General features: G+C 41.1%; 12 protein-coding genes and 2 long non-coding RNA genes across 36 annotated transcripts; 5 read left to right on the top strand and 9 right to left on the bottom strand.

The window, feature by feature from the left end:
* Positions 1-1618: 1618 nt before the first annotated feature.
* On the top strand, positions 1619-33883 carry slc4a8 (solute carrier family 4 member 8). 5 transcript variants are annotated; one of them, XM_037100817.1, is made up of 25 exons: positions 1619-1943; positions 13822-13903; positions 16727-16879; positions 17317-17452; positions 18090-18250; positions 20627-20803; positions 21152-21225; positions 22181-22338; positions 22461-22548; positions 22640-22786; positions 22922-23022; positions 24309-24483; positions 24622-24755; positions 24892-25137; positions 25422-25527; positions 25772-25933; positions 26031-26144; positions 26242-26403; positions 26549-26800; positions 26913-26981; positions 27370-27543; positions 27637-27768; positions 27877-27974; positions 28216-28321; positions 28496-33883. In XM_037100817.1, exons 1-25 carry the CDS (start codon positions 1905-1907, stop codon positions 28499-28501), a joined length of 3252 nt encoding a protein of 1083 aa, XP_036956712.1. In that variant the 5' UTR covers positions 1619-1904; the 3' UTR covers positions 28502-33883. The 5 variants fall into 5 exon arrangements, with proteins under 5 accessions (XP_036956712.1, XP_036956711.1, XP_036956713.1 ...); XM_037100816.1 differs by having other exon boundaries at positions 21152-21240; XM_037100820.1 differs by lacking the exon at positions 1619-1943 and adding an exon at positions 11508-11567 and having other exon boundaries at positions 21152-21240.
* Positions 33884-39776: 5893 nt separating this feature from the next.
* Positions 39777-55256, top strand: si:dkey-195m11.8 (fidgetin). Of its 3 annotated transcripts, none has more exons than XM_037100821.1 (3): positions 39777-39914; positions 40724-40944; positions 50364-54484. In XM_037100821.1, exons 2-3 carry the CDS (start codon positions 40920-40922, stop codon positions 51521-51523), a joined length of 1185 nt encoding a protein of 394 aa, XP_036956716.1. In that variant the 5' UTR covers positions 39777-39914; positions 40724-40919; the 3' UTR covers positions 51524-54484. The 3 variants fall into 3 exon arrangements, with proteins under 3 accessions (XP_036956716.1, XP_036956718.1, XP_036956717.1); XM_037100823.1 differs by lacking the exons at positions 39777-39914; positions 40724-40944 and adding exons at positions 41681-45842; positions 46842-46932 and having other exon boundaries at positions 50364-55256; XM_037100822.1 differs by lacking the exons at positions 39777-39914; positions 40724-40944 and adding exons at positions 41681-46011; positions 46842-46932 and having other exon boundaries at positions 50364-55256.
* A 7542-nt stretch (positions 55257-62798) lies between these two features.
* On the bottom strand, positions 62799-115081 carry scn8ab (sodium channel, voltage gated, type VIII, alpha subunit b). 4 transcript variants are annotated; one of them, XM_037101453.1, is made up of 28 exons: positions 114860-115081; positions 110183-110520; positions 99072-99190; positions 98159-98248; positions 97940-98068; positions 96566-96657; positions 90674-90895; positions 90420-90483; positions 88671-88812; positions 87448-87654; positions 87072-87353; positions 85636-85959; positions 84248-84380; positions 83387-83625; positions 81822-81995; positions 80788-81144; positions 80499-80672; positions 80064-80357; positions 77867-77984; positions 77536-77690; positions 76320-76493; positions 71923-72045; positions 69274-69558; positions 69132-69185; positions 68906-69043; positions 68010-68114; positions 67634-67904; positions 62799-66798 (listed from the first exon to the last, which is right to left on the bottom strand). In XM_037101453.1, the coding sequence occupies exons 2-28, from the start codon at positions 110462-110464 to the stop codon at positions 65633-65635; spliced, it is 5913 nt and encodes a 1970-aa protein (XP_036957348.1). In that variant the 5' UTR covers positions 110465-110520; positions 114860-115081; the 3' UTR covers positions 62799-65632. The 4 variants fall into 4 exon arrangements, with proteins under 4 accessions (XP_036957348.1, XP_036957345.1, XP_036957347.1 ...); XM_037101450.1 differs by lacking the exon at positions 96566-96657 and adding an exon at positions 96196-96287; XM_037101452.1 differs by lacking the exons at positions 96566-96657; positions 114860-115081 and adding exons at positions 96196-96287; positions 112512-112651.
* A 3960-nt stretch (positions 115082-119041) lies between these two features.
* LOC119021021 lies at positions 119042-126812 on the bottom strand. Of its 3 annotated transcripts, none has more exons than XR_005075463.1 (6): positions 126412-126812; positions 121989-122078; positions 120536-121899; positions 120052-120309; positions 119853-119964; positions 119042-119734 (listed from the first exon to the last, which is right to left on the bottom strand). It is a non-coding gene; the product is annotated as an uncharacterized LOC119021021 (long non-coding RNA). The 3 variants fall into 3 exon arrangements; XR_005075464.1 differs by having other exon boundaries at positions 120052-120856; positions 121736-121899; XR_005075462.1 differs by having other exon boundaries at positions 120052-121899.
* Positions 126813-131379: 4567 nt separating this feature from the next.
* On the top strand, positions 131380-134029 carry LOC119021020 (methyltransferase-like protein 7A). Its single transcript, XM_037100906.1, has 2 exons — positions 131380-131942; positions 133063-134029. The coding sequence occupies exons 1-2, from the start codon at positions 131448-131450 to the stop codon at positions 133294-133296; spliced, it is 729 nt and encodes a 242-aa protein (XP_036956801.1). The 5' UTR covers positions 131380-131447; the 3' UTR covers positions 133297-134029.
* Positions 134030-134166: 137 nt separating this feature from the next.
* LOC119021019 (methyltransferase-like protein 7A) lies at positions 134167-136971 on the top strand. Its single transcript, XM_037100905.1, has 2 exons — positions 134167-134688; positions 136474-136971. The coding sequence occupies exons 1-2, from the start codon at positions 134191-134193 to the stop codon at positions 136708-136710; spliced, it is 735 nt and encodes a 244-aa protein (XP_036956800.1). The 5' UTR covers positions 134167-134190; the 3' UTR covers positions 136711-136971.
* Positions 136972-137326: 355 nt separating this feature from the next.
* Positions 137327-142178, bottom strand: atf1 (activating transcription factor 1). Of its 2 annotated transcripts, XM_037100902.1 has the most exons (8): positions 141988-142178; positions 141057-141160; positions 139709-139831; positions 139469-139566; positions 139260-139384; positions 138729-138911; positions 138341-138494; positions 137327-137670 (listed from the first exon to the last, which is right to left on the bottom strand). In XM_037100902.1, exons 2-8 carry the CDS (start codon positions 141153-141155, stop codon positions 137526-137528), a joined length of 927 nt encoding a protein of 308 aa, XP_036956797.1. In that variant the 5' UTR covers positions 141156-141160; positions 141988-142178; the 3' UTR covers positions 137327-137525. The 2 variants fall into 2 exon arrangements, with proteins under 2 accessions (XP_036956797.1, XP_036956799.1); XM_037100904.1 differs by lacking the exon at positions 141057-141160.
* Positions 142179-143080: 902 nt separating this feature from the next.
* Positions 143081-184234, bottom strand: dip2bb (disco-interacting protein 2 homolog Bb). 3 transcript variants are annotated; one of them, XM_037101456.1, is made up of 40 exons: positions 183711-184226; positions 183175-183597; positions 167078-167149; positions 166565-166717; positions 162419-162544; positions 161978-162331; positions 161711-161857; positions 160989-161108; positions 160395-160592; positions 160075-160166; positions 159330-159440; positions 159112-159235; positions 158719-158828; positions 158417-158519; positions 158258-158322; positions 157596-157689; positions 157391-157510; positions 157196-157310; positions 156802-156941; positions 156180-156316; positions 155992-156072; positions 155721-155848; positions 155185-155299; positions 154841-155042; positions 153584-153696; positions 153364-153387; positions 152756-152836; positions 152533-152656; positions 152285-152406; positions 151020-151131; positions 150208-150317; positions 149056-149186; positions 148792-148960; positions 148531-148701; positions 148371-148432; positions 147827-147884; positions 147661-147735; positions 147400-147574; positions 147056-147179; positions 143081-146173 (listed from the first exon to the last, which is right to left on the bottom strand). In XM_037101456.1, the coding sequence occupies exons 2-40, from the start codon at positions 183257-183259 to the stop codon at positions 145921-145923; spliced, it is 4896 nt and encodes a 1631-aa protein (XP_036957351.1). In that variant the 5' UTR covers positions 183260-183597; positions 183711-184226; the 3' UTR covers positions 143081-145920. The 3 variants fall into 3 exon arrangements, with proteins under 3 accessions (XP_036957351.1, XP_036957352.1, XP_036957353.1); XM_037101457.1 differs by lacking the exon at positions 153364-153387 and having other exon boundaries at positions 183175-184226; XM_037101458.1 differs by lacking the exons at positions 143081-146173; positions 147056-147179; positions 147400-147574; ... (6 more) ...; positions 150208-150317; positions 151020-151131 and adding an exon at positions 151161-152035 and having other exon boundaries at positions 183175-184234.
* Positions 184235-184957: 723 nt separating this feature from the next.
* On the bottom strand, positions 184958-192871 carry atf7b (activating transcription factor 7b). Of its 7 annotated transcripts, none has more exons than XM_037100261.1 (12): positions 192575-192871; positions 191472-191533; positions 190954-191050; positions 190658-190797; positions 190401-190538; positions 190101-190258; positions 189065-189161; positions 188821-188940; positions 188349-188498; positions 187325-187513; positions 187086-187191; positions 184958-186937 (listed from the first exon to the last, which is right to left on the bottom strand). In XM_037100261.1, exons 1-12 carry the CDS (start codon positions 192669-192671, stop codon positions 186702-186704), a joined length of 1590 nt encoding a protein of 529 aa, XP_036956156.1. In that variant the 5' UTR covers positions 192672-192871; the 3' UTR covers positions 184958-186701. The 7 variants fall into 7 exon arrangements, with proteins under 7 accessions (XP_036956156.1, XP_036956158.1, XP_036956157.1 ...); XM_037100263.1 differs by having other exon boundaries at positions 190670-190797; positions 192575-192869; XM_037100262.1 differs by having other exon boundaries at positions 190413-190538; positions 192575-192867.
* A 2435-nt stretch (positions 192872-195306) lies between these two features.
* larp4ab (La ribonucleoprotein 4Ab) lies at positions 195307-204529 on the bottom strand. 2 transcript variants are annotated; one of them, XM_037100260.1, is made up of 15 exons: positions 203952-204529; positions 201626-201764; positions 201055-201301; positions 200457-200593; positions 199681-199784; positions 199245-199355; positions 199008-199061; positions 197944-198156; positions 197650-197744; positions 197015-197233; positions 196831-196882; positions 196498-196662; positions 196241-196383; positions 195976-196153; positions 195307-195773 (listed from the first exon to the last, which is right to left on the bottom strand). In XM_037100260.1, the coding sequence occupies exons 1-15, from the start codon at positions 203952-203954 to the stop codon at positions 195396-195398; spliced, it is 2238 nt and encodes a 745-aa protein (XP_036956155.1). In that variant the 5' UTR covers positions 203955-204529; the 3' UTR covers positions 195307-195395. The 2 variants fall into 2 exon arrangements, with proteins under 2 accessions (XP_036956155.1, XP_036956154.1); XM_037100259.1 differs by lacking the exon at positions 203952-204529 and having other exon boundaries at positions 201626-201770.
* Positions 204530-204639: 110 nt separating this feature from the next.
* On the top strand, positions 204640-205727 carry LOC119020720. The gene is made up of 2 exons (XR_005075401.1): positions 204640-204780; positions 205130-205727. It is a non-coding gene; the product is annotated as an uncharacterized LOC119020720 (long non-coding RNA).
* pfdn5 (prefoldin 5) lies at positions 205582-207892 on the bottom strand. The gene is made up of 6 exons (XM_037100269.1): positions 207735-207892; positions 207237-207339; positions 206855-206886; positions 206653-206727; positions 206448-206553; positions 205582-205942 (listed from the first exon to the last, which is right to left on the bottom strand). Exons 1-6 carry the CDS (start codon positions 207798-207800, stop codon positions 205857-205859), a joined length of 468 nt encoding a protein of 155 aa, XP_036956164.1. The 5' UTR covers positions 207801-207892; the 3' UTR covers positions 205582-205856.
* Positions 207893-208734: 842 nt separating this feature from the next.
* Positions 208735-222533, bottom strand: espl1 (extra spindle pole bodies like 1, separase). 2 transcript variants are annotated; one of them, XM_037101434.1, is made up of 32 exons: positions 222342-222533; positions 222092-222180; positions 221297-221599; positions 219987-220739; positions 219721-219822; positions 219471-219582; positions 219191-219318; positions 218819-219012; positions 218462-218704; positions 218060-218204; positions 217678-217837; positions 217349-217488; positions 216883-217017; positions 216664-216780; positions 216365-216536; positions 216136-216264; positions 215876-216032; positions 215318-215427; positions 213936-215077; positions 213433-213838; positions 212935-213057; positions 212465-212678; positions 211839-212044; positions 211599-211726; positions 211359-211481; positions 211046-211195; positions 210758-210925; positions 210495-210599; positions 210279-210394; positions 210094-210177; positions 209593-209757; positions 208735-209224 (listed from the first exon to the last, which is right to left on the bottom strand). In XM_037101434.1, the coding sequence occupies exons 2-32, from the start codon at positions 222170-222172 to the stop codon at positions 209023-209025; spliced, it is 6513 nt and encodes a 2170-aa protein (XP_036957329.1). In that variant the 5' UTR covers positions 222173-222180; positions 222342-222533; the 3' UTR covers positions 208735-209022. The 2 variants fall into 2 exon arrangements, with proteins under 2 accessions (XP_036957329.1, XP_036957328.1); XM_037101433.1 differs by having other exon boundaries at positions 213421-213838; positions 222342-222532.
* Positions 222534-224257: 1724 nt separating this feature from the next.
* Positions 224258-234236, bottom strand: pfkmb (phosphofructokinase, muscle b). Its single transcript, XM_037101435.1, has 24 exons — positions 234129-234236; positions 232914-232985; positions 231617-231721; positions 230161-230234; positions 229666-229743; positions 229185-229374; positions 228837-229002; positions 228703-228747; positions 228111-228219; positions 227925-228020; positions 227740-227832; positions 227514-227639; positions 227297-227361; positions 227140-227203; positions 226900-227046; positions 226702-226772; positions 226230-226317; positions 225991-226143; positions 225722-225886; positions 225560-225621; positions 225343-225454; positions 225152-225251; positions 224936-225041; positions 224258-224527 (listed from the first exon to the last, which is right to left on the bottom strand). Exons 1-24 carry the CDS (start codon positions 234217-234219, stop codon positions 224383-224385), a joined length of 2523 nt encoding a protein of 840 aa, XP_036957330.1. The 5' UTR covers positions 234220-234236; the 3' UTR covers positions 224258-224382.
* Between the last annotated feature and the right edge of the window lie 2634 nt (positions 234237-236870).

The raw sequence follows: 236870 nt of genomic DNA, 5'->3' as shown, positions 1-236870 counted from the left end.
GAACAACTCATGTTAGCAGTAGCTTATTCTGCTCCCAGTTGTCATGGCAGCCCAGAAGTATCTATATCCTAATGCGAGGTAACATGGAGGAGAGTTAAGGTGGACCTCCTGTCTTCCACTATCCATTCAATATCGGCTTTTGATTTTAGTATCTTACATGAGGCTCCTTTTTCAACTTAAGGGTCAATATTCTTTTTGGCTAACAACAAAACAATGAATTATCCGTGCATTTATATGGAACCAAGCTTTAGGAGCGGTCCACCTTAACTCTCCTCCATGTTATTTCGCATTCGGAGATTGACACTTTGGCGGGATGGCTGCAGGCGGAAGAAACATCTGCTAATGTGAGTTGTCCAAAAACTCTCTTTTTAGTAAACTCTGTGCACACAAACAATGTCCTCAATGTTTGTGTTCATGTGTAGAGGCGCTGGTGATTCTACAAGCAAATTTTTATGCTGTGTTGAGCCTTCTTAGTGTTTTAAAAATGGCGATTTTGATGCTAGCACTAATTTGCCCCATGCACTCCCATTGAAAATGAGTTTGACCTGAAAACAAAAATACGGTAAATCTTAAAAGTGCCTCTTTTACTCATATACATTCACAAAAACGCCTAGGTTGCATTTTGGCGAGAGTTTCACTTTAAACCTGTAACTTAGTGCACAGGAGCTTCATATCATGTACAGTACATGGATACCTGATTATATTTGTTTGCGCAATGCTTTCCCTGACCACAGGATGTCGCCCAAGGCCTTCTATCAGATTTGAATGTGTGTTCCAGGATCACTCAGATCCATTGTGTCTCTGCTCTCTCCTTCATCTTGTGAGGTCACTGCTCACTTGTTCATCCATGTTTTACCATTGAAGTCTGTATCAATATCTCTTGATAAACGGTAGGATGAATGGACAACATCATCAATATCAACACACAGACTCTTTCAGGAGTAAAGTAACCAGAGCACTGTATTGCTATCATAAACGGTTTATTGCTGACACAGTTTATAATCATTGAAGAAAAATGTAACATGAACTTTGCCTCTCATATTTTTTTAACTTGTTATTAACACACTTACTATACACTAATAGAAACTGTATGATATCAGATGTAGTAAAAACCCATATGATGTATTTAATGTTGCTTTAAAGTGTGCACTGCTTATAAAGTTTCTCTGCTTTTATTCAAGAGACTGTTTGAATGCAGGAGGATTGACATGTGTAATGGAGTACTTTTTGACTTACAATCAAACAAACAACCAAACAAAAAAAAGCGTGTTTATTATGTCAATATTAACGCTGATAGTCTAATTAATGTTTAAGCATTTTACATGTCTCACCAGGTCGTCACTGCACATTAAGTTAACACGTTTTACAAGTTTTCTTTCAATTGTGACAAAACAAAACTAAGGGCTGAACTGTTTGTTGTGCACTGTGATCACAGTCCAGCGCTTCACCTGCCCAAACTGGACCTTACAGCCTATAGAGTGACGTGGCTCTATATGCTTATAATAGTCTGGGCTTTATTGTGTTGGGTAGCAGCAGTGCGTCGCAGCCCGTTGTGTGCCTCCGCGCTCTGATTGGCTGAGGCTGCGGTGATGCGCTCTGCATCCTGCTCCTACAGCCAGGCAAGGGAGGCAGGAGGAGGGAGCGCGGCCGGGAAACCATAATAACACAGAGGGGGGGTGGGTTCACAAAATCATCATTTTCACCGTCCCCCTCATCTGGAAGAGATGTTTACGCTCAACATGTCTACGGGAACAGAAGTAGCCGCCGCCGCCGCCGCCAGCTCGTGACCGCTCCCCCTGATCGTCCCTCGCACTGCGCTGAGAGAGAGGCTGATCAGCTCCCCCGAGGAAGTCTCACCTTTACCCTCCGACAGCACTGAGCAGGTCAACCCGCAGGCCACGAGCATGCCCGTCACCGACCCCGAGAGCATGCTGAGCTACCAGGTAAAGTGCCCTCTAAATGGTTAATGCACGGCGCGTTGCTTTGCCACAGAGCAGCCTGCACACGAGCTCCCAACAGCTGGGTCCCTCACTTTGAAACCCTCTCTCTCCAGCAGAGACCAATCACTGTGCAGCGGGAATGATGGACTGTGTGGTGTATATTTTAGGAACTGTTTCACGAGCACATACTGTTGCATGCATTGTGCTGCAGTGTTTCACATCGGTCATGTTTGCACAATTTTTGTGTTGGCGGGGGGGTTCAGTCAGTGCTCTCGCAGGAAGTTGTGCCATGCCTGTGACCCTGCAGCAGGGCTGCCTGCCCGCCTGCTGCGGAGGCTGTTGTTGATATTGTCACTCTGAGGCGCTAACACGTGCAGTCATTCCGGAGAGCGCCTCACATCGCGATGCACTGAGGAAAGGGGAGATATTCTTACTGCTCCTCAGCCTCACACAGACGAGCCGTGGCCACAGGATTGCAGCACATTATTGATCCGATGCGTTTTTGTTTTTTTGTTTTTAAACACAGCGCCCATTAAAAATGTCGAGCCCCCTGCATCATTATGTGTGAGAGGGATAACGTGAACGGGACAGATATTTTCTCAGTTACCCTCAAATGACCTTGACGCCATCCTAACACCGTGCGGAGTGTCGACACGTCCATACTTTATCGTTATTAGCCAATCAGGCGGCAGGGGGGGGACAGCCTGTGGTCAACTGAGGTTTGAATGGGGAAAATGGCATGATCCTAAATGTCCTGTTGATGCGTGATCCATTATCAGAGCTCTCCACGAGACTGTGGTAAAGGAGGAACCATGGGCCATTGAACACACCAGCGCTCAGGGATGTTTATTCAAGCTGGCATGCAGCAGTAGTGTTTGCAGAGCTTGATTACTGTTGCACAGCTTTAATGACTTAATGTAGCCTGCACCGCAACAGAGCCATGTCATCATAGTGATAATAACATCCAGTGTCAGACAGATGGAGAAGGACCAGAGGTGAGCTGGGAACTCTCTGATATGATTAGACAGTGTTCACATGGGGAGGGGAAATTGCCTGAGAGCCTCACTCTTCAAACTTTGGAGCTTTGCCAGTTAAATCTGGAAGTTTTCGGGGGTCCCTGTCACACACCCCACTGTCACCCCACTGAAAAGCACTTTAGAGATGTCCCGAGAAGTGGGGACAGTATTGAGTAAAAACAGTAAAAATGAAGATGGGGTTGTGGATGGAAGGACACCTGCCCCCAATGCTGACTTACTGATGTGCTCATTAGTAAGCAGCACATTGCAGCATTCATGTTGTATGTGACATAAGTGGACCTTAGCTTATATGATAACTAGTACATGCATAATTTCAGGGTTCTAACAATGCATTTTATTACAGATTTTAAAAAAAAAATGCCCATCATAAACTCCTAAAGTTTAAGGTGAAATTCATTTTGTTGGGGTTTTTTTTGTTTGACCAACAATTCAAAACCTAGAGATAAAAGTTTACAATCATTAAAATACAGGAAAACAGCTTAACTGTGAGGCTGAGAGTGTTTGGCATATTTGCTTGAAAAAGTGACCCTAATATCTAATTGACTGTCCAAATAATGGCAAATTACTTAATCATGTAATCGACCGATCAGTTTATTGCTTCAACTCCATTACATAATAAACTGTGGAGTAGTTTTATCAATATTTTTACAGTGTACATTAGAGCCTGACTGGTATATTGATTAGCTGATAACATTGGCACATACTGGCCTGTGACTGCTACATCCATATCAGTATATATGTTCTTTGGTTCCGTTTGGTTTACATAACCAAAACTGTGGTTTTCACCTCTACTCAGAGCTGCTCAGGGGCAAGCTGTACAAAACAAGGTTACATTTCCGAGGTGGAGGTGAGTGAACACAGTGTAAGTCAAGAAAACACATTAGCAATCCTCCAGTAGTAAATGGAAACAGTTGTAACTAGCTACTTAGTAACAAGTGAGGAAGGAATCAGCAACCAGGTGATTAATACATGTTTCATAACCAGCTCCTAAATAGCTCTGAAGTGAGGATTTATTGTAGATAATGATGAGTTTCTAAAGAACACAATGGGGGATACCATATTAATGAATATTAGGTGGTAATTAGTTCATAGATATCTCAGTATAATGTCCCACTTTACTTGACGGTCATCACTTGATCATCACTTTCCCCAAAAAAAGGGGAGTTGATGATCAAGTAATGAGTAACTAAAGAGTTATTACCAGTGTTGTGCTGCTCAGTGGCTTTATAGTTTATCGGGGCGAACTCCTTAAGAAAGTTGTCAATTAATTATAAACAGATCACTACCTATTTCGTTAAATAAGTATCTACCTGTTCACTGACTCATCACCATCTCCTCAGTCCAGGAGTTATTCAGGAACTACTCATTAATGACAAGTAAATGATTAAAAGAGCATCAGTGTGCAGTCTAAGAGAACAGATCTAAGCCTTGAGAGAAGTGATGCTTATGCAAATACAACTAATGTCATTCTGCTGCTTCTTAATCACCAAGGTGAGAGTTAATATTCTGCTTTGGATGGTATGATTAAACATTTTCGAGACTGTTCACTAATCTTCCTAAAGACTTATTATCAGTATTAACAATGTATTCTCTCAAGTAGAAAGTCACAGCAGAGCAGCCTCTTCGTTTTCAGCGGGGATGGAGTAGTTGCTGTGCCACTCACCTGATTCTCTGCATCTCATACAGAGATACATACAGAGAAACAAAACAAAAACAAGCAAAGAGACGCACTATTGCGAGAGTGTGATAACATCCAATTCTGTACTGTAACTGAGCCAAGTTGGGGTCATCACACAATTTCAACAATGTGATTAGAACTTTTTAATTTTTTTTTTTTACATCTGAGAGACAGCATCAGAATACCTCACATCCTAGAAAGACTATGACTTCTGCCTCCTTGTCACTCCTCATTATAAATTTGCCTCAGTATACAGGAAGCTGTTTGGCATCCCTCCCGAACTTTCATTTTAATCAGTTTGGTGGCAGAGAGATCCATAGTTGCCTTTTGGACTAATGAATCTCTAAGAGCTTCTTTCAAATCTCTGAAGGAAGAGTCCATCTAATTTAATCAAGTTCTCTTTTAAAAGTGTCTCAAAACTCTAAACTTAATGTTTGAAGGTATTCAGTACATGACGTCATGTTTTAAAACTATTACAGTCAGGCAGCATGCCCCAAAGTCAACATTTAATGAGATTCATTTAGTTTGAAAGCACACACATTAGAGTGAAATATCCACAGAGGTTTAAACTCCCCACCACTCTGTACTTTTTGCATTAGTCATTTTAGATATCGCATGTCCCAATGATTGAGACTCATCCAGACGCACATTTAAGAATATGGTTCCTTTAGTGCTCAATGTTCTTTGACCTTTTATGGTTTCAATTAGATAACACAGTCTCGGAGATGAAAAATCTGCAGTTTTAATTATACTGTAGGTTACCGTCTGTCTCCCACAAAACCAACTGAGGCTGCGGTAATCTGTCTGCAAAAAGAAAACAATTAGAGAGCGAGCGCTGTGGAGAGGCAGAATTGGATGTGTGGCATTGAATAAGGTGTGTATGACTCATGCTACCCGTGGGCTGAAAACAGTCAAAACAGCCGATCCTCTCGTCCTGCATCCTCCGGCTCTCGCCTTTCCTGTCTCACTTTTTCACCATTATCTCATGCTTTTTTCTTCCATTCATGTTAACCCCTTCCGTCTGAGCGAAGCACTGTCTGTATGGTGGACTGCGGCAATGGAGGGGCAGCGGTAGCCCGCGGCTGTGGCATACTGGTTCTCAGACACCAAGCCAAGTCTGGAAGTGACAGGTCCAGTTGTCAGAGTCAGGATCTGTGTCCCTGCTGTCAGATCAGAGTGCTTCTTAGAGGGCAGCAGATAGGTGGGGGGGAGTCAGGTTCCAGAGAGTTGGCATGGAAGGATAAAAATAGGAGATGTATGGAAACACATTCAAGAGAGAGGGGTCATTGTAATGATCAGTAGAGTCAGGAGTGAGCAAAAGACCTCTCAAAAAACTTGCAAAGCCCACGCTGTGGTGTTGAATCATGGATACGCTTTTATGAATCCACCATTCACTTTCTTACAGTGCTGTTCTCCTCACTGCTGATGAAGTTATTATATTCAGACCAAACGCTTAGAATTTGGTAGATATGGTAGGGGCATGTAAAAATTTGCAAATTACACTTGTGCAAGTTGAATATTGGACCAGGATTGACAACAGCCTTAACATCAAACTTTCCAGAAAGATGCTTTAAATCAGTAAAACCTGTGTCAACCCATTATGGCTTTGATTGTGTTTTGAAAAGCCGGGGAACAAAAAATAAAGAGGTGTCACTGCAGGCAGTCAGCCAAAACCTGTCAGTCTTCCTCTGTCAAGATATGATCTGTCAGGTCCAGGCTACCATGACGAGCCACTCGCTGTCTGCTAAATGTGGTTTGGGTGGTGGAAGAGTGCATACAAGACTCAGGTGGTGTTTTTGCACCCTGTGCTGCACAAACATACTTTACTTTATCACTAAGACAATATATAGCATTTTTAACCTTCATTTTCATTACACACTTTGAAGCAACATCATGCAACAATCAGAATTTGGGGCCATTTGGCACCCCTCACAGTGTCTCAGTGCAACATCACTGTTGTGACTACAAATCCCAGGTGTGTAATAGTTTGCCAGCAGTAATGTAGGTGCTAACTACAGACAAACCTCATTACGTCATAACAATGTTATGTGTCAAAAACTTGTGTGGTGAGGTGAACATTTGATATAACACTGTGATGGCGGGGTGGAGTGGCTGAGACAGAGTTGATATTTTAAAAGTAAAAAAGTCACATAACGTTGCTTTAAAGTCTTATTTAAGGAAGATTCCTATTCATGAGGGGGTTGGTGTCCCAGTGCCCTCCTGACCAGCAGCCACAGGCTGTAGCTGCATCGGGTTGTGAGAAGCTCTGTGAACTAAATAAAAACAAGGAGCGAACGATGCATTTTGCATGTTGCTTCATCAGATTCGCTCTGTGCTTGACTGCTAACAGTGTTATGTTTTTTATAAGATAATCAGGCACTGATTGGCAGTAAAAGCACAGAAACACTTTAAATAGTCAACAACAAAATCTGGCTGATCCATCTACAATAGTCCAGAGGATAAATAGATAAACATGGACCGAGTAGTATAAGTACATGAATTTCCTCATAAAATAAGAGTAATATTCACTTAAACTGGTAGAAAAAAGTTTAGCAGAACATACTGTACAATAGGAACATGATTAAAAGTTGTATAATTATTGTGCCAGGAACATAATAACAGGAAAAAAACACCCTCTATGACTTTGTTGGCTAAGTAAAACCTTTGTATAACTTCACATACAGGCTTTAAATGACATGAGATGGCAGTCAGATGCCCACACTTACAGGAGTTCTCTGCAAACAGCTTTTATGTCCACACCATTGTAAAAATAAAACCTATGCCCTTGATTTCTACAGAGTGAAAAACTCCCTAGTTAAATGCGTCTCTTGATACGTGCCGCTTTCCGCGTCTGTCTTTTGGGGAACTTGTCTTGTCGGTTATGCCTCTGGTTTTCGAGCCTCATCATAGTAGCTAACAATAGCCTCGCAGTCCTGATGGAGTGAAAGGCCATTTTGGCATTGATTGGGATTCAAATCATTGCTGCTCTATTTGTCCGGCGCGATGACCAGTTCAGTGGGTTTAACTGTTGTGCATAATGACATTACCCGCTCTGATTTTGAAGAAAGCTGTTGCCAAAAATCCTGAAATTACCAAACATCTCTGACATCACACCTGTGGGTTTCCTGGGCAGCAAAGTCATGAACTCAGCACGGAGCAAGGAGGCAAAATGAAGTGTTTAAGTCTCTTTATGCTGCTGTAGAATAGTGTACATATCAAACTAGTGTATGAAGTGTGTGTGTGTGTGTGTGTGTGTGTGTGTGTGTGTGTCATTTTTCTGCATCAAAACGAGGTTTATCAGCGTCAAAAGTAGGACACTGTGCGACTCAACTATTCTATTCTGCTCAGGGAATCTAACATCTTTCTGGGACAATCTGCCCTGCCAGAAAATACATTTTTGTATTTGTTTAGTTATCAAACGTAGGCGAGTGATAGCATCTCTCCCTATTTCGGGCTTTTGCATGCTGAGACACTAGATTAGGGCGCCTAAAGTCTGCGTCGTGTGAGACGGGCCACAAAACACACAAGTGTGTTGAATAGAGGGATTAGTATTAGACTTTAAATGTGAGTGGCTGTAACTATGCAAGATGCTCAAGTGATATGAAGCCTCATATGAGGTTTAGATGAAGGATTTATTAAACACATTTTTACACTGAACGACAACTGGATTTTCTCCCTTATTGCATACATCAAAAGAAGGTGTCTTCTAACGACCAGTACAAACAGGTAGATTTAGTCCAGCAAGAGAATCTGACAACTATTTCTAGACAGACTTGAAAAATTGTCATTATTTTGGAACAATCATAGCGCCAAACTGAATCATACGGGCTGCAAATAAATTATACGGAAGCAAAACGCCAGAGAGTTCTGTGTCTGTAAGAATCCAGTGCTCTTCACTTGTGATGATTCCTATAACTCCTCAGCGGTATCCTCAGGCCATCGTGTGCATCTTTTCTCACATCCACCCACAAAGCTGCTCCCGTGCGTGCTTCCCATGGGTGTCTACCACCGATATCCTTGTAAAGGACAGAAACTCAAGGGCAGGCAGCCATTTTGGCTCTCCAGCTATGGTGCAGTGGCAGTAATGTGCGTGGAGAATTATTTTTGAGTCGCAAACCCTCCGGAGCGCTGTGACTGATACAAAGCTGGAGGACAAGAGAGTGAAGAAAGGGGGAACGGTTGCCAGGAGATGGAGACAGGCAGCAAAGCACAAATTATTTGCCGTGTCAGTGGAAAATCACGTACACGTGCATGCTTCGAGGGTCACAGATGTGGTCGCCCGCAGAGACAGAGAGGGAGCAAACTCAACTTTAAGTGCCATGTGAGCTTTTAATGAGCCGAGGCACTTAATGTGACACGAGGGAGGCGAGTTGTGAATGACAGGGAACCATTAACCTGTTGAAAATACACATGCCTGCATTAATTTGCCATTAAGACAGTGCTCTTAGTGAACTGTGAGCAGGATGGCTGTGACTCATACCGTGGAAGAAGGATCATAATCATAGTATAGATGTACAGTTGTGTAATGTGATCAAGAAGAAGATTGTCTTTCTTTTGCGTCATTCTCTGTAACACAATGTCTCCCGTCCTGTAGTTAAAGTTGTTGAATGAGCTCCAGAAGAATGATTTGTCTGTGTGTGTGTGTGTGTGTGTGTGTGCGTGCGTGTGTGCGTGTGTGCGTGCGTGTGTGTGTGTGCACCAAATGGATCTAAACTAATTGATGATCTGATGCTCTAACTTCCTTTCTGGGACAAAGAGCTTTTAGAGTCTCCCTGTCTCTCATCTGTCCTCCTGTGTTGTGTGCCTATATGTTTGGTAAAGCTCCAGTTCTAATGGAGCCGACTGCCTCCAGCCTGATTCACAACCCACACGCTGCACAGAGGTCCTAATTCACGCGCCACAGCTGCACTGACTGATAACACCGTGTGTGTGCATGTGTGAGTGTGAGTCAGGGTGACATCTGAGGGCGGGGAGACATTCAGCCAGTGGATGTGTGTACGCACGGGATTGTTTTCTTTCAAGCGGGCTATAATCAATATTTGTTTAATAACAATGCATCAAATGAGAATGAGAATGAGAGAAAAATGTGAAGGTGTGAAAGGCGCCGCTTGCAGCAATGAACCTGCAAAGAATTAATTCCTGAATCTACAGCTAAAGCTTTGTAGTGAGTATCAACCCATTGATTTGCTCTCTGACCCACAGCTTGGCTGTTTTGGTTAATTCTCACCACTCTCATAGTGTTTTTGTCCACAGCAGGCAGCTGTTTAGGGATTCAAGATCCTGTGTCACACACAAAGACACTATATAATGTTTTACCTTATCAACTTCATTGAAACTCTTATGAAACGGAAGGCAGAGTGTTATTTGCTTTCGCATAATAACAGATTTCCCGTAAAAAACGTTCAGGTAGGGAAGGACTCGTCGATGGTTTCCAATAATGTTAGTGCTGACAGTAAATTACACCCCCTGCCATGCAGCTACAGTACATGTCATAGTAGCCGTCTCTGTCTGAGCGGGTCACTGGAGCTCCCAGTGAAGGCGACCGATGAAGCGATGAGAGGGTGATCTGAACCTAGATCAGCGTCCAAAACAGTACCAAGGTCGCCCCTATGGTAGATAAAACATAGGAATTACATATAAATATTTTCTTGGAGGCTGTTTATATTTTAACAGATATCAGTGTTTGAGCTTAAATGGTTCTTATTGAACATTTCCAAAAACATAAGTTTACTAAAGGCAGTGGTACTTTTCATTTCATACTTTCGGCAAACAAGACTAAATTTAACGTCAGATAGATTTTCATCTGCAGTGGTGGTTATTAGTCACATTACTCGTGCCGTGCCCCAAACAGCCAGATTACTGCGCATTATCCATAAGATAACATTAGCGAACCCACACTAAACTTAGCAATCACCAGGGACTCCAGCTCTCCCTTTCTCCCCACTCCACTCTTTAATGTTTGTTTCATGAGGTAAAATGCAGCCTTCCCTCCAGCTCCAGTTGGCAGCCAACATTATTAAAGTACATAAACATCTGTCAGTGGAGGTCACCTCCATGGGAAAAAAAGGAGTTTCTAAGCTAGCCGCTTGTTGCTAAACAGCTCCAGATCAGAGCAGAGTGACTCTGGGGGTTTATCCCTCCTGAGGATGAGGCTCAGGAATATATTGTATGAGGCTTTGGCTACACAGGCATTTTCTTATAAGTGGACTCAATTCATCATGGGATTTGTTGACAATAAGACATATCTGGATTATCACCAGACCTTTGCTTCAATGGAGACGAAAATAGAGACGGAGCAAAAAAAGGAGCTGGTATGTTCTGATTTATAAAGATGAAGAAGACAGTTTTGTGCTATTTTGAATTATTTCTATTTTCCCTTCCACTTGCCGTCCAGTCTTCAGCACAAGTACCGTTGTAGCTGCTAGTGAGTCAGCAGCTCTGCTTAACCCAGTGCTGGTTTACTGCACTGATGATGGGCACTGTAACAGGGACAAGAGTCTGATATTACACGTAAATACACGTGGCCGCAAGCCTTTTATCTGTGTCACCACACTTCCACCCTCTGCACAAACATTGGCATGAAGTCACACCCACTGTTTGGCCCAAGCATGACCTCCTAATTAAGTGGCCTTGTTCTTTAGTAGAACATAATTGTCTCGGGATAAAGAAGTGCTCAGTCATGGAAAAAGAAAAGAAGTCCCACAGGGCTTGTGTGGTGGAGAGGGTGCGAAATGTGAAAGGAGGCAGTGCCAGGCCACCCACACCTGTGAATTAAGTGGACGTTTTGGGATCCCAAAGCTGTTTTCTACTGTGGCTTGAATTGTAAGTGGCTGTCTGCGACGATATCATCGCCATGAAAACGTCACAAGACAGCTCTGTGAAGTGGGATTTGATATTTTTGCCTATAATCAGGTAAGACATTTATCCGCCTGTCCTGCATGCTAATTAGGTTTTTCTTATCACAGTCTTGTGTTAATATGCTTAGCTGTTCAGCTTTTAGCAGCACGGAGAGCCTAAAGGATTAAAACGGAAGATAAGAAACAGCAAAGGGACTTCAGCGCGCATGTAAATACAGTCTAACACACACACACACACACACACACAAACACAGAGACCCCCATTTATCACATTTCATAACTGCAGGCAGAAACCAGCATGATTCAGAAGTGGAGTTTTTTTTGTCAATAAACTGTGCATGGTGTTTTATCAGCTAAACCCCAGGAGGACAACGAAAAATCACTGCTCGCTGTTTCTACACACACACACACACACACACACACACACACACACACACACACACACACGGTACTTTGGTGCAAACTTGGTAGTATGTCCTCGAAAGCTTTAATAAAGGGACCGATCACTCTCATTACGAAACATATAGTTTTAAACCTATCTTTATGCTATCGAGGCTCCGGCTCTAACAGGCCAAGACATTTTCATTTCCACTCTGCTAATAAAATCTCTCAGGCCGATCCAAAAGCGCTTGAGGAAGACAAATTGCAATTATTTTTGCCTCTGTGACCGCTCTACAGCAGCCCGAGATGCAGTCTGTGCCACATTCACTATATCCGCTGGATACTGGACTGACCAATTACAGTATTGCAGTGCATGACAGACACTGTATATCTTCAGGGTTTGCCCCCAGTGTGCACTATGAAAAAGGGAGACATATTAAATGCCGCATATATTTTTGATGCACACAGAAATACACACCTTCTTTCACTTAATGCAAACATACTGTCTCTGCTCGAATTTTAGATAATCGGGTTGTTAAATGGTGGTGATTAACGGTCTGGAGTGTTTCTGCAGGATATGGACATCATGCGAAATCAAATCAGGGAGGCACCATAAACAATTTAGCTAACTAACTGATTCACTAACTGAATTAACACAGCTCTGCCCAGAGTTTCATTGTTGAAGTCATCTTTGGTGCCATCTCTCTGTATCTGTTCACTTAGTCATCATAAATATTCCATTTCCATGTGGACTCATCTTCTTGAGAAGTTCAGCGATCGTCTTTCGAGAGTAGGCGTCCATTTTGCCAAATGGCAGATATCTCAATCCTCTGCACCAGCGAATTCTGCTTTCCACCACCCGCACACTCACAGAAACACATCCAGTATATACAGATCATGTGTTCATATAGAGTGGGCGGGAGCGTCTATTATGCAGAGTGCTACATTTATAGACCATGTGTATATGTGTGTTTGCGTGTGTGTCCCAAATTGTTTGCATTTATTTTTCGGTTATTACTATTGATTCTATTGCTATCTTATATGTTCACAGGGGTAACAGAGCAATCTGCGTCCAAATGTGTGTCTGTTATCCCACCTGTGTCAAAGCATGTAAGGTGTAGGCGGAAGTCATTTACACTTTGGTGCAGTTGTACACACTCAACTTGTGGAAGGTTCCCAGAGGTGTAGAAGTTAAACGATGTTCTGTTTGCAGAGGGACCTGGAAACAGAGATGCTGCAGCAGCACAGAACCACTCCAGAGGTTCCTGCAGCACTCAGCCCTCATTATCATAGGACGGATACATGACCAGAGATAACACTCACCGCTGCACACAAGTAAAACGACAGCGCTTCTGAGAAAGCCTTGTCACTGGGATAGTAAAACACAGCGACATCCTGCAGCGGTCTGCCAACAGCAGCACCCCTGACGGATGTAGCACTCTGCTAATTTGATTTGATTTGATTTCCCCTGGATAGTAGAGCCTAGCACATTCTCCAACTGAGTCATACTGTGTTCACCTCTGTCATGTGTGTGTGTGTGTGTGTGTGTGTGTCTGTGTGTGTGTGCATGCCTGTGCGCGTGCCTGCCCTTCCTTCTCCGTGTGTCTGTGCCAGACGGTCTGAGAATAGACTGTCTGGAATTTGATGCTCGTTGTTGAAAAGCTCCTTCCATTTTGGCCAATTAGTGGCTCTGTTACAGTGTCAGTATGGTTTGTGTTTAACAGGATGCTCCTGGACTAACTGACCTTTCAGGTTTCCTTTCACCAGCTGATATTCAAAAGTTGAAGGTGTTCTACAGAGTTGAACTTTTCCAGAAGAACAATATGGCGGCCAGAGACAGAGGGCACTGTAGACATAGACATAGTACTGCAACATAGTACCATTATCATAGTAACATTACACTTACATGTCTTCTATATGCTCCACAGAGGCCAGATGAGGAGGTGGTGGTCGACCAGGGAGGTACCAGCTCAGTGCTCAACATCCACTATGAGAAGGAGGAACTAGAGGGTGAGTAGCCTGCAGCAGGGAAACCTTTTAATGTTCAGCCAGGAGAGATTTCATTCTGGGTGAATGAATCACCATTATATTTTGAGCGTGGAAGGTGAAGCTGTGAGTAGTAAAGGAAATCCCCTGATGGAAGGAATGAAGAAAAATGTGCTTTACCAGGACGTTGGATATGATGAACCAGTGGTGAGCAGGATGGTGGAAGGAGGGGTCACAAAGATTTTACACAGAAATGTAGCAGAGAAACAGTAGAGAGGACAACAGTTTTAAAGGTTGACAGCAACGACATGATTGGCCAATTTAAAAACCAAAATCTGGTGGGCTGAGCTGAAAGAGTAAACACTCATGCTAAGATTCGATCATGACCTGTCGCCATTCTCTCTCCCCCCCTTTCCTATCTTTATCGCCAGCCGTCACTTTCAGAATAAAAGCACGAAATGGTCCAAATTATTAGAACATAAAAAAACATTTACTGAGCTTTATTTCCCATGTGAGGAATATTTATGGGATTTTTTTTTTTTCAAATCAGTTTTAATTGTGCTGGTCACACTCCAATCAGAGGTTCTGTTGTATCAGTGACTGAGGAGCAGCATGCTTTCAAACAACTGTTCAACTGATTTAATGTTAAATTACCCTATCCAATCACATTCTCTGTATGAATTTGGCTTCTTTGCCCTTTGTTAAAGTTCAGCAGGCCGAGATATATCTCCATTTTCGCAGCAAAATGCTATTATTTTAATTTTATTTTTAATTTTAATTTTCAGCTTCAACAAAATTGTCCAGTGGTTTGGCAACGACATGTGCACAGTAAATTGCGCTGCTTTCCCCCCACTTTCAATAACGTTCACAGCTGCAGTCTGAATTTCAGTGAGAGAAAATTGGTTTCGACATTATTACATTCAAAACACTTTGCATCAAATGTATTACATGAGCTCAACAGAGGGTTTGAATGCAACATTTGCATTTGTAATGTAACAGTCTCCATCATGAGTAAAAGAAAAAGTGGAGTGCATGTGTTTCCCGCTTAAGTGTAGCTGAGCAGAAGTATTCCTTTCTAATTTGATAGCAAGAAAAGTAACTGGACTACAAAGTCACCTCACTCAGCCTACAGACGATTTCCCATGAGTGTCATATATTTTATGAGACCAAACAATGTGATGGAGCAGTGTTTTGTACAGTTTGTGTGTGTGTGTGTGTGTGTGTGTGTGTGTGTGTGTGTGTGTGTGTGTGTGTGTGTGCACGCGCGCATGGCTCTACATATAATTTACAGTGTGAGTTATTTTTAGGAGACAGGGATGTTGTGTTGTCTTCTTGAACATTAATGATGAACCTGAGGTAGTTTGTGGGGGGATCTGTCATCACTGAGAGGAGACAGGTGTGTGTGTGTGTGTGTGTGTGTGTGTGTGTGTGTGTGTGTCTCAGTCGCTTTCCGGAAGGATAATAACATGTTCAGAGATGAAAACTCAGCTGCAGCTCAGTGTTTTTCTTTGAACAACACGTTCATTATATGATCACTGTTTTAACTGTTTTAATTCTTTAATTTTAGAGGTTTGTGCTTAAAATCAAACCCCGTTTCTGCTGGTGTCACCTACATCCAGTCTCTTATCATCACAGCTTGTTGCTTTCAGCACCGAATCCACTGATGATAATTACATATGGTAGCGGCTGAGACTATAATGTGAGACAGGAAGTCAAGTGCTGTTCCCTGATTCTCCCAGTGGCACGTCGGGCGAACCCCTCACCTTAGTCACTTTAACCATCTGAGCTGAGTGACCACAGTGCTGCTTATCCAGCTCTGAACAGTCCCCTCCTCTGTAATCTTCTCCAATTATCAGCCAATTATGATTATAAAGGAGATATATTGTGTTCATTTTCAGGTTCATCATTTTAATTTGGGTTACAACTTGATAAGGTATGCATGTTATAATGTTAATAAAAAACATTTGTTTAACTCATACTGTCAAGTGTTGCAGCACTGTCTGAAATGTTCTGTTTTAGCTCACATCAGGGAAACACAAAGAAAGGCTCAAGGATACTCTACAGCAGGGATCATGGAAATTCAAGAAATGACACAACAAAAGGCTGGACTTAAATACAATTAGACTAACGTGGGGATGAGGTGCAGGTGGAGAGTGGCAGAGCACAGGTGTGGAGGGAAAGCAGAACACTGGAAAAGGGCAAAAGATACCGAAAGCGAGAGAAAAACACCCAAAACAACATATAATGAACGAAAGAACAGGACCATGACAAAAAAACTGTACAACATACCACACTTAAGCACGGACAAACTTTAAAAGGAACAAAATGTAAAAGGTAATGGTGCTTTATGTCAATTTGCTCTTGTAAGATGCCAAGAAACTGAAAGAAAAGGCTGTGATGAAAACATTTGGTAAAGGTTGTTGATCTTGAAGAAGGCCTCAGGGCCAAAACATCATAAAGGAAAATGCTTCTGGAGCCACAGTGTTTAACATTTTTATTGTACTTTCTAAAGGTGCAGCCCAAAGCACTCTCGAGGCCAAAAAGAAAAGAGTATTCAGTGACAGGAATGACGTTCGAGTTGGAACTTTTTGTCAAATAACTTTAAGTAAAAGTCAAAAACTACAGAAAACTGTTAGTTGCCTCTTTCGTCTCACCAGATCTCCTCCTTCTTTAAGTATATTTGAATATACACAGTTCAGGAAGGCTGAAGACAACTCACAGCCTCATTCAGACTTAAATTATCTTCTGTTTTTTAAAGGTGCAATCACTGACCTATTCAGAATCTTTGTTTGTGTTGTAAATCATGACACTGTGTATGAAAGCATTATTGACTTGCGTCTCTCACAGGCCACCGGACTCTGTTTGTTGGGGTTCGGATGCCCAGACAGAGCCACCGTCACCACAAGCCCCACGGCTCCCGCCATCGCAAGAGAGACAGAAGGGCAGGAAGCCTCGCAACACAACAGAGCGAGGAGACTGGGACGACCACCGCCAGTCATGGTAACACACAAATACACAGGCTCTTAGGCTACTGTGTCTTCAACTTTTTTCGAATCCAGCGTTTTTTCAGGGCTCATCCCAACATTTAACTGTTGGAGAGAGCAAAGAAAATACACAATGTTTCAGTGTAGAACATGCATGCACCCTCGCATGTCCACCTCCCGCAGACGAGATGATGGTTCTCAAACAAAGTCAATACTTTGGTCACTGCACACACAGAGCCCTCCAGGCTAAAATTGACCAGCACAGTAATTAGTCACCAAATAACAGGAACTAATCAGCATGTTGCATGTGTGTGCTTTAGTAGGTTTGTCTAAATGTGTGTGGACCCAGTAATCATTTAAAGGCATGTACTGACAAAGTAAGGAGTGTTGTGTTTGTTTCTGAGAACCAGAGTTCACCCCTCGTTCCTCCTTCACATCCTCTCACTTCATCAGACACACCGTCCCAGAGGGTCCAGTTCATTCTGGGCACGGAGGAGGATGCAGAACATGTGGCCCACGAGCTGTTCACCGAGCTGGATGAGATCTGTGTGAAGGATGGCAAGGATGCTGAGTGGAAGGAAACAGCCAGGTCAGGGTCTCCTCTGGGAGCGGTTGGCAACAATGCTGGGCAGTAAAGCTTGTCACAAGCCAGCAGCTGCACTGTTACTGAGAGTACAAGTGGTAGCTGCATTTAAAGCTTAGCGGATCATTTTGTGGTCGGCTTGCTCACAGCTCCACAGGGAAGAGGGACAAAAAAGCAGGTCAAAGGCCAAATCTTAGTTTTAGGTGCTAATGTCGGACCTTTCCCACATACTGTGTGGCTGATATATTTGTCAAAACGATCTCTGGGGAAATATGTCAACCACAATGTTCAAAGGAAAAAAGGGGACTGGAGCACACTGATCACATTACATTGATTTATAGCCTTTAATATGTGCAAACAAGATAACGATTCAGCACTACAGTACTTACTGGAGGTACAAACTGGCCAGGATCTTGCTTGTTAACATATTTAATTCAATAAATATCCCTGCAACACAATACACAGGCACACTCAACATAACTGTTGACACTATTGACACTATTCCTATTCTGTTGATAATTTCAGGTATTTTTAGCTGTAATTAATGTACTAAAGTGAAATGATTAAAGTCTTATTACTGTACCTCACAATATACTCCTACTTAATAACCAATTCATCAGTTCCCCTCGTCTTCACCTCGCAGGTGGCTGAAGTTTGAGGAAGACGTGGAGGATGGCGGGGAGAGGTGGAGCAAGCCCTACGTCGCCACTCTCTCCCTCCACAGCCTGTTTGAGCTCCGCAGCTGCATCATCAATGGCAGCGTGCTGCTCGACATGCACGCTGACTGCATCGAAGAGATTGCTGGTGAGGATTTCTCCAACTTGCACACATTAATATCTCAGTAGTTTAAAGGATTTTTTTTACAGAGAGCAGTTATAAATATCATCAGTGACTAGTGTCGTTTCTTTAAATGGATATATGATTTCACAGGTTGTTTTCCCGTCTTTCTCTGTCCCACTCTCTTGAGTCACTTCCTGCCAATGTCCTTGAGTCAATTTGAACTTTGTTGATATAAAACAGGCTCTATATCTCAGCTGAGGAGCCCGCTGGATGTGTGCTACAAATCGGTTTATCTCCCTAAGAGAGGAGACGCACATACAGTGGAGGCCTGAGGGGAGAATCATCGTCTATCTGGATGCGGAAAAAACACACAAAGACGCAGACTCAAGTTGTCGGTCATGGAATAGTCTAAACCGACTTCATATGGCTCGCTTGTGATGTCAAACATAGACGAGCACGAAACCAAAGGCTCACTGTGGAAGCTGCTGAACTTCTGCCGAACCTGATTTGCATTAATATCCAGAATTAGATAAAGCTGCTGCCATGCTTCAAACTCGTTTGCATCCAAGTGTGCAATTACCTTTGCACCCGTCATTTTGCATGCAAGCACATGATGATTTTAAATCCAACGGGCAGATAAATTATACGAATGCAATAGTCACACACAACTGAACACACAGTGGTTCAGTACTCCTCACTACAGTCAACAGTAAAAGAAAATAATTGTTTTCAAATTATGTGTCATGTTCCTGTCCATCTCACACACACACACACACACACACACACACACACACACACACACACACAAAAAGAAGATCACATGGTTCAAGGCTCACCATCAGTCGGGCGTCCTCATGGTCAGATTGTGACAGGTTTACAGCCATAAACAGCCTTGTTTCCTCCCATCATGCCTCCTCTTCTTCCCCCTCTTCTCCATATGACTCCTGCCAGCAGCACCTGGACTCCAAACAGCAGCCAAGAAGGTGGAAGAGATGGAGACTCTTCATTTACTCATTTGATTATTTTGGAAGTGTGGCCAACTGAGACCAAAATACTGTCACAGAAAATGCAATGCAACACTTTGTATCAATCAGTAATCAGTGAGTAAAACCAACATGATATATAAAGCAAACCTCAATGTTAAAGCTCAATTATTGTAATCTGCAGATCCAAGGAGCTATAGGATGGGTCTAATGCATTTAGACTTGGCCTGAAAATGTCAGAATAATAGGACAAAGCAAAATGGAAAATCAGACATTGCACAGATGGTGTGATTTAAGGTCACATCTTTGCTCAATACACCGCTCTGTTTTCAAAATAATTCAATTAATATAGTGTATTTGAAAAAATCAATAATGAAACTTTTAGCAACATACTCTTATGGCACCAGAGTCTGATTTTAAAAAAGTCTAACATTTGACTAAGAACTCTAAAATTCTTCTAAAATGTAGCCGACATTTAACTTTAACAACGCGTGCAGAACAATAGAGGTGGCTGCACACAGCAGATCTATGACTGGATGTACTGATTGTTTTCTTAACTGATGGACATCAATCAGATGATACACTGGAAAAGGCTGCCACTGTGGTGTCACATTAGATGGAACGAGATCCATCCTAACTCCATGAAGTGTGAGTGGAGGCTACGTTAGATGTGCCGTTGCAGAGTTTTGATCTAATTTCAGACTCCTTTGTGATGTTCTCTTGTCACTGCCCTTATTAACATGGCTGATTATGCTGCAGCTGAGCTCGACACATTAGCGCTGGCCTTGAAGTGTGCTGGGAATGTATGCAGGCACCGCAGTGTGTGTGTGTGTGTGTGTGTGTGTGTGTGTGTGTGTGTGTGTGTCTATGTGTGTGTGTTGTGTAGTTTGATTGAGTGTGGAGGAGAAAAGGAAAGAAGGAAGGAGTGATCCAGTGCTGACTCAGCAAGCAAGAAAGGACTGAGAGAGAGAGAGAGCGAGAGAGAGAGAGAGAGAGAGATAGAGATGGAGGGCTGCTGATTATTCTCTGCAGTCCCACATGACCAGACATGTTGGACACTTATTGACCTTCCCCCTGTAACACGCAGCGTGCCTTTAGATATTGACTGATGTCAGAGGAGATTACAACTTTTAAATGACAACAATTGAAGAAAAAATATAGTCATAGCCCAAGGAGGGCTCTATAGTTGGAGAATTAGGAATCTTTGCTAACTGTTTGTTTGTTGTTGTTGTTGTCGTTGTGTGCATAGAGCTCAGTGAGTATAAATTAATACAATTTATGGTCATAGTCACACAAGCACATATGTAATCTACAAATAAAAGCTGTCCAATGCCATCAATCTAAAAAAAAAAAAAGAAAAAAAAGTCTGATTTCAGTAACGCGAGCGTGTGCGTCTTTCCTTGTGTGTGTGCTGCAGACATGGTTCTGGACCACCAGGAGACGTCCAACGAACTGGATGACAGCGTGAGGGTGAAGGTGCGAGAGGCTCTGCTCAAGAGGCATCACCACCAGAACGAGAAGAAGAAGAACCTGATCCCCATCGTGCGCTCCATCGCTGAGGGAACCCGCAAACAGTCAGAGCCGCATCTGACAGGTGGGATTCAAACTTACGTTTGTACATCTGGCTACAAAATCACTGTAAATTTGTTTATAAATATGAGTTGAATTTCTTAAGTCAGAGATATGTTTAATATAATATTACACAAGATTTACTTTTTAGAATGATGGATGGAGTAAAAAGTTGGAGCAAACGTAGACAAGAACAGAGTAAAAGCAGCAGAACAAAGTCACAGACAGACACGTAGACAAATCTCCAAACAGTGACACTGAATGCCAAAAACCATCCGCTGTTCCTGAGCAAACGGGTGATATATTGGCAGCCTTGCACTTTGGCAAGGCAACAAATATAATGTACTGACTCTGATTCTCTCTCTGTCTCCAGGGTCAGCCACATCTCCCCAGCCTCCGCCAGCTACAGAACCAGCCAAGAACGGCAGTGGACAGGACGGCAACCAGGTAGACCTCAGCAAGGTAGACAAACGAGCCTTTTTCTCATAAAACTGTGCAGTTTCTCAGTGCACACTGTTTACGTACATGAAAAATGCTGCAAAGAACACAACAGAATATCGCTATGAGAGTAGATATGACTGACACATCTGACAGCAGCGGTGTGAGATCGTATTCTATCAGCTCTACCCATGAACTGTAATCAGTGTTCAGTGTGCTGTCAACATCATCATCTAGGTCACACAGTGCCCCCAAGGAAGCAGCAGGCGAACTGCATTAGATCAAAGTGCAGCACTGCAGGACTGTTAAGTACAGCCGCACAGGACGGAGATAAAAGCTTCCATTTAGACATTAATCTCCACCTGGCATTTAGAGTGCATGTCTTTACTGTATGGACGCCCATTTCTGCCAATGTGAAAGTCATTATAAGGAGTAACTTTCTTCAAATAGAGACAAGTTTTTTCAAAATGAAGACTCAGTATCTAAACTATAAGAACATGTATATTCAGAAACATTCTCAAAATGTGCAAAGGTCTTTGTGTTGTTTATACATATGAGCAAAAGCATCAGAAGCAAGTGGGGGAGAAAACACTTAGCAGATCCAAATGGATACCATGAGGTCTCGTTCAGACGTGGATTACAAATCGTTTTTGACACCAGTTTTGGAGGAATTGTCTCCAGAGCATGTGAGGGTATACATCTGGGTCTGCTAAGCTTTCTCTTGGTGCATATGAGAAATGTTCTCATTATTTTGGAAACTGTGTCATCATTTTCAAATTCCAACTCATTATTCATACTCAACACATTATATTGGCAAAAATGGGCTTCCACAGTAAAGTGTAATATTCCTGGAGAGATCTTTAAGCCGATTTTATTTTTGCATCGTTGGTAATGAAGCAACAGGCTGGAGGGATGCAGTTTTCTTTCTTGTATTCTTCTATTAACTTCTTGCTGGTCTCTCCAGGTGGACACACATTTCATGAAGAAGATCCCAGAGGGTGCAGAGGCCTCCAATGTACTGGTGGGAGAACTGGACTTCCTGGAGAGGCCCATCGTGGCCTTTGTCCGCCTATCCCCTGCTGTGCTGCTCACTGGACTCACTGAGGTTCCCATACCTACCAGGTAGATGCCCACTGCTGTTTCCAGATACATAAACAATGGTTTAGTTGTAAAATAATGTTGTGTAAATTCAATAATCCAGGAAGGAGTAACACTACTCTAACTCGTCTGCTGACAAATATCAGGTTCCTCTTCATTCTCCTGGGCCCAGATGGAAAGGCTCAGCAATACCACGAAATTGGACGCTCCATGGCAACCATCATGACAGATGAAGTAAGAAAGCTCTGTCAATTAAAATCTAGCTCCGCAACATGCATCTTGCAAAGGCAGGCCACTAAGTTCCCTCTGTTCTTCTCTGGACCAGATCTTCCACGACGTAGCTTACAAGGCAAAGGACAGAAGTGACCTGCTGGCTGGAATTGATGAGTTTCTGGACCAGGTGACGGTCCTGCCACCGGGAGAGTGGGACCCCTCCATCCGCATCGAGCCCCCAAAGAGTGTCCCATCTCAGGTACACAGCCATGGTGACACAGAGATTTTATGTTTCAGTCGTGAACCTTAGCTACAACACACAACAGTGGCTGTAAAGTGGACAGATATTATCTTGATTATTGTCTGTTCCTGGACTGTTATTGGATTCCTGCAGGAGAAGAGGAAGATGCCCGGAGTCCCTAATGGCACAACCTGCCCGGTAGAGGAAGAGCTACATGCTGAGCACCACGGGCCAGAGCTGCAGAGAACTGGACGGTAAAGCTGTCTAACACAGGCTTGTTGCTTGAGTCACATGTGCTGTAATACATGAATAGAGACAGCCAATTCAGATGTCAAAAAGAAAGATGTTATACCCAACAAGCAGTGAATATCAAGACAAGCTGTCATAAAAACAGCCTGTGGAAATGTAGAACTTGTTACGTTTTCTGAATTGATGTGTTGGAAGCCTGGGGCGAGTTTAGCACTCTCCACCATGTTTGTCACATGCAAGAGACAACCACAGTGGCCAAGTGTGACAGCGTGAAAGACAAGCACGCACCAAAACATTCTTCACTTTAATTTCTTAAATATCAGTGAGAGTCGACTGAAAATCTGGCTTCTCGCTGAAATCGGGTGACGTAGAAGTGTACTCCAGGATACTGTGACATCACTTATGGGTGCGGTTAAAGGTGCAGGAGAGCACGCTTCTGACGACATCCATCAGTGGTTTTGGATGTAGTCTGATGTGAAACACACTTAAACCTAATTAGTGAAAATGGTGAATGATCAGCTCAGTGTAATAGCCGTACACATCCACATGTGTTTTATGTTAATCTGGCTGATGATACCTCTACACAAGTGGAGCTATAATGTAAATTACACAAGGTCACCAGACTCAATTTACCAATAACAGAGGCAGTAGGGCAAGTAAGGGAGATGTGAGTGAGAACACCTGTGTGGGAGGACTGTGGCTGTGTAGGGCCTTTGATTATCCACTTAGTGGAGGAGTAGTCTTTAAAATGCCACCACGATGCACATGAGAAGAGCTGAAATTCACTAGAGATCCTAGAAAAGGTTTTCATTTGTTTTGTTTTTTTTTCTGTTTGCTTGTGTAGTTGTTTTTTATAGAGCTAACATGAAATTATATTTGTATATGTAAATCATCTCTTAAATTTTGGATTTGTCTGATTATTGAAAAGGATTAGTTGTCAGTTGGTTTCCCCTTAAATAAATAGTTGTAGCTGTCTTGTTGAGAAGATTGCTACCACTTTCCTGTTTGTAACAGGACTAAATAACTAAAGGCAGAAGACAGTACTTCCTTATTGGAGTGAACATCAGATTGTTTTGCACACTTGCTCCACCTCCAACCAATTTTCATTGGTCAAAATCAACACTGACGTCCTTGATTTTTTCCATTTCCCCTCCAGGTTATTTCATATCAATACTATGAGAATATTCATATTTCAAAAATGTCCCACTATTCCTTTGACAATGGAAGTGATATTAAATACTAGACTAGACTTTTCCCTCACATCTCCTCGTTTGCTGCGTGCTGTGATCAGGTTGTTTGGTGGTCTGATACTGGACATCAAGAGGAAAGCTCCGTTCTATCTGAGCGACTTTAAGGATGGCATGAGCCTCCAGTGTGTGGCCTCCTTCCTCTTCCTGTACTGTGCCTGCATGTCTCCTGTCATCACCTTTGGAGGACTGCTGGGGGAGGCGACAGAGGGACGCATTGTAAGAGCGCACTCAGACACACACTCAAACAGAAGCAAACACCGCACGCACACACTTCACTGTGATTAGAGTATTATGAATACAGCATGTTAGTGAATAATGTACTGTACCTCTCCGTATTTCTACCATGTGCGCCAGAGTGCTATAGAGTCGTTACTGGGAGCATCTATGACTGGAGTAGCCTACTCGATATTTGCTGGTCAGCCTCTCACCATTCTTGGCAGCACAGGTCCTGTGCTGGTTTTTGAGAAAATCCTCTTCAAGTTCTGCAAGTATGTATTAAATCAACCTCTCTGGCCCGTTGTTGGTGGAAAAGGAGTATTTGTGACATATTTATCATCACTGCCCTGGCATTTGTTTTGCTAGCTGATTACATATTCCCTCTCTTCTCTTGTCCTGTCACATCAGGGACTACGATCTGTCCTATCTGTCGCTGAGGACTTGCATCGGCCTGTGGACGGCCCTGCTGTGTTTTATACTGGTTGCCACAGATGCTAGCTCTCTGGTGTGCTACATCACTCGGTTCACAGAGGAGGCTTTTGCCGCCCTCATCTGCCTCATCTTCATCTATGAGGCTCTGGAGAAGCTCTTCCACCTGGGAGAAGTCTACCCCTTCAATGCACACAGCGATCTTGACAAACTAACGCTGGCATAGTATGTAAAATAGTGTGTGTGCTGGTTTCCCTACACCTTCATGTTCAATTTCTAATTCTTCTGTGAGAAAGTTCTGTGTAGCTGTCATTCTCTCTGTGTACGCATCTCCTCACTGTGAGACTCTGTCCTTGTTGTCTTATCCTTTCTGCTCTGATCTAAAAGCCTCCATCACATCCCTGCATGCAGTTCATGTCGGGCCTAATTTTACAGACAAAAGCATGCAAGCCTGTCCTTGTTAGTCAACCACAGACAGCCACTCTCTGTCTATCTGTCTCTCTCTGCAGCTGTAGGTGTGCAGAACCTGATAATCCCAGTAATAAAACCATAGAGATGTGGAGTGAGAGAAACATCACAGCCTCTGCTGTACCCTGGACCAACCTAACTGTCAAGGTAACACAACTACGTGGGAACAAATGTTTACTTTTGTTAACATTCAACTAACTGCATCACCCTCCCGTGAGCAGCTAACCTTTCTTAAGGACCTTCGCAAACAGACAATCCGTTAACCGCCCCGTGTATAATGGAGCGCACCAAAGTCTTAGATAACATTTGGATCAAATTGTCTTTAATTTATTGTTGTCTTGAGGCCACTTTGTCCAAATATAACCTCCATGCATCTACTTGAAATCTACAGGAGTGCCTGAGTCTGCAGGGACAATTTGTTGGGACGTCATGTGGTCACCACGGCCCGTATACCCCAGACGTTCTTTTCTGGTCCACCATCTTGTTCTTCTCAACCTTCTTCATGTCCGCCTTCCTCAAACAATTCAAGACCAGTCGTTATTTCCCCACCAAGGTAATCAGCCCATATGACTTACATGCTCACTAAGTTACCGGATACGTCACATAAGGAACCACTCATTACCATGAGTGTTGTTTTCTCCTGTGCTCAGGTGCGGTCCATGATCAGTGACTTCGCAGTGTTCCTCACCATCGCCGTCATGGTTCTGCTCGACTATGTCATTGGAGTGCCCTCGCAGAAGTTAAAGGTCCCCAGCAAATTCCAGGTATAGGAAATGATGATAATAACTAGGGCACTGATATACATGTCTACATGGTTATGGCTGATTCACGGCCTCACTCCTCTTTAAATGGATCCTTCAGCCTACCAGAGACGACAGAGGTTGGTTGATCAATCCAATTGGACGCAACCCATGGTGGACAGTCCTGGCTGCTTCTATTCCTGCTCTTCTCTGCACCATCCTCATCTTCATGGACCAGCAAATAACTGCTGTCATCATCAACCGCAAAGAGCACAAACTGCTGGTGAGAAGAAATCTTTAGAAAAAAAAAAATATTTATTTATTTATTTTTTTAAATTTAGATCATGCAGCTGCAACCTACATCTCTCTGTGTCCAGCTGAAGAATGGAGCCTAGTAATACCTATCCGTCTTTCTCTCTGGTATACAGAAGGGCTGTGGGTACCATCTGGACCTTCTGATGGTCGGAGTGATGCTGGCAGTGTGCTCCATTATGGGCTTGCCCTGGTTCGTAGCAGCCACGGTCCTATCCATCTCTCACGTCAACAGCCTTAAACTGGAGTCGGAGAGCTCGGCTCCAGGAGAGCAGCCTCGCTTCCTGGGCATCAGAGAGCAGAGGTTCACTGGCCTGGTCATCTTCCTGCTCATGGGCTGCTCTGTATTCATGACCGGAGCCCTGCAGGTCAGTCAGACAGGCAATGCAATGCTGCCCCCCTCTGGCTGGTACATTTAGTCAGAGGAGCGAGGGAAATAGTGAGAATGAAAAAAAGTGATTTTTCTTGTTTTTATTCCAGTTCATTCCTATGCCGGTGTTGTATGGTGTTTTCCTTTACATGGGAGTTTCCTCATTAAAAGGCATCCAGGTAATGTACAATTTAGCTTTTACCGTATACATGTCCAAAACTAAGTTTGCAAGATGCTTATTCACTTTGACATTTGAACAAATACGATACTATATTTGCAGTTATTACATCAACTGGAGTCATTCAAACAAAAAATATTAAAGTTGTTCTCTTGTCCCCTCATCCCAGCCACTTCTTAAAATTGTCTTTCCTTGTTATGCCCTCTCCTGATCTAATTAATACTGTTGTAATTCAGTGAGGCTCACAAGAACAATGTAACTAAATTTGTCATTCATAATCACTTCCTTCCTCTTGCCATATTTACCATCTGCACTGCCATCATTAATTAATTTCTCTCATTACCCTCTAACTTCCTGGCCACCTGTGTTCGTCTCCATCTTTGTCTCAGTTCTTTGACCGTCTGAAGTTGTTCGGCATGCCAGCAAAGCACCAGCCGGACTTCATCTACTTGCGCCACGTCCCTTTGAGGAAGGTGCACCTGTTCACTGTCACCCAGCTCACCTGTCTGGTGCTGCTCTGGGTTATCAAGACGTCGCCTGCCGCTATCATCTTCCCGATGATGGTGAGTTGACCAACAACAACATCCTCTTTCTTTCCCCTTCAGCCGCTTCACATCTTGTATATCTAGATTAAAAAAAATCTCCTGTGCCTGCAGGTACTGGCTCTGGTGTTTGTCCGCAAGCTGATGGACTTGTGCTTCTCAAAGCGAGAGCTAAGTTACCTGGATGACTTAATGCCTGAATGGAAGAAGAAAAATCTTGATGATGCCTCCAAAAAAATAGAAGAGGTAGTGTAGATGGAACCATGAAATGTACAGATAAAAATAAATATACATATAGTCAGTATGTGCATATATACATGCACATACTGAAAGTAGGGACTGTGTGTGTTTTAGGAATCAGAGGTTATGCTCAGTGGAAACAAAGAAGATAGTGTTCAGATTCCCATGGAGACCAGCAAGCCTGTTCTTACCCCGAAAGCACAAGACCCCAGGTGAGTACCCATACATAAAAAGGACAGGATTGGCATCAGATGATCTGAGTGGTAAGATTATGAGAGAAATGTTTCAACTTCCTGTTTATCTGTATGTTTGCTTGTCTTGTTTGCGTGTGGTGGCGTTTTTTTTTAAGTGCACCCTGTGAATCTAACATGCTGGGACCTCCTCAAATAACCCTCCACCTTATCCTTTATACCTTTCTGCTCTCATCCTCCATTTCCTCTCACTGCTCCTCAGGTGTGACCCCTCTGATATAAATATATCTGATGAAATGTCTAAAACCACTGTGTGGAAATCCCTCAACTCCAATCAAAAGGACACTCGTCCTGTGGCTGCTAAGAAGGCAAGGCCACAAACCCTGTTTTTCCTCACCCCTGTCACCTGAAAATATTCACTCTACACATGCTGGTCGCTCGCTTCTTTTGTGCTTTCCAATTGTCACTCCAGCTTGTAATTGCAAACACCCAAACTGTTCTCTGTGCGGTATTAACACCAATTTTGTATGCATGTTCTGCAGGATTGAAGGGATCGCGTTCATAGACGAGTAGGATGTCCACCGTCCTGGCAGACTCAGCTGCGTCACATGACTGTAGTTCTGGACCACAGGGCATCATGAGATTTGGCTGCTTTGACTGTCAGTTTCTTCAGTGCTTAAGAGAAACAAGTGTCAATGATTTCTACCAGCTACCTGCAAACAAATACCAGAAAACAAACAAATAAAGACATACACATGAACTTCTATCTATGTGAGGACTAGAACCAAACTAGTTAATGCCAGTGTGAACTCTGACCCCTTGAATTCAGCACCAACTTTGGACATCTTAGTTAACCAGCTGACCAGTAAAAAACCCTGATCTCAACCATCTTAATCACCTTTTAGATTTTAATTATAATATTATAATATGATAATGATGAGGCTGAGGGACGATATAAGGGATGAAACTTTGAAAGCGCACTCTTGGAACAGCAGTCACTATTAGTATCGAATTTTTGCACAGAGCAATGATGCATCTCTGATAATGTAATCTGGAGACAAATCCTGGAGCCGCTCCGTTCACAGTCACAGTAAATAATGTTAGGACACTGTGACAGCTGCTGGCATCCTCAGGTGATTTCACTGAGATATAGGTACATTTGCTGATCCACAGCCTAGAGCCATGCATTTATTTTTAAACTCACCTGGATTTAACATCTCAAACAGCTAGCTTGTCAAACAGCCAGTGATTCATTGTCACTGGTTTATCTCCAAAAACGTCACCCAAAAAGTCAGGATGGTCTATTTTTAGCTAACAGTGACGCAGCTGTCGCTTGTCTATAAATATCAGCTTTACTGCCCAACATCAACAAAACAGCCCATTGTAAATTCTCCTGTTTAACACTAGAACCAACCATAGTTGTACCTTGCAGCCATCAAAATCAGGAGTATGCCCAGTCGCCACTTAATTAGGTACAACTAACTGATGCGGCCCTAGATCATGACAGTTTTAAAGTTCAGTTTTTAATTAAACTGTTTTAGAAAAGATTTAATTTTATGGTCATTTTGAAAGATATATTTGGAGGCAGTGTTAATTTGTAGTGTGTTATACTGACAGGCTTTTATATTATTTTGTCTAAGGCATTTAAATATTGAGGAGAGCCTTACAACTGCATTAGTTTAGGGTGTACCCAAATAAATGTTTCTACAGATTTAAATCAGCAATAATTGGTATAATTGTTTGGCTACTTTCAAACTCCATACTCAACATGGACATATTTAATGTTAATATTTCCAACTTGTTTTCAAACCATTAATCAGATGTGCAACAATATTATTTCCCGTGTTTCTGACCTGCTGATTAATTTTAGCTCCAATATTTACTTTCTTTTGGCTCTATTTTTGGTCTCCACCAGCTCCCGGAGGAAACATCTGGCTCTTTTGGTGCCCAGTGCTCCAGCTGCGTGCACCAGCTTGTCCTAACTTTGTCTGCTTGCTGTTTGGTGCTGAACAGATAATGTGCAGTGGGTTTTTAGAGCTGTTCGCTGAAAAATTAACACATTGAAGTTGCCAGGGCCAGAAAATAAAAAATAAAAAATCAGTTAAAATAAGCTATAAATTCCACAAAGCTGAGGGGAACTTCTAGAAAAACTACATGCAACCTCCTTTAAATAGGAGTCGTCACCTCATCCACTGCTGGTGCTCACAAAGATAGAGGTTCACACACACACACGCACGCACGCACGCACGCACACATACACACACAACAACAACAACACCACCAACCTCTCTACTCCAGTTTTTCACCCTTACATCAGAAACACCCAGGTTTCTCACCTCTACTGTACACTTAGCTGGGCTATACGATGGAGTGTAAATGCTCCTTTGAAAACAAACCAGGTTTTTTTTTAATAATCTAAGTAGGTTTATCAGTTGTCTTTTATTTAATGTGCCATTACTGTTTTGTTTTTTTCTAATAGTGATGATATGGTCGATTATTTAGTAGATTTTAGAAATAAAGTACATTGCAGGTTCAGTAATACATAGACAAATCCTCTTTTGGGGGCATAAAACTTCGTGTCAGTTTTGTGTGATGATGTAAACTGAAAACTGTAAATGTTAGAAGACCCACTTCAGTTGAAGCGGGGACATCAGTAATGTGTGTTTTTTGAGGCGTAGTCTTTTTCCCTTTATGGACATTCGTCTTTGAACTAATGATTGTGTGGGATGGAGGTTGTTCTTACAGAATCGTTGTCATGTGTTAGTACAGTGTCTTATTTCTTTACCTCAGACGATGTTCATGAATGCTCCTGCAAGGCACTTTGGGTGGCGTCAGGTCAGGGAAAACCAGAGCAGATAAAATTGCGCATGTATGTGAGAGAGAATGTATGTGTCCCTTTAAGTATCAGGAAAATAATACTTATTTTGTTTTGTTGTTTTGGTTTTTTTTTTTTTGGGGGGGGGGGACATTTTAAGCAATAATTCACCCAAAATCCAAGTCAAATTGACCTTACTGCAACTCTGTATGTATCTGGGTTCTTTTGTGCCAGTGCAACCTTTTTATCTGTCCCTGAGTTAAAAAGAAAAACAATTACGCACAATTGAGAGAAGCTATCTTGACACTGTCCGAAGGTTCTTCTGTATTGTGCTCCCCTTCATTTCCTAATAGCAGAGTCACATCTGACAGTGGTGTTTAGAGCCAAAGGGAGCAGAGAGATTATGGTGTGAAAGAAGTACCTTAAGTAATACTTTATTTGTAGTTGCACTTTCTGTAGATAAAATTATATATTTTATTTTCAAGAGATCTATCAAGCAATTAAACAATAATTTATTACTTATTTATTATTTATTACAATAATATTTTTAGATATAAAAATTCAATGTGTTCTCTTTGATTTTATGTATATATATATATATATGTAATAAACAAGATGAGCGAAGAGAAAGGCTAAAGAATGCAGCACATGAAAAATGTACTTATCTGAATGAATTCAATACAATACTTAAAAGGTTACAATTACAACGGGTTATTATAATGGGAGACATCAGACATTTGTCTAATACAACTGCGATTGTCACAACCTTTTGTTCTCAATGGAGGAGAGAGCCTTGAATCATTTACCGACTGATGTTTTACTGGACAATAAAAAGGTGGATTGATAAAAGACTCATCATCACAGACACTGGATGTTGGATGTTGCAATTACCCTATCTTAAAATGAGACTATGTAAGTTTTGTTTAACACAGCAGCCAAAGCGACCAGGGGTGAAAGTTACAATATATTTATAAATGTGTTTAAAAGCTTCTCATTTGTGCTACCGTGCTCCTCATTGTATCATTCTCACTAATGAGACGTGGCCCAAGGCGACTGTGTATATGCCTACCAGCAACAAAATGTAAAACCCAAGTAAAACTTTATTGTAAAAATGGGATCCTCTGATCCAGCAGCAAGAACAATTTAGCAACAAAGAAATGTGGTAGAAATATTTTGGCTTTGAAGACAGACGTGCAACCAATCTATTATACAGAATGAATACTGAACTGAAGCTTGACTTGAATTAGATTTTTCCCCATATTGTTCAGCCATACTGGTCACTCAATGTATAGAAATGATCAATGCTGAAGAAGAATGTGTTTGTCCTTTTTCCGTGATTATAAATCAGGTCGAGGTGCTACATAAATACTGTGAAAGTATCAAAGCGCACAGCCGTTCAGAAACTGTGCCTTCAAACGAGCCATCAGGGCTTGTCACAACTATACAGTCACGGCCTTCAGCCAACCAATGGTTGTAAAAACAACTACAGAGCTGAGGCAGCAACACGGTGAATGTTGCCTGCTCAGGCCTGTGAGAGCTGACCAATAAGAGCAAACTGTGCTTTGTGGGAGGAGGGCCTCAAAGAGACAGGTACTTAAACGGAGTGATCAGACAGAGGTGCTACAGTCTTGATACAGTATGAGAAAAATAATGTAAACACCTAAAATAAATACATGAACCTGAAAATGAGCTTAATATGGGACCTTTAAACACTTAGGCCAACTGGACACCCCAAAGACTTATTTTAGAACAAACCCTTGGAAGTAAATCTTTACTTTAAGGTTAAATATCAAATAATATAAAAATTAATTTATTAAAATGATCCATTTTAAATATCTGACCCACTACTGATGGATTCATGTGTTTAAATTATATTCTACACTTGTTTTACTGTCCGGTTGAATATCAGTGAACTGTTCTACAACCATTTTCAAGGCCTCTTCCTCCATAATTTTCATCAGTTTTATTCAAGTGACTCTAAAGCAAAGTGCACAAGTACAGTAATCTATTACTGTAACATCACATGCAGTAATACGTCCTCCGAGACATGTGTGAATGTTTTGTGTTTGCTGTGATGAACTTCTGCTCCGATTCTTGTCAGACTTTTGAATGTGAATAGTCTTTGTGTGTCTGAGGACCCATAATTAAACTAATGAATGGCATGACTAAATATTATTCATTGTGTAAATATGTATTCTAAATCACATGAAATAATGTGTCAGTTGAGGAAAGAATATATGAAATGCTTCCATAATGGACCAGACCAAATTGTGAAAAACACTTAAACATCAGAGTTGATGACTGTAGATGTGCTTACAGAAAAAAAAACAAAAAAAAACGTAATTATTAAGCAACTGTTAAAGTAATTTTGATGAGCATCATGTGTCTTAAACCTGATTTTCAAGTTATTAATGTATATGTGAATGTATGGTACACATACAGTTAAATGCCTTCAGTATACTGTAGGTTTACTGCATATAAATGTGACCCAGTCAGGTCACAGATTTCGATGGATGTGAGTATAAATATACTGTATGTGCTGTACGTGTGCTTGTCATAGAATACGTAACCATTTCCTGTTGAGCTGCCATTTTTACCACCTTACATCTGACCAAAAACAGACCTTTTAAAAGCCATTATTGAGGCGTAGGCTGTTGACAAAACATCTTTTCCTCATCCCATTTTGTACTATAATTATACAATTTCTTTGTCGCAGAAAGATAAAGCAGGAGACCCGTGTTTCAAATCCTCTTCTGCCCATATCTCTACTTCATTTCTGTGTGTAGATTAAACTGTGCACTGTGTGAGGCTGTGTCCTTCTGATGAATATAAGACAACACTTGTGTCTGTTTCAAGGACAAGGTCAGCTGGACAGAGGAAGATAAAAAAAAAAAATGAAAAGAGTAAATGTTAGAAAGCAGGGAGGTTTTCAGGGAGAAGAGCACCTGTACTGCAGAAACCTTAATCCCATAGTCTTGGAGCCATAGAAAGAGCAATGCCTTGTCTCTTCAACCACTGAATGATTAGTCTGGAGCAAAATTATTCTACATGTTTTATATGTATGTATATGTAATTTAATTTTTGATTATGGAAAAATGACAAATAAATGATTACAGTAACAACTTGTGCTATTGTTTCAGTTTTTGCATCATGTCCTTGGTTACATAATTTGTATTTGAGTCACTCCATTGACTGTGTTAACATGAATGAGCTGTAATGTTTTTTTTTAAATGTATTTTAAAAAGTTGTGCCAAAAGGGGGCAGCAGAGTCACAATTCCCTCATGAAGACTCTTCCTGTGAGGTCTTTTTCTTCCTGATATACATTTTAAATTCAAGATTGTTTACATCATTTTAAAAATGATAAACACTAGTCTCACATATGCTGTCTGTAAATCTCCTTCCTCTCTCTTTTGTCCCCTGCCTAACATCTTGGAGATGTTTCAATTTTCACTGGACGATCCCCTCCCTAAGGGTGCCGCCGCACCCCTCCCCCGGTTTTTATCCTGAGGTGAGAACACAGTGTGCACATCTGGAGGTGATCCCGACCGCAAAGGAGCTGCCTGTGGGAAGGGCTACGAGGTTAAAGATGCACTGCACTCTATATGTATATATCTGTGTGTGCATGTGTGCCTCGAGGGTGTCATGTGATCCTACTGACTCCCAATTGCTGCTGATTACAAACAGCTGGCGGGCCCTGGTTTCAACCAATCAGGCGAGCTGCTAGCTGTGACATCAGGTGGAAGAAGCAAGGTGGACAGGATATTTTAGATCTAATGAATTGAAATGAATGAACTTTAACAGGTTGGATCCTTTGAAACTGATCATCTGGTCAGAAAGTACATCATATTCGTGTCTTTTCAACCTAATACTTTATTGCATTGATTATTATCATGTGGGTCTAGTGTAATAATGGCTGATGGCCAGCACAGGACTAATCAGCTGAGGAAGGGTCTCTGGCCCTAATGTCTCTGTTCTCAGACTTAAGCTTTCAAAGAAATCCTTTGTGCTCATGTGAAGGCCCTGTGGTGTTTGTGAAGGAAAGCTGAAGGGCCAAGTGAAGCTGGAATGTAGACTGGAATGCATGTTTTTATCCCTGCAGGACTGACTGCCACAAAATGCTAAATGATTAGCAGTCATTAGGGGTATTAATGTTTTTTTCAATCGTTTACAGTGTCATTAGTTTGCCATTGCTCGTCTGAGCTGATTTAAGAATGTGCGCAAGAGATATCCGTTCGCAGTTGGAGGTTTTCACAGCAGATTCGTCATAGCAGGAAAAGCACATGTGAAACTAAATACATTAAGATTCCTTCTTCTTTTGTTATCTTAAACAGAAATAGGCTGTTTCATGCTGGTTCCCTGCTAATCTGCTAGCCCCGGCTACATCTTTACTATATGGGTGCGGAATCGTGAAACTATTCATTTTAAAGTTATGAATGATGATTGTTCACACAGTTTCTGCTTGCTCAATATGAGCTCATTTTTGATTTTTTTTTTTTAATTAACAAATGAGAAAAATTATGCTGTCATTTTTCAATTGTACGATTGCTGAAGATATTTGTGTAGCCAAAATAAAAAACAGATGAATGATGGCTGAATTCCAATTAGCTGCTACAGTTTCAGGGTCCAGGTATTGTGCATACTGGCTCACTGTGGCACTTTTATGACCTACTGGGACACTTAAATAGAACGGAGCCATCGTTAATGTTATTAGTAACACCTGTGTTTCTCCCAGTATGACCAGTCAAAACGTCTACTGTGAAAAAGGGCCTGTTCCCCCCGTGGTGTTTCATTAAAGAGTCATTTGAAAGTATTAAAATTATGATAATTGAACATTCTTACTGCTTTACTTGAAAATAATAACTGTTCTTAAGTGTGAGAGGAATAAAATGGTGAACTTCCTTTGGTGGAGCAGGCTATTCTTGTTAAAACAGCATGAAATATGAAGCTGCCTGCAAGCTCAAAGACAAAATTGTTGGTCATGTGTTAGAGCCAACCAAAACAATCCAGTTGGTCTTTTTCCCCCTCTTTTCTCTGTTTCTGTTCGACTCACTGAGCTGTTGTCCTCTTTTCTCACTGAACAGAGGCGGCTCTCTGCACGATCCTCCCCTCCATCAATCTTTGTCATAAATCTGTCAAGCAGAGAGAAAGGGAACTGCTGAATACAGATTTGTCAGCAATTAATCTAACCTCTATTACTAGACTTGGATATTGTGTTCTCTATACCAGAGAACAATAAGCCACTCCAACATGGAGCACTGCGCTGCATGTGTGTGTGGTATGCAGTCGTGTGTGTGTGTGTGTGTGCATGTGTGTGTGTGTGTGTGTGTGTGTGTGTTTCTTTGGGTGGTGTTTCATCTGTTTTGTTGATCATATATAAAACCATGTGAATCTTGTGTCTGCATTTTCAGTTTCAGGGTGCCCATGCTCTGCGTTGTTCTTTATTCTTCATTGCCTTTTAGTACTTAGTAGAAAATGACGTAGTTAAAGCCTGTGGTGGACAGTTACTGCCTCTGCTGTAGCGCTGTAAATGGAAATCATTGGGACAGCAGTGCCATTTAACCTTGAGGAGACATACAGCATTCTGAACGTGAGGCTGGCTAATTGACTTTCTGCACTTGATGAGAAGAAAGGCACATGATGGGTTAGTGTGTGTGTTTGTGCTTTGCTGCTCTGTCTCATTGATTTTCCTTAAGGATACGGTTGAGAGTCAATATCATGTTTCCCAGACAAGACAAGACGCCGATGCGAATAAAAAGTATTAATAGATATTAATATTAATGGAATGATTGTAAACTCGTCCATGAGCGTAACGTCGCACCTGCTTGTGAGCAGCTTCTGTGTGTAATTGCTCATAATGACATTTCTACAATATGAAGCATCTAGGCAAAGTTACTCCCAAGCTAGAGACCACTGTTCTGAAACGCATTTAAGAATCTGTAAGCTGAAACTACTAAATATTTTCAATTAAATGTCAACATTTTTTGCAGCCATGTTTGTGGCAAGGTGCAACAAAAATACATGAAAGAGTTTCATCATCTCTACGGTTTTGCACAAATGCACATAATTCATTTTGGTGACCGGGTTGTGTATAAGCGATTCCATACAACAATTCCATTTCAACAAAACAAAACCATAAGTGAATAACCTTTAATGTACCACATCTCACATTATTCTCACACTCTCCTATCCTGTTGCACTCAGCCCCAAGCCCCTTTTAATTGCCCTCACCTGTGTCTGCTTGTTTCTTGTTTGGTTTGTCAGCAGGATAACTTGGAAACTACAGAAGTAATGTCCATGACACTTGGATGAAGGGTGGGTCAGGAACAGACCCCTATCCATTTTGGTGTGAATTTAGAAAGAGGCGAATTATACCTTCTCACTTTCTTTAATATCGGGTTTCTTTAATAACATTGTGTGGATTCTAGATCTGATGAGCTTGATGATGAGGCTTGATTGAATTCAAGGGGACTGTTGGGCCTTGATGGCTGTATATTATATCTTTCAAGCCATCATGCACATTTAGTTTCATCTTCAAAATAAGGTTCAGTAATTTCCTTCAAACATTATATGTTGTAAATGTTACAAAAGCATGAGTAAATAGTGCATCTGTCTGTGACACTTAGTGCTCTTTCTCTGGCAGGACAGTGCCCATGTTTGTCCCAATACAAGAACATGTCAACATGTCTCGATGATTTGTTTTTAGTAGTTTATGGTCGACAATGAATGAAGCACACTTTATCAGGCTTTGGCTACACAGGCAGTTGTTGTTTGTTGGATTGATTCAATGATAGTTTTGGTCTTTTGATAGGATTCGTTGACAGCAAGAAAAACATAAAATATCACCAGACTTCTCCATTTAACACAAGCCTAGTACTGTGCTGACACTGAGATTGCCTGTGGGAGACAATACACACATTTCCTGTCCTCTTTCCAAAGATTTCCTGTTCCTGTTTTGCTCTCTCTCTCTCTCTCTCTCTCATTATTCACCCCTATCATTTTCTGTACAAGTGGTTGTGCATGTGGGGTGATAGCTAATTAACTGTTTTTGAACAAACAGACTTATTTTCATCACTGACCGTATTCCCTCTTCCTGCACACACACACACACACACACACACACACACATACACACAATTATCATTAGTGGGACAGTTCAGTGGAGCAGCAGGCCAGTGCTCAGCTGCTTGAGACAGAATTAGAGTGGCAAACAGCTGAGATTCTCTGGGGTGCTATCATGTGACCTATCCCACCCAGAGGGCCAAAGGGACCCAGGGTTAGAGTTACCATGTCCAATTTCCAGTATAGCCGTGATGTGTCTTCCTGTGTGCATTTGTGTTATGTGTCCACTCCAGTATCTGATCTGAAAAGGGAATTTCTCCCCTCCTCAGTAAACTTGTTCTCTGACCTGCCATCAGCCGCACCTTTCTGCCTGACCGTCATTAGCACATGCTCTGCCCTTTGTCCCTCGGCTTGTCCCAGTGACCTGCTTAGAGCCGCACGCCTGCACGGGAGGTGTTCCTGACGTAACAAGAGACCACATCTGGGGGGCGAGAATGTATCAAACCGCCTACCTTAACTACGATGAAAAGAACAGCCGCTGTGGCACATTTGGGATTGTTTAGATGCATTGTTTTCCACGCTTGCAAAATAACAGCGTGGCTTTTTTTTTTTTTCAGTGTTTGTCAGCAAAGCAGGTGAGGGAGAAAGAGCTGAGCGCTGCAGTAGCCATTACTCCTCTGAGTCACCTGATGAAAGGTCTTGTAATGAGCCTCCGCTGCCGTGATTGGCAACAACTGAACTCAAAGTATACCTCAAATAATAAGAGCTTGTTCTACTCACTCAAATCAAAAGGACTACAACAACCTGGTATTATAGTGTTGATTTTTATTAAACTGTGCTTCGGATTCACATGATTGTAGGCCAATAAGATGAAATTATAAAGGAACAGTTACAGTTTGTGCTGTGAACAACCTCCTCCTGAAACATGGCTCACATATGTCAAACATGTGCCTGTGTGTGTGTGTGTGTGTGTGTGTGTGTGTGTGTGTGTGTGTGTGTGTGTGTGTGTTGGGGACAGGGCCTGTGCAGTCCAGAGCAGTGAAAGCAGGAGGAGTGTGCCCTGCAGGGCCTTGAGTGTTTACAGCAGAGTAACATGAGGAGTGGACCAGCTTGTCCCTCCTACTCCATAACTCTAAATGCAGAACCACAGCTGTGTTTCTATGTATGAGCGGTGAACACAAAATAGGGTGTAGAGGGGACAAGCTCAATGAGCCCCTGGTAGGAAAATGATATCAATCAAGAGGGTTTATGTTAGAAAATCAGATACAGTTAAATTACAGGTGAAGAAATTAACCCACTTCTTAGTCAAGGGTTTGAGGCCAATGTGGAGGTCATTTTGCTGCTGCCCATGCATGTGTGCAGGCCAGTGTGTGTATGTGTAGGGGGGGATGGGGTGTCGCAGGAATTAGGTAATATTGACATGGTTGGTTCAACTCCACCCTCCCAACAATACTAAGATCAATGTACCAGATCAATAGAAGTCATTGACAATAACTGAACTTCTCATGTGATCAGTGAAGGAGGAAATTCACCATTTTTCACTAGTGTGTATCCAACAAGCTCATTCATCACATCACTGAAGGGTCATAATAATAATAACAATATTAACAAACATGATCATAAACAAATGCACACATGCAGAAACTCATGCACGCACACACACACACACACACACACACACACAGCAGGGGGAAACAGGCTCTCCTCTGACACGGCATGATTGGTCACTTTTTCCCTCTCTCTCCCTTCCTGCTGAAATAGTTTTAACAAAAGAGAGGGAGAAGGAGGGGGAGGGGTGGTATGGTTGGGGGAAGGGATGTGTGTGTGTGTGCTGCTCTGTTGTCACTAGGGGAGAGAGAGAGAGAGAGAGAGAGAGAGAGGAGGGTGAAGGGAGCTGGAGGGCAAGCGAGGGAGTGTAGGAGAGAAGGATAGGGTCCCAGAAGAGAGTCTCTCACACACACACATACATACACACACAGTCACACATACACATTTGCGTCGGCTCCACTGTTGTACTTTTTCCTCTGGAATAGTGGATTACTCTCCAAACTGAAGCACCAGGCAAGCAGATTCCAGGCATGATCAGGTCAGTGGAGCTTTTATGCACTTGTTGAAAAAAAAAAAATTCTTTCAGGAGTAATGACAATGTTTCTGCTGCTTCTTGCACATTCCTGTCATTTCCAACGCTCTGTTCTCTCTTCATGTGTGATGTGAGCTCTTTTAATTGGTCACTCTGCTGCTTACTCCACTGCACATGCTAGAGGTTCCTTTCTTCATATATGTATGTGGGATTCTCATTTACACGTCCTCCTCACGTCACACAGGTTGTCTGTTTTATCTCTTGTGCGCTCAGCTTTTTTGCAGTCTTTTTTTTTCTCTCTCACTTATTCCATGTTAGACAGGATATCTTACTCATTCTGCAGAGTACAAAGTTCTTTTTGCTGGGATGGTCAATGGCGTTTGTGTTGAAACATGGGGGGCTTCAAAGAATCAGAAACTTGTCTTCGCCTGGCCGTGTGGTTTTGTGGTCAGAGGGTAAAAGCCCCCTCTCAGGGCATTTAGCGTTCAAACTGCTTCTTGATCGCTCGCTCGAACACGTGCATGTGTGTGGGCACATAAACAGAGGAAAGCTAGAGCAATGGAAACTCACTATCTGCAAGCTATTGCCCAACAAGCTATTTCACAATAGTCGTTTTTACAGAGATACTGAATTAACATATAATGCATGTAAGCAAATAAACAACTTTTAAAAATATTTGTATAATACACATTTACCAGTTTCTCAAAAATATCTTAAGAGTCTGAGTTTTAGTGATTACGTAACATAGAATTAGACAACTTAGTTATATCCTCTGTGTGGTTAGACTCTGACACTGGCATGTGTTTGCTCTTCAGGTGGCAGCGTGTCGGAGTGGTGTCGAACTGTGAAATGAACCATGGAGGGGTGCAGGAGGCCAGCCACTAGCAGAGCCAGCAGCACCAACAGCAGGAGAAGCATTAGCCCAAGGGGGCCCCACAGCATGCAGCTGGGCCCTCACTAGCACCCAGTGGACCCGGTCCTCTCTTCTTCCTCTGGGGCCAGGGCTGCAGAATGCTCAGTCCAGTCACCCCATACAGTAAGTATGTGTGCGTGCCGCATGATCATGTCAAATAACGGGTGTGTTTGGCATGCTGTACTTGAACAATGCAACCTCGACTGTTTTGTTTTTCTGTACAACCCTGTTTTGTATGGCTCCTCTTTTGTCCAGGACTCATCTCCTGTGGCTCAGCAGAGGGAAGCGAGGGGTGAGGGGTGGGTGGGTGTATTTGGGCGGGGGGGGGGGAGTCATTTTGAGAAAGGAGATATGCTAATGGCTTTAACAGCTGAGTCTTCAGACTCTACATTGAGGAATTTCACATAAAGTGTTCAGTTGCTGTTTTTTCAGCTCCTCCATGTGAATATAGTACAGCAGCAATTTGTTTTAACAGGCGGGTGTTAAAGCACCACTGTCTATACATGAAGGTGGTCATCTAGACTTTATTCAGAGCGTTTGTATGGTAAAGAAAATGAGAAAAATTAAGATTCAGGGTACAACCTTACTTTATCTTTGTTTAAAGTTGAACATATTAATCAGTGTAAAATGTGCATACAACACTTTAAAGGGGCACTATGTCGTTTTAGAAATTCAATTCAGAATTTTTATATTTACATTATTATTAATGAGTCAGACTTTTTTTTCTATAACTGAATAAATAACCTGTTCTCAGAGGGAAATAAGGTCCCCAGATCACTGTTTGAAGCTATGAAGGTGGCATGGTCTGCCAAATATAAACAAAGTAAAACAGTAAAAAATAAATGTGTTGTCCTTTATGGTTTGTTTATTCAGTCATGAATACAAAGACAGTCCTTTATTTAGTTTGTTTAGGCATATAAAATTGATAAAGATCTTTATCTTCTGATTAAAATTTCTTCCTAAAAACTTCATAGGGCGGCTTTAATGATCACGCACCTTTGCACAAGTAGATATTTTCTGCATTTAGAATGTAAAAGTAGATTAAATCACATAAATCTCAGTGACACATCACAGTTTGGTCCGGGCGTTGCATATGTGCTAATCATGAGAGGTTGCTATCCAGGCTGATGAATATGCTTATATTGATTGACTGTTCTATTGATTAGGCCAAGCTTTAACAGGATTACAACGCTAACCTGATTGGAATAATGCAACAAGGATTTCTAGGGGTTTTTTTGTATTCATGATCTACACAGTGGAAAAAAAGGAAAGGAAAATGGAAATCTTCTGAGCAGACAGAAGTTTTAGTAACGTTCCAATGTCACATTCCTCCCTCGAAAAGACTCACAGTGTCTCGTAGATTTCTTTCCACTGAATACATGAACGACCCTGTGCTGGTAGTATTTTTCCAACTACAACTGCTTAAATCAAATCTCACAGACATTTCTTGCCAAAGTGCACAAACACAAACAAGTAAACATACAACGACCCACACCTCATTATGAGCCTTGTTATTATGATGGTTTTAGCCCTTTTTAGTCACCAGTTACGAGGGTGAAGCGACTCTGTGAATGAAAGCCAGATCGTTAGTAACCTGGTGTCACAAGCTTCTCATTAGGCCTCTATAGAGGGACAAATAAACACACACATTAGTGCTCCATGGCAATCATGAAAGCTTGTTAAGTAAATTGAAGCACACCTTCAAACCTCATTAGGTGTGGTGAAGACCTGTGCCGCTGCTACTGCTGCTGTTTTAAATGACAGAGAGCGAGTGAAGTGAAGGGCAGATGGAGAGAACGTCAGGAGGGACTGGTCAGCTGCAGCCTGATATATGAGTGAACACAATAAGCAAAGAGGGGCCAGGCCAGCCTCTGCCACATGTGTGTGTGAGCTAAAGGAGTGGGGGAGGGGGAGGACTGACCACACAGGCTCGGACACACGGTCCCGTCTTTACTAAAGCACAGACGGAAGGTGGGTGGAAGACTTTGGGGCAAAATCAGAGTAAAGAAAAATAAGTGTAAAGGGAAAATGAGGATTAAAATAATTTATAGCAGCTTCTCAGCAGGACTTAGAGATAAACCTGTGTGATTGAGTGAGTGTGTTTGAGCAATAAAATCCATATTTTGACCTCAATTGTCATAGTAAGTGATGATTTGTAGATAAAAGATGTGTAAAACTTGAGATTCAGAGTCAGATACGGCACAATAGTTGATTGGCTGACGGCCGTGTGGCCTAGTGGCCTGTGCAGGCCTGGAGAAAAAAGGGGGGAAGGGGGAAAGAGAAGGGAGAGGGAGGGTTTTCTCCTCAGCAGCTCCATGCTTTAGACTATGGTCAGTGCTTACATAACAATCGAACCCTCATTTACTCTGCAAGCAGGGAAGACTCAGATATCTATGTGTGTGTGTAGTCCATTGTGCACTGACATGCTCCATGTGTATTCATACCTCACTTCTCCTCTGATATGCTCTGTATTGATCGGACAAGCAGTGGTGTGAATTAGCTCTAACTAACACAAATCACCTGATAATGTGTGAATGGCTGGTTGGGTCATTTAAAAGCACTGTAAGTATGCACTGTCTGCTTGCTCCCTTCCTTCATTCTGGGAGTGGACAGTGCGTGTTTAGCGTATGGAGAGGATATGTGCTTTGTAAATAGATCTCAGGTTAGATTCCTGGCATTCCAGCAGCCTGACTCATCCGATGGATGACCAAGAGCTCCTCTGCTTGTTGGCCTGCTGAACCTGCGCCAAAGCCACAATATAGTAGGAGTGCTTGAGCCTGTTTGTGTGTGTGTGAGAGAGAGAGCGCTTCTGAGTGTCTGTCCATCCTCAGGAAATGTAAGTCTTTGTTTATTGTGAGTGGAGTAAAAGCACTAAACGCGGACCTTTCAACTCCAGAGGGGTGATTTTTGTTTCCACTCCACATCCAGTTGGACAAACAGCCGCCTCTAATGCTCCACAACCCCCAAATCCCATTCCAGCCAAGCCCCCTTCCCCCACAAGTACTTTCATCTAATCAACCCCTAATTACTCACACTGACCATGCAGTGGACCACGAGTCAACTAGCCTCCACTGAGAAAACATCTATGACTTGCATTATTGTATTTCCTTGATGTAGGAAATCATTTGGTGAATTTCTCCATTTGCTCTGCATCTGATCAATGATCGTTAAGAAGCAGTGATGAGAGAGCACTGAAACTGGTTTTAGTGGAGGTTGTTGACGGCTCGATGGAGAGCTTGAGGGATTATGCTCGGCCTGTGTCTTTAGTGGATGAATCAGGTTGTTGTTTATAAGCATCCTTCAATCCCAGTGTTTCCCACACATATTTTACGGCATTTATTTTGCTTATGCAGATTAAAGGACACTAAGTTGCTATCGTTGGACTACTATTGAACACGCACATGCACACAATGTGGATTTACATTTGTTGAATGTCATGGTGGCTACACTGTAGGTGAGTGATACCTCCACATATATGTAGCTACATGTAGAGTCTGCAGGATTGGTCGGCTTGGGATGTAAGTATTTCCTTCTTGCCTTGTTCTGCTTGATCCCCTCTTGCCCCAACATGTTCAGAGCTTTCACTGGCCTCTTCTCTTCTGATGTAATCGTCTCAATAGTGCTACACAAATTAGTATGTCTAATCAAGCGAAGCCATCTCATGTGCAAAGGTTCTCCCCTCCACCATTGTTACTCACCTATGAAATGAAGGAATTAATGCAAAAGTAGGTAAAAAATATGTTTGGCACTAATAAACAAGATGCGGCCATAATTTGGCACTGTCATCAACCTCAAACTGTAAACCTTATTGCAAAGGTGTCTTATATTTGAAGTCTGTTAATCAAGCTTGACCCATCTCAGGAGTCACAGTTTTCTGAGTTGTTATAGGTCACTGGTGGTCTAGAGAGGAGGTTTGACACTTGAGACTGATTTATACATCAGCATTAAAGCAGTGATTTTCAAACTGGGGTCCAAAGACTAACAGGGGTCCTTCAGTAAGTTGAGGGGGGACCAACGAGAGGAGGAATAGAATATTTTGATTTTTATGCAATTGTTTGGATGTTGGAACAATAAGGAAACATTAAGGGTCAAGCACTTTGAATGACTGCAATTTATTCTGATCCCAGTTTGATCACTGATAAACTGCGAAGACCTTTTATCTTCAAACGTAAACAATACTCAGATGGGATTCCTTAGGACAAATTCTCTCACTAGGGGTCCTTGGTCTAATGTCGACCAAAATTTGGAAATCCTTCCACTGAAGTTTCCCCTCACCTCAGCTAAAGATCAGATGTCAAAGTCATGTGCATTGATTTAAAATATTAGGCCTTTCATCTATTAAGTAACCAACCCTAACCAATAACATTTACACACACAAAGAAACACCATCAGTATTCTGATGTACATTCAAGGGCTAAGTATCTACTTGTATGAGATTTTTTTAAAATCCAGAAATAATTCCTTTTTTCCCCACAAGAGACATTTAAGAGTTTCAACTGATAATAAACGCATACAACAATAACTGAGATTTCCAGCAACAAAACTGATGCACACAAATTCAGGGACAAATCCTGGGGTGCCCTTGAATTAAGTGAACATGAACTCACACTGAGTAAGCAAACATGGATTTACGAAATCCTAAATACTACTAAAAGGAGGATGGTGAGGAAATGGAGTGAGTGGAGCAGGACCCGAGGAAAGCTTGAGACCCCTTGGTGGAAGTTATGGGACGTAAATACTTTAAATGTACATTGCACTACATGACAGTGGCGTAAGATCACAAAACAGTATAAGTGAGAGCACAGCATACGTACATAACTGCATAGCAACTGATTGCTTTTGAAGATTTGACCTCCTTTCATGTCCTTGTTTCTGTGGTTTTCTCATCCCTGTAAGCTTTGATGTGTCCAGAAGTCGAAGTACAGAGGAAACACTGGTGCCATTCGACAGTATGATAATCACAATGATTAAGGAAAGCTGTCATAGCACCAAGCCGGCTTAGTGCTCATCTTTGTCTCTTGGTAAGCCAAGCATGGCCAAGATTTGAGGGGTGTTTCCAAGCCCCAAGACAACATGAGGTGCTAGATTAAAATGAGGGGCTCCCTCACTCATCCCTCCTAATACCTCAAACCCTGCTCCAAGTTATCCTCTCTTGAACACAAATGTGGGATGCCACAGCACACCGGAACAGTAAGAAGTTTATATCTGTTGCAGGAATTCACATTTTTTGAAGAAAAAGGCAAACATGGCAGTGTATAATTTATCTTAAATAACATCTTATCTTTATATAAAAATCTCTCAGTAAAATCTGAGCAAAGACTATTTTCACTGCGGACAAATACTGAAAATTTGAAAGCATTTTAGCTATAGGTATATATAATGTGAATATAACTTCATGCATACAGTTGGTCAGCTGATAAAGAGAGCAACAGTGTTTACTGAGAGGTGGAGTTCAAGAGCAAGGCAGTCTTTCTCATTTTGGCATTTATTATTATTATTATACATATTATTAGGTAAATCTACTGTTTTGTGCTGTATCTGCAGTTGCATCTGCCTATTTGTTTTCTTTAATAAGATAGCTTTAGGTAAAAAAAATGTTCACGATAGAGTGGTTACCAGCGTTAATTCACAAGACGCTTTTGCCTTTAATATTAAAATATATACATATATTAAGTAAAACATATGTTTTGTGTCATCATCTTGGAATATAGCCTTCACCAAGTCACAAGCTTACTACAAGGATGAGGAGTAAGCTCACCAGTGGTGATGCTTCTTTAATTCTTGTCCATGACCATCAGATTGTCACCAAGTACTGACACTCCCATAAGCTCTGTGTGCTCTAATCCATCATTAGTCTGGTTTCCTCAGTCTGGTCTTTAACCCGTCCAGGCCCTCCAGTTTGCTTGTCAATCACCTGATCTCACAGAGATCCTTCCCTTCGCTCGGTTTTCACATTCCTCTGAACTGCTGTGGGGATTCCAGACACAGTTGACAACTGTGGTTGAATATGTCTTGGATAGATTATAGACCATCTGATGGCGACGGGGTGAGAGGAGTAGATTGATGGCAAAGCAGCAAACGGTTGACTCATGCCAGCAATCAGCATGACCAGTGAGTATTACTCCGACAAAACTGTATGTGAGGGCTTTGCAATTAGACAATACACATTGCGTGGCAGTAGAAAAATGTCCTATCGTCTCATATTATTCACTATGGGTTATTTCTCTGAAAACAATCTGACCTGATAAAGATGCAAGTACCCTCTTTTCAGCCACGCAATTTCTTGATAGCCCTGCATTTACGTAATATTCAAATAACCAGCCCACTAAAAAAACAAAACGACAATCTTTTTGTCATTTAGATGATGAGTTGTGTTCTTCTGCGTAGCACAGGTACAGGCAGGAAATTAGTATAAAGACAGCACAAACAAACATGGAGGAGAGTGAACATGACACAGGAAGGGGGAATTACGCGTAGGAGAAGGGCGGGGAGTCACTTAAAGAGGGGCTATTTCTGTCACATGGACATGGTTTCGATGTGAGCAGAGAGAAATATATCCTCTATCAGTCCTATATCATGATATGTAGTATAATCAGGATATTTCCTATATCAGGATATGAGATTTTGGTCATCGCACAGCCCCTCGGTGCATTTGTCTGTCTGCATGCAAGACACCACCAACTTAAGTTTTTAATTCTTCATAGTCTAATTAATGTTGTTAACATGGTTCATGTTATGTACATCTGTCATTGAAGTATGTTCGCAATATTATGTATTCAGCTGGAGTTTCAGTAGTCCTTAGTGCCTAGTCAAGTCAGTTTCATGTCATGTCTTGATTTAAGACTATTTTACCTGAAAAATATTTAGAATCTGTTTAAAATACAACACCCTCTACACTTAAACCTTCAACATGGAACATGGATTCCAAACTAATTTGTGTAACACTAAAATATAATTTAGGTCAAGGCAGCTAACTATTTGGAGCCCACAGTGAGAACCTTATTTCTTTTGTTTCTCTATATTTGTATTAGGTGCTCCAACATTGTTTAATAAAACTGCTTTAATGTGAAAAGTGTTGCTGTGAGGGTTTATATTGCCTGTGCATATTCAGCTATAGGTGATGCCGTCAGTGGAATATCCACACCTGTACATCAGTAGCATTTGGAGCATATTGTATACTTTACATCCCAGTTAACAACACACAGCAGTCATGATGACTTCTTACCTGCAAACATTTTGTTTATTTTAGGCCTGTTCAGTCAAGATCTGTAGATTTACTGTGAAACGCAATTAATCAAGACACTCCAGTAAGGGTTAAATAGTCCCTTGGGTCATGATATAAAGTAATTTTGTCTTCTTTGTTTTCCTGTACATTAGTGTGCAGGAACATCTCTCTCCTGTTAAGTATGTGTAGAGGGTCCCTGCCTCGGTGAGATAACCTAGCTATGATAAATTCATGGTGGGAATACAAACTTTTTTTTGCGATGTGTCAATAATGTTTTGTGCTCTGGATGGGTACAACCACCTGTCAGAATTTCCAGGTGTACAAGGATTTCTCTGATCCAGACTGGAGCTTGTGCTGGTCAAGAGCACTGCGATCCCTGGATTGGATGAGTGGGATTAATGGGCTGAAGGATCATTTAATTTAGGGATCAACATGTGGCCCGTTCGAGGCCCATCTGGTGGTCCTCTTGGACATGTGATAAAACCTGGCGTAATCCACATGTAGACAGACGTGTGAGGGAGTGTATGCGCGTAAATGAATAAGTCGCAACACCTGCCACTGCTGCTATTATTTCCTGCTTTCGATAAAAACCCCTCAAACATGGCCAATATGTAGAACATGTTGAATAAAACTGGAAAGATTAGTTGTTACTTGATTGGTCGAGGAACAGAAAATGAATCAGCATTTATTTTTAACATTGACTGTTTAAGTCATTTTTCAAGAGAATATACCAAATATTTTATTTCCCAGCTTCTCCAGTCTGAGAATTTGCTGTTTTCGTCTGTTTTATTTATAATAGTGAATCAAATTTCTTGGATTTCTGACTGTATATTGGACAAAACAAGAATGAAGACATAACCTTTAGCTCTTCAAGATTATACAGCTTTTTTTCTCATTTTATTCGTCAAATGACATTCGTTAAACAAAGGAATTACTGGCATATATATATATATATATATATGTATATATATATATATATATATATATATATATATATATATATATATATATATATATATATATATATATATATATATACACATATATATATGTATATATATATATATATATATATATATATATACATATACATATACATATATATATATATATATATATATATATATATATATATATATATATATATATATATATATATATATATATAATAAATGCAACATTTAAACTAAGAAGAATCAAAATATGTCCAAGGAAGAAATCTTATGGGCTCAAACTCCTTCACATTAAGCTGACAGCCTGTCCAGTGCTCTCTGAGGAGAGCATTCTTTTACTAGAACTAATGCTTCAAAAAAAACATTATCTAAGTCAGGTCCAGACCAGGTAAAAGGCCATAGATCAGAAAAGTTCCAAAGGAAAGACAAAACTATCCCCACATACAGAAAGATGGTGATGCAAATTTATCGAAGACCTAAATTATTTGTCAACCAATGTTGGTTAAATCAAGGCAGTGGTTTCTTTCTCTGTCCACTGCTGTTTTAGGGAAGCCCCTCTGGCCCAGGCCTGGGGTCAGGACAGTTTAATAATACTCTGCAATGCCTGGAATGTCAGCCTAATGCCTACTCAAAAAGACAAGGCCTGCAAAAGCCAAGCAAAAGCTCACAACCACTAAACCAGCGGATTACTTGGTTTGTGTAAATGTGCATGTATAATCACACATGGCACGTGAAAACCTGATTTTTTGGACTGCTCAATCAATCAGTTCAGTTGTAATAGTGTTCACTGGCTCAGTGTCTCTGTGTAGTATGATGAAAAACTACTCTGATACTCCTCCAAACACTAACCCCCCTTCCTCCCCCCTCTATTCCCCCTGCCCAGCAGACCCCTGAGATTTGGGCCGAATTAGATCACACGCTCAGTGGGGGTGGCTTTGTGGACTAAGAGAGTCACAGAGAGACAACAATGGCCCCAATGTGAGGGAGGCAAAAGCGCAGGGCAGTGCACAGGCTGATAGAGGCTTATCGCCAGGGAGACCAGGCTGGGGGCTATGTTGCCGGCTTCACATACAGATTAGAACAGTTGTCCCCTGCCTGGATGAGACTGTGTAGAAGAGCATGAGCTAAGCATCGACATGATTTTGGAAAAGATCAGCCAAGGCAGATATCAATGAGGCAAGACTGTTAACTTGCTTGTTAGTACTGGAAAACAGAGTGGGTAAAAAATACTCTAAATGTGGTATCCACCCTTTATCTGGTCCTGACCAAATGCTGTCAAATACAGTGTATACTCATTATTTACAATGTTTGCTCTATCATTTTCTGATTGAATGGACTAATTGTGATATGGTCTTGTTTGTCAGGTCTGTTGAAGATGCACTGGTCTCCGGAGCACGCCGCCCCCTTATCTCAGTGGCCTGAGCAGCACCTAGATGTCACCTCGACTACTTCACCGCCTTCTGCCAACAAACATGACCCCTACTCTGCAGCTGGCAGACGCAGCTTTGCCCCTGCAGGTTACCCTTGGGCCAGTGATGACATATCAGCCCTTACTGCTTCTTCTCTGCTCAAGCGCTACGCTGAGAAGTACTCAGGCTTGGAGCTGCCCTATGATCGCCCTCCTACAGGAGCCTACTCAGAGCCTGGAACTTTCCTGAAAACTGAATCTGAGCCCTGGCCTCTGGGTCAGGGCATGGAGTGTTACCCTGGACTGGAGGCACTAACCGGTGCCAAGTTGGGCTCAGCGTCTGTGGGCATCCCAGCCACAGGAAGTGTGACAGTAGTGAGCAGTAATTTGACCTCTGAGCCAGTCTACAGTGGTGCAGGTCCCTGTAGTGCCCCTTCATCTCAGGAATATCCTCCTACCTACAACAGCACCTACCTGTCTTCAGGATACTGCCCACAGCCCGGTGCAGCACTTCCTCCAACCCCTCTACACTCTTTGCAGGCCGCACCTACTCTAGTGCCCAGCTACAGCGCCAGCACTCCTGTCTACAACTATCCTCCAGGGTGCTACCCCCAGACCAGCCTGTCCTCAGGATACAGCCACCCTAGTGCCTCCTATCTGCCCTCTGGGATTAGTGCCCCCACTCCTCTGGCGCCAAGGCCCACCTTGGTGGGTGGCAGTTACAGCTACCCATCTCACAGCATTGGGGGGAATTCTGAGGTAGGGGCACCACTGAAACGCAAGGCCTTTGAGATGGCAGAGGAAGGACAGGAGGGAGCAGAAGGGGAAGGATCACGCTACAGAAAGTACAGCAACGGCCATGGAAACAGTCATGGCAAAGGTCACGGCAACGGGCATGGCAATGGCTATGACATGAGCAGCCCAGCCTCAGACCCACAGGCCTTCAAACCTGGAAAGCCCCTGATGTCACCCACTTATGGTGGGGCAAGGGACTACAGCCCACCATCAGGCCTAGCAGGAGAGAGTGTGGAGCACAACTTTCCTCAGCAACAGAGAATGTCTATGAAGATACCTGCGTCGCACACACGATCTGAAGACCCAACTGGAGGGCGTTGACAGCCCTGAATGGCATTTGAGAAAATTCTTATACCATCTGAAACTGACAAGGGTTCCTAATCCAAACAGATTAGTGGGTTAAACTTGGATTTGTCAATGAAAGGTTTCATTCAACTAGAGAACACAAGAGGGCACAAGTCTGGTATTCCTTGTGCATCTTTTACATTTTCTTTACTCGTGTATTTCCAAAGATTCACAGGGGCATTTTGCTCTGTAAGGTTGAGGTAAGTCTTAGGGATGAGGTTAAGGCATTTTTTACATAGACAGTCTAAATGTATGAGTGTCTGTTTCTCTCAGGATCCTATTTATTTCCTTCCTGCTACTGTGGCAGCAGTACTGCAGCATTGGTGTTTAAGAAGTTGGTGTCATTATTTGTGGCCATTATGTATGCTGAAGGCCTTTGACTGCAATACTTTCTACCGCACCACAAAAATCATTATTGACCAAAAAGTAAGGAGAGCAATAACGGAAATGGTGAGACTGCCATACTACTTCAGCACAATCACTGCTACTTTACAGGCTGACTCCAAGACATGTGGTCACTTGGCTTGAGAAATGAATGTTCATAGCACGCTTTCCCCCAACCTTTACTCATTTTCAATTTACTTTCAGTTTCCTTAGCTTTTTTTCATGCTCTTTATCTTACTCTGTTGTGGTGTCCCACTTCTTATTTTCAACTTTTTTCATTGCTGAAGAACTGTCCAGTTTACACATACCAAGCTGCTTATCAGTTAATTCCATACATGAAGCCGCCCTTTATATTGTTTTGACGTAAAGAAAGAGTGGGGAAATAATCTAAGATTTTATGTTCATTTAAAAAAAATGTATTTGACAGTATATGCAGATCATCTTCGAAGCGTGTTGTTTACTTGCAGATTTCTGCTGATCAGTAAAGTGACTGGTATATTTTCTGAAGAATCTATGAATAATGTAATACCTGATCCAGCTTATGCCTTGTCCTCAATACTCAACATATTTCAAGAAACAATGATCATATCAAGCAAACAAATATGTTTAAGTCTGCATTCTGCTAAAATTCACTCAGAGCAAACAGTTTTTTGAGACTGTTTGATACTTCTGTTGGATGCACAGCCCAAACTAAGAGGCATGCAGGATGCAGTGGAGGGTATACTGGAGGCCTCTATGTGAGTGCCTCAACATTACATTCTTTATGAAGATTTACCTTCTTGTCTGCCAGGATTTACTTTTTCTTTAATATGCATTCTCTTTACTTTTGCGTCTCAAAAGGATGATTTATAGTCGTGTTATTGATTACTCAGGAAGAATATTGTTACCTCAAAATGATAAACTAAGAATGTATGTTATTACCTTAGGGTGTTTGTAGGGAGCTTTATGGAGCATGATGAAAACGGAGCCATGGCTTTTATTAAGAGCAAAACACACTCTGAACACTTCAGGGAAACAAGGAACTTACAAGGCCTTGAAACTAACAGTATAGACAACACACACACGCACGCACGCGCGCACACACACACACACACACACACACACACACACACACACACACACACACAGACAAATGCAGACACACACATCCACACTGCTTCTTAGCTCTGGGAAATTAAACTCAAGGTTTTTTTGTACCAAGGCCTGAAATGTTGAATGTAATTCAGATATTTTTTTTAAAAGGACAATACATGCCATAATGTACATCGATGATGTTTTTAGATATATGAAACATATTTTCCTCATGTATAGAAGTAATTCTCTTATAGGTTTTGGTGGAGAAATGAATGACATGTTAAGTGTTAGTGTAGTTAGTGGGGAAACGGTTTTGTGGACAAACTGTCAAAACAAAGCACTCCTGATAAACAGCTTTGGACATATCAAGACATACTCATACTACAGTACATGCTCTATAATAGGTATGCTCATTAAATGTCTTAATATGTCCAATTTCCATTTTTCATATGGGTATTTTAAAACAGCTTGACACAGTGTCACGGGTCAAATCAGCTTTATTTTAGCTCAAACATAAATTGACATCATGAAGAAGGAAAAAGTTGAATATTAACAAAGTATGTGCACTGTCGGAACATATTTTCAACCTTATTTTCACAAATCCCGTCATAAGTTGTGCCATACAATTTTTTTCTTTTTTTTCTTTAAAGTGAAGCCCTTTGGTGGCTGTAACAAAACTGAACCCTAGCCTACAAGCATGCCCAGAGAGCAGATCCCCTTTAATAGTAACATTTAGGCTTCAGAATTAGTCTGAAATTCAATGTGATAAAGAAGTATTTTAATGCCTCTTTTTGAAATAAAAGCACATTCATAAAATTATATGTACTCAAAATGTGGTTGAGTGTCAGGAAAAACACCCTTAACACATAAAGACTTTAGAGGCTTTGAAGTGTGGTGAATAAAAAATACAAATTATTGAAAAGGTGTTGAGCAAATAATGTATACTTACCCTCAGATTTTAAAAGTATTTAAGCGCTTAGCTTCAACAATTAAATGCTCTTCAATGCCACAGAAAAAGAATGTGCTCTATATGAACTCCACACTGCAACAAACACACAACAGCATTTTGCTGCTCCACTGACACAAGTGGAGTTGAATTTGTCCAACTGATGGGAAATGGCATTTCAGTGATATCTCTGTGATTCAGTTGTACTTTTGTTGTATCTTGTACATTCTCTGTAACCAGTTCTACCTCATTTTGAAGACATTGTACATGGAGATATTTATTTCATGTCATTTCACAAGCAATGTTTCTAATTCTTGACCTGTTATAGTCTACCTCACTAAAAGCTGTTGTGTCATGGAAATGAAGATATCGAACCAAACTTGACTTTGTCTTTTTGTCAGAAGTGTTTGTGGATTGAGCAACACTAATCAAGTGAACGTCCACCCAGAACAATTACACTTCTTCTCTCTTTTAAAGGAGTATTCAAAAAACAATATACCCCACATTTTCTTACATTAAAGGCATTATTCTTTTGTTTCCAGGTGGACTTAATCTAATTTTAATAATATCTAGATGGTATACTTCCTATTATTTAAACTAATTAGTATTTAATTCATACATGTGTGCAGTTTGTCTAAAGGCAAGCATATAATTTTGGATATCAAAGGAGTACATTTTCCTATTATAAATAAATAATTTCATTTAAATGGGGTTTAAATGGAGCACCAATTGTTTTTGAACTAATTTAACTACCAGTCACAAGACATCAGACCCTATTTTATCTTATGATAATGTGTACCATATAACAAAGCACTATATATAATAAAGAAATTATTGACCAGTAAAATTAAGGTTTACAGTGGGTAAACTCACAAGAAATTAATTTTTGATCAATTTAAAATATAAAGATTTTTTTAAAAAGAAAAAAAAAGGAAGTTTTATTCAAACTCACAGGGGTCATTTGTGTTATGTAACCCATAATAAGCTCAAGAGAGCATAGAATAAAAGGACAGGAAGAGTGGAGAAGATCCTGACCCTCTTCCACTGGACACCACCCCCTACCCTGACTTTATTGTCTGGAGGGCAGAGGGCATGCACTGGCGTGTGACAGATGTCCGAAACTTTTGTCCTTTCATCCACAATGAATCTAACCCTGCTGATCGAAGTATTTCACAGCAAAACCCTCTTTATCTAGAATAGAAGGGTCATTTTCATCGACTCACGAAATTTCTTGCATTTTTATCAAAACTGAAACCATTCTCCTAGCACAGGCAGCAGGCATTAAACCAGCCATCCTCATTAAAAATATTCACTAGATACTCTATTTGTGTCTCTTAAAGTGAAACTCTCGCCAAAATGCAACCTAGGCTTTTTTTGTCAATGTATATGACTCAAATCTTCTTGTAAAAGCATAATTACGATGAAAGATGCACTTTCAGAATTTACCATATTTTCGTTTTTGGGAGTGTTTGGGGCAAAATTAGCGATAGCATCGAAATCTCTTTTTAAATCACTAAGAAGGCTCGACACAACATGAAACTTTGCTCGCAGTATCACCAGGGTCTCTACACATGAACACAAGCACTGAGAACATTGTTTGTGTACACAGAGTTGAATAAAAAGAGGGTTTTTGGACAACTTTCATTTGCAGATTTTTCCCGAACACGAAAATACGGTCAATCTTAAAAGCACCTCTTTGTTCATAATTATGCTTTTACATGAAAGTGTGACTCATATACACTCACAAAACAAGCCTAAGCTGCATTTTGGTGAGAGTTTCACTTTAACCTCAGCTCAGCACCCAGTGTTGGTTCTGAGTAAACAGTTTAGTTAATATCATCTGTTTCGGGTGTGACTGAAGTAAAACTCACACTGTGACGACATATATTAATCAAATAAAACAGCAAGCCATCATAACGTCAAGTGTTAAATTGCCATTTATCTTTAAGTACAATTTCTTTGACATTCGAACTGCATATGCTGTATGGTTCCTTTTGCAAAATGCAGCACCTCTGCCTGTCTAACACTCATAGCAATTTCCTCTCTAGCTCACACAAACAGCAGCAGCTGCTGCATCTACACCAGTGCCAGATAAAAGTATGTATAACAGTGACACCTACAGGCCCTTATTAAAAAGTACATCACTGAAAATAATAGTGTATAATAACTTATGGGAACTGTCTTACAAAGATATTTACAAAATATAGTGAAGATGGAAACAAAGCTGAAAATACAAGCATTTCTGTGGAACTCATGTTATAAGCAAATTAACAAAACCTGAATGTAAGGACACTTTGAGCTTCCTGTCTTTAGGGTGAGTTTGTGCCTTTAATTTTCTATTTCATCATCCTGTCTTTTGTCTGTTCTCTGCTTCATGTTCTTCTCATTTTAGGCTGGGTGTTAAGTCAACTTTTAAAAGAGTATTTTCTTTCTCAAAGAGGCTATTGGTCTCCAAAGGGAGGCACAGTTTGCACTGTAAATGTTGGGAGAAAAAGTGTAATGATAAAAAGGCATAACACAATTGGTATCTACTAAATTACTGTGCACTATACAACCCAAGAGGCCATGTTCATTCATTAAGTCTACACAGTCAGCCCAATGTGTCAGGATCTTACCGAGTGGTGATACTGTAGTGTTGCTGGCTGGTCTGCAGAAGTCCTCCTTTAGGCAGAGGGGAAATGTCAACGTGTCCTGCACTGGGGTGGATGGGACTGCGAAGTCTGAAAAACGCAGGCCTATTGGTTTCCATGTGCTTTATCAAGTATGGACAAATTTAACGTGAGTCTCAGACACTGCCAGTAAACGTCTTCCATCAAAATCATACTCAAGGACATATATGAAGGTAAAATCAGCAAAATGTACTGTAAGAAGCTTTAAAAGTAGTAATTATGCAAACAGAATGGCCTCTATACCTTGAATGTTTTTATGTAAAGACTGAATCGGTAAAATTACTACTAGTATTTACAGACGGTAATGTCGTGGATTTTAAAGTACCTGGTGGACTACTCAATTACAAGTACCTCAAAACACCCAAGTACCAGCACTTGAGACTGGAAATGGCAGGATACAAGGACTATGTCACCGTTACTTGTGGTCAATTTCCATTTTTCAGCATAATCACGCATATCCTCACACAAGTGACTTGAAAAATCTCAGGTACAGTTTTATATTGATTTGCTGTTTTCATATAGGAAATTAATACTTAAAGATATCATTGTATCAATGTCTCAATCATTCCGGTCTAAAATCATAAACCTGTCAACAAGGCTGAAGACTCGACTGCTTATACCCCTCAAATCAGATGTGTGGAGATACTATGGACCAAAGAACAACAGGGAGGGGCTCACCGTTTATTTATCCTTTGTGAATGCAAAGGGTATCTAAGATTTATGTTTAGCTTGTTTGAAATTGTTTGATTTTTTTTTCACTAAAAGGGATGCCCACTAAAAAATGTCTTCCCTGCTGAAAAAAACAGCATGGGTTATCTGACATTCAATAAACATGTCTTGTTCTTAACAAAACATCAGGATAAGTGATTCCAGCAGGTTTTCAATGCTATTTTAAGCGTAGTATTGGAATAATATCATGAATTCCAAATTATTATGGACATGATAGTTGTGACATAAAATATTCATATTGTTCACGAGAGTATGTACTCAAGAATACATTCACTTTTACGTTCCACCTCTTAAAGCAAATCAATATCAAGAAAAGGATGATCTCATGTGTCCTATATTTGCTGGCGATGCTTTTAAGAAACACATTAGGGCAGCACATCTTGTGGTTGGTATCGGTTGTAAACATTAACATTCCCTCTGATTCGAAATGGCTGTCACAATTACATTCTTCCCTTGGAAAAAAACCCCCTCTTGACTAAACTAGTTGAGCGATGCCTCCCTGTGGGCCTCTCTGTCCAACACTTATTAACTCAATCATAACCCACTATTCAGAGTAAATCATGATTTAGTTGTGTTAGCTAAAGTAAGCTAGGCTACACTTAGCCATTAGCAGACTCACTGAACAGGGGGGAGCTCTGGATGGTCCCTGAAGCTAACACCAGGGGAGAACTGGGGACACGGTGGTCTAAACTGGGAGGACCTGCGGCAACAATCACAGTTTTTGTCAATATAGATCTCCATAGTGATAAATAATATATTGGTCAAGAAGCTAATTCACTATTCTGACTACATTTGTTACCAGTTGACGCGGTCATTTCAAGCCACTCGAGGCCGGAGCTGGGTTCTGTTACATCGGGTACTTGTGGCCTGGGAGACAGCGGTGGCCTCTGAAGCCGACCAGCAGGTGAGCTGTGAGGGTAAATTCATGAAATTCGACTCAAGTCCATTAAAATGAGGCGTAATTGCCTGATTCAATTGCTGTCAATTAAATCTATAAGATTCCTTAACTGCCTGAAACCTGGACATGTAGCGAGCAGGCTGAGCGCGTGTCGATAGAGTTGATCAGCCAGTTAGGAGGTTAAGGAAGGTGCGGAGGTGTCTGAGCCCTCAGTGCGGCCTGACAGGCTCACCAGTGAGGAGGCGTACAGGTGATTTCTACATTTCTACTAATTTAAAAGAACATTTAAATACATTCCCCTGTCAGCATATATTTAAAGATGTAAAACAGTTTTAATTAAAGGACAAGGTCACCCAAAAATAAAACCTCAGTCATTCTCTACTCAACCCTAATGCGGGGAAAATTCGAGGAAAGTTTTCAGGAGCTTCCCATCAAAACAGGCGACATTGCAGAATTCTCCTAAACAACTTAAGTAGATGGGAACTTGTTTTAAAACCTTTTTTAAAAACAGGCAGCTGTATAAAACATTAAATGGCGCCAGAGGTCCTGAGGTCTCAAATAGATTTGAAGGAAACTCATTTACACCCTTTAAAGCTGAAATCTCAACTGTAGCTGCCAAGCTAAAAGCATAGCGTGCTCCGCGTCGAATGTGTTAAAAGAGTCTTTTAAGTTTGTTTTTTAGATCAATTTGGTATCTTGGAGCTTCCAGAGGTCAAGCTGGACGAACTGTATGGAGGCATTTTCCTTAAGTGTGTGTTTTATGTTGTTTCCACTTCAGCTGTTCAGGAGAACAGTGCAACACTGTTTTTGCCGTGAAGCTCCAGAAATGTTTTGTGGACTACAAGTCGAGTAGGTAAAGGACAACATTTTCATTTTTGGGTGAACTTCTCCTTTAAAACTGAATGAACCCTGTTGGGTTTTATCAAGAAAGCGTTGCATGGACCAGATTGACACAGATTTGCCTGTTACCAACACCACACTCCAATAATCTTTGTAATTTTTTAATTAATTTAAAAAAGATAATTTGATTTTATATCTACCCATTCAACTATCCCTCTAACCTGCAGAAGTGGCACACTTGTCTTGAGTTATTCCCTTGAAGTCCCACTAGAGGGTGTTAGATAGCTGTAAGAAGTCATTTGAGGCACTCCAATGATGTCTGTTGGAGGGCTTACAGTAATAAACCAGTAGCTGTGATCTCTGCAGACACTTGCAGGGGCAGGGATGAAAAACACGAGTCCAAACCAACAAGGCCACAGAGGGGCTGCGCTCAATGATAGGTGGGGCAGTTGCAGCACAGAGGGCCAAGCCAGCCATGAAAAGAACACACAAATCATACGTCTTTTAATATATTATTCATTTTTGGCTAAACAGAATCAGTTTAGTTATTCCTTTCTTTGTTAGGTAACGGATGGAAAGTGGGCCCCTTGTGATGAAACAGTAGCATCAGACCCCTGCCCTCATGCACCTCTTCTGTACACAGTATTAAACAGGGTCAAACTGGATCTGTTTGGAGATATTTGATCTGTGCACCCCCCTGCCATTCCACTCATCTTGAACATACTTGACAGAGAAATAAACAAACATGAACAAAGTAAACCACTACCTCACCCAGATGCATGATCACAGATATATTACACATTACATTTTATTGATTCCTTAAAGACCCCCCGTATCCCATACACACACTCCCTTCCCTCAGTCTCTTTCCTTCACACAAACTCACTCCCACCCCCAGCAGCCCGACAGATCACACCAACGTCCTACTTTATCCACGTCCCACCTCTGCAACCAAGTGCTGCTATTTGGATAGATGCAAGGAGGAGGAGAGAGACCTGGGGGGGGGGGGGGACACAAACAAGAAAAGCCTGTGTGTAGTGCAGCATGTAGACATTTTGATCGAGTCCATAGAGGAAGCCACACATTGAGAGACACAGAATGGAAGACAATCCCGGCACATACAGTCCTTTAAGATGATGCAATACAAACAGCTGAAATGTTTCATAATCATCTAAAATGAATCCCTTTAGAGTGCTAGCCATGAACAGATGTATTTATCAATATTTTAGAAACAGAAAAATCCTGTTTCTCCCCGAATAACCCAGTCGTAGGACAAAGCATCACACAACACAAAAGAAGTGGTGCACTCCAAACACATGCAGCACTGCAGGTAGGAGGCGAAGGATAAATCCATAGCAACACAGCAGCTCTTTACTGTGTGTGCCTCTGTTCATTGTTCTCGTTTACTTTTCATCTTCTTGCTGTAGCTCGCTTTCCCTCGGCTTGCTTGCTTGCTGTGGGTAAGGAGGTGCTGTACAGTGCACTGTACAGTCTGAGCCTATTGGGAACATGCTGCTGACTCAGCCCAGGCCACTGCATTCATCTATCTGCACTGCAGTGCTGTCTCTGCTTACCCCCTCCCTCCCATCTCCTTCCCTTATTCAGTGCGCCACCTTACACACACACACACACACACACACACACACAGAGAGGAGGGGGGAGGAAGGAAAGAAACACACATGCATGCACACACCTACTTTTACAGTCATTTCAGTGCTGTTGCACTATGACACACCCAACCACATCAACTCAAACAATAGTCTCTCTCCAGTGTTATAAAAACATGAAAAAAGACGATGTAATTTGGTCATTTCTGAAGCTTCTGAACAATCTTGGTCTCTAAATGTCCTGCATGATTTTTTTCCAACTTTTTCTCTGCCCTGTTTGCAACTCATATGAGCAACTGTAGTGAGTACTGGTGCATAACACAAAAACACAAATCACCTTCTTGAGAGTGACCCCACATCGCTTGAAATCTAGAGTATCTGTAATCTCACACTTATCACAGGTCATGGTGTAAACAAGCAACTCAAACATCCATTGTCAAGACACTGTGGAACATATTCAGTGTGATAGAGTGACAGTCATTAAGGTTTAAGTCCAAAAACGACACCAGCCAGAGGTGTAACTGGAAGGCTGCTTTATTGTTTGGAAATAGATTCGTGCTCAAATGAAGATATTCTTTCACTGATTCTCATTTTATTGTCCCATGTGGTTGTGCAACACACGTCCTCTCTCTGACTGTATTAGTGGCAAGAGATAATGACAGTCAAAACTTTTTTTTTCTCAATAATAGCCTATTTTCAGGAAAGAAAAGATTTTTTTTTTTTCTCAGTCATGCTACAAAAGAATGGCCTCATATACCGATTGGTAAAACCAACATTTGGAAATGAACAGAAGTGTAAAACAGAAGGCAAGCTGTTCTCTTACTAGCCCGAAGAGCCAGTAAACAGAACACACAGAGAGAGCACTTGTACTACATGACTCTACAAGATGTTAGTCCAGACAGTCTAATCTAGGCGGTGAGTTTTCAGTTTACAAGTTAATTTCGAACTCAATACATCGTTTCTGTCGTGCTCCGTTTTGATTCACTCCCATGGGTTTTGAGATCCTCATTGCTGATTTTTATTGACAGACTAAATAGGAAGCTAAAAAGGCACGTGCCGTTAAGAGATATTGCACCATAAACAAACACACAGACAGTTAAGACAACTAACCCTTAAATCATTAGATATATCATATCGAAAGTGACAGCAAAAATTAAAGATCAACTCCAAACTGCAGCAGTGTGTTGGGGGGAGGAAACATGGAGGAGGGTTTGAGCTGAAACGAGCAAAAACTTTTTGTCACACGAAGTGAGCTGTGACACAAAAGGCTATGAGTGTGTGTGCGCGTGTTAAGTGTGTCTGTCTGCATCTGTGTGTGTCTGTGTGTGTGTACATTATAGGAAACTAGGGGCAAGACATCTTCACACATGTACAAAAGGGTATGCTGGTAGTGCAATCCTCTCACCAATGCAGGCTCCACAATTCTCAGCAAGCAGCCAGTACAACACCATGCATTGTACGCTCGTACCCAGGATGCAGAAGTCCTGGGCAGGCCAGAGTTTTGGTTATTCTCTGAACATACCACACAAAGAAAGAAGCATGATCAGTTACACTCTGTGGTTCTGGTATTACCTCAATGCAAGGAGTGGACAGGAGAGTATATATACTATATATATATGTACGGTAGGATATATATATAATATATATGTAATATATCTCTGTATATGTATGTATTGATTTATACAGTCTTTTAAATACAACTTTTGCTTTTTAATATAGATTTCTTTTAGTTTACTCCCCTCTTTTTTGTGAAAAGTGACTCAAAAAAATCTACTCCATCTAACAAATGTGTCACAGCCTAACAAGTGTGACAAGGGGTGTCAGCTGGAAGCCATTCTATTTACGGTTATTAATATTTAGTGTTAGATTAATAGCTGTAGTTTTTTTTAGGTACTCCTGTATTTACAAAAAACTACACATGCCGTTAAAATAAAATAATATATTACATTATTTATAGTTTCTTAAAAAGTCCATTCTTAGCTTTTGCAGTTTGTGCCGCATAGAACATAGCCTGAACTGTGTTTATTTATATATATATATATATATATATATATATATATATATATATATATATATATATATTTTTTTTTTTTACCGAATGGATGTTTGTGTGTCTTTTTTTGTTTATTTTTTCAAGATTTCTTTCTGTAAATACGCATCCGTGTATCCATGGTGATCTTGGGAGAAAATGGACGGCAGTAGCTTTTATGCTTATCATTCAGAGTTTTTATTTGGTTCAAGTTAACACCCACACTGATTTTGGAGATCTCATGCAGCAACTGGACCATAGAACTTGAGAACGGATGAGGGAGTTATTCATAAACAGGAAGTGACATCACTGCACAACAGGGAGTGCAAAAGCCGTGGTGTGGCGCTTAGGCTCACAGTACCATAAGAAGAATGCATCCAGTGCTCTGTTGGTTATTTGGTATTTGTTACGCAGTAGAGCAATGTGAAGAAAAATGGCAAATGAGAGGCTCAGAGCACTTGTCGTTGTTAAATACTGAAATCTGGGGCCTATCCACTGAGCATGCCACTGCTGCCTTGGAAACAATTAAGTGTGCTGCTCAAACCAACATATCCCAATTCACTCTCATGACATCTCCTCACAGTGTTTCCTGTATCTGTGATTGCTATCGGGGTGAACATATTATTATTTATGTTACTGAAATGAATTGAGACCAGACTACAGTCCATAATGACTTAACCACAAATGTAATCTGCTATCAATAGAAACGCCGCCATTACAAGCAAGCGAAATGTTGCTGTTTCACTGAGATGCTTCTAGCCCTATAATTCTAAGCGTCAAAAGCAGGAAGCGCCAAACTGGCCCCTGACCGGGCGGCTGCCGGATTAAGGCCACCAGCCGAGATCATTGTCCATCAACATGGCATAAAACACAAAAGAGTAAAACATGATTTCATTAAATACTCCCATCACATTCACTTGCATTTTGTTGCAGAGCTCATAATAGTACATCTATAATATCTCCTGAGAAAAAGGGATGAATTATTCAAGCATTGCATACATTTCTAGGGTCTCTCTGTCTAATAATGACAGCGAAAAAACTGAATGGGCAGGGCATACTTCACCCAATCCCACTCCATGGACAAAGGGCAACAAGGGATAACAAGGCAGATCTCTTTGGCTTCTCCACACACAATGTTCTCATCACCCAAACATCATTTCAGTTTCTCATTAAAACAGGACACTACTAACACCCAACAAACATGTTTCCCGAACAAGACCATCTCCCTCGACATCATCTTAGATGTGGCTTATAAAAGTGTGTAAAGTAAGACTCATTACCCAACAAAACATTAAAAGTACATCAGGGAATAAAATAATAGTAATTAAAAAAAACACATACAAATGAGCTAAACAACAATAAATGATGAAAACTGAACAATAAAACTTTTCTCAGCCCTTTCAGAAAGGTTGAACCACTCGTAGAGAAACATCAGAAATAGAAAGGAGTTTGCCGTACCCATGAAATCCCCACAAACCGCTTAGAATCGACAGTAGGACTCCCAAAATGCCCGCTCACACACAACTAAAGGCAGATGGTATGGAACATTACATAGGTGCATACAAATCATAAACATAAGCTTTTTTAGTTTCAAAGTGTTGCGCCCTTGAAAACATTACAGTTCAAATTAACAAACATTTCAGTCCCATGACACGCACAGTCACCCGATCTCAACATCTTGCACACTCAAAATCTCCAGAGCAGCAAATAATTGTTTGGATTTCACTCACTCATCCACTCACATTATTTACCAAGATATATTCCATTCTTCTGTCTATAGAGGCTACAGTTTAAACATCACTTGAAATGTGTTGAGTAATGACACACAAATTCGGATCCATTTTAGATGACCAACCCCCATATCACTTATCTTTGTTAAACAAATTACTCTGAACTCTGAGCTTTCAAATTTCGACAATGTCCCGATCGTACTGTCGAGCCACTGTTGTGGTCTGAGTATTAGTGTCTTGTGGACTATGATAATTCATGCAAGATTTCTGATCAAAACATGCCATCATGCAAGTCATTTCTATGCATTGAACAAGCACAATTATTTATGTATTTGTTTGGAAATCTTTCTGAGTAAATGTAAGCCCTTGGCCCGAGTTGACCCCATAATAAACAGACCCTTAACCAATTGGTGTGAAAGCCCATGTAAAAAAAGCGTTTTTCGATGTGGGTATAACAAAGATAAAATGAGTAGAAGAGTTAAGTGACATGGGCAAAATGTTGAATATTGTTCTTTTTTTGTCTGTTTGCATTTTTGCTGCTCAAATGAACAATTTTTCTAGCTTTAATAAAACAGAAAAGTATTTCCAACGCTCTCTGTCATTTGTGTCTTTCACTCACCAGTCATCTCTCTGTTTGCTCTTATAGAGTGAGTGTTTCATTTCGCTCCTCTATACAATTCAGTACGAAATGACACACAACCACTGCCTTTAAGAGGACAATTCTTCAGCATCAAGCAGCATCCTTGTTTTTTCTTCCATAGGAATCCATTACTTGCATCCAGGGGCTGAATTCCTTTAGTGTTTTTTTCATTCTACCTCTTGGTGTAGAGTCACATGTCTTATCTGTAGACCAGTGGCAGACACAGACATTTCCTTGTCTGTTTTTCATTCCCTTTTGTTAAGATCAGTAGTCTAGATACAACAATGTCACACAGTATGCTGATTATGTTTGGTTTGACTGAAGTTCAAGGGTCTTCAAGCTGTAACAGACCAAGCTGCTTTCTTCTGCATCAATATAAGAATGAAGTCTGTAAACAAAATTATTGAATATTATTATTTTTTTTCTGACTTGCAAATGAAATAATCTGTACATCTGTGTGGGTGAGTTTCCTCTCGCTTTGCTTTAAGTTACATTATTATATTTTTTACTGTTATTACTGTGATTATTATTCCAACGCTCTAACATTTAGATTCCCTGATGTCTTTTTGGTTTCTTCCTTTCTCTTTCTTCCCTCCCTTGCCCTCATTGTTGTCATCCTGTTTCTCCTTGTCAGGTTTGGTTACACTGTCATAAGAGGGCAGGGAGGCAGTTGAGGGAGTACCCTCCTTCTTTTCCTGTTCCTGATTGTTCCCACCATTCTCCACTTTGTTATTGGCTGGTTTGCGCTTACAGACAAAACCCCGCCTCGCCAGGTAGGAGCGGTAGGCCCTTTGAATGATTCTGGCTGACACATCCTCCTGCTTGCGCCTCAGAGTGGTGGTGATCGGCTCGTAAGAGACCTTGGAGGGATTGGCTGCCACAAAACGCTCCTCCATTTGTTGCCTCAACATGTCCAACTCGCCACTGTCACCCAGCACACGCTTAGTGAAGGCAAACAGGATGTCCAGGCAGTGGATGCGGTCGCCACTCACCATAGGCATGTCCATGGCGATAAGTTCAATGGTGTTGGGCTTGGGTACTCGGAGTGGGTGTTCAAGTGCATCAGCAAAGTCAGAAAGCTTGGCATAGGTGATGAACTGGGAGGCATCCGGGTCAAACTTCTCCCAAATCTCATAAAAGGTCTCAAAGTCATCCTCACTGAGCGGGTCGGCACTCTCCTCTGTGGCCACGCTGAAGTTCTCCAGGATGATGGCGATGTACATGTTGACCACAATGAGGAAAGAAATGATGATGTACATCACAAAGAAGAAGATGCCCACAGATGGGTTGCCACAGTCTCCCGTGGCGGGGGTGCCAGCATTCTCCAAATAGGGGTCGCAGTCAGGAGGGTAGTTAAGAATGGGCAGTAGCAGGCCGTCCCAGCCAGCTGATGTGGTGATCATAAACAGGATGATCATACTGTTGCCGAAGGTCTCAAAGTTGTACATGTCATCGATTCCAGCCCCGTGTCTCACATAGCCAAAGTTGGACATGCCAAAGATGGAGAAAATGAACATAACCAGGAAAAGTAGTAGACCGATATTGAACAAGGCAGGAAGTGACATCATGAGGGCAAACAGTAGAGTTCTGATTCCTTTGGCGCCCTTGATAAGACGCAGAATCCTGCCGATACGAGCCAGACGAATCACCCTGAAGAGTGTTGGTGACACAAAGTACTTCTCAATCAAGTCAGCCAGAAACATTCCTAAAGGGAGCAAAAAGAGACACAAAATACATTTGTTAAAAGAATATCTTATTACTGAAACACCGTCCACTGACTAGATACGCAACACACATTCATGACAACAAGTAAGAACATCACAATCATAGTCGGGCTGTCCGAAAGTAATGGCAATGGTAGAAGCTGCAAACCACTCGGGTCAGTTCTAATTAATAGTTTTGTGCAAGTTGAGGAACAAGTCAAGAAGGCTACAAAGGAACTGATTATGGCTGACACTGCCAGTGCTCAGTGGAACTAGCGTAACAACAAATCACTGATGGGTTGGCAGCACTTTTAAGACCTTGGAAGCGTTATTTAAGTGGGTGCAGCAACATAACAATGTTAGTAGTATTCGATAAAGTGGCCAACAAGAACTTTTTTAAATGATGGATATCAATCACTATAAGAAAGACAATTAGAGGCCTGTTGCCATGGAAATCCCTAGTTTTGATTAAGTGACGGGTTGCACGCACCTACAATTTCCGTAAGGTATCATGGAGGCTAGGAATAAGGATCGGCAGTATTTTTTGAGTAGAAATTATACATGTCCAAAAATATAACTGAAAACATCCATAAATAATACTATCTGTTAAGTAATTTTAGTTTGTAAAAAAAAAAAAAACAAAACCTTTCCCCTTAAACTTAAATCAATTTGGAGAAGAAATAGCAACATTCTGTTCTTTTACCTCCAATTAGTTTATTTAAAAAACTAAAATATTTTCTTCCACTTTTCACTGGCTCATTTAATATTTTGGTTTAACTGTTTTTTTGGTCTTGTAATTTTTTTCCTCGTGCATGAAAAACCTTATTGAATACTTGCCCACAATTGAAAGGATGACCACAACCACATCAAAGATGTTCCAGCCGTTAGTGAAGTAGTAGTGACGCAGCGAAAACAGCTTCAATAAAAACTCCCCGGTGAAGACCACAATGAAGACGAAGTTGACCCAGTAAAGCACTTCCTCTGTCTCCCTTGACTGATCGTCCGTCTCAACCATCATGGTGACCATGTTGAGGCAGATGAGAATCATGATGGAGATGTCGAACACCTGCTGCGTCACAAAGTCAAACACCATGCCCTGGATCTTGTTCTGGAGAGAAAGGAAGGGAGCAAAAGAGGGATATTTTTAATACAATTATAATTATAATTACAATTCCACTGATGTTGAAGATGAAGGGAGCAAAATAATATCAACCTGAGGCCTGGGTATTGGTTTCTGTGGCTTCTTTGACCCCAGTTTTTTCATGGCATTGTAGTATTTCTTCTGCTCTTCTGTCATGAAGATATCCTGACCTCCAAAGTGAAGGGACAAAAGCAAATTGGTTACAATCTGGAGTTAGGATTTCGACCATGCATCCCTGTACTAACCCTAATATAGTTTAACATAAATGCTCATTTCTCTGTATTCATTTACAATGCTCAGATTTGAGGTAAATCAGACACTGAAGAGACACAAAAGACACTATTGAATATAGCTTAGCTTAGCACAAATACTGTAAGCAGGGGAAACAGCTAGCCTGACTGTGTCTAAAACTTACAAAATCCCTGCAAGTAATGTAGTATCAGTCTTGCTGTGTAATGCACCTTTCACACTAGATAACAAACCCACTAATGTTTTTTTGTTTTTTTGTCTTCGGTGGAAAATGATAAAATCTGCATTAATTTCCAGGTCAGATTAGTCACCTAGAAGTGGTGGGTATTCATTAGCTCTAGTTCTGAATAGCAGTGATTGAGATATGACAGATGCGTGCACACTAAAATTTGCTTGAATGTTTTCTCAAACTTTCTCTTTCACATGGCATTGAATTTACTTTGTATGGTTGCCAGTTTTTGGGTGCGTTTCGGCCGTCAAATGTGACACATCAGTTAAAACTAAAGCAAATAACAAATTTGTTTACAGTCATTAGAAAAGGAGTCAATCGCCTTTTACCCCGCATTTTAAAAACTCGCTTACAGACTCTCATTTTTGTAAAAACTGTTGGCTTTAGTGGTATTTAGAAAACAAATGAGCATAATTCCCAAAATGTCAAACCATCCCTTTAAATCATCTGCTTGTTTTCAGAAGGTATAAGTGAGAAAAATAAATCTTATCTTTTTCTTTTGTTGATTGAAGTTATCAATGATGACACCAATGAAGAGGTTTAAGGTGAAGAAGGACCCGAAGATGATGAAGATGACAAAGTAGATGTACATGTACAGGTTGTCCTCATAAACAGGCTGGTCCTCCACCTGTACAGTGGCATAAGTAAGGAATGTGAACAAAACTGCACTATACATTGACATGGAAGTCTAGAGTTTAAAATGACAAGAAGCTTACCTTTCTAGAATCTATTGCTGCATACATAATGTCCATCCAGCCTTTGAATGTTGCCTGTTAGGCGGGCAGACACATTGCGTGAGTAAACAGACTGCTATGAGAGGAGGGAAACGAATAAGAAGTGACAGCAAAGGTTTCTCACCACTTGCAGAAGTGCCAGGTATCCTGCACCCACGTTGTCAAAATTGATCTTGACGTTTTTCCATCTGACTTCGCTGTAGTTTGCGTTAATGAACGCGAAACACTCCGTTTTGTTGTTGACGACATTGGGTAGGAAGTACTCCTCAGCTGTCTCGTTGAAACAGTAGTAATACTTTCCAGCAAACAGGTTGACACCCATGATGCTGAAGATGAGCCAGAAGATGAGACACACCAACAGCACGTTCATGATGGAGGGAATTGCACCCACCAAGGCGTTCACCACAACCTGAAGAGAAGAGCAAGGTAACACAGCCACTGTGACTTCACAATTACACACCAGCTGCATGGCTAGGTTCACACTGAAGAACATCAACACATACATTCATAGAAATGCACATTCATTTCCTCCATTAGAGGCTCTAGGTGTGTTATCTGAATGGTTTTGGCACAACATCATGAGACATCATGAGTTCATGAGTTTTTTCCTGAAGATGAAGAGACAACAAAATAAGACTATAATTTCTCCAAATAACTGCGTTACATGGATCCTTATATTCCACTCATAATCGTTATAGTAGCGCAATCAGAATGAAATGCATTATGTGACCACCTTAATCAGAAGAGACTGGCCCAATGCAGCCGGAACAGAATTAATTTGTAAACGACTATGACAAGCGTTATTGACAATTTTCTACATATATTCTGAGCTTCAAATCTGTCAGTCTGAAGCAGATTGTGTGTACATCTGTTACCACAGTGACGTTTAGTTTAAGAAGTTAAATGCTGCTCGACTGTGGAGTACTTTATGAAGGACTCGGGTTGCATTTTCCACAGCAGTCCAAAGGATGTGACCATATGCACGTTCACGAGTGCCTCATCTCAGTGGCTCTCTCCACTCCACCGCTAACAGAGAGCGACAGTAGTCCACTAACCTATACTAACAAGCAGGTTCCACCGCAACACAGAAGTTCCACTGAGCCCCTTTAAGTTGCAATCTCTATGCAGAACGTTTTCGATCTGGTTGAATAAATATCGTCCATGTCACCACAGCTATTCTTGAAATGTTTGGGTTTTTTTCTTTTCAGTTTTGGCGCAAAATTTGAATAATGGTAATAACGTGGTCACTTTTTTTCAATGAGATTTTTTTCTACACAGAATGAAACTGAAAAATAACAATGTCCGGTTAACAATCATTTTCACTTAGATTTCTGAAGTAGCACAAGGGCATACTTACAGACCCTTAATTGCACCCTCTGGCATGCACTTATGATCAGTTATGTTGCAATCAATTTTTCAGCTTGACATTCAAATTATCCCATTTTTGTCTTTTGCCATTACCTAGATAATCCAATATTATATGTAGGACTGTACTGATGTATTAATTATACACAACCCTATTCCATCATGTCAACAATGAAACAATGAAAAAATATACATATTGCTGAGGATCCCTGAACAATGACTGTGTATATCTGCTACAGAGTTATAAATATTGCCAAATGACTATATGAGTGTGACTTATATAAACTATTCTGCACTGAGGCAGTGTGGGCATGTTGGAGGAGGTAAAGGAGCTCAAGGAGTAGCTCATATGAATGTGCATTTCCGAACACAGAGGAGCCATGGAAACAGAAAGCCAAATAAACCAAAAACCATATAAGCACACATCAAATGTGGAAAACAGCTATTCTTTTCATTTTCTATGTAACAATATAAAGACATAGCATCCATACGATCAGTTCATACAACTATTGCAAAATGGTAATCAATAATCATGGTGATGATGACAATCACTGAGGAGTGGTGAGCAAGGATGGCAAGGGAGGGGGGGTATGCAACCAGAAGTTTGTTGATCTTCCAGTGTGACAATGCCAAAGCCAAACTGTGATAAGATCAGATAACAGGACAGGATAACAGCTTGAGGCAGAGGGACAGCCAGAGGATGCTGAGCTCAGACACTGACAAGATTGATTTTTCTGCCCAGCAACAACCAGAGCTTGATCCGACCCATCACACACTGAAATAGTGATCAGAAAAAGCCGAAATATCATCGACAAAAGAAAACACTGAAAACACACAGTTAAGAACAGATTAGTCAGATGTGTGCATACTGTAATACTTCATACTGTAAAATTGTAAATTAAATTCTTTATCATCATGTTTGTGTGACTCTGAAGCTCAGCAGTGTAGACATTTTAACCGGTAGCTTATTCAGTCTACATTAGCCCTGTGCCGTGATTTGATTTCAACAGTTTTTGTGTGATGTTTCAAACCAACCTCTAGTTGTTGTCTCAGCTGGTACTGAATACTTCAGAGCTGAGCATTTTCTTATGACGTGCTGCATCATTCAGGTCAAAAACCCTGTTCTGGTCTTACGTTTTATAAGGCAAGGGACAGATTTTCTAAGGAGCTTACTTAATATTTCGAAACGATAAATCACTTAACATAGCGCTTTTTATATATGAAATGAAATATGATAAATCAAATCAGATGTATTATGACCATCTGAGATGATCTGCATCCATGCAAAAAGCTTCTCATTGATAAAAGCTAAAAGAAATTTCCCTCATTCTTCTATATTGCCAACTCCAGCATGCTTTTATTTAATCGGCATGCAGAAGGACCAGCTGCCTGGTTTCTTAGGCCTTACCCTCATCCCTTCAAAACGTGACAGGGCCCTGAGGGGTCTCAAGGCCCTCAGTGTCCTGAGTGATTTAATCGGGCCTAGATCGGAGAAGCCCAACGCATTAGCTATAAGGCTGACTATAGACACCTACACAGATAGGGACAGAAGGAGAGGAAAGACAGAGGCAAGGAAGAGAGGACCCACAGCGTTAGAGGGGATATAGAGAGAAAGGTGGGCCCTATAGATACTGTAAGGATGGCTGAATGGATGTATACAGATATATATAAGTACATATATAGTTTCTATATGTGTAAGTATATGTATCTATATATCATATGGTCAAACAGGGGTTATTACAATAGACAAGGGTCAATAAAGTGTACATGACCAAAGTTTTCTTTTCTTTTTTTTTTGCTTATGTTTGCGTTTGGTTTAGTTTGGCAAGCCAGTCTAGCGTTATAACCAGCTTTACAGCACAGTGAGCACACCTGGAAAGAAACTTGTGGTTGACACAGTGAGAGGGAGAGAAGATAAAGAGTCAAACAAAGGGAAAAAATCAGAGGAGAGATGTATTCACAAACACTAAATCAATGTGACACAATAATATACACACAGTACACAATACAAAACAGTACAGTTTCCACACCAGAGAGCATCTCACTTAAAGGTGGGGAGAGAAAAAACGCAGAAGGTTGAGGACAACTTTCAGGGTTAGAAGAGAGAGGATAACCTGTGAAAGTAGGAGTCCCAACACAGCACACAAACCTTACCCTGGACCCTCAAACACCGACCCCCTCAGTCCCTCTCGACAGCTGCACAACGTCTCTCTTAACTTAAAGAGAGACACAGTTAGAGGCACCTGCTGTGAGAGAGAGGACAGGCCAATGTTAGGGATGAGATTTGTATGGAAGGTCAGGAGAAGATATCTGCACAACACATGGGCCAATTTAAACTATACTGAGACTGAGGGTTTGACAAGCAGTGGATCCAAACCTCATAACCAGGGGAGCTTCAGTCTTTTATCACATGCCATAAATTGGACTTCTAACAATAAATTGGGGGGAAACCCAGTGGTGGAAAAGAAGTCAGATCTTTCACTTCATAAGAAGTACTAATTCCAGAGTGTGGAAATACTCTGTCACAAATAAAAGTCCTGAATTCAAAAGTGGACTCTTTCCAGCCCAGCGCCTCGATGTGCTATTATTAGTGGCGCCACTGTTGCAACTACAACTGGATTGCTTCATGTTTTTTTTCCACTTTTTAATTATGTATGTGGGAAGGCTGTCCACTGTTCTCTACCAAATTATCTAAATGAGTGAGACAGAAGACATGAAAAAGATTCACAAGTCATGGACAGGTGTGGTAATCACATACAGGGGGTTATACACCTGTGGTCTGAACCAAGTGCTGCTAGGTAGTGTATGAGTGTGTCTTCCCTTAGTCCAACTGTGGTGAGGTGTACCCCACCATTCATCATGTCTACCACAAATGCAGTTGTTTTCATATGTAATACTGTATGGTGTATGCCATCTACTGTTCATAATGTCGAAATAAAATAAAACCTGCAAAGCAATTGAGCTCTATTAAGCCATGTATTTGTGCAAGGATGTCTTGATTAGTCGAGTGTGTCCCAGTGAGCTCTGATAAACTTCCACACACTTCAAGCACTTGTGCACTGTGGCAGTCGATGGCAACACATAACAACAAATAACATGGCAAGTGTGGAAAGCCAACACAAACATGACAGACATCAGTGCATTCTTATCACGCGTCACATGATAAGGATGTTAACATTGAGTAACAGACATATTGGCACCTCATAGAAAGGTGGAAAATTGGTGTTACAAGGATAATGGAGAACTTACCAGCTAATGTATGACTTAGGACAACATAAGACACATCATCAAATACACATGAGAGGATTAGGACAACAAGAAAAAAAACACCTGAGTTGTAAGTTAAAAAAATCAGAGGCTGTTCGGTAATTGTTTAGACTAGTATAGAAAAGTTATATGTCAAGTCATTTTTGACATCATTTAGGTCACGCACAATGCATGATAGCAGATACAGTCATGCTTGATTATTAACCAGTTAATTCTTTACTACTTTTTGCCTAATTTGAAAAAACAATAGTGGATGATGCTGTATAATCTAAAGAAATCCTTCCTCTTCATTATATTCATATATATATCTTTCTGAGATGGATTTTTCTCATGGCCCCATTCCTCCACAAGACCACAATAATACCACAGTACCACAACAATTAAAGACAGCAATAAAAAGATGCCTTTTAGTTCCTGGAAAAGAGGCACTTTTTCTTAAAGCAGTGAAAGGTGCAGTATGTAAGATTTTTAAAAGATTAAAAAATTACTCAAATTGTCAACAGAATAAAGAAAAAATAACAATCTTGATGGTCATGATATCTGTGTATTGTGCTGTGGAGATATCTACAGAAGACGCTAGATGGTTAGCCCCAGCCTGTCCGGTCCAAGCACTCCCCTGGTACTCTGAGCTAGTCTGAACCACTAGATGCAGGACTAACCAAGCTAACTAGCTAACAGCAGCTACAGTTAGCAGCAGTCAGCAGGTGCCCTGGTGATAAACTACCCCACTGATGTTTGGGATACGAATAAGACAGCTGACCAAATCTTACATATTGCACCTTGAATATGACCTCATTGTGCACAATGGTATTAACATAAAATGTTGGTGTGTCCTCCCTCTTCTTAACTGATGTCCCCTTAGATTTCTGTAATAATAATTTTATCCGGTTTTATGTCCCAACCTAACATCCTGTTTCAACAGGAAATACATCAAGGGTACAACCAGACAGAACATGGCGAAGCTGCCACTCGCACTTGCAGTCCAGTATTGCTTCTGTAGTTGTTGCAGTTTCATTTCACTAATGGTACACATCTGAATAGAAGCTACGTCTGAAGCGAGTTTTAAGTCAGCAGCGAAACAAGCTGTATTAAATGAACGTCACACATGATTGGTTACTGCACAATTATGTTCCACCCCTTTGGGTCACGAGATAATTATAAAACTTAGTCCACCGTGTTTCCTTCCTGTCTCCCCACTATCTGTTATACTTCTTCAAACATGCATTACAAAAGGAAAAATGAGTTAACAGTTTTGTCTAGCTTGCCATGTATGGTCTGGCTGTATTTTAAGGAAATAAGAGCCCCATTTCATGGATCCTTTAAGCAGGCCATGTAATGTGTATTTCCCTTCCGCCAAGTATACACACAGGAAGAAATTCAAGTGAGAAAATCACCATGCACAAACGACAGGAAAGGACAAACCATATGTGCGCAGTAGTAACTGTCAGATGGGAAAACACTGAATGACTCAGCAGTCTGGAGCTACACAAGAGCTCTGAAACACACCGGGGTTTATTTACTGTGTCAGGGCTGCTGTTGTGCTGCTGTCATGGAGCCCAAACGTGGACTGTGATGGAAACATACCCAAAACATATCAACTGAATGGTAATACCAAGTTATACATCCACTGTCACTGTAAAAATCTTGTGAACAGTGGTGTTTCTACACAATACAATACTGACTTCATAGCAATGTCACCTCATTTACCACAGAAACGGATTAAAGTTGCAGCATTATAACGACTGCGTGATCCACAAAGTACAGCTGGAATGTCACATAGCTAATTAATCAATTTTGCCTCTAGAGCTACAACCATTTAATACTTTGTTACATAAGACATATAGGTATCAAACCCAAATATTGACTCAAGAAGTAATAAAACAGTAAAAATGATAAGAACTTTGCTCTCCAAAGTTAAATTTAAGGAAGAGACCCTGTCTTTCAGGTTCTGGGACATTTAGTCTGCAGGATATATACAAAAATATCATTCATGTTTCCCATTTTTTTTGTAGAGTCAGACTAATACATTAGGCATTATCCAAAATGTAAAGATTGTTTTCTGTAATAAAAGGTCACAATCAGTGTTTTGTTTTTATTATCTAACCAGTGGATTTTAAATGAATATCGCCATCATCACTGTAGGATACTTGTCGGAGCCGGTAGATGATTTCTACTGAGTGGTGTTTTGAGCAGAATTTATTGGTCATCTCTGACATCATCTCTTGGCATGGATCAAATCTGGTACTGAACGATATGTGTAGGATTTTTTCACATGTGCACGGGGAAAATGTTGTTTCTTCACAATAATATTTAATTTCAGTGCGACAGAATCTGTGTTCTAGTTCTAGTTCTCCCTCCTAAAAATGTTATGTCAATGATTGGGTTGACCAATGAGGCAATTTCTTAAATCCATACCCTTCTTTTATATTGTATCTTAAAATATCCACTTGATGATTTGAATGAATGACCAAATGTATACATGTCATTGTTGCACTTTTAGTTGAGAATATTACAAATTGGTTATGTAAAAATACTTACATCCACAATGAAGAAGTCCAACCAACACCAGGCATTAGTGAAGTACTTGACAAAGCCGTAGGCCACCCACTTCAGCAACATCTCCAGGATGAAGATGTAGGTGAAAACACGATCAGCATACTCCAGAATGATCTTTACCGTCTTCCTCTGCTCAATGTACACATCCTCAAAGGCCTAAAGAGCAGCAGAGAATCATTTTACTATTGTTGATGTTGTAAATGAATAAGTTAGTGTGAGGTAAGACTGATAAAAAATAGCATGAAATCTTTACATCCAACACTAACTTCAAAACAAGGCGTATCTGCATTTCAATAAACAACGGCTGTCTAGTGTTTTTATGATTCTAATCTTTACTTGCGTGTTGTATTTCATACAGCAGCTTGCGCTTCGTTGACCTTTTCAAAGAGTGAGCTGTTGACATAGTAAAGGGACTCTAGTTGATAAAGGAGACTGATCATTCCAAGCATCTCTTCCATCCTCCGTTGCCTGTATCCATTCTTCAGCACATTAAGTGTTTTGTTTGGCCACAGGCCTTCCCCCTCCACGAAGCTGCAAACCTAAGCTGGATTCTGCCAGTTGAAAGGTTTCTGCATTACAGCACTCTGCTGTCCATTAGTGACAATCATATCAAGAGCAGTTCCAGACGGAAGGCAGGAGATGATCTTGCTTGTGTGAATCCACATGAGATTAATGAACATTCTTGTTTCATTTATTCTGTGATTTTTTTCTTCTCAGTTCATATGTTATATGTTGCTTGAGCACTTGAGTAACTCTGTAGTGACATGTGTTTCATAATTGAGAAGCACAAGTAGTGACATTAATTTAATGTTTATCTGTGTGAACAAAACACTTGTCATTCCTTGTTGTTCCAAGGTCTAAATTAATACACAAAGGTGACAAAGCCTTTGTATTTTGGCCTCCTTGATTTTGGAATGACCTGTCTGAGGAGTTCAGGGCTGTGAACTCAGTCTTGTCTTTCAAATCACTTTTGAATAACAACTCTTTCAAAAGTGCTATTCAGATATGTTATTTTCTGTACAATATTTCATTTTACTGTCTTAGATCTTCCAGTGTTTCGTCTTTTAGCTTGTTTAATTCACTTTATATTGGTTTGTTCTGTAAAGCATTCTGTAACTGTGTCCTGACAGGTTCCATGTCAGATTAATATTGTTATCATATCATTGTGATTATTGTGTATGCATATTTGCACTCTTACCAGAGCTCCACTGCTGAGTAGGATCATGAAGATAATGAGGGTTTCAAACCAGTTGTGTTCAACAATCAGGTAACAGGTTTTCCTCAGGAACCACCAGTGTTTCCCCCAGCCGTGTGTGATAGGGACATCACAGCACTTGTATTTGGCCACACACTCTGTGTGACACATAAAAACACAACTGCTGATACACACAAAAGAGATGGATGCAAAATACCACCAAGGACACACTGTATCACAGACCCATTAAAATTGGCATGGGCAATGTTAATAATATTTCCTGTCTGTTCACTGTGATTATTTACTATAACATAAGATAATTACCACCACCTACCATCTGTCCAGCAGGCATCTGGGTCAAGGTACTCCTCCACTACCTCCACCACTGCCACCTCCTCCACATCAGGCTTGATGTCTATTGTGCTGCCCTCAGACGAACTGGTGTCATCCAGCTGGGACAAACAGAGGGCCAAAGAGATCAGTTCAACCTCTCACTTTCTCTCTGAACATTACAGGCTCAGCAGTGAGATGCTGAAAGCATATGGATACGGCACAGTGCCAATACAGCCATTACATTAATGCCCCTTTGGGTTTCTATGCATGACATGATTTATTGGTGAAGGTATACATGTTGTAGCCATGTAGTGAAGCTAGATCGCCCTCTGCCACTGTCTTTTCTGCAGAGTTATTAATAGATTCACCAGGAAGTAATGAAACTAGACCTGTGATTGATTGCAGTGGTAATGACAGCCATTGTTACACATGCATTAATATAGATTCTTCAGTGGTGAAGGATTCATTTATTTGTGATGAAGGGATTAAACAAATGCTTATACAAGACCAGGCAGACAAAAGAGTCAGTCCAATTTACATAAAGGAAATCGATCATGATAAAAATACATTTAGTATATCAAATTCATACCAAGTGTATTTTTGGATGTGTTTCAGAGTCTTAAGGTGTAGTAATGTCAAATCTTTTATTTTTAGTCATTTAAACCATGGCCTGGTCTTTACTTCACTGTCTTGTTTAAAACTAATTAAACAGATTGTAAATTTAAATACAGGATATACCTTATCCCTCTCCATATAGGTACAAGTTTGGAGTTTGCTACCTAACTCATGTTCTAGACATCAGTGTTGTAAAACATTCACAGTATCATTTATCCAACACTATATTGTGTAGTTAAAAAAAGAGTGTGTGTGTACTGTGACCATAATTGATGGTCGTTGTCTCAGATGCTTTTATTTATTAATTCCAAACCATTTTGTATTTTATGTCACTGGAGTCTCTCGTACCATTATTTTATCAAATCCTCACATTCTCTGTACTCTCAATTTAGTTTGTTGTTTAATAAAAATGAATATGGTAATAATCTAAAAAAGAACCATGGCTTAGTGAGGTTCACCCATACCAATAAATCACATCATATCTTGACAATAGGTCAAGGTGAGGGAGGGCAAACTAGTGAAACACCGGCATAACAGCAGCCTTATGGCAATAAAGTACACATACACCGGCACGTGCAGACACTCAGCCAATTCAGTCCACTAGAGAATGATACTGCACTTTATAATCTTAAATCGTCAGCAAAGGACCGCATTCGCGCTCTCTTCGACTCCCCCTCTTTTTTCTCTGTCTCTCTCTACCAAGCAGCCAGATGGATCCCTGCTTTGCTGATTGGCTGTGAGCAGCTCTGTCTGTGTCTGCTCCCTGCAGTGTACCCAGTGGCTGGCTGTGGTGCAGGGGAAGATTGTTGTGTGGTTGGTTGAGGGAGCCCAGTGGAATATGAACCTGGTGCAGGTACGCTGCTGCATTATCTTCTCTCTTCCTACTACAAACCAGGTCAAGGTGACCCACGTAACAGACTTCTCGACAAGCTTTGTGTCTGGCTTACCCTTCTCTTACCACATTCACATGATACAGCAGAGAAGGCAGTAGGTTTTGTTTCAACATTGGGGTGTGCACATTTTCAGCAGGGGCCCTGACCAATCACATTTCGCAGCGTCATATACTTCATCTCCAGTATTCTGGTGAATGCTTATGCACCAATTTTAAGCCTTTTCTGCATCAGTTTATAGTGGACGTGCACATGTTGAAATCTACACCAATGGCACCAGACAGTATGTTTCTCGCTCTGATGTCATGCCAGGGCTGCCTTTTTGTCTGTCCGTCTGCAGAGTCAGCACTCAGGCTCAGTGTTGCAGCTCTCATGTCTGAATAGATGTTCTGAAATGTCAGATGAACTAAATGTCTTCGGTCCGTCAGCTCAGACAAGCCCTGGATCAAAAGATGCCACATGGGCACAAACAAACGCACACATTTACACATGTGAAGGTAAATGTCAAAGCTTGTAGATAAGTTATCAAACAGCTATAGTATGTTTCTGAACTGGCCCAGATTTCCAAAGAAAGAGCACCACATAATCTCCCATATAGGCGAGGACATAACTGCTGCAAACTTCCTGCTAACAACACACCCTCATTCTCACACTCATCCTCGCTGTTGCTCTCTTCACTTCCTTGCTACTCACATCTTTACTGTTCTCCACGTCTGATTCACTGCTGAAGTCTTCGGTATTGAGGTTTTCAAAGTCCGACTCACCAACAGCGATGGGAACGCAGACGGTGAGGTTGGGGTTGTGGATGAAGGACATGTAGTCCTCATCAATCATATACTTTCCCACACTGCTCCCAATACCGCTAGTGGTGCCATTGCCATTTTTAGCATAGTCCAATTCGCGGTTGATGTCCACTGTGTGGTTTGCAATGCAGTTGAGCTTCTTCTCGTACATTTCGTCCAAGGGTTTCTGTTCGTCCTCTATGGGCTGCTTGTCATGAACGGAGAAAAATGGAACAAAAAAAAAAAAGGCTGTTAGAGCTGTCTCACTAAAACACACATTCCAATAATTCGACTTCATCACCAACTAAGAACTGGTATTGCATGTAGATGTTCAACTGTATGGTACCTTCTTGAGCACGGTGGCTACAATGAGCCGCACGTTTTCCTTGGTCCAGGCAATCCCAATTTTAATGCGGGCCATCGCAAGCTGGAGGTTGTTGGGCTCACCATCATCATCCGTGGCAGCGAGGTTGTCAGCACTGAAAGAGCTCAGTAGCAAGGCAAGGAACAGGTTCAGCACCTTAGAGAAAAAAAAAACACCATACACTCACAGTAAATGGGTGGTTCACAACTGAGAAGCCCCAGTTACTATCAGTCAGTAGCATCAACACTATGTCATCTTTGTCTTGTCTTACCACCAGGTTTCCGATGACCATGACCATCATGAAGACGGTGAGGCACATGGTCTGTCCTGCCACCTCCATACAGTCCCACATGGTCTCAATCCACTCCCCACACAACACTCTGAACACAATCAGGAAGGAGTGGAAGAAGTCATTCATGTGCCAGCGAGGCAGCTCACAGTCCTGGGTGATCTTGCACACACAGTCCTTGTAGCTTTTGCCAAACAGCTGCATGCCCACCACGGCAAAGATGAAGACAATGATGGCCAGCACCAGGGTCAGATTACCCAGAGCTCCCACGGAGTTACCAATGATCTTGATCAACATGTTGAGGGTGGGCCAGGATTTGGCTAGTTTGAAGACTCTCAACTACAAGAGAAACAGGAAACAGGATTATTGAACAATTATTCATATCAGAACATTTAACAAGAAGTGGTTCGATTTGACTAGTCTAACATATTTTAATTTCATTTGGTGCAGCACAGGCACAAGTGTAGATATTAAGAGGGTCACATTTGTAGGATATAAAATACAATGATGGTTTACATGTTGTAAAAGTTCTACAAAGGGTTAAACTCATCTGTGATTCGGAGCTTTACAGGTGCAATTTGTAAGAACTGGCCATGCGTTGAATTTATACACAAAACAAATAGTGGCAGAATATCATCAGATTAGCCACGAAGCTAATGGATTTAGCTAATTCTGGTGTGTTGATGTTTACAATGGAGCTGGACCATTGCCTCTTGAGGTAGTGGTATCATGAGGCAGGATGGACGGGGGCTAGCAGGTTAGCATGCTAACTTTACAACACAATCAAAAAAACTCCTTTGACAAAGCGTCAAAAGTGACATTTCCTCACATTCTGTTTAAAATTATTCAGTGTTTTAAATTAAAATTCTTAAATTTTGCCCCTTTAAGGACCTAATCTGATGATTATGAATAGAAATCTTTATGCAGAGTATGAAAGATAAAAGGCTAACCCTAACCCTTTTTTAGCTTGACAAAAGGTAAACAGTCAAACCCTGTCTCTCCTCTCTTCCACTTACCAATCGGAATGACCTGAGCACTGACAGACCTTCCACATCAGCCAGTCCCAGCTCAACTAAACTCAGAGTCACAATGAAGCCGTCAAAGCAGTTCCAGCCTTCCTGAAAGTAGTAGTAGGGATCCATAGCAATCAGCTTCGCGAACATCTCCCCAGCAAAGATGCCTGTGAAAACCTGTAGACCCACATCATAGTCAATAAATGAATAATTGCATTTTTAATTTTTCCACAAAATCTGATGTAAAAAATAAAGGTCTCATGAAACAGAGATAATAAGGGGGAATCTACACAGTGATGGATGAAGCTAAGGTGTAAACCCATGGGATTTCAGTGGGTTTAGGATTTCTTTATTGGTTGCACCACTGAGGTACACCTATTAGTGCAGCACTATCTTACCACTGAAGATACACAGAAAAAATCCAACAAGCAAAAGCAGCATTAACAGATAATTGTATTACTCTTGGAGTAGACAAATGGACTGAGTAAAAATGGACACTTTTTAAAAAAAAAATCTTTTAAATAAATGTTAAAAATCTGAATAAATAAAAAGCTCCAATACTAATGCAATAATGGAGCTTTAAACATAAAAACATCAAATCCTTTACTCATTCTAAAACTCTTCTGGTCAAACTGAGCACAGAATGAAAAAGCCTGGCTTGCTTACATCGCATTTTATTTGATGAAGTACTGATTAATAATGGATTGGGATTTGCTAAGAGTGAGGACTCTTCTGACATGGCAAGGTCATGGAGCGGTGACACCCAGTTCCAGCAGAACCCGTATGGAGCTGTAGTACTCTGCGCCTATTTCCCATGCTGTCCACCCAACATCTCATCATAGGCCCCTTTCAGTGCTGCAGAGGACACCCAGTGATTCATACTGCACCATCCATCACGCTGTTTCCTCTGACTTCAGTTCCTGTTTCACTCCTGACAGCACACCAGTCCCTATGATGTCATTTCCTGTCTTAGTACTGCTGCCCTCAGACAGCTGTCCTACGGTGACGTCTGACAGCAAGGGCAGCGCACATAAAAATCAAAATGTCTGCTGTACATGTGGTTCATATGTACTCTGCCAAACCTGTGCTGGACAGATCTGTGGCGAGCCTCATTAGCATGACAGTGATTTGTATGAGTGTGTGTGTGTGTGAGTGAGAGAGAGAGAGAGAGAGAAAGAGAGTGGGGGGGCGAGAGAGAGAGCGAGAGAGAGAGAGAGGGGGGGGGGGTGATAGAGCTCAGAAGAGTTGAGGTAAGCAGGATGCAGCGGAAGCAAGAGAGTGACCTGAGTGGGGGTGATGGGAGTTTGGGGAGCAGGCTGGCTGGCTGCATTAAAATGGAAATAAATCTTTAATGAGACCCCATCAGAGTCTTATATACACTAAGCGTGTGTATCTTAAGTGCACATACCAAATGATGCATTGATGTATTGGTTTGAGGTTATGTAGGTGGAGCAAGCTGAACCTGCAATGCTTCTGTAACTCCTGAGAGGGATAATGAGGCATAAAATCTTACAAAGACAAACGGCAGTGCTGCAAGCGAGGACAGAAGAAGAACTGCAGTTTCTCACCAGGTTTCCAGTAGCCAGGACACCCTCGAAATGGTCAGTCATGGGGTAGTGCTCCATGGCCATGAAGAGGGTGTTGAGGACGATACAGATGGTGATGGCAAGGTCAACGAATGGGTCCATGACAATCAAGTAGACTATGTGCTTGATCTTAAGCCATATGGGACAGCACTCCCAGATGAGGACCGTATTAGAAAACTTGTACCAACAGGGTGGGCACTTCCTTTGAGACTCCTCCAGCTCTGCAGGGACCGAAAACGCAAAAAGGGCAAAAAAATAAATAAACTGTTAGGAGTGAGTCCTTAATGTCAAACAGACTGATTTTTTGTTTCAGAATTTATCGGATGATAAACTTCCTGGTGAGCAACAGACACCATCTGCATCTCAAAGCCTTGTCTGCATGAGGAAAATGTAAATTTGAGGTGTAAAAGCAAACAGTAAGGAGTGCAACATCTACCTGTGCAACTTGCTAATGCAGGAAACATGTTAAAGCTCCCACATCATTCTCATTTTCTTGTTCAAACATTTATTCCAGGTGCCTTCCAGATATTGTTTACACATTAGTTTTCTTCTTATACTGTCCATTGCTGCAGCACCTCAATTAACCCTCTTTCTGATCTCTCTGTTTTCGTGCTGGTCTCTTTAAGCTCTGCTGACATTTTTGGATGGTGACTGTTTAGTTATGACATCACAACATTAGACAGTTCCCACTGGCTCATTTGGAGGCAGTTTTTGAACACAGGCGGGGAGCATTTCTCTCAGGATTTTGATACTTTCAAGGTATTTATGTAGCATTGAGACCCAAAAGAAACATCATTCTCTACCATATGGGACCTTTAAAGGAAACATAAGAAAGGTCTGTACCCTCTAGCAGTGTGTTGGTGACTACGCTCATCTGACTGTTGGCACGGTCCTTTCCTTTGAAGGAGGAGTTGAGCTGATCCACAGATACCATGAGGGAACCAGAGTGCTTCTTCTTAATCTCCACATCAGTAGTCTGTACTCAGAGAAAGACACAATGTCAGTGAGAGAGTGCTCACATGAATGCATACTTACAAACATCACACATTAAAACTCATGCTCTTCAGCTATCTAAATGATAGATGATGCCAGAGCCTGCTTCGAAGATGAAACTAATGAATATAGCTTTTCATTTCATTTGATCATCGAACCTTTTTTTTTTTTTACAATGTATGATTCCCCAAAATTACCTCCTTTGTTCAATTTAAGCATTTCCTGCGTCATACAACACACCTCAAAATCATACTGTAAATTCTCAAATAGTTGCCTTAACTTACCACAACTGAAGAGAGAACCAGGTCTCTAAACCAAACTACTATTTGAGAAAGATTTTTCCTTATAATTTCATCTATTTTCTATTTATATCAGTAAGCTGGCATCACTGAATTATTGGCTTTTGTTTGAGAATTTACGGCACACTTTCCTCAACCCTTGGCCTGTGCATTACCTAACTAAACTACAACCCCTGAGTATACAACATTAAACTGCATGCAATGGCATGCTGGTCAAGAACAGAGGGGAATTCAAGACAACATTTGCTGCTACACCATGCTACATTTTAAGAGAGGTAAAAAGATAAAAAGCAGGTAGATTGGTTGAGAATTAAAGAGGGGTCTACCATGCTAGCTAGAATGAGGAGAAGTACTGTTATAGAAGAACATTTCAGATTTATTTTTGCACAATCCTTTGGCTCAGGAGCGGGAGGATAAATGAGGACAAAAAGGTGAGAGAAGGAGGGAGAAAAACAGGGCCTGAATGTGAAAGACCCTAAGAAGGAAATGTTAGAAGTAGGAAATGAGTTTCTGTTGTGTAAAAGGTTTTTAATAGATATATTTCTAATGTATGTCTGCTGGCAGAACTAGAGGGCTGACAACATATTGCTTAACTGTTAGATATGACTGGAATGATCATCATGATGCTGATGAAGCAGTGACTTTGTGGATACTGTTTCAGCTGGTTAGTGCCTTCTGGAGCTGTTAAAAACATAGCAGCATAAAAAGGGCATCAGATCAGGGTTGAGGTGTAAGATTAAATTATAAGACAGAATCTAGATATTCAGGAGAGGAAAAGGGAGCTTCTGAGTTCAGGGAAAAAGAGGAACAAGAGCCAAGGGGAGGAGGCTGTGAAGGAGAAGCTGCAGAGACTGGGGCCACCACCATCATGCCTAAACTGTATAGGTGTCCCATGGACGTCCTTACACTGTCATCAGTGGCTGCCTTATCTATTTTCACCTCAGGCAGAAGCCGTCTGCCGGGCCCAGGGCCGATGAGAGACACCACGCCATTGCAGTCCACTGTGCTGTTCCTCTTCCCTCCAGAGTGGGGTGCCAGGGGGTGGATGCGTGACGAGCCTTGGCTGTAGCCACTGTAGCTGTTGCGGCGGTAAGGGATGAACAGGGAGCCTCGTCGGTCTTCGCTCTCCTCAACTGTGCTGTGCTCATCGTCGGCGAACTCGTTCTCAGAGCCCATGTCCTTGGAGCGGCCTTTGAAGCTGAAGATGCTGCTCCGGCTGTTGTGACGCGACATGAAGGGAGAGCCTGGGATGCTGAGTAGTGACTGAGAAAGGAAAGACAGATTCAGAGAGGGATAGTTGACGGGTTGTTAAAAACAGCAGGAGTTAGTTGACGTGTGGATAAAAAGGGCGGACAAGGCGAAGAGGGCAGAGAGAACAAAAAAGGTCATCTCAAGCTAATGGTAAAATTTGCCCGATAAAGTGACAATACAGCTTTTATTCTTTTGTAGGAATATAAAATTGGATACATAAATGGATACGTTTTTGAGAATCACAACCCCACATTCAATAACTCGTTCCACTGTCCTAGTTTGAGCCATTAGTCTCACGGCATTTGGAAAAGTCTGGAGGAGCCACAAGATCAAATCAATTTGTGTCCCCATTCAAGTTAGGCGGGCACTTAACCTGTCTTAGCTAGTTCAACCAGTGGAAGTCTCTGCACACGCTCTATGGGCCCCAGCATCCGGAAGATTGAGGAAGTTTAATATGTTGAGCTTTTTTGTCTTCTTTCTCTGTTTAGCAGCTTTCAAATGAATCAACGGGACTCCACCTCCAATGCTTTCCTTGTTAAGTCCATGGGCTAGCTGGATTAATGATCAGAATATCAGGGTAAACCAATCAAAGTCAAAGAAGGGCAGAGGAAATGATTACTAGCCAATCAGAGGCTGAGCAGGGCGGGCTTGAACAAAAGCATTTAAAAAACACTCAGGAGAGAAACATGACCTTGGGCAGATCACTTGGATGATCCTTTTTAGAGGAAACTAGAAAGGTACTAGTTGGCAAGTGCGTGTAACGTACTTAGAGAGCAAGGTCTGCCGGTTGAAGTTGGATGCAAGGCCTTCACACCCCGATCTCTAGCCAGAGCTTACAATACACTAATCAATAGTGTCGAAAAGCCATCAGCGATACCACTGCAGCAGCAGAAAGAGCCTCACGATGGAAATGGCTCAAGAGAGGAGAGCCATGGGGAGGACACAGTGAACTGGATAACCGGATACAATCGGAGACCTGATACACCTCAGCTTGGTCATGTGAGGGAGGCTGTATGATGCTGAAACAATTCTTGTAAGGTCACTAAAAATGAGTTCAGAAGCATCCGCAGATTTATTTGCATAAGCTCAGTCAAACCGCACTGAGCCTTTACTGTACAGTTTACCTGGTTCATGATGGATGTCTTCCTCCCCAGTCGGCTTCCTGGAAAACGTATGGTGCTTTTCTTGCTGCCATCGTCTGACTCAGACTTAACGACCTTCTCGCTGTCTCCCTTCTCTTTCTCCTGCTCTTTCTGACGCCATTTCTTCTTGCGATTGCGACGTTCTTTGGCACTCTTGGAGCTCAGCTTGGAGACCTCGGAAGAGCTGCGGGACAAGTGCCCCCCTCCTTCATCCTCTAAAGCAGCCTCAGACACCGTGCCTGCAGATGTCGCCATGGCAGCAGCCTGAGAAAAAAATAATAAATACAAGGCACATGATAATCATGAACTATAAAAAAATGGGTAAAGGTGTATGTATGTGAGGCAGAGTGAGACCAACCTGTGTCTCCTCCTGCTGCTTCTTGAGTTGCTCCAACATGGCCTTGAATTCAGCCTCTTTCTGTTCAGCCTCCTCAATGGTAGCCTGGTTCTGCTCCTCATAAGCCATGGCCACCACAGCCAAGATGAGATTCACCAGGTAGAAGGATCCCACAAAGATAACCAGCACAAAGAAGATCATGTAGGTCTTCCCTGCAGCTCGAAGAGTCTAACAGAAAACACAAAGGAATGAGAACAAATCAGACATTTAGGCTTCAGTAACATAAAAATAACAGACATTTTGCCCTTCTGATAAGATAAGAATGGAATGAATCCTGGTAAGGCATTTGTTTTAGGTTAATGAGTTGTTTTTGTGCATGACTCTGTCAGAGGTTCTGTTTGTATGTATATGTATATTTATATGTACATGTCTATGTATATGTATAAATACATGTTGCATCAGCATTGCTGGTGCTTCTATATCTGTTTCATTTTTTTTTTCCAGGAAAACCTCCAGACAGAGAAGAAGCCTTAGAGAACAGGAATTCCCACTTTTAAGCACACAGACACACACACACACACACACACACACACACACACACACACACACACACACACACACACACACACACAAACAGTGACTGGCCTATTTGCCAAATGAAGTGAATCTGTTATGGCTGCAGTGGTGCAGGTCTGGAGGAGGGGGAAAGATATTGCAGTGTCATGGTAGCTCAGTTTAACAATACAGACATCTGTGCACATGCGATATATTTTGCACATGCATGTGATGTCACACTGATTAAGAGATGTGACTGTTCCAGAAGTCATTTAACAAAAAATGTTTCACGTTTGCTCACTGCCTCTCTGCAAATGTAAATGACACATTTTGGAATTCAGAAGTTCTTTTATTTTGCGCATGAAAGCCGAACAAAATTACGGTGGCTAGTCACACACTCCTAGCTACAGTGTCTCGGATCAGCTGTCCTTCCTTCCCTTCTATTCAGAGGGCAAATGAACTGAGGGAGAGAGCTGCTGAGAGGCACTTTTGCTGATTCATTCAGGTATTAGGGTGATGATGTATATACTTTTTATGATGAAGTGAGGACAAAATCATTACTACTGCTTAGTGAGTGTTTTACTTCTCTGAGTAAGGTCTCTAAAACCAGTGTAATAGGGTTCAAAGGCATTGACCATTGGTCTAATGTTACATGGTATTCTTTCCTCCTTCTGGACAACATGTTTTACCAGCATGTAGAGATTCTCCCAGAAGTCTTGGGTCATGAGGCGAAAGAGGGTGAGGAAAGCCCATCCAAAGCTGTCAAAGCTGGTGTAACCATAGTTGGGGTTCCTTCCGGCTTTCATACACATGAAGCCCTCTGGACATCGTCTAAAAGGAAGACACAGGAATACAAAAACTGTAACTTAACAAATGACTGAAATGTGCCACTTCAGCATGAATATAGTTGAAGATAAAGGCTACGCTTAAAGTTCAAAGTGCCGCTGGACCAGGACATCAAGCCTTGATGAAAAAAAGTCTTGATAAGTGTGTTTTTATCATTGTTGTTTGTGTGTACACCGCAGTATGACATCATTTACCTTAATATTTTAGTCTAGCTCATGAATTGTGGATACATGTCTATCACAATAGTATGTGTATGGGTATGTGTACTCACTGACAGCAATTTGCTGTTTTTAGGACCTGTAATGACAACTGGTTAAAAGAGAATTAGCATTTTCATGCATAGGGTTAAGTCTTGGAGTCACCCCAGGTTCCATGCCAAGGAACAGTGGCTGACAAAGCGGGGTTCTGTGTGGACTGGATCTTTGAAGCCACAGCCAGGAATTTTGCATCTGAAAAGCTCCGGGAAAGGTCCAGTCTGTAGGGTCTAGTGACACCTTGTTGTGAGGTTGCACATTGCAACCAAACTGAATCCCCCCCCGGTCACCTACATGAGAACCTACGCTGGCCTAAAATGTGGGACAGGCCAGAGCTCTTTCTTGAGCCAGTGCTTTGGTTTTTCCCCTCCCTCTGTAGATATAAAGGGCTCATTCTAAGGCAATACACAATGGTGAGAGAAAATAATACACCAGTTGAGACAGGGGCTGAAATCTCTAAATACAAGGGAAAGAGGAAGGAGGAGGAAACCTCAGCAGATCTTACGAACATCATGAGGAGAACACTCATAACCCTCTGCTCAGCAGAATGTCCCCAAAGAAGAAGCAGGGAAAGAGAGAGAACGTGGCCACTGGCTCATCCCAAAGACTGAAGCTTTGCTATCACAACCTCGCAATCAAGTTCAACAACAAGAAAGCATCCTTGAAGGAGATAAAAGGTAGCAAGCAGAGTACAAAAACAAGCGTGCCACCTGGCCCTGGTAGAGAACTTTCAACGGTCTACAAATGACTGTGATGACTGATGAGGATCCTCAAAGTGATCTGGAGGAGAAACTGTTGCCCCAATGAGGGCAATCTGCAGAGGGTGCTCAGATTCTCAAGAAGAATGCAAGCACTGTTGAGCAGCTCTGTATTGATATATTTCAGTATCGTTACATAGCATCTGATGCGCTAACACCTGAAGAACTAATACATGAACACTGCTGCTAAAATTAAGAATTCTCATGGGCTTCAGGTGGTCACTGAGTCGATTGAAGAGGCTCAGAAAGTTCGGAGAGACCTGGCTATAATGTAGCGGCTCCTTGGACTGCATAGAAATATCAGATTATGCTGCAGAAAAGGCATCAAGATGGCGTTGGATCAAGAAGAGTGACCTGTTGACCACCATGCTACTTGGATACAAGCTGTAGCCTGATGAACCGGGGTGGGGTGGTCTGGACGAGGGTGTCTGCTGACACAAAACACCCAATGGCCCCTTGTTACACCACTGATGACCGCATCACAAGATGCTTAAAAAAACAACAGAGAAATTTGAGACATCTTAAAACATTAAGGCATAAATAAGGAGGCATGCATAGAGTGAATGAAGCACCAACTTACCCTGAGTCTGAACTATTTCCACATAGTAGAGCATCAAGCTGATTAGGGAGGAAGTAGAAATTTGCTATGGAAAAAAAAAAACACTTGCATTAGCCAGGGGGCAGAAAATGTCTGTGTAACCTTAAACAGTTCATTTGTCTGTTATTTCTTTCATATCAGCAATACAAAGAAAATGTTACATAGAGAAAAGAAATTGTGCGACATTTATGTAATCATGTGCAGGTAGTTGTCCAGGTGTCAAGGTAATCACTCACTGTCATTCATGATGTATTCGTCCCAATCAAACCCCCTGCTGCCATTTGCCAGGTACTGTTCAGTCATGTTGATTGGCCAGATAACACACTTCTGCCGCAGGTTCCCCATGAAGAGCTGCAGTCCAATCAGAGCAAAGACGCTGAGACAGAAGACGGTCAGGATCATCACATCCGACAGCTTCTTCACAGACTGGATCAGAGCTCCCACAATGGTCTTCAGGCCTGTCGATTAATATACACGCACACACAGACACGCAAATGTGCAGGTATACACATACATGAAAACAGGCAGGCTCACACACAGGTACATACGAGTTCAAAGCACACGCGCACACACACACGCACATGCACACACCCACACAGAGATAGACACAAATAAAAAGAATTGCAACTTTTGGCACTGCAAGAGCGCACAAGCTGAATTCAGAACTGACTGAAGTCACGCACCAAAAAAGTTAAGTTAGGTAACATATATCTAATCCTGTATTTAACCCTGTGCTGTGCAGGCTCTTACATAAATCTAAACTTGGCAGGCATCAGAATTTTCTTGAGCACCTACGCCGAGCACTACAAGGCATCGACACCAGTTTATAAGTTTATAAAACCAGTGATGTAGTCGGTGCTTACTGTTGTGCTGCTACTGTCGTTACCGCCCTGATATAAATCAGTAGTTCAGGCTGTTGTCTATTCTCAATTAATCATTCAGAGAGATGCTCAGCACACTGTGGGTATTTAGCGTTCAACCTATGATTGATGCACAAGATGCAGAGACTGTAATTTTAACACCTTAACAGTATGCTAAAATAACCCAAATTGACCAATACCGGCTCTGTTTTGATGTAAAGTTAGAGTTGGTTATAACTAATCATGCAGAAAGTAACAGGTTTATTGTTCAATTTTAAATGTAGCTGTTTGTTTTGCAGCTTTACCAGATGATTTTGTTGCACTGATGTTATATATCTTGGTTGACTTTTAATCATGTATAAATGTTCACCATATTATCATACAAATGTAAATAGGTAATTTCTAAAGGTTTATTTAATAAATAATAAATTGTCATCAATTAATAATATGCTACTGTACTGTAACAACATGATACAGCCTAGAGCAGAGACTTCAGAAAGAAAGCTGAGAACCCGTTTGGGAGTGAAAGATATTTAGCGTTGAAAGTGGAATTCTCTGATATCCGAAGATAAATAATGTAAGCGTGGTGCATAATGGTATTGTATTCTGATAAGGTAATAAAAAATGAAGCCTGTGTGTGTGAGTGTGTGTTGGTGAGGGAGCATAATATCTCCAGTTGTTGTCTGCAGGTACAACTCTGCAGCTCGGAAGAACCAAAAAATGCACTCACTGTTTTACCAGCTTTATTTCCTTTTTTCAGTATCATCACAGGCTGATATGTTTCTATACACTGCTATATTTGTTAATACTATTGGTTAAGAGAATGATTGTGACCAAAATAAGTCTTCTACTGGGTTAATGCTGTGCTGTTCGTGTGACATTAGGCTTAAAAATGTGTGGGCGTGAACAGAACCTGGAGCAAATATGCTTCTTGTAGTATAACAAAGACAAGGAGATCAGTCTAAACACCACTAAGGTGGTCATTTAGACGTATATACTTGATATTAAAGGCTCTGACTAACCTTTTTTGATCTCATCCTAAATTAACATAACATTCACTTGAGAGATTTTTGTATTTGTGTCTTTGTCAGTGCTATTTTCATTGCTTTGAAGTGGGTGTGGCTCAGCTGCAAATGTGTTAGGTCTTTATATTTAAACTGGGCATTACTGTCCTAATGAAGCAGATCAGATGAGTTTTTCCTACCTTTTGATTGTCACTTGTTAAGTTAAGACTGATGTTATAAATAAATGACTTGCATTTTGCCTTTTTCCCAAAACCCAACATAATAGAAAAGCCTCATTCTATAATAAAGTCGTCTCTGGAGATGTTATGGTGCAAAAATGCTCTAGAACTGACAACAAAAGTGTATTCAAACTCTAGATGTGGATATGCGATGTCGCAGTCTATACATTTTTGGTGGGACTGGTGCATTTAGTGCAGATTTTCAGGGGCTATCAACAATATATATCAACAATAATATAATATATATTTCTAGAAACATTTCATAAAATCAAAGACATTAATATCTAGTAGTTACTAATAGCACATTGATTTCACTATAATAGTGCATTCAAGTTGAACACAGATGTAGAGGTCACATTTGTTTGTTTTTTTCATAAAACACAAAACACCACAACAAGCACTGCAGCTGCATGGGATGTTCCATCAGAAAGACATATTTTCATTTTACTACCTGTCAGTGAACAGTTCTACAGAACTGTTTTATGGAAAAAAAAGCTTAATTTTCAAAAGCATTTTCCACAGAGGAAGAGCAAACAGCACTATAGCTGTGTTTAGGATCCATCTGGAGAAGAGAAATTGTATCGAGGGAAAACTATTCCCATGATACCCTTCACTCCTTGTGTCCATCTATGGGAACATTCCTCACTAACTGCAGTTTATAATTACACTGAATCCAACAGCTGAACGCAGCAGCACCACAAACAGCAAACAGCAAACAGCAAACAGCGTACAGAACCAGGCTCAGTCAAGGAAGCAGTAAGTGAAGAGGAGAAAGAAAGGACAGGCGAGGAAGAGGCTTGGGGGTTTCGAGGGGGGGCAATGAGAGGTGGCATGCAGGTCATTTAAACGCCAAGGCTGAAGGAATTGACTCTGTGTCAGCATCACCTGTCTGTAAACTGCAATGGTGACCTTGCCTTAACTGAAGTACCGTTCCCATCCCAGACACACCTTTTCTCCCTTTCTTGCAATGCTGGACGAGGCCACAAGCTTGTTTAGCCCAGAGCACAATTGAGCACCACATGCTGGAGGCTAGACTTAGTGTACTGTGCTGAGTGTGTTACAGTGTTCCCTGGGAAAAAAAAAAAGATATGTGCACATAATGCTGCTCACTGGAAGGAGTCACATGACCTCAACTGTAGAATGGTTGCTGAAAATCTGTCCTCCATGGTCACTGAATTATTCTCACAGAACCATTTAAGAACAATATTTGTTTTGATAATCCTTGTGCCAACACACATGTAAAAAGAGACAAATTGACAAATTGCAGGAATAAGATGCAGTCCATCTAAGAATACCACCTTGTCTGTCCAAAACCCTCATTGCGTAGAGGCGAGCAAAGTGACACTGAATTTGGAAAAAAGTTAATGGAGACCTTGAGCACAAATCTGGCAAAAATCTGGTGGTGGATGATATCTTACAGAAATATCGGATAATGACAAAATAATGAACAGGACGAAGTCTGTAAAGTCAAAACTCACTGTCATCTCCATGCGCTTCACCAACATAGAAGGCTGTCTCGACTTCCTTGAAGCCAATGAGGCACTGCAACTCAAACCCAAGAGATGAAACGCTCTAACAAAGAGTGACCTGGATTCAAGGGGGCGTCAGAACAACACGATTTTTGTGGGTTCCCCCCAATACTAATGGCCTCTCATTAATGATCCAGGGTATCAGTAATTATATTTACAAAGGGGCCAACAATAGACCGGACACGCCATTGCTTCTTGTAGGGCAGATGGACAGCCGCAGACAGCCATTATGGCTAGATTTCTGTGTGACCAGGTATTCAAAGGCAGTGAATGACAGGTGCCAGCTGTGCAGGCAATGTAATGAGATGCTGCATAAGTGCAGCATCAGATTTTTCTTGTGATGTTTATTAACCCCATGGTGATGGAGGAAATCGCAGAGAGTTTGATGATCTGAGGGGTATACTTGATTAGATCCCTATGACTGTTAAACTACAGAATATTCTACCACTGAGGTGGCAACAGAACACTTTCAATCATCTGCAGAGGTCTAGATAGACTACAGCCAATCAACCAAAGACATTTTATTCAGTACAATGTGACTCTAGTGAAGTTTAAACAGACTTGTTAGTGCCATCATCAGTTCAGGGTCTGCACGCACACAGGCACAGAGACCCACCCTGTCCCACCCATCGCACAAACGATCAGCTCATGAGAAAGAATGATCTCTCCTCTGGTTTGTCAGTAGTTAAAATACATGAACATCTACATTCAACCAATACTGACAGCAGTACCCGATAAAAACGTTCTTCGCTGTTACTTCTGGAACGGCGTTGCTGGATCTTTCCCCCACCAATTTCCCTCTACTTGGTATAACAATCACTTCTGCATCACACCATATGATGACTTTGAGGGAAATTAGTATTAGTAATCATGCTTTTAGGCAAAATGGAAGTTATCACTGTATAGACACATATCATCAGTTCATCCATGAGTCCAAGTGGACATTTGTGCCAGATGTAATGAAATTCACTCAAGGGATTCCTATGACATCACAGTCAGTTGAACGGGACAGGTATGGGGTCAGACTAACATCAGTTCATTCTTGAGTTAAAGTTTGTCCGTGCTAAATCTGAGGAGGTTTCCTGAAGGCCTTCCAGCGATATCGCAGCTGCCAGAATGAGATGGACAGACGGATGGGCGCAGAGTTATAAAAATGTCTACAAATCCCAGAACAAGACTAAGATCATAAATAGGGTAAATTGGACTCCATCTATAGACAGCACAAGGTGAAACTCAGAGACAGTCCAGACTGTTGGGGTGTTGAGGAAGTGATGGCACTTTTAATTAATCCTAATGTGTTTAATTGCTATGTCCTGTCCTTTTCTGTATCTTCAAAGATATATGGATATATGCTTTGTCTTTCTGTTTTTATTAAAGGGATAGGGTTAAACCCTAGGGGTAAAATGATATTAACTACTGGTCATAAAAGATATGTGTTGCTTATCTATGTTATCTATATATAATTTATGTTTCCCTTTCACTTCCAGGATGGACAAAGATCTTCAAAAAATAAATCTGATGCCTGACTCAAATAGCTCTTATAACTAAAGGATAACAAAACCCAAAAGAACATCCCTTAAAGCCAAACTTGTAAAAGCATGTGTCTCAAAGCTTCATGCAGCGTCTTTTAAATTAGGCTTGGCAGTCTCAGGGAATCAAATAAACAAGAAGGCAGTGTCAAAGTTTGTGAGAATTGGAATCAGTGTACAAAATAAAACTGATCTCAAACCAGATGTGCAAAGATGTGATGATCATTCTGACATTCAGCTCACTGGATAAAAATATCTCACCTCTTCTCCTACATTATCACATAGTTTTGGACATTAATTCCTGTTTCCTTTTAGGTAAATCTGTACAGACGAATGGCTGTTGAACACAGCCCAGCTGCCGATATGGGACGTTTGATATCACAAGACTGCCAGTAGACTGCTAAGCCTATCAAAAATGTATTGCTACCATTTTTGATCATCATAGAAACAAAAGTAAAACAAAATAATGTAGAAATTCTAAAACATCCTCTTTTTTTGAAAAAAAACAAACAAAAAAAACAAATGTTCAAGTATCAGAAATAAAAACAGGTAATAGATAATGTAAACTCAGCCTTAGTGTTTAAATGGGAGTCTCACCTGGAATGACAGAAATCGTTTTTAATGCTCGGAGAACCCTGAACGTTCTCAGCGCCGAGACATTCCCAAGGTCCACAAACTCTGTTATATATCTGTAACAAGGTAGGATGACACAAAACAGAACCCCATGACACACAACACACACGGTAACACCACACACACGCACGCATGTACGCGCAAGAGCACGACACCATCACCACCATTGAAGACCAGGAGGGGACACCATGGTGAGAGAGAGAGCGCCTGTCCAACCAGTGGGAAGAGAACGAAGAAGGAAGAGGAAGAGGAGAGAGGGAGTGAAACAAAACCACACCTAACATCAACCCCGGGACTCGCCCACCCGCAAACACAAACACCTGGACTGTCTTACCTGGGATAACTGAAATTGTTTTCAAAGCCCTCAGAACCCTGAACGTACGCAGAGCTGACACATTGCCTAGGTTTACAAACTCTGTTATATACCTGCAAGGTGGATCAAGATACAGTTACTCAGCAGCCATCCCGAACAGAGGAAAGAAAGAACAGATTGTTACATGATATATTAATGAGCATTGACATCATGATGTGGACTGAAGGCGCTGTAGGCCGCTGTCTATAGAACCTTTTTATCACCTAACATCATTAAAATCATGAATGTAGGATGACATGTTTTCAGCATCTCCAAATTTCTAAAGTTTTAGTAACCATTTAGGTTAGCCTGTCAGTCACACAGGCATGACTCTCTCATTCAATTGGTTATTATCATTTTAATTCAATTTACTGGTATGGTGTTGTGTATTTGCATTAAGGTTTTTGATTGTCTTTTAACTTCTCTATATAGTACTTTATCTAATTTTAAAATAAATTGAAAACCCACCTAAAATAGGTTCTATATTAATACATTATCATTATTATTCTTATTATGAGTAGTACCAGTAGTACCAGTAGTAGTGGTAGTAGTAGTAGTAGCAGTAGTAGTAGTCTTTACATGGCTGCAAACAGTAGGCAGTGCCACAAATCCATACCCAAAGAGGAGATGACATGAAATTTAATAACACACATGAAACACATTTTGAAAAGGGACGAGACACGTTTGGTGCCACCCGGTCTCAGAGCAGGTGTTGGGTAAGTTCAGCTTTGCGACTGTGGTGGCTCATCTCTATCAGAAGTTTGGGGTTAATGAGTTTGTCAGCAACTGCTATACTGAATTAAACCCAGTTTAAAAAGTATGATATATATTAGAGGGGTTGACTCACGCAAACAAAATGGTGTTCATCCCTCCACTGTAAAGCTGTCCCGTGGCAGTGTGTGTTTGTTGCTATAATGGCTAAATGTGTTGACAGGAATTGTTCTCTCAGGTTTGAGGGTTGTTCAGCATTTAGCAAAAACAACATTTAGATTGACAGTACTGTCCATCATAAAATATAAAGTAAATATTTTAAAATTATATTTGTTGTTATTTTAAAAAACAAACAAACAAAATTGAATTCAAAAAGTGAATCAGTACATTTCTAACTAACACTAAAATCTGTAATGACAAATGATTACTTAATTCTTTTGGTTGTGTTTTAGTAGTCTGTCTGGAGTCCTGTTACCATTTTGCCTTCCTTCTATCCACATGCTAAAATGTTAGCGTGTTATTAATAATGTTGAAATCCCCTTGTTTTGTTTCTTGCTTTTTCCTAGTTCATAGTTGCTATTGGTACTGTAGGTTTAAATAATTTTCTTTCTCTAATCCTTACTAATTAGGAGTTCAAATACTTACGCCATTGAGATGACCATGAAATCCAGCCAGTTCCATGGGTCTCTGAGAAAGGTGAAGCCGTCTATAGCGAAGCCTCTGGCAACTATTTTTGTGAGTGACTCAAACGTATAGATACCTGTGAAGGTATACCTTGAGAGGAAAGAGAGAATACAGTAAAATGGTGACAGATTCATAAAACAAGGACATGATGACTGAGAAGACACATGGATGTGTACTTACTCTACTTGTTTGGACCACTCCGGGGGGTCACTAAATGTCATGAATATACAGTTGGTCAAAATCGTACACATGATGATCATGCTGAATAATGTGGGAAGAAGGTAGTTAAGGAAAGTTTGGACAATGCTACAGTTTGACATCCAATGTATTTTAAAGGTGCAATATGAAAGAATTTCAGTTTATAACATTTTTAAAAAGTATTTAAATTATCAACAGAAAGTGAAGAACCGACTGTGTTGACGTTAAAATACTCCCCTGCTAGTCCAGCTAACAACACGGCTAACTGAGCTAACAAGCTAAGAGTAGCTCCAGTCATGGATCTATGAACAGAATGCAGTAAGCAGCAGTTAGCAGTTACTCTGGTGATATGCTGCTCCTACTAGATGGGAGATTGAATTTAAGGTGGCCCTTTCCAACGTATTACACCTTTAACACACCAACAACTCAATTCAAAAGCAAACATGTTTAATATACCGAAAAATCTGTTTTCATTCACTGTAAAGTAGAGCTGGGCAATACGGTGATATATTGTCATCATGATGTTAGACTACATAACGTCTTAGAATTTTGATATGGTTATATTGTAGATGGTGACAGTTCTACTTGTTCTATTACTTGTGTTTACCAACTTACATCCTCATTATTAATGACTAATTATCATAAATCTCACTGTGCTAATATTTTGTCAAGTAACAATACAAAACTACAATGCAAAGATTGTTGCAATATGGATATCGAGGAACAGTATTTGGTCGACAACATTGAGATATATGATTTTGTCGCCCAGTCCTAGCAATTATTAACTGAAACGTATAGATTCACATTGTGTAACAAAAATACTGCAGTATTATCTGAAGGCCATATCACTCAGCTCTACTGTTAAGTATAGAAAAAGAACAACTTGAAAGGATATGAATGTATCAAAATCTTAATAGCTATTCGCCTAAGTAGATTAAAAGGACTTAAGATGTACAAGGAGGGCGTGGCACTGAAGCGGAAGATTGTTTTCCCTTTGTTTATGACTATAAATGTCTGTGGAGAGAGAGAAAGAGACAAAGAAAGAGATAACAAGACAGTTAGAACATTTTTAGAACACATTATATGGAACATACTATTCAGTACACAGCCTGCAAACCATTGCGCTATCTTGTTCTTTTAAAAAAAAAAAAAAAAAAGGGAAGAGATGACTGGAGCTGATGTAAGTCCTGAGCTCACCTCTGAGTCATGGGGCACCACTGCATCGGTTTCCACTCTAACTACACGGCTGATTCTCACAGCACAGGTGACTCTAAATTTCATTATGAATACGTTCCCATTTTGAAATCTTACATCTTTCCAAAATACATGATTGACATGATACAAAGCACACTGGATAAACACAGTAGAGCAAAAAGGTATGGAAAGGGCTACGTAATCAGCAGCAGCAAGGACGCAAGACTATGTTTCAGTCCGCTGACATCACTCTCTCGGTGGCCAGCCACCCAAACGCCGGGAGTAACACAGTTAACACCTCTCTTCCTGGTTGCATCAGACGCGGAGCCTCTGTCATGGCAGCAGTGGCTCCGCGAGCTGCCTCAGAAGCAGCAGACAGGTGCACGGGAAGCGCTCCCCTCTTTGTGGCCAAATGACTCTCTTCGCCCAAAGTTTAAAGCTCTTACTGGAAGAGAACCGCAAATGCTGTCATCGATCAGGGGGCAGATCTGCTGACTCTAAGCTCTCAACAACCACTCCCCACCCATAAACAACAACTGGGCCAAGTGGGGCTGGGCACTGGGGTGAGGCAGCAGTGTGCGCTTGTTTGAGCGTACCCCACAAAGTGTGTTTGTGGATGTTTGTGCCTGATTTGGACCAAAAAAATATGGGGTCAAGATTGAGGAGTGTGAGCATTAAATGCAAATAAATGGCATACTTAATAACTTGTTACAAATGCTTCCTGTTTCTTTTTATTCCTGAAGGTCGTACATTTAACACTGCATTACTGACAGTCTATTAATGTGCAAAGAAAATTAAATTAAAATAGTGACTGTCCAGCTTATTTGTGGCGGAAGTACACAGAATAAGTAGGTAGTCTGACAAAGACTTCCAGGCACTCATAGGTGCTTTAAATGGAGTACATCAAGTTGTGGTGTGACAGGGTTTACAGTCAAACAACAACAAGGTCACATGACAAGGTCATGATCATTCTACCAATAAACAATATCACAGAGAGCAGCAGTATAAGTACAAATAATAGAAAAGGAAATATATGTATTACTTATGACATGATGTGCAAGTTCTGCCACTTTATACCACTTACAGTAACAACAAAATACCACCAAGATTACCAATATAAGTACCAAAAATATCACTAAATGTACTTATCTTAGCATTAGGACATGTGACTTCTATGACTTAATACCTCTTGCCAAACCAGAAATGTCAGCACAAATGTCTTATGTCTCAAGTGCAGTGACTAAACAGAGCAAAGGGTAAAAGACGACATAAGGACAAATGCAAACATATGCGAATAGCAAACAGTCTAACAGTGATGTAACTGCACAACACTACAGACCATGAAAATACTCGTATTATATACCAGCAATCAGATGTGTGATCTGGATGAGAATGTGTGAGGTCTGGATGCGTACACTGCTGTTTTTTTCCTTCTTCAGCACATCCCCCTCATGTGTATTTATGACACTGACAATGTTGTGCGCCAGTATTTACAGAAAACACACCGTGACCTGTACATAAACAGTGCTGAAAAACAATGAAGACATCAGTTGAAATCAGAAACAGCTTCTGTGAACATACAATATGATTTTAAAGACTTCAAAGTGATAAATACTGCGAAAGTGCCAGAAAGCCAACTCTATATTATCGTTTGCCCTGTTTATGTTCAGTGATATCACACTGGTGGAAAGGATCCATGTGTGACAGAGGCATTTGTCTTTAGTGTGCATGTGGCACCAGCAACTAGATAAACACGTACAACAGGAGTTCATGGTTCACACCACGGGAAACACTGGAGAGAAACGGTGTGGCGACTAGAAGTGTCCTGAGACGAGTGGTGTCCTGAAATCTAATTAAATTAAAAATAGGTGTCCGCAGTCTGGGGAAAGACAGAATGTATTCTCTGCATCAGAAGACTCCTCTCTCTCCCTCCCTTCCTCTCTCCCTGCTCCTTTTTGCCTATTGACTTCAAATATCCTCTCACCATTTTTCCTGTCACATTAAGAAAAGAATAATCAACATCAAACCAACAGGAAAACACAGGATCTCGTGTCCACAGGGTGAGTCTTTCTCCCAGAGGTCAAATGGAGCGTTTTGCTGACAAAGCCAATACTGTGTGTGGATGGAAGGAGGAGGAGGAGGTTGTAAAATAAGCAATATCTCATTAGCAGCTAATAGATGCCTCGCATGCATAACTATGTTGCATTGTTAGATCAATATGAAGCCTATTGCTTTGGACTCCTATGGTTACATAGGTTTTTGGAAAACTTTACATGTGAAGATGTCATCTTAATGAAAACATGTTTGCTTTGTCCCTATTGAGTCTGAATGTTAATGTCAGGGGACCATTTGGTATGTTGTAAAGTGTCATACTATAAAGTACAGCATATGGGTATTTATGAAAGATTCACAATTCAACTGAAGAGAGGCTCCAGTTACTTAATGAACTGTGTCGACTTGGAGGCAGAAAAAAATCTGCTGTTGATGCACACTTGGCAACCTGGCACGAGGGATGCGAATGTCAGGCAATTTCCTTAATTGATCGTCTGCCACATTAATAGATCTCTGATCAACCACTGAGAATACTAAAATACTAAATGTATGATTTCCCTTAGTGAAAGCTTCATTGATATGGGCTCTTTTCAGAGAACGATTAAAGCCATAAACTGAATAAAAACAAGTGAATTGGGAATGAGATATGGACTAAAATGTAATAATGGCAAAAATGTTAATGACACAAAGGACACGGGACTAAACACACAGGACACAAAGAGAGGACTAAACCATTCTTGCGTCAATAAAAAGAGCTGCAGTTTACTAACGCCTGTACCACGTAGAACAACAATATGAGCAGAAGAGGAGGAAGCTTCAGTGAACTGGATGAATGGAAATCTGTGGGCAATAGGTGGATATTAGTTTAGATGACCTCAAACATCATCCATGCTATCAAATTAATTGCCAATTTTTTTGATGACACTTAATTCAAAATTCTCTGAATCTGGCTTGTTAATGTGAATATTTTCTGGATTCGTGATTCCCCTTTATCTTGGGGTTGTGGACAGAACAAGATACTAATAATCATTGTCATTTATCAAAAACATGATAGAAAGATTAATGGATGATGAAAACAATCATTACTTGCGACCCTAAACGTGAGCAGCACCGTAACAGTGCTGTTTCCACCACGGGCTCAGATCGCAGTGTATTGTGGCACACTTAACAACATTTTTCCCAACTGAATGGACAGTCAACACTAGTCCAACCACTAGACACACCTACGCCTGCACACTGTTGTGGAATGCATATACTCTAGACTGAATCACTGTGATGTTGCGCTAACAACGACAGCCATTCCCTGACAGACATCTGGCGGTTGAGACACGTGAAACCAGATATATAGTGAAGCACAATGGTCCGACCTCTCTGACGTCTCAGCTTTCATTCACTGTGTAGCTGTGCAAGCGTCTTTGATATCTATCCAACAGCACTGTCTCAGACTGACTGCTAGTTTTGGTTAAACTCAAGCCGTCATAAAATAAAATAAGAAATAATCAACATCAGTAAAATATTTTGGCTACCGTGTGATGCAGGGTTTTCTACCTGAGTGATATTGTAAACAAACATTGTGATTGGTTCTATACTGTTGGTTAAGCTGTTCTTGATTATTTAAGTTCTGGACAGTGGTTCTTTGATTGATAATTTCCCTCAGTTTTATTAATTTCCAGAGACATTCAGTGAAGGTTCCCATGGAATAGGAGACACCAAATTCAACAATATGGCGCTAAAAGCTTATGCGTTCAACAAACACACTAAAATAGAATCAACATATCAGCTGTGTAGCACATTGGCAAGCTGAGGCGACTGAAAATGAGCTGTATCTATTTTCATATATTGTGTACAGTCACCATGGACCACCAAGCACTTCAAATGTAACACAAAGCAGGTTCCTTCACATAAAGTTAACGAGGACACACACACGCACATATCATTATAACACTGACCTGCCTACATAATTACAGAGTTAGAGCACACACACGAACAAATATGATAAATATACAACACAGCTGAGCAGGCCTCGCTGTAAAGAAGCCTTATTTGCTGCAAAGCTCCAGAAATGTTCCTAACTCTCCATAGAGTGCTTGAGAAAAAGGCACATATTCAAGAATCAGGAGGCAGAATGCAGCTGCAAGGACAGTGTTTGTGTGTGTGAGTGTGTGTGTGTGAGTGTGTGTGTGTGTGTGTGTGTGTGAGAGAGAGAGAGAGAGAGAGAGAGAGAGAGAGAGAAGAAGAATAGTGGAGCATGTGGAGAGGGGGCTTGCAGGGGTATGGGACAGCCGCAAAGAGAGCCGAAGAGAGGAAGAGCTGAGGGGGTGGAGGGGGAGTGATGCAGAATAGAAAGCCTGAGAGCTGCAGAGGGGAGAGAGGCAAACCTGAGATGGATGGGTAGATGGAGGAAGGAAGAGCAGGAATTGGGTAGGCATGCAGCAGAGAGAGAAACGGAGGAGGAGATGAGGAGGAGAAGAGGGGGCAGAGAATGACAGAGATCATAAGGAGGGGTTTGTGGTGCATCCTTTGGGGTGCTTTCACACCTAACCCGTTTGGTTCGGATAAAACAGACCCTGGTACGCTTTCCCAGTTAGTGTGGTTCATTAGTGTGAAAGCTGTCAGTCGAACCCTGCTGCAAACCAAACAACCGGAGAGCGAACGCTTGTAGAGGAGGGTCTTCCACTTCCAAGCAGACTCTGCTGCAGTTCAGTTGTGATGAGAATCAAGCGGACCAACCACAGGATTTTTGATAACAGACAAGGAATTTTAGCTTAATCTGTATTACTACTAAATCCTTCTGCTGATCATGAACTGTCGAAGAAGTGATCTTATAATCTCTTTATGTAAAATCATTTCATGGTGGCACATATGCACTTCAGCGCAGGTATTTTCCCTTATTAATAGGTCAAAAGCTTATAAAACTGCTGCGTTGTATCCTACTCCATGTCCTGTGTCAGTTCATTAAGTCCATTAAAAACTGTGTGACAGCAATCCCACATGAATAAGCCATGGAAGCCTCCTTTCTATCCTGTCTCTGCCTGTTAGTCATTATTCATAACATGAGGTTGCAGTCTACAAATTCTAATAATGCTAACAACCACTCATCAGAAGCACTAAAGTGCTGCATGAACTGCTGTGGAGTGTGATTTCTCCATGTGGGTCAGGACGGTGTACTAATGATGCAGGGTGACAAACTGTTGAATAAACAAGCCACCTATCATCTTGCCTTGGTCTGGACCAGACGAAAACACCCCTGAATCATCCCAGGACCTCAGTCTGACACAGACCAGTCCCGAGACAATAGACCTATTAGAAGATGGCCATAAACTCCAAGCCTGAATGATTTGCGAAAACAACAAATCCATTCTTAATTGAAAACTCTGATAATCTATTAATCCTTCAAGGCCTTCATCAAGAAAAAATGGACCAAGCGTTTGCTGTTTCCTGTTTTAGTTTTTGCCTCTTTTCCATGTTTTATATCGTTGCAAATCAAATACCTTTGGGTTATGGACTGTTGGTTGAACTAAACATATAAATAACAATATTTTAGTCAACATGATGTCAGAATAACTAGTAGTGCCATTATGTTCTATAATCATTTTTCACATTCCAATTCTAATGTCTGAATATTCTCAAGAATCAAAAGGTCATTGCTCTTAAAAGGGTGTACTTCCATTATTAGGTTATTATATTACCATTATGTCAGTGGCAAAAAAAAAGGTCTCAAAATGACAATGAAACCGTTTATTGCAATTATTCCTGGGACAATACAACGTCTGAGAAAAATAAGTTATTGTGACTGCAAAATAATTGTTGGCTAGAGCCTCAAACAACCTTCATAAACCGTTAGATACTCCAAAACAGAGCTTTAACATAAGATTTAAAACATATGACTTCATGAGCCGCTTTGCAGAACTGGAAAGAGAATCCTTAACACACACATTTACCATGTGCTGGATTTAGCTCATTCTGGAATGAGTACCTTGTATTGAGTAAGAGCATCTTGATTCAATTTACAGACAAACAAAAATACAGACAGTAAGTCGTACTGTTCACTGTGAAACGTTCACTGCAGTGAGGCCTGTTATGTCTCCCCTAAATAAGTAGGACTGCAAACTAATTTCCCTGCATATTATACCATATCAAAAAAATGCGTCATCCTACTTCGTCACCTGTATGTTGTGCTGCAAAACCCCACTTTCCTTTCTCCTTACCCCACCCTCCTTCTTTAAACCAGCCCAGCTAGCAGTGGAAGCACACTGAACCCTCCCCACCCCACCCCCTCCTCACTCAGCCCAGTACAGGAGGATGCTGTGTCATCAGAGACTGAGGACTCAGACAGAGCACTAAAGCCTGGCCCTCGCTCTAATTTACTACACCCTGAAAAAAAAAAAAAGAGCGCTGGAGAGCAGGCAGCGGAAGGGAGAGGGGAAAAGGAGAGTAATGGACACACAGACGGAGATGGTGGAAGAGAAACATAATGTAACGGTGTGTACAGTGCTACATGGTGAGAGTCAGAGGCTACTGCTGCTTTAACCACGAGCTCCCCTCGTGCACTCACCAGCAGCCTGAACAGAAATGACTCCTGTGATAACACGGCCAACGAAATGCCACAATCAGGAAGAGAAAGTCGCTTCTGCGTCGACAAAACCCGAAAGCAGTTCAGACTACAGCAGCCAATTTTGAGCTGAATCATCTTAACACAGATGTGTGCACGTGCACGGTGTGAGCTAAAAAAACGCCAGAATGTCCTCCATCCATCCAGTCCCGCTCTTCCTGTATGACCACGGCAGCTTTAACATTGCCTAATCGCATCAGACATTTGAAAAGCCCAGGCAGTCCTCTCCCCATCACAGGGGAAAACAAGAACTGCAACGCTGCATTTCTCTTCCTCACCACTGCCCCCTCTTCCTCCCTTTGATGCATGAGTGCTGTGATCAGGTTTCCTGCAGCTGACGGTAACACGTACACACACACACACACACACACACACACACACACACACACACACACACATTCATTGACATACAGTGCGATGGTGAGCGATAGAATGACCGACGCTCGAGTAGAGGAGACAAGCAGCCTGGAAAGGTGAGGACAGAAAGAGGAGGGATTGATGCTAACTATGATTGCGATTCGAGGCACCTCCTCAGGAGTGATAAAGGACAAATACATTAGTGGATTAGGAGAACGATTGATATGAATAGTAGTAAGATGGGAAGGGAAGATGAGGCGATAGTCTGTGACTCTCACTGAATTTGCTGACATGGGTGGGTATGATGAAGTTAGCAGATCTTGACTAAGCAGAATGAAGAGAAGGCAGAACCTAAGCAGTCGCGTAAACGTTAGATGAACTATTTAAGTGGCAGTCTAAAAAGCTGAGTACCACTTCCTTCCCTTTTGAAATTCCCTAAAAAATGTTGTTGAGAATAAAAGACTCTAGCTGGGATGGAATTTGGGTCTATGTGATCACTGCAACTACCTTCCCAAGTCATGGAATGATATATCTTGAAATGAGAACAATTTGACAATAATTAGCTAAACTGTCAAATTCCAATGAAGCCCATTTTTATACTTCTAATAGATCTAATCCTAATGCTCATGCTTGTTATCAGACAATGATAATCTATAAAACTGTGTCAATTGTTAAACAATTCTGATTTTAAAAAAAATTGGATATTTCTAGATCATGTATTTCTTGTTATGAAATGTAACCCCGGCATACCAATAATATAGATGTTATCACATTTCACAACTCCTGCCAATAACAATTTGAAAAAAGATGAATTTACAGGATGTTTGCAATGTATTTTCTGAGGTTCCTGGCAGCTTGTGAATGTGTTTCTATATGACTTATCATAATGAATTATTTCAAAAACTAAATAAACGTGCTGTTTTCATCACTTAGAGACGATAAAGAGAAAGATTTAGTGACCTTTCTAGATCTGATTTATGACAATTGAACCATTTAATCAGATTTAATGCAGATGATTGCCATTTGTGTTGAAAGGTTTTAAACATCAGTTAACTTGGTATCCAACACAGGCTCCATTGAGATACTATGTGAGTGCAAATATTCATCACAGAGGCTAAAGACCTGAAAACAGATGAGAATCTTCAGTGCCGTCATTTTGTAAATGACCGTAAATTAAAAATGTCTGGTGGCTGAGCCGGTCTGATTTATGTGTAATGCATTGTTTCTTACATAAAACTATATAAGAGATGAATGCTTTGACGCGATGTTCATAAAACTTGCAAATCTTGCAAAGCATCATGATGTCAGAAATACTGAAAAGCCTTCCATGTTTTTACTCATCTGGGTGAGCTTTTATGTAAGTTTTTCTGCACAGAGCCTAAGTTGCCGATCCGTGAAGCTGGGTATACATCGTACAGTTTGAGCCCGTCCCTGACCTGGTTTTTGAGCCGCATGACTCATCTTTCCGTCGGACTAAAATGCGGCTTTGTTAGGCTCGATTGCCGTGCAATGTATGGGGGGCATGGACCAAACAAAGTATGATTTTTGGACATGTCAGAAATTTAGTTTGCCCATTGTCAGGCTCTCACATAGTTGAAGCAGTGCCATGAGTCGATTCCCCAAGGTCGGTACTTTTTTCTCACAGAGCCTGCCTGAAGTGGCAAAAAGAGAATCTGAAAGAGCCCACGGTGACATGGGGAGGGAAAATAAAGAGGCCGGGTGCCAGGTTGGTCAAGCAGTAGCAACAGAAAATGTGCCTCTCTTGTTTCCTCAGTGAGCACATACACTGAGAGCTGTGCATCTCACACGATTTATTCGTACTGTATAAGTTTGGGTTAATCAACATTTTTAAAACTGTATGGTGTATTCAGAGCTCTAATCAACTTTCCAAAAACATTATTTTAAAATAAACCTGTCATGTTTGGCTGAGACAATAAAGAGGCGTGTGAGACCATGATAAACAACTCTACTGCAACTTTCCTTGAATCACCAAAGTGAGACGCCGCAGAGGAAAGTAAGAAGAGGTGAACAAGTATGCACTGGGCATAAAGTGGGGAAGGATAATAAGACAAGAACGCAGCCCTTCCTGTGGCCACCACTGAACTAGTGCTGTGGATCAATAGATCACAAAAGGCACATATACTTGATCGTTTCATGTGCCCTATGAGGGACTGCTGCTGGCTGAGAGTGCCAGACCTGCTGACTGGGCTTCTTGCTGCTGCACAGGCCGCGGATTCTCTTACACATTATCACCGCCGCCGCACAGGAGACTGGCTACTCCACCCATCTACACAGCTGAGGGTACTACAGCGTTCTCCTGCCCTTTGCTGCTTTCCCCATTAGTTCCTCTTTTGCCTGGGCAGAGCCACAGTGCTGGAACAGCCAGGCTAGTGTTTTGTGGTGTGGGACAGCGGACTAAAATATGTCGCCTGCAATTAATTTAAAAAATGCATCAACTGCAGAGAAAATGGGAGACAGAGTTTTGTGGCACAAAAGAGAAACCACACCATGATCTTCAACAATAGTAAAACATTTTTTAGAAGCTTCAAATCTCCAAAAGCTGCTGTGAGATACCAAACAAGTCCTACAGAAGAAATAGATGTGGTTCTGGGGAAATTATCCGTACGAACACATGGTTGCAGCGCTTGAATAACTGCGTTCAAAATGTGTCTACATACACAAAACGGGGCTGTTGCTCTGTTATATTTTTGTCCTTGTTTGCCTCAGAAACTGTGGTTTAAACTGCACCTGTGGTTCAAAATGAACCTGAGTGCTGTGTCCTGAAGGTTTCCAGTGGAAAATGTGAAGATTGTAATGCCAAGTATAATGCAGATGACAATAACACAAGTAACAGCACAGCAGCAAAGATAATATGATGACAGTAATAAGTTCTCTGCCCCAGGGCGTGCTGGCTACATGATTATGGGGTTCTCCGACACACCTGCGTTTGGGCGACAGTTGGGCAGCAGTTCAGCAGAACCTGCGCTCATTCTGTTCTCAATTGGTTCCGGTTTTGCACAGCGCTGCAGTTTAAGCCTCTGCAAATTCCTGTTTTAACTGGACCTGTTCTAAACTGCAGCTCAGTCAGTCAGACTGTGAGTGAGACAGCATCAGCCCCAATATACAATTGACACTAAATTATTACTCGACTGCGCTCGTGAAAATAAACAGACAGCGCTCATACATCATGCATGTCATCTGAAAGTGTGTTTCGTCACAGAGGAATACAATTAGCTATAGCACGGAGGGCGTACAAACAGGAAGGTGAGTTTGTCATCCCCTCCATCTGTTACATCATCTTCACCATGCATTAGCACAGATAATTAATCAACGCCGCAGAAAACCTTTACGAGAATCACCCCAGCCCGACAACTGCATTCCTGCAGTGTTGCAAGAGCAGAGCGAGATGCGCTTTGACCGCACAGGTGTAGTAAAAACACCCAGAGGCCTCGCATGATCTCCTGTGTGCCCTAATAATACAGTGGCTGTCTCTAAGCCCCAGCAGCAGTGACTAAAAAGTACTCAAAAGCTCTTAAATGCCTCAAGGTCGTCTTTGCTGTTATGAACTCCCTAACTCTGTAGAGAATACAATCACCTCCATTTTGACTGAAACTGATATGAACCCTGACTCCGCAATGACAGTGGATTTCATTTAACATATGTGTTCTGAATGATTAGTTTACAATGTTGATCAGTTCCACATTAGAGTAGAGAAAAGAAAAGATGCTACTGAACTGACTGCCCGGCTATCTATACGTTTGGCGGTGCAATTAGCCTGTGTGTCTACTCACTTTCTTGTTCAAATAGAACGGATCCAAGTCCTCCAGGGGCGTGGCGGCCATTCCAGGAGGAACATCGCCGTAGATGAAGGGAAGGCTCTTCCCAGCCTCCAGGTCACTGTTGGGCTTCTGCTCATTCTCGTCAGACGTGTCGCGGTGACTACTGTCCGACCTGGGCTTGGGTGGCTTCTTGTTCTTCTCTTCATTGATGCGCTTCTCGATGTTAGCGAGCGACTCCGGGGTGAATTTCTTGAAGCTGTCAGGTCCTGGGGGTGCAAGAAGGGGTGCGGCCATTTTTTCATCCTGCGGCTATTTCCTCTTTATTTGTTTTCCATCCCCGACATACAGCTCTAAGAGGAAGAGAGGGACACAGAGTGAGAAAGTGAGGAAGAATGTGCAGAAGATACAACAAAATGAAAACAGAAGAATAGCAAGTAACAACATCCTTTAGAATAATAATTTAGTTTTAGTTTGTTTGTTTTTTTAAATCCAGGGTCATTTAATTAATAATACTGACTGAGAAACAAAAGGTGATAATTAAAATGGTTGCCATATACATATGTTAGACCAGTTACTTTGCAGCCCTTTGTCAGCTTCTCTCAAAAGCCTAACAGATAAAATTTACTGGTTCTGCCAGAGAACGCAAACAAAGCAAAATAAAGCCAAAAGTGCAAACACTTGGAACATGGGCCAGTAGGCACTATTTCTGCTCCCTCCATCACCTTAATGACTAAAGCACTGATCCTTTATCCCCCAAAAGCTAAACCCAGGTACCCAGCACAGTACAGTGAACAGTATTAAATCTCCTTTTGCAAAGAGTTGAGTTTTCTCTGTTCGTGTTTAAGCTCACACATGATTGGCTCTTTATCCCACCAGGAACTCGCCTGTCTGAATCTCTCCTTAAAAAGTGTTTTACATGACATTTTCTCATTACATTTCCTTGGTATCTAAGAATTCAAAAAGGCAACACTTGCCATATGATGTGTGTTAGTACTGCTGGTCTCACTGACCTAGAACATCCAGGTCTGCAGCCCTAAGCAGCTCCAAGAACATTGTTTTGGCTTGAAAGTCTAATCCACATATTCTTTTTTTTTCTGATATGCTCCCTTACAAAAATGTCACATTTGAAAATCACAATTTTCAATTACATTCCACATTTTCACATGTGAGCTTACATTTTACATTGTGCAGGATAATGTCAAATGTGGACTGGACGTTTTTCACAAATTAAGGACAATTATCACATGTGAACTACATTCAGCCATGTGTTTGCCCCTTTTTTTTTACACAAGTGGAAAACAGATCATAGCTCATGAAACCACATGAAATTTGCTTCTTCACACGTGAACTCCACATGTGAAAATAATGTTTTGCACACTTGAATTACACACATCCATATGTGATTGGCTTTTTTGTCACATGTGTATTGGAAATTCCACATGTGAAGACTCCTACAAAACACAGTATGTGCGAAAGTGGCTCCCAACCCACATTCTCCCACAAGCCTATCATCTGCCCAGTGACAAATGACAAGGGACCGAAAAGATCTGAGGCCAATCGAGAAAAACAAGCATGGTTTAAATAAAGTCCTGAGTGAGTGCCACATGTTCATAGCAGTTAACTTAATAAGTTAATATTGTACATCAAAGCTCACTGCTGTGAATTATTTGGGGGATTTACTTCTGCCATATAACTGTCAATGTCTAATCATTATTACGGATTAAGCGAACAAGTTAATGTGACTGGTGTGTGTTTGGGAAAAGACGGCTGGGGTTTATTGCACTAACTCATATATTGACAATAAATGTGCTGAGGGGCAGACTTTTAACTACATTCACTGTGATTATGGACATTTATTGTGACAAACTTAACTCCTTGACTGGTATATGTAGCAGCATACCCACTGTATTCTGACCAGAACCGTGACTCTACAATGTATTCATTCTTAATTACCAAATAATAAATCATGCTCAGCTACTTAAGTGTGTCAAAAGATACTCCATGAATTATGACCGGAATGTATTCAACCTCTGGGGCTCTGACTCATTGTTTAAACAGTCAGGTTGTAATAACATTATCAGCTGCATCCCTCCAGTCTCCAACAGTGGATGCATTCCTCTCCCTGGCTGGCTGATGGCCATGCTGTTCCGATATTTGACAGTCAAGGCACAGTTCAGACTATATCTATTTGACAGCGTGTGCATCATTCAGTGAATGAGTGACATGGGTACAGACCTGGAAATGAATCAGAAACAAGTCAGGCTTCCATGGGCAGATCGAGATCCTTCGAGAAAAAAACACACACACATACACACACACACACATACACATACACACACACCAACTAGAAGAGGGATGAAGTCCGACTCAAGTAACCCAACCTCGGCACAACCTCCAAGTCTCCTTCCACCGGTGCTACACCGATTGATCTACCGTCAAGGTGAGTCACACCAGGATGCGATGGCATGGCCAGCGGTGCATGTTCTCTTTACACATGACGCCGGGACAGTCTGGGCAAAAGAGGCGACACAAATGAGAGCCGACCAGAAGGAAAACTGCCAGGAAAAATGTTTTACAGAATAATGTCCACTAACTCACTAGGTCACACGAGGAAGCGTAGAACGCGAAAATCCCGGCACATTTTTCTTTTTTAATTAAAGAAACTCAATAACTCGATTACAGCGGATCATTTTTAGCGCACGTAATCCAAAAGCGCGCAGCCCCCTATAACCATAAATCCGTGATGAATCAAGTGAGTCCATGAATAAAAAAAATATATATATATTTATATAGGCTATATAAAAAAAAAATGAAAAACTGGGGGACGACAGGGAGCACTAACAACTCCGGCTGCCTCGGTTGCCTCTCAGAGAAAGAGAGAAGTCGCTGTCCGGTTCAGGAGCGTTCCAGCAAGAGAAGAAAAAAAAAAAAAAGGCTCCTACGCTGCGTCCTCTGTGCGGAGGAAAGACATCCAAACGCGCCACGGCTTCCGTCCCGTCACCTGGACAGAAATCTTCCAGCCTGCTCTACGCTCTCTGACGATGACCTGACTTGTGACGGGGGCTCACCGGACACCGCGGACACACACTGAGGAGGATGAGGAGGGGAAGGGGGTGGGGAGGAGGAGGAGGAGGAGGAGGTTGTGTAGGGCACTTGCATCGGTCACATGAGCCGGCAGACAACTTACACATCCTTTCCGGTCATTTCCTGCAGCGATGCTTTAATGCCGCCCGCCATAAGATATACAGCAGCATCGCTGAGAACAGGCTGAGTTCATACGAGCCCCCGAGTCCAGCCGCGACACTGAGGGAACAAACTGGCAGCCGTACATTAAGAGAAAGCCCTCATGTAACCCCTCATATAAGGGCTGCATTTCTGAGCTGAGGAGAGTCCCGATTGGAAACTGTGATGAGTTGTGATGGTGAATTAGGTGGCACGGGGCCCCTCAGCAGATAAACACAGATGGGGAGCTCGGTCCCCGTGCGGGACAAGAGACCCCCCCCCCTTTTTTTTTTTTATTCAAGCTTTATGTTATTTCACGTGAGTGCCATTCATTGCCCGACGTGATTTGCAGCCTTGTGCAGTCCTCGGTTCAGTCCACTGTTTAATACCGAGGCGCGCCGTTGTCCTATAGGGCCTAAAATACTGCAGTGTGGTTTATTGCTGCTATAGGCTCCAACTAACAAACTCAGAGTGGGTCATTTGAAAAGCACGAGCCGTGTCCTGACAAGTCATCCGCAACTCAAAGCCCATCGGCACAATTTCACACCTTTATAAGAAAAAAAAAAGGGGGGGGGGGGGTTAATTACAGCAAAAAAAAAAAAAAAAAAAGTGAAACTAACTCGGTCTTAAGGCTACACCACCACACCCGTACATATGGTGTAGGCGACACGGATCCCTCTATATGATGCAGGTTGATACAAGCAGCATTATGGAGGAAACTTGTTGGTTTTTTTTGTTGTTGTTGTTTTTGTTTTTTCAAGGAAAAACTGCGTGGAAATAGCAAGAAAAGGGTGCCGCGGCCCCTCTGAGGACTGCCAAACTAAAGACGCACCTACCTCCTCACGCAATACAGTCTCCAAAGAGATTGCAAAAGGGAGGAGGAGGAGGACAGGGGAGGGGAGGGGAGGGGGGGGGGGGGGGCACAGAGGTGGAGTGTGTGTGTGTGTGTGTGTGTGTGTGTGGGGGGGGGGGGGGTAAAACTAACAAAGTTATAAAATGATGGCAGAATGAAAAAAATGGTACCGAAAACGCTACTGTCGGCGACGCATTATTCATGCACCTGGAGCACATCGGCTGCATTCTGCGAGCACTCAGAGAAGTTTGACGTGATCTCACTTCTTCATCCCGTATGCGTATGTTTCACATCCTGACACACTGAAATGTCATTCCATCCAGCGGCAGGCCAACACCCCAAATAAACCGGCTGTCTCCCTGTTTTCTACCGCGTCTCATCACACACCAGCGTTTTTCCCCGTCCGAAAATCACATCTCCCCGACTTCTAGCTGATGCCTTCGCGCACATATTTGTCCATGTTCTGGCAAGGAGCCCTCCACAGACGCTGGGAAAAGATGCTGAGAGAGGGACCGCTCTGCGGCACTGGGATGCAGTCAGTCGACGAAGTGGGACTACGATCCATCCCGCGACACAAAACATCAGACAAAGCAGCAAACAGAGAGTCTACTTACTTTTTCTCGCATTAACAGAAATCCAGACAGCTGTCACTGAACTGCAGATGTAGAAAAGAGTCGGGAGTAACTGCGGCTGTCGCCATATTGTTGCTGCTATCTTCCTTCCCTGTGCGTGCGGCTACCCTGCATAATTGATGACTCTCAGCAAATTGTTAGGGAGTGTCTGTAAATGCCTTAAGTTTCAATAACGGACAAGAGACCGCAGCATCGTAAGCAGAAAAAAAAAAAAAAAAAAAAAAAACACTCTTCATGTAACAGTCATCGATAGACTGTTCTGGTGAATTGTTATGAGGATCGCCAACATATTTGATTTTATCTCGATTTGTCATGAAAATAACTGCAAGGTGTATGATTACATATAACTTCTTGAATTAGAACTGGATATAAGAATAATCCTAATATTAGGATAATAGAGACACATTTTAAATCAACTCTGAGCTCGTATTTGGAGTTTGTGTAACCTGCAATTACAAGGTGATGGTACCTTAACACCCACAAGAGACCTGCTCCTGATGAAGGTTTACAAATTAAAGAGTGAAAATTGTTAACTGATTTGGCGTCAGTGTGCGCTTCGCTGCTCCCGGTGCACAACAAAAAATACTTAATTTGAATTGCATTTGTATTTCTCATTGTAGTCAAGTTGCATTGTTTATTCATTAAAACAGCCTCACTGAATGGACCTACAACACCAATCACTGAACAATGTGTGGCTTTTAAATGGAATTCACTCATTATTAATTTGATTATTTGCATGTGGTTTTCCTGCTCTGACATGTTTTTTTCCTATGAAACAAGCCTATTACTGTAACTGAGATTCACATTGTGTATGCGTAGCACTGAATCATTCTGCATGCATATTGGAAATATCATCAGAAAGACAACAGTACAGGTGGAAAATTAAAGCAGTATATTACGACCCATTTGTACGTTTGTTGTGAGGCTGCGACCTCTATAGGCTGTAGTAGTTATTACATGTGCAAAGTGGGAGGTGAGGAGAAGTAATATATAGAGTGTGAATCTTTATACTGAGGAGGTTGGGGTTGGATAGTCAAATAATCTAGGACAGGACTTATTTAAGAGACTGCAGTCAACAACATAGTGAAATAACTTACAGTTGCATAGACTAAGGTAAAGTAGGTCATTTGCAACAAAGCTACAGAAGTAACATAGTGATTCTCATCCAAACCGCAATGTTTTCCTAAACCTTACAAAGTAATTATAGGGCGCAGTAACACTCATCAATCTGTACCGTGCCCAAGCACGTTTGAACCCCAAAGTCCAGTTTGTTTGACTGGTGTGAGCGCTTTCTTGGCCCTGGCACAGTTGGAAGAGGTGTGCTTTGGCTCAGTACGGTTGCTCAGCACAAGCACAGGTCCCCAATGTGGACATGAAGTATAATCATCTGTATTATGCCATCCTTGGATAATCAAGAAATCCAACAATGTGTCCATGACAAAAACAACACAGCCACAAAAAAGCCAGTAAAGTTAGTCATGTTCTCTGTGCTGCTCTGCCTTATGCTGCAACCATGCTACAACGCGATGACATATGTACAGGAGGCATCTGTGCTCAGGCCTGGTTGCAGCCAGAGCAATAGGAGTGCAGGCCAGAACCAAACTGCGACTGTATGACAAGGTCTGGTACGTGTGTCGCTCAATTTGTTTTGGGAACAGTGATATATGTTCATTTGAGAGATTGTGACAGCAGCTTTCTCAGATGTTTCTCAGAGGTATGAAGGTATGAGGTGAAGGAATGCATTCTCAAAAGCCTTTTCACTGGCATCACATAAACCAAACCCCAACTGGTAACTGATTGATGTCTACCATTACCAATATTCAAGTATTTCCCTTATGCATAAGATTTCTGATGTAATGAAACACATAACACATCATCTATACGTAGGTTGTCCCCAAATCAAAGGACTGGATAGCACACAATCAAATACTGGAATAATGCAGGCAAAAGGCATCAACATCTGCGCCTAGTTCTTCAGCTTCACAGCTGACAAACAAGTGCTGTGTGGAGCCTTATCCTTTGGATCCACTTGAATTTGTAAGTGTCTAACACCAAATAATTCACTTTTATTGATTAAACATTAATATTCATATGACCGTAAGAAGTAAGAAAACATACTTGGCCTGTTTAGTGCAATGTCTGACAAGTTAACCTTTTCTCTACACAATGCTGTCTTAAACTTACAGACGATAAAGATTTGCATATGGGTCATTCAGCTGACTGAGTGTTCAAATGTATGCAAAGGTGTGGTTTTTTGTGGCAACCATACATATCCTACAATGTCTGTGGTGGGATACAGATGTTTTTGTTTGTGTAGTTTTGAGAGTTCAAACACATGCAGACCTACACTTGGTGGAAGAAATAATTTTAAATATATTGTGCCCCTTTTTCTGAGGCCTTCCCAACGCAATCTACATGGTTACAGGGTTTTAGAAGTGTTTTGACTGTGACCCAACAATGTCTCCATCTGGTGGAATTTTAAGGAACTGCAGCTTAATGTCCACCGGAAATCACATGGGGAGCAAGCCAGAATTTCTATATTGAGCATAGTCAACACTTTAAGAATATAACCCCGTTCCTATTGAGTATTTATATTGTGTAAAGGGAATAAAAGACACAGACTTAAATACAGACTATAGCCTGAGACTATGCTCTGGAATTTCATCTGGATTGCCTAAAGTGGAGCTTGTGAAATGTTACTTATAAGCTACTTTGCATGATTTTTAATAATTCTACATTATATGTGAATAAACTTTTACACCTTGAGAAGTGCACAGTCACCACACAAACCTCGTCACAAGTTTTCAGGACTGTTCCAATACAACACTAAGTTAAGGTGCAATGTAATTACTGAGCATGATGTAAGCGGGTTGTTTTTGGCTTTTTAAACCCACGTGGAAGAAAGTTCAAACTCAGGAAGTTTAAACATCACAGTTTATTGACACGTCTTTTTTTAACAGTCTCTAGCGTTTGTGTTGGTAACCAGATCATAAGAGAAAATTAAAATAAACTTATTTTATGAAGTCATCGAAGGTATTACCTTTAAAATCTTTGCTGTCAATGGGTGCCTTAAGTGTGCAACCCGTATACAGACCGCTGCTGCAATCAGCTTCACTTCTTTTTTAGCTGAGGGGCTTTTTGCTGTCTGTCTTGTCCCAAAAAGGTCAGCTGGACTCGGATGACTGACATTGCGATATCTTGGTTTTCTGCAATAGATATTTGTGAAATGAAAAGATACAGGAACTTACACCAAATAAAATGAATTGCTAACAGAGGCTATGCATACGATGTCAACGTAAGCATAAGTCACCATGATTAAAACAACTGAGTTGCAAAAAGACTACTAGTTGGGGGCCTTAAGCACATAAATAGGTCATTTCGCGCAAATTCATCTGAAAGCGCCAAATTTGGCACAGATGTAGCTCAGGTTATACTGAAATAATTTAGCTAGGGCGCCGGAGCCAGCGACCCTCGGGGCCAAGATGGCGGCCAAATCCAATATGGCCACCACCTGAAAGGGATTTGGCCATAGCTTTTGAGCCAGATGAGATACAAATAAAAACTTGATGTCTATTTTACCTTTTTTGACCATAGGAAACCCATTGGAATACTTATATTTATGATTGTGTATTGCAAAACTAATGTTTGGCTTTGACAAAATCATAATATTTATTCATTTATAGTGTTTAGTGTAGTGTGTTTTAGTGTGTAGTGTAGTCATTTTTTTATGTTGTGAGTCAAAACAAGGAGGAGCCTGCTGAATGTGGAACAGGCAGGAATGAACTGAGGAGCCCTGAGCCTAAGGCACTGCCTGCATTTAAATGTAAATAGTTACATATGACTTTGTAAATTTCAAAAACTTATGCACAAATTTAGCAAACAACAATTTGTATTTGCATTATAACTAATGCAACTGGTTCATTAAACATATTTGTGTTTTTTACAGTAAAAAATCTAACTTTTCCCTACTCTGATTTTATGCTATTTTGTGATTTTAGGTCCATAGTGTTTATATAGTATGTCAAAATGAAAAAATAAGTTTACAGTCACACATGTGAGGTTGTGCTGAAAATAATGACACCAAACAAGGCAAGGTAAATAGTTTTTTTTAAAGTGAAATGTAATTGTATAATTAAATAATATATAATAACTATATCCCTGAACACAACCTCATTTGGCCATCCATGAAAAAGCTACTTAACCTCCCACTTTTCTATAGGAACACATGCTTCCTACGGGCAATGCACTAGTATCATAAAAAACATAAAAACATTATTTTGATATTAAATCAGTGCGAATGAATGACCTGAATCATATTTTGTTAATATGCCAGTAACTCTCGTGGTGTGAAATGACACTTTGGGCTTTAAAAGACAATGTTGAAGACATGCTATGGGTGCAAAAATCACAATTTTTACAATTTACAGAGTAACTGAGACAAGTACCAATACAAAAGCAAAAAACATTCACCTCCAAAACATAAACAAAAATGTCACAAATGTATTAAGTCAGATGGCTCCACTCCATTGATCATAGAACTAGGGTTACAATATATAACATTTGTTCTATGAAAAAGTAGAAGAGAATTTCCTTTCTAAACACTATTTTCACATCCTGAAGACACAGAGCCAACAGCTGAGAGGCGACACTGAGATGTTGGTTCAGAAAGCTAAAGTTCAGATGCAGAACTTCTCATTTGAACCATCACAACAGAGTTCTCATAGTCCATCTCTTCAGGGACGGCAGAGCCTTCAGCTTTCTCATATTTCTTCTTCTTCCAAATGAAATAGATGGCGATACCAATTAAAATGAGAATCATCACAGCTATTCGCAGACCACAGATGAGCAGGGACTGATCTGTTCAAAAAGAGACACAAAAATCAGGAGTGGATTTTGACTTAAGCACCATGGGTCATCTCTGCTGGAGGAAACAACAGTTTGATGAGCGTGGGTGATGTTTGAGTGAGTTGGACACCTCTGTTTACTGTGATCATGGTCATGCCAGGCTCCTTATCCTCAGTGGTCAAGGTACGGGCTGTTGTTGACTCAACACAGGGTGTTATTGGCTGGCTCAATGACTACAAAGCCTGTAGAAAAGAAACAGATTGTCACTGATGCACAGTGTCAGAATCAGTGTTGTAACTATCAGTATTTTTCATCATGTTCTCACTCACCACAGGTAGATATCGTCTCGTCCTTGGAGACTCGACTGACGCTACTGCTGACTGAGCAGACCAGTTGTCCTGAGACATCTTGTCTCAGAGTGACGTTGTTACTGTCTTTACTTCCATAGAGGAGCTGAGCGTCTGTCAGTGTGTGTCCATCCAGAGTCCAGCTGTACTGAGGACTGTCCCCTCCCTCAGAGAAGCAGGACACCCTCATCTCTCCCTGGGCCAGACACTCAGAGACCAGCAGGACAGAGGACACAGGAGCTGAAGGAAACACACTCACATCACTTTAGATGATTCTGGTCAGTCTATATTTCTATAGTTTCTAACAGCCATCGATACAGATATATGTAGAAAATTAGATACATGTAAACATGAAAAACTTGGTCATTCTGTAAAGTTTCTGATACAGGACAGACTGATATGTGAAGAATATATTTATGTTGATCAATGTCACTAATTTCCTCAATAAGCAAAAAAAGTTATTTACCTTGAATGTTCAGCAGTAGAATCTGACGATCTAACAGTCTTCATCTTGAATGAATAGTTATTAGAGTATATTCACCACCATCAGTCCTGCTCAGGTTACTGATCCTAAATGTTTCATCACTGGGAGTAAATGAGGATCGAGTTTCTAACTGATTAAATAGAATATCATCCCTTAACCCACTGAGTATTTCAGTTTTGTTTTTGACCCAATGGTATCCGAGTATTCCTGAGGTGCTGTCCATCAGCCGGAGGACCACAGTTCCTCCCAAAGCTCCATAACACTGAGTTCCATTTATTCTGCCATCACACTAGGTTTCCACACCTGGACATTTTGAAACGGAAGTTAAATAACGTTAACAATTATAATCCTATAACTTCCAAAAAAGATATAACATTGAGACACGATCAGAACTACAGAAACAGTAAGGCTGCTGCAGCTCACAAAAATAAAACAATCTATAAGTATATAGATCTATAAGTATGTTGTTAATTACCCTTCCTACTAAATAAGGAACTGTAATACGTTTTAAGAATCTAAAACTTTCATGTATCAATAAACTTTAATATTAATATTTTAATGTATTTTGTATCAAACAGAAATAGTCTTTTTGTTTTATCTCCTCAAACCAAAATATGAATTATATGTACAATTGTATATTTGTTTCAAAAATCTGAATTAAAAAAGAAGTAGAAAATTACAGCTTGAATCTCCCATCACACATGCATAGTACTCTTAATAACACTGGAAAAATATTTAATGTTGTTTCACAATCACAGATCTTTGGCAGTCAAACAAAAATCAAAGCTGATAAAAACATATTTAATCATATTTTTTGATTGATGTGTAACTCGTGGGTCAGTGTTTGAGCTGCGACAAATCTGAAGATGATGTCAAACTACTTTTAGAACATATTCCATCTAACAACTGCAAAAAACGTGTCAAATCAAAACCTGGCGCATGCCACATACCCAGTGGACCATGGTTCAAATCCAGCTGGAGGACCTGTACTGCATGTCACACCCCCCATCTCTCTCCCCTTTCTGAGCTATCAACTGTCAAATAAAGGTGTCTATGCCTCAAGAAATTGTAGTTCTGGTTTAACAATATGATGTCTCTGTGATACAGATTCAGCATTAGATTTATAACTCAGTCTCTCGCCTCACCACACCTCTCCACTGTCACTGTGGATGGATGGATTACCTGCTGCAGAGCCTTCCTGTCCTGGGCCGAGCACCAACCAGACAACTTGTGAATCCACAAAACCTGATAACAGGAAATCAGGATTCGGTTTAGGAAACTGTCTTCCAACTCATCCCCAGCAGCCTGTTCCTTTGCCCACACTTTCAGCTCTGGCTGCTCTTGTTCTGGAGAAATGAACAGTGACCATCAGCACTCTGCAGATACATCAGCCATGTTTGATCCCCCTTGTGAAGTACAGGTGAAAGATACTCACACTTCTCCTTCAGGCTCCTGTGGCTGCTTGTCTCCAATGTTTGGCTCGTCTTGTTCGTCTTGATGATTTGTCCTTTCAACCGTCCATCACCTGCAAGATGAGAAAGAAGAGCAGTGGTAGTTTCACGTCTCTTTGTGCAGGTTTTGTGCGTTTTTCTGTGAATTTGTGGAGGTCTGAGCATATTTGTGGAGGTTTTGCGTGTATTTGTGGACGTTTTTTCATGAATTTGTGGAGGTTTGTAGAGGTTTTCTGTCATTGTGGGGGTTTTGTGTGTCATTGTGGAGGTTTTCTGCATCATTGTGGAGGTTTTGTGTATATTTTGTGAATCTGTGGAGTTTTTGTGTATTTATGGTTATTTTGTGTGTCATTATGATTAAGTCTTTTTTGGGAGATGTATTTGTGGAAGTTTTGTGTTTATTTGTGGAGGTTTTGAGTGTATTTGTGGAAGTTTGAGGTTTATTTGTGGAGATTTTGAGTGTATTTGTGGAAGCTTTGGGTTTATTTGTGGAGGTTTTGAGTGTATTTGTAAAAAGCATTTAACGTGTATACACTGAGAGCCACAACATTAGAACCAGTGACAGGTGAAATAAATAACATTCATCATTGTGTTCCAATGCCATGTTCGGCTGTGAAACCATGAGTCCTAGCATTCATGTGGATGTCTCTTTGACAAACACCAGTCACCAAAACACAGCTGCAGACCAAGTACTCCCCCTCATGGCAGCAGCACTCCTTGATGGCAGTGCCCCCCCAGCAAGACAACACGCCTGCAACGCTGTAAAAACTGCTCAGAAATTACCTGAGGAAAGTGGGAAAGAGCACAAAGTGTCAACCTGGACTCCAGATTTCCCAGATCTCAATCCAACTGAGCTTCCACTGGATGCATTCTGAGCCAAGAACAATCCATGGCGGCCCCAACATGGATGGGAGTTGGTTCTGGCGCATCCCATGGATGCTCAACTGGATTGGGATCTGGAGGATGATGAGGCCAGTTTGAAACCTTGGGTTCTTTGCCATGAAGGGGTGTAGTTGGTCTGAACGGGGTTTGGGTGGGTGGTGTTTGTCAAAGAGGCTCCACAGAAATGACAGTACTCAAAATTTCCAAGCAGAACATTTGATTGCAACAAGATGATCAATGCTCACTTCACTTGTCAGTTGTTTTAATGTTTCGGCTGAACAGTGTAGATATACACGTTAATTACTTTTAATATTTGCATAAATTGATTTTTTAACTATATTATTCATACTTTCACTGCACTTTGTCTAACAGCTTTAGTTACTAGTTACTTTGCAGATTCATATAATCAAAATTAAATATTTGCTGATCACACATTATGTATTATTACAGATCAAGTTATCTAGCATTAAAAGCAGAAAGTTGAGACCTTAGAGAGGAAATGTCAGACATGCCAGTGTCATGCATTATGGAGGTCTCTTATTAATCAGTTGATTAATTGCCTGATGTCGGCATACTCATAAAGCAATTCTGTAGAAAGACAGCTGATTTTTGAGTCTCATTCTCAGGTCGTCAAACGCACTTTGTGGGCTATCAACAAGACTCACAGAGAGTCGAGTTGTTAACAGTGAGAAGATTTGTATTTTCATATACATTTTATTTCAAGATATATTTTTTATATACATTTTTTGTGTTTATCCAGTAGCTGTAAAAACACTCCTTGAATCCTGTGGCTTTTGAGGTGGGGCCGCTTGCCTAGCAGACACTAACAACAACTAACAACTGGATTGCTGTTACTGAACTTCCATGTCTAGAACTCTATGGTGGTTAACTGGTTGTCTTAGCTTACTGATCTCAACATTGTTTAGCTAATGCTGCTAGCCTGAAAAGCTTTATGCCACAATGTTTTTCTAGCAAAACAACTTCCAAGGCTTCATAAAGCTGATCGAGCACTCTCTGAATGCACATTTGGGCGCTCGAGTGGTTCTGGCGCATCCCATGGATACTCAACTTTGCCAAGAGGGAGTCCAGTTGATCTGCAAATCACACATTCCTTTTGGGTTTCCTACAGTGCTGTGCAGTTTGCCTTTTGGGTTTGCTGCACTGTTTTACACTTTCCTTTTGTGTCTGTTGAACTGTTGTCCTGTTGTACGCTTTTCCTTTCGGGTTTGCTGCACTATTGTCCTCTTGTAAGCTTTTCTTTTGGTTTACTGCATTGGTATGCGCTTTCCTTTTGGGTCTGTTGCAATGGTGTCCTGTTGTATGCTTTCCTTTCGGTTTACTGCATTGTTATACGCTTTCCTTTTGGGTCTGTTGCACTGGTGCACTGTTGTACCCTTTCCTTTTGGGTTTGCTGCAATGTTGTGCAGTATGCCTTTTGGGTTTGCGGCACTGTTTTACACTTTCCTTTTGTGTGTGTTGCAGTGCTGTCCTGTTGTAAGCTTTCCGTTTGGTTTAATGCATTGTTATACGCTTTCCTTTTGGGTCGGTTGCACTGGTGTACTGTTGTACGCTTACCTTTTGGGTTTGTTGCAGTGCTGTGCAGTTTGCCTTTTGGGTTTGCTGCAGTATCTTCCACTTTCCTTCTGCATTTGCTGCAGTGTTGTGCAGTTTGCCTTTTGGGTTTGCTGCACTGCTTTACACTGTCCTTGTGGGTTTGTTGCAGTGTTGTCCTGTTGTAAGCTTTCCTTTTGATTTGCTGCATTGTCATGTGCTTTCCTTTTGGGTCTGTTGAACTGCTGTCCTCTTGTACACTTTCCTTTTGGGTTTGCTGCAGAGCTCAAGGTGTAAACCTGGCCTCCAGATTCCCTAGATCTCAATCCAACTGAGCTTCCACTGGATGCAGTCTGAGCCAAGAACAATCCATGGGGGCCACCAACATGGATGGGAGTTGGTTCTGGCCGCATCCTATAGATGCTCAATTGGATTGGGATCTGGAGAATGAGGAAGCAAGTTTCACACCTTGGGTTCTTTGCCATGAGGGAGTCCAGTTGATCTGCAACTCACACTTTCCTGTAGGGTTTCCTGCAATGCTGTGCAGTTTGCCTTTTGGGTTTGCTGCACTGTTTTACACTTTCCTTTTGTGTCTCTTGGACTGTTGTCCTGTTGTACGCTTTTCCTTTTGGCTTTGCTGCACTACTTTACACTTTTCTTGTGGGTTTCTAGCACTGTTGTCCTGTTGTACGCTTTCCTTTTGGTTTAATGCATTGTTATATGCTTTCCTTTTGGGTTTGTTGCACTGTTGTCCTGTTGTACGCTTCCCTTTTGGGTTTGCTGCACTGTTTCAAACCGCCAGTATTCAACAATTTGTGAATGAGATTCAACTGTTCTCCAGCATCACTCATATTTATCATTTATTAATAACAATACACCGCCTGTACCATGTATAATTAGACTTTTGTTTTTACGATACTATTTCTATTTCTGCTCCTCTTACCTTTTTTATTATTTTGTTTATTTATGAATTTTATCACTTACTTACTGTACTGTACTCACTCATCAGTACATACAACAATCCACCACAAGATTAAAAGTAATGACAGGTTAAATAAATAACATTGATCATTGTGTTCCAATGCCATGTTCGGCTGTGAAACCATGAGTCCTAGCATTCATGCGGATGTCTCTTTGACAAACACCAGTCACCCAAACACAGCTGCAGACCAAGTACTCCCCCTCATGGCAGCAGCATTCCTTGATGGCAGTGCCACCCCAGCAGGACAACGCGCCTGCAATACTGTAAAAACTGCTCAGAAATGAGGAAAGTGGGAAAGAGCTCCAAATGTCAACCTGGCCTCCAGATTCCCCAGATTTCAATCCAACTGAGCTTCCACTGGATGCATTCTGAGCCAAGAACAATCCATGGCGGCCCCAACATGGATGGGAGTTGGTTCTGGCGCATCCCATGGATGCTCAACTGGGTTTGGATCTGGAGGATGAGGAGGCCAGTTTGACACCTTGGGTTCTTTGCCATGACGGGGTGTAGTTGGTCTGAACAGGGTTTGGGTGGGTGGTGTCTGTCAAAGAGGCTCCACAGAAATGACAGTACTCAAAGTTTCCAAGCAGAACATTTGATTGTAACAAGATGACCAATGCTCACTTCACTAGTCAGTTGTTTTAATGTTTTGGCTGAACATTGTCGATATATGTGTAAATAAAATATGATTATATAATTCATATTATATACAAATGAGATCAAATAAATGCAGCTGCTCTAAACAGACATACAGTTTATATTATTTATTTATTTATTTTTTTAACAAGACAAACAGAAAAAGGGGGAGAGAGACTAGTGTCCCACCAGTGACACTGTATTGGCTTCTGCCAGCCAAAACTGACGATATTCAACGACCTGTGAGTGAGACTCGACTGTCCTCTAGAATCATTTACCGATCCTAGAGTATTAATGAACAGCAACTGAAATCTCAAACTTTCTGCCTTTAATTTTTGCACCTTCATTGCACTGACCTTGTTGGACCAGGTGTCTCTCCTCTCCAGGTTTGATCACCATACAGGTCAGAGCTGTTCCACTTGAAGCTGGAGTCCCACTGTTCACCTAGAGAGAGGAAGAAGTAATTTAGTATAGAAATGCTCTTTAGCCCAATTGGTAGAGCAGGCATCCAGTGAACAGGCTTTCACCCTGGATTTGAGCATACCTGTCAAGTTTCGGATTTGAAAATAAGGGAAGTTTTTTGGCGCCCGGCGCAAGCAGTCCCACCACCCCAACCAAGCTCCAGTGTCCCTTACATTTTAAGACAGGTGTACAAGAAAGCTAAAATCACCACTTGTCAACCACTTATAAACTGCATTTGGCTTTATGCACAGCTGCACTACTTCCTGAACTTCAGCCAACTCCTTTGTCTCCTGTCTGCCATTATTGGACAAATTGATTAATCCAGGTGTGCCTGACCTCAGTAGTCACAACAACAATAATCAGACACACTTGGATTAATATAAAATGGATTACAAAGGAGCTTGCTGCAGTTCAGGAAGTAGTGCAGATGCGCATAAAGCCAATGACAAGCCTGCCTTTGTTGACATTGACATGCTGTTAACATTTGTTATAGCCTAAATGAAAACACTGAAGGGTAAATATGAAGAGCATTTATTTAAAGGCTTATTTGCATATTTTCTGTTCATTTAAGAGGGCTTTTCTTTTTTTTTTCAATTTTTTTTTTTTCATTTCACATAACTTTACTCTTTTAGTGACTTGTTGTACACATTTGTTGCAGACTTTGCATTCTTTAAAACTGTTTTGGAAGGAGTGTATTTGTGGGCTGGGCCAGAGTGGTTAATTTTACATGAGAGTAGAGCGCAAACAGTTCTGTTGTCTAACGACATCCTATTCTGTGGCAGTTACAAATCCTACAAAATGCGTGACTGTTCCCCACCCTGTTCCTCTTCAGAAAAGTAAATTCGCTGTCCCACTGATCGCGGTAGTTACATGAAGGTTTTGGTTTTTTGGCGGGAGGAGTGCCTTCTCTGTTGTGGTGTCCATCATCCATTTTCTCTCACGTTGTCACACATCATCTGATACTCACATACTAACCTCATGACAACTGCCACCTACAGCACCTGTAGTAGGCTACTGCAAGTGGCAGTTATCGCGAGGCTAGTGACAAAGCTCAGATTGGCAATGTTTTTTGTTTTTTTTTCACTCCGCCCGGGCCCAGGGTATTATTATTTTTAATAACGCAGGTTAAAATACAGGAGATTTAGGGGAAAATACTAATAGAGGAGGGCGGCGGGAAAGAAGGGTAAAATACGGGACTTTCCCGGCCAAAACGAGATACTTGACAGGTATGGGTTTGAGTCCTGATCTGAGATTCTTTACTGCATCCTGTTTCCTGTAATCTCACTTGTCAAAAAATAAAAATAAACAGATATTAACAGATACAGTTGTCAATGAAAAAAAGGTGCTTTTTATTGATATGTCATCAAGTCATGTAATCAAGTTACATTACTTTAATATTGTAATTGGGTGAATTCAGGTAATTTGGACACCTTAGCTCAAGTGTTATCGATTTCTGTTCTGTACTTTTACCATAAAATTATTAGAAATTAAATGTGAATGATGACTTCATGGGGGCAATGTTATAGAAAGGGGCAGGGCACTTGTACATATTATGTATATAAGTCTCACAATCAGACCCATGAAACATTCAATACTTTTACAGTAATTACACTTCCTAGACTACTTAATATAATATAACATAATAAGAAGTACTTTATTTTATGCATATAAGTAGTTTAGGAAATACTAAGTTCCGCATTATATGAATCTTGGACTACTTATGGAAACGTGTATGGAAATGTGTTTTTTTGTGGTGTTTTTTTTTTTTTTTTCCTCTCACGTTGTCCTTTACATGATCCAGAAGGATATCTTTGTGATACCTTCAGACTGAAGGTATCACAAAGGCATATTTAATGGGTCTCACAGTAATTTTTACCATAAAAGTATGGTATGTTTCATGGGTCTGACTGTGAGACTGCAGTCTGCTCCAAATTCACACCCAGCAGCTCTTCAGAACAGTTTCATTACAATTACCATAAACATTAGTGCATTTGCGCACTGGAAAAAACCGCAGTGAAAAACCTCGCCCAATCAGGATTGTAAATAGTGTAACATTTTTTAACCACACTGTGCTGTTGGCCCACAGCGGTTTGGAGCTATTTCTCTGTAATGTTCTGGGTTTGAAGCTCATGTGTATAATTCCTCACATCATCTTCCTCTCTCTGTCCTCTCATTAGAGTCGGTCGTCCTCCACTGACCACTGTTCAATGAAGCTTGATGCCCGTAAATATAGAAATCGTACTGACATTACACTTGCAGCAACAAATAGTAAACGTCCAGAGAGGCAGAACGTTTTATTAAGAATTCTTAAGACATTAACAGCTCTATAGATAATTTCTGTTCAGTATTATACACAAACAAGCATAATTTACACTCAATATCTAGTGAGCAGATTGTTTTAGAAAAGCAACTTAAGCAGTAAAACTGCTTGATTATCTTTTATTGATTAGTACTTTTCCTGCGTTTAATGGTTTATTTGATATTCCATAGCTGTGATAAGACTTTTTCCTTGTGTCATGTTCTTGTAAAAATAAATCCACACCAGTGACAACATATCTGGCTCCTGTCTACATTGTGTAGCTCTGCACAGGTGCAGAAGTTTGGCATTAAGAGCGCAACAACATTGTGTTTGTTCTTCCTCTCTGTGTTTATTGGCTGCTCACAGTATTAAAGAAGCAAGCCAGCCACCATGTACTGTGTGTAGATGTTGCACTTGTTCAGTCAACAAAAGAGCAACAATAGTAACCACCATGAACCAGTAGAGGGAAACCTCACACCTGATACTGATGATGAATCTGGTGTCAGCTGACATTTAAGGAACAGGTCATGATCAGAATGTCAACATACAGGAAGCTTTCATGGACTGACTGATGTCACATGACCAACTGACAAATTTAAAACTTGATTAAAATAATTTTGACGTTATTTACATTATTACTCAGTGACAGAAATAACATATATTTGTAATCATGATCAGATGAGAAAAAAACAATTGATCATTATTCACATAATTAAATTTACACTTAAATCACATATGTGAATGTGCTCATAAAATGACAGTTTGCTCTTTAAGATACCAAATCGACATTTTTAGAATATATATCTAAAAAGTGAACACAGTTTATCTCCATAAACATCAACTTTTCTCATAAAAAAACATCATATGAAATACAAAAATCAGACAGCTCCTCTTGTGATCATAGAACCTGAGTCACAGCACATAACCTTTGTTCAATCAGAGCTTCCACAGTGACACAAATGAAGAAAATACTCAGAGTCTTATTATGGGAAAGTGTTTGTGAGCTGCTAAGAAGTGGATTTGAGAGTAATAAGAAGAGTTTATAATTTTGACTCTAATCTATTTTTACATACATGAAGACTCTTCAGAAAGTTAAAACTTCAGATGCAGAACTTCTTTCAACAATCACAACAGTGTTCTCATAGTCCATCTCCTCTTGAATTTCCTCTTCTTACAAGCAAAATAGACGGCGATAAATATAAGAATCACCACAGCTGCTCGCAGACCAAGTATGAGCAGAAACTGATCTGTTCAGATAAAGAGACAAAAGAATCAGGAGTGGCCTTTTTGCCCTTTTTGGTTGAATTTTGCTGAACATTTTGCCTTGACAGTCTTAAAATATACTGTCTTCGCCAACCCCACTTCCAGCAACAACAACAGCAAACAGCTACTGTGATCTCTGCAAAAAGTAAGTGACCAGTATGTAAGCAAGTGGAGAGGCTGGGACAGCTGGCAAGACCCCAGAGGTGCATTTAAGGATTTCAGCTCTAAGTATATTTAGTTTTGGAGACACAACAGGGCTAAAAATAGAGTGGATACTGGACAGTGGCCATGATCCTATAATTATGCTTATGTCATCTTGTGTAAGTACTGCACGCTATAACTACAAACAACTTTAACTAGCTTAATTATGTGTCCATGTGTTGAGTTTGTGTGCTTGTTGAGGAGTTGTTCTGTCCCCGAAGGAGATACAAAATCTTTTTTGAAAGTCATTACTTGAACCTCAAATTCATTCATTCATTTTCAAATTTAAATCTCTGTAGAGAGCCAACACAATAAAATGTTTAAAGCTAACATTAGCAAACAGCTAGCATAACTCAATCTTAGCTAACATTATGAATAACACACTCTTACTAACACACCAAACACTTGGGAAACTAAATAAAGCTTACCCAGAGAGTAGTTATGCTATGGCACATTTTTAGGCTAACCCAGATGTGAGCATTGCCCTGGCTCCCTAAAAAAAAAGCCACTGAGATTTGGGAATATCAAGTTTGATACTTAAAAAAAGAACTCAAAAAGCCAAACATTGTGGCATTGTGGGTATTCTGTAAATAACTTTTTTCAGGCATTGAAGCAAAAACCAATCATAAAGCCCACTGACTATGAAACCATGAAACCGGATGTGTAAAAATACTAACCGATTTCCGGTTGTAGGGACCCCAAACAACACTGCTCTAGTTGACATCGGTTCAACCAAGAGCAACTATCTTAATACAACAATGATTTGCGTGTCCATCACTCACCACAGTAGTGTTGGTCTTGAAAGTTGTCAATTTTTATATTAAACGTTTTGGACTTCCTCCAGATTCCGGCTGTTACCGTCAAATTAAACAATCTTAATCAAGTCAGAGTAAATTGGATTTCAAGATGGTACTGTTTGAAAGCGTAAAAAACAGAATTACGGCGCTTGCACCGCAAGTTTTCGATTTGTAATGACAGTCTACTGCAGTACATTCGAGGACAAAACAAGCACCTGCTTTTACACTGGCGTTTATACTTGTCGCCTTTATTGTGAAAACGTCAACCGGACTTCCGGAGTCAGCCAGCTCCTGTTAGCGGACGTCCTCGCTAACTTGACCAGCTGGCTGTTGACACTGTGGGGCGCCGCGACGTTCGGGAGCCGCAAAAATGGCTATTCTCATGCGCTTTTGTACTTTAATTGTCAATGTGCTATGCCTGCCCCTGCATCTGATGGAAGCGGTCGGTCTGTATCACATATACAAACGCATCTTCCCGATTTGTTTATATCGGATTTCCATAACGTACAACAAGAAAATGTACGAAAGGAAGAAGGAGCTGTTTCGCAGCCTCTCACAGTTCACCAAGCCTGGTGGGCAGCTCACACTTTTGGAGATCGGGTGCGGCACCGGCACAAATTTCGAGTTTTATCCGGCTGGCTGCAAGGTGATCTGCACTGACCCCAATCCCCATTTCGAGAAGTACCTGAAGAAAAGCATGGAGGAGAACGACCACCTGAAGTATGAGCGATTTGTGGTGGCATCGGGGGAGGACATGGGGTCAGTCGAGGACGAGTCGGTAGACGCTGTTGTCTGCACCCTGGTGCTCTGCTCTGTCAACAACATACCGCAAACTCTGCGTGAGGCGTACCGCATACTGAGACCAGTAAGTCATCGACTGACTCCTGAAAAAGACCAGAGAAAAAAAATGTAATCCCAACAAATTTACAGATGTAAAGAAATGTAAAAATGAGCCCAGTGAACACAACTGTTAAACATTTTTGCTAAAGTGAAAGATGCCCATAGTACTTAAGTGAAAGTCTTAAAGTATCTGAATAAAGGTACTTGAGTATAAAAAGAACAATTATCCACAAATAATTCATAATTTAAATAGGTGATTGCTAAATTAGGCCATCATATAAATGTAGTGGAATAAAAAATCCATCATTTGCTTCCTAAATGTAGTGGAGTGGTAGTATTGCATTGTAGAACATGGAAATACTCAGGTAAAGAACAGTAACCTCAAAATTGTGTTAAAATAAATGTAGTCATATATCCTGTGGAGGGTTCTGGGCTGAAAAGAGCCTTGAAATTAGTATGGAAACCTTTAATCCCTTGTAATAATCTGCTGGAGGGACCTTTGGAGATCATCTTGTCCTGGGCATCAGCAAAAACTTTCAGCAGACCTTCTGTAGAGCACCTTCTGAATTAATCATTCACTCCTGGCAATTGATGACTAACTCGCTAAACAAACATCAAGCAAATCTACATTTAAATTACACAGACAAGGCACCGGAGACCATGGTATAGATATGTCAAAGTTCAGAGTGTCCAATATCACGCTCACTGCTTATGCACGCACAACATACACCCACACCGCTGTATCTGTGATAGGCTCATATCAGCAGACAGCAGCCAACCGATGTCTCAGTCAGGCTCTGGAGCCTACTTGTATATAAAAATAATGGCTGGAGTTTATTTATATTGGTATATTGATATTGGCCCCGAAAAGTGCTCTAGTCCAACTACCGGTACATGAAAATGAACCCGGGCCCTGTGTGTGCCTGTGTATAATAGCGAGGTGTCTGCTGTCTATTGGCCTTCAATCCCTTGGAAAGGAATATCATGATCTAATTTATTTGCTTTAACACGCTGATACAGAACAAGCAAAGCAGATCTGATCCGTCACGTGCACCAACCCAGTGACTCATCATTTAATCTTTGAACTCTGACCCCCTTTTTTTTTTCTTTAAATGGGGCACACATAACACATGTCTGATCTGCAGGGTGGGGCCTTCTTCTTTATGGAGCACGTTGTGGCGGACCCTGCCACCTGGTCGTACTTCTTCCAGCACGTTCTCGAGCCTTTTTGGTACTACTTCGGTGACGGATGCGAGACCACCCGGGAAACGTGGAAATATCTGGAGTCGGCTGGATTCTCCGAACTCAAGATGAAGCACATCGAGGCGCCGCTCGTGTTTGTGATCAAACCACACATCGTAGGTTACGCTGTGAAATAGATTGGGCCTGACTGTAGCTCTGTAGTCGACTTGGCTCATAATCAGTGTGTGAATATGCCAAGCACCTAATGCCTCCCCCTCTTCTCTGTGATATGACCGATCACCAGTCATAGAGATAACACAGTCACTGATACTAATTTTATTTTTGTAATGAAAAGAAGAAGAAAAAAAACCCTCTGCCTGTGTGTTTAGAAAAGACAAATTATTTTGACACATTGAATAAAAAATCCTACCTAGACAGCACACAATACTAATTTTGCATGCAGTTAAAGTGTTCCTTTTTTATTTTTTAAACAACAATCTTGGTGTTTATTTCATCTTCTGTAATCATCCCCAGCTCCTAGTCGCTTGCTGATAAATATATCTCAACATGATACTACCATAGGGAACTTCTGTGTATCAGTGTTAAGTGCTCTTGCGGGAACTATTTGTGCCCTTCCATGACAGATGTGTCACTAAAAACTATATACTTTTTTTTCTGGGTTCAAGCTGATTGTATTAGCGCTTAACGAGTTTAATCCTTTTAGATTTATCATTCCTGCCCCTTGATTGCCATTGACAGTTGTCATGTCACTAAATACGGCACATTTTTGCTTTGATTAGAAGTTGATTGTATTAGTGATTACATTAATCCTGTTCGATGATTTTTCTTTCCTGTACTGTCTGATGACAGTCGTGTCTCTAGGCACACATTCTGCTGTGATTTTGGAAGTGATTAAAGACTTAAATCTTGTCGCATGTTTCCTTCCATCCATTGTAGACCGCAGTGAATTTGCGCCACCGTGCGGTGCAACACAGACATGACCTCTCAGGTATTAAGGCGTAATCTTCTCAAGTTGCCTGTTTTGAAGATGCACCCGGCGGGGCTTTGTTTAAGATTAGCTGACGGGAAAGATGAAGTATTGTGTCATGAAACTGTGCAGGGTGCTCTGCCTCATGTTGACCTCGCCTCTCCGGCTGATGGAGCTCACGGGCCTGTACGGAGTGTACAGACGGCTGTTTCCCTTTCTCGCCTACAATGTCACATTTTCATACAATGACAAAATGCACAACACGAAGAGGGAGCTTTTCCGAAACGTGTGTAGGTTCGCAAACGCCGACGGCACGCTCCGCCTGCTGGAGATCGGCTGTGGCAGCGGGGCAAACTTCAAGTTCTACCCCGACGGCTGCACCGTGATCTGCACCGACCACAACCCGCACTTCCACCGGTACCTGCGGAGGAGCATGGCCGCGAACACGCATCTGACTTATGGCGACTTCGTGGTGGTGTCCGGAGAGGACATGAGGCAGGTGGAGGACGGGTCGGTGGACGTGGTTGTCTGCACCTTGGTTCTCTGCTCGGTCCGCAGCGTGCAGCGGGTGTTGCAGGAAGTCCGCCGCATTGTCAGACCTGTGAGTGCTGCCTTCAGGTGCTGTAGGAAATGTAGTGTGTTCACATTTTTGGCACTGTGCTAACCAGCTAGCCCCATCCCGGTCCAAAGCGCCTGTGCTAGCAGCTTAAACAACACCAAGCTCCCAGTCCAGACTGCTAGCTGCAGGAGTTAACTGGGCTAACTTAGCTAACTAGTCAACAGCAGCCCCAGTTGGCAAAAGTTAGCGATTACGCCATTGACATGCTGCTCCCCATTTCAGTTCAGTTCAAAATGTAGTGGAATGGATGTAGAAAGTGGCAGAAAATGAAAATACTCAAGTAAAGTTAAATCACCTCAATATTATACTCAAGTACAGTACTTGAGTAAATGTACATACTTACATTCCATTACTGGTATATATATTAGCTGAGCTCCTACTTATATGTTCAGATAATAATTATGGGCCAATATTTAGAGAGCAAACCGTAAGTCATGTCCACCATGTCATGGCTATACACTAATACGCCATACATTTTCATTGTAATATTAAAGGTGTAATATGTAAGAATCGACCACTTGTTAAGGTCGCTCCAAACAGATAGGGTGTATCAGAAAAAAAATTGGTAATTGTTGCTAACTGTAGCTGCTCAGTTAGCCATGCAGCTAGTGATCCAGACTGGGAGTTTGGAGTGGTATCAGACACAGAACAGGCCAGGGCTGGCTGGTTAGCATGCTAATGTTAGTAGGCATTTCTCTAAAAAAGTACATGTACTGTATGTCTTTTACATAACACAAAATCTCTTGTTTTTTAAGATTTGTAGTTAATTTGTGGTTGTTTTAAATTCTTACATATCACACATTTAAGAATAAAGGTGACAGGTTAAATGACATTTTTTCTTAACAGGGTTATATTTTTGTTTTCAAATTCTTGATGAATAAAATATATCTTTTTATTTAAACCATGTTTTTTTAAAAGACACACACAAAGTACAAATTAGTTTGGTGAAAACTGATGTTAATGCAGTTTGATAATGTGAAGCTATATGTTTCTGCCCAGAGACCAAGAAAACCAGCTAGTAGGCCAATGTGGGAATAATACCAGCTGACATGTAATTTATGGAATTGTTATCAAGCATAAGATTATGTGTAATGTGTGGATTGTGGAAACTGAAATAGTGAAAATGCTATTAGTAGAGCTGGACACATGACCATGTGACTCGATAAGGCATCAAGATTATATAATATCGCAAGAACCACCTTTGTTGATCTTGCACTTCACTGGTGCAAATTCCAAAAACTGGTTGAAACCAGCTGTGTATCTGGGGACTTTTCAGGCTTTCAGAAGGTCTGAAACACAGGGCAGGTCTTAGCTCTGTCCACTTGGTAATCCAGCCTTGCACATGAGGTAATGTGTAGAGTGTATACAATCTGAGTGGCCCTAATTTTGCATCATTTATATCTTTACACCTTCACAGGGGTGATACTGTACATTCATTGTACATGTTTGAAACATGGCTCAGTTAATTTGGTCAATAGACAAGACTGATTTTACCATTAGATTTATGATGTGGCAACATGGGTAGTAAGTAGTAGGTAAGTAAAATTTGTGAAGATCAGTCTCAATACAGGCAACAAATCATAAGCTATTATGCAGTCACCTTCATTACATCTCAGAAATTTGACTGATCATTAGTTTAGTTCACAAAATTGAATTAACATCTAATTAGTTGAAGTGAGAATAATCATACATGCCATGTATCCCTTCCCTCTGCCTCTCTCTGCTTCAATTAAAAAAAATAAATAAATAACAGCATCTCACTTGCAGGGTGGAGCGTTCTACTTTTTGGAACATGTAGTCTCTGAGCCCTCCACATGGACGTACTTCTTCCAGCATGTCTTCGAGCCTCTGTGGTACTATCTGGGGGATGGATGTATGGTAACCAGAGCAACATGGAAAGATTTGGAGGCAGCTGGATTCTCTGAAATTCACTTACGACACATTGATGCACCAGAGGTCACTCCAATCATAAGACCACATATTATGGGCTATTGCATTAAATGACTGCATGGGAGAATATGCACTTGATTTTGCCTCTTGTAGGCTTCCGTTTACATTTTCATATTCACTGAACAATAATCCACTAGCCACACTGCATTTATTGAGTGAAAATATATTTATTTACTTATAGAATCAGCAACGTCTCATACACTGTTTGTTCTTCCCCACCCCTCCCAAGATGTACATAATAAATATTACCTGGACACTGTGCTTTTTTTCCCTGATTGTCTAAGTAACTGCCAATAAACAACCAAACAAACCACACTCAATGTCACTATTTCTGTTACCCTTTATATTCCATTGCACAAAAATAAGGAATGACAACTGTAACATCTCCTTAAGGGGAAATGAAGGGAATTGCTGGTTCACAAATAAAAGAGGAATTATGTCTGTGTAATAATATACAGTCAAAGTTTTGTAGATGCTGTTAGATGATTTTAAAAAAAACAAACTCCAACAGCAATCCCATGTTTAAAAACACAAGTAAAAAGGAAAGGGACACATTTAGAAACTGAGACTCAAAGTTAAAGCTCACAATTTCAAACCTCCCAGTATTAAAAATCTACACAACTATAAATGTTATAGCATTAGCAAATTTTTTTAAAAAAAACAGCAGGTGGAAAAATGGCCAATTTCTTTTTTATTTGTTGAGTATATCTCATTGCCATCACAAGTCACTTGTATATCAAACAGAGTAAAAAAAAAAAAAAAAGACGACGGCTCTCAGCCTGAAATGAAGTGTTCCCAGAAACCCAGTTCATGTCCAAATGGCTGAGCTGCGTCGCTCCCACATTATCCTCAACCTCTATTCAAACAGGTTATCCTGTTTTCACACAGTAAAGGTCCTTCAATGTTTTCAGTTCTTCAATCAGGGTCTTGTTTTGATTTTCAAGAACAGCTACACGGTTTTCCAGGCATTTAACGTATTCCTTTTTCTTCCGTCGACATTCACGGGCTGCCTCTCTGGAAGAGGGAAATGAAACTGCAGTTAGTCCAACTGAAGATTACACTGTGGAGTCGCCAGACATAACATTACATATGACACAACATTAATATGATAGTAAACCCTGACACAGGATTTTCTCTAAACCACTGATGTGCAAGTAACAACCATACTTTACAAAACAGAGTCTTTTCCATTTGTGAGATTGTCTCAAATTTGCCGGCTTCCTTCTGAGCTCCACAAAATTCCAGTAATGATGAAATGGGATCATCGCAATTTTGTTTTACCATGTCCATATTATCTATTGTTCAAAACAGAGAAGTCAGTGGTTCCTACTTCTAACAACTCAAGCTAATTAACAACCTGTCAACCAAACATTGACGGCAGCATCATGACATGGAGCAGCGTCATAAATTTGAATGATAAAATGATTTGTTATTCATCAAGTGGAGAGCAGAACATCTATTATTCAATACTAAGACAATGAGAGTAGCATCAATTGCATGCAAGACAGGGATTTCTTTTACTATTTTTTATCTGAAGATGTATGTTTACTTTATATATTTGCTACTGACATTTTTGTTGTAGACAATACAGTTTTATTTTCTTCACCCAGAATGTCTAGGAGATTTTACATTTTCTTCACTTAAATTTTGATCTCCAAAACCCAGAACTAATCCATACACTTACCTGTTTTTTGCAAGTCTGATTTCCCTCTTCACTGTTGGATCGTCAGTCTTGCCCTGAGATAGTCCCACAGGGGAGGTCATAACTACAGTCTGAGGCAGGGAGCTGGATGCAGAAGCTGTGCGGATCTGGTATGTTTGCAGCTCTCCTCCGGACCCTTAGGAGAACATGACATAAATAACAGCACTGCCGCATAGCAAACATCACTTTACATTTGGGGACTTTTTTTATGACATATTGCTATTGTCTGTCTGAGAGCCTCGTGCATTTACGCATGTGACCAGCAGTCAAATTAGCCACATGCTGGAACCACCTCGTAAAAAGGTGAAATTGGCTCACAAATCTGAGATATTCAGATACATTTTCTGGGGAGAAAAAATGTTTAGCTCACCTTGTACAACAACCTGGTTGCTCGGCACCAGTATCTGCTGGCCGTCAGGTGTCTGAGCATACTGAAGGACGGTGGTGCTTTGCTGGGCTCCACCAGAGTTGGCCATGGCAACAGCCTGTAGACCCTGAAGGCCTTCGGATCCTGGAGTTGCCAGCTGGATGGTGCCATTAGCAGCTATAGTTACTAGAATATAGAATCACATATATAGTATCAGAACAGAGTAAAAACGCAAGTAAACATCACACTTTAGCTGTATAGGTTAACATTAACTGCAGAGCACTTCATTTAATTATATAACCCATTCACGAGAATAAGCCTCTAAAAGAAGTTTGGGTTCCATTATACAGTTGGTTGTTGAGCAAACTTACAAAATAAAATACAGTAAGTAATGATAAATAACAATCATAATCATCCCAAATTTCCTTGTTATTAATTCTGTGGTTTAGAATACATAACACTTGAAAACAAATGCCACTTTGGGACTTACTATTTTTTTTTTATGCAAGTACTATAGTAAGGTGAATTACATACTGTACTGGCCGCTGCTGGTCTGGTAGATTTGGGTTGTGGGTACTGTAACACCTGTCACTCCCGGGCTGTTATCCTTTCCTTCGATGTGTGTCACCTCCTCAGATGAAAGTTCATTTAGGATTTTTCTACAAAGTGAGATAAGGAGGGTCACTTGAGTTAATCTCACAAGACTGGTTGTGTATCGTGTCTGTGCTTGAAGTTTTCTTTACCTGTATGAAGGTCGTCTTGCCAGAATTTCTCTGGTCTTTTGGGCAGTAACCCCACTGTCTGATGAGTCCTGTGAATCATCACTATCTGAACCCAGGGCCTTTAAAGAGACAGTGAGATTAACAAGGTGCATATGAACAATAATATATAATGGCATACTGACCATTTTTAAAGAGAAACTTTGAAGATGAATTAAAGAAAGAATAAATGATTAAAGTGCAAAGAAAAGTAGGTGGTCTCACCTGTACAGTCTGCCCCTGAGGGGACTGAATGACCGATGACTGCGCAGACTGGATCACTCCTTGAACCTGAAACTGACCCCCAGGCAGCTGTACAACAGCCACAGAACCACCACCCAGTGACATCTGCAAAAACACAAACACAATTTTTAATGTACAGAATAAATTATATTTATTGTGGCAATTACAATCAATTTGTTTGGGCAAGAGAGTTTAGAAGCACATTGACATTTCATCCACATAAAACCACAACCATCTGTATGACTGGATGTCAGAAGGAATCTGAGAAAAAAAAAATATTTGTGTGAACTGATCATTCTACTTTATATCATTTAGTCTGAGTAACCATATAACAAGGCTTGTCAAAATATGATTACGTCTGTGTTCATCTATCCACAGTCACAGTTTTTAAGCAGTGTGCTTTGACTAAATAAAACATGAGAACACAGTCTAATCAGATGCTGTGAACTAATACAGGAACTTGAGGTCCTTCAGGCACGGACTGTTTTCTACCATCAAGATAGTTATTGGAACAGCCTCTGGTAAACAAACAGGGATTACATAAAGATAGCAACAAAGGAGCAGACTAGTCACACTTGTTCCCAGATTTAGTAATCCCTCCCTTAGTTACAAAATTGACAAGCACATCTCTTGTTTAACTAGTCAATCAATTCAAATGATACTGTGCAAATTACTAGCTACATTTATGTAAATAAAGACTCCTTTGGATCCTTCCTCAATATCAAGATATGTGATAGCAAGAAACAAACTTGCTCTCAGTGTTGTAAGAAGTACCTGAGGGTCATACTTAAAAGGTAGTAATATCATGTTAAAATATTATTTGGGTCAGGTGAAAGTCACCAATACAAACAGTACTTGAGTAAAAGTTTCTGATATTAGGTCTACTTGAGAATCAGAAGTAACTTTATGGAAATATATGTATGATAACCAAGTATCAAAAGCACACGCAAAAAAAATAAAATAAAAATCATACATTACGCTCTGTATACTGTGGTTTGACAGTTATCGGATCTGATATTTCGCATTTTTCTGATTATCTGAATCGCTGCTTTTTTCAATCAGATTTTAAAAATGTTAATTTGAAAATGTGCTTCTTTGCCTCTGATACAGCAACTAGAAATTTTAGTTATCAGATGTAATGATGTAAAAGCATTAATCAGCAGAAAATGAGAATACTCAAGTACAAGTACAGTATTAAGGTAAATGTACTTAGATATGTTAACACTACTACTCGCTAAACCTAATCGTCTAAAAAAATGTCATTGGCATTATGGTGGCAGTATTTATATGATACTTTTTAATTGTGTTTTTAAAGGGATCTATGAATTACCTGTTGGGCTATCTGTGAGAACTGAGATGTTGTGATGGTAGTGGGAATGACGGCAGGCTGTGACTCGGTGCCATTGGTGCCCTGCTGTACTTCTTCCATAGTAACTGGGAACAAATAGATCAATATTACCGTTTGTGCAATAACTCTAATGGAACGACTGTCTGTGGCGGGGTTCGCCTGCCTGTGACATGCTGAGACTACTCCGCTGTGGCCTGCGCGCTAAGTTATTTGTTGACAAGATTAACACTTTCCGACAGGGCTGAAGACATCGGGGCGATGTCGAATCACAGTTTGTAATTTCAGTCACCATCAACCATGTGAAAAAGTGAAAAGAGTGAGTTTCATCTAACAGAAAAGATCGACTTCCTCTTTGGTTCAATCGTGTTAGCGACTGCAAGTAACGTTAACATGGAGTTACGGAACATAGCTAGGCCCGACAGTCACTACTGTTAACTTCCCCACTCACGATTTCACTAAATGCAAAATTAAACAAAGTGTGTGACTTCGTCCCGAATAAACATTAGCAGCGGGTATGTAAAGTTATCCTTTGAGTCGCTGTTGCTGCTGCTAGAATGTTCGAGCTCACCAACATTGCTAGTTAACGGCGGCTAACATCCAGTTAAACGGATGTTAACCACTTTAAACCACCTAATATAACAGTTTCAGAGCTACACGACAAGCAAGTTTGGTTACTCTGCTTCACAGGATGGATGAGCTTTTGTCTCAATGAGCAAATATGTGTAACTCTGTCACTGGCACGCAAGTTACCGCGTCAATAGACGTCAGCGATACGGGGAGCCATTAAGCTAACTACACCTTCCCTTTTCGTAAAACGGCGAGGAGTTGACGAAGCAACAGCCGCCATTACCGCCACAGCGGAGCAGACAGCCAGACGAGCACAAAAACTACTGCTCATCCAGCCAGAATTTACCTTTCCAAAGGCCGCGTAACTGTTCTTGCTCACAGCGTGGACTTCGTGCAATTCGTGTATTCACTTTGACACAAGAAATGCCTTGAAAAGTTACTTAGCCGTAACGGCTAACAGCTAAAAATACAAAGATGTCAGCTAAAAAAAATAGCTGACCACTTTTTTCCCAAAGGAAATGGGCGGGGCTGTTCGGCAAAAACGCATTACGTAATAGTTTCTTCAGGCTTTGTGATTGGTGAGAAGAGTTCGAGCAACTGGTAAATACAGAGAAGCAGAGTGGAGAAGTCATAACTGTGACAAGTGATACTCCAGTTTCTATTTCATGCTACTTTTTACTTGTAACTTCACGTTTCATTTAGAAATATTGTGCTCTTTAACCCATTACTGCAGTTACTTTGACAATCGCGCTTTTGCACGTTGTTTTTGTATAAAACATTTATAGATTAAAACTACCATTTTAAATGTTGCTTACAAAGTAATGCATCAGTCAAAATAATACAGTGATATAATACTGAGAGGATGCAGTGGATGCAGCAATGTAAATTCATTCACTTTGAATAAATTCTGCAAGAAACATTCAGGTGGTTATGAACGCTTCAATTTAATACTAATTTTACTACATAAGAGAATGAGAACCAGAATGCTGGCCTTTTCTTAATTCTTAACTAATCTGGGTTGAATTAATCATAAAATAAAGCCATTTTTAATGGCAGAGTGCTTACGATGCATTGGAGTCTACAAAGGAAAGAAGCAGATCTGTAGTCTGTTGGTACATAACAGCATTTAAGCAAAGTTTGCTTTGTCTTCTTTTGCAGATATTATAATAAATTGAAGCCCTTAAGTCTGGCCTCTTTTCTCTGTTTCAAAAGGGTATGACATGAATCAATGCTCTGTGACTTTTAGAGATACCTCTGCGCACTGTGTCTAGTATTACCTTTTTTAAAATTATTTTTTTACAGCAGAGAAATCTATCTTGTCCATTAATACAAATTCTCAAACACGGCTTCACTGTAGGCTGTCTCTTAATCCAAAGGGTTTTTGCTATTAGGACAATTCCAATCACTGTTACATCATGACTTAAACTCAGGACACTGAAATGATTAAATGCTTTTGTTTATTCTTATTACTTTTACATAAAGTATAAAACAAAGTACAACAAACCAAAAATAGAAAATAAATGAGAAAAATGGGAAGGGGTGTACCACCATGATTTTATAACTATATGAGTTAAAACATTAAAGATTCATCAGTGGATCACACCCTCATAGAGCAGTTCACCAAATAATTAATATACAACATACCAAGAGTGCATACACAAAATATTGATAGAACAACTCAAGAGAGATTAATACAGTCTTAAGTACACTACAGGTTAAATTTCATCAGTCCTCTGTCTCAGTTATTACAAAAATGTATAAGCATCATGTTTATTTCACCAGACTGTGCAAGCTTTGAAATTAACTAATTGCACTGTCATTGGGATTGCATAGTGTGTAAGAGCGGAAACCAGAGGAAGCCCTCATAAACTTCCCAGCGAAGCAGGTAGATGGTAGATGGACACTGTTCGTCGGTAACCCCTCTTTTTGCTGATTAGGTTTACAAGGTCGGACTTCATTACAGGATTGGTTTTGACATACGTCTACATTTTATGGGTATTATTCACAGATCGCACCATGGGACCACCTGGTCCATCCCTGTCTTTATGAGTTTTGTTCCCTGAATACAAAATCCCACACATGTAGTATATCTCCCCCACTTTGTGCCTGGAGATGAGATGTGCCTCAAGCTGATTTCTTCTTGTGCTTGGCTGAGTCATGCAAACATTCTGCTGCAAACGTAGGATGCAATGTTAAAGCTAAGATGAAGTGCTATTAAATCTTCTAGGTGGAAAACTGGGCAAAACCAAATGTCAAGCTTTTCTTTTTAAAAACATTAACACATTTAATGTGACGTGAAGTGGGGATAGTTGTATCAACAAGTCTACACAGTAGAAACCTACTGTCAGTGCAAAGTGCCGTAATTCAATGAATCGTATTCCTGTTATCTTGAAATGACAAAACATCTTTCCAATATTGTGTGTTTTGGCATGACTGAGTGTTAAAATGGGACAATTGCGAAAGTTAAAAAAAAAACAAAAAACTATTTACATGTTGACATTAAGGGTTCATCACTGAAATACAGTATGATCCAGTACAAAGAACCTCTAAATTATGGCAAGGAGAACAAGGAATGCACAACATATCAGGAAACCAAATACATCTTGATGCAATTTTTTTTCTTCCATACAATTACTTTACTTGCCAATTGAGAATGTTTCAAATGTGGCTCAGCTTTGCAACTGCATTCACAAGTGCTTATAAATCCAGTGACTGAACACAGAAAACAATCCAGATACATGAGGTCTTGCCTCTATTGACTACAGTCCCAACAGCAATTCTGTTGGAGCTCAATGTAATTCTTTACAAAGTTACACAAAGACAAAACACAGTTCAAGTGAACTTTGAGTGGGAAAGGAGAGAGAACACTTGTTCTATTATGCAATACAAAACTGAGAGGGGGTTTGACTGTTAGCAATACAAAGTACAACAGTGATGGATATAAGATGAAAAGTTATGGACCTTTCTTTCATGTTTTTACAACCTGGTAGCCTGAAAACAGTCACGATTCTAACCTTCTCACACAAGCTGTTTTTTTTTTATTTTTGTTTTTTCATTGGACCGACAGGAAATGTCCCCGGCATTAACAGTGATAGCCCTCCTAGTAAACTCTCAAAGCTCATAAAAGCAAGAATCCTCAGTATAATATATGCTCCTGAACCATTAGTTATAATGCCTCATTGTTATAATAAAATAGACCATTTTTGAGAAAGTGCAATGTTATATCTGTCCTGACTAACAATGCTTTAAAGTTATTCACCATTACCCTCCGTTATATAGCTAATATTCCACTTCAAAAGTCAAAACTGTTAAATCTTATTTACACTCCACTTTCTGCTACTGTTATCAACTCCCAGAAGGGTTAATTATCCATAAACCATCAACTGAGAGAGACATGTCAAGCATTTATACATTTATACAGTTAAAAATATCTATACAGTAACATACAGTATCTAAAATACAACAGGCCTTTATAGGTACAGTAGAGAATATGGCCTCTTTCCTCTTTTATTTTGATCCCTTTGGATATCTGTCAGGATTTGCACTACTCATCAAAACCAAAGGAGAATAAACAGCCATTAATTATAGAGTCATTAAAAATTAAGATAGGAATGTATGGCTGAAATTTTATAAGGCAGGAAATATATCAGGGCAGGAAAGTTAAGAAAAACTATTTGGCGTCATCGTTATGGGACAAAATAAGTTTTCTAAATAATGCACACAGACTGGCTACTCGGGTAATGGTCTGCTTTCTTCTGCCCTCTTTTATTTATGTCAGTGAGAAATGACTCAGAACGTGCATTTGTGTGCGTTTGTTTGAAAGCTGCATGTAAAAACATTTCAAGTTGTTGATCTAAGATTAGTAGCTCTTGGAATCTGTGTCAAGACACAAGGGAAAGTGTTGTTAAGAGGTTTGTGTGGTAGGTATGTATAGTATAAGAAGTTACATTTTCACAAAGACATTAATACAGAATTAAACTCAAAGTGGTCCTGTTGTATGTGTCATCTCGCCCCTTCCTCGAAAAAGTGCAACTGGGGCTTTTTCCCCTCTTTGCCATCAGAAGTACATGTTGCTTCTGTCCCATTTGAAAAAAATCTATAAAACACAGTGAACAACTCCACACATGGCGGGTCCAATCACAGACATGCAGTGGCCAAGATATGCTGGTGTCACACAGGGCTGGGTAGCAGTACATGTGGTTCATGCTTTTAACCATCTGTCGGGACCGTAGACTGTGGATGATGGATGAACGAGGCCCAGAACCACCATGGCGACCCCTCACATGTTGTAAGCGACATAGATGGGATCCAGCTGGTCGGCGAGGAATGAGTCGCGAAGGTGCATGCGTTGCTTCTCTCCCCTGGAGTTGATGGGTATTACCCCGGGGTCCACAATAACAACCACACCCACGATGAGGTGGTGCTCCTCCAGGACCACGTTGGTTATCAGAGGCACCAGGTCGAGCGCGTCCTGCTCTGAACCACACAGCTCCGACACCACAACTAGTAGGTTTGTCCATGTAAACACAGCACTGTAGGGAACAAGCACAGGGTGACTCAGCATGGTTTTCCTTATATCTCAACAACATCACAAAAAATGTTACCCAGGACCATTATTGCAACTGACCAGAAGGTGAACAAGTCTCCATAGGACTTACACCCACGAGACTACTTTTCCATTTACAGTTTTCTGTCACAGTTGGTTGGGTTAAGGCAACAAAACTACTTGGTTGGGTTTTGGGAAATGAAGGTTTGAGTAAAGACAGACTCTTTAAACATGTGGAAAGTGTAGTTTCTTCTGTGTGCATATTTTTTCAGTTTTCTCCTAAAGTCAAAAAGCTATGACATAAAAATGTGACTGGTAAAATGCAAAGAGTGTTCTAAAGCAACATTTATTATGATGCTGGAGGACGAAGACCCACATGGCGATATCAGATTGTGCGGCTGAGAATTCAATCCTAACCAATAGGTAATAGTTTGACATAGTTTGAAATTAGCTTATTCACTTTCATGCTAAGAGTTAGAAGAGAAGCTTGATACCACATTTATGTTTTTATGCCTAATAACCACCACTGTAGCTTACCTTTATCTGTACAAAAAAGCAGGAAGTTGTGGTCCAATAAACAAGATTTAACATTAGTTAATTAATGAGCTTACAGGTGTATTTCTTTGCTTAGAGACCGGCTTTATCCACATTTTGTGCTATTTGTGCATTTATCATCCCATCTTACACTCAGCAAGGAAGCAAATAAGCATGAATAAGGCAAATAAAAGAGGCCTGAATCCTAGTCATGGAATAAAAACAGAAAATTACAAACTACACCTTTGAACCTAGTTAGAGGCGAGTAAGAGAGACAGATACAACTCTTGAAAGAAGTGTAACTCATAATGTGAATGATTATATGTATTCTTACCTCTCAGCAATACTGCGGTGAGCCCGGGACACTGAAGTTTCAATGTCGATTGGGTGGTAGCGCAGCCCTCTTAGCTCCAAGGTCTCATCCAGTGAGCCAACCACAAAGAGAGCGTCATGCCGATCTGTAAACAGAAAATATGGGCAACATAAACCACACATAAAAGTATGCAAGCAGAGGAAGAACAAGTGTAAGCAGCTATGAGTGTGCATACTTCAAATTTGTCAAGTTTGAAGGTTTCATTCATTATACAATTTTACCGTATTCATAAATCAAAAATCTAGCAAACTAATCAAGACTGGCCAATTAAATCTAGCTCTTTAGCTCTCTCAGGGTCTATTTACCCCCACTTGCATCCAGCAGCTCAGTCCTCTTCACAAATCCCAAGTATCCTGTCCTGGCCCATAAGGTCTGTGGGTCTCCAAAGCTGAGCTTGGTGTTAAAGTGATTGGCCTGAAGACTCTCCTCTCCGTAGATGGTGTAGTAGCCACTGGCACTGTGAGGGCTGTTCACCCAGATCTAAGAAAGAGAAACACAATTTGGTTCAGAGTTGGTTTCAGAAGGAAGAAGGCTTTACATTTAGATTGTTTAGGGTATCCTCTCACCTCTCCAAGATGAGAATCACCCAGCGGACCTCTGGTCTCTGGATTTACGATTATCACCCGAACACCAGGCAGTATCTTTAGATTAAAAAAAGAAGTCATGCACCACTTTAACGTCATAATTCATGAACTGACTCTATACCATAGGTGTACACATGTAGCATCTTACTTTTCCAGACTCCATAAGTGGAAGACTCTGAGGTGCTCCTCTCTCCACCAGCCTCACTCTGTAAAAGTCACACACATAGTAGATAAATGCAATATTTTTTAAAAAACCCTGGAGCCTTTTTTTTCCCCAAAATTATCTATATGGATGGATATGCAGAAAGTAATTATCTACTGACCCTTCTCAGGGTAACTGGGACTATTAGATTTTGTATGAGAAGTTGTTCTTGTTTCTCACAGAAAATCTAATGTGCGTTGCTTATATTTAACACATTTTATATGTGTGTGTGTGTATATATATATATGACAGAAACAGATCAATTTTGGCTTAGGTTAAATATGAGACTTTAAATGCTGCTTAATTAAATATAACATAAAATAAAACCATCTACCATCCACACAGGAGACACCTCATCATAAACTCCATATATTATATGGAGTATACCCGACATAATATATACATAATTTAAATTCTTACAATTACAAAGCTGTTTAGGAAACTTTTAAATGTTTGTTTCAGCCAGGCACCTGGATCCACGCGTTCTTACCTGTCATGTCGGAGGGACTTCATGTCCACATAAACTGTACAGGGATCAGGACCAGTGGTGCCCTGTAACACACAGACAACAGGTACATACAAGCCTTACTCATCTAAGTGTGATTCAAAGTGTTCTGCTGTGTAAAACCAGGTTAAAGTGGTTGCTCTACCTGCAGGCAGATGGCCAGGTTAACCCTGGAACCAAAAGCAGTGCTGACGGCTCTGGACGACAGCCCAACGTCCTTGAACAGCTTTGAGAAGGAGTGTGTGAGCGCGAGGCGAGGGCGTTCCTCTGCTATCACCACGCAGCTCCGCACACACGACAGATTCACACCACGGGCCTGAAACACAGCCAGACAAAATTGTAACATCCTTTAAAAATATCCTATGACTGTCATTGAAAATTCTCTCCCCATATGCAGTCTTCACACCTTTAGTAACTCAGTCTGAGTACCGAGTCCTTTAGTGCAGAGCTCCATGACAGAGTAGGAGCAGAAGGTGTCTCTGATACGGTACTGACTGAGCGTGCTCAGCCACAGCGACAAGCAACTCTCCAACTCGAAGGGAGGAATCAGGATGGACTGGTGACCTGAGTAAACGCTAAACAACAAGACATGTGGGAGGAAAATTGGATGAATGCATGTGGAACATCCCAGTAGAGACAAAAATGTGGTATATATCACAGTTTACTGTACCTGGCGAGGCACCATAGGACAAAGCCCAGACCGCAGTAAGGATCCAGGCAGATGGCTATTTGGCGAGAGGAGTACAGTTCACACTGCAGCTTTATGGAACGACAAAGTGCACTGACAGCTGCATGAGAGATCTGCAACAACAGGAAGACTCATTATAAACCCAAATGTTGCATTTCAGTAATCTGAGAGGTCTGAGGCTTTTGTGATTAAGTTTTCTAATTCCCTTTTCTGGTCTACTTTTCTTTGCCAACTTATTCTTTGTGATGTCTTTTTTATATCCTATAGTAATATACCTTTTGCAGCACAAAACATGGCTTGTTGCTGCTTTCTGTTATGTTTTACATATTCAGGTACAACTCTGAATTAAAAAACGGATGCAGGCATTTGGAAACAAACTGTGTTTACCGACAACAGTTTTACGAAGTGTTCCCGAGCCCATGTAGAATCTCCTTTATACAATCATGTGTTTCACAAAGTGTTGAACTTCCCTCCATCCTTGCTCGTGAATGACTGAGCCTTTTGAGGATGCCCATTTCATACCCACTCACGATACCATCACCTGTTATGAATGAACAAAAATCATTTCACAGCTTTTCCAGTCATTGTTGCCCCGTCCCAACTTCTAAAACATGTTACATGCATCAATCCAGAATAAGCATATATTCGCAAAAATCAATTAACTTGATGAGGTAAAACATGAAATGTGTTGTCTTTGTACTGTTTTCAAATGATTATATGTCAAATAAGATGTTCAGATGATCATTCTGTTTTATGTATGATTTACACAGCATCTCTACTTCTTTGGAATCTGGCTATACCTGTACATAGGTGGAGACTTAGTTTCTCTTAAAATTATTTCATGATAGATTCCTAGCTGTATGTTTTGAACATTAGTGGAGACTGACAGCTCCATAAAGATGCAATTGACTTGACTGTGTTACTCTGCTTGTCAGCCAACAATAATAACAGGCATTAGCTTAGGACAGAGGTAACTTCAGTTAAGCTGTAAAACAGTTAAGTTAAGGTGGCCCAATAAATGAGGAAGAAAGACATATAAGAGCTCCCCAGCTGTATACTTAACTGAATGTGGATACTGGAGTGGGATCAAAAGTAAAAACAGCAATATTTGATAGCGAAGCTTATCTGTCTCACCTTAACCCCAGTGAGCATGCCGGTAGTCGACACACTGAAATCCAGATAAGCAATCATCTCAGCTGTGGGCGGCTTATAGATCTGCGGAGGCCGGCGGCGGGGAAGGTCATCTGTCAAGAAGAACAGTGAATGTTTTACAGAGAACAATGTAAATTGTAATGAGCAATAAAATCCGCAATACACGAATGAATCATTACCAGATGCATCTTATACTGTCAATTATTTCCCCCTAGATACTGGTGCTAGAATCAGATATGATTTATTAGTTGTACAATAAACTGTAGATAGTACAATTAAAACATAGTAGACATACAGTAAAGCTGCAAGCAGCAACCAACTATAGTGCACCAAACACTTATCAACACACAAGTTTGTTTCCCCACTGAGCATTTTAGATAATAACTGGAGCGCTGCAGTTAAATGTCCCACTTCCTGTTTGTCTTAATTCTTTAAACGGTCCACAATAACTGACACAAGTGTTTCTGACAGTACTGTGTACTTTAGACACGACAAACTTTACACTCATTATGATGGTGACTCCCCGTAACTTATAAGCCCTTTTCATTGTCTTGAATGTGATTCATGAGAAATTCACTTGCTAAAAACAATGCATGCATTCTTCATTCAATAGTACAGTCAATTCTAATTACAAATACTTTAAAAAATAGATCAACTCATATAAAATTATTTCTAGACTTTCTTTTTTCCCCCTAACTGTTGGCCATTAAACCTTGCACAGCTGATATAGATTCAGGGTTAATATATGTGTTCAAGTTCAGACTGATGGTGCTGCTTGTCTTTTGTTTTATTACCTGTGTCAATGATTGTTGGCCACGTTTTAATGTTAACAGAGGCAGCAGCCTCTTTGGAGCGCAGAGTCCTCATGAGATGTTGAGTAGTTAGGATACATGCAGCTTTACTGACCTGGTAACAAAATACAAGCGCAATTCATTTGAAGAGGACAAACTGCTACACATTGTCAAAACAAAATTCAATAAATGACAAAAACAGGACAACTAAACGGATGCACACAACACGATCTTTATACCATAGTCCAGTTGATACTGAGTTTATCGTGGGCATTATGAACATTTTTTTTTTTTATGGTTAAAAAAAAATTTCAACATATCAGTTTATTTTTTAAATACACACAGAACATGAAGCAGCAATATTCATTACATGCTTTAAGTCTTGTGGCCAAGATTATACACTAAACAGAATTATGAATACTACTTATAACAGGACACAACAGTGTACATAAGATCGCCTTGAGAAATTATGCAGTTTAAAGATCTGCAACATTTGCAGAAAAATGTTTCAGTTTAAGTTTTCAGTTTAAACGTTTACATTTTGAGAAAACCTTTGTTGCTTGCAGGGAAATGTAAATTATTCAAATGGACTGAGCGTGAGCCCCCTACAGTTAATATGTGTTACAATGATATACTTTATGGTGATCTTGGGACTTGCTTTTGTTTTTGTTACAGAAAAATGACAGGGCATGTTATTTGTTTGTGTTTATTTGCGACAGTCAGGCCTCCTGACCGAGACTTCAGAGAACTTTCCAGAAAACAGCATCCCTGCCGACAAGTAAGAGAGTCAGACACTGATGGCTGTTATGTAATTATGTAATTTAGAATGAAAAACGTAACTTTGTCATTTTCCAGGATGTATAATGGGTCAGGATCTCAATCAAAACACATTATAACAGCATCCATATGATTACAAATAGTCAGCGGGTACATGTTTAGATTAACAGGTGGAAACTGGGGGAAACACGTTGAAAAAAACACACAGAGGTCAACATCATGATTTGGATCTTGAGGATCCGCTGAAAAAATAATAGGAAACATTATTTAGAAAGCAGGGTCATCAAGGTGGCTCAGTGTCTCTATGTTATCAATTACAATTTCTGGATATCGACCAGACCATACATAAAAAAAAGATCTCGATACCATTCTTTTGAAAACCAAAATCAGACATTTTGAAATGTGTATTTGTATCATTCCATAAATTAACCCAAACAATAGAAATACATGAGCAAGAAATAACACATGTGCAAAAGAGCAAACACACTTACATCAATAATCATGCGGACAGTTGGCAGTGTGGCAGCCAGGTTCTGAGGGTGTGGAGGTCTGACATTTACGGGAACGCATCCAGCGTATAGACAGCCGTAGAAGGCAGCTATCAAATCAATGCCTGAGACAAAGATGGAGGACAAAGGGTGCGGTTAAACAAACAGAAAAAACTGTCCACCTCTCACAAATGTTAACCTCAACAGGAGTAATACATAGACACAGCCAGGAAGCCAGAGAAAGAACCCACTTGGCGGATAAAGAAGTACAACGTTCTCTCCAGTGTTGATGCTGCCTTTCTCCGTGAGCGCTGCAGCTATCTTCTCCGCCCGCTTGTGAAGCTGCACGCAGGTGGCTGTGCTCACTGCTACACCCTGAAGGACAGGAGCGATGCAAAGATACTTTGCTATTTTCCATAACAGTCAAAGTATATTTACTGTACTTCTCAGCATACTAACAGATCCGTTTGGTACCTTGGCATTAAGAAGAACAAACAGGACATGGTCCGGGTCTGTCTGCGCTCTCCAGTGTAGAGCCTCTGTCAAATACTGATGCTGAAATAAAAAAAATAAAGAATTAGAGTTATGCGCTGTATGTCTGAGGGTGTGCTTCAGTAATCTGTATACATCATTACAAACACAACCATGGAGGGGTGTATACAGGGAGGAGCATTGTGCTAATGGAAGAACTTAATTTAATGCACCTAAATAAAAGAAAAAAGGGGTGCTCACAGACTGCATACCTCAGTACACAAGCTGTCTGGCATAAATTATCTCTTGCCAACATGCAAACAATTTATAGCATTATAGCAATTTATACCATACTCTGAGCCAATCCAGCTCTTAAAATAATTAACAATAACTTTTACAATGTACATTTGCAGTAAAACAAGGGATAACTACAGAAGGACCATATCTCGTGCCACAGATAAAAAATTAAAACATGCAAATCGTTGCTCATGTCACACCTTAACACAAGCACACAAAATAAAACCACATGACAATATACATATATATTTTAGAGCATGACAAGAATACGCAAAGGAGTGGGAAAGATGCCAGAGGGGGGCCATAATTCTTACCATCACAGTTGGCCACATACAGAGCTACATCGCAGAGAAAGACGAGAGCAGAAACAGAGAAGATTTCTTTTTTTTACATCTATAAAACTGAGCTGAGGCTACGCCTGGGCCATCGTTACACTGGGTGTGGAAAGTCTACCAGTCCAACTTTTATAACACTATAACACACTGGAGGTATTGGCAATTCAATGGCTGTTTGAAGGTAAGTGAGTTATTCTACCTTCCGGACAAGATCCTGGTCATCGATCATGCCGAGGTCCCTGCCTGCAGCCTGGGCGATCCTCTTCCCTGCCACCAGGTTACCCACCATGACGGATGCAGGGCCTACACCGACTGCAAAAGGAACACAGTGTGGGAGAGAGATGAGTGAAAGAAAACAATGTTTGTTACATTGCATAATTTATAAAACACTTCTCACAGGAGTTTTACGCAGGGAGACCTTGATATCTGTAAGAATCCACTACTGGCTGCAATTCTTGCATGAATAGATGGAAAAAAAAATCTAGACAGCATTATTATATGGGGAAATACTGTGACAATACGAACAGTGCAAAATAACAAAGCTGCATTAAATATTAAGAACACAGGTGTAGCTTGTTCAAGAATGCAGATTGTGAAAACAGAAAGATGAGCAATGGGTGGAAGTGATTATTATTTCTGCAAAAGTTACAGTGTATGTGACATACATACGATTTTAGTTCATGGTATATGGATTTTTTCTGTTGTTCTGATGAATACTTGGACAGTAACTGTGTAATGTGTAGGTTGTTTTATGACATTTGCTGAATCTTGCTAAAGCCAAGACCATCATAGCAGCGGCATGACTTTTGCAAATTCAGAGACTGTTATGTGTGTGTTATGTAACACGCATAACCATACTCTTACTTTACAAAACACTTCATACCCTGACTGACTCTGGCGTGCAATGGCAATCAGCAGTTTATCTCTTTCTCTTTCAGTCATTACAAGTATTGTCAGTGGTTACCTCATCCCATCAAAACAGAACCACTGAGGAACCTCAAAATTAAGAATAAGCTGAAAATAACCGTTTTAAGGTAGGAGAGGGTAAAATCATAATTAGGCTGTTGGAGAAGTTGTTAGCCTATTAGAAACTAACACTGACATTAACCTGTTGCCTATACATTTCCTGGACCTTGTCTTTATTGGTATAAATCCTCTACTCAGTCAAAACAATAATTGCCTCTGAGTAACTGATGCTAAAAGAGAATGTATATATGACGTATTATCTTGTCCATTGTCACAAGCAAGCTAGCCAGTGACGAGTGAATTGAGACAGCTGTTGTCATGGAAGCATGCACGACAGGTACAACAGATACAAGTGCCTATTGGGAATCATCTTTAATGTTCTGATCAGGCTTTCTTAAGATAAAATACAGGAAGAGATCTCTTCCTTTTATCGGTTCTTATTACATTTGTCTGTAATGAGGGCCCTGGTTAACTGATAAGCTCCACCTACCTGGCTGCTTCTGGCGGGGCTTGGGCAGGTTGGTGACACATGTATGGGGACACATTAGGATGTTGCAGGGGTGCAGGTTGCCATCTAAGAAGAACTGCTTGGTGTCAGAGATGTGGATCCCTCCAAGGGGTGTTTTAGGTAAGGTGTTGGCTGGGACCAGAGCCAGACAGTAGAGGCCCACCTGATGGATGCTGTCAATAGCCTATAGAGGAAACCACACATTGAGAAACTAGTTTGTTGTGTAGTCATTGTTTGTGGTGGAGAAACAAGGACACCTGGAGAAAATCTGTTGACTATTTTTGGATTTACGCATGTTTTAAATATTACACATTTTTCCATTTTACCTGAAGCACCCGGCTCATCCACTGGAAGCTGTCCTCCTCGCTGGCATCTGGCCTTTGCTCCGCCACAATCACAACCCTCTCATCATAAAAAACTGTGACTGAAAACACAGCAATCCTGACACACACAAACCCAGAAAAACACACAAACATGTTAGAGACAATTGAGCGGTTGTGGACATAAGAGCTATACACAACCATCCTGAAACATTATTTCCAGTCATATCTCATTTTGGGCTTGTGCTTCCTCTGTACCACCAGATGTCAGTAGTGACAAATTAGTATTCACACCTGACCAGCAGCTCATCATCTTTCCAAACATGCTATTTCACCCATCTGATGGACACTTCATTGACCTGCCATGTCATGTCATTGTCCATAACCGCTTATCCCTTTCCATGGGGTCACGGGGTGTTGCTGCTGGAGCCAATCCCAGCCTTGTCTCAGGGCGAGGGCAGGGTACTCCCTGGACAAGTCGCCAGCTCATCGCAGCTTTCCAAACATATTTTGTTTAAAAAGGAATGTGATAGCCTCCTCACCTTCCGCGATACACAGTCTTAACTGGCTCCACAGCAAGAGCGGTTGCCACCAGGTCATCAGCGTTGTGTCTCCGCCCGCTGACCATCAACAGACCTTCTATCTTCCCCACTACAAAGATCAGGCTGCCCTAAGGGGACGGAGGGACACACAGCAGGGGGTCATTATACAGGTAGTGTACAGTCGAATTCAAAGACAAAGAGAGAAGGACGGTTTTCTAGGAGGGCTCAAGTTACCACAGAAGCTGTGCTGTAATAAAACGGTCCTACTTACTGGGCCAACAAATCCCAGGAGTCCTGACCGCACAAATGGAATCTCTCCAATGGGAACTCCATTAGCATTAACTGGTATCACCTGAGCACAACCAGACAGGAAATAAAGCATAAAAAGAAATGAGTTTAGTCTCTTATTTCATTTGATTGTATCAGCACTGACAGATTGTGAATTATCTACCGTCATACCTCAAAAGTGTTTTTGGTGACTCCAGGCAGGCCATAGTACATGTTGCCTCCAGCGCGGGAGTTTACTATTATCTCTCCTATCTCATCAGTTTTGCACAACTGAGGAGGCCCGTCTGGCCTAACAATGCACATCAGAGCTGCAGACACACAAAGGTTACATAGAGAGGTTAGCGGTATATTGCATCTATTTCAACATTTCATTTATGTAGAAGCCAAAGATGTTGATTAAAAAAGCTTATGCTTCCTCTAGCTGTTGAGGTTGACCTATGATAAAAATATTCAGGAAGAATGTAGACCATATGAGGTTTGATTTTAAAGGAGAGACTCGTTTTCTTCTAAATTATAGATTCTGTAAGGACAAAAACAGCAAAAGTAAAAAAAAAAAAAAGATGAAAACATAGGAAAGGTACTTAAGACAGGCTATTTAATTAGTCTTGATTTTCACTCTTCCAGCATGACTATAGCTATATGGCTGCAACAAGTCACTCTTTTGTATGAAAAAAACAAAAACAAATTCAAAATCAAATAAAATGTTTTGCTTTTTACATCAGCAAAATGCCATAACTATGATTAATTTTTCATGATTTCTGCTTGACTAGTCTTTCTTCTCTTCTACCCTCACCTCCTGGCATGACATGGCCCACGTCTTGTACGGTCAGGGCGGAGTTCTTGTCCTCGGTGTTGACCCTGATGACACCATGGCTCAGACCACCCATGGACAGGATGGCACGGGCAGGGAGGGGTGCGCCAGGGACTCCCGGTCTACTCAGGAGAGAGTTTGATCAAACATGAATGTTCCCAACCATACCATCTGTTCTCACAGTGAGGCATCTGCCCACCCTCCCGTGTACACCTCCACATATGACACACTACATATTCATATGATCAGCTTTTTTTAATCATCACGACCTTTAACGGGATGGTATGATGACGAGAAGGAGGAGGAAGTGGAAGGTAGGTGGGACTTGAGACTTCTTTACTGTTTCTTTTTAACTTCATACGGGTCATTGACATACCTGCGTATAGCTACTGTCATGGCCTCAGGGGAGGTTGCACAGGGACAGATAACCTCAGGTTTCAGCCCATGGGACTGAAACACATTCAGGAAGGCATCGCAAGAAGACACCGACCCTGGACGGCAAGAGATTCAACATATTACATCTAATTTGTGTCACCAAGTTTTACAAAGCTTGCGGCTGTAAGATACTCACAAGGGTTAGCACCATCAGCAACAACTAGCATACGTAACGAAGCCAGACTGGTGTCTCTCTGGTCTCGATGAGCCATCATGGCCCAGTGTAGATCACGGCACTTCACCAAAGCTACACGAGCTGCACAAGAACAAAAGTGACACATTATCTATAAAGTTTTCTCCATAGCGTTACTTTTAATCTATGAGACGGCAGTGTAATTTACCTTTGTTGACATGGACCCTCTGGACCCAAGAGAGAGGACAAGCCTTCATCACGGCATAGGGAACACTGATAGTGTGTATCCTGTTCATCACAGCCTGGAAACAAACTTGATTAAGCAACTAATACTTAAATGAAAGAAAATGTTGAAAAGACTTCCCTGTTTGACTGAATCTGACAGTTAAAGCTTGGTGTTTTAGTTAAGTTCATTATGCAACCATAAATAAAGTTCTGTTGATGGATTCAATAACAGAAAGAACAGAACAGACTTCTTCACTCTCACTCTGAGGGTGGATAAACACATACAAACAAACACAAATAAAGAAACTAACAAAGCAGCTAAAAAAAATATGAAATTTTAAAAAAGACTATAACAGAAATAATCCAAAACTCATGATCAGACAAAGGACGACTTTGATACACATCATAATGTGAGCAACAACGTGGACAAACTAAAAAAGCTCAATTCAGAAAAAAAGTACCTTATCAAATTCAAATAAACCATGGGACTCCATTATTGAATCCATGAGGTTTTTAGGTTCGGAGATTTGGTCAGTTTACCAGATACTTGGTGAGAATACCTTTTCTGTTCTGGTGAACTAGAACCATCTGAAGTTAAATCATAACACACACAAACATGTAGTATATCCACACATTCACACTTACTGTGAGAACTCCATGCCACAGGCCCATATCCTTTTTAAAGTCCAAGACATTCACTAAAGTTTCCCCTTGAAGTGAACAAAGACAAAAGACTTATAACAACTGTATGGATGACAAAACCTTCAGATAATAGACAATGACAACAATCAGAGTCTCACTCACCCTCACAGTAGTTGCAGGCCTGGGTCAGTGCTTGGCAGTGGGTCAACATGGCTACTTTAGACACAGCTACACCCACCACTGTGCCGTCTTTACTGGCCTTGTACTGGACAGAGAAGAAGCATGAGAGGAACATGTAAATACGCACTTGTATTTTCATATCACATTAGGACATAGGAATGGTCAGATTTTATTTTCCCCAAAATATATTGACTTTTTATGGTGATCCAGTTGTGTATCACACAACACTTAAACTGGCCAATGGAATCTGCCACATCTTAAATACCAAAGAGCAGCAATGTTACCTCTATATATGCAGGGTCAGTATTGGCAGTGGGGATGTGTGGCTGCCAGTCTTTGGAAGGCTTGGTCAGGTATTTTGAATCAGTCACCACCCACTTTAGTCGAGGCCAGCCTATCAGAGAATGGCATCAGTGGAAGTCAAGTCAACAGTGCTTATATTATAAAAAAGAATATAAAAATTGGAAAGTCATCGTCACCTCTTCATAAAAAACACTTAAGAGTTCAGGGTACATTTTACCATCCCTGCTTAGTCTGAAGGTGGCCTGAGATTCAGCCATTATAACTTTGACTTTCAGCAATATTTCATAAAGAGAACGGTATTTTTACCAAGATTATTTTTATCAATATCTAATTTTTAATATATATTTCAGTCATTTCAGAAAAAGCTTACTGACCTTTAAATTGCATTATTTCCCCAGTGGGCGTCTTGGGCAAACCCTTCAGACAGATCTCACTGGTCAGAGCCAGACCGACACCACAGCTGCCGAGCAGAAACCCCACCTGGCTGATACCTGCATCCTAACAACATAAGCACAAAAACATTAATAGTTATTTAACATTTCTTTAAAATCAACTGCTAAAGTGCACATGCTCCTCTGAGGGGTTTTCTTACCTTGCGTGACAGCGGTACTTCAATAGGTACAGGTATAACTTCAGCCAGGAGGCAGCCGTAGAAGGCCACCCAGAACATCCCAGGGTCACTGTTGGGGTACACCAACGCCACCTACAGAGACATTAAACTTCACATTAAGCACTATATTATGTTTGATTTGAATGAAGGAAAGTATGTCTTTTTGGAGATAAACACAAGCTATAAAATGTTAAACTTTTCTACTGTAGGTACAAGGCTAGAGGTCTACAGTCATGCTAGCAGCTCTGTGAGGCTGCAGTATTAGTTAAAAGCTAAAGTCAGCATGCTAACATGCTCTCAGCGATAATAGAAACATACTAATGTTTATAATAATAACAATAGTAAACTGTATTTGGCAAGTATCACCTTGTTCACAAACCTAATTTACTGCTTTTACATGTGAACATTTGCTAATTAGCACTAAAAAGAAAGAGCAGATATGTTAGCTCACATAATAATATTATACATAATAATGCAATACTTTACTTTTATAGTGCAATTACTGTTTATTTCACCTAGTCAACAACAAGTTAAACATCAGCCACATTAAAGCACTCCTGGAGCCGCAATGAGTGCACATTACCAAGGCAGTAGCTACAAATGCACAGGTCTAAATTTAAGGACTTACGACACATTGTTGCTGCAAATGACACAAAAATTTTATTTGTCTGTTTTAAATTAACTTGTCATTGTTATCTGCTTTCTGTCACCATGTCAGCTCTCTCACCCGGTCTCCAGGTTTGAGGATTTGCTCATTCTTGGTGCCCAGCTTGTTGAGGAGGGTGTACGCCAGCTTCACACTGCGGCTCCACAGCTTCCCTACCAGACAGAAGGTAGAACAGGAAGGAGGGAGTTAGGACTGTAGGTTATGTGTCTTACCATTGCCAAAAAAATCTCAGATCACAGAGTGCACACATCCCCCTTTTATCTAGAATTCTCAACATCAACTTTTAGCTGCAACTCCCAGCAGCTGTACATTACTGGTGCTAATTTTACACTATAAACATATGTCCAGGCTTTCTGCATACGAGCAGTCTCGTGTCTCACCGTAAGTCAGTGTATACAGCGGTTTGCCCGTGATGTCAAGAGCAGTGAGAGCGGGGCTCTTGCCCTGAGTGGCCCCCCAACGGGCTAGCGCTGCCTGCAGGGCTGGGGGCCAGTTACTGACCACTCCCAAAGGCTCTCCTTTAACTGGGATGATCTGACGGCCCTCGGGCTTCGGTGTGTTAGGGTCTGGCTGGGGCACTGTGTGAGACAGAGGCATCAGGTCACATTTGGCTATATTACAGATGAATGAGATTCATTACAAGCGCTACAAAGACAAATGCATTCCATATGTCATTACTGGCCTGACCGTACATCCATTTACTTGATTCAACCGTCTGATTGTCTTCTTATCTGCTATTTATAACACTAAATATGTAAAGAATACATTTACTTATTTTAAATTGTAACTATGAACCCAAGATACAAAGTATGTAACCAAATACATGTACCACCTTTTAAATAAGGCATCCCTTATTTGTTGAAATATAGAATATTTTAAGCTTTGGGTTGCCAGGTTGTTAAAAAAGCATTTTTGTAATATTGTATGCAATGTTGTACAAACATGTAAGGTGTGTGTTTGACACAGCCGTTTACCTTCCACAATCTCCTCTGCGTCGTCGGTGAAGAACTCGCTGAGCGGGGGCCTCTTTGGCCTCTTCAGGGTGTTGAGCAGCTGCTGGATCTTCGTGGACACTCTGCTGTTTACAGGAACTCCTACAAGCAGAATGAGGTTGGAGAGGGGCAGTGGCAGGACAAACATACAGTCACACACAAACTGAGGTTCGTACACACAGTGACAATACTTCTTACCATCTCATAGTCTGCTGCTCTTCATCCCATAATACAAGAGACTATTTTTAGAGAAGGTTTGAATTGACTGTAATATCTTCAGGTAATCAAAAGCAGCACACATAGGTGGAAAAAACACGAGGAAAACATAGTGAGAACTGGGGTAAAGGTTGTTTTTTTTTGGTTTGGGATCACACGTGAGGATTCATTCTGTGTGTGGATGTTGCCTTCGTTGCATATATTTCTATAATCATTCCTTACAAACGGGAGGGAGAGTTAGGGAACAACAGCAGACACAGAAGGCTACAGACGTTATATATTAAGGTTTCCTTACTCTGTAGATTACCTCTTCCTATCAGCCAGTCAAAAAAACATGTGACACAGTAGAGAAAGATCAAGAAGAAAAGAAAGCAGTAGAGTCTGATTAATTATGTTGTATGATGACACTTATTTTGAAGAGAGAAGAGATTTGAGAACCCGCAGAGACACACACAAAAAAATGAAATGTTATGTGGTTTAGCCATTACCGTCTGCAGTCTCCATCATACTCGAGCGGCTCTGCCCGCGACTCATCCCTCGGACTATGGCGTTGGAGGGTAGGTCGACCCGTGGGCCCCTCGATGGAGGGGCCACAGCTGTCACATCTGGAGGGGGGGTGTTGTTCTCTGCAGGGGCTGCAGGTGAAGCAAAAGAGGACATTCTGAACAAATTACAATACTATACTACAATAGATACTGGATAGAAACAAGTGTTTGAGTGTTTTAAACCAACTATGGATCAGGGAGGTGTCTCACCTATGCGACTTTGAGCCAGCATGTTCGTCACAGCTGCAGTGTGTGGTCGCTCAGGCTGATGGTGGTGCTGAGGCTGGTACTGTGGTTGGTAGTGAGGCTGGTACTGAGGTTGGTACTGAGGCTTGTACTGAGGCTGAGGCTGAGGCTGAGGCTGTGGCTGGCTCTGAGGCTGCGGCTTGGCCTCACCGTGGGACAGGGTGGAGGAGGCCGAGGACGAGGTGGAGGAGCCCTGGACTGTGCGGTTGATCCAAGAGTCTGGGCTCTGCAGGTTGGGATGGACCTGAGGCGGAGGAACGACCACTGATGACTGCCTGCGCACCTGCGATGTGTCATCATCAGAGCCTGATGAGGAGTCTGAGCAAGAGAAAAACAAATTTTAATCAACCAGCTCTGGACCCTCCTACAGGTCAATGTGCAGGACTGTCATTCTTACTATCCTACCTGGTGGTGTGCGCGTTTCAATGGGAGATTGCACATATGTGGAGCGTCGCTTGGTAGGCATTGGGAGTGCCATCTTCTCCTCTTTATGTTTAGCCAATGCAGCTTGTACTGCCTCAGTGTGGATATCTGCATGGACAGTAAACAGTTTGAGTTAGGGATGGCTTGACTTGATCCTAGAAGCTTCTGAGGTGACTTGAACCAAGAGCACAATAAAAGAAACAAAACATTAAATACAGCTTTTTGAACTGACTCATCAAGAGACCATTTGTAGGTGTATCTATAATACAGTAGGTCTTTGGAAGGGCAGGCTCTGGCACTGACCAATGTTCATCATGTAGTTGCACAAGATGCCTTTTATAGCAGTGGACTTGTTTGCCTAATCTTTGCGATCCTTAAGATCGCACTAGAAACACAGACAACAACGGGCTACCATTTATCACCTTTATCTTGTCAAAGACTAGGCGGCATAATAAATCTGCCAGTTTGTGATAAGCTGATTAGACTAATTGGACAGAGAGGAAACAAAAATAAACATCTGTGAGCCAAAAAATAATTTTACTCAAAAGATTTGTGAAAATTTTCAGTCAAAGAAAGAAAAAAATCCTCGTTACACTCTCAGCTCACAGACACTTTAATTCTGTGACAACCTGAAGGAAACATCATTTTGTTTTGTAACCACTAATTCATTCCTTTTCAGTAATTTCTGACAGCAGCATTTCAGTCAGTAAAGCCTTGTTAAAATAGGACACGGCATATTAAAATGTTTAGAAAGAATTATAATTGAAGAAGTCTGGAGAAAATCCTAAGAGGATGACTGTGTATTCCCACTTAAACAGGAAGCCACGACTGAGAGAGCGAATTAGCCCACACGCTTGCCTACACACAAGCACAAGGTAATAAATGCAGAGATACTTTCACTTGATGACACCCACAGGCGCATTAAACAGAACCACGTGGACTGCCGCATATTCAGGCTACGTAACGAAACATGTGCAACAAAAGCCCACTCACTGACAAATCACATCTATTAACTCAGGGGACACAACTTCCATTCAAACATCAACACATTTAAATAAATCACCCTGCACAGCTCATTACACAGCAGCAGTGGGGACCATAATTACATAACAGGCATTCTGCTGAACCGACTTCTCCGAGCCACATCATCTTCTCTCATAACATGCATCATCCACACTTACACAGGGGCGTCAGGAGAAGCTGACTTCTTAGACATGTATGCGAGGATGTGTGCTATCTCCTTGGCAATAAGCATGGTGGGGCCCCAATCACACTGTGATTTATGTATGGGGAGCAATATCTGGTACTACCTTTCATACCTACCTCTTTACAGTTTACAACTACAGATACAAATCAGTGGCATCCTTTACAGCACATATATGTGTGACTGTGGAGGCAGCAGCCTCACAGAAACTAGTCAACAGCATATCTTGTTGAATGCAGTACACAGACAAGTTGTTTAATTGGAACAATAAGCGGGGGAAGCTTTAGGAGATGAGAGGCCATTAAATTAAGGTTGTACACTTTCTCTGCAGCCCATAAATGATAAGCACTTTAATTTCTCAGATTTCCCCACTGCTGCACTGTTATATTGTTTCTTCTTATTACTATTTGTTTATTTATGCTGTGCCTCTCTTCAAACTCTGAATTTCCATGACATTTTGCACAAACATTTAAGGTTCCCAGGGATGAATCCTGACAACTATGATCAACTTCCTGTTAGTACACTCGCCTCAAGATTAAGCCCCGCCCATCCAGAGCATGGCTACAGACACAGATTGTTTTAGTTGGCTGAACAGATGCATATAGTGGTGTACGCTAATAAACATTACATCTGCTCAACAACAGCATGTCAAACTTTCATTGAGTCACTTAGCTCATAGCACAGTATAGCCTAACAGAGCTGCTGTGAGGGCAAACTGTATCCAATTTCTTTTGAGCCATTTGATTTGAGTGTCCCAAATACTCAGTGATCAGTCTAACAGGGACACCTAGCCAACGGCCAAGACACATCGAACCAACCTCAAACAACTTGTGTCAAAGAATGACTGGCCGAGTGCTATATTGCCTGATGTAGATTGTGATTTGGCCAAAAATCTGCACTTATACACACCACACAAAGTTGACAGCCAACAGCCAACTAGCTTGTACAATCTGTACTTCTGTCAAAGGAAATCTCTCCATACCACCAGGTGGCAGTAGTTCGTATTCATTAATTGTAAGAGGGAAAATGTTATTATTATTTTTTAATGGGACTGTGGATATACAAACTTTTAAGCAGAATTCTTCACACCACTCGTCATGTTTAATACGTTGCAAATGGCACTGGCAAAATGTCAGAGGTGAAAAAATAAGGACAAATGCACAAATGGATAAAAAAAAAAAGGAGACAGACTCAAGCCATCCCTTTCTGGAGACTGATTCCAGACTCCTTGGTTGTTTTTGGTATTGTGTTTTGGGGGGGTCTTCTTGGTTCCATCTCTCTTTAAATTAGCAGACAAAATGTTTCTATAGTCTTCTGAGTTTATTTTGCAGCTGCCATCACATGTTACATTATCAATAAGATCAGTTAGCCCATTCCAGATGAAGCTATGTAAGCCCAAGCCATGACATTGCCTCCACCTTGTTTCACAGATGAGCTTGTATGTTTGGGATCATGAGCAGATCACTTCTTTCTCCACGCATTAGCATCCGAAACGCTTTGGCAAAGGTTAATCTTTTTCTCATCAGTCCATAAACCTGTCCCAGAACTTATGAGCCTCGTCTCTGTACAAATTCCAATGTGGCCTTCCTATTCTTATTGCTAATGAGTGGTTTGTATCTTCTGGTGTGGCCTCTGCACTTTTGTCCACTTCGTCTTCAAACAGAGGATTGTGATACTTTCATTCCTGCCCTCTGGAGGTTGTTGGTGATGTCAGTGGCAATTGTTTCAGGGTTTTTCTTTACAGCTCTCACAATGTTTTGTCACCACCTGCTGATGCCTTGCTTCGTCTACCAGTTCGACGTCTGTTGCTGAGTACACCAGTGGTTTCCTTCTTCTTCAGGACATTCCAAAGGGTTGTACTGGCTATGGTCAATGTGCAGTAGCTCTGATTGATTTTCCATCATCTCTTAGCTTCAAAATTGCTTGTATTTTGACAGATCTAGATGTAAATACCTGCAAATAGATGCTGACGTTCTGATCTCTTGTCTCATATTCATCTTTTGGTGTCAACCCCAAATGATTTCAGTGTACAGCAGAAATAAAGGAATTGGCCTCGCTTTTCCAACAGTTTTAGAGGGGACTGTATTTCTCGATATATTGCACCAATCTCAGTTTTTTGCATATATTTTCATGCTCTAATCCTCTCTTGGTTGAATCCTCATCCTCAATCTCCTTCTGGATCCTTCAATCAGATAAAAAAAGATTTTGTTACTGGTCAGATTTTCTTTGACAACAAAGCATTTTCGAACAACCTCCCTGCCAGACTCCAGCCTTACAGACAGACTTTAGATTAGTCAGCCTGGTATTTAGCATGCTGCAGTGTGAGTGTGTTTCATCTGTGAGGCAAGAATTGTTGAAAAGGCAGGAAAGCAGAAATCAATCAGAAAAGAGACAGCAGGGTGTGGGCTGGACTAGAGGGAGGATGCTCTTATAGACACTCCCCACATGCTCCATGCTCTTTTACCTCTACTCTAATTGCTCTGTTTTCCTTTATTCTCGCCAGTGTCAGATTTTCCCCTCAGATCAGTGTTCCCCTGTACTCCTCACACATATCAAGGCAGTGACATCACTCTGCTCACAGAGTGGGGGTCCTCACTGAGGTGCTCTCCCCTGCAGGGCTGCACTGTCGCCTGTCCGTCTAAATCCCTCACAGACAGACAGACAGACAGACAGACAGACACACACACACACACACACACACTCTTCATTAATTGGTCCCTCTGAAACAGCCCTGTGTCTAAGCTTAAAAACAGGTGGGCTGACAGGTGAAGCGGATGTAGATTAATTTGAGAACCGCAAAGTTATCAGAGAATCTTAAGTCCCTCAGTGATTAGTCCATCTGAGGTGTTTTACACCGGGGGAATAAAAATAAGAATCTGAATGTGGTTTCTTCCTTAAATAAGGGTGAATTTTTGAGTCCTGACCTGATCTGTAGCGGTCATCCCTGGTTCCTCCACTGCGATGTGTTCTGCGGGAGCGACGTTCGCGGTAACGGGACGAGCTGGAGGGGGGAGCGGCCTGGCTGGAAGACGAGCTTGGAGCAGGAGGCAGCACATCATTTTGACGGGGCGGCTCCACTGTGAAAGTACATAAACCACAATCATGTTACTTAAAAAACACATGAGAATATTGCTTATTGTCTTGCTTATTGTCAATGGCATAATCACAGTCACTGCCTTTACAGAACATTTACTCCAGTTAATATCTAGCTTACATTTCCCGCAATCATTCTGCAGTGCAGTAATGTCTTTTTAAAATACAACACAGCTGTTAAAACTGTTATAAAACAGTTTAATTGACTGTCATGGCAGTAAGAAAAATCTGAGCCATACCAGATGAAACTGATCGTATTTTTTGTTTGTGTAAGGTTAAGCACTACATGGGTATTGTCTTTTGAGTATATACAGAAGTTAAAACAACAGAGAATGTTTTATTACCTGGAGTATGGATGATGTAGGGGGCCAGGAGTTTGGTCCTTTTCTTCTCGTAGCCCTTCTGTGTGATGTCTCCTGTAAAATATCACAGGAAAAAGAGTGAGTTTACTGACAGACTAGTCAAAGTCAAATTATCTTAGGTACAAAAACAATCAACATCAGATCAGTCACATTGTCAACATCTGAAGAAGTCAGCATTTCGGTGAAAGTCCTTTTCCATTCTGCATTACATAACAGATATTTGAATATCGAGATTCTTGTTAAAACATGGGAGTTAAGAGACCCACTCCCCTAGTTTGATAAAATATTGAACACTTTAGGTTTGATCTACATTCTCTGATGTGTGTGAATGTGGTTCATCACTACCTGTTCAATCACAACAAAATGAAGAAGGAAGTAACAACAAAACTTTGTGAAGGAAGATAGAAACACAGATGGATGAACACAGCGTTGCAGTAATCTCCAGAGATGGCTGAGGGTGTTAAAGATGTGGCTCAGTTCCAGCCTCAAGTACGACGAGAAGGCAAAAACAAAACAGGGCTAAATTTGGAAACATACGGAAGCGTGGGCAAGAGATGGGATGATTCACCGAGAGAAAAACAGAGAGGCATGAAAGCTGAGGGTAAGGAAGGTGGGAGACACACAGAGATAAAACGGGAAGGACGAGAAGCTAGAGGAGGAAGATAAGGAGAGGGAGAGAAGACAGAGGTGAGTGACGGTGCATCCAGAGGAATCTCAACTCACAAGTGGGAGAGAAACAAAATGTCCCTTAGACGCCCCCTCCTCCATCCCCTGCTGACAGCCCATCTGCATTTTCCTCCACCCCACCAGACACAACACAGGCTGACGAGCTCTCTGCTGGCCCTGAAGTGATGCAGTGACTCTGCCAAACTCCTCTGTGGGCAAAGCTGTCAGATATTCAGACACATACTAAAAATCCATCTTGAGAGCCTGTACTCACTTTTCTAGTAACTGTGTTGAGCCATGATGATTCATTCAGTATGTCCGCCAGTGGGTGCCCTGGCTGCGCTCAAACCTCATCTTCATCATCAAAACTGCCTCACTGTTTTAACACACAGTGGCCTCAAGGATGTATCAGAATGAGGGAGTCTTGTATTTAAAGTCAAAAAGCATAACATTAGCCTGCCACTGTCAGTAACAAACCTAATGGGCTTTCTGACTGGTGATCCCATTTGTACCATCTCTTGGAGCTCCAAGAGTTAATCCCTGATTAAAAATTAGGCTGCTGAGTTGCACAGTGATGAAAGGTTGAAGCCGTCTGTCACTGATGTCGTCTCTTCCCTGCTACACCAAAGATGACAATAGAGATTAGATGAGGATTTCCTGGCTTACTGACACACGTGAACAACTGCCAGGCACACAACCACATACAATGCAGACCTGGGGCTGGAAGGTGTGATTGAATTCAGTCAACTCTGGCGTTATTTTGAGCAGGTTTGGTCAACACACAATCAGTTCTGGGAACACGAGGACATCACTACAACCAAGTCTGATAAATTGAGAAACTTGATGCTCAATCTCTCAACAATCTTTCAACTACCAGTGATTGGGAGTCTTTAAAGTGCTAAAAAAATATTAAATTTTAACAACACAACAATGGAATGACCAAACTCCAATCTGAAGAGGAAGATCCTAAAGTATGATTTAAAAAGCTACAAAGCCCTTAATAATGGGCCTTGTGGTGAGGTTGTTGCATCAACTTCAGTTTCAAAGGCCAACAGTTTAGTGAGATTATTTGGATATAAAAAACCCAAACTGAATATGCAGATTATATCTAATAATCTATCTAATAATTCTGTCCGATGATTTGGGTAATCATTTCATTGTACGATTAATCTTTCATTTCTCTTACAAATAAGTCTGGCTGAGCTTGGAGTGCATGACTGTTTCCTCCCCTTTTGTGTTTTTTTTTTTTTTTTTTTTTAAGCAATATTGGGTTCCCACATGTCAGCAGTTAACTCAATGAGTAGAATTGTATTGTTACTAATAGGATTGATTATCAGAATTACAAAGGTAGTAATGTCCAGAAGTCATGCCTCTCTCAGATTCCCTCATGGGACCTTACCAAACAATATTGTCTCAATATCAGTATTGAGGTATTTGGTCAAAAATATTGGTTTTGATTTTGTGAAATTATTTTGAGGCTATGTCAACCAACCCTATGATAATGTGATTACAGTTCAACACAAATTAATAATTTATGCTTTGAATATATCTACCAGCTCTTCAGCAACAACAACCCAGCAATATTCCAGCAAAATGCACATCTACTCAGTTTAATCATTAGACTGTTGACATGCTACCGATGAGCTGACAGAAATAAGAGTGCTCATGTTTGGAGGATATTGCCTGAGAGCCCACTCCAACACAATATCTACTGGGGGACTAGGGCTCTTTTTTTCTTCAGAAAAATTGAAGAAAAGCAAACACGTCCATAAGTAATGCATGAACGGTACAGTTGGCCTGGCTCAGTCACATGATTTATTTTTAGCTCATGTGAACAGGCAGTTTCTCTTTTCTCTGCAGAGAGAGAGAGAGAGAGAGAGAGAGAGAGAGAGAGAGAGAGAGAGAGAGAGAGAGAGAGAGAGAGAGAGAGAGAGTCAGCCATGGGGGAGGGGGCTGGCATGGCATTAAATGAAAAAAGTAATCACTCTTCCATCTGGATGATTTGAAATTCGTCTGTTTTTTTAATGGTTGTACCATCAGAGGCAGGCTCCAGCATCTGAAGCTAAGGAGTTAAAACTCTGTAGAAGCGTGCATCAGATGAGTGAAAAACATGTGGACAGAGCTGCATAATATCACACAGGAAATGAAAATGGGGAAAATTGGAAAACTGGTATATGATAAAAATGAGCGAAGACCTTCTAATATCAGTTTCTTTGTTATTCAGTGCACTTTTACCAGCCAGGGCTGCATCTTATGTATGAAAAGCACCTTACAAATAACACAGTCTTTCGTATAACTTATCGAACCTGAGAAGAGAATTTGTTCCTGTCTTCTCACAATGTATACTCAAGGTATCAAAGAGATCTGCTTAAGAGGCAAAGCACAGCTCCACTGAGGTGACTCGTTAACCCACTTTCTCACAGTAGCCCTTTTCACACAGAGACTCCGCATTATCTCCGCAGCAGAGATTCGCCAATTCTCCGCCTTTTTTTGTTCACGCAGAACCAAGCAGCTTCGGTTCAAAGCTGCACCCATGTGTCAGTTCATACAACACTACGACACAGCGGATCCAAGTGATCCAAATCATGATGTTGACATCTGTGTGTTTTTTCAACGTTCCCCCGGTTTCCACCTGTTAATCTAAACATGTTCACGCTGAATAATAATCATATGGATGCTGTTATAATGTGTTGTGATTGAGATCCTGACCCATTGCACATCATAGAAAGTGACAAAGTTACGTTTTTCATTCTATATTACATAGTTACATAACTGCTTTAGTAAATTGGATGCTGTCTGACTCTCTCACTTGTCGGCAGGAATGCTGTTTTCTGGGGGAAAGTTCTCTGAAGTCTCGGTTGGAAGACCTGACTGTCAGGGATTTTTTTTCCAAGACAGCAACTGCAACAAAACAATAATGGAAGGAGACAAACACATGGTGACACATGCTGTTTTTCGAGCAGAAATGTGACAAAGAGTTGGTAGGACAAATGAGATGACAGACATCATGAAAAACAGGATGACAGACAAGATGACAGAGGCTTCTCCATGTATAACTGCAGATTTTCTACATTCAAGTTGCCAAAGACACTACTAGTTACTACGTTACTGGTGTTTGGTCATGTAATGTTCCTTTGCGGGACATTATTTCTCTCTTTATTTTGTTGAGTGTAGGATCCGTTTAGTTATCACACTGTGAACACCATCAGATCAATATGCCCTCGCTCTGCACCGCCGGCTTATCCATTCACACATGTGCCAGCTCGCCTCTACTGCGCCTCTGATACTACCTCTGGAGGTGAATCAGAGCAGCAAAATTTCACCTCTCTCTCTGCATCTGAAACTTTCACACAAAGGATGCAGAGAAACTGCACATTATCCCAATGCTCAAAGGGCAGTGTGAATGGGCCTGGTGACCCAGTCATGTCTATCCTTTTTTTAAATTTTTTTGGCCTTTCTGGCTTTATTTGATAGTACAGCTGAAGAGATAGACAGGAAACAGGGTAAGAGACGGGGAGTGACACGCAGCAAAGGGACCCGGGCCGGGAGTCGAACCCGGGTCCGCTGCAGAGCCTCGGCACATGGGTCGCGCGCTACCGACTGAGCTATACGGCGCCCCCAGTCATGTCTATCCTAATGGAAAAGGTCACAATCAAACCATTTCAGCGACCAGCACAACAATGGGGTTCCCCTCTTTCATCTCCGCTTGATGATTACACTGCTGAGGAAGACTCGTGCATTCACCTTGGAGCGTATGTTTTATTTTTCCACAATGTGGAGAGAGAAACATCAAAGCTGTGTCTTCTCTCAGTACCCGAACACTCTCACACTCGCTAGCCTCGGATTATTTGAATTGCAGCGAGACTCCTCTCTCCTTCTACCCCACAGGCACTCTGTCTGAATAGTAATTAGCTACCGACCTCTATTCTCTTTCCCTGCTTTTTCTTCATCTCCCTCATCACATCAACTGAGGGATTGCTTTCTCATGAAAACTGTTGGAAAACACATGTCAACACCTGCTTTCTTAAAATGATCCAAAAAATGTTTAAATATTACAGCAACTGCTGTCATCTCACAGAAAAAAGAAGACTTCAACAATTAGATTATAAAAACATGACATCAGGCTGCAAATGTAATAGACCAAACCAATTAACATCCAGACTTTGGTTATGTGCCTATAGCAACAGGCTAACATATTAAGGTCCAAAATAAAGAATCGCATATGGTCGCCCTCTGTTTGATTCTGTGCCATCACTGCATTTGTTGATATGAGCTCAAGTGTGTTGTTTATTTGTGAAATCAGCCTTCTTAAGATCTTAAGAGTCGGCAAATTTTGATCTGGAGAACAAACACCCCACTGAAACGTCGCAGCTGCCTCCTCTGTACCAGCAGGCCGAGCTTCAAACTCAGCCAAAAGATCACCCACTCACCGCGTCCACACACTCCGGCGTGACCACAGCTACTGTACTCGACACAAACAGACAGTCTGATATGATTTATTGTTATACTTATGCTGTATAATTATGGAATAAGAGTGCGCAAATCTCTCACATGAATGTTTCCTGTCAGGGAGGATGATGTCATGTTCTCCCATTATCAGTCTTATCCAGCTACATTTGTTCACTGGGAGTTTGTTCACCACCATGTTATCTGACTCTGTCATATAAGGTCATTGTGTAGGATAAAGTCAATGTAAAAAGCAGTTTGACAACTTAAATGCCAATCATTACTAATCACATACATATGTGGCAAATGTTGGTCTATGCATGTTTCTACTTGCTGTCTGTCTGTGAATGGCCAAAACTCTCAGTAGAGGAGGCAACAGTTCAGAGTGCATGTAGATACATGACTGTACGTATCAACAAGAACACGCAGGTAAATGAGTGACTGATATTTGGGCTGGTGGTGCTTCTTATATTTACATGAATGACCACATTCATATGTATTACATTTTTATAATCCCCATATTTATCTCTTATTCTAATCAAGTGGAAACAGACATTTCTCCCGTAGGATCTCCAAGTGGTGTTCTTTGAGTTTACTCATTCATTTAGTCTACACGGGAAATGTGTTGCCAGACTGGATCGCAAAGTTTAAATGGAACCAATCAGAATGCCGATGGTTACTATTGAGCAGAAAACAATGCTTGGGGTAATTAAAAAGCATTCATTTCCCAGTGAAGTTTGCTGTTTAATTGCACTGATGTCATTTTAGTAAACATTCAGTGTGTATATTATATATATATATATTTGCCAGCTTAATGTTTGAAAATCATCTTTTTTCAGATTTTCTGACAAGATGTTATGTACCAAACAGTTTCAGCTCTTCTAACACAGTTTATGCATTTTCATGGTTGGATCTGATCAAATGGAAAGATTTGGAGTTTTCTCAAAAAAGTGTTTAAATTTATCAAATTTTTTTTCCTTAATTGCCTTAGAAAATGTTATCAGCCCTGTGATAGACTGGTGACCTGTCCAGGGTGTCCCCTGCCTTCGCCCTAAGTCAGCTGGGATAGGCTCCAGCCCCCCCGCGACCCTGCAGAGGATTAAGCGGCGTACATATAATGTACAGATAATGGATGGATGGATGGGAAAATGTTATCATACATTGTTGCAGTTCGACATGTGCTTCAACACGTACAAGTGCTACACTACATCCAAAAAGATGAATAACAAATCAACATCGTTGCTTCGGTCCAGACACTTATGTCTAAGGAACTGCGTCTGTATGACTTAAGACAAAAGTCCTTGATACAGTAATCCAATAATAAAGTAAAATATCCTCTAGAGCCAACTGAATAAAGTCACGTGAAAAAAGAGCAGTTTTTGTCATTTAACCCTTTTGGTATATCTCATATTCTCAGTAAGTGCAGTTTATGTAACAGTATGGTAACACTGAAAATAGAAAAGTGAAAGAACAGGAAAGAAAACTCATGTCAACAAACGTGTATATAAGAGATTGGCTAAAAAATAAAATACAGTTTTCACAAAGAGATGTTATATATGTACATCATGACTTAGACAATAAAAACTGGTACTGCAGGCACTGGTGAGTGAAAGAAGTGAACACATACACACACACGCACGCACGCACGCGCACACACACACACACACACACACACACACACACACACACACACACACACACACACACACACACACACACACACAGCTGGTCTCAAGTGATCTGTTCCCTCTAGAATAGGAGGCAGGGTGTGTCCAACTCAGGTAACAGAGTGAATCATGTTCCACTCCACACACTTGTTAAACTCAACATACTCTGTAAGGGAGTGACAACATCCCCCACACACAAACACACAATCACACACACAGGCCTTTGAGGGTTAAAAGAACTAATAACAGTGGTTACAAAGCAAAAGAGTAAAGCAGTGCAGTAAGTTAACTGAAAAGCAGAGGTGAGTCAGCAGGCAGTGGCTCCTTTCCTCCTCCTTTTGTTGACTTTTACATGTCTCTCTGTACACTGACAGAAAGAGGAGGGCGTGGTCAACACACCTGATGCACTACACTTCACACACACTTCCAACAGAGTAGTAACATGCTGCGTAACACCAACAAGAGCATATCCTCCTGCGGGATTCACACAGTGGTGTGAGACACTGAATGAGTTTCAATAGGTAAGACAGATGTTTCTGAAGATTTAACCCAGAGGAACATATTTTTTTTCCATAACTATCAACCGAGACTACCAAGGGAAGGGTTTTTGTGAGAGAGGTGCTGCCTGCTGCCGGTTCAAGAAAATGTTATTCTTGGTCACCATCACTGAAGGTGATCTGGTGAGCAGATGCTGCAGTCAAGTCAGGTTTATTTGCACAGCCAATATACACATACAGTGTCTCACTGAGCAAGCTGCAGTGGCAAAGGTTCCTGACCAAGCACAACTGCTCTAGTGGGACAGGAGACATTTCTCAAAAAAACAAAAAAACAAAAACAAAACATCAGCAGAAAATAAAAGGGGAAGAAACAGAAGCAACCTCTTAAAAGGATGTTTTAAGAGAAGATCCTTCCTGCTCAAAACTGGCTGAACTGACTGCAACAGCAGCTACAGATGGGGCATTTAAAAAGAACTACTGGAAATGTTTAACTATATATCAATATACTTACATACATACACGATAAAGAGGTTTATAAAACGGTCAGTCAAATAAGAGTGCAGTGAATCTAACATGTGATCAAGGGAGTTGACCACCATTGCTGATGAATTGCTTCCATGTGACTCAGGTTCATGGACAAGGTAAAGTTTTATTCATGTTGTGTTGTGTCACATTTGCCGATTTGAAAGCTCAGTTAAATCTCTCTCTACCTAAATGAGACAGTCCAGCCTCACAGAGACCAAAGCTGCTCATCATCTTATGAAGACATAACATTTCCCCATTTATCACTGGAGTGATAGTTTGTGCTACCACTTGATATATGTCCAACTCACTGCCTTGTGGACAACTGGCAAATATTGGAAAACATTTTAGTAGATATATTAATACCAACAAAGTGGTCACATATTTATAGGTCGATGAGGAATTCCTTGACCAGGATGCTGTGGATAATGGGATACTGAGAGCTGGCTTGGAGAAGCCTTTGGAACAGCAAAGCTTGTCGACAAGTGATAGCGTGGTGGCAGAAACCTCATGTTTCCTCTCTGATGGTTTTAACAGCTTAGCAGAGCGTTCGATTGTGTTACTGTATGTGGCTCCAACATATGGCCCTTCTAATCTGGAAAGGCTTTATGGAAAATACATAAAGTAAAAGTGTGTGTGTAAGCAGGGGGTTTTGGGGGCAGGGCATGTGGGGGCACCACATGGGCCGTGTCCATAGCAACCAGACCAATGTGGTGCTGTATGCGGGAACATGAGATGTAAAATCTTGGTGCTGATACAGGCTAGAGCACTGTGCGATGAGGGTGGCTGCTGTCACGTGAAATAAATTAGGAAGGAAGCAGAAATAAAGAACAAATACAAAAGCAAGATGTTTTTCATCCATTCAAGTATTGCACTTGAAAGGGCAGTATACTCCAGCAAAGAAATGTGTCAAGATGAAAAACATCGACTGGTTTCAGCTTCTCACATGTGAAGTTTCAGCTCTCTTCTTATTGTTAATTGAATAGATTTGGATTTTGAAACATTCGTCGAAAAAACAACGCAAAGATGCAGGAGCCAACAATCCACTTTTATCTCAGATTAATCTGACAAACAGTTATCTGTGTAATTAAATCAGAAGATAGTGTGTCCCTCAAAAGTTTCCAGAGCCCAAGGAGATGTCTAATATGCATAGTTTTGTTTGACTGTTTGTTTAAAAAATTACAATGATGTAAAAAGGAAAACAGACAGTTATTACAATTCCCAAAATATTGTAAATTGTCTTATAGTTCCAAGCCTAGTCTTGCTAGGAATTTTTACATTTTATCAAAATATAAACACACAGTTGTAATATCACTACTTATGACACTCCCTGACAATCTGGGGATCCATTAACTATCATCTGACAAAAATGTTGCCTCTGGAGACAATGGCAAATGTTTTAGGACTTCTGGTGTAGCTGGCAGATATCTGGATAATGCATATCTGTGTGCCACTTATTATTTACAGTCTGATTAGCAACTTGACACATCCATACAATATTTTGTCTTAATTGTTGTCAGGTGATGTGTTCTGAAATTGCATTTCAGCCAGTGTGTTCAAACTCTTTTCTCTCCACATGGACTGTATACCTGCATGCAACCAAATGCCACTAAAAGTTAATGGTCAGACAATTAACAAAATATTTACAACACTAGAACACAATACCCAAATCTTGAGCTTGCCAAAAGATTTTGCGATCACATGTTGATATCTTTTTATAGAGATTACACAACCACTTAAATATCAGAACAATTAAGCAAAGTCTTTTAGCAGAACATAGAAAGTAACATGTAAGCTTGAACAAAACTTGGATTAAGTGGTAGTGGTGTCACTTATATGCGAAGTCTGAAGCACCTGCTGCAGGCTGCTACTTGGCACTTTTTAATAATTCAGAGAACAGCACAGTGACCTGACCACTACTTACTATTCTCCCTGCACCACTGTCATTTCTGCGAGTTATGTTACTTTAAGTTACAAGCGGCAGAAGTAAGAGAATGGTTGACTCTAATAACTAGAGGGTTTGGCGAAGCTCAACCAGAAGAGGCTGAGAGCCCACCTGTAGTTCAATGTGGACTTGAAAGTGAGATGGCTCAGCTACCCAGCTGACACTGTTTGTCTTTGTGGAGGTGTGCACTCTGGTCTCATCTAAATTATTCAGTCTTTTTTTTTTTGTTCACAAGGCTTCAATGCGTCCAATGTGTACATGTGTGGGTCCATGTGCATGGTGAAATGAGACACAAAGGGTCTTATATAATAAAAACAAATTGGAAATGACTCTGTTGTTGTGTTTCTGCATGACAGGGGTGGCAGAGGAGTCCCTATTTTTGTGGTGTAATACCAAGTCTGAGGCCCGCAGCGCTGGCTGGAGATCAGAGTACAGCTCCTCTGCAACAGTTAATAAGCTTTTAAATAGATAGGCTAAATCAGCTTCCTTCCTGTCTCCCTCGATGCTGAGTGTACACACACACACACACACACACACACACACACACACACACATGCACAAATAACTGCACACAAAGGCACGGCGACACATAGTTGCACACACAGCCAGCATTTTCCAACTCATCAGCCCTGAAGGATTGAAGGATAACTGTTAGGACTGTAATGATACACCAAACTCACAATTTGGTTTGTATCGTGATTTTTGAACAACGGTTCGATGTTTTTTTTAATTAAACATTTTATTTACGTTTTTTTTATTAACATTTAAATAACTTCTAGATATGATACTGGTCTGATAGTGTCAGGGGTGCAGTATTGGCAAACTGAATCAGTGTTAATGGATGATCCGGCTGTGCGTATAGGGGGCATGTCTATCGGATGGTTTGTTAACTGCGCAGGTCCCTCACTCAGCTTAATAAAGAGAAATGTCCCACAAAGCAACGTTACAGAACCAAACTAACTAAGGTGTACCTGCAACTGTCTTGTAACTGAGGAAAAAAATACCGCAGTTGTACGTGGACAAGCGTCTGTCCTACCGACTCCTTGTCACATTTCTGCCCGAAAAACCTCGTCTGTCACCGGCAAAAACTTTAACTCACCGAGTGTTGATGATGAAAAAAAATCACTGCGATGGTTAACCCTCCAGACCGAGACTTCAGTGAACTTTCCCCCAGAAAACGGCCTCAGTCCTCATGAGTGACGGAGTCAGACAGTGACCTGTTTATGTATTGATTATTATCTCATATAATCAACTGATAAATCAACTGATAAAATATCAGAAAACTGAAAAGATATTTAGTCTACATATGACAAAGAAAGCATCAAATCTTGACATTTGAGAGGACCAGATTTTGCTTGAAAATTTACTGAAACAAATCATCAGATTTCAAAGCAGTTGGAAAACGTTCTGTTAATCAACTAATTGCTTAATCAAATAATTGCATTAGTCCTCGATCCCACATACACTATCCGTAAATACTCACTGGTGCACGAACTACATTAATCCCTGGCTGAAAATAGTCCCAGACAAATCCACTATTTTCTCCTCTTTAAATTTTGTTTGCTAGAAACTACAACACCTGGCTGTTTTAGAAAAGAAAAGACTGCAATATGTTGGGTAAGTGTACCATTTTTCAAAACCAACATCTAGGTAACAAAGGGGTTTTGGTGTCAAGCACATGGCTGTATAGTAAGTTGAAAGACGGACTAATACTATGCTGGATTTGGTCTTTTCATGGAGTTGTTGTCGATTAGCAAAGCAGTGAATATCTTATCCTTCAGGGATGCATAAACTAAAATAATGCAGCTGTAATACAGCAGCAGGATAACCAAAATAATGCAGTAGTAGGGGAAAGGAGACAGCGATGGTGTCAGGGTGGGTGGTAGAGAGAGATCCCCAGCAGCACTGCGCTGGCCCAGTGTGACTCACAGGCTAAATGAGCCAGGCATGTTGCCCCCTGATGCTCTGTGACCTAGATTGAGAGACGCAGGCAGGACCGTAATCTCTCATTCCTCTGCCTCTCTCACTCAGTATGGAACAGGCTGTCGAGATGAAAACCTGCCTCTCCTCCACAGCATCGTAGACCAGCAGCGGGATGGACGCTTGTCACTAGAAAATCCACACATCTACTTACCAGCCTGGACAGTTTACAGGAGAGAACGAGACAGCGAGCAAATGAAGGAATACAGAAAACTCAGTAATCTGTACTGTCTGCTTTACTTGACATGTGATGCATCCACAGTCAGGCAGAACTGTGGTGACGGCATGTATCACAGGTTATGAGTAGGGCTGTTTATCACTGGAACGGCATCGATGCTAGTGCTGATATGACAATCGGTCAGTCATGTCAGTCTATCTGCTGACTGCCGCTGGATGGACTGCCATGATATTTAGTAGAGATACTAGCACTCCTGTCAGGATGAATTGTAATAATTTTTGGTATTCTCTGATGTTGTTCTCTAGCAGTACCATAACGTCAAAATTGAAATGTGTCCAATATTTTCAGAATGAAAAACTGTACAAATAAAGACATTCTCATCAAACTTCCAGATATTATGTGTGTGTTAGCAAATGTAAGCATGTTAACACACTAAACCAAAATGATGGCTAAACAAGCAAATCAGTCGGTATGATAACATTGTCACTCTTAGCCTGTTAGCATGCTATCTTTAGCATTTAGCTCAAAGCATCCCTGTGCTGAAGTGCAGCCTCACAGAGACTCTAAGTCTTAGTAGGAATAAAGGCTGCATTTCATGGTAAAAAAACAATCATATTGCAATATATTTTATGAATATTACAACTATATGATTTTTGATTAGTGAATATGATCTTTTTTGCAGTGCAAGTGAAAAAAGTATGTGTGACAAATGTGTGACATTTGTCTGCACCAAACAAACATGTTTCCTTACATCTGAAAACCAAGGTTTGTAGGCCAGGGCATTTCCCCAGCATGACAGCACAGAATGCTGATTGTGACATATTTTACTTCTATCAAAAAATTGCAGCTTCTCTGATTTGACTATTGCACTCCACCAAATTGTGATTGTGACAATATTATGATTACTTTTGCAGTCCTAATAGAAATCCAAACCAAAAACAGCCCAGCAGGGGGTTTCAATGGTGAAATACAATCCAGGAAGTCCAGTTGGAATAACAGATTTTGTGTCTGAACATGTATCAGACACCAAAACACTGCACCATGTTGTGTAATACTCAAGACTTTTTCTTTCATTCAACATATGAAAAACCAACATCCCAAGCGGTAAACACAAACAGATACACAATCATTTTGCCGGAATATAATAACACTAAATTCATAAAGACTATGAGTCACATCAACACATACCTGATTACAGAATATGTAAACAAGAGTATGAATCTGACCTGACATTTGATGCCAACTTTTGGCACTAGACAGACAGCGATCGATGCCATTCACTGTCTGTCCTCTTGTCTGAACAGCCTCGGCACAGATCAAACCATCTCTGGTCACTCACACACTCACATACACAACATAAATACAGTAGCTGCAGACACTATGATGATGCCCACAAGCTCACATGCTGAGCAGCTTAAACAGTTGTGGTTCAGTGCTCTAAATTCCAGTCCGGCTCAATCACCAAGACTTTGATCCCTTCAATGGCTTTCATTGTGTCCTTACACTCAGGGAGGTTAAAGTAGGTGGAGTTGCTCTCTTTCCCTCTCTCGCATGCACACACTTGCACACAAATACAGACAAATACACACACACACTCACTGCAGCCCACAACCATTGCTGTGAAAAAAGTGCTGATGCATATTTTCCTCTGTTTGTTGCTCGGGGAGTCCCATGCATTAGAACAACAAAGGGGTGATTGTTGCCATGTAAAAGATATCCATGAGAACACTGAAGACTCATTGGACAGCCAGCTGCCGCTCGCCTCGGTTCTGTCCCGGTTGTGCAGCTTGAGTGCAGTTGAGCAGAAGGCGAATGCACTTCATCACATAAGATGATGTGCATACAGGCGTAGAGCATCTGGAGAGCATCGAGCCATCTTATTAGCACAAGAGTCGTCCATGATATGAAGTTACAGATGATAGAATGGTCATCCTCTGAGGCCCCAACAAGGGGGCAGGCAGTCTGGGGGTGTCACCTTACCGCTCACTAACACTTTAGTCTTAAAACCCTCCAACTGTCACAGGTGATTGTACTCAAAGAATTCTGATTGTTCTGTCAATAGACCAGTTTTGGACCAGAGCAAAGCAGCAACTGTTTCCAAACTGTTGACATTGCTGAAAAAAATAAATACTGTGAACAGAGTCGCATGACTTCAACTAAACCCTGACCAGAGCAAATTGTATTACCTTAACAGCTGATGGATCTGAGAATAATTTGAGACTTCATTTGGATTAAATGACAGTTTCTTATTCACAAAAAAAGGGCTGAAATGATTCATCAATTGGCTGGAACTATTTCATCAACAATTAATACTTAAGTATTCATAATCAGCTCTGTCTTATACCTCTATTGACTGAATATATTCGAATTCTGGGCAGTTAGTTGAACTTTGGCTTTGGGTTTTTGAACTTGTCTTTTTTGTGATTTTCTTGAGCATTAATCAACAGATACATTGGTGATGGAAATAATGACGCAATTACAGCCCCAATACCCAGTAAATACCATTTCTGTTTTACAAAGTGAATTCTATCAAGGTTAAAATCATATATTTTTTTAATAATATTTAATTGACAAGGTGTATTCGTTAGCTTTGTCCCAGTAAGTAAGTGGCACTAGATCAAACCACAGTCCAGACCAGGTTAATTAATCTGTTACTACCGCTGCTTTACGTCGATTACAAATAGTTAAGTGTTGTAGGATAAATATCATTCCTAATTTACAATTACTGTATGCCAGTGCAGGTTGAACACTTGATTGCAAAGTGTTTCTCCATCATCCATTGCCTCTCACCCATGTTAAGTGAGCTGAACACAGTGTGAACATCCCAGCCTCCATTATCCAGACTCATTATCACACAGATAATTGGTGCCTATTATTAACCAGAACACACACTCAACTCTATAGCAGTTCAGGTCATAGCGTAGCACACTGAGTGTGACACCTTGTGAATGTGACTAATAAATCGCTTTGCATGATGACTAACATGCTGTCAAGATAAACTGAGTCCTTGATTGCTTCCTTAAATAAAAAAAACTGCAATAAAACAAGTGACAGAGAATATCAAAGAGATTCACAGTCGGATGTGTGGGAAAGACTGCCAGCTACTTTGTCTTTTCAGACCTCCAAAGGTGTCCTGTGAGATTTGTTGTCTTTTCATGAATGAGAGAAAAATATTCCTATCGCTGTTACTATTCTAAAAAATAATAAAATAGGTTGAACAAGTGCACAGTAATGATGACAAACTGTTCCCAGGTTTTCTCATGTGAGGTGAAGTTTCACTTGTACTTCTACGTGGGCAAGACAGTTTCGGCTATCTGTGTGCGCGTCTGTGTCACAAGTGGGACTGAGGCATCATTAGTGGCACATACATCCCCCTGCTTGGCTCTCCATGTGAAACATAACATTACTCATCCACCCCCGGGCACCTGAGAGTTGCACAGCACCAATCAAGCTGCTGCACTGTGATTCACAGTGTGAGGAGGAGACTTGCATAACAGCCAGCACCATATTCCCATTTCCCCCAGTCATTCTTGTAAAACAAATAACCCTCCTGTATCTGCTGCAGTTTACTGGGTTCAGGCTCCTAAGCGGTGTGGAGGGGGACGCAGCATTATTTAGTGTCCGCTGCTGTCTTAGGCTGTACAAGGCACACACACACACACACACACACACACACACACACACACACACACACACACACACACACACACACACACGCACACGAGGCCTCCAGGATGTCAAACTTGACCCATTTCCCCCCACAGAAGTACAAATGCCTATATAGCTGTGATGATGAACAATCCATGACATATATGCAGGCAGATATTGTGGCTCAAAACAAGAAAATCGACGAAAAAAATACCAAAACATGCCAGATGGGCAACAAAAACAGATTTGTGTCGCAATCTAGATGCAAATATACATGCATCTGTGTACGATGAAAGCAACAATGCCAATACTTGGATGGTGAAATGACAGCTTGAAAAGGAGGTCAGTGTGTTTTTATCATTAGTTGTAGTCGTGTCCGGATCCACTGCAGCAGCTCCGAGTCTTACCAGCTGACACGGGACGATCTATTTGGGGCTGATTCCACATAAACACGCTGCACACTAAAACTTGCGTTTGCATTCATGACCGCCGCGGCACAAACTATTAAACCCGCAGTATAGAAAGCTTACCTTCGGATAGCTCCAGATCCAACTCCGCCAGCTGGTCCCTGACCTCTTTAGGCAGAGCCGACAGATCAACGCCGCGGTCGGCCATCGTTGGGAGCACAGCAGCCTGCGGGGTGTTTGTGAAATCTCGGATGACAGCGGGTACAGTCCAGCATGAAGCTAAGAAACGAAATCAAGATGTGGCGGCGGTGCTGTTTACTCCATCTTCGCGACTCCCCGACACCGCCATGACTGTGGGAGATGGGAGCAACTCGCCAGAGGAGTCTGTCAGTCACATGACCAGGGCTGATGGTAATTGCTGTGACAGGATGGTGGGATAAGGCAGACTCCCTGCTCCCTCTGCTGTTGTGTTGTTTTTTGTACAGCTGAGAGGTGAAACAGCTCCTCCAGATCCGTCTCACCTGCCGGCCTCCCCTCAGGTCGAGCCTGGCAGTGGTGGAGGAAATAGTACACAGTAAATACACAGTCTACAATACTGCCATCACAAGCAAAAATATTGAATTCATGTAAAAGTTCCATAATTATCAGCAAGAACGTACTCAGAATGGCTCATCGAAGTGTTATATTCTCACAATATTATATCATACTATTCTGTTTTATGACAAATACAGATTTTACTGTTGGAAGGTCATTCATGATGTTTAGTTGGCTAACTAGCTTAAAGTAGCTACTATACCCTACCTCATCTAGTAAGGAAGAACAACATTTCCCTCTGAAATGTGCAGTTAATTAAATTTGAACTGTGTAAATGTCAGATTTGTACTTCCAATAAGTGAAGTAGTTGAGTGAATGTAGTTAATCTACATTCATAACTAGAAACTGATATTTGTGTTCCTCACGAATTATCGGGGCTACACTTGAGTCACTGCCTCTGATTTTCTAAAAAAAAAATTACGTCCTGATCATGAAAATGTCCTGTAGGTCCTTTAACACCTATCCCTTCCATTCTGGAGGTACTTCAATAAACTTCAAATAATTTTTTTTAACCCTTTGGAAAGAAAATACTCAGCATAGTGAAAGACTTCCAACACACTCCTCAGGTCATGCTATTGCTGCCAAGCCAAACAAAGATGGCGGCCGGAAATAAAATGTTTTCCCGCTTCATTTGAACAACCTGGAAGAAAATGTTTTATGATCAGTTTCATGTTCGTTTGATGTCTATGTTTGTATTTTTCCTGTGTTTTGCAAAATGAACTATACTCTGTGATTTTGGAAAAAAAATTGTGTAGAATGGATTTATTATTGTACGTTTCTCCAACATGGTTAGAAGAAGTGCATGATAAATACTGTCCCAATAATTTACTGTATCAGCCACAAATTACGAATTTACATCATAGTCCACATGTTTAGTGGTTAAAATTATACACCAGAAATTGACCTTATGAGGCCAAACTGCTTAGCAGGCACAGAATTGATGCCGTCTGATACAGTAGGTGGCAGCATGCTCCTCTAAAGTTGGTATGCAGTTTAAAGAGTGCACCACACCCTACTCATGTCATGACTTCAGACTGCTGCACGCTGGTGTCCTTGGCTGAACTTGGGTGGGACCACGTCATGTGAGCCAAAGAATAGTAAATCTTTTTGCTCACTACATCTGAGCCTTCCTCGCCTTCAGGTGTAAACACATTATTTTAAAAATACAAAAATGCAAATTTAACAGTTAACTAATCATTATATGCCATGAAATGCGCAGATAATGATCTGTTTGCTGGTCTGCACTTGGTTGGTAGTGATTATTGGAAATATCAGGATTTGTTGTCCAGTGAAGATAGCAAAAGCATGCTGATGAGCTTTTATTTTTCATTAATTTATTTTATTATTTGCCCGAGACAACTTATTCATTAGTTGAGACTATACACAAGTATTTTTTCCCATCTTGAGGCCTGAGTATTTGACAAACTCACTCCATACAGAGATTTTTGAGACGTTTTTTTTGTTTTCCATGTGGGTCAATCTCTGTTTAACAAATAAGAGACATACCTATCCTCTTAACAAAATAAAAGGGACACACTATCACGCAATGGAAAAAACAAAGCCTAACATGCCGATAGAGAAAAATGAACATCTTAAAAACAATGACATGTTGTAAAAAATAAAAAGAAACCCACACACACACACACAGTGACAAGGGGGAAAACAACATGACAGACTTGGAAGTACAATGCGGTATAAAACAATCTGCTTTTCAAAACTTAAATTTCAAAAGAAGCACCTTGCACAAGTATTAAGTCTACTTCATGATACAAGACAGCTTTTCAAATGTTGGAAAGCATCCAGGACTAGGACATCTGTATTTCTCTACAGATGTGTTCTAATCACCAATCTCATTCATTCAAGAGCACTCATCTTCACATTTTCTCTGGTCACCTCATAACTTTAGCTTTCCACTGAAATACACCAAACCCCTCTGAGCGGCTGGGCTACACACATCAGCTAAATGCAAGAACATTGATATTCAATAGAAAAATATATTGCACTACTCTTTCCTCAAATGAAATGCCAGGGTAAATGATTTTAAATCTATTATGTTTGATTATCATTTAAAGGCCTTCTAAAGCTAACCATTTCAAGTGTGTTACATTAGGACTGAGGATGGAATCCTTACATAACAAGGACAGTTTTTGCATCAATAATTTCATAATATAAAACAGAAGAAAAGCAGATCAATCAGCAGTGATAGTAAGATGAAGCACAAACAGTGGTATTCTTCAGTCTTGAGAAATCCATGCAGTCAATAGGGTTTGATACATACACAACTAATGGCATGACATCCATTCCAAATGGCTTAAAAAGGGTGGTAAAAAAGTCAGGCACACACTCACAGGGTAAACTGTGTACACAACTACAATTTGGTTTGTTATGCACTCGGCTGACTAAACCGTCACGTGTATTTGAGAAATTTAACTCAAAAGGGAAACATATAGAAAGAACTAAAGGACAGGTTGAAAAGTAAACAAATAAAGAGCATTAGAAACATTTCCCAGGCTGACTTTTACTGCAATACGCCAGCAAATCTCTCACGGTACGCACTTTCACTACATCAGCAAAACATGAGGTCAACGACCAGTATCAGGCATAAAAATCTTTTCTTACAATTGAAAAATACAAGTAAAACTGTCAGCCTGGAAAGCAACCAACCTCATCACAGCCAGTGTGTGGGACAAAGTTGGACTTTAAGCTGCATTTTTAAGTGAAAGGAAAATAAATGATACATTATTTCATTCATATTTTCATCCCAATCTAAAACCTTTTACAACTGAACAAGAAATGGCCCCAAACCCTGCAGAGTGAGTGTCCAACGTGTTATTCATATTTACATACAGAGCGTGACGAAGCTTCTCTGAACAGGGACTGTAGGGTCTGACGGAGGCACTGTGCCATGTCTTTGTGTGATTATCATTGGCTGTGAGTGGAGGAGAGTATCTGAGTCTGGGGTTGGGGTTGAGGGCGGGTCCCTCTTTTCAAACACTTTGCACCAGTCTGGCCTCCAAATGCCACTCAAGTTTATACTGACTGCCTGCGTCAGCACATCATCTTGGGGCTGACTGTGACTGCGTTGCCATGTCGATTCCTCCCGGCTGGCCTGATCCCATGCCGGCCAAGACCGACATAGCCACCGCCTCTGCAGCGCGGACGCTCAGTCCATTGATGGTGGCCCCTGGACTGGAGGCTGAGGCGGGGGGTGACGGCCCGTGCTGGATAACTGCCGCTGGGGAGCCGATGGGTTCAGTGGATGTATCCCTGGAGGTGTCCTCTCCTCCTGCAGCTAGAGACAGAGACAGAAACATTCACCCTTAGGGAGGTGAGCGTGTAAAAAGAATGCATTAGATGGAGGAGATGACAGATGGATCCTGACAGAATAGGTGATATGATGCACGAAGCTCGTCAGTCAGTTCTTGATCTTAATTGGTTACCTAGGAAAGCTGCCTTCTTCTGCATTACAGTGACAGGGCAGTCTTTGTGGGCCAGGAGGAGCTGCTTCAGCTGTGCCACCTCATTCCTCAGTAGGCTTACTTCATTCTGATGGCAACACAAAACACAAACAAATCATTCTCAGCATGCCCTGTCTTGTCATATAATCAGAGAGACCAATCTGTGAGCATGTTTCAGTTACTGACAAGACCCTCGAGTGAGAGGAAAATGGAAGACTTACCGTCAGGGAGACATTCATGTTGGCGAGATCGTCTGCCTTCTTCTCCAAAGAGTTCACCCACAACTTTCGTTTCTGCCTGCAGCGCGAGGCGGCTGCACGGTTCCTCTCCAGGAAGCGTTGCCTCCTTTCGTCAGGGTCCATCTCTGTAGCTCGCCGCCGGCGGCCTCCTGTTGGCTGTGCAGGGGACACCTTGGGAATGAAGGGAGGGGGTGGAAGCGGTAAAAAAAAGCACGCCCTGCATTTTGCTGTGGATAAGCTCTACATGTAGTTTTTAAGAATAAAATGAGTGCTTTTGACCAATAGGAGTAACACTGACACAAATGTGATCACTATAGTGGCTGAAAGGCGAGCTCTTCTACAGTTATTTTTGACCCTGACATATCAACATTTCTCTTTTTAAAGGGGCACTGCTTTAATTCTTTATTTATTTGAGTTGGATTGGAAATAGCATTATGCAGAGGGATATCCAAAAGGTTATGACCTTTAACAAAAGTTCTCCATTAACTCGTTTGCTTCTTGGCACTGTTAAATCTTGAACCCAAGATCCAAAGATGGGGTAGACTACACTTAACAGTATAATAAATAATTGCGAAAACTTTCATTATGGTAAAATAAACTCTTTGTTGCAAAAGTGGTCAAATTTAATGTAAATTCTGCTCATCCTGATGTCAAGGTGTTCTGGCGCTAACCTGCCAGTTTTCCAACACCATTGGAAAGAGTTATCTGAAAAATAAAGTGACACTCAACACAAAATCTTGGAAGTATCAAACACTTTTTGTTTGAGGTCTTATTCTTAATTTATGCAGAAAACCAGATGCGGTCAGCTTGAATTCATGTCAGTCCTTCTACTGTACATGCACAATATATTCTGAATACTGATTTTTTTTTTTAGGCTAAGGGGGCAAGTGTTTGACCTTTAAGACAGATTTGAGAAGGTCAAAGGTTTCCTGATACTGTAGGAATTAATGCATCAGATCCTTGTTAAGATCTGCATGTAAGCTCCTTTATATCGCATGCGTTTTACCTGGGGTTGGGCAGGTGATGGTGCATCAGAGTTTTGAGAGGGCTGCTGGCTCTGTTCCTGCCGCTGGGGGACGGCAGGGATGGACCCTGCCCCCCCACCAGCCCCATCCTGTACCCCTGAGCCCTGTTGAGTTAGAGCTGCTTTCAGCCGCTACAAAGACACAGACAACCCTCCATGTAGGTCATTTTGTGTTAGGCTCATAAAGAGAGCTGTTAAAACTAGGGATGCAAAAACCATCACAAGACTTTTATTATCATTATTGTCTATTGTAATATTACTGTCCTTGGGCTGCTGTGACACAGAAATGTTCCCATTTGCAGGACAAATAAAGGAATTTGGATTCTGAAGACATTTAAATTTTAAAAAGCTATTTAACAAAGGCTGCGAAAAAAAAAAGTTTATATAAATTAACCCATTGCTTTTCAGAGCCAGCATCCTAAAAAAATTACGCCACAATGACTCATTATCTCACCATCCTCGTCTCAGAATTCATACTGTATCCAGATGGGGAGGATGACCCACTGCTTGCCCCACCAACTGGAGGTCCTGGAATCCCAGGGATGTTAGGCACTGAGTTCACTGGCCTCGCAAGCTCCACATCGCAACAAAACCCAGAGAGAGAGAGAGAGAGAGAGAGAGAAACAAATTGATAATGTAAATAAATAACACAAAAATAATATAAACAGTACAATTTTTACGTTTTTAAAATGACTTACAGATATAACTGAGGTCATCTGAACAGGACTGGGCAGAAGAGGGACTGTCTGCCCATTGGGGAGATGCCTTACCAATGGATACGCGCTCGTTGGGGAGCTGGTGACAAAGATCAGATACTTGTGAATTGTCCATTCTGTGCCCAATGACAAAATACAGCTCAACTGACAGGCAGGTAGAGGACGGTTGGCATCCGCCCACACCTCCCTCATCTACACTTTTGATCAGGAAGCAGAGGATGATCGTGAGATAAATAACTAACATCTCAAACACACTTTAAGAATATACTGCTGATCATACACCTTAACTAGCACCTTCTCACAGATACCATTTTAAAAAGGTCCCATATTATGCCCATTTTGAGGTGCATACACTGGGTTTCTACTATAAAATATTTACATTCTTTAGTGTTTAGTAATTTAATTATTTACTCCTACTGTCCACTGCTGCAGCATCGGTGTTTACCCACTGTCTGAATCCTCTGTTGTGACTGTTCCTCTTAAGGCCCCACCCTTAAAAGCCCAGTCTGTTCTCTGTGGTCACCTCTCACACCCCAAACCTAACCCAGTGACTGGATTATTGTGAATTATGATGATGGATTTAGTCAAAACTTCGTAGTGGTAAAGAAACAAACACAACCGCAACAGGCAATGCCTAACAGTATGCAACTCTAATAGAAAACATGTAAGCCCAAAAGGTAAGATTTTAGGGTGATGTAAGGCATTAGGAGCTAAAGCAGGAGCAGCTCCTATGTCAAACAGTTTTGTAGTTATGCCTGTCAAACAGCAGCCTCTGCCTTGTGCTGTGGATACAGGGGTCAAGAGGTAAACATGAGATCTTTATATTTAACCAGAGCTTAACTTCCTAATCAAAGCCAATATTAAACAACTGCCTCAACCTTGATGGCTGACTGGCTGCTTGCTTGTTAGCTGCTCAGACGACTTCTTTTTGACTACTTCAGTTTTATGATGTTGTTCTAATACCAACCCTGGCCAGTGAACATGGGGCTGCAAACAACGGGAGCATACTGCAGTTTACCTGAGCTGTCTGTTGGAGGGTGGAGCTTGCGTGATGACAGAAGTTGGAGAGGGCAGAGTTGGGTGAAGTGCATCATTACTCAAGTGCAGGGGAAGAGAACCTGGACGCACAATGGTTGGAGTGGGGGCTGAGCTCACCACAGGCTTTGTAGGAATCTCCTGTTGATGAATCAAACAATGTAATTTATTTCCCCTTTTTAAAACATGTTTATTCTGCATGAACAGGTAACCAGTTATTGACAGGAGTCTCAAACCAGCTTGCTGACCACACAAAAGCACAGTTTGGGACAATGTATTGTACCTTGCCTCTCACCCTTGAATTTCTGCTATCATCTGACATGCTGGATGAGGAATCTGGACTTCCAGGAGAGGAAGAATCGACTTGTAAAGGTCCCTCATCTTCAACTTTAACTTCAGATGGTGTTTGTAAAGGTGCAGCCTTTGAGCAGAGGAGGTGAATATAGCCTTTTTAGGTAATTTATAACATTATAAAGCAGTGATTTAATTGTTAAGTGGAGAAAACCAACAGTATGTCATTCATTGAAGATGGTCATTCACCCTTTTTCTCACCGGGTGTTTTGTCCTCTGGTCGTCTTCGTGTGCTTTGCAAAACTCCTGCTCAAAGGAGGTGGCCAGCTCATTGAATAGCCCAACCTCCTCACAGTTCTTCAGGAAACGTGTAGGTGTCGGGGTCTGGTCTGCAATATAAACATTTTTATTTAGTTGAGAAGATCAGAGGACAGAAATGTATTTCGAAAAGGAAGTCAATCACATATCACTGCAGGTCTTCGAGTATTAACACACAATTATTCCTCAATACAGCTTCAATTAACGAATACTATTGTCAAAGGTACCTGCAATGATGACAGAGTCTGTTCTGGCAGGACCAAATTTTAATGTCATTTCATGCTTGTGTTTGTGGACTGACAGGTGGTCTTCATTTGTGAATCTCTGTAAAAAAAAAACAACAACACAGCAGATGAGAAAATGTAACAGTTTAGCAAAGTATAGAAAATGAAGTATCAGTGTGCCTACTGTGCGGCTGACAAATGACAAAGAACATAACAAAATAACTTAATTACAGATGATGTAAGTTGAATTATAGCACCGTGTATTCTGTGCAGACAGTCCATGGTGACATAGGGCACAAAAGAGGAAGTCATATGTGTGTCATCTTTTAACTGATTTGGTACTTGTACAGTATCTTAACTGTATGGTAACCTGAACGCTAGATTGCTGTGTGCCCATATAATATGAAGGAGGAGGCACATTTTTCTTTCACATTTCTGAGCCGGATGATCAGAGGTGACAAAACAAAGAGTGAAAGAGAGTGTCATGTGCATATGAATTAATATGTTGTGTGAAATCGTACCTGCCCACATCCGGGGGCAGTGCATACAAATGGACGATCATCCCCCATCTCAGACAAATGTTCTGTAAAAGAGAAAAAAACAGAGCGACTAGTTATAGGCTTTATCAAAGTACGCACATGGATGCAATAAACTGGTGAGGGTTTAAATCTGCTGCATGTTGTTAGTGATCTATATACCACTGTTAACAAACAGCAACTGTTTGACCACAGAATATCTAAATGTCCCCATCAACTGGTTCGGTATGATTGTGTTTTCAATTGCTACTGTATTGACTAACACAATGACTCTAGATGACATGAATGCACCTGTTGAGAAGAGAGGTCTGTTTAGCGCCATTAATTGCATGTGCTCACCTGTCACTGAGAAGACAGAAAATCATGGGGACACAAATCCAAGTGACAGGAGGTAAACAGGCCAGAATACTGTCGGCCTGTTTAGAGCATTTGCTTCGGACTCGGGAGGAGGATAATCGGGCACTAACGGAGACGATGAGGCAGCAGAGCCAAGGAAAGCTATCATGCAACCTACCTTACGATGTCGTTAAGTCATGGCGCTGGCTGGCTACCACTGCCGAGGTCGTTCGGCTATGTAGCTAGCTAGGTGGCTTAGGTTACGAACAGAGGATAGGTTAACCCAAAATGCCAATTTCTTTGGCTAGCTCAGACTTTATGAGAGATGGGCCTTACGCTAGCACAGTCTTCTCGGTGACCACACCAAAACATTTTGCTTTCGAAACCTGACAGCCGTGTCATTACAACAAACGTGGAGGCATAAATCATGAACACTAATAACAGGTAACAGACGCTGGGGATACGCCTCGTTAAGCGATAATTTTGGTGTAACGTTAGCCACCAGTCACAACACAGTTAGCTAACCTAATGCTAACTGCTAATCGAAGCTACGTTTAGCTTACCTTGTGAGTTCACACTCCGCCAAGTTGGTAGCTAGCACGAACGTTAGCACGCTAATGCTACAGAAAGCAGTGCTCATGGACCAAGCTACCGTCGCATGAAACACCACATCCCTCATGAACACTGACTGGATATATTTCCCCAGAATGTCATATTTGTCGTTAGATGATCCGAAATATGACTAAACTCACCCGACGTTTGAACAGCCTCTTCACTCCTCCCTCCCTGCTCCGGACAGTGCTGCTGTGTTGCTGCTGCTGCCTGGCCCTTGTTGACACTCACTTCCATTAGCAAAACACCGCGAGAGCTGGAACTGGGCACGGTGTTACGTAACAGGATCGACGTCGGGAAAATATCCAGCGATTTCTACATTATTAAGCCACCTTTACACCACGTCTATACAAATATTTCCGTTGTAGTAAGTGTCACACATCAGTTAAATCTCCTGAACGCACTCACCACAGACTCTGGGCCAAATATGCCTGCCACAGTTACATAATGTTGAAGGTTATTTCTGGATGGTTACTTGGCAGATGACATGTAAAATCCGCTAACAAATCCCTTCTAATGCTGTGACAGGAAATCGACACTGACCATGACTGTCACTGTACTCAGTCAGTTCTGCCGAATAAAAAAAAACAAATGACAGGTTTAGATAGGATTAAATCAACACTTTGAGCATTCGAGGTGTTTTCTTTTCAGGTAACTTATTCACATTCAGGTGCATGAAAAACATCCTGTGCAAACAAACAAAGTGCGAAACACGGCTGTTTAAAAATAAATCTTTATTCTCATACATCGGGCTTAGCAATAAAATATTCACTCAATAAACCAGTGTGTTCTTTGTTTGATTGTGAACGTTACACAAGAATTCTGATATAAGACTGAAATTGCATTGACAGGCTAACAAAGTCAACCCATCACACACACAATGGACAAAAGCATGCATACATACATTTAGCTCCACTCAAACCAGCCCCACCCTGCAGCTGCACCTATATTAAACCGAGATTTACATTAAAATAAGTCTAGTGTCATCTGGTGTCATGAACGGATAATGTTGTATTTGACTACAGAGTAACCAGCCATGTTCAGTGTGACAAACTGATGCGCTCAATATTCTTAAACCCTTTATACTGACATGAGACATTGTTAAGGCACCATAAGTTTGGTTTGACAGATCCATGTGGTCTGAAGCTTACAACACAATACACACACACACAGCTGAAGTGATCAGAAGACAGAAAAAAAAAGAGTAAATTCCGTACAAGTGGAATCATAAACATTTATCTAAGGCTGAATATTTTATCCCCCTAATCCTGAACATCTGTAATTCTTTATCTTCACCCATCTGTCGATCATTTTCATCTGCAAACACCAGGGACAACTCAGATGCTATTGGACAACACAACAATGAATCACAATTAAGCACAAGTTGAGCATTTTTGTACAATACCTTTCAATTTCTTATTTGCAATGATTAAAATCCTTGAGTTTAAAGGGATAGCGCATTTCAATTCACACCACTACAACTGCAGGCATGTTCTTCTCATTTTTGAGTGCCTGTATAGACAGCTATAGAATTTAACTGTTAATAACCAAAGTATCCTTTATATGAGCCTACACAATTTACAAATACAACAAACACTGAAAACCATGAAAAGAAATTTCAAATGAAATGAATAGAAAATTAATCTTGGCTACAGCAGGAGAAGTAGTAAATATGTTAACAACCCAGATCAAAAAATAATCTGTATATACACAGATGAGATGCACAAGCAAGAAAAGCTACTATGTTAGACATTAATAAAATCAAGTTTGAAAGTGGTCTTATGCCAAAAGGACATATGTCTGAAGTCTTCTGTGCCTCTAATCACAGCAGATGATGCAGATGATGCAGATGATGCGCTGAGACACTGTCCATCGCTTAAACTACAACAAAACAATTAAGAAGCAACAAACTTCTACTGCTGAGGAAAATCAAATTCCTGCTATCGAGGTCCCTCAAATCATCCAATATGTTTTAGCAATTCATGCACAGATACTAGTTACCAATGAAGCCAATGTGTCCAAGATCTAAGATGCTACTCTAAAAGCTTTATACAGAACTACTCATATGCTAGACCACCATGATTAATAGGTGATCCTCTGAATCTGACCTACTACTTTTAACCAGTCCCAGTTAAAATTGTGGGACCAAATTATTCTTACATAATGCAATCGTCTAAATGCATGTGCCTTAGTACTCACTAGCATCTTTTGTAGAACAGGATTCTATAACCATGAACATTTCTTCAAACATTGCTACTCATCATCAAAATCCAAACCTTCTGTACTTAATCACACATTCCACTGTTTCTGCCATGGATTCAACATCACCCACTTCACAAATAATCATATTACCTTGATTTTAATGTTAAGCAAATTTGATCAAATTGAAGCAGCTCATGATAAACCACATTCCAACCATAACCAGTCAGAAATCAAATGTGACTTACTGTCATTTTGGACAATGACAGCGCTCGCAAACACTAGAATACCTTATATTTCAAAATAACAGTCTCCTTCTCAAAACACATATACATAGAGTTATATTTTTTCATATATATATATATATATATATATATATATATATATATATATATATATATATATATATATATATATATATATATATATATATATATATATATATATATATATATATATATATATATATATATATATATATATATACACACACACACACACACACACACACACACAAGCTACAGATTTAGCCCATTAATGAGGCATCTTTTGAGAACCCAAGAAATGTCTGCAGCTCTGTCACCAGACTATATTCATTTACTTAAAAGGAATATATCCTTCCCAATCATTTCAGATCCGTACCAATATTAAGAGATTATGTGACAAAATGAAATATATTCATCTCTCTATTTACATATATTATATATTTACATATATATTCTTATTATTTTAGTTCATGTTTTATAGGTTCCTTTTTTTACGTTATTTTGGTGACCTCGGGGGAATGTTTTGTTCTTTGCCACTGCGTCTGGCTCCTCGCTGTGGGGAAAACGGTTTGCCAGTATTCAAGCCTCTCTGATGGTCCCGAATCTTCAGCCCTGCACCTCCATATTTTACTTGGCCATTTGCCCCTCTGAAGGAGCGTAATGGTTGACGAGGAGGGCGACTGTCCCCGGATTTCTCTGGTTTGTCTGTAGTGCGCTTGGAGTTGGGCCTGGGCTCCTCAACCCTGTTGACCTTGAGTTCTTGCAGGGGTTGGCTGGGAGACGATGCAGGAGGGGAGGGAGACGGCGTCTGTGCTGGTGGCGGGTCCTTGGCCAGCCTCTGGCACACCTCTGCATAGCTGAGCTTTCTTAGGCCCTGGATAGAACCAGTAGAAATATGGACTGCTTTGATAGAAATAATACTGTAATAATACTGCATATTTGATACTTAAAATATAGATACTGTGGACTGTTCCTGTGATTTCAAATTACTTCTGTATCAGTATTTGTGTGACCTTTTCCAATTTGCCAATGTTGCCTTGAGCTCATGGCACTCAAAATGAGGAGGAAAGCCTTACCAGCTCTGATGTTGGAGTTGGTGGAGACGAGGATGGTGCTTCTGTAGAAACAGACTCGCTGTAGGTTGAAGGGGCTTGTTCAGAGCCTGTTGGGGAGGCAGCCTGCGTGGACGAGGAGACTGCTCCCTTTGTAATGGGAGGTTCAGCTTTATTCTCTTCCGTTACTGGAGGAGAAACACTAGACAGACAAGTATAAAATATATGTTATTAACATTTATATGCTCTTTTTATTAACACATTTTTTAAAACCCAAAGTAAACTTTACCTTGAGGCTGGTGGTGCCACTGTCTGTGGTGTCACAGGGGCAGGTTTAGCAACCGGGGTCACAGGGGCAGGTTTGTTTACGGCGTCATCTGAGGCGTTTGTGTGTCGGTTCTCGTTACACTCTTGGCTCACAGACTGAATTAACTATGGATAAAAATTTTTTAAAAAAATCATGCACATTTACACAATTAACCTAAATGCTGTTTACAAGAATCTAAAGAGTTATCACAGAGGTATCACAGATGACCAAATATTTACCTTGTTGGGCACTTTAAGGCCACGTACAACATCGGAGAGGCGCATCTCTGGTGTAGTTTCTCCCGGTACACTGACCACTGCACCCGGCAAAGGAGGAAAATTGGAAGCTGCCAGGTCAAAGTTTGGTGGAGGTGCTACCTTTGCTTCCATCAGAGGGATAGGCTTCTGTAATTTTTATGACAATCAAAATGAAATGTCAAACAATGTGCAGCTTGCCATAAAACTACTACACTAACAGTCAACTATGGAATAAGGAGACACTGTCAGGGCTTCCTTGGTCTACAGAGAAGTGTAAAATAATTTTGTGAGGGGAAAAAAGGAAAATATACTGACCGTAGTGTGTTCATCTTCTCTTTTCCTCCTCATGCCTCTGTGGATACCTCTCCTAAAATGAAGCCAGATTATTCTGTTAAAAGGTAATTCACAACACTGTTCAATGTGCATTAGCCTGTCACACCCTGGTTGTAAATCTTCAACTAATAAACTGTTATGTTAATGAGCTGACACATTCACTCACCTGCCCCGTCCAGTTCCGCTCACATATCCATTTGATGGAGTGTCTTTAAAGCTGAAGGGAGACAGAGAGAGTGTTGCTGAAGTGGTGCCAGGTGGTGTCCCTGATGTCTGGAGGGGCTGTGGACTCAAGGGACAAGACAGGCCATCCATCAGGGCCCCCGGAACCAAAGAAGGAGAAGGGGGCACATCCCCGTGCCTAGTGTGATTCTTAACATGGTTTCTGGGTGAAAACAACAGACATGCATTTCTCACAACTGACAGTCAGTTCTACCATGAAAAAGTACCTTTTAAAAGTTTAAAGTAATTGATTATGTTAGCACAACCCTAAACAATAAGGGATGGTATACCTATAAAAACAGAGTGGGGTATGGATAGAGAGTGAGTTTGATCATAATCAATAGCTCATGGTTGCTTTTTATGCCTATTAAAAGCATAGATGACTAGTTAAGGTCTGAGTTAACTCTTTTTACACACGTTTTTCTGCAATTTAAATAGATGCTGTGAGTGAGAAAGAGGCAAATCATTTTCCTATATAAATGTGTTTCAAAAGTTGCATATTTCAAGAAAGACAGTTCATTATGACTGGACAGTATTGATATCAAAGAGAGTTATCATGTCATCATGACTTGCACCTACCGGTTCCTGTTCATGTGTCGATGGGTGTTTGAGTTTCCATCAAAGTTCCCTGTACCACTGTAGCCATTCACGAATCCACCGTTCGGGAAAGGTGCCTAGGTATCACAAAGGGCAGCCTTAAATCAAATTACACCTTCAGAAAAACCTGAACAATAAAATCAGAATATGGACTGAGACAGATGTGACACTGTTTCAACTAATTTTAATAGTTAAATTATAAATTCCTCTGGATAGAAGAATGTATACATTTCTATTTTAAAAGAGACAGTCGGAACAATATATTCAGGTTCTCACCAGTGGTGTTTCAAAGTAAGGCACGACCGAAGGGTTCCAGGATGGAGACACCACAGGGTAAACAGGGTACTGCTGCTGAGGGCTGTACACCTGCTGCATGTAGACCGCAGAGCCATACTGAGCCTGTGGTTGAGCCTGATGACTGTATACGCTTGAGTCCACGCTGTGGAAGCCGTTCTTGCCAAAGAACGTGTTTATGGCCTTAATGCGGGCCTGGAGGGAGTGAAAGAGAGAGAAAAGAATCAGGCATACATGTTAGAAGTACAGATGTGACCTCTACTGTATCTATGATGAGTAGTGTTGCAGTTCTGTCTTTTGTCCTTTAGTCCCCTCAGATCTCAAATACAGTCATTAGGTCATAAAACACTGCACTGACTAGGGGAAAGAAGAAGGAAGGGACGGATAGGGAACAAGGGAGGGAGAGGGAATGAGGGGAGAGAGGGAGAGTTAAGGAGGATGAGGACGAGGGAGAGGAGAGGGAGAGTGTAGAAGCAGAGATACAATAGACTGACAGAGAACTACAGATGAAGAGTTCCACCCAGCCAGCCACAGTGCCTATGGATCCTTCCAAGCGCGATACTGATCATCACTGGGGCTTAGACGGAAATGTTACATCACAGCCTCATTTGTTTTATCAGGGAGAATAATGGCACACAAGGTCAAATAAAATTCAAGCTGAAAATGGTGCATTTACATGCCTGAAATGCAAAAGGTAAATGTCACATTGTGATAATAAGAGTTTATCCACTGTCTGGAGATACGGGTATGCAGCGATTCTAACACACACCTCCCATGCTTATCAAGTCTATATACACACAAATCCCAAGGTTACTTCTGAGACTAGGGCTTAGCCAAAGTGCAGTGCCTTGAGAGGAGTGACGTGACAGCCAACACCATATCAAGTCTTGTGTAACATAATGGTCATTGGGTTCAATACTGCTGTCTAAATTAGAACCAGAAAGAGAAGTGATCTTGCCTGAAATAAAAACTGAACGTAGTAACATCCTAGTTGCTGACTAATAACGCTCAATACTGGTTATGCATTTTAATGTGATAGAACTCACCATGATTGGTTTTCCCTGGAATGTTTTCACTTCCTCTCTTAGGTATCTAAAAGCCTAAGGACAGGAAAAAAAGAAAAGAACTAAATATTAACAATACAGTGAAATGTGTTGTTCCCTCTAACCTCCACTCTCATTCCCAGAGTAGCTGTGAAAATGTCAGTGTTTATAACTGAAAACTTGTCACTTGCATGTACTGTACTTTTAAATATATATATATTTTTTTATCTGAATACGTACCTGTTGTGCATCCATATCTGACTGAAATGTAATGTACCAGTTGCTGTTGTGCGCAAACTCAGCACTCAATGCTTTTGGACAGTTTTCACTCTTAAAAAGAGCCTCCACTTCCTGTGAAAAAGATGCAAGGCATACATTAAACATTACTTACAACACTGGACTAGTACATCATTTCCCCACCTGGCATGCTCTGTAATAATAAGCTATCAATGATATATTCCCTTTACGACAAATTAATTCACAAAGTAAGTTTCAACATTAAAATGCAGTGGAGCCGGTACTGTGTCATCATCCGTAACTAACTTGTCGACTTTGTCCAATCACAGATTAAGCAAGCGCAAATATGTGGCAACACCTCCTCTGTAGGCCTGTACAGTGAGACGGGTGGGTGTTGTGGGAGTATTATGTTTAGTATGCACTATAAAACATTCTTTACCTCAACTGGTGTAGTCTCTGGCACCTCTCTCAGAATAATGATGCAGCGACTGTGGTTTGGCCGAACCCTCTCTCCACTTTCATCTACTTGCACCATGGGAGAGGCTGTAACAAAGACACAAAGGAAAGACAGTTTTTTTTTCACCACTTAGAAGTAACCTGATGGCCCCTAATTCGCCTACATATTGTGCTGTTGTCTCTCTCGCTCTCTCTGGCTTAGATCTGCAACCATTTATTTTTAGGGTTTTTTTTTTTAACTACAAGCACTGTATGGCAGTGCAAATTATTTCTCAGTGTCCTTATCAACACAGCCAAACCCTGTTTCAGGAGAACTATGATAAAAAACAGACATGCATGGCAAACAGTTATTGGCTGGTAAGCTACACACCCTTCAGAGTTTTTCTCCTTGGGAAAATGGTTAACAGAAACAAACTGTGGTGCTTTAGCACCAACACACACTTCATACATTTAGATGTAATTGTTACAAAGAAATGGAGGGTCCTGACATGTCTAATCTGTTCTGAAAAGTTTATCATCAGGTGAGCGCAACAATAAAATATTTTGCATATGTGACTTTTGCAGTTTGAAAGAATCATTCATTCTTTTACTCCAAGTTAAAGTAGTCACTTCTTGAACTGGGACAGGGAACCTGTCTAAGTAACTGATACATAAAACATATATTCTATTTTAACTTCAAAGTTTCTGTCTGCAAACTTAAGTTTCAGAGAATTGTTGAGCATTTCTCAGAAATAAAAGGGAGAACAGCAGTACTGGTACCTCTCAGTACATCCAGAATGAGGTCCATGTCAGTGGTTAGGGCTTTGATGTCCTCCATGCAAGCAATGGTCCAGATGGGGACAAACTGATCACTGTCCATCTGGGATATCAGGTACAGGTCCTTTGATAAGTTCTCTCTGCAAACAACAAAAATAACCTTAGACTAAAAGCATAATTCATAATGTCATTGCTCTATATCTATTCTACTCAGTAAGAACTCTGATGGAAAACAAGAATCCATCATTTCTTCTGTTCATCATACATGAAATGCTTCAGATGTTCATGGTTGAACTCAAAATCAGGTTCATTCAAGAAAAGAAGGTGAAAAATTTCCAAAGTAACATGGCCAACTTGAATTAGGCTGCAGCAAAACAAACTCCAAGCTGATTCAGTTATTCATTGCTGATGTTCTAGTAGCTGTATACACATACACCCAGCTTGTGCAATAAAGTATATAAGTGCAAATGCCCATTAAAAAATTCCATCCAAGTTTTTAAGTTTAACATCTTAAAAGAAACTTGTGGGAAGAGGAGTTATCACTGGACACAGTTGCAATTTGTGGTATAAAAATGACTTGGTACATGTGTACACTACTCACCTAGAAAAGCAGAACTCAAGCAGTTTCTTCAAAGACTCTCTCAGGTTCTCCTCAGACATCGGTTGTTCCTTAGAAACATCCCCCTCTATAGCCGACTCGAATTGCTGGTCAAAGACTAAATAGCTCAAGTCAGGTTGGTCAGTGCCATTCACAATGCCCTCTGTGGGTACTGGGGCAAAGTCAGCAGTGCTGTCAGGATACTCCGCGTCGAATCCTTTCCCCCCGGTGGAGGGAACTTCTACATTGCCTAAGACACAGGAGGCAAGCAGAAAAAAAATGGTTGTGAAATAACATCACCTATTGCTCTAAACAAGCTTTATCATGCCCCGTCTTTCCTGTACAATTCTGAGGACAAGAGTTACAACTTCCTCAAAAGACTGCATCTAGCTTTAACTGTCTTAGTATGTCTCAGTAAATACTATACATGTCAATTCATCCACACACTTTAGTGCTGTACTAGTGCAAGAGAGACAGGAGTTTGTTTTTCATCAAAAATAAAATGCATGATACCAACATGGAGACAGACTAAAGATAAGAAATCATTCTCTGTACAAACTGAATAAGCTCATACCGTCAGTCAACTCTGTAGGAGGAGGGTGTGTCAGCAGCCAAGCAGAATCCTCTGTCCCTTCTGGGATGTCATTCTGGTGGGCAGGAATCTCCTGCCACACTTTAGCGTTGGGGTTCAAACCTGCTCCCTTTGTGGTAACCTGCATGATTATAAAAAGAACACAGTGAGTTAGAGAAAACTGCTTAGGGTGAACACCATATAGGGAGTGCTGCATGTTAGAGGAAACACAATGGTGAAGTTAGAACAGGAAAGCTATGTTCTGCTCATCATGGTGTTATGAAACTGTGAGATTGTAAATCATTTAAGAAATGTAAGGTGTAGAATTACATGTCCTGCAACAGATTTCGGACAGGCGTGAGTCAAAAGTCCTCAAAAGGAATTGGTATTAAAGACTGTTTTTAGAAGTGGAGCCAGGTTTGGAATTGTGGAGGAACAACAAGCATGTGTTGGACAATTTAAATGATTTACACACGCTTCAACGTTTTATCTTTGGGAAAATGGTTAACAAAACAAACAAACAAACAAACAAAACCTTGTGGTGGAAACATAAAGTTGTGGCAATCTAAGAACTGACACACTTCATACATTTACTGAGGGGTCCTGACACATCTCCTAGGTTTTGAACAATTTATTATGTGAATGCTCAAAACAAAAGCCTAACATATTTTATATGTATGTGACTTTTGCCGTTTGAAGTAACTATTCTGTGGTATTATGCTATTATGCTCCAGTTTTTGTCTGGACAATTTAAAAGTTTTCAATATCTTGTGTACAGGGGTGTCTGATGTATAAACTACGTTTTGGCGAATAGACTGTCCTTGCTTAGACCTACAACCTTGAATAAGTCATCTATAAACACTGCAAAAGGCTTCCTAAGAAATTCCCACTCATGCGCATGCTTTCCAGGCAGGGTTAAAAAAAATTTAAAGTCTAGTCTCAAACATGATGTTAATTAATCATCAGGCACTCAAAACACAACAGAATTCTATAAAAACCTGGCAAATTCCCCAAATAACATGTAATAGCACGTCACACATTTATAGAAAGAAAAAACATCCACACAGGAAAAGACAGATGGGACAAGAGGGGAAAATCAGCATGTAGCAAAAGCCGGTGAATAAGCTTCTTTTTTTAAGATATTGCAGTACCTCAAAATATGTATTAAGTTCCACACAACATTCCGAACTGAATCCCTTACTCTAATAAATCATAGCCATTCCAATGAATGAAGGTAATTCACCCGAGATCCCGTAATCCTGCTTTCCACCTTGCAAGCCCTCAGCTCCTCACTCACAAACAAACCAAGCGAGTGTGAGTTCTCATTGGCCTCCTCGTCGCTCTGACCCCGCCCCTCACAGAGTCACATGTAGCCATACATGGCGCAAATACGCCTGAGCCTCCAGCGTGACTTGAACAAGCCTTTCTGACCTGTCATCCATTGAATAAACCGCAAGCGTGGTTCAGCCATTGTTGTTAACCCAGTATATGAATGGACATTGCACAGCCTTGCAACCCAGCTAGTCTGTTATGCGAAATATGGTTACATTTCATGAGCTGTGGGTTTGTAGCGAACCGAAGTAGTGTGACTTTGATGGTCGGGCAGAGAGAGCACATGGTGCCGATGTGCCCAGGCAACTTCAAACGGACGACGACGTTTGTTTCTCTTCGGGTCCTGTTAAATACCGCTGATTGTACATACATTGTGGTTAATCTATCACCAACTCTTCCACGCATCGATCGTTTAAAATTGACGTCCGAGCAGCTTATAGCCGTGACCTTTATCACGGAACTCTTTGACAGCCGTTTGGCTACAATTGTGTAACAGCTAACATTTAACACATCACGTGTTGTGGTTGCTACATATGCAACTTAAGGAGATTAAATAATTTAATTTAATTGGGGGTTAGTGCAACTTATAATGACGCGTTATATCACACCCCAATGCAAAATGTTCTAAAATACATGTTAGTATAATATCTTGGATTTGTTTAATGTTTCGCCGTTAACCATATTTTGCCCGGCGACACCGTAACTACCTGCCTTTAGCTAACTAGCTTAAGTTTATTAGCAGACCAGTGAGAACCGGCCTTTTTGACCTAAGCTAATATGTTTGGCTGGTTGACAATAACTCGCCATTAACTGTCCGTGTAAATGGCAACAGTCAACAGTGAATTGGAGAATGGACGCCGACAAAATAACTACAGTGTAAAGTTACAAGCGGGGAGTCGAGCCGAGGACAACACGAGTCAAACGGGAGGAAGGACGCAAACAGGTTGTCGCATGTTAGCTAGCGTGCCCCCCTTTTTTTTCCAGGCCCAAAACTCACCATGCTGCTCTGATCCTCGCCTTCTTGAGATGTCCTCCTCAGCTCCAGGAGATGTATTTCCCCTCTTGTTGTTGTTGTTGTTTTTTTAATCCCCCAGCTAAGTATCTGAACTCTTAATTGTTATCCGCACGTATTTCGAGTCGGACCGTCGTCGCTTTCACGTCTTCACTAAGTTACCGTCTCCCCGGTAACGCTGTTCACACGGTCGAACGTGCTCCAGTCGTAACGGAGCGACCACAACTTTAAAGCTGCTAAATGAAAACGCGAAGGGACTATTTCACTGTTTATTTACTGACACGCGTTTCCCATTTGATAGTATAAACGTTCCTCCGCTCAATTCGTCATCCCGCAGTCCAGCCTCGAGTCACCGTTCATCCAGCATGTGACAGCCGCGTCCTCTGTCTGCCACCGTCCGTCCCAACAGGCTGCTGCTGCTGCTGCTGCTGCTGCACTCCGCCTCCACCTTCGGATACCTCCCCGGCAACAGCAATGCTAACACCGCAGCGTAGCAACGACTGGTTGTGACCTCTCCAAGGGGACAGGGCGGCAACAAGAGTGCTGATCTTATAATAACCACGAGAGCGACATGAAGCTTATTTATGTTATAACTTTGGCTTGCGTTTCACCTGACATCGCAAACACGACTGTATTAGTGTCACTGGCCGCACACCACCCGTTATCACCGCCGGGCAGAGTAGATAGGAGGTGACCCCGAGCAAACTTTGGAACTGATAGGGGCGAAGTTCCGTCCTGCATCAGCAGCTTATGTTCACCTCCTATTTAAAGAGTTTCAAGTGATACAAGAAAACAAAAAATAATGTTGAAATAGGTAAATGTCATTACAAAGTTTCCTCTTCATTTAAGCAGTACACACAATGATTTGTGTGCAGTATCCAATTGTTGATGTTCACAAATTATTTACAAAATTAAAATCGTTGTTGTACAAACAGACCACACACTTACTATATGGTGGAAAGGTTTTCAACGATTGGGTCTATTATATGTAATTACATGTCAAAAACTCACTTCTAGGAAGTGTAAGTATTGCCTAAAGATGCGTGACAGTTTGGTTTCGATCCTGAACCCTAGACAAAGAAAGAACTAATGTATGGATTTATCATGTAATGGTCGGATCTTAGCACAGTTGCCAGATTATTTATCATATTTCTTTTTCTCAGGCTCTTGTACACAACTACTCTTCTACAGTCTGCCATCACAGCTGATTTCACTTGTGGCTCACGGGACCCCCTTCAGCCTCGTGACGTCATGCAATGCCTAGCATTGGTGCTGCATTCACGTGCTCCTCGGACGTATGTTCATGTAGGAATGTGGGACCAACATGGAAGACAACAAGCTGTTTGCCGTTTTATCACTAAGAACGTTAAAACAGTTTTAAACGATACACTGACTGCCTTTTTAAAACGTTTATCAACCTTATGTTTACTTTTGCACAGTTAAGTTAGCCCACTTTCATCAGGATCACTCTTAATAACTGAAAACATCTGTTCATATAGGCAGGGCCTTAAAACTGGCGTTGAAGAAGATGCAATTTACAAAGTATGGTTAAAAATAAAAGGTCTTGGTTCAGGACCCCACTGATGAAAACACAACAACGAAAGACACTTAAATGTTCCTTGAATGCAAAATGACCTCTTTAATTTTGCAAATTAACAGGACAGCCATTTCCATTAATTTAAAATTGACCAAGTACAGACAATTGCTCTACCATGACAAAAGCCTATATGTGATTTTCTGGTGTTAGTGTACAAAAAAAACTTCAATTCTCTTAATATTTAACATGACTTGTGTGGATTAGTGGAGAACATTACTTGTCCTACACCAGCAGATGTACATAAACCTAAAATGCACCCCCCCAATCATGATGAGCTCAAGCAGGTGTTCTCATTAAGCCTTGGTGGGCCCAACCACCTGTGACGACTGTTGGCTCTGTTGTAGCTGCTGGATCTTCACATTCATTACCTCAATCACAGCTGTAAGACAGAACACAGTGTACAAAGTCAATAGGTGTGTAATACGTTCTCAGCTAGGTGAGGTTACCGTTGACTGTCTTTGAAATACTCTCATCTTTAAATAGAGACTACTGTTCACTCAAAACTAACTTTGGTTTCTTGTTACTATGTTTTGGAGTAAAAACTTAAATGCAAACATATTTTCTACATTTGAATGAAAGTGTGAAGACAACTTTTTAGCTTTATGTGTACTCACTAGTATTACTGATATCCTCATGCATATTTTCTGGCAAACATATTTTTCATTTTGTAGCATCTTGTCTTGTAAACCAAGGAGACTGCTTTATAAACAGGACTACAATTTCTGCCCTGTTCATCTTATGTGGATGTGAACACTTATATTGAAGTCACACATTATAAGTCACTCGATGTTTAATTTCAAATCCAATATAGAAGGATATGAGCCAAAACACTATTCAAATCAATCCATTAATCCATAATCCATTGTATTACTAAGCGTGCTCACCTTGTTTCATAGCATGTTTTTCCTGAAGGGCTGGCTGAATTTTCTCTATCTGCTTTGTGAGGAAGTCTATTTTGCGTTTGAAGAATGCCTTTGCATCTTCCACTTTCTACAGAGAAACACAAAGTGTAAATAAAGAACGTTTTACATCATCTGAAGAAATTATTAAGCACATTTATCATGGGCTATCAAATGCGAATGTATTTGCCTTTTCAACATAGTATCCTGTCCCAACATCCACTAGAACCGTTTCCACATCATTTAATGATCCGGGGACATACATCTGAGAGGAAGAAATGTCAAGGACAGGTAGGTATGTTTCTAAGAGACACACAACTTATTTTAAAAAGCACATCACACAAAACAGCAAAACATTAAATTCTGGTTGATCCACAGTAAGTAAAGGATACAGAGCTGGTGAGTGGCACAAGCAGTTCTTTTCCTGTATGAGGGAGGAGAGGGAGGACAAAAAATAATTAACAATTCACTTTGGCTGCAAATTCAACACGTGTAGATTTCAGAAATTTCTGACATTATAAATTGAAGACATAATGTATATTTGAGCACCACACTATACTACCACATTACAATAAGTCCTCTGAGGAGAGTATTTTTATATTATTGTTAGAGAGATTACCTTTTTTTTTTTAAATGAAAAAGCACATTCACCAGGTAGCTTTATTTGTCATACCAATTGAAGAACCACTGTTGAGCTTATTATGTTTTTGGTAATCATTCCTGTAACTTTGTTATAGCTTCGTAGGAAAAGGGGCTCATTGAACGTTCACTCACCTTTATTGTTTTGGTTGAGGACGTTCAAACTATCTTTTGCCTCAACATACTTGGTCTGGACGACTTTGAGCTGACTTATTGAAGACGTCAAGAACTCAATCTCCTGCAGAAACATCGAAATGTAAATCAACAACTGAAGTCAGCGACAGAGTACACACATCAATGATCAGTGATCAAATCCGCTGCTAACAAAAGCGCACCTGTCAGCGGTCGGAATCCAACAAAAGAGCAGAAATACATACTTATGAGATCACATGTCAACAGCTAACATTTCAAAAACATTTATAAATGTTGTAAAAATGCGTGAAGCGACGAGGGACAGACAATGCTAGCATGAAACACACCGGGTGACAGAATATTTAACTCACGTTTGCATGGTTAGCATCAGGGCTAGCTAGCTACCACACCCTCACGTTTTCGCTCAGACTGTCGCCCTCATAAGGTCGATATGAAACAACACAACAACAACTCAAATATACTAAACATTTTTACCCGTACCTGATCAAGCTGGGTTTTCAGTCCCTCTAGTTGAGGCAGGGAGAGGTCTGTGAGGTTCACCGCCATGTTGGGAGCGCGATGCAAACGACCAAATGAGACCTGTGATAGTGTTTCCGGGTGATGGGGAGGGGCGGGCCTTAGTCTGAGACACCGCCCCCTGCGGACAGGACACGACGTACCTCTGCTCGTCACACTTGAGCCTTGTTTTCTAACTGGATCATGCATCTCGTGCTTTAATTCAAATGTGCTTCATATGTTGTTGGGAACTTAATGGTTCTCAACAATACATTTTATTTCGCAATCTATATGTATGTCAGTCAACTACAATGGATGTGTGTACAGAAAGGACATTGTACCATACGGAAGTTGAAGCATGACAAAATCAAGTTTGATCCATTTGTGTCCACAATGTTTGTTGAAAATTAGAAGTCACTTTTGTTTTACAAATGCATTGCCACCACTAATAATAAAAATATAAACAATTATTTTGTACTTAAATGTTGCCAGTGCTATCAAATAGCAATGTACTTTTTTTTCCCCCTTTTTGCTATACAACTGAACATTCAACTGAAAATTTAAATATCATCATCATAGAATATTATTACTGCTTTCCCAGATATAGACAGCCAAAGTCAAGCCCCTTCCAGTTTGCCCCCTGGGACCTTAGTGTGGAAAACTGTTTGGTAGTGAATGGAGATCCAATTATTATTTTTTGAAGTGCGCTATGAACTACACATTTGATATTTGCCAACTTAAAATATACATTTTCAAGTCAAGGAAGTCAAAATGAAAATTTATTGTCACAATCAAAGATACTGTTATTGTAAGAACAAGCTCTAGATGCTGTGTAAGATCTAAGTTGTTTCAATAGGAAAATAATTTGTTTCAAATGATACGCATAATCAGTTCAGGTATTTCTTGTTCTGACAATGTAAATATAAATACCGTCTTTCAGGCATTTCCCTAATTAGAAAGTCATTTCAAGAATGCAGTCACTGAATGTATGCACAAACACATTTATTCATAAATTGTTGTCCAATCAACACATTAAAAATCAATTTAAAATCTTAATTAAAAAAATAGCAAGATATTTAAAATCATTTACACTATAGTTAGTACTATAGGTATAAAAAAATGAAAGCATTGGTTTAAATTAAAGAAACGCAGTATATCTTGCTAAAACACAGAGTAAACGTCAAGTTAAAGTCATGTCCTTCAGCTTGTTTGCTGAAGCAATAATAGATACTGCATAGATTGTTCAAGGAGGAGCTTAGGCGCATCAGCCCAACTACTGCAGGTGGACTGGTAAGCCATAGACTACAGGTGCAGCTCCTATGAGGTGTTTCAGGTGTGTGGCCTGACGTGACGGGCCCATATAATCCAAGAGGGGAGCACCAGACCCAGCAGATAACCAGGACTCCAACAAGGCTTTAGTGAAGCGATCAATATCCCGATCTGTCACATCCCACAGGTTCCCCAAAACAAAGGGGCTAGGGAGAGAAAAAAAAAAAAAATAGTCATGACAGACGCATGTGGAGAATCACTAAATATACCTCCACAACTTTCACTGAAATGGAACTATTCTACATCATAGATTAAATAAACTAACATTTACATTGCTTGCATTGTTAGATTTGTGTTTTTTTCACCAAAAACAAACAAACAAACAAAAAAAAAAACGATTGGCTGCTGCTGTCTTGTTTTTGACTTGTGTCTCACAAATCTGTGAAGACAATATCCTGAAATGCAACTAAAGAAAAATTGGTAAATTCAGGTTTTTGAGACACATCAAGCTATAATACAACTCTAACCCTTCTTTCTTTCTAACAGTAACCAACAGTAAAGACAGATATCTCACCAGCCTGCTATGAGGTAGTTGAGGATGATGCCTTGTCCTTCCTGATCCCCGCGAACTGCCAGAGCAGCACTGCTGCACCCAAAAAGCAGAGAGCCTGCTCTCATCTGCCGCTTTAGAACTGCCTGGCTGTCCAAGAATCGTGCACCTGCACCATGACCCACGTAACTAAAGCAGTTCGAGGTGAGAGGGACATGGAAAGAGAGGATATGAAGTAAACCAGGTTATCTAATCAAAGAGCTTAATATAGAACAAATTGTGGACAAGAATTTAACAAAATTAGATTTAAAAAACACACATAAATACGATTTTAAATTTCGATTTGTTTAGCTGCAGCCCTATTATAGATCCTTGTCTGCTCAAACTGACGGAAGTCAAACAGAAGAAATTCATTAGTATGATCTGACAACTTTAAATGTATGATTTTGCCTTGCCTTTAGACTCGTCATGAAGTGTAACTATCATTTCCTCTCCGTATCAGGATACATAATATCACAAACTCACATGTATAGATCTTTGGTCGCAACAGCTTCTTCCAGCTGACCCGAGTCAGGCGCAGTGCCACACACGCCCTCCCAATCCAGTTTACTTGAATGAAAACAAATATGTAGTAAATGGGATGAAAACAGACCAGTGACAGAAACACTTTCAGACAAATCAAATTGTTTTTTCTTGATTGGTGGTCTCACCTGCTGAACCATTCCTTGAATCGCTCTCGAGAGTTTCCTAAATTGGCATCAGGGTCCAGCACATAAAACACCTGCTTTGTATCCACACCTTGCTTCAGGATGGACTGAGGTTCGGTCTACAGGGGAAGAAATAGGAGTAACAATAACCACCACTGAACATGACTGTCAAGAAGTAACTTGCATCTGCACCACAGGGCATAAAGAGCTTAACCTCACCTCTTTTTGAACGCTCAGTCCAATTAGTGAGTGCAGCGACGGCATTCGGCTGACAGAGCGAGAGCTTAAGATGGAGATACTCTCCCATGGCAGCTTCTGAAGGTACTGCAAAGGGAACAGAGAGAAATTTGTACATTTCAGCATTATCCTACCATACAAAGGACAAAACAGTGCTTTGGATGCATTTTCTCTCTCCAAAAGGAGCTCTGTGCACACATCAGTCTACAGGTGAATAAGTATTCAGCAGAGATGATGAACCCAACCTTGTCCAGGATAAGGACCACATGACCGCTGGGCTCTTCTCTGTCAGTGAGCCGGGACACGGCTGCATGAAGAAGCTGGTCACACTCCATGTCCCACTGTGGAGAGACTCCCAGAGCGAATCTTTTAAGGTCTTCTTGGGAGAGCACAGGAGAGGCAGACAGCACAGCCTGAAAAACAAGTCAGACGTGTGAGTGTCTTTTCCTTTTCACAGCCACTTTGAGACCAGGGCAGAATAGAAGGTCAGACTCTGATGCTTAAAGAGGTATTGGGTGAAGAAAGCCACATACCATCAACATCTCTTCATTGATTGTCACTCCCTTAGCAGACAAGGACTTGCAAAGGTGTTGAGCCTGATTAGAGACCTCAGGATCCGAAGAAAGTGGGAGAAGAAAGCTTCTCCAGCATCCCAGCAATCCCTCCATCTCCTTCAACAGCCGCTGAAAGAAAGATGGGAGGTTTTAACAAACCTTCAAGTGATTTTTCTTAGTCAAAACTTCAACAACAATATTCTTACAGTAACATGTTCTCTTTGTCTATGCGTCTAAGTGGAAGTAAATAAGTGAATAATTAATGCAGGACCCTGGTTTCTTCTACACTTACCTCAACTCGAGAGTCGAGCGCCCTGCGGCCCTCCCACCACTTGGCTTTCTCAGACACACAGCTCACAACCTTCTGTTCCACCTGTATACTGTCCATCTCCTGCACCAGCCAACTCATGGGGTGCTGTAAAACACAAAGAATTTGAGAAAGGTAAGATTTTAAAGTTGGTACCATCTCCGTATTGCTAAAGCCACAAGCATTTACATCGTCTGCATTCAGATATTGGCTATGAATCCTCACCTGCTGTTTCGAGGTGGGGATGTGAACAGTGACTGGCACAGATCCCTTCTCAAGACGTGACATTATGATGCTGTCACCAATCTCACCGGGTTTTACCCCGAGCATAGATATCACACACACAGTCACCCCTGTACAGGATGCACAGAGAGAAAGGATATATTACATTAGTATAATGTAATTAGCATCCTGCTTTTGCTTGGAGTATGTCAAGCAGGTAAGCTTGAATACTGGGTATTTTACCTGAGGGAAGGTGCTGAATTTGTTGCATAAACTCTTGACAGTGGCTCTTGGGGAAAGTAGCAGAGTCAGCAGTTGGAAAGGAGAAGATGTTCTCCAACTGTGTCAACATCTGTTCGGTAGAGTTCTTGGACTGACTCGGACTGGGATCATCTAGAGTCAGAGCATCCATCTTGTCTGCGAGCTCACTGGACGCCTTTTTCAACTTTCTGTCAGAACACAATTACCAACACCATTAGCAGAAAAAAAAGTTCAGCCTATAGTCAAAATTGGCCAAAATAAGTGTTTTAATTGGTTTTGAGATATCTTGCTGTATGGGCATACAGTATAGCAAGCCATCTCAACGGTACACATACAACACTACAGCTGCAACAAGTTATTGATTAGTTGTCAACCATTACATTTATCGACAGCCATTTTGATAAGTGAATAATGGGATTGAATAATATAGCAAAAAGTGAAAATCATCTTTTTCCAGTTCCTGAAATGTGAAAATGTTCTGGTTTCATTGCTCCATTATGACACTTTTCATGTTTTATGACATTTCTTAGAGCAAATAACTAAAGCAAAAATAATCAACACAATAATTAAACTTGTTAGTTGCAGCCCTATACAACACATATGCTTACCTTAGACTGCTGGCTAAATGCCTGATTGTGCGATGACGACTTGTGACGCCCAAGGACTGAGAGTGTAGCATTGCTGTTGTTATGGGATCCTGCTGTCCCATGGTCAAAGCCAGAAGAGCACATAGTGTCGTGTAGATGGAAGGCGAGGGGAAGTGCTGAAGGGTCAACAAGGCTGAGTGAAGCAAAGACTGAATATCTTCCAAAGAAAGATTGTCTGGGTAGAAAAAAAAAGAAATTGGAGACTTAAGTGGATAAGCAGCTGAAGAAAATGTATATATAGTATCCCAAATTATACACAATTCCTGCTTAAAAACAGATACACTGTAAAGTATTAGATTATTTTCCCACACAATATTTCTCAAAAATTCCTCTGTTTGTTATCACAGCCAAATTGTGAGCTACACTCCAATAAAAAGGACACAAGATACAGTGTCACTGCAGACCAACTGTGCAGCAGTGTAAATCCTCACCTGGCCTGGTGTCTGAATGAGACAGGTGGGCTGGTGGACCTCTCAGATGACCTCTGCTCCTCAGTTCGGACAAGTCGTCTCTCTCAAAATCACAACACATATCCCTCCGCAACACCTCAAAATCTATGTCCAGAGAGAGTCAAGAGAGAGATTAGTGCTCTGGAACATCAAAATATTTTAGATACTGTCACATCAAATCAATTTTATCTATATTGCCCAAATTCACAATCACATTGCCTTAATGGGCTTTATAATCTGTACAGTGATGACTATCATTGTTACCATTTACCCCTCATATCTCCTTACATTCAACCCCTCTAACATGCTCTCTGGTTTTGTTAATAGCTCCCAAAAGCATGCTTGTTGTGATTGATAATTTAAACTAAATTTAGAATTGAAATATGTTCATTTGTGCAAATGCCAGGTAAGTATAAAAAAGGTTATGTTTCCTAACTACTGTTTCACCATGTGAGGAAAAAGACACACCAATATCTTTACTTGAAGTAGGATTATCTTCGGTCTCTGTGTCTGATGTCCTCAGCTGCTCAATGCTAATGTCCAGAACTTCTGTGTTTTCCTCCTCAATGGTCCTCATTTTGTCCGGCTCCTCCACTGAATCTGCCTCTGCCCTTGATAGCTCCCTTCTGGTTCTTCCTCTTCTTGTCGAGGCAGCCTGACGGACCAAGGCCTCATCATCCTCAGAGGAGGTGGCCCGAGGCACTGCAGTGCTCTTCTTACCCTTGGCCTGCCTCTTTGGTTGGACCTTCTCTGCAGTTGGATCTGGAGCCGTCTTGCTGTTTTGGGCAGCTCTTCTTGTGGTGGTTTGCTTTTTAGGGATTTCTTTTTTTTCTTTGGGCTCCGTTTGGATGTTGGCTTCTGTGTCACTCTCATCGCTAAACTCCACCTGTGTAGACACATCAAAAAGGAAGCCATAGTTCATTAAAACATGAAAGCTGTATATTTTTGTGGCAATAAAACTTCTGCTCAGATTAGATGCCTACCTTGAAGTGCGATTTCTTTGCACGTCTGGGGGCAGCAGGAACAGGTCGGCCTTTGCCTTCAGCTTGTGACAACTCTTCATACACCTGAAACTGGAGCTTAGAAGCAGTCCTCGATGCTCTCTGCACTGAAGCAGGGGCTCTCACCTTCTGAACAGGAGTAAAGCTTAAAGTAGGTACCACTGTGTTAAAATCAAAAGAGCCCTGATCCCCAGAGGGTTTCGACTTGACAGTCACCGGTGTCATTGGAACCAGTCCCTTTGCTTTGGTTGAAGAACTTGTCACTTGGATCTTGGGCTTGACAACCCTGACTTTCTTTGCCTCCTTTGTTTTGTCAGCAATATCAGTGTTTTTAATGGACTCCTTGGACTTCTTGAGCAAAGATGAGGGAGGCACAATTTTCTGGTCAGATTTCAGCTCTTTATCCAATTTTGGTGGATTCCATGTCCAAGCATTTGAGAAGAGCTCCTCTGGTGTGCAGCCCTTTTTGGCAGCCAAGGTAATTAGTGACACTATAGCTTTGGTTGCCATTAGACCTGCTCTCACAGGTCTTAGCACAGGGGAGGAGGTGGAGTCAACAAATGCTAAGCCAGCCTCCAGTACTTTCCAAATACCACAGGCCTTGTTGTGCCTTGGTTCCAGCCCAGACAGGGCCATGCGCAGGTACACACGGCCCACCACGTCCTGCATCAGGGAAGGTTTACAAAAGCCTTTGACAGGCCCACACAGGGGGAAGAGTTTAGCCAATTTTGCCCCAAGTTTGGCAGAAACACTCTTACAGCGGCTTAATGTTGCAGACTGAAGTTTCAAACTGACTTTAGCGTTGTTGGGATCCAGCTGGAGAACCAGATCAGCCTGTGCAGCCGCCCAGCGGGCAGTGGCACGACCCAGGCAGGGCTCAGAGCAGCAGGGGCACTGGCAGTCTGAGCCATGCTCCAGGGAGGAGAGCCACCGGCGTGGCTGAGCTTTGAGAGGTGGAGAGCTGGCCAGATCTCTTACTACCGGTTCTTTGGCAATCCACTTAGTGCTCAGGATGCTCTGAAAATCATCTTCTATGCTGGGAAGTGGAGACTGAGATTTCTGAGCTGGGCGACCTTTCCGAGGTTTGATTTTCACCTCTGCCTTCTGCACCTGATCAGAATAATCTGAATAAAAGAAAGTAAAATAATTTCATTTTACTCATTGTACTGCATTAGACAATAGTCCTCACACATAAGACAGAAACTGCAACTTATATTGGCAGTTTTGGAGTATAGTTTACTTCAAACTATGAACATGGGCCACATAATTCTGAAATACAAAACTACACGCACAATTCCTCACAACACAAATGTGTAATATTGAATCAATGTCTGACCCTGTTTGAATTTGTACATTTAACAGACCTGTGCAAAACTCAAGAAGGAATCTGACTTTGTCTAAATCCATTCCACTTTCCTCCCTCTCCCCTTGCAACAGCTCCAACTCAGCTTTCATCACCAACAGCTCAGCACACCTTAAAAAAAAAAGAAACAGTTGAATTCAGTACATAAACAACCACTCTGACTATATGTTGATCTTTTTTATTGCGTGTTCAGGGACTTTATAAGTGCAATGTAAATACAGCATTACTCAATATGTATGCATGTATATTAATCATTTTTTATCAATCGCACATGTACAATCTAACAATGTAAAATTATTGGCCTTGCAAAAATAAAATATAAAGCAATCCAGCAACACCACCACAAAGTGCACTTACAGCAGAGCTGTTGTATTAGACTGTAGCAAACTATAACTCTGCACTTAACATGTTTTTTTTAATGCAAACACAAGATAACTATACTTTACTTTTGATACTACTTTATCAATAAAGAAAACAATATGCAAGAATGTCGACTATAAGCCGTTTGGACCCTGAGCCACTATTTACATCTAACCCACTATGATGAACATGTACATACTGGCTTGGTGCTTGCAACTTGATGGCCAGTTTGAGAGCTTCGAGGCACTGGAGCCTGGCATCATTGATGGCCCCAGAGCTGCTCCTCACAGTCACCATCTTCATTGAGCAGTTTAACAGCTCTGAGAGAAGCTGCCACTTCAGCACCAGGTTATCTCCTGTTCACAGAATCAACATAGTGGACAGCACTAAAACAAACTATCAATAAGATATCAGCGGCTTTTCCACACATCGTCAGTTCATGTGATTGAACAAACATACCTTGGTCGATGAAGCGCACCTCTGAGCTGCTGCCGCTAGTCCCATATAGGCCCTTCCCCACTAAAGTCACCAACAGGCTGCAGAGAAGCTTCAGACTTTCATACAGGGCGGTGTCTGGGCTGTTTAGACCTGAGACACACAAACAAGCATTGGCTCCACATTCTCGCAACGTAAAATTAAATACAGAAATCCATCTGATTATATGAGTTTAGCAAACATTTTAGCTAACCGTGCTGTGTGATTTGGCCTCGCTGAGCTTGCGGTAGTGCAGTTGTGTCTAAACTGAGATAGCAGCTGCAGGTCTGGAGGGTCCGAGCACGCAACAAGTACCAGCTCTTTGACTGCCTCTGCTCATTCACTTCTTTAAGCACCTCACACAGGTATGGCAGCCCACGATCCACCTAATATATGGTCAAAAAGGAAAGAGGAAACTAGATTGAAAAAAAAAAAAAATCACCCAGTGCAAAAAAATAAATGCAATAATATGAAAATGATGGTATCAGATATGTTACAGATATGCTGACCTACCTGCCCTGTGCTGTAGCAGTACTGAGCTTTAAGCAGAGTGGCCAACATAGAGAGAGAAGAAGGTCCCTCAGCAGTGGAATCTGAGGTGAGAAACTTCTCTGCTTGCTCTAGCTGGGACTAAAATGGCACAATAAACAGAAAATCAACAAAAGTGAGATATAGTACCTGAAGCAAGATTTTATAAGTTTGCTAGAAATACTAATTGCAAAAGTGTATTACCAAAGCCAGCTCAGCTGTGCCCATGTCCAGCAGGATAGTGGCTGATTGACAGAGGGAGCTGGCAGATCTGTGGGCATCAGCAAGTTGACGTGAAAGTCCAATTGCAAGTTGGTAAGCTTCCAAAGCCTTCAGAGGCTATGCAAGAGAAAGAAGAGATTTGATAAACACACAGATTCTTTCAATTCTCAAGTATTTGCTTTCCAAATATGTATTCTCAAACAAATTATGTATATACATTGATTGTTTTTTGCATTGTTATACATCGATCTTGGGGGGGGGGTCACCAGAATTTGGCTGACTTAACATTAATAATCTCTTTACAAACAAAGTCAAACTTAAAATGCACATGTCAACTGTATGAAGTAGTTATGTATAGAACTCAACATCCAATTGGTATTGAAGGGAGAAAGTAAAAACAGTGCAAAAAAAGACCCTCTGTGACTACGACCGCATTCTGTGTTGTTACCTTTCCCATAAGTTTGAAGAGAGCAGCTGTTACAGCAATGGAGCTACAGGTTTGTTTGGGGTTTCTGACAGAAGGCAGGACTCCACTCTGTAGAAGAGCGGACCACTCATCCAGTGCTTTTTCCAATGGCTTACACAACTCTTAAAAATGAAAAAAATATAAAAATAAATATTGTCTATTAATCTCTCACAGAAAGAGAAAGTTATGAATGATTATCAATTTTTGATAAGACACAAAAATAGCACTTGGCAGATGGTATCAGAAAAGCGATCATATAACACAGATGTCCACACTAGGACAATTGATGATATGATTAAAAGGGTTCTTACTGTTTTCTGAAGCCAGGTTGAAATGCAGGCCTTCATAGACCAGGATGCTGTCTTGTGTTGTCTGCTTGTCTTCATAATCCACATCATTGGTTCCTATTGGATTGGCCACAGAGTGTGTCTGATCGCGCAACTCTCGATGTTTTTTGTCTTTGTCAATTGCCTATGGGAGAAAAAGAAATAAAAGAAGAAAAAAAAAAAAAACACAAAAAAGAAGCACAAAAGCAATGTAAATGAAGCACAACACAATCTAGACGGCTTAACACGAAACATTGAGACCATCAACACTACCACGCTGTTATTTTTATTTTTACTCCCTCATTGTCATTTATGGCAGAAAATAAAAAATATGTGCAATTTCCTAAAAAGATCCTATAAAGCTCACCTCCTGAAGATTCTTCTCGAGAGTGCAGATATAGAGCCAAAGTAAAGCATGAGCCTTGTCATCCTTCAGCCTATCAGCATTCTCTGGAGTCTCTGGTTCTTCTTCAAGCAGTCGTAAAGCTTCATGGGTAAAATCAACTGCCGCGCTGTGTGGTAACAAATGACAGTTTTTAGGGCTGCACAATAAATTTAGATATTATCAAAGTGCGATATCCAGATCACAGAGGCTGCAATTTTGGGCCAATGGAAAAATGAATTAAGAATTACAATGAAAATGTAATGTCTGTCAAAATAATCACAATATGATTTTACCATATCATCTACCATATCGTTCAGCCCTAAACATACTGAACATTGAGACACTGGGCTCAATGATAATGATAATGTCTATAAAAGCTCCTACCAGTCAGTCTGCTCACTGAAATCCTGGTAACACACAACCTGGGCCATCTCACAAAGGTAGACAGCACGTAGATGTGTGTGGGAGCTCTCTTCATGGCAGATGTCCAACAGATCACACAGAGTGTTGTAACGCTCCTGGGCCGTGTCTCCTGTCACCTCCTTATAGGCACGGAGTTCTTCCTCCAAAAGGTGAAGCATGACTTGCTCATTAGGGACATCAGGACCAAAACCATCTCGTAAAGTCCTGTTCACAGATGGGATAGGCCAAGCAAACTGTTGTTATTTTCCTTTCGATTGATACCCCATTAGCTTCTCTGACAACTTAAGGGGAACTTAAAAAACAAAAGACTGTCTGTACCTGAGACGAATGTCCTCCTCAGAGTTGCGAGCTGCGTCAGTCTTGGTTTTCACCCACAGAGAGACCGGTTCGGCCAAATGAGTGGTGATTTTGTCCCCCAGAGCCTTAAGCCACAGGATCACCCAATCCAGTGCCCGCTCCAGATGACCGGCCCTCCGAGACGTCTGCACGGCCAGCATGAAGGGTCGGCTCAGCTAAGCAGCCAAAAGATATTATAACAAAACAGATGACTGTATAAGTTTACGCGTCTCTTATTAGACAGAACACATTTAGAATTGGGAGGTGAGGGGATATATGCCAGTCTCAAAGCTCATGATATATAGTGTGTATTTATGTGGTGCATGATCAGACAAACACACTTAAAGAGGTTACCCTATCGACAGAGAGCGAGATGGGGCAATTCTTGCACAGATCCCTGCAGAGGATCTCAACTAGCGTGAAGGCTTGGTCGTAGAGACGCCGATTGTACAATCCACAAGCCAAGTTGCTCACAGCAACCACTGCAAAACATGTGGTAATCACAAAATGAAATAAACATATGTCATATGGATAGTAAATAAGTAAATAAAGCATTCTATGTTTGAATATAGCAAATTAGGCATTTCAGCACTCCGAGTGTGCTGACAACACTGATGATCTAGACAGTAATTACCTGCTTTGATGAGAAGGTTTTCACTTGACAGTTTATGCAGTTCAGTCATCATCAGTCCAGCTGTGGCCTGGCAGTACAGCAGTACTCTGTCCAGTGTGTCACTGTCCTCCAGCTATGACGACAAAACACAAACAGTTCTATATAAGAGAAAGGAAATGCAGCAACATGTTGTGACAATGTGATTCATCCGTCATCAGTTCTGTTATCACTATAATCATCATAAAACTGGATGTTACAGAAGCAGCCTCACCTGTGATGCCAGCATGCTTTCATAAGCAAACACGAAGCCTTGGTAAATACTAAAGCAAAGGGCCTGTTGCAGTCTGCTGCCTTCAGCCTGGCACAGAGAAGCCTATAAAGAAAACAAACCACAGGTTAGCAATTTGTACAAAATCTAATCCAGAAAATAACTTTAACATCGAATTGCCTTTCTGATGGCAACTGGAAAATCCAGCTCTCTCAAATGTTAGGGAATGATTGAGATAATTTCTTTTCTTGGTCAGTAACATCACTCACCTTCTTTAGCATCTTTAAAATGTGTTCTTGGTGTTCCTCAAGAAAAGAAAACCAAGACAGCAGCACGGATGCGCTCAATCCCTTGCTGTAGCCACTCTCGACAGCCCACACAACCAGTCCGCAACCTTCGAGAACTGCGTGAGCTTCTCGCTCACCCAGGTCAGCTGAAAGAGACCTCACTGCCCTGGCACACTCTGTCAAAGCCTGGCCGCTCTCCCCACCAGCCTTCATTGTAGTATGAATTATTATTGCCCATTTTCCAAGCACCACAGCTGTACACTGACGGTCAGCACAGTTTCTGAACCTGCTCTCAAATTCATTCACAAAGGTGGAGGCCTGATCATAGTGGCTGGCCTTACAGAATACCTTCACTACAATCAGCACAATTTCAGAAAGCACATATAAGCTTGATGTCACAGCAGACTGCTTAGAACCCTCTCCTTCACTACGCTGAAGTCCCATCCAGCATTTGTTGAAAAGCATTTGCATTTCCTGGATGAGAAAAGAAGCATCGTCCTTGCTTATCACTCCACAGCTACTCTCAAATTCAGTGATGGCATCCTCTGCGTATATGGGAGCTTTGGAGACTGAGGGAGTTGCACTTTCTGTGTCCAACAACAGGAGGAAGCTCAGAGCTTGCAACTGGCAGTGAAGTTTGTCACGGGGAATCAAGATTTTCCCGTCTTTCATGGCAGAAAGTCCGTTCCAGAGCACTGAGAAGCAGCTCCTCACAAGGACACAGTAGTCCTCAGCCTGTGAACCATACAACAGTGGTAAGTTTGTTGATGCCGACACTGAAAAAGCAATCATATAGTGTAGTGCCTATGTGATAACTGATGCTTTTTTGTCATTTTGACAAGAAGTTCATAACCAGTTTCTGGTTGATGTAGTGAGCAAAGATGGATGATTTATCTTTTATAGCTATGAAAAGATTTGTTGATAAATGTGTAGACTTTTCCCCTCCTCTTGTACAACAAATTACCCTTGTGTTGTCTTCCTCCAAAACAGTACAAAACATCCACATCAGCAATAACATGTGTAGCTGCCTAGTCCACACTGTGTGGCTCTATCCAGGTGTAACAGTGCTACTTATTTTTCTCTCTCAGTCTACTGTATCTAAGTGTGTAGATCCTGTGCTTGTGAGTCATTTAAAGCAATTTGTATTATTGATTCCATCTGCAATGATTTAATTATTGGCCAATAATCATACAAATTTCCCATTATCTGTCAATCATTTATCAGTCAAATACATAATGTGCATTCCTATACAACACATGTATATAATGTCTGTAAAAAGAAGTGATCCATACCTGTTGGACTGGGGTTAGCCTGCTGTATAGCAACCCAGCTACATGGCTGCATAGGCTGTGAGCTTCTAAGGAGCTTAGCTTCTTGACAATATGGAAAACAATCTTTTCCATGTAGAGAGGACTGCTCTGAGCAACAAGTGCTGTAGAAATATCATAGCCACGTAGGGAAAGCTCCACCAGCCGAACCAATTGACTGACATGGTCAAAGTCAGGGGATCCGGCTCCGAGATGATGGTTACAGGCTCTGATGACCCTGTCACACAGTGTGCGACCCTGAAGGCCTGGTCGACTCTTTACATAACTCTGCAAATTGTAAAAAACCAGACATGTTTAGATCCTAAAAAAGTTAGAGATATAGCACAAAATCAAAAAAAGTTTTTATACATAGAGCCCAAAATCACAATCATGCCTCGATGGGCTTTACAGTCTGTACAGTGGGCACCATCCTCTGTCCTTTGACCCTCGATTCGAGCAAGGAAAAACTCGCCATATTAAAAAAAGAAAAGCCTTTTAACAGGGGAAAGGATGGAAGAAACCTCGGGAAGACCCGCAGAGGAGGGATCCCTCTCACAGGACGGACAGACATGCAAAATATGTCGCTCATACAGAGGATAACAAAATCACATCTGAGGCAAGGTGAGTTGTATGTGTACACACACACATTTTAACTATAAATCTCGCATGTCTAGTTCTCACACATCAAATGAAACAGGGTTAATTTAATGGCAGTTAATCCTGGCAAATATTATTTTAAAGGCAGTGCTTTAACCAGGCACCGTCTTTCTACGAACTAACCTCCAAGTCTTGAAGTAAAAGCTCCGTCTCCTTCACTGACGCGGTCAGCTTGATGTACTCGTCCGCCTTCAAACACTTCATGTCGACAGCTGTGGGAAACACGATATTTAAAGAACTCGTGTTGATTTTAAACATCGACAAAGCGAGTAGTTTGAGTTAGCAAACGTTAGCCACAACATGACGTTGTTCAGCTAACTTAACTTAACGTCAACGTTCGCGAACTTAATCGAGAGAGTGAACAGTGACTTACTTCAAGCAGGACGAGGACTTTGTAGCTACAACTTTATTTACAGCAGCTAAAAAACATACTTTCTGCCATTAAAAACATAATTCAGCAGCGTCATGGTGGACGCGAAACTTGTTCAGCTAAGTCAAACGATTCAAATCCTCAGCCATCATGGAAACTGAACCCTCCGCGCACTGTTTTTGAAAAGTGTTTGCTAGCCAATCCCACAGCACATCCGCTTTTTCCCGGAAGTACAAGGATTTATGGGTTTTGTAGTTTAATAGCCAAACTCAGACACTAATCTGAGCATAAATAAGTGTAGTTATTTATCGTCAAATCATTGAATTGGTGCATGCACATATGTATTTGATCAAACTATGTGTACACAAAATGTCTCCCAGAAACAAGGGACATTACTTTCCACACAAATAAATTAAATTATTCACCTGAGAACCTGTTGAGGTAGAAAAAATGTCCAGTAGCTTAACTGTAAACAAGTAGAGATTTGAAATTGTGCAGGTTTGTAGAATTGTGGATTCTTGTTTCTACTATGCTCTACTTGTTAAACATAATTATTGCATATTAATTAGTCATAATCATACCAAAATGCACCTTCTATTTTTAATTTCCATTGTCCCTTCAAACCACATTACAATCTGCTTAATTCTCTGATCAATTCAGCCAGCCCCATCTAACACTATAAAAATTGCAGTGACACAAGAGATTACATTAAAAACATAATGATTAAAAACAATTGGTCAATCATCATAAAATAGGATGGGAGAAGTTTCATTTTTTTTCTTTTTCTTCTTCAGAAAGGCATCAGTCCCAAATGTGAGACCAATCTCAAAACATCAATATTAACATCCTGGTGTGGAGAGGTCTAATTGCAAAATTCAATCAAGAATTTGTGGCAGTATTGGAAAAAAATGACAATTTCACCAAAGGGTGTCCAAAGGGTGTACAGCTATGATACAGATATAATATTGAAGTGAATGGAAGTGAATCAAGTTTCCAATCGCTGCCAGTGGTGCAGTCCATTATTTTGTATTTTATAACAGTATATTTGCAAATATTTGTTCACGTGTTTGATTCTTTGATAGGCTGTTTCTATTTATCAGTAATAAAGGTGTTTCAGTAGAATAAGACTCCATTGGGCAGGTGTCTTTAACTGTAAATCCCAAATAGCTGACAGCAAATGCTGGCAAGGATTTGTAGAAAAAAAGGGTTTAAGAAAAAAAAAAAAAAAAAGGAAATGGAAATTGTGCATAGCCTGTCCACTAGAGGGAGTAGGTCCATACTACAGAACTTGGATCAACCACTCAGATTTATAAAACAATCAAATGAAAAAACAAATATCCCCTCAAGTCAATGGACTGAATTTCCATGGAATAATATTATCAAGGGTATGTTCCCACAACCTCATAACTATCTCATGCACATTGGTGAAATCCCCACTGATATCCGAGTCATTACCCTAAAATCTCAAGAGGACTTCTGAGAGTTTGATCCGTCAACGATTGAGGGAGCAGGTTAACAAAGCTGTAATAATTGTGAGCCAACAATGATTAATAATAGACTTAATGTAATGTATCTTCACCCTTGTAGCTCACTCAGCTGCTGATAGCATATTGTTTGAGCTGTAAGCATGAGTCTTACCAACAGCTCTGGACACATTGTTGCTGTAAGATATAAATTAGGACCTTTATTACTGAAAATCTGATAAAATGATCTTTAATACAGGCACTGTGGGAGTTTCTTGATTTCTCATTAAAGGTTTGTATAGTTGATTAAGAATGGAAATGATTTTTCTCTGTGCCTCTCTTTTCATTTACTGTGCTAAAAAAAAGACATAAAACCCTCAGTCTTAACCTCGCACTTGGTGTGAATGTTACTGGTAAAACAATCATCTGCTTGACTTGTGAGTAATAACTGTGAGAGTTGCTGCATGTTTTTTTGGGATATAATTATCGGCTTTATTTATATTGCACTTGTCAGAAACAGACTTTAAAGTACTTGGAACAGAAGACATTCAGGTCATGTCAGGTCCTGATGGCAAGAATAATCACACTTCAGGAACTAATCCTCGCTTCTTGATGACATGTTCCATCGATGCCTTTTCACTGGTATCCAGGTTGATCTTGTATTTGGCCAGGATTTTCAGGATGGGCCTCAGTTTTAGCCACCACTCCTTCTTTGGTATACGATGTCTGTCAAGTCAAACATTTGTCAGTGCAAAGAGGAAAGTGAAAACAATAACAACACATTTCTCAACGTGTAAATAATCAAATAATTTACATTTCATTTAAAGCTGGATTATATCATTTTGGACCACTAGGGGGCAGAATGACTCCAAGCTTTTTCCATCAACATGGCAAGTTTTTCCTAACTGCACTCGAGGGTCTAAGGACAGAGGATGTCATTCACTGTACAGACTGTAAAGCCCTTTTAGGCAATGTGATTGCGATTTTGGGCTATATAAATAAAATTGATTTAAACTGGATTTAATTAAACTACAACAAGGGGTCATAAGCTTTATAGTGAACATGTTAGCAAACAATGCAGAGGGAGAATAAATGGCAAGACAATAAACATACAGGACAGAAATAAAGTCTTACTCAAAGTCAGTTTCTTCCTTAAGTTCTGCCAGAGGCTGGAAGACCAAAGCTCTCCTCCTCATGCCCAGCACACAGGCTGAGTCAGCAGAGTTGGCAAAGATACGACCTGGAGGTTTGGGGTTGAAAAAATAAAGTACACATTAGCACAGGAAGCACAGGAGGTCATCACACAACTGTACATAGCAATTTGTGGTTTTAATGAGGTCATGTCCTCACCGTGTCTGTAGCATTCCTTCAGCTTGTCAGTCAACCACAACACAGCCTTGATCCCCATCTTGGTGCCAAAGTTCCTGTCAAAGGGACTTGGTGTTCCACCCTAAAACCAAAAGGATACGTTTCGTTATGTTTATGAAATTGAGTCAGGTGGGAAAGATTATGAATCTAATTATCTGCGTCTAGTGTCCCACCTGCTGCATATGTCCGAGCACATTCTTCCTGCAGTCGAACACACCCTTGCCCTCCTCTGAATACAGGTTGAAGAGAAAGTCTGTGGTGTAGTTGGCATTGCATTTCTCATTTCTGGAACAAAAGTACAATATTGGATGAGGTTTTAAACAACACTGAGCTGTAGGTTGTGGAGAGATGACTCTACTGAGAATAAAATGACCACATTCCCCCACAAACCTCAGAATCAGCCCTCTCTTCACAGTGGTCTTCATCTTCTCCACCAGATGTTCCACATTCACCTACAAACAAATCAACCATGAGAATTAAAAAAAAAACATTCCTCACTGATGTGTGGTATCATTTAGCTGTCTTTTCTTTTATACGTTCACTGGCTCAGACCTCTAGGTCATGGATGTTGAAAGGCTCCTCATAAATGTAAGCAGCGTCAGCTCCAGATGCCAGCCCAGCCATGGTTGCCAGGTAGCCGCAGTGTCCTCCCATAGTCTCAACAATGAACACTCTTCTCTTGGTGCCAGCAGCGGATTGTTTGATCCTGTCGCATGTCTGAAAAAGAGAAAAAAAGAGAGAAAGAAGAAGAGCACAGTGAGTATGATGCATTTTTTTTTGGATACTCTGGCCTTTGTTTTGTGATCTTCAAGAAAGTTTACCATGGTTATAGTGTTAAGCGCAGTATCAGCTCCAACACTGAAGTCGGATCCAGGAATATTGTTGGAGACAGTGGCAGGAACCACCACAATGGGAATACAGAGCTCCTCATACTTCTGTCTAGCCTGCACCATCTGCAGACCACCGGAAAACGCCTAGCAGAGACAGAAAGAAAAGAGGGAGTGAAATACCACTAAAGACAGTTATTGCTTACCATAGCCTCAATAATGCAGCCATTTACCTCAAATCCTCCAATGATGATTATAGCATGAATGTTGAACTTAGTGATGCTCAGACTGATCTTCTCCATGAACTCAGCAGGCAGATTTCTTAGGAAGGAAAACACAGAGAATCACATCAGATTACAGCTGCTCAGTTTTAAAAGGCGGACTGGATTTTTCGGTTGCAGTTTGTAAACACGATATTCAGAGTTGGTCCATTCTCGTCGTGGTTGAATGCTTAAGATCTGCTGTCTGGTTGCTATGACCTTATATCATTAACCGCATGAAGAGAGCTGCCTTAAACTTGTGTTCTTTTGACTCCACTGGCTGCGAAAAGAGTGTATGTAAGCTTATGAGAAACTTGCCCTACTTCTCACTTGAGTTATTGCCTAAAGAGATTATGGTTTATATCACTATGGTTCTGTTACTATTTAAGTCTTCTTCAGTACAGAATGATGTAGACGTTGTAGGGTAGTCTGTGAAATATCTCACCTCTTTGTGCCCAGATTGGAGCCCCCCTTTCCAGTCCATCCTGCCACTCCTGACCAGCCAATAGGCTCAACCTGTGCAGGGACAGAGTATTGTGGCCTTACATATCAGCAGGCTATGCATTAACATGGTAGTGCTGATTAAACAACATGAAAGTACATGCCATTTTGTGTTGTTTACGTGTGTGTAGCTACAATTTACCATTCCATGAGCCAACCCCTCAAAGCCATCGTGCACTGCCAGCATCTGGTGGCCCTGCAGGATCCCGATTCTGACAGCTGAACGTACAACAGCGTTCATTCCAGCGCACGGAGCTCCAACGTTCAATATGGCAACATTGATGTTACTCTGGCATGGGCACATTTACAGAGATGTTTGTCAGGATACATGTATTTTCCAACTGGACTTACGGACTGTGACAGTTCATCCATAGATCCTGACCTTTTTGTCTGGAAGGTGCACATGAGCCAGCATTCTGTAAGTGTTCCAGTTGTTCTCAAAGCTCCTGTTGTCAAGATTTAGCAAAAACGTACAGACATTTGAAACTCAACACACCACATGAGAATCTCAAATTGATAACACAAAGTTCATGCCTCACTTTCCCCTGAGCTTCACAGCATCTTCAAATCTCCCTTCAGCCATGGCTGTAGTGACATCTTTAGTCTGATGGGAAAGAAGTTGAAGAGACAAAAAAGAATATTATGAAAACACATTTTGTCATTGCACAATAATACTTGATGTTGAAGTCCTCTTCTATTATTCATTTTCTACAAACTGAGGATTTATTTGTTTCAGATATGGAAGCAATGACTCACCACTTGCACACACTCCATTAGAGGCAGCCTGACAGCCATGTTTCCAGACAAGCTGACCACACATGCAGGAGTCTCTGGTGTGGCCTCCAGCAGAGCCATCACAGATTCCACACCCATCCTGCTGGCCTGACTCACAATCAAGAGGGAGACACTTGGAGAAGCAGGTACATTTGTATTTAATCACATTGTTAACAAGAAGTAAGATACAATTTTCATCATTTCATACCAGAATTCTGTCAAAGGCAGAAGGGGTTCCTCCTCTCTGGACATGGCCCAAGATGGTGGTACGGGTGTCAAAGCCTAGCCTCTTTGATACCAGCTGGAGAGAGGGATTATGAATTCATGAGCCTCATGTGAAGAGCCAAAACGCTGTAGGCGCCGCTAAATTGGAGCCGCTCTGCCATCACTGACCTCTTTGACTTCCTCACATGTGATTGGTTTTCCCTTGCGATTGATTGCGCCCTCTGCAATAATGATAATATTCAGACGGGAACCACGTCCTCTTTGCTGAGGTGGACAAAAAAAACAAACTTTTAAGATCAACAAACAGACTTTTTCAAATAAGTCAGTAATGAAAACGCATGACATGACATTTACATCCATCAGTCTTCTGCACAGATGCTCCTCCCATCCATCCTCTGGGGGCATCTCTGGGATAAACACCCAGTCAGCGCCACAGGCCAGAGCTGTCACCAGAGCCAGGTAACTGCAAAGAGCCATATGTGATGGTTCAAGTGTCTTATGCAAAACTCATACCTTCTTAAAGGTACCATAGTGTATAAAAAGTGAGATTTCTATTTCCTTCTATTATAAATATGTTTTGGTCTATGCTATTAAAATGCTGTGAAAGTATGGAATCTCTCAATCCAAAGAGAAACACACACAGCCTGTCGTCAGTAACTTGGCCTTCAAATGAGCTGTCGGGACTTCAGGAAGGTTATGATGTCACAACAATTCAGTCACCTCCCTTAGCCATGTGCAGCACGGCTGTGGTTGCACCGCAGAGCTGATGTCGTAACATGGTGTGCATAGCCTGCTCAGGCCTGCGAGAGCTGACCAATCATATATTGAATATATGTAATGTATAAGAAATATTAGCAGTTTCTGCTTTATCTACTATAATAATTATTTTACATCCAACCCAAATATTCTGCCTTCTTAAAGGTAAGGAGACTGCCATGCTACTCACCCACAGTGCCTGCCCATCACCTCCAGGATGAAGGTTCTCTGGTGACTGCAGAATGACACATTTCTCATCAAGAGTCTTGAAATTAAATGGCAGGACTGTCCATTAGATAACTGTATGAATGGTCGCATGCATACCTCTGTGCTGTGGTGGTGATGGCGTCCACTATCTCTATGATGCGATGCAGGGCAGAGTCCGTTCCGATGGTCATGTCAGTGCCACAGAAGTCATTGTCAATGGATCCCACCATGCCAACGATGTTGAGATGGGAGGAACTCTTGGCCTCATTTGACGTGATCTTACCTGAACATAGATGAAAATGACAAAATGTGTTTGCCTCTGAAATCTTTGAGGATACTATTACCACTTGAGTCCTTTACATGACAATTAACTGTATTTTTGCCATAGCATCATTACTGAAGAGCACATATATCATATGAGGTTGTGTTGCTTAGAACAGTGAATTTTGGGGTCATGGATCTCACCAGTTCTGACCAGGTCTGCCAGCAGCTCAGGCCACTCTGTTCTGAACTGGTTGGCACCTGTCAGACTGCCATCACCTCCAATCACACACAGGTTCGTGATGCCCAGCTTGACTAAGTTGCAAGCAGCCTTGGCGCGTCCCTCTTTGGTGCGGAAATCCTGACAGCGGGCACTACCGATCACAGTCCCACCCTGATGTCAGGCAAGGGAGGAAGGGTTTCAGTACCAAACAAGAATCACAAGGAGGCTGCTAAGGAGGAGTGATAGGGTCACCTGACACCTAAGTCCTCCGGACCATTTTATCTTGTTATTTAATGAACCTTGGCATTTAGATAGCCTTTTGACCTACAGAACTGCACTGTAAATGCTAGAGTGCTAGAGTTACACATTCATCTTACTGACTGCGAACTACTGACTAAAAACAGGGTGGAGATGATAAACGTGCAGATGAATATGCTTGTGCATCCTCGTGCTTGTTCTCACCAGCTGCAGCATCATTGACACGCTCTCCCAAGTAGCAGGGCGGATATTGTCACCTCCATCCACCAGACCCTGGTAACCCTGTCAGCAAACAGAAACACAACAGGACATCAGCTCCTTCACTGCTGGGAAGAAGCTTCAGCATTAACGATGCATGTCCGATTTCATGTGGTAATTAGTAATCAGTAATTAGTTGATCAAAAGCAAATCACGTTACTAATTTGAAGTAAAAAAAGATGGCCATCTTTCCATCTGGTAGCTCTTATATATAAATCTATGGTGGTGATGGAGAGAGGAGGGAGGGGACTACTTACTTAGCAGCAGACAGGAATTTAGCTAAAACGATGACAACGCTCACAGCGGCCTTAAATAGGTTTTGGGTTTTGGATCGTTTCACAGACAGTACACCTACATGCAAGTTGAGGATGGGATTTGACATTGTACGGTTTAAATGATTGATGGAATATTCAAAACAAACAAACAGAAGGCTGCACTTACCTCATGGACAAAATACACCTTGGCTCCAGTGTAGAGTCCCACTCGCACTGTGGCCCTCACAGCTGCATTCATACCTGAGGGCACAGTGCACACGCTAAGCTCACATGAGAAACTTGTAAAAACAACCACACACAAGTGGAATGAGTGACTGAGTGAAATGGAGCTGGAAATAACGACATGATACAATTGTAATTATATTTTATTAGGTTATGTTCATATTGCTGCAACCATTCTCCAAATGTATCTTTTGTTTGTGTCAAATTGTGTAAAAAGGTATAACATTATATGACGTTTCAGATGAGCACCTTCTACTTCTTACAGCTTAGTACAAATTTCTATCTGTAAACCTGCTGCCGCAGCTGCTGGGCACCAGACACGCAACAAAGGCTATATTGCAGTGCCGTTTTCTTTGACTGTTATGTCATTGTTGGTAACAGTTAAACCCTCAGTGTCAGTGGCAAGCTTGTATTGCAGGAAAAGCAGCTGGGCCACTGGCTGCACTCTCAACACTCAGCGGGTTGTTTAAAGGACAAGAAGTGGATAGATTAGCTTCAAGGGTGCCAAAAGCATCTCCACTTACAATGAAAACCAGCAGAGGAGAGACAGCAAGAGTAGGCCGGCCCTCTCACTCTACCTCACCACTTTACAAACACATGACAGAAAGGTCATGCCTCTAAAATTAGCCCTCATAACAGATACAGCGTGAAGGAGAGAGGAGGAAGGAACCGAGAGAAGACCTGTGGATATAAAGACCACTGAAAAAAAGATAAGCTTGTAATGAGGATTATGTTTACTGGAGAGTAAAAAGGAAGAAAGGTGAGGATTAGCGCGCTGTACTGGTTTGCATTTACACATTTTGTCTCCAAGTTCAGATGGACAGACAGCTCTCTGTCAGACACCACAAGGTTGAGTGGGGACACTGACACACATCCCAAAGGTCACAGTGGAGATATTCCTCATCAAGTTAAATGTCAGAGGAGAGAGTCTGTCTAATACTGTGGTCCTGAGCTTTACGTGGAGGAATTCATGGTGCCCTTGTCCAAAAGGCCGCTCAGTCAAATAGAGAGCCAAGATAGCAGCTTTGCACTATTAAAATCAGTAATTAGAAAAAGTACGAGTTGTCAAATGTTATGTAAAAGGGAACTTGCTTTCAATAAGCAGTGTTGCTCTGGTGTTATAGCCACTCAAAAAAAAAAATGTTTGAAAATGTCAATGACATGAAGAAAGCAGACACTACACCAACACTGCAGAGATATGACAGTTACAGTACTTGTCTGTCTGACAAAATCTGACTTATTTCTGACTCGCTATGCATCTCAAATATTTCATTTGTCATTAGACGCTGCTGCTGAGCAGTGACTTCCCACAAATCGTCACGGCCACCTGCTGAGGGAAACAAACAGCACACACTTGGCACCCCACACTCACATGCCACCCCTGTAAACCCTCCACTCACCCTGGGCATCTCCTCCGGAGGTCAGCACGGCGATGGACCGACCCACTCCCAGTTTGGTGGGGTCGACGGTAGCCGTTTGTGCCATGGTCCTGGATCCGAAGCTGGCTGAGAGAAAGAGGCCTTGAGTCTAAAGATCCCTGCACCCTGCTGCACTGTGTGGAGCACAAGAAGCCTCTCACCTCTAACTCAGCTGCCTGCTATGGAAAGTAATAGCAGTTGAAAAAGTGCCCAGCTTAACTATCCTGTTGGCTGACACTGAGGCACGCATTTAGACGCACACAAGTACACAGTGCCTATTTAAAGAATTTAACCATCATCTCCCACCCCTCTGTAATTAAGAAATATATTTTATTGTTTTACAGAATTATAGAAGTTATGGTGGATATATATTTAGGTTTTTTTCCACACAGTTATCCTCTTTCATATCAGTGGGCAATCTTAGAAATGCATGCATATGTGGAAATAACAAAAAATAAGTTTAATTTATAATACACTAAATAACAGAATTTATCAGAATTAGATGTGTCAAAGTCAAGGAGGCAAGTGCTTGTGTAAATCATTTTTTCTTACATTCTCTTATACCTGCGTTTAATTTTATGTCAATTGCATCTTATTTTAAGACTTAAGTACAGATAAATTGATGAAAAAATGTGACTAAATAAGTTGAGAAACAAAACAAATGAGGTTCTGTTGTGGTGTGGGGGGCATTTTGCTGGCAAGGTTTGGGTCCACTTGTCTTCTTAGAGGAAAGGGTCACTGCAAATCAATACAAAGTTCTTGTTGAGTGACTTGTTGAGGTCATAAGGGGCCGGTGGTTTAATGGGTTTGAAAATGTTGAGACGTGTGCTATGATGTGCTATGACCTTCACAATAACCAGATCTTAACACAATTCAAAGCTAATGGGAAATTGGAGTTGGACAAATGAGTGAATATTTTTTGGAAGAATGACATTCAGTGGTCCGGTAGAGTTTCAGAGACGTGCCAAATAAACACCAAGGCACTTTGATGCTGTTCCGGTGACATGTGGTGGCCCAACCCCTTACTAAGACAAAGTTTTTCATTGATCTGTGTCAGATTGTGGTTCAGTGCTGTCGCTAACTTATCCCCATTTACTATAAATGACTCTCTGCTGTCAGAGAAACTGCAGGTACAAACCAAGCTTGTACAGCAGCAAATTTTTGGCACCATTATTAATTACACTGTGGAGTAGGGGCAGGTTATGGACTATATTTTGCCCAATCATGGACACTCACATTCAAAGTGATAGTGATAGTCCTCTAATTCAGCCAAGCTTACCAGCATCTCCCTCCGGATCAGAGTTCTGGGATGTCTTGCTTTCACATTCAGAGGCTGAGAGGTCATCACCAGCTGGAGAGGGAGAACCAAAACATATTACCCACAGTGTGATCCAGCCTCCACTATACACTTTAAAATAAATAAATAAATAAACAACTCACTACATAGTACCAAGTAGCATCCCACTCACATGATAGACCTTTTCTGCAAAAGACAACACGCTCGAGCATTATTCCTCAGCATTTTCTCTCCTCTCTATTTTGCTTTCTAAAGTATTTGTGATCGCCATGTAACACCGTCTATCTGTACATTGCAGGTTAGTTGACTCCCACTGGTCTTCTTATCATATCTTTTGCCGTGAGCTGCAGCTGATAGGCTGGTTACTGAAGAAAACATACTGAGGGGAAAAGCACATAAAACATCTTGAAGAAGGTTGAAAAATAAATAAAAATCTCTTCTGAGTGCAACAAGCCAAATAAATCCAATTCACTGAAGACTGATGTCATATTTCTCACTAGCAGAAGAAACTGGTGCACATAAACACGACAGCTGGGTGTGCAATCTTCTTTGTCTGTAATTATGAATCAGATGAGTAACTAGAGTAACCAATACTACACCTAGATGTGGGTATGGGGTTGTGTGCATGTCTGTATTGTTTGTTTTTTACTATTAGGCTCCAGTAAAGGTGATTTATTTACCAAATATGTGGAAACAATTATTTTCTGTCTCTTTATACTATATCATTTTCAAAATAAACCAAGTATATCACAGTATGAGACAACACAGGAGAAATCAATTTGTGATAGTAATACCTGATTAAATATGAAAAACTGTCAAAGGGACACCAGTGAGGAGGGGACTGTCTGTTGCAGGCAGCCCACTGGAGTTGTCTTTAAATAGATAGAAGAGGTCTGAATGCAGACACAGTGCGGCTATCTATAAAACACACAGGAACCCCTCCCCTTTTCTACCGCCATTACTGTGAAAGTGCACAGTCATCCCTTTAGCTGAACAAGTTAAAACATGTCACCTACTGACATGCTTGTGTTGTTGTAACCAATTAAAGAAGTAACCAAAGTTTCCAGAGGCAATGCTCAGGCAAATACAACTTGTGGAAAGGCCTGTATTACGGTAGCCGTCCAATATAAAAAAGCCCAGACAGAAATGACGCACAACAGAATCACAAACAAACAAATATCCACACTGCATGCGTACCTTGCGCTTTCTTTCTGAGCCAGAGCAGCAGGCATGCCAGCAGCATGACAGAGAGGAGCCACAGGGCTGAGAGGACGCCCGGGTACCACATCCTGTCTTCCTGGGAAACCATTCTGCATCTGATCTGTATTAATAGCTTTGATATCACTACTTCATTGTGAACTGACGACCTTCACTTCCAAAGCATGGCGGGTACTCAGATACAACCTCAGTCTTTGTGATAATCACAGTATATGATGAGGGCCGTGTTGACAACATCACAGACATATTTTCAGATTTTGGCGTAATGTATATTTTAATATATAAGTATTTCATCATATAAAAGTACTACAGTATGTAACTATTATAGTGGTTTACAGTATATCAAATCATTTTCTTTAATTTTCATTACATTTACCCTATAGTTTGGTATTGTTACAATATAGTATGTGTACATTAGGTATTATACATATATATGTACATTTTGTGTGGACGACAGTCAAAAACATTGTAATATATAGCAATATTTATCTTCTACATATATCTTGTGCTCTTACTCTATCTGTCTCTCTGCTGCTCTCACTTAAAGTCTAAGTGAATTTCCAATTAAAATGATCTTGTGTGAAGTATAATGCAACCACATAACAAGCAGCTCTACAGCTGAAAACACCTCCCCTGTTCTCTACTTCTCTAAACTAAATGTGAGACAATTATACACTTCGCGAGCATTTAGTTTAATTTTTAATGGTCCAATTCTACTCCCATGTACACCGCAGTCACACAACATCCTGTGAATGTTTGTACAACAGGTGTGAACAGGTATTGCACGTCATAATGTAACCCCCCAAAAACTGCATTCAACAAACAACTTGTGCTGAAATATTGGGTGACCTCTGTAACTGTATGTTCCTATAAATGACAGTGAAGCTGCGGTGTGAGGGAATATTAGGTCACGATTCTTTTTTTTTTTAACACAGCTGACCGACGTTGCAGCCACTCAGCAGACAGTGAGCTATGCAGCAATGTGGCCATGACACTGGTATGACTCACATGCCAGAGCAGGTTGAGTGATGAATTACAGGCAGCCGAACAACGTGAGAGCACACAGCCGCACACATTTGTGAGGATCCTCATCAGCCTAATGCCTGCAAGAACCTCTAATTTTAACCATCACAACAGTATGGCCAGACCCAACCCATAGCCGTGAGGACCCTAACCCATAATATGTAACGTTTTTGCCTAAATGTCTGAAAATGAGTACCTTGGTTTTATATTTGTTATGTTTTGTTGGCTGACTGTTGCTATAACATGCTGAGGAAAGTCAGAAGGAAGAAATATGGCGAACATGACTAAACTTCAATAAATCTTCCCCGTCATTGAGCATTTGTGCCTCGTCTGAGTAGATTTGAATCAAAAATGGTCATATAGTTATAAAGTCAACAACTCCCATCATCCCAATCTACTCGCACGTTCTTTTTTTCGTTTACAGACCCCTATCGGCATGAGTTACATACTGTGCATTTAAAATGACCTAAGCCGAGTTCTAATCCTGAAACCGCCAGGACCAAAAGTCTCCACAGTCCACCTGCACACACATATACAGGGAGAAAAGCACACGTGATGATAAAAAAACTCTTTCAATTAAATGATTTGCTACCAATGAGATTGATCAGCTCACGTCATTTGTTAAGGTCGTGACTTCACTCCTCCTTTTTTTGACGCCACACTTCCCCTCCGGCAACCAAAATGACCTCTTTAAACCAGATACATCACTGTGGACAAAAAGGCAGCTTGTCATAAACACACAGTCTCAGGAGGTGCTCGCCTGCTGCCTCTTTGTGCAGCATCTTTCCGGCACTTCGCCCCCAGTGTGTTGAGCGACATGCAGCCCTCTCCGGAGGCAAACCCCGATCAATAGCACCATTTCCAGGTAATCCCCCCTCCTGTCTTCCTGGACAGTATTAACACTCGCACAGCCTGTAATAAACCATACGGATCAATACGACAGCAGTTCAACACAAAACACTTCCAGCATCGGCTAATGCAGTGAATTTTGGACTGGATGTTGTTACAATCTTAACCTTCAGTGTCTCCAAGCAGGGAAATATACGGTAATTAGATTGTGCTCGTGGCGGAGAAGAGGATAGATGTAGTATGGTAACACAATTCTCAATGATTACATGCTTGTTATTCAAATTTGCATAAAAAATGATCTGACATTTAGAGATAGCAAGCTGCACATTTAACATTACTTTACCAAGCCTTATTTTTTACTAATGCCTTTGTCTACACATCAATAAAGATAATTTACTTGAGAGTTTATGTTTTATTCCACATATTGCAAACCTGGTAGAGTCACATACTGGAGATAATGAGTACCTTGATCACTTTAACACCAGCTTAAAAAGACGTGATCACACCTGGTGCCTAAATTCAGTCTATATCCAGATATTTGTCATCGAGCTGAACCCTTAGATTCAGTAAAGAGTAAAAGATTAATGACTGATAGTTGATTAATTGTCTTTTTTCTTGAATTTTCAAATAATCATTGCTTGATGATTATGCTTAAATAAGCACAATGAGCAAACTCTCTTTGTTTTTAGGACTGAAAATATAATGAATAAACAAACTGACCTTAAAGGAGAACACAGTTTCATACTGTTTTACATTGTCTTGGACTCTTCCACCTTTTCTAGATTCAAACAGCATCTGGGGACTTTATTCTCCTCTCCTTGTTTATTCTGTTATGGAAAAAAAAATTAA

This window comes from Acanthopagrus latus, chromosome 6 (assembly GCF_904848185.1).
Source record: "Acanthopagrus latus isolate v.2019 chromosome 6, fAcaLat1.1, whole genome shotgun sequence".
Classification (NCBI taxonomy): Eukaryota; Metazoa; Chordata; class Actinopteri; order Spariformes; family Sparidae; genus Acanthopagrus; species Acanthopagrus latus.
The sequence above is the reverse complement of the archived record's forward strand: the minus strand, read 5'-3'. Positions and strand labels throughout refer to the sequence as shown.

Excerpts from the sequence above, each read along its gene's own strand:
- dip2bb (XM_037101456.1), bottom strand. The coding sequence starts at position 183,259 with ATGGCCGACCGCGGCGTTGATCTGTCGGCTCTGCCTAAAGAGGTCAGG. Across the intron at positions 167,150-183,174 it reads GGATCTGGAGCTATCCGAAG|GAGACATCACACAGAAGGGC; the intron begins GTAAGCTTTCTA and ends GATATTTTACAG. Across the intron at positions 148,433-148,530 it reads ACCTGGCCATCTGCCTGCAG|GGCACCACTGGTCCTGATCC; the intron begins GTAGAGCAACCA and ends TGTGTGTTACAG.
- LOC119021020 (XM_037100906.1), top strand. The coding sequence starts at position 131,448 with ATGGCTATTCTCATGCGCTTTTGTACTTTAATTGTCAATGTGCTATGC. Across the intron at positions 131,943-133,062 it reads CGTACCGCATACTGAGACCA|GGTGGGGCCTTCTTCTTTAT; the intron begins GTAAGTCATCGA and ends TCTGATCTGCAG.
- pfkmb (XM_037101435.1), bottom strand. The coding sequence starts at position 234,219 with ATGTGGTACCCGGGCGTCCTCTCAGCCCTGTGGCTCCTCTCTGTCATG. Across the intron at positions 225,622-225,721 it reads TCAACATCCATGACCTAGAG|GTGAATGTGGAACATCTGGT; the intron begins GTCTGAGCCAGT and ends ATTTGTTTGTAG. Across the intron at positions 225,042-225,151 it reads GAAGGAATGCTACAGACACG|GTCGTATCTTTGCCAACTCT; the intron begins GTGAGGACATGA and ends CCAAACCTCCAG.
- LOC119021019 (XM_037100905.1), top strand. The coding sequence starts at position 134,191 with ATGAAGTATTGTGTCATGAAACTGTGCAGGGTGCTCTGCCTCATGTTG. Across the intron at positions 134,689-136,473 it reads TCCGCCGCATTGTCAGACCT|GGTGGAGCGTTCTACTTTTT; the intron begins GTGAGTGCTGCC and ends TCTCACTTGCAG.
- scn8ab (XM_037101453.1), bottom strand. The coding sequence starts at position 110,464 with ATGGCCGCACCCCTTCTTGCACCCCCAGGACCTGACAGCTTCAAGAAA. Across the intron at positions 96,658-97,939 it reads TTCATGGTCATCTCAATGGC|GTATATAACAGAGTTTGTAA; the intron begins GTAAGTATTTGA and ends TCCACCTTGCAG. Across the intron at positions 67,905-68,009 it reads AACCAATACCCAGGCCTCAG|AACAAGATCCAGGGCATGGT; the intron begins GTTGATATTATT and ends CTTTCTCTCCAG.
- si:dkey-195m11.8 (XM_037100821.1), top strand. The coding sequence starts at position 40,920 with ATGCTCAGTCCAGTCACCCCATACA. Across the intron at positions 40,945-50,363 it reads CAGTCCAGTCACCCCATACA|GTCTGTTGAAGATGCACTGG; the intron begins GTAAGTATGTGT and ends CTTGTTTGTCAG.
- slc4a8 (XM_037100816.1), top strand. The coding sequence starts at position 1,905 with ATGCCCGTCACCGACCCCGAGAGCATGCTGAGCTACCAG. Across the intron at positions 22,787-22,921 it reads CAAAGAGTGTCCCATCTCAG|GAGAAGAGGAAGATGCCCGG; the intron begins GTACACAGCCAT and ends GGATTCCTGCAG. Across the intron at positions 26,145-26,241 it reads AGGTCCCCAGCAAATTCCAG|CCTACCAGAGACGACAGAGG; the intron begins GTATAGGAAATG and ends TGGATCCTTCAG.
- espl1 (XM_037101433.1), bottom strand. The coding sequence starts at position 222,172 with ATGAAGTGTTTGAAGGCGGACGAGTACATCAAGCTGACCGCGTCAGTG. Across the intron at positions 221,600-222,091 it reads TTTTACTTCAAGACTTGGAG|AGTTATGTAAAGAGTCGACC; the intron begins GTTAGTTCGTAG and ends TACAATTTGCAG. Across the intron at positions 209,758-210,093 it reads GCGACCAAAGATCTATACAT|TTACGTGGGTCATGGTGCAG; the intron begins GTGAGTTTGTGA and ends GAACTGCTTTAG.
- pfdn5 (XM_037100269.1), bottom strand. The coding sequence starts at position 207,800 with ATGGCGGTGAACCTCACAGACCTCTCCCTGCCTCAACTAGAGGGACTG. Across the intron at positions 206,887-207,236 it reads CCTCAACCAAAACAATAAAG|GAAAAGAACTGCTTGTGCCA; the intron begins GTGAGTGAACGT and ends TCCCTCATACAG. Across the intron at positions 206,728-206,854 it reads TTGTGCCACTCACCAGCTCT|ATGTATGTCCCCGGATCATT; the intron begins GTATCCTTTACT and ends TCTTCCTCTCAG.
- atf7b (XM_037100261.1), bottom strand. The coding sequence starts at position 192,671 with ATGGAAGTGAGTGTCAACAAGGGCCAGGCAGCAGCAGCAACACAGCAG. Across the intron at positions 191,051-191,471 it reads CTGCCCCCGGATGTGGGCAG|AGATTCACAAATGAAGACCA; the intron begins GTACGATTTCAC and ends TTTTTTTTACAG. Across the intron at positions 187,514-188,348 it reads CATCACCTGCCCAACCCCAG|GTGTCCCCTGCACAGCCAAC; the intron begins GTAAAACGCATG and ends TTCATTCCCAAG.
- larp4ab (XM_037100259.1), bottom strand. The coding sequence starts at position 201,770 with ATGCAGGTTACCACAAAGGGAGCAGGTTTGAACCCCAACGCTAAAGTG. Across the intron at positions 199,062-199,244 it reads CAGATATGGATGCACAACAG|GCTTTTAGATACCTAAGAGA; the intron begins GTACGTATTCAG and ends TCCTGTCCTTAG. Across the intron at positions 196,663-196,830 it reads GAGAAGATGAACACACTACG|AAGCCTATCCCTCTGATGGA; the intron begins GTCAGTATATTT and ends TAAAAATTACAG.
- atf1 (XM_037100902.1), bottom strand. The coding sequence starts at position 141,155 with ATGGAAGAAGTACAGCAGGGCACCAATGGCACCGAGTCACAGCCTGCC. Across the intron at positions 139,567-139,708 it reads CTCAGGGGCAGACTGTACAG|GCCCTGGGTTCAGATAGTGA; the intron begins GTGAGACCACCT and ends GTCTCTTTAAAG. Across the intron at positions 138,495-138,728 it reads CAACCAGGTTGTTGTACAAG|GGTCCGGAGGAGAGCTGCAA; the intron begins GTGAGCTAAACA and ends TGTTCTCCTAAG.